The sequence below is a fragment of the Mauremys reevesii genome, unplaced genomic scaffold, assembly GCF_016161935.1.
Source record: "Mauremys reevesii isolate NIE-2019 unplaced genomic scaffold, ASM1616193v1 Contig10, whole genome shotgun sequence".
NCBI classification, from domain to species: domain Eukaryota; kingdom Metazoa; phylum Chordata; order Testudines; family Geoemydidae; genus Mauremys; species Mauremys reevesii.
Window position 1 is genome coordinate 824,017 of NW_024100716.1, and position 288,358 is coordinate 1,112,374.

The 288,358-nt window shown below is 49.3% G+C and overlaps 1 protein-coding gene and 4 long non-coding RNA genes across 5 annotated transcripts; 4 read left to right on the forward strand and 1 right to left on the reverse strand.

Annotated features, from left to right (window-relative positions):
* Positions 1–27,136: 27,136 nt before the first annotated feature.
* LOC120392561 lies at positions 27,137–28,446 on the forward strand. The gene is made up of 3 exons (XR_005591719.1): positions 27,137–27,195; positions 27,889–28,039; positions 28,267–28,446. It is a non-coding gene; the product is annotated as an uncharacterized LOC120392561 (long non-coding RNA).
* Positions 28,447–42,122: 13,676 nt separating this feature from the next.
* Positions 42,123–169,362, reverse strand: LOC120392556 (antigen WC1.1-like). The gene is made up of 15 exons (XM_039517370.1): positions 169,337–169,362; positions 78,712–79,026; positions 78,162–78,476; positions 71,586–71,903; positions 65,061–65,375; positions 64,316–64,627; positions 62,669–62,716; positions 62,268–62,582; positions 60,829–60,864; positions 60,314–60,454; positions 57,714–57,809; positions 46,972–47,055; positions 44,295–44,384; positions 43,295–43,438; positions 42,123–42,552 (listed from the first exon to the last, which is right to left on the reverse strand). The coding sequence occupies exons 4-15, from the start codon at positions 71,878–71,880 to the stop codon at positions 42,404–42,406; spliced, it is 2,025 nt and encodes a 674-aa protein (XP_039373304.1). The 5' UTR covers positions 71,881–71,903; positions 78,162–78,476; positions 78,712–79,026; positions 169,337–169,362; the 3' UTR covers positions 42,123–42,403.
* On the forward strand, positions 120,756–121,642 carry LOC120392563. The gene is made up of 3 exons (XR_005591721.1): positions 120,756–120,801; positions 121,172–121,259; positions 121,549–121,642. It is a non-coding gene; the product is annotated as an uncharacterized LOC120392563 (long non-coding RNA).
* Positions 122,216–123,486, forward strand: LOC120392562. Its single transcript, XR_005591720.1, has 3 exons — positions 122,216–122,254; positions 122,946–123,050; positions 123,401–123,486. It is a non-coding gene; the product is annotated as an uncharacterized LOC120392562 (long non-coding RNA).
* On the forward strand, positions 125,025–132,141 carry LOC120392557. The gene is made up of 4 exons (XR_005591715.1): positions 125,025–125,048; positions 125,874–126,023; positions 130,902–130,987; positions 131,361–132,141. It is a non-coding gene; the product is annotated as an uncharacterized LOC120392557 (long non-coding RNA).
* Positions 169,363–288,358: the final 118,996 nt, after the last annotated feature.

Sequence of the window (288,358 nt, forward strand, 5' to 3'; positions counted from 1 at the left end):
ATAATTTAGTCTGTATTCTTTCTGTCCACACTGACTGGCATGTTTGTGGTATTTAGTTAATCCTTAATATCCTTCATGGATGAGGTTTAGGATTTCTCCTCTCCTTTAGTTTGGAATTATGATACAATTGCCTATAACCCTGATTTCATTTGACTCACTATATTGTCCACGTTCAGCAAATTAGTCTTTTGTCATTTCCATAGTGTCCTTTAGATACTTGGGCCAGCCGCCCCAATGTAACTTAGAACTTCCTGAAGTTGCGTGTCTGTCCAGATTGCTGTTTGTAGTTGGGGTTGTCTTTTATCTGATGCTGGTCTGTATGTGTCCATAGCATCCATGTGTATGCCTTTATGTCATCTTTGAGCTCACAGGTAACTGAGTGTGATTCCAGGGTCTGTGACAGTGTCTGCTACTACCAGATTTTCCCAGGAACATATTTATCAATTGGGTTAAACTGCACTAATCTTATCAAAAGACTTTAGCATCTCAGTGGGACTTGATCCAGGTCTTTCCCACTGATGAGGATTACAGCAGTTTATGGTCTGTTATCAGTGTAAATGAATCCAATCCACACTGATATCTGTAAAAGTTCTCACATGCCCATACATGTCCCAGGCACTCCTCTTCAATCTGTGCACATGTTTTTCTGCATCTATGAGGGTGCAAGAGCCAAATGCAACTAGCTTCCACTCAGAGCCATGTTGTTGCATCAATACACCATCCAGGACAGAGCTGCTTGCATCTCCATGGACCACTGTGGGTTTGTTCATATCACAGCACTTCAGAACTGGAGCTATTTAGATCATTTATTTTATCCTTTCAAGGCAAATTCTTGATTTGGCCCCCATAGCCAAGATGTGTTGGACTTTAACAGTGGTAATTCAGTGGTTTTGTCATTGAAGGAAGGTCTTGTAGGTATCCACTAAGGTCATTTACCATCCCTGCTACATGTCTTAGTTCAGTTACATTTGTTGGTGCATTTAATTCTAAAATTGTTAATGTAGAATGAATTATATTGTAAAAATAGAATGGATTAAAGAAATGCTGTATGTACCTTTAAGCAGAAATAAGGAATGTTGAAATACAGGTGTCAGGAAAAGAAACATTAAGGCATAAACAATGAGTCCACTTAAGCAAATGGTGGAACATTAGCTGAAGGTGTGTAAAAGTTAGTAAGGAAATTGAATATGTATGTCTAGCCTCGGTAACCTTGCCAGTTCTGCTTTCTTTGTCCTCTTGTTATGTTTGCACCCTTTTTATCTCTATAAAATAAGGTAGTGTGGGTCTTGCATGGTGCTCACATTATCTGAGTTCATTAGCAGAGCGCTGTGCTAATAAACAGAGTGGTCTAACAAATTGTGAGTCCTGAATTTTACTTTGACAATTTGGAGGTCCCATCGAGATGGCAACCATCTTCACTGGGGCTGTGTGATTTCTGACCGTTTTTTGTAGGATGACCATGGCAGCCGGCACCTGGGCATTTGGCCCAAGCGATCCTCCGCCTGAACGGAAGGGTGCACGAACACAGTGAAGTCTATGCCATCGAACCTGTTGGTTCCCACTCTGTTCTGGTAGGGATCCCAGGATCTGACATCAGGAATCTGGTCAGGTAATTATTTCTGTGTTTTGTCCAGACTGAGGATTGTCCTGTCTCTGTGTCTATCCATCCTCCCTGTGGAGTGTTTGAGTCTGGGTGTCTTCTCCGTCCGGGGATCGGCTGACCAAGGGGTTCCTGTCCCTGCGGTCTGAGTGAGTGAAATCTGCACAGTCGCAGCCACACCGCACCTTGGGTAAAACCCTTGGTGTGAAAGCCTGTGGGCTCCTTTTTTGCGTTGCACCGGGCATCGCTCTGACGAACCCGAATTTCCTTCTTATGTGATTGGTGTATATAAAGTCCTCCTTGTTGTGTACTTGGTTGTTGTGGTAATAGAATCTTGTGTTGCTATGGCAAGTGAGTTAGCTTATTAGGGGATAGCCCAGCCAGTTTTGTAGGACAATCCTGGGGTCCCATTTTTCTCCAAAACCACTAGTAATTGCTGAAAGATATAGGCTGGCTGTTGGTTAGTTCTGTGAGTAGCAATAAATGGCTGCTTTCAAGGTTTGCAGCTCTCTGTATCTCCAGTGATTTCTTCCTAAAACTGTTGCCCCCAAGGATATAACAATGTGGCGATGAGGATGAGATCTCTGTGCTGCCCCAGCAACAGAAAGAAGTAACCTTGTTTGCTGCTGGAAGGGGGTGAGAACTGACTTGTTTGCTCTGACTGTGCAAACTGAAACTAAAATCATGGCTATACTTACAGGGCCACTGGAAACTTCTGAGGAGACTATAGTGCAATGGCCTGTATATGCTGAGCGTTTTGAGCTTTTTGTTATTGCAAATGACATTACAGAAGTGAAGAAGGTGACAATATTCTTAGGTGTTGTAGGGGCTAAGACCTACTCCCTGCTATGCAGCTTACTAAACCCTGTTAAGCCAGAGACTAAATCTTACAGTGACATTGTGGAAATCCTGGGGTCCCATTTTGCTCCAAAACCACAGGTAATTGCTGAAAGATATAGGTTCCACAAAAGAGACCAGAAAGGAGACAAAACAGTTGTACAATTTGTAGCAATTTTGAGAAAGCTGGCAGAACACTGTGAATTTAAGGAGATGTTAAATGATGCCCTGCGTGACAAGTTAGTGTGCGGCCTGCACAGTGAAGCTATACGGAAGTGCCTATTGACAGAGGCTCAGCTTACCTTACAGAAGGCCATTGATATTGCAGTCTCCATCTAACTGACTACAAAGGAGGCACAATCCATCGGTGCCTCCCCTAGGGTCAGGGGCGGCTCTAGGCATTTTGCCGCCCCAAGCACGGCAGGCAGGCTGCCTTTGTTGGCTTGCCTGCGGGAGGTCTGCTGAAGCCACGGGACCAGCGGACCCTCCGCAGGCAAGCCGCCGAAGGCAACCTGTCTGCCGCTCTTGCGGCAACCGGCAGAGCGCCCCCCCCGGCTTGCCGTCTGATACCACACACCTCTGTGTTCTTGGGGAACCAGGGTGCAGTATCCAGCCTGACTCATGAAAGACTCCCCCCACACCTCCCAGCCTCTGCTTAAACCAAAACCTATCAGAGGCCTGGTCTACACTAGGACTTTAAATCGAATTTAGCAGCGTTAATTCAAATTAACCGCTCAACCGTCCACACCAGGAAGCCGTTTAATTCGACCTAGAGGGCCCTTTAGTTCGAATTCAGTACTCCACCCCGACGAGGGGAGTAGCGCTAAATTCGACATGGCTATCTCGAATTAGGCTAGGTGTGGATGCAAATCGAACTTAGTAGCTCCGGGAGCTATCCCACAGTGCACCACTCTGTTGACGCTCTGGACAGCAGTCCGAGCTTGGATTCTCTGACCAGCCACACAGGAAACAACCCGGGAAAATTTGAATTCCTTTTCCTGTCTGGCCAGTTTGAATCTCAATTCCTGGTTGGACATCGGGGCGAGCTCAGCAGCACCTGCAACGATGCAGAGCTCTCCAGCAGAGGAGTCCATGCAATCCCAGAATAGAAAGAGGTCCCCAGCATGGACAGACCGTGAAGTCCTGGATCTGATCGCTGTGTGGGGCGATGAGTCTGTGCTTTCGGAGCTGCACTCCAACAAACGGAATGCAAAGACCTACGAGAAGGTCTCCAAAGCCATGGCACTCAGAGGATACAGCCGGGATACAATGCAGTGCCGCGTGAAAATCAAGGACCTGAGACAAGGCTACCAAAAAGTCAGAGCGGCAAACGGACGCTCTGGAGCCCAGCCCCAGACATGCCACTTCTACGAGGCACTGCATGCCATTCTAGGTGGGTCTGCCACCACTGCCCCACCAGTGACCGTGGACTCTGAGGATGGTATAGTGTCGACGGGCAGTTCCTCGGTGATGTTTGCCGATGGGGAAGATGAGGAAGAGTTTGTGGAGGACGGCGCAGGCGACAGCGCTTACAATACCGCTTTCCCCGACAGCCAGGATCTCTTCATCACCCTCACAGAGATCCCCTACCAACCCTCCCCGGCCGTTAACACGGACATAGAATCAGGGGAAGGATCAGTCGGTAAGTGTTATAAACATGGAAACATTTATTTCTTAAAAAACAGGAATATATAGTATATAAAAACTAGCTAAAAAGTTGTACATATAAAACTATATAAAAAGAAGGTCCACACATATAGGAATGGAAGAGAAATCCTCTTGGGACACTTCCATGAAGCTCTCGTAGAGGTGCTCAAAAAGCCTCCGCAGGAGGTTCCTGGGGAAGAGGTGCCTTATTTGGTGCTCCGTGGAAGCACACTCTTCCGCGCCAGGCCATCCTCACGTAAAGCGGAATCATTGCCTCTACCAGCATGGCTGCATACGGTCCTGGTCTGTGCAGGGATTCCCGCAGCATCCTCTCTCTCTCTCTGAGTGACCCGCCTCAGGGTAATGTCGTTCGGCGACTGCTGCATCTAAGTAGGGCAATTAGTGTACTGTTACTATTGTGAATGCTTGACTTTTACTTTGCATAGCAAAGACCTTCGTTCAACAGGCACGTGTTGGAGGCCGCAGAGGAAAAGCATACAGTGATCTTTCCCGGGCACAGCCGCGAGGGGCTGGAACAGGGTCAGACTTTATGCTTTCCAGATTGCCTTCTGCGGGAGGGCACAGCTACCCATTAACTGTTAAGCAGCCTATAGTGTAGGGCTTACCAGGCCTGGCTGATAAACGGATTCAGCTGTACCGCCCCGCTTGTCCGATCTCCGGTGCAAGACCGCAGCCACTGAAAGCGTATTCCGAAATCTCGAACTTGTCCTGAGAGCTCGTGAGACTAGGTGCCCTGTATGGACTTGTTCACAGAAACTGAGTAGACTGTGTTCAGTGTTCGCAAACATGTATCTTTTCAAGGAAATCACTTCCTTTTCCCCATCACACAGCTGCGGCTCTTTCACGAACTGCCCCGCCATCCCCCTCACAGAGGCTGGCGCAGATTAGGCGGCGAAAGAAAAAGACTAGGGACGACATGTTCTCGGAACTGATGGCCTGCTCCAGAGCCGAGGCGGCCGAGCAGAGACAGTGGAGGGAGACCCTATGTCAGCACCAGCGCTCACACATCGAACGGGAGGACAGGTGGCGGCAGAAAGACCAGCAGGCGACTCAAACGCTGCTTGGGCTAATGAGGGAGCAAACGGACACGCTCCGGCGCCTTGTAGATGTTCTGCAGGACCGCAGGCAGGAGGAGAGAGCCCCCCTGCATTGTATCTGCAACCGGAATCCCCCGCCACAAAGTCCTGTCCCCCCCTCACCCAAAATAACAAGAAGGAGAGGCGCTAGGAGCCGTGAAAACTGTCACTGCACCCCAGCAGAGCGCTCATGTACCACATAGCTCTGATGCCATAAATTTTGAGAAGTGCTTCCCTTCCTGGATCACCCAGTCCCAAATCCAAGTTTCATCCCCCCACTGTGTAGTTGAGTATTAAAAGTAGTTTGTTGTTATTCATTGTTTCCGTCCCGTTTTTCTTGTCAGAAGACTTTGTGTGAAGGGGGGGGAGGGGTTTTTTAATTGCATAGGACAGCCTCCATTACCAGGGTACAGACTTGGGGGCAGGATCAACAGCAGGACACACACAGACTGCAGTCACTAGGCACCAGGGTCAGTCTGTGAGGTGTATGCTGCCCCGGGTCAGTCTGTGAGGTGTATGCTGCCCCAGGGTCCTAGCGCCTGCCATCCACAAATGGCAAGGCAGGCTGCCCTTACCATGCCCTTCCACCCTAGCCACGAGCCTCTCCGATGCCCTGAGCCCCAGCAAGAGCCCTCATCCATGGACACATACTCACCCTTCCCACACACCCCTCACCCCTTCCTACGCCCCAACTCCCAGCCCAGAGCCTGCATCCAAACTCCGTCCCAAAGACGGAACCCCTCACCCCTTCCTGCAAACCCACCCCTTCCTGCACACCCACCCGCAACTGTCCTCCCCCCAGAGACCGCTGTAGGAGCAGGAGCCTGTCATTCCTCTAGTGTAGAAGCTGTCTGTACATCAGTGCACACCGTACCCACCACAGTCTGCGTCCATGTTTCAACCCTAGAACAGGAATTCATAATTAAAGAAAACTTTGTTAATAATCAGTATTCCATTAACTTTATTTTAAAACGTGTGTTCGAAGGGGGGAAACCTGGAGAACGGGGTATGTAACCGCAGATCGAAGTCAACAGTCACTGAAACAGGCTCAGGTTCAGCTTCTCTGTAAATCAAGTGGACAGTCATAGGTTACCCTGCTCTCCGAGGAACCTAGCTTTCAAAGCCTCCCGGATGCACGGCGCTTCCCGCTGGGATCTTCTATCGGCACAGCTGTCTGGCTGAGCGTAATCAGCAGCCAGGAGATTTGCCTCAACCTCCCATCCCGCCATAAAGGTCTCCCCCTTGCTCTCACAGAGATTGTGGAGCACACAGCAAGCTGCAATAACAACTGGGATATTTTTTTCGCTGAGGTCCGAGCGAGTGAGTAAGCTCCGCCATCTCCCCTTGAGACGTCCGAAAGCACACTCCACCACCATTCTGCACTTGCTCAGCCGGTAGTTGAAGAGTTCCTTCTCACTGTCCAAGGCGCCTATATAGGGCTTCATGAGCCAGGGCATTAGCGGGTAGGCTGGGTCCCCGAGGATCACTGTAGGCATCTGCACATCCCCAACCATTATTTTGTGGTCCGGGAAGAAACTACCTGCCTGGAGGCGTCTAAACAGACCAGAGTTCCTGAACACACGCGCGTCATGAACCTTGCCCGGCCACCTGACGTAGATGTTGGTAAAACGTCCCCTATGGTCCATCAGTGCTTGCAGCACCATAGAAAAGTAGCCCTTTCGATTAATGTACTGGCTGGCCTGGTGGGCTGGTCCCAGGATAGGGATGTGAGTCCCATCTATAGCCCCACCGCAGTTTGGGAATCCCATCGCAGCGAAGCCATCTCTGACGACCTGGACGTTTCCGAGAGTCACTACCTTTGAGAGCAGTTGCTCAACGATTGCTTGGGCTACTTGAATCACAGCAAGCCCTACGGTAGATTTGCCCACGCCAAAGTGGTTCGCTACTGACCGGTAGCTGTCTGGCATTGCAAGTTTCCAGAGGGCTATGGCCACTCGCTTCTGCACAGTCAGGGCTGCTCGCATCCGGGTGTCCTGGCGCTTCAGGGCAGGGGCCAGCAAGTCACAGAGTTCAAGGAAAGTGCCCTTACGCATCCTGAAGTTTCGCAGCCACTGTGATTCATCCCAGACCTGCAGCACTATGCGGTCCCACCAGTCCGTGCTTGTTTCCCGGGCCCAGAATCGCCGTTCCACACCATGAACTTGACCCATTGCCACCATGATCTCCACTGTGTGGCGTACCCTGCTTTGTGAGAGGTCTGCGCCACTCTCCTCGCCACGCTGCCGGAGCCTCCTCGCCCGATTTCTCAGCAGCTGACTGTGGAAGAGGTGGACGATAAGGTGCAAGGAGTTGACAACGGCCATAAGTGCAGCGATGATCGCAGCGGGCTCCATGCTTGCAGTGCTGTGGCGTCCGCGCTGTAACCGACCAGAGAAGGGCGCGAACAGATTGCCCGCCGGCGCTTTCAGGGAGGGAGGGCGTGATTGACGGTTCAATGACGACAGTTACCCAAAACCACCCTCGACACATTTTTTTCCCCAGCAGGCATTGGGGGCTCTACCCAGCATTCCAATGGGCAGCGGGGACTGCGGGAACTGTGGGATAGCTTCCCACAGTGCACCGCTTCGAAAGTCGATGCCGGCCCTGTTAATGTGGACTCAGAAATTCGAATTAGTGTATTTACTGTGGATACACAAATTCGACTTCATAAGGTCGATTCCACAAATTCGAGTTAAGTAGATTCGAAATAGTCTTGTAGTGTAGACGTACCCAGAGAAAAGAACTTGCAGAGAGCAGTGAAGGGCATTGGGAGACACACCTAGACCCCTCCTGACAAGGGTGACAAGATTAAGACATCCCCATTTGCATACGGAATGGAGAACCAAGAACCACACTGAATTCTGGGACCAAAAAAAGCAGGGAAGCACTGCATCATGGGAATCTCTGCTCCAGATGCTAATGAACCTATGTCTGCACACACCCAGCTCAGCAATTATCAGACCAATTCTAGTAATGAATCCTTAATTGATATCCAAATAGCGAAGCCGCCTAGTTGCATTGTGAGCTCCCTGGAAGAAAACACCACCCATAGCCAAGAGTAATCAGCTCCTTTTGTCCAGTCTAAAGAAAACCCTTTAGTTATCAGCCTTACCTATAAACAAATCTATTGTTCTCCCTTGAACAATTATTGTATTTTCTCTACAAAAATCCCTACCCACCCTCCAGTCAGGGTTCTGATGCTTAGATCCAAACTCTGCATCAGTTCCACTAGGACTCCATACTCTCCTGACTGATTGTGCTGGGGACTCTACCTGCCTCCTGCCCTCAGGACCCTCAGCTACCAGCATCATCTGGGAACCCCGACCAGTTCAAGCTTCAGGGAGTGGTGAGATCCCCTTCTGTCTCTCTCTTTTCATTTTTCCTGTCTACCTTAGGTATTAACCTTTAATAATGTATGTTATGTTGGTTTAGCCCTCCTTGTGTAGTTATCACCAGTATTCAATAAATAACTTGTATGGTTAAGCTGGTTGCTTCTCTCTCTCTTGCTGAACCTTACTCTTTTGTGTTTTTAGCTTCCCCCATTTACTCTGCAGCAACGCTTCTTTTACCTAAGCTAAAGATCCCTGCAGTGCCCAAAATACTGTGGGGTTTGCTCATCAAGTAGGTTACTGCCAGTACAATTGTGTTGTGAAGGTGGGGATAGGGACATGCTGAATCTGGGACACATAAGGGTAACAGCTTGAAAGTGCTGCTTGACCCAGTCCATGGAGCCCAGGGGCATATAAGGAGAGTCAGCTTGAAAGTGCTGCTTCATCCAGCCCAGTGAGTCCAGGGATATATAAGGGGTCAGCTTGACAGTGCTGATTGACCCGGTCCGCTCAGACTTGCTCTGTTAATGTATGTGTGGGTGTGTATGTGTTCATCCGGTTCTTGGGCTGGAGAAACCCAGCCCTAGGGAACCTAGGTCCTGCAGGATAGCTCCATTGGGAGGGGACTTGTAGAAGGGAGAAGTAGAGCTCCATATGAACACACAAGTGACACAAGCAGTACATTGATAGAATTACAGAATCCCCTTCTCTAGAAAAGTAACCCGAATAAATGAGCATATCCCAAAGTAATGGGCAAATCTGGTAACAAATTGGTGGAGATACGCAGGCAGCACGTGACCCTAATCACGTGGTAATTGTTGAGTAGTTGCTGTGGAGTGGGGAAGCTGAGGCACAGACCTGAGTAAGCTTTCGTTCTGTTCCTTTTTCAGACCAAGCTTCTTTAGCAAGGTCTCTCTCTCATAGACTATTTGGTAACCTTCTGTTAAGAATCGTGCTTAGAATACCTGTAGAACTGTGAAATAAGGAGTTAAGAGTAGTGCCTTCAAAGTAAAGGTGTTAGAAAGAGCTGTTGGGTAGTAAAATAAGGAAATAGAAATGGCTGAAAAAGACCTTTTTGCTGCTCGCTTGAGACAGGAGAAAACCAACAGGTTAGAGAGATGGTGTAACAGGGCGGTACTCACCCCTGCGGCGCCTCCTACTGGTTACTCCGGGAATTAGCTCTTCTTCCAGTCCAGAGCGCCCTCTGCAGGCTGGTGATGCACCTGTTCTGCTCTCGGCCCCGTGTCCCTCCCTGGACCCGGTGCCCCTTTAACTATAACTGGGTCTCCTCCTCCCAGGGGAGCCGCCACCCTACTATCCCCTCAGTAGTGGCCACTGACAGTCATGGTCTAGCCCCACACCCTGGGGCAGACTGCAGCATCGGCCCACTCACCACAGGCAAAAAAGGGTTTGGACCTGCTGCTTTACCTACTCCTGGGTTGTCCCTTGCAACCCCCAGCACCTCTTGCCCTTTTCTAGGCCGCAGCCTGGGGCTTTCCAGGCTGGAGCTTCCCTAGCTCCTCAGCCCTTCCCCAGCCCTGCTTCACCATAGGTACCTTTTCAACCTCTAAGCAGCCAGGCCCATCTCCCTCTGGAAGCAGAGAGAGACTGACTGCTCCTGGCTTCCCTGCCTTCTTAGAAGCCCTGTTCAGTTTGGGGCGTGGCCTCCAGCTGCAGCCACTTCCCCAATCAGCCTAGCCAAAAAGCCCCTTCCCAGGGCTGTTTTAAAGCACCAAAGGGCAGGAGCGGGTAGCCACCCCGCTACAGATGGGTAATAAAAAAGGGGAAATGCCCCTGGGAAAGGGGATGTTTTAAGGGTGAGAACCTCCTGACTGAAGCTAGTCTGAGCTTTGAACAATATTGCACAGTCTTTAAGCCACGTGGTAGTGCAAAGGATGCAGCTGCTGCATGGGCATTATTTTATGCATGTCTGGACATGGTTGAAATGGTAAAGAGAGGGCAGGAACTGGAGCTTGAGAAAAAGCAGTTACAGCAGCATTTGAACAAATGTGAGACAGACGGGTGTGAATTGATAGCAGAAAAGCTCAGAATGGTGACTGTACTTAGAGATATAAAAGAGGACAGAGACAAGGCAAGCAGGAATGCAGAACAGTATAGAAAAGAGTTAACACACACAAAAGTTCTGTTAGAAGAAGCAAGAGCAGCAACTCGCTTCTTGGCAGAAGAGAACAGGGCAGCAAAGGCAGCAGCAGACCATCAGGAGTGTGAGGCAAAGATTAGTAAATTGCGTTCCCAACTTAGTGCCCATAAGGGGGTGGTAGCAGCTGTAAGGTTGAGAGAGGATTGTGATTTGGAACTGGGTCCAGGGACTGGCATGGGGGCCAGAGGACAGGCGGATCACCGGCCTGCAGAGGGCGCTCCGGAGCTGGAATGAGCTAATTCCTGGAAGTCACCAGCAGGAGGCGCTGCAGGGGTGAGTCCGCACCTCCACAAGCTGTTTAAACAACGAAGCTCTTACTCGTGCATTGGTTCAGTCTATATTTTATTGCCATTGTTATCTTGGTGAAAATCCCCGTTTCACCACTCAGTGCTGTGCTGATCAGAATATTGAAAGTCATTAAATTAAACTGCATTAAAACAAAACTCATTTTATGCAACTTCAGGGTCAGGGAAAGTTCTCAGCTATAACCCTGAATGTGCAAGAAGCAGATAAACAATATCCAAGAAAAAGAGCTGGAATTTTGTATCTTGTTTTCACCTAGGCCTTACTGAGGAGAGTAGCAAACACCTGCCCTTTGCGGAGGAACACAGCACCGTACCGCAGCACAAACCCCACTGAGAACACCAGGGGCTGTCCTGGTTATCCAGCTCTGGCCCTGTTTCATTACAAACTTCCTGTCTGTGATGATGTTCTGGTAACAAGGGGGCAACCAGTTGTCAAAGGTAGCTGTTGTCATGGCAGCCAGGGTGCTAGTCATTCTCCCCAAGTATGAAAATGAACCAGAGGGAGGGAGTGCTGAATGGTGGGTTATCTCTGATGTCACAATGCTACTGCTCAGGCAGCACCAGTGGGCAGCAAGTGTGTGGTGTGTATGTGTGATTGAGGGGGGGGGGCAGGCATTCCTAGTGTTCCTGTTTTCACACATTTCCTACAGAAGCGAACAACATAACTACCCAGAATACACATTAATGATGATTCCACTCACATGATAATTAGTCGCTGAAATTTGATTCAAATCCCACATGTCATGTTTAGAAACAAGGTTTCCAAAAAAGGAGAGGCCTTGTAAAACAGAAAATATTGATGCTCTGGTGTATTTGTGGTTGTGTTAAAATTGAATACTGTGACTTTAAATTTTGGGCAGGGTTCTTGGGCGTGCTTGCATGCTAGGGAGCTCAGCAGGGCAGCACACAATCGGGGCTTAGCAGCAGCCAGTCAGCAGATACCCAGTGAGTTGTGCCTCTCTGTTATAGGCAGTAGCCTGCGTTCTCTCCCTCTGAGTTTTGGGTTCTTACGTGTTATTGTTCTGGCTCCTAAGAAATAAATTAGCGAGACTTTGCGAACGTCCAGCAAGAGTATTTTATATATTCTCTAACTTGTCTGCTTGTGTGCCACAAAACATGAAAGGCACAATCTCATCCAAAATAAAATAAACTTATGAAGCCAAATGTCCTTTAGAAACAAAAAAATGGAACGATTTCATTCTGGTAAGGTTGATCTTAATGAAGCACTTCACTTTTCCTTTCCCTTCCACAGGGAGGAACCTAAATTAAGTTTCCCTACAACCATGATTGGAATAGTGAAGCAAAGCCTCACTAGAAGCCAAGCAGCTCAGAAAGAATGGGATGATCACACTACAGTAGAACCCTGTTTATCTGACCCTCCATTATCCGGTTCTCCGTATTAACCCCAAAACCAGCACACACAGGTCCAGAAGTGGGCAATCTTTCCTATGGTCCCTAGATGGCGCTGCAGCCTGGCACTTTCCCATTCATCCGATTATCCAATGTTTTGGTTAACCAATCTGGCCCTGGTCCCAATTCGATGGGATAAAAGGGGTTCTTCTCTCCTTGTGAGCGATCGATCGTTTGATGCAGGTGATCTGCTGCTGGTGTTATTCCTCATGGAAAAGTACAAATTGCAAAACTGATGGGAGGGGCCTTCTGAGGTGGTAGGGAGGGGTCACACTGTTACCTGCCATGTACACAGGCCCCACAGCAGGGACGCACCTCGGACTGTGCATATAAACAGGTTAAATGTGCATCACAACAGTGAAGCCATTGTCAAGATGATATTCTGTGCAGAGTATTGTAAGACAGCCCCGTTCCTGCTCTGAGGCCTGAATGCCATAGGGATATCCCACTCGAGAGCATTGAGGTATGTGAAGAGGTCACGTTAAGTGAAAAGACAGTGGTCATGGCTGTGCTGCAAAGTCACTGGCAGGTATTATCAAGCAGGCCAGGCCAGGCTCACAAAAGTTGCCTAAGATGAACACTGTGGGATCACAACCTGCACCCAGCAAAGCATCCCACAGAACTAGTACATTCGGCAGCAAGTTGTGACAAAGTTCCTCCTCTACTCTGGTGGGTCCTGCGTTTATTGGCAGATTTGCTCACCTCAGTGATCTTCCCCACAGTCTGGGTCAACTCTTCCTATGTCTGATCAGGAGTTGGGAAGTTTGGGGGAAACTGGGCCCACCCTCTACTCCGTGTTCCAGCCCAGGGTCCTGTGGATTGCTGCTGTCTATAGTGCCTCCTGCAACAGCTGCATGACAGCTACAACTCCCTGGGCTACTTCCCCATGGCCTCCTCCAACACCTTCTTTATCCTCACCACAGGACCTTCCTCCTGGTGTCTGATAATGCTTGTACTCCTTAGTCCTCCAGCAGCACACCCTCTCACTCTCAGCTCCTGGCGCCTCTTGCTCCCAGCTCCTCACGCGCACTTCCTCTCCTCTGGCTCCCTCTCCCTGAGTGGAGTGAGCTCCTTTTTAAACCCAGGTGCCCTGATTAGCCTGCCTTGATTGGCTGCAGGTGTTCTAATCAGCCTGTCTGCCTTAATTGGTTCTAGCAGGTTCCTGATTACTTTAGTGCAGCCCCTGCTCTGGTCACTCAGGGAACAGAAAACTACTCATCCAGTGACCAGTATATTTGCCCTCTACCAGACTCCTGTAGCCCACTGGCCTGTGTTCATAATGAGATGGCAAGCCTGCTGGACAGGGAATAATTAAAGAGTCAAACAGTCCCTGGGTTGAGAAGGTCGTTTTCCTGATGTTTACAGGGAGCTCCTCCCGAGTGCGGGGGGCAGAATGGGAGGAAGCATGAAGGGGCTTGTTTAAAGATTTAACAAGGGAGTGATGGTGGTTAGCATCATGGGCCATGTAACTGCGAACACTGTGTGCCCTTAGCCCAGGGGTGGGCAAACTGCCCCGTCTGCAGGCACCGCCCCTGGAGCTCCCATTGGCTGTGGTTCCCAGCCAATGGGAGTTGCAGGGGTGCTTGGGGCACGGGCAGTGTGTGGAGCCTCCTGGATTTCCCTATGCATAGAAGCTGGATTGGGGATGTGCTGCTGCTTCTGCGAGCCACACAGAGACATGGCACTCGCGTTTTTGTTGCTCTTATCTGGACTCTCTGCAATTGGGCCACATCTTTCCTGAAAAGTGGTGCCCAGAACTGGACAGAAGACTCCAGTTGAGGCCTAATCAGCACGGAGTAGAGCAGAAGAATCACTTCTTCTGTCTTGCTTACAACACTCCTTCTCTTACCTCCATATTACAAGTGACAAACAGAGGCAAAGGAACTAAACCCAGGTGTTTTCAAGGTATTTAGGCCACATAAATCCCATTGATTTCAATGGGAATTAGGAACTGAAATCCCTTTAAAAAATCGGGCCCAAAGTGATTTGCTCAAGATCACAAAGGAAGTCTGCAGTGGGGGTGGAATTTAAACTCAGATCCTTTAAGTCTTAGGCGAGTGCAATAAGCTCTGGCATCCTTCCTTTCTCATGTGTGTATCTAATGATGTGTTTCTGTCTATCTAACCCCAGACATAACCATGCCTCTGTCTATCTATCTCCATAGCAAAACATCCATCTGTCTAGTGTCTACCTCTCTGTCCCTGAACAGAACCATCTGTCTGACTATCTGTCTATAAAAACACCTCTCCATGTGCACCTCCCTTTATTTAATTGTACAGTGATTTGGGGGGGAGGGGCTGTGGGAACTGAGATAACAGCGGTGACAAATGGAAATAATTACAATCTGAGCATCTCCTCTTTATATCATCTGCTAAGTTAACCAATGTAGTTCAAAAGGTAGTGGAACAAGCAGGTGGAGATGTCTATATTGCAGAAATCACATATCAGTGCATAAAGGAGAAGCTGTTACACAGTTGCTGGACACTGTTTTTCAAGGGAAATGGTGCCTTCCTTCATTATCGGGCTCAAGTTCCATTTCCATATTGTTTTCTCCTGTAAATCACATGATGATGGAAATTTCTGCACAGTGACTTAATGAGCAAGAACTAGCTCATATCTGTTCTCCAGTACTGATCAGAAAAACCAATCCCCGTATTTACATACAGCGAGGAATAATTTTCTGGTGTATTGTCCTCCTCAGGACGTCCTTCACCTCCTTGTTCCTCAAACTGTAGATCAGGGGGTTCATCATGGGGATCACAAGGGTATCGGACATGGCCACCATTTTCTCCCAGTTCACTGAGCTGCCAGATAAGGGTCGTAAATATGTAAAGATCAGGGTCCCATATAAGAAGGAAATGACAGTCAGGTGGGAGGCACAAGTGGAAAGGTTTTGTGCCTTCCTGCCGTGGAGCGGATCCTCAGGATGGCAAAGATGATGTAAATGAAGGAGATGAGGATGGTGAAAATGGTGCCTATTGTTTCTATGGGTGAAAAGAGGAAATGCACTCGCTTATTGATGAGAAAGTCAGAACAGGAGATTTCTTGGAGTGGGCGAACATCGCAGAAGAAATTATTGAGGACAGTGAAGTGGCCGAAGGACAGACTGAATTCAGTTCACGTATGCACAGTGGCATTGACACAGGCACATAGGGAAGAGCCAGCCACCAGCTGGAAGCAGACTCTCTTGGACAGGATGACATAATAAAGCAATGGGTTGCAAATGGCCACAAAGCGATTGTAGGCCTTCACAGCCAGGAGGCAAAGCTCATTGTTGGCACAGAAGGAGAAGAGGAAAAACTGAACCACACACCCAGGGAAAGAAATGTCTTTACTCGTCACTAGGGAACTGAGCATCGCCTTGGGAGCAATCACAGAGGAGCAGACAACGTCTAAGAGTGACAAGCTGCTGAGGAAAAAGTACATGGAGCTGTGGAGTTGGGAGTCAGCTAATCAGCACAATCACCCAGACATTCCCCAGCAGGGGGCAGAAATAAATGGCAAAGAAGAACACAAAGAGGATGTTTTGCAGCTTTAGACTGTCAGTTATTCCCTGGAAAATGAAGCCAGTCACTCTGGTGCAGTTTCCGGGAGCCATTTCTCCTGTCACTGTGCTCTGTGTCAAAGAAGAGGCAGAGGAGGGGATAGAAGCAATCGGAACCACAACAATAAATCTGATGTACAGTGGAGACTCGTGTTATCTCTTAAGAGATGCTGAAACAATGGAAATTCAATTTAGTCATAAATTCCAAAGCCCAAAGGAACCATTTTGATTATCTAGACCAGTGGATTTTTTTCTCATTTGTGGATGAATCCAAAATTTTGAATGGAGGTGGAAATTGTAGACATAATCTGTGGACCCCTAGGAATCCACGGACCACAGGTTGAAAAGCAGTAACAACAACCTTTGGAGGACCCCTTACATATAGTCTGTGGATCCCAAGGTGTTCGCAGACGATAAATTCAACACCCCCAATCTAGTCTAATTGCTTGTATAACACAGGTCATAATTTTTTTCCACTATTTTTCATTGTAAATTAGAGCATATCTTTTAAAAAATCATCCAATCTTGAATTTAAAATTGTCCGTAAACTGAGTATCCACCACGACCCTTGGTAAATCATCACCCCCTGTTAATAGAGGCTTTTTATGTTGAGCTGGTCAAAATTCCCACCTATCCCCTTGGAAATTTTTGAGCTTTTATGAATAAAACCCCAAATCCAAACAATTTTGGTGCTGGTCTATTTTGGCTGAAATCTGAAGTAGTTTGGTTTTGAAATGGAGCAACTGGGAGATGTAGTCGAACCAAGAAGACTGGCCTATAAAGGAGAATGGAAGCCTGAGGAACTTCAACTAGACAGATCAATATGTGGACTGCTCAGTGTTGAAGGTGTTTGAGAACAGGTCAGAGAAACACCCATCGGGATGTTTACTTGGTGTTACTTGGTCTTGCCCCAGCATGGGGAGCCTGACTTGACTCCATGAGGTCCCTTCCACCCTACATTGCTAGGACTCCCTAATAACAATATTTGTATTGATTATTGTTATTTTATTTTATTTGTTGTAAAAATGCTGACATTTCCATGGAAAAGTTCAATGCAAAAGCGATTTGTTTATTTTTGTGGGAGGAGGGCAATTTTCATCTATTTCCTAGGAATGTAGTGTTCCCACTCACTGTAGGGGGTCTGATCCAAAACAGATTGACGCCAAGTGGAGTTTTTCCATTGATTTCAGTGCACTTTGGGTCAGGCTATTTGTTAATATCAGATATAATCATCTTTCCAGCTAGCAGAGCGAGAAGCAAGGCAAGGTAACACTCAGTGTATTTGAACCTTCTGCACTCCCTAAAGGAGGAGGTCTTCAAGGCAAAGAGATTAGTAAAGTTCACACCAAATTATAAAAGTACATGAACTCAAAGAAGAAAAAACACGTCCTCTTTTACTGAACTATTCAGTATGAGATTTTGAATGCACTGAAATCGAGAAATTGAAAGCAGGGTCCAAAATACCAAGATGTTTGTGACAGCTTAACCTGCCTTTAACTGATGAGTAGAAACAACATCTCTGACAAAATGGCATGACCAGTCCACTGGCCAGCTCAGTCAATGCAAAATACTGCCAGACCAACCCAACCATCTCTCTACGTGGGCTCCTACCCGAAATCTCTTTAAAGGTAAAGTTATGGAGCCAGATCCTGAGCTGGTATAAACTGGAATAGCTGGTGGACTTTTCATTCGAGCACTTTAATACTTTGAGATCATTTTGGGTTAAAGTCTTGCAACTAAAAACTAAAAACACGGTAAACAATATATTTGCATGAATATTCAGTCATTTCCCTGAGATATGCATCTTCTGCACAAACTGGTCTACTTTGGCTGCTTTTTATTACAGTTCCTAGTTTTTTTCAGATTTGCCCATCTATGGTTATGAACAAGGTCACCAGTAACAAAGTTCTTGCATTTCTCCATGAGACTAAGAAACACCAAATATAGGAATCAAAATTTCCACATGGAAATGGAAGCATAAAGTCACACTCATCTGGAAGCCCCATTTCCTAGTAATGTGGCTATTTTAGTACTAGATTTGTACAATTCTTTACCTTATCAATGTGAAAAATTAAAACGCATGTGTGCGCGCGCACACACACACACGTTTCAATTGTCCTGTTTGGACTAATCAAGTTTCACCATAATAGGAAACTACCAGAAAACATCAAGGAGAAAAAAAAAACATTATATTAAACAGACTATTGAAAAATAAGGGATTTTTTCCACAAAATGGAATATTAATATATTATTATATCCGTTATCATTTACAGGTTTCAGAACTAATCCTAAAACATCATCAACTCTTACCTTGTTGTAACAACGCAATATCCAGAACACTTTCAAATGCCGTGTTCCCTCCTAACTGTGATGTAATGTGGGATAGAAAATAAATTAATTCAAGAATCATTTTCAGGTAGAAAGAGCCAAAATTGCTAGTAAAGTGAAAACATCTCATCTCTAAGTGAATCCCACTAATACTGTAGCTATTTCAAGAAAGTGAACTGAATGACAATGGCAGAGAAAAAGAATTACTTTAAAAAGAAGGAGGTGAGTGTTTTGGAATTTCCAAAGGCTGCTTGCTTCAAAGCAATTGACAATTGCAAATGTTTGGGTTTTTTCCCCAAATCAGCATTTTAGAAATGCCAACCACAAACAATGCAAAGTCAGCAATTGCAAATATAACTTTCTTCTTCTGAAACTAAAAGGCCAGGTGTCACCACAGCCACCTGATCTATGGCAGGGGGGTGCTTGGAGTGATAGATTGAAGCCTCATATTAGCACTCTAGCACCTTTCCATAACTAAACCAGGAGCTATGCTATTTATAATAAGTCAATTAAAACCACAAACTAGGAATAAACTCTGATTACGTTCAATAACCAGCATTCTTGTTGAAATCAGTAAGATTATGTTAACAATGTTTCACTTTATATTAACTGATGAGATATGAATGAAGAGCAATGTTAAGCAGCGAGAGCTGAATTAAAACGATGGGTGAGACCCTCATGCCTGCTCTGGCTTCTTGCACAGCCAAAAACTGGAGTTCTGCAGTGGGGAAGCAGAGGCAGCAAGTGAGTTTGGAAAAGCTTCCACCTCCAAAGGAAAGGACCCCAATGAATACTAAGTAAAACATCTCTCTCTCTCCCATGCTCACATGCAGTATCATAGCACCCTGTACAACCTACGGCTACAAATCTCTATAATTTACCATGAGTGAGTGGAGACAGTGGCAGGACCAGCCTGTCCTTCTCAGAAGATAGTTCTTTAGCAGAGTCATAAAGCAGCTTCCTAGAGAATACCCACTGATCTCCACCTAAAGGGCCACAATGAATTGCAGGTCAAACAGCATCAAAAAAGATGGTTCCCTTGGAAGCTAGGTGGGTCCAGATGTTCCTGTTCCTTCTCCTGCTTCAAACTAAGAAGAAAACTCAACTATGCAAGAGAGATTTCATTCCATTATCGGTGTGTATCAATCCCCAATCCATGGGAGCAGAGAATGGTGCACTGGGGAAGCCAGTGCTGCCCATTCCATACTGTACTGTCTTTTTTCACAATCTTCTCACTCCAGGGCTGTCGACTGGGAATATTTCACCAGCACAAAACCCACTCTGGGAAATTTTAAATGAAAATGTTTGATATGCAAATAAATGAAGCACATTTTTAGGGAAAAAAGAAAAGAAAAAGCCCTCCATTAAACAAGATTCTTTGAAACCAAGGGGTCTTGCCCCAGCATGGGGAGCCTGACTTGACTACATGAGGTCCCTTCCACCCTACATTTTCATCTTCATATGCACAGCGTATGAAATCTTTTAACTCAGTACAGCACAATGGACCAGACTCTCAGTTCGTATCAATCACCGTAGCTCTGCTGATGCTGATGGATCCGTGACAACTGATGCCAGGTGATGCACTATCCTGATAGTCCCAAACTCTGACATGCAGCGTTCAGGATAGTTTAGGAAAGTTTAGGCAGTTGGTCTTATTTCACTGCAAGTTATTTTGTGAGAGAAAATGAAGACAACATTTTGGGATCAAAAGCATCAGCACTTTGAGAACAGAAAAACAATCTTTTCTCTTGGTTGACAGAATGGATTTTGGAGCTCTCCTTCAGTATGAGAACTGAAAGACAAACAGACCACTCACCTTAGTCTTTGCCCGGTAATGTTAAAACTTCGGTCCCTAGTCTGTAGCAGTGCATGGGATTCTTCCATCCTGCACTTAGGATGGAAGAATCCCATGCACTGCTACAGACTAGGGACCGAATGGCTGGGCAGCAGTTCTGCAGAAAAGGACCTAGGGGTTACGGTGAACGAAAAGCTGAATGAGTCAACAGTGTGCCCTTGTTGCCAAGAAGGCTAATGGCATTTTGGGTTGTATAAGTAGGGGCATTTCCAGCAGATCGAGGGATGTGATCATTCCCCTCTATTCTGCATTGGTGAGGCCTCATTTGGAGTACTGTGTCCAGTTTTGGGCCCCACACTACAAGAAGGATGTGGATAAATTGGAGAGAGTCCAGCGGAGGGCAACAAAAATGATTAGGGGGCTGGAGCACATGACTTATGAGGAGAGGCTGAGGGAACTGGGATTGTTTAGCCTGCAGAAGAGAAGAATGAGGGGGGATTTGATAGCTGCTTTCAACTACCTGAAAGGGGGTTCCAAAGAGGATGGATCTAGACTGTTCTCAGTGGTAGAAGATGACAGAACAAGGAGTAATGCTCTCAAGTTGCAGAGGGGGAGGTTTAGGTTGGATATTAGGAAAAACTTTTTCACTAGTAGGGTGGTGAAGAACTGGAATGGGTTACCTAGGGAGGTGGTGGAATCTCCTTCCTTAGAGGTTTTTAAGGTCAGGCTTGACAAAGCCCTGGCTGGGATGATTTAGTTGGGTTTGGTCCTGCTTTGAGCAGGGGGTTGGACTAGATGACCTCCTGAGGTCCCTTCTAACCCTGAGATTCTATGATTCTATGAACAGAAAAACAATCTTTTCTCTTGGTTGACAGAATGGATTTTGGAGATCTCCTTCAGTATTAGAACTGAAAGACAAACAGACCACTCACCTTAGTCTTTGCCTGGTAATGTTAAAACTTGTTGTAAGATAGAGATCTCTCTTTCTTGAACTCAAATGGATTGTATAAGGGGTAATTGGAGGTGGGGTTTATTTGTTCTGCCAACACGAGAGGACAGAATTCATAGAATAGCAGGGTTGGAAAGGACCTCAGGAGGTATCTAGGCCAACCCCTTGCTCAAAGAAGGACCCATCCCCAGACAGAATTTTACCTCCATTCCCTAGATGGCCTCCTCAAGGATTGAACTCACAAAACTAGGTTAAGCAGGCCAATGCTTAAACGACTAAGCTATCCCTTCTGAATTCCAGGTCAGGCACAAGTGGGATGAGTGCGTCGCTAAAATACCATTTGCCTCTCCCGGCAGCAGGAGGTAGTTAGACACCAATATATGGTCTTCAACTATTGTTCAAGTTCTTAGACATGTTGATGCTTCTCTTTGTCTTTCCCTCTGTTTCATGCAGTTCATGTGTCTGAAAATCCCCTCTAGCAAGAAGCACGTCCAATCACAAATACACTTAGAGGAGCACAGCAAGATTTTAATCAATATCTGCCAGGCTTGGAGCTGTGAAGACAGTTTCTTTCAGAGCAGCAGGTCTAGACGTCTGTGTTGCACAGCCAAAGGGCAAGGAGCATTCTGCTGCTCAGCGCTGAGCGAAAAGGAACATTTGCAGCAGCAGCATGAGAGCGTCCAGAGATCCAGTAAAAAGTCAGGAAATGCACCTGCACATGCCCGTCCGATTCAGATCTCGATTGGGCGCTGTCAAGGGCCCTCAGCAAAGAGCCTGTCATGACACATGCCATTTAGCTGAGCCTTGGCGGGATCCTTATCAGGCAGAATAACGAGGGTGATGCTGCAGCTGGGAACAGGGAAGATCCTGCCAATGTCCCTAAAGGCCAGGTTGTGACCTCACATTAGATCAGGAGGACCAGTTTGGAGACGATAGCAGTGAAAACTCTGCAGAGGGGGATGTGCCTGGCCAGAGACCAGAAGTCCAGGTGGTTACTGCAACTCTCTAACCCCTCCCTCCCATTGTTTTCTAGAGAAATTGGACTTTAAACACTGAGGATTTGATAGGTTATGGCCAAATAATTTACTGTCCTGGATATTACGCCCTGCATTGCTGAGTGTGTGTCTATGGGGTAGTGCAGATGCCACAACATTTGCATGGCCTCATCTCCCTTCCCCTCCCCTCCACCAGCCTCTGCTGGGCACAATCCCAAGTGGATGCAGAGCACTGGGGGGAAAGGTTTCGGAAAAGCCAGCTTTGCTGTTTATCCAAGAGTTCAGAGTATGGGCTGTATGGCTTGTGCTGAAGGCCACGGTCTTTATAGAATCATAGAATCTCAGGGTTGGAAGGGACCTCAGGAGGTCATCTAATCCAACCCACTGCTCAAAGCAGGACCAAGCCCAACTAAATCATCCCAGCCAGGGCTTTGTCAAGCCTGACCTTAAAAACCTCTAAGGAAGGAGATTCCACCACCTCCCTAGGTAACCCATTCCAGTTCTTCACCACCCTACTAGTGAAAAAGTTTTTCCTAATATCCAACCTAAACCTCCCCCTCTGCAACTTGAGAGCATTACTCCTTGTTCTGTCATCTTCTACCACTGAGAACAGTCTAGATCCATCCTCTTTGGAACCCCCTTTCAGGTAGTTGAAAGCAGCTATCAAATCCCCCCTCATTCTTCTCTTCTGCAGACTAAACAATCCCAGTTCCCTCAGCCTCTCCTCATAAGTCATGTGCTCCAGCCCCCTAATCATTTTTGTTGCCCTCCGCTGGACTCTCTCCAATTTATCCACATCCTTCTTGTAGTATGGGGCCCAAAACTGGACACAGTACTCCAAATGAGGCCTCACCAGTGCTGAGTAGAGGGGAATGATCACATCCCTTGATCTGCTGGAAATGCCCCCACTTATACAACCCAAAATGCCATTAGCCTTCTTGGCAACAAGGGCACACTGTTGACTCATATTCAGCTTTTCGTCCACCGTAACCCCTAGGTCCTTTTCTGCAGAACTGCTGCCCAGCCATTCGGTCCCTAGTCTGTAGCAGTGCATGGGATTCTTCCGTCCTAAGTGCAGGACTCTGCACTTGTCCTTGTTGAACCTCATCATATTTCTTTTGGCCCAATCCTCTAATTTGTCTAGGTCCCTCTGTATCCTATCCCTACCCTCCAGCGTATCAACCACTCCTCCCAGTTTAGTGTCATCTGCAAACTTGCTAAGGGTGCAGTCCACACCATCCTCCAGATCGTTAATGAAGATATTGAACAAAACCGGCCCCAGCACCGACCCTTGGGGCACTCCACTTGATACCGGCTGCCAACTAGACATGGAACCATTGATCACTACCCGTTGAGCCCGACCATCTAGCCAGTTTTCTATCCACCTTACCGTCCATTCATCCAGCCCAGACTTCTTTAACTTGCTGGGAAGAATACTGTGGGAGACTGTATCAAAAGCTTTGCTAAAGTCCAGTAATAGCACATCCACTGCTTACCCCTCATCCACAGAGCTGGTTATCTCGTCATAGAAGGCAATTAGGTTAGTCAGGCATGACTTGCCCTTGGTGAATCCATGCTGACTGTTCCTGATCACTTTCCCCTCCTTTAAGTGGTTCAGCATTGATTCCTTGAGGACTTGTTCCATGATTTTTCCAGGGACTGAGGTGAGACTGACTGGCCTATAGTTCCCTGGATCTTCCTTCTTCCCTTTTTTAAAGATGGGCACTACATTAGCTTTTTTCCAGTCATCCGGGACCTCCCCCGATCTCCATGATTTTTCAAAGATAATGGCCAATGGCTCTGCAATCTCATCGGCCAACTCCTTTAGCACCCTCGGATGCAGCGCATCCGGCCCCATGGACTTGTGCTCGTTCAGCTTTCCTAAATAGCCCCGAACTACTTCTTTCTCCACAGAGAGCTGGTCACCTCCTCCCCATACCATGCTGCAGAATGCAACTGTCTGGGAGCTGACCTTGTCTGTGAAGACAGAGGCAAAAAAAGCATTGAGTACACTAGCTTTCTCCACATCCTCTGTCACTAGGTTCCCTCCCTCATTCAGCAAGGGGCCCACACTTTCCTTGACTTTCTTTCTGTTGCTAACATACCTAAAGAAACCCTTCTTGTTACTGCTAACATCTCCGGCTAGCTGCAACTCCAAGTGTGATTTGGCCTTCCTGATTTCACACCTGCATGCCTGAACAATACTTTTATACTCCTCCCTGGTTATTTGTCCAATCTTCCACTTCTTGTAAGCTGTTCTTTTGTGTTTAAGATGAGCAAGGATTTCACTGTTAAGCCAAGCTGGTCGCCTGCCATATTTACTTTTCTTCCTACACATCGGGATGGTTTGTTCCTGCAACCTCAATAAGGATTCTTTAAAATACAGCCAGCTTTCCTCGACTCCTTTCCCCGTCATGTTATTCTCCCAGGGGACCTTGCCCATCAGTTCCCTGAGGGAGTCGAAGTCTGCTTTTCTGAAGTCCAGGGTCTCTGTTCTACTGCTTTCCCTTTTTCCTTCTGTCAGGATCCTGAACTCGACCATCTCATGGTCGCTGCCTCCCAGGTTCCCATCCACTATTGCTTCCTCTACTATTTCTTCCCTGTTTGTGAGCAGCAGGTCAAGAAGAGCTTTTCCCCTAGTTGGTTCCCTCAGCAGTTGCACCAGGAAATTGTCCCCTACACTTTCCAGAAACTTCCTAGATTGTCTGTGCACTGCTGTATTGCTCTCCCAGCAGATATCGGGGTGATTAAAGTCACCCATGAGAACCAGGGTCTGTGATCTAGCAACTTCTGTTAGTTGCTGGAAGAAAGCCTCGTCCACCTCATCCCCCTGGTCCGGTGGTCTGTAGCAGACTCCCACCACGACATTACCCTTGTTGTTCATACATCTAAATTTAATCCAGAGACACTCAGGTTTTTCTGCAGTTTCATAAAGGAACTCTGAGCAGTCATACTGCTCTCTTACGTACAACGCAACTCCCCCACCTTTTCTGCCCTGCCTGTCCTTCCTGAACAGTTTATATCCATCCATGACAGTACTCCAATCATGTGAGTTATCCCACCAAGTCTCTGTTATTCCAATTACATCATAATTCCCTGACTGTGCCAGGACTTCTAGTTCTCCCTGCTTGTTCCCCAGGCTTCTTGCATTTGTGTATAGGCACTTAAGATAACCCGCTGATTGTCCCGCTTTCTCGGTCTGAGACAGGAGTCCTCCCCTCTTGTAGTCTCCTGCTTGTGCTTCCTCCCAGTATCCCACTTCCCCACTTACCTCGGGGCTTTGGTCTCCTTTCCCCGGTGAACCTAGTTTAAAGCCCTCCTCACTAGGTTAGCCAGCCTGCTTGCAAAGATGCTCTTCCCTCTCTTCGTGAGGTGGAGCCCATCTCTGCCTAGCAATCCTTCTTCTTGGAAGACCATCCCATTGTCAAAGAATCCAAACCCTTCTCTCCGACACCATCTGCGTTCACAACTAGAAATCAGTGCCCCTCTGGCCGTTTCACTACAGGCAGGCAGGTGGGGGTGGAGGGGCTCAAACACGGCTTGGATCAATACTCTCCATCCTATCTCAGGCTTTGGTTGGTTTCCTTCATTTCCCCCCAGTCCTGGTAGCTTATTCTGGGAAGTTTCTCAGGTAGCAGGAATTCTCCATGGCCTTTCAGGAGAACTAAGAGTGCAAACCTTCTCGGGCCTCCATAGTAGCCAGGTCCCTACCACATTCAGGGCTCACTTTGACTAGTTTACAAACCCTCTGGCCTTGAAATTGACCAACATCACCATTTTGATGTTTCCATCTGACATTTCATGGTATTGTAACTGGGAGAATGGGGGAGTTCAGAGGTTGTTGCGGGGGTGTCACAGCATTGCCACCCTCCCTTGTGTGCTGCCTTCAGATCTGGGCTCCAAGGGCAGCAGCCAGCAACCTTCCTGAAGCTAGTGGAGGTTCCCAGATGTGCAGGTGGGTCCCTGCTGTTGGGAGCACCTCAGATCCTACTGACTACTTGGAAGCACCTCAGCTCCTACCATTTTCAGTGCATCCAGAGAAATGGACACCTGAGCCCCAGAAGGAACTGCAAGGGAAGCTCCGATCCCCCGCTGCAGAGGCCGGTCAGAAGCCCTGAGCCCAGGCACCCAGAGCGCTGGCAGGAGTGGGGAGGGGCATGAAAGTCCTGAGCCTGGTGCCCCAGCACTGGCTGACCCCATGGGGGGCCAGAAGCTCTGAGTCCAGGCACCCAAAGATATGACTGGAGCAGAAGCTGCCAAGACCAAAGCCCTGAGCCCAGTGCTGGGCTGATGCAGCGCGCTCACTTCTGCATTGCCTCTGCAGGTGCGTCTGATATCCCCACAGAGAGGAAGTCCTGTCACCAGCCGGGCAGACAAACAGCTAGGAGGCCCCCAGTGGGTGCTCATGGCTGGGGGATCCCAGCAGGATGGGGAGATCAGATTTCACGGGGCAGGGCTAGTTCGATCTAGCCAAAAAAGGCACAGCAAGAACCAACAGCTGCCAGCTGAAGCCAAAGAAATTCAAATGAGACGTAGGCACACAGTTTTGACAGTGAGGGAGACTAGCCACTGGAACAAATTACCCAGGGGAGAGGTGGAGTCTCTGTTTCCTGGTGTCTTCACGTCACAACTGCCTGTCATTCTGGAAGGTGCCTTTTAGTGAATTACAAGCAATTGGGCTTAATATGATGCAAAGTGTGTGAAATTTCATAGTCTGTGAAATAGAGGCTGGATTAGGAGATCAAATTGTTTCATAATCTCTATGAAAAGCTCAGTGTGGGGTGAGGAACAGACTCTGCTGTTTTACCTGCTTGCTCCCCAGAATCAATAATGAGCAAGTGGGGTGATCCGGGGTGCAGCTCAAACATCCAGCTGGGCTGGCCAGGGGCAGACATCAGGCCTGCAAGGGAAAGGTGGGTGTGGCAGTGACTTCACAAAGGCCTTTGGCAGGAATTCAGCCTATTGGGCAAAGATGATGAGGCGGCTGTGACCTCACAGAGCTCCCTTGCCAACAGCCAGGCAGGACAGGGATGCGGGGCAGGGGGAACCTCGGAGAGCCCTGTAGCCTTGCTGCAGCAAGCCTCCATCTCGCGGTCTCTCACTGAGGACCAAAAGACATTGGTGTGCAGGAGATTCAGCGCATGTGTTTGTCATTCCCGTGTGGATTTTTTTCAAAGATATTGTCATCTGTGTAGAAGGTAAGAAAAAATATAGGCTCTAGATATAGATACAAGATAGGGGATTCTATCCTAGCAGATTCAAAGGCATCACCACCCTCCGAGTGAAAAAGTTTTTCCTAATATCCAAGCCTTCCACACTGCAACTTGAGATCATTGTTCCTTGTTCTGTCATCTGCCAGCTCTAAGATTTCATGAGAATCAATCTTTAATTAGGAAAATAATTCAAAAATGCAAATACAAAAAACTTGGATGAAATCAACCCATCCTGATCTTTAGTGTCTGGGAGTGTAGGCCTTGGGGGCCAGAGTGAGACCCTCATGGGTAGTAATACCCAGGAAGCCAGTAAAATAATTCCAGTTCTCTTAGCATCCAAGCCTCTCTAATTCAAGGAACACCTGAGGGCTGCGGGAGACAGAGGGGTGCTGAGAAGGTCTAACTCATGACTGAAAATACAGAGATGTGTTATTGGCTTTGGATGAGGGACAAGGAGAAAATCCGTCAGTCACTACAACAGGTCACACTCGGAGCCAGGGAGACTGGGAATAGAGTCCTGCTGGCACTTCCCAGCTCTGGCTTTCTGGAGGAGGAGGAAGACACCAGCTCCCCTAGCTGACCCTGAGGCACCTTCTGGGCCCAAATGGAGGTGGCCCCCGGTACAGCTATGGAGTGTCCTAGGAGTGTTCCGCTAGTGGCATTGTATTGTTTTCACAGCCAGTTTCGATCTCTGGTTTCTACCCCTTGCCCTGCTGGCAGGGCATTGTGTGGCACCCGTTGCAGGCCACCTGGGTGCAGGAGATCGAGGAGGGTGAAGGGAGGAGCAACCCTGAGCAACTGCCATCCAGCTCCATCCGATCTAGAGCAAGTAAGTTCTCCAAAGCCATCCCCAATGTGGTGGGAATATCCCACCACTAGGACTCCCAGCCCATCCCTTGTCAGGGTTTGTTCCCCAGGTTGAGGGTTCCTGTGCCCTGGGGTGGGATGTGTCGGGAGGAGAAATTGCCTCAGCAGAGAGGAGGTGGGCAGGGGAGCAGGTAGGCTCGTTAATGAGAGACTGCTTTGAAGGCAGACTTATGGCTGCTCCCCACTCAGTTCCAGGATGGCGCGAATAAGGCGGATGCTCAGGAGAAAGGCCGGGCAGGTGGCTCCAGAGCCAGTAGTAAACATCAGCCAGCCTTCCCAGGAGGAGAGCGGCCCCTCTGTCCCCGTGGGCGGGGAAGAGTCTTGTGGCCAGGGGAAAGAGAGGAGCTGCGTCGCATGCTAGAGGAGGAGGAAGACACCAGCTCCCCTAGCTGACCCTGAGGCACCTTCTGGGCCGAAATGGAGGTGGCCCCGGGTTCAGCTATGGAGGAGAGAGCCAGGAGAGGCAGGAGCCTCCCGCCAGTACCACCCTGGCCACCAAGGAGCCTCGTGCCAGCCCAGAGCAGGAGTTGAGCGACTGCGCGACAAACACCAGCAGCTCTTCATACTCCTGCGGGGCCAGCAGCTCCTCCGTGGGGTCTGGCAGCCCTGAGTTTAAAGGCTCCCTCTTTGGAGGTGAGGGGAGACCCAGGGGAAAGGGAGGAGGACTGGGGCGGTGGTGGACTGGGAACACCCTGTGCCCATCGGCTTGCCAAGGCACTGGGACTGATCCATGTGAGCCCCACTAACACCAGTGGGGGTGGCATAGCCACGCCCCATGGCAGGGGATGCTGGGCAGAGTCGGGGAGCTCCAGCCTCCCCTGATCATGTTGTGGGGGAGGGGGCTGACTGCCATGGGGCCCTGAGGCTGATGGGGCTGAGGGCCTCTCTGGGAGGGGCAGGGTGGGGCACTCGCTGCCATGGGGCTCCTTACAGAGAAAGGGGAAACATGGAGCCTTCTCTGTCCACTGCATCCCCCCAGCAGCAGAAGGGATTAAACTTTCTCCTTCCCTCCCTGGTGCAGACACCCCCAGTGCCCAGGTGTCATGGGCTGAGGAGGAGGAAGAGGAGGAGTACATTGAGGAGGAGGAGCAGGATTTGTCCCCTGAGGAAGATACCATCATGGTGATCCAGCAGCACCTCCAGGGCAGAGCTGAGGTACAAAAATCCCCCAGCTGCGCTGCCACCGAATCTGTCCTGCTCCTTGTTCCATCCCCACCCAGGCAGGGGGTCTTGTACCAGAGAATCCCTCACCCCCAATGAGGGGACACATCTCCTCTGTTATCTGGCACCCCAAAGTGGGGACATTTGTCCCACACAGGCCAAGGTCCCCGCAGACACTGTCCAAGTTACAACCCCTGTCTGTGCAGGAAGACACTGGTTTCGGGAAGGGGGCGGCTTTCCCTGTCCAACCCCATGGAGGTCCTGAGCCCTGGAGCTGGTTTGGGTCTGGGGTCCAGGGCATGTACCTTGATCCTGACATGCTGTTCATGGATCAGAGGTTCAGAGGGGATTGCGTTACCCCTCCGTGGCTGATCCCAGCCTTCCCTCCTCTCATTCTCTGATCTCCTGCCTGGACTCTCTCGGGGATCCTACCTCCCACCCATTGCAGTTTGGCTGGTCCATACTCTGCTGGGTACCAGGCCCTGCACAGAGAACTGCTAAGAGCAAGGATTGATGAGGGAGCAGGCATCTGGCCATGAACTCTTGCGAAGTGTCCCTGGAGTGATGTGAATGGGAGAGGCCAGGATGTGCCTTTTGAGTCTTGCCAGGGCTCTTGGAGAGTCCTCCTAATTGTCCCCTGACTGGTGTAGCCCCATGTCCCATAACTGATGGGTGATCCCTCTCCTTGCAGGCTCTGCACAACCGCTATTCACAGAGCCTGGACACCATCCTCAGGGGCTGGCTGACAGAGACTCCCACCATGGAGAAGCTGCAGCACCTCCTGGAGGTGAGTAGAATGGGACGGTCTGGGGTGGAATTGCCCCTGAACCCTGTGGGAGGGCAGCAAAGGAGAGACTAGAAGAGCCACGGTTCCATTGTGGCCTCCCAGCTTGGACCCAGCCAGCCACACGTTCCCAGAGCTGCCAGTGCAGGGGGAAGGAGCTGGGACTGTCAGCCAGAGCTCTGCATGGTTGCATTAAGCACTAACAGTGAGCACCAGGCCTGGCTGGGGCCTGTGAGACTGAAACCTCTGTGAGATACAGGACATGAGCCTCAGAGAAAAGTCACTGGCTCCTCTCTAGGGAGACCCTGAGATACAGGAGGAGCCTTAGGGAATCAGCTCTTCTGTCCTAGGGACACTGCAGTTCCATCCTACCAAGGCCTTTGCAGTTGGGGTCTGGGGTCCAGGGCATGTGCCGTGATCCTGACATGCTGTTCATGAATCAGGGGTTCAGAGCAAATAGACCAGCCCCACGACTGACCATTGTCCCAGCCTGGAGAGACAAGGAGCTTGTGCCCAGCAAGACGTGGGCAATGTCACGAACCCCTTTTCAAGCTCTGCGACCAGGGCTCGGCTACTCCACCCTGAGCACAATGTCTCAGCCCCTTGGGGAGGGGGAGAAGCTCGTTTGTAGAGCATGTACACCTGCCCGCTGACCCTCCCCTGCCTCCTTCTCCCGCAGCACATCCATCTCTCTCTCCAGTCAAAAAACACCCAGGAGAGAGCCAGTGCCGTACAGACCAGTGCAGCCCTGCTCCAGTTTGCCACCTCCCTGCCTGGATTTGACGTAGGTGACCTCTGACCCCAGAGTCCTGCAGAGTCAAGTTCCTCATCCCCTGGCTAATTGGTCCCCCCTGGGTCCGTAAGGGACTGCGTTCCATAGGCCGCTGGCTGGCAGGGTCATGCCTGGCCTCAGGGCCCTTGTTATTCTGGAGCAGCGAGGCAGCGAGTGCTCAGAGAGGGCCCTTGCCCTGCTCCCTTTGCTCTGAGCTCCCTTGGGGGCAGAGAGGAAGAGGGCTCTCACTCCTCTCCTCCAGTGCCTCCTACAGAGGGGTGGGAGCAGAGCTCAGGTCTAGGGGCACTGGGGAGCTGAAGGGAGAATGTTGATGGATTCCCCTCTCCTCCTCCTTCCACCAGACCTCCTCCGCCTTCTCCAAGGCAGGCGAATTCATGCTGCAGCTGGGTCTCTACATATCCCATCCAGCCAGTGACATCAGTCGGCAAGCCAGGGGTGGGATATATTGGCTGCAGAGGCTCCTGCTGCAGAAGAGGGGTAAGAAACCCAGCTGGGCAATGGGACCCCATGGAAACGAGTCTCTCGGAGACTAGCTCCAGCTGGCCATTGGGACGCCTCTAGAACTAAGGCCTCTCTGATTAGACCCGCTGTAGCGGCGAAGAGGAACCCCAATAGAAACAAGGCCCCTCCTTTGAGACTCCCTCTGCTGGGCAGTGGGACCCTACAGAAAGAAGCCCCCTTCTCTGAGACCGACCCCAGCTTAGATGGTGACTCTTTCTCTCCCCCTCTCTCTGAAGTTGGGAGATGAGTGTGAAAGTGCCAGGGAAATTGGCTGCTTTATCTCAGAGCCCATCTCTGACCCCCAGCCCAGGGAAATCAGCCCACCCTGTACGGGGCAGCCAGCTCATGAGGGGACAGGAACGGAGCTATTGAGACACATGGAGGGAAAGAGCCCATCATGAGGGCAGGGACAGGAGCAGGCACCACAGGGGATGGACACAAAGCTTGTAGGGTGTCCCCAGTTGGGTAGCCAGGGCCAGATCCTGACTTCAGTGGGTGTGGGAGGTTCTCAGTATTAGACACCCGCATTAACAGGCACCCACTCGCAGACCACAATGACCATAAGGGTCACATGATTACTGTGATGGCTGAAACAAATCCCCCTTCTGGTACTAAACTGCATGGCATGGACCCTGCGATTCCATTGGGCTGTGGATGTCACGAGGAGCCTGGCCAGTGTGCACCCAGAAGGAAACAGGCCCTGAAAGCGGAATGCCAAACCACCCCAATGGGTGTGTCTTTCTCCCCCAGGGCTCAACACCAGAGAGACCTGTGGTGCCGGGACAGGCTCCAGGACCCCGAGCGCCTGGGGTATAGAAACCTGGCCAGGGTGAGAGAGGTAAGGACTCTCCGCCGGTGCATTGCAGCAGCTCAGGTGTGGAGCTGTCTCCCCCTGCAGTGAGTGTCTCATGGACACAGGGCAAGAGCCTGCTCCTTATTTCCACAGAGTATGTGAGGCTCCTGGGAATGTCCGTGGGGTGAGGCGTGGGAATGAACCAGATCTAAAAGACCCCAAACTTCCAGTGGGTGAGCTGCAGGAGCTATCGCTGCTGGGAGCAGTAGGGCTCCTGCATTGTCTGTGTGAGCTGGGTTCCAGAGCGCGCAGACACATTCCCAGCATCTCATGGCACCTGAGGTGAATCCTGCTCCATGAGAGCTATTTTTGGCCTCAGTGCCTGCAGCATCCTACTGAAGGGGGTTCCTGGTCCATGGGACCCCAAAGGTTGGCTGCCCCAGGACTGTTTTCCGCCTTGTGAGACACTAGAGGGATTTGGAGCCTAGTTCTGGGCCATTGCAAGGGCTCTGGTTCTTTTTGTTTTAGGTCTTTGGAGAAATATTCACCGAAGACCAGAAGAGCAGTTTCCTCCAGGCGGGGCTGCTGGCCATCCACCACCCACTCCTCTGTGTCAGCCAGGCTGACCTGGTGCTGACCTATTCCATCTTGGGGGAAGCCGGCCAGCTGCTAGAGGACCAGGTAACCAAAGAGGGGTCAACTGGGGAGAGACCCCCAGGGCCTTTCACCTCCAGGCCATTGAAAATCACTCCCATCCCATCCCCATGCGCTGACCAGGGAGCAAGGAGAGGATGAACCCAGGCAGGTGCCATTGGTAGGTGCCAGCTTGTCCCCTGAGCAGCTCAAAGCAGGGCAGACCCAGCTCTCCAGCAAGGCTATTTCCTAGCAGGCGTCATATCAACACGACAGACTGCCATTGCTCATGCTAGGGGCTGTAAACTCCCCTAGCCACCTCTGTGAGCCTTTCCTCCCCCTCCGGGCCTCAGGCCGGTTCCTAGTGCTCAGGTATCATGTTATCCCAGCCACCACCTGCTCTGGGAGAACTGGAGAAGTCAGTCAGCAGAGGCTGCTTAAGTGCCCCATTCACCAGAGCTACTCTCCAAAGCATCATGTTAAGGACTGGGGGATCCCTTGGGGAAAGGTGTCCACTTCCTCTTACCCCACGGCACTACTACCCAAAGCCTCCCAGCCCCTCAGCTGGAGGGGGAGAGGGTGGCTGAGGGGACTCTGGGGAGCGGAGCTGAATCCCCCAATGGGTTGGGAGGTAGAACAGCTCTCAGGGGGACTGAGAGGAGTGGGGGCAAGAGTTCATTCCACAATAGTGGGAGAGGGGATGGAAATCACTAGAGTAGAGACAAGATTTCGTCTCCGGGGTTGTGCGGGGGAATCCGTCCCTGAGAGATGGGGAGGAAATTTTGCTGGTTCCCGGTGCCGTTAATACCCTTCGTTCTCGTGGGTGTCGGAGTCTCTGATTGATCCTTGTTCCCTTGCAACAGGAGGGCACTACAGCCAACATCATGGTACATCTATTTAACATCAGGGTCTTGGGCCAGATGCCCGAAGCACTGCAGGGGCTGTGCTCCGTGGGGCAGCATTGAAGACCACCCCCCTTCACATGACCAGCTCCCACCCCCTGCCGCAGGTACTGCTCTGTCTCACTGTGCCTGGGGGGGGGAAGGCTGGGGGGAGCAGCCATAGAGCCCGCAGCACTGAGAGAAACCAAGGCTGAGCACCTCATTCTGAACACCCTGCCCCACCCCGACCCCTGGAGCTGGGGCCCGGCCAGATACTGGTTCAGAAGAATCAGGCTGTGGGGCTGGCCCAGAAGTGAGAGCATCCGCAGAACCAGGGGTTATGCTCAATAGCCATTGCAGTCTGGGAGGGGTGGCCTGACATGGAGCCCCTCCCCCATGGTCACTGCTCAGACCTTCCCATGGCCCCGTATGTCCAACTTGCTGGAGCTCAGTTCTTTCCCCCTTCCCTCCCTGCCTCAATGATTAGCTGTCTGTCTTCCTCCTGCTGGGAGAGAGCTAATTGGCAAGGCAGGGAGGGGGCAGGGTTTATGCAGCACACTAGGGGAAGCCTGCAGTGCCTGCCTGCAGGAGACCAGCTTGCTGAAGCTCAGTTCTTCCCCTCCCGTCCCTGCAGTGCAATCAGCTGTCTCCCTCCTGCTGAGAGACACAGCTGATCAGCGGGGGCAGGGTATGCAGCAAGCTGGGGGAAGCCGGGCAGGCCAAGCTTCAGAGCGTGGGCCCTGCCCCTGGTGCCATGGTAACCCCACCTATGGCATGGCTTTTTTGAAAATGTGCTGAGGGGAAGCAGTTGCTTCCCCTGCACCCCACTAGCTATGCTACAGGGTGAGGGGTGGAAGGGAAGAGGCAGTGGGGAAGGGATGGGGGGGGTAGGAGAGGAAAACTGAGACTATCAAGGGAAATCTTCATAGCAGTACAATCTCTGCCTTGGGGGTGTGGATGGAATTGTCTCCCAAGGGAAGGCTGGAATGAACTATCTGCTGTTGTAGTATGTTTAGTCCATGTGCTCTGGCAAACACAAGTCCAGGCACCATGTTGGGAGGCAGGGAGAGGTAGCCTAATTTTCCCTCTCCTATCAGGGGAAACCTGAATTGTATCCTAAGGAAAGAGCTTGTGATCATGTTGGGAGGAGGGGGAGGCATTGCTGAGTCCCAGGGTTGAGTAATTCTCTGGTGATGGTGGTCATTAAGTTACTAATTGTCATTCACTTGCTGCACACAGTGGCTGGTGATGGTTGTTTAACATCCACTCAGTCATTTGGTCAATGCCTTGTTTCTTGGGAGTTGCCTTCTGTAACTTCTGTAATTTCATCCCACTCTCCTGTGAGTACAAATTCTGGTTCTAAGGACCTAGTGCCGGGATCCCATATTGCTTTGCACTGGGCTTGGGAATTAGTGCCCTGACATGCAACTCCTCCTATTGTGCCAATGTAGATCCTGCTGTTAGTACAGCTATTTTCAGGTGCCCTTGTGTTTAGCTGAAACTTTGGACTTAGTTTAGTGGGGATGGACTCAGAGACTGAGAGCTAAACTGACACTTCTATCCTGCTATGTGGATCCCAGTGCGCTTGTGAAGGCCAAAAATTCACAATACATGTGGCTGTATGTATCTCATTGTGCTGACAGTGCTACTTCCTTGGTGTGATGATGACATTATGCTAAAATGAATCGTGAAAATAGTGTCCTGGTGTGATGGTGGTTGCTCTGCTGTTCATGTGAATCTTGCATTTTTGTATGCTGTGTTGGTGTAGCCCTGTTGTTCCCAGGAAATTAGAGCCACAAGGTGGGTGAGGTAATAACTTTTTATTGGAGCAACTTTTGTTGGTGGGAGACAGAGAGAGAAGCTTTGGATCTTTCATGGAGTTTTCTTCTTCCTGAAGAAGAGTTCTGTGAAAGCTCAAAAGCTTGTCTCTCTCACCAAGAGAAGTTGGTCCAATAAAATATATTACCTCACCCACCTTGATATATATTACACCCCCCACCCCAATATTACCTCACCCAGCTCTCCAGGAGTGAGTTTTCATGATGACATGGGAAGTGCTCTGACTGGTCCTGACTTCTCTGTATCAGCCTCTCTAGCTTGCACCACAGCCCAGTACCTGGGGGCAGGGTGCCTGCAGTGCTGAGACTCTGTGAGATCAGGGACTCAAAGACCCAGCTGGGAGAGGAAGGGCACCTCCTCCTCGGCCTCTCTCTCTTGCTGCCTCCTTTTTCCTGAGTGGCCTCATGATGCACAGAGCTAGCATGGCTAGGTGCTGCATTGGAGAGTCTCCCAGTGCAGCCCCCGACCCCCTCTCCCACATGCAAACCCCCAACAGACCCTGCCCACCTCTGTCTGATTGTGTCTCTCATGCGGGGGACTGTGCCTCCCCCGCCTTGCTCCTGTGTGCTGCCTGCTTCCAGGGGCCACACAAGAATATTGTTTATAAGTACGTGTGTTATTTTGCATTTAAAATACAAAAAAGGTTTACAATATGAAATACAAAATAAGTAAATAATATGTTTTTATTATGTTTTGATTTTATATACAATACTGTAAACCTTTTTTATATTTTAAATGCAAAATAACACACAAACTTATAAAACAATATCATTCTTGTGTTTTTATTTTAAATACAGAATAAATATGTATAACATTTTTAAAAGTATGTAACTAGTAATTTGCTATGGTGTCAAGTGGCGCCTTTTTTTTTTTAATGTATTCGCTTCCCCTGATGTTAGAATCTGGCTACTCCATAACAGAGGAGAGGAAGTGCTTGTTAGTAGCTGGGAGCAAGAGGCACAAGGAGCTGAGAGTGAGAGGGTGTGCTGCTGGAGGACTAAGGAGTACAAGCGTTATCAGACACCAGGAGGAAGGTCCTGTGGTGAGTGTTGCCGGCACAGAGTGCCCGAGGACAGCAACAGTGGGGGTTCGTTGCCAGGTGTGCTTCGCTCCAATAAACACACCAAGGTGGAGAAGCAAACAAAGTTTATTTGAGATCTCAAAGCGATGCCAGGAGACAGACACATCTCAAATCAAGCACACAGCTACAAGCAGCTTTTCTCTTTTTATACATAACTTTAACTAAGCCTCTTCTATCCCCCCCACTCCGCCTCTCTCCCCACCTTTCATTCCCATGTAGCAGATACACTTTGCAGTAGCAATTACATTAAGCAGTTAAGTCATACTTGGCGGCAACCAATCTAGCTCGTTAGTAACTCTTCTGTGAACCGTTATCTTGTCTTACTTTCTTTGATCTGTTATTTTGCCCCTTAGCCAGGAGCAAGCAGGCCTCATTATAGCAGGCCTCATTATTACGTTCTGGTACAGGTGTTGCAACTGATAACCATTCTCTGTTGCTGGCCTGTTAGGTCGATTAAAGTTCAAACATGGAAAGGCTTTGGTCAGACATGGAGTGTCTTTAGTTCATTCAGGCCTAGTACAGGAAAGCTTTATTGACACTTACGGTTTTCCACCCTCCTGAGTTACCTAGGGTTATGCGTAATGACACCAACATGAGGACAAAGAAGGTGTTGGAGGAGGCCATGGGGAAGTAGCCCAGGGAGGTGTAGCTGTCATGCAGCTGTTACAGGAGGCACTATAGACAGCTGCAATCCACAGGGCTCTGCGCTGAAACCCAGAGTAGAGGGCGGGCCCGGGTTCCCCCCAAACCTCCCAACTCCTGATCAGACACAGGCAGGGGCGCCTCTAGGCACCACCAAAGCAAGCACCTGCTTGGGGCAGCCCATTTGCAGGGGCGGCATGGGAGCAACAGGGGGCTCTGGGAGCTGTAGTTCCTTGGTTAGCTCCCTGCCTATAGAGCCAGCCCTGGAGCAGGGAAAGAACTACATTTCCCAGCATTCCCTTGGTCACTACCAACTGGAAAAGAAGGAGGGGGACCTCATGCGGCAGCATGTGCTGTGAGTGCTGTGAATGGTAGGGAGACCATATTTTAACATTCAAAAAAAGGACACTCCAGGGGGAGGGAAGCCCCACCCTGCCACCATCCACTCCCTCCGGCTGCCCCCCACAGAAACCCCAACCCATCCAACTCTCCCTCCCCTGCTCCCTGTGCCCATCACCCCCTCCTGGGACCCCTGCCCCTAACTGCCCCCCAGGACCCCACCCCCATCTAAGTGCTGCTGGTCCTTGTCCCCTGATGCCGCCTCCCGGGACCCCTGCCCCTAATTGCCCCTTGGGACCCCACCCCCTATATAAGCATTCCTTCTCCTTGTCCCCAACTGCCCCTCCTGAGACACCCCCAACTTCCCACCAGGACCCTACATGTCCCCTGACAAACCCCTGGGACTCCCATGCTTATCCAACCGCTGCCTGTCCTCTGACTGCCCCCACCGAACCTCTGTCCCATCCAACCCTCCCTGTCCCTTGACTGCCCCGCCCGAACCTCTGTCCCATCCAACCCTCCCTGTCCCTTGACTGCCCCCAGAACCTCCTACCCCTTCTCCAACCCCAGCCTCCTTACCGTGCCACTCAGACCAGCGTATCTGGCTCCACGCGGCTCCAGACACGCTGCTGCATACATGCTGCTGTGCTGCCCTGTGGAGCCTCCCCCCCACACACCCAGCACCTGCCTTCCAGATTTGAACACCTCAAAATTCAGGAGTGCTCAAGCTCAGTTTGGGCAGCTGTTACTTCATTTCTCCCAGATCAAATATTCTGATCCACTGTAACTTGCTCTAGAAAAAGTAGGATAAAATTGAGCAAGAAGTGCTTCCCAGTGGTTATTAGGACTGGAATTGCTATTTTCAACAGCCATTGCCTTTTTTGTTTGTTTAAAAGGAAGACAGTGATATTGCATTGGCAAATTCCTCATCGAAAGAAAGAGTGGAACAAAAGAATAATAAAGGCACCTCAACTTTTCCTCATTTTTGGAGGTCAGTCTTGTAATATGCATCCAGATATCCTCCAATCACACAAGCTGAAAATTGTTCCACTTTACTGCAGCTCTGTAACCATATGGGAACCAATCCTGTCTGTGTTTTGTGCACATCCAAAATTCCTGCTGAATGACCCGCCCTGGGAGCAAGTTACCAGTGACCCAGGGCTGCGGCGGAAGGAGGGTGCAGGTGTGTGTGTGTGGGAGAGCCCACGGCTGGGGTGGCAGGAGGTGAGTGGGGGGGCACTGGTGGGGAGAAGGGGGAGCCCAGGGCTGGGGTGGCAGCGGGGTGGGTGGAGGGCACTGGTGGGGGGGCACTGGTGGGCAGCCCAGGGCTGGGGCGGCAGGGGAGTGCGGGCGGGGAGGAGCCCAAGGCTGGGACGGGGGGCAGTCAAAAAATATTTTGCTTGGGGCGGCAAAAAACCTAGAGCTGGCCCTGGACACCGGAGGAGTTGACCCAGACTGTGGGTTCCACCAGAAGGGAAAATCACAGAGGTGACCAAATCTGCCAATAAGTGCAGGACCCGCCAAGATAGAGGAGGAACTTTGTCACAGTACGTAGGTGCTGGAATGTGTGTTTGGATTATTTGCTGTGTGGGGTTGGATTGGGTGTGTGAGGTTTCTTTGTGTGTATGTTTTGCGTCACGCTGTGTGGGTATTGTGTGTTTGTGTTTTGTGTATGTTTTGTACTGTCCTATATTTGGATTGGGTTGTGCGCTGTGTGTGTATTTGGGTTGGGTTTGTGTGGTTGTGCTTTATATGTTTCTGTGATGTGCTGTGTGTGTGGTTGGACAGAGCTGTATGTTTCCAGTCAGAAGCTTAAAATCTCTCTTTAATGTCTCCTCTAAATTGCCCCAGCTTCAGAGACCAGGAATTGGTCCCTCAATAAGGCTATGAGATCCCAGCACCTAAACCGGGCTACTGGAGGCAGTGCAACAACAATCCAAACCCAAACTAAACACCTGCCCAGGAGGAGAGAGGATGGGAATAGGAAATGCCTTTCCCCTCCACGGATATTTACTTATTTCTGGTGCTTTCAAATGCTGTCCAAAATGTATTTACTTTTTTTTTTGAAAGGTACTTTGTGCAAGAAGAAAAAAAAATCAGGGAAATGAGAACATAACAATTGTTACCCTGTTGCACATAGCATGGCTACTTATGCTGATTAAAGTTGACAATTTTAAAAGTTTCAGCTGTTTAAAGTCAATATGTAAAGACATATGTCATGGTTTTCAGTTTGGTTGGGATGCTTCCCAGTTTCTCTGAACCCTGATTTTTTTTATAGACCCAGGTAGACAACATGAGGCTTTTTGTTGTTGTTTTTGAATCCACACACAAGTTGTAATGCACAAACTTTCAGGCCTGGAAAATTCCTTTTTAAGGGAATGCTGTGAATTCATATCAGAAAGTCTGGGTTATTATACACTGTGAGTTATAAGTGAAATTCCTGCAAAGGAGGAGGTGTGGGAAAGGCACACCAAAGTTTCCAAGCTGTGGCCTGAGTTAAATAGCTTGTCATAATAGATGATAGAAAATTAGACGAATGCAAAGCACAGAAAAAATATAGTGAGGAAAGGACAAATGCATTCCCCTGGCTGTGAAGTTACTGAATGTTCAGGGCTAGAGAATGCATAGCTGAGGGAAGGGTGGACATTTCCTTAGATTTCTTTTCTACAAATCAATCATTATGAATCCCAGGGTGCAAACACATCTATGCTTGCAAATAACTTTGGAGCCATTCCAATCTATTAATAAAGTACATATTATAAGCTTTTAAAAAGTTTTATATACTCTTCAGTGGATGGAATTGGCACAGTTCTTTTGATTTCTTTTCACAGTAACTATTTTTGGGCTCAATTCTCCACATTAAAAGAATGATCTTTGCTCATGCAAGTAATCCTATTGACTTACCTTGACTTCAACTGGACTGCTGACGGGAGTAAGGAGTAGTCAGATGAAACAGGGTTTTCAGAATCAGGTCCTTAAACATGTCTCTGTCAGTTTTAACTTTTTCTTTTCAAATTATTCAAAGCAATTACACCTTGTTTAGTGATAATCAAATGCTGGTTTTAATTTTAAAGGGGAGAGAGCAGAGATGATACGAGGTAAGGGGAGAGGAATGAGCAGAGGGCAGGGCCTTGAGGGAGTGGGAGGAGCAGGGGTGTCTGGTTTTCAGAAATTGAAAGTTGGCAGCTCTAACTAGCCTTTCCACATACTAAGTGCCCACGCCCCCCCCCCTCCCCCCCGAGTTTTGAAATTCAGTCAAAAACCTCTGGCGGTCTGGCTTTGGCCCACAGTCCGCCTGTTGACTACCCCTGCAATAGGCCCTGGCTATATTACACAGAATTGTATGTGTTCGTTGAACAGGGGCACTTGTGGTGTGAAAAAATTTTCTCTGGAGTCTGGACCTTAACTAACCTTGACTAAGAAATCTGGACATTAATTATTTTTTGTCAACTACCCTTGGCCTGACGAACCCAGGAACATTTGCCAGGATTCCTTCAGCCTGAAAGAAGAGGGGAGCCTTCACCCGCTCCCTCTTTAAGGCTCCAATCCCAGGCCCTAGGCAGTGTCAGCAGCCTGGGTTCCCTGCCAAAGCACAAACATCCACCCTGGGGCTGCCTCCTCTCTCTGTGGTGATTTCCTTTGTCACACACATCTGTGTTGAAGACACAACCCCTGGAACAGGGTAACACAGCCCCTGAGATTTCCTTACTCTGTCTCCAAGGGTCATTATGCCCTATTACACGTCTCAATGTCTTTTTTATTTTTCTCCTTTTGAAAGTAAATTGTTTTATTTCTGTCTCTTCATATGACCCCTGGCCCTGTTGAATGCAGATGATTGGAAGTGCCTCTCTTGTCATTTCTGTAGTTATTGTATCCATGTACTGATGAAGTGAGCAGACTGAATGCAGTATTTGTGATAAAGGAAAAACAGACATTTTGGTAAAATAGCGATGTACACTGCATGCATTCTGGTACTGATTTCATTGAGGGTTCATCCAGAGAACACTCCTGGCTTCTCCACTGGTCGGTACTCTGCTCAGCATCGATTTTAAACTATATTTGTAGATTGTCATGGAAATAAATATTCCAGTGTGTGAACATGATCAGTTTTATTGCGGCTTACTGCTCAGTGAATTGCTACCTGTTTTAGTTTTATTGCTTCAGTGGAAACCCAGATTCTTATTAACCCTCCTCTTGTCATTATTTTCTATAAAATTCATTTATTGTCCTGGCAGAAATATTCATCTTCCACATTTATTGCGAATGTGGAATTCTTTTCACTCTTTGTTTAATTTTAGGTGTGAATTATGAGGGAGAATTTCCCATTTATCTCCTTGGATTCAATGAAGATTTCAGATCTGAACTAGGTTTAGGAAAAACCCTGTTGCTCATCTCAGAATATTCTCTTGCTGGTTTTCCGCTTTTACCACATGTTTGATAGAACATTCAGTGTGACCCCACCACCACTATCAAACATCCTGCCATACCCAGAGGTGGCCCACCCTGGTGTTTTGGTTTGTTGTATCTCAGCCTCACCCCATGATGAACCCTGGGAACTGCACAATTCATCTGGCAAGAAAAACTTTCACTATGGAGAAGACTTTCAGAAAGGATTTAATATGAAAAAGGCAAAATTCAAGCTGAAGAAATTATAGGCATAAAAAAGCAGGAAACTTCCTTCCCCCTTCAAACAATGGAAAATTATACAAAGAAAGTTTATGAACCTTTTCCAGCTCCCACTTGTATTTCCTGCAACTTCACACAAATCCTATAAAAACACCTGCTTTGTCTATCTACCAGGCAGGGACTGTCTCTAGGCCGTCATAGCAGAGGGTGCATTTCTGAGAGAAAGAGGCGAAGCGTTTACATCATCACAAGGTTATTTTTTCCAATCAAATTGTTCTGATATTGATCCCCCAGAGTCACCATGTTCCACATCATCATAACCTGTGTCTCCAGGAAGCGGGAACTGGGTTTCCCTGTCCATCCCAGAGACAACTTCACTCCTTAGCGAGTGCCGACTCCCACCTGAAAATCCCAAGGGAGACACATACAGTCAGTGGATCCAGTCTATGGTGATGTGCAGCAGCAGAGCAAGGTGGAATTTACAGCAGTGGTTCTCAAACTTATTTGATTGCCCCCCCTCCTTCTTTGTGTCCATGATAGTTGACACCCCCCACCCCCACCACACAGGTACATACACTGATTAAAAAAATCAACATGCAACTCTCTCTAAATATGAAAAGCAGTAGAGCATGGAATTAAAATGAGCCATTTAAGTACATAGCTCTCCGTCCGCTCAGCTCAGAAAGCAGTACAACTGCCAACAGCAGCGGAAAAGTGAGAGTGACAACACCATACTCTGCCAGCCCAACATTTGCAGGATGTGTCATGGGCTCTTTTAACATTTGCGCAGCAGTAACAGGATTTTAGTTCATTGGATTCTACCCAAAAGATACATGTGCAGTGAACTGGTGGGAATCGAGCACATCCAGGGCGTGGCAGCCACACAAGGATTGGAACCTAGAGGCAGAAGGATCCCAGATATCTTGCTGGTTTGACCACAAAGTACCACCAGCAGGGACCCTGCTGTTCTTCTCCCCATTGCAGGCACTGAAGCCTCTGCTTTGCGGGACTGGAGAGACAAGAGAAGGAAAGATTTTCTCACAGGTATTGGGTTGGCCAGGGCTGTTCCCTTGCTGTGTATCCCACATTTCCAGCCCTCCCACTCTGCAGAGACACTGTGAAGTGCAAACAGTTCTCCACTCACCTGTCTGTGAATCTCTGTTCCTGTCATTCACCCCAGTGCCTTCCTCATCATTCTGCCCCAAAGCAGGGTCACCTTCAGGGTCAGACACTTCTCTGGCATCATCATAACCATCCCCTGTGACATCTCCAGGCAGGGCAGAGTCATCTGATGTGAAGATGTGACGTAATTAAGAGAAAATTCACAGTGAAGGTAGAAATAAGGTACAAGTTGCAGATGCACTTGGCTTACTGGTCCCTGGGGATCTCTCAGCACTTAACTTCCACCCTCAGGGCAGTAAGAGGAGCCTCCTCTGGAACCTCAGACTGGGGGATTTCATATTGATTTGATACATTTCAATCACGGGTTGAGAGGATCCTAGAGCTCCCAGATGAGCAGGGGGCTGGGGGCAGTTCTAGAAAAAGGTGATTGGGGTCTAGCCTAGAGGGGTTGCTCCACAAAGGCATTTGGTTACAATAATTACACTGTGTTCTACTGATAATGTTTATCCTGTAAATTGCCATCAGTCTCCACGTACTGACACCACTGGGACCTAAGCCAGCTAATAAGGGTGTGACATGGCCCTTTGGGTGTAAAATCTGCATGTCCCACCCACCCCATGTCACAGTGTATATAAGCTGCTATAGCAGAATCCCAGGAAAGGCAGGCAGGGAACACTGCAGCACTGACGACGTCTCTGCTTTGATGTGCCCCGTTTACAAATGGTGAGTAACCCTAGTGATCCTGGCACTGAGGGTCACAAGGCAGTGACCTGAAGCAAGTACAGCATGGGCAGCTCCTGAGCGAACTGGTCCTTCCATCCCTGCAATGGGCCTCTGTCATGATCTAGGGCATCACACGCGTCCCTACCCCTGGGCCTCCACACAGTTCTTATAATGCACCTGGTCAGTGCCCCCAGCGTTACGCCAATAGAAAATACTGGTGGGGAAATTTGTGGTTTTCTTAACAAACCATTATTGTCCCTAGGGTGAGGTTGCTTCCAGGAGGCAGAGTCTCTGCTCACCTCGGCCGTCTGGAGTCTGGGGGACGTCGTTCAGGGCAGGATCTTCCACATTATCGTAATCCAGCTGAGACCCCTCGGGGGAAACTCCATCTGAAACAGCAAACACCACACTCAGCCCCTGGCACCAGCAGCCTCTCTTCAGCACAGGTGGCCCTTATAACTACAGCTGTTTATTATGGCACATGAGAGGGAAGTCAAGGGGGCCCATGGTGAGTAGGGTACAAGTCAGAGAATGACAGTAAAACAGGAGTCCCAAAAATAACTAGGGGCCAATCCTGTCCCTGCAGAATCCAACAGCAGTGGGAGCAGGACCTGGGCTTGTGCTGAGATAACAGGTTGGGACACGGACCCAGCCAGGCAACAGCCGGCCTGTGTGAATCCAGCTGATCTAAAGGAGTTGGCCAATGAGATTGCAGAGCCATTGGCCATTATCTTTGAAAAATCATGGCGATCGGGGGAGGTCCCGGATGACTGGAAAAAAGCTAATGTAGTGCCCATCTTTAAAAAAGGGAAGAAGGAAGATCCAGGGAACTACAGGCCAGTCAGTCTCACCTCAGTCCCTGGAAAAATCATGGAACAGGTCCTCAAGGAATCAATTCTGAACCACGTAAAGGAGGGGAAAGTGATCAGGAACAGTCAGCATGGATTCACCAAGGGCAAGTCATGCCTGACTAACCTAATTGCCTTCTATGACGAGATAACCGGCTCTGTGGATGAGGGGAAAGCAGTGGATGTACTATTTCTGGACTTTAGCAAAGCTTTTGATACAGTCTCCCACAGTATTCTTGCCAGCAAGTTAAAGAAGTATGGGCTGGATGAATGGACGGTAAGGTGGATAGAAAACTGGCTAGATGGTCGGGCTCAACGGGTAGTGATCAATGGTTCCATGTCTAGTTGGCAGCCGGTATCAAGTGGAGTGCCCCAAGGGTCGGTGCTGGGGCCAGTTTTATTCAATATCTTCATTAACGATCTGGAGGATAGTGTGGACTGCACCCTTAGCAAGTTTGCAGATGACACTAAACTGGGAGGAGTGGTTAATACACTGGAGGGTAGGGATAGGATACATAGGGACCTAGACAAATTAGAGGATTGGGCCAAAAGAAATATGATGAGGTTCAACAAGGACAAGTGCAGAGTCCTGCACTTAGGATGGAAGAATCCCATGCGCTGCTACAGACTAGGGACCGAATGGCTGGGCAGCAGTTCTGCAGAAAAGGACCTAGGGGTTACGGTGAATGAAAAGCTGAATATGAGTCAACAGTGTGACCTTGTTGCCAAGAAGGCTAATGGCATTTTGGGTTGTATAAGTAGGGGCATTTCCAGCAGATCAAGGTATGTGATCATTCCCCTCTACTCAGCACTGGTGAGGCCTCATTTGGAGTACTGTGTCCAGTTTTGGGCCCCACACTACAAGAAGGATGTGGATAAATTGGAGAGAGTCCAGCGGAGGGCAACAAAAATGATTAGGGGGCTGGAGTACATGACTTATGAGGAGAGGCTGAGGGAACTGGGATTGTTTAGTCTGCAGAAGAGAAGAATGAGGGGGGATTTGATAGCTGCTTTCAACTACCTGAAAGGGGGTTCCAAAGAGGATGGATCTAGACTGTTCTCAGTGGTAGAAGATGACAGAACAAGGAGTAATGGTCTCAAGTTGCAGAGGGGGAGGTTTAGGCTGGATATTAGGAAAAACTTTTTCACTAGTAGGGTGGTAAAGAACTGGAATGGGTTACCTAGGGAGGTAGTGGAATCTCCTTCCTTAGAGGTTTTTAAGGTCAGGCTTGACAAAGCCCTGGCTGGGATGATTTAGTTGGGTTTGGTCCTGCTTTGAGCAGGGGTTGGACTAGATGACCTCCTGAGGTCCCTTCCAACCCTGAGATTCTATGATTCTATGATCTCTGCAGACAGGTTTTAATTTTTCTGTTACACTGGGGAGAGGGAACTTCCCCTCTTCAGGAATTAAATCGCCTGCTGGCCTGATCCTCTGTGAGATCCTGCTCTCCATTAACCTCTCAGGCAGCCCTGGGATCAGCTTGGCAGCGCTCCAGCTTCTCAGCAGAACTTGCTCATCTGCTTAGTGTCTCCTCCCACAGCCACAGGCTAAATTCCCAAAGGCCCAAACTCATGGACTCCCTTGAGAGCCGCTGGGGTAGAAATGCTGCCCAGTTTACAAATAGAGATGGGCCCAGAGCAGGAAGGTCACATCCAGAGGTTTGTTTCAGCTTGTTATAGCAACAGGTGCCAGCTGCAAAACTGAGCTCCGGAACTGGGGTAAGAATCTGCAAATTCCATTCCCACAAAGTTCTGGTGGGTTCGGATCAGTGAGTTGGACTCAGCCCATCTCTAATTATAACACAGGACAATCTTCCTGCTCGCTCAGCAATGTGAGTTGAGCTCCACTGGGCTCTGACACCTTTATCCAAAGAGACTGACCCATCTCCTCCAGCTCCTCACCTGGGGAGGTCACTGGGAGCCACTCCCAGGGGTGTGTACTCAGGAAATGGTCACATGTTTCTGTCCTGAGATTCTGACAGAAATCTTGTTCAGTGGGATTAGACCCGAATGTGTAAAATGGGAACTGTTTGAGGGGAAATGGCTGCGATTGCAGAAAGTGTCGTAGAAATTCTGTTCTCTGCCCAGATTTGGGTCTCTTGCCCTGAGTCTGCCCCTCCCCCATTACCTTGTTCTGATCCAGGATCGTTTTCCCCCTCGCTGTCCCGGGTGTAATACTGCAGCTTCGTCACTGAGTCATCTGAATAGGAGACTGGAGAGATGAGAACCAGAAATTCATCACAGTGAGAACAGCAGATCTGTGGGACAGGGAACACACCCAGCGTCTGGAGCGGGATTTCCGGTCTCAGTCTGGTTGTCCTTCTAGAGAAGATGCTGAATCACAGTGACTCTAAGCCGTGAGAGGCTGATGAAGACTCCCCAAGAGAAATCTCCATTTCATTGTGGAAAATGTGACTGAGAGGATGATACAATCTGACCTGAAAGATGCGGGTAATTCACATACCTGTGGGGTGAGTTAAGGGCACATCTCTGGCTATGGGTCCAGGGAAGTTCTACAATGGTCCTGGCCACCTCAGCCAAAGAGAAGACGACTCCTTCTTAAGGGCAAATACCCATCTCCCACATTAATCATAGAAGAATAGGGTTGGAAGAGACTTCAGGAGGTCATCTAGTCCAAACCCCTGCTCAAAGCAGGAGCAAGGATTACTAAGGATAAGCAAAACATCCACAGTGCTTGGCCTGGGTTAGCCCTAAGGAAGATCTAGAGCTTGCTTAAAAGCTCCCATTACTTTTTGAAACATTTTGGTGTGTGTTTCCCTGCCTTAACCTTGTAAATAACTCATTTTTTCTCCTAGTTAACAAATCCTTAGATAGTTTATTACAGGATTGTCTATAAGCATCTTTGGTGTGAGTTCTAAGGTGCAATTGACCTGGGAGAAGTAGCTGGTCCTTTGGGACTGGAAATAACCTGAATACTGTTGTGATTTTTGATGTAAGGGACCATCGAGCGCAAAGTTAAGGTCACCTAGGCTGTGTATAATGCCTCAGGAGTTTACACTTGTTACTTGCTGGGTAAATTCTAAGTATAAAATTCACAGCCAATCTGCGGTTTGTGCCCTGCATCCTAACAGTCTGCCCTGAGCCTGGTACTCATGCACTTGAGCCACAGCAGGACAGCTTGACGTAGGCCAAGACAGGCCCAGAGCACAGTCTGTGATTCACTCTAGCCATCTTGGCAGCGGTGCTGGGGGATGCCCTGAGCACAGCACAGCCCTTGGGCAGGATGTTCCCATCAGACATTGAGAGAAAATGGCACAAAGGATAAAAGGGACAGGACTCAAAGTCATGAGGCTCTCCTGGGCTGATCTCTCTGCTCCGGGGGCAGGAGGGAGCCGACCCAGCAGGCCAGTGGCTGTAGTGGGATGGGGGCACAGAGCATCCCCTGCCCCAATGCTCCAAAGCAGTTTTCAAATGATAATTTAGCCTGGCCCCAGACAGTCGCATTCTTGACCCATAACTGGCTACAATCCAAGGCTGCGGGATAGGCAGAGTGACATTAACCGTCCCTAGAATTGGGACTTGCAGAGTATGGTGGGAAGGAAGCTCATTTTCATCTGTCAACATGAGTAACTGCTGGTCTCAACACAGCCCCAGCTCCTGCAGCATTCACAGCTAGGGTTGGGAGACAAACAGTATTTTAGTTTGCTAGCCCCTGTAAAACAAATTTTAAAAAATGATTGAGTTGAGCCAAAAATGACTTTTTTTGGAAAATTTTGGCAAAGTTAAAAGTTTTTTTAAAAAAGAGAAAAATTCATATTGAATTAAATAATTTTGGATTTTTTGACATTTTCAAAATGGTTTTTTAAATTTTTTATTTATACAGTAAAGGAAATTTGTAAATGAAAGATAATTGCAAATTGAAAAAAAAATGTTCTGTGTAGAAAATGTTGAAACAAAATGTATTATGTGTGTTTGTGTTTGGAACAACATGGTTAAATTGTTGTGAATTTGTAAAATATTTCGGTATCTCCAAATCTGTATTTTTCACTGTTGTAAATGTGTGATGAGGAACATGTGTAATCACTCACAGTCAGCAGCAACATTGAACTCTTATTTTGTCAGGAACTGCAAAACTACAGATGAACTGCCCAGTAGCAAGGACGAAGCTGAACTGATCCCCGAGCAAAATCTCTTCCTTCTAGACAACAACTGGAGGGTACTAACAGCAGTGTTCCTGGTGAGTGCCTTCCCCTTCATAAAACTACAGGGCCCCCACATATACATAACCCTCCTCCCTCCTTTAGCAACACAATCATCCAACCATCGTGAGTGCTCTCGCCTGCGCTGTGGTCTCTCTACAACACTCGGCAGGGCAGGTGTCTTTGGTGACTGAAATTCAGCATGAACCCCTGGTGAGACAGGAGCATTGTCCCCTTTTACTAGCAGCTTTGGTGAGCTCAGAGTGTCAGAGGCTGCAGGCTGTACCGATAATGAAGAATCGATGGTTGGCTCTAGAGGAGACACATCTGATGGCTTCTCTGGAGTAATGTTTCTTTGACCAGATGAAAAGCTGCTCATCTCCATGTGGTGATGCCAAACTTGTCCATTGGCAATCTGGACCTTATATGAGATGGAACCAGTGACCTCAATAACTGCTGAAGTAACCTACGTCCATAACTTCTACAAATATACTTTCTTGTCGTGTGAAGGAACCACAGGGTAGATGATAGGAAGGAATCCAGAGCATGATCCTGCTTGTGTTCCAATTCCTCAGATAGGTCATGGTTGAGATGGTGAACCCATGTCTTAAAACATTGTTGCATGAGTAGCTCGGCTGGGCTAACTCTGGTACTTGGGCATGGAGTGACATGTTGTGTAATGAGGAATATTGTAAGCCTTGTTGGTCAGTCTCCCTTGATGATCCTCATTTTAGCATCTTTGGTTGTCTGCACCATCTGTTCAGCCAGATCATTTGCTTGGCGATGGCATGGGGCAATGGTGACAGCTCGAATGAGGTTGCTTTTGGTGAAGTCCTTGGACTCGTCAGAGGTAAAAGCAGTTCCATTATCAGATATAATAGTATCTGGTGACAAATGAGTCATGAACAATTGATGCAGAGCAGTGATCGTTGCAGTAGTACTTAGCATGACACGCCATCATTGCATTTGTGGTGACATGACTGAAGGTGCTAAGTATCAGGGCGGTAGGCCTGTTAGTCTGTATCCACAAAAACAACAAGGAGTCCAGTGGCACCTTAAAGACTAACAGATTTATTTGGGCATAACATTGCGTGGGTAAAAAGCCTCTCTTCTTCAGATGCATGGAGTGAAAATTATAGATGCAGGCATTATATAATGACACATGAAGAGAAGGAAGTTACCTCACAAGTGGAGAACGAGTGTTGACTGGGCCAATTCGATCAGGGTGGATGTAGTCCACTCCGAATAATAGATGAGGAGGTGTAAATTACAGAAGAGACAAAGCTGCTTTTGTAATGAACCAGCCACTCCCTATTCAAAACCAATTAATGGTGTTAAATTTGCAAATGAATTTTAGTTCTGCTGTTTCTTTTTGAAGTCTGTTTCTGTACGTTTTTTTTGTTCAAGTATACCTACTTTTAAATCTGTTATGGAACGTCCAGAGAGATTGAAGTGTTCTCCTACTGGCTTTTGTATGTTACCATTCCTGATGTCCAATTTGTGTCATAGAAACATAGAATCATAGAATCTCAGGGTTGGAAGGGACCTCAGGAGGTCATCTAGTCCAACCCCCTGCTCAAAGCAGGACCAAACCCAACTAAATCATCCCAGCCAGGGCTTTGTCAAGCCTGACCTTAAAAACCTCTAAGGAAGGAGATTCCACCACCTCCCTAGGTACCCATTCCAGTGCTTCACCACCCTACTAGTGAAAAAGTTTTTCCTAATGTCCAACATAAACCTCCCCCTCTGCAACTTGAGACCATTTTTCCTTGTTCTGTCATCTTCTACCACTGAGAACAGTCTAGATCCATCCTCTTTGGAACCCCCTTTCAGGTAGTTGAAAGCAGCTATCAAATCCCCCCTCATTCTTCTCTTCTGCAGGCTAAACAATCCCAGTTCCCTCAGCCTCTCCTCATAAGTCATGTACTCCAGCCCCCTAATCATTTTTGTTGCCCTCCGCTGGACTCTCTCCAATTTATCCACATCCTTCTTGTAGTGTGGGGCCCAAAACTGGACACAGTACTCCAAATGAGGCCTCACCAGTGCTGAATAGAGGGGAATGATCACATCCCTTGATCTGCTGGAAATGCCCCTACTTATACAACCCAAAATGCCATTAGCCTTCTTGGCAACAAGGGCACACTGTTGACTCATATTCAGCTTTTCATCCACAGTTACCCCTAGGTCATTTTCTGCAGAACTGCTGCCCAGGCATTCGGTCCCTAGTCTGTAGCAGTGCATGGGATTCTTCGATCCTAAGTGCAGGACTCTGCACTTGTCCTTGTTGAACCTCATCATATTTCTTTTGGCCCAATCCTCTAATTTGTCTAGGTCCCTCTGTATCCTATCCCTACACTCCAGCATATCAACCACTCCTCCCAGTTTAGTGTCATCTGCAAACTTGCTAAAGGTGCAGTCCACACCATCCTCCAGATTGTTAATGAAGATATTGAACAAAACCGGCCCCAGCACCGACCCTTGGGGCACTCTACTTGATACCGGCTGCCAACTAGACATGGAACCATTGATCACTACCCGTTGAGCCCGACCATCTAGCTAGTTTTCTATCCACCTTACCATCCATTCATCCAGCCCAGACTTCTTTAACTTGCTGGCAAGAATACTGTGGGAGACTGTATCAAAAGCTTTGCGAAAGTCAAGGAATAACATGTCCACAGCTTTCCCCTCATCCACAGAGCCAGTTATCTCATCATAGAAGGCAATTAGGTTAGTCTGGCATGACTTGCCCTTGGTGAATCCATGCTGACTGTTCCTGATCACTTTCCGTTCCTTTAAGTGGTTCAGAATTGATTCCTTGAGGACCTGTTCCATGATTTTTCCAGGGACTGGTGTCCATTTATTCTTTTACATAGAGACTGTCCTGTTGGGCCAATGTACGTGGCAGAGGGGCATTGCTGGCACATGATGGCATATATAACATTATTAGACGTTCAGGTGAATGAGCCCTTGATTGTGTGGCTGATGTGGTTGGTCCTCTGATGGTGTCGCTAGAGTAGATATGGGGACAGAGTAGGCAATGAAGTTTGCTGCAGGGATTGGTTCCTGGGTTAGTGTTTCTGTGGTGTGGTGTGTAGTTGCTGGTGAGTATTTTCTTCAGGTTGGGAGGCTGTCTGTAAGCAAGAACTGGCCTGCCTCCCAAGGTCTGCGAGGTGAGGGATTGTTTTCCAGGATAGGTTGTAGATCATTGATGATGTGCTGACGAGGTTTCAGCTAGGGGCTGTACGTGATGGCCAGTGGTGTTCTGTTATTTTCCTTGTTGGCCCTGTCCTGTAGTAGGTGATTTCTTGGTACCTGTCTCACTCTGTCAATCTGTTTCCTCACTTCCCCAGGTGGGTATTGTAGTTTTAAGAATGCTTGATAAAGATCTTGCAGGTGTTCGTGTGTTTCTGAGGGATTGGAGGGAATTTGGTTGTATCTTTGGGCGTGGCTGTAGACAATGGATCATGTGATGTGCCCTGGATGGAAGCTGGAGTCATGTAGGTGAGTATAGTGGTCAGTAGGTTTCCGGTATAGGGTGGTGTTTATGTGACCATAACTTATTTGCACTATAGTGTCCAGGAAGTGGATCTCTTCTCTGGACTGGTCCAGGCTGAGGTTGATGATGGAGTGGAAATTGTTGAAATCCAGGTGGAATTCTTCAAGGGCCTCCTTCCCGTGGGTCCATATGATGAAGATGTTATCAATGTAGCACAAGTAGAGGAGGGACACTAGGGGGCGAGAGCTGAGGAAGCGTTGTTCGAAGTCAGCCATAATAATGTTGGCATACTGTGAGGCCATGCGGGTACCCATAGCAGTGCCGTTGACTTGAGGGTATAAAGTTGTCCCCAAATCTGAAATGGTTGTGGGTGAGGACAAAGTCACAAAGCTCAGCCACCAGGTGTGTTGTGGCCTTATAGTCCATCCTCATGGGGAATATTGGTGTAAAGATCTTCTACATCCATGGTGGCCAGGATGGTGTTTTTGGGAAGATCACCAATGCAACATAGTTTCTTCAGGAAGTCAATAGTGTCTTGAAGATAGCTAGGAGTGCTGGTAGCATAGGGTCTGAGGAGCCAGTCCAAATAGCCAGATAATCCTGTTGTAAGAGTGCCAGTGCCTGAGATGATGGGGCGTCCAGGGTTTCCAGGTTTATAAATCTTGGTCGGGACTCCAGGGGGGTGTCTGTGTAGATTTGTTCCCGTGCTATAGCAGGGAGTTTCTGAAGGCATTAGCTTGTTATTGGAGAGAATTCCTAGGTGTCTCTTATAGTCAGTATGAATCTCAAACACAGACTGTAAATGTAGTTGTGGAATTTCTTGGCTGCAGCAACGGCAGTGAGATCATCTTTATCAATTTGTGCATAATTTCTCTCAGACCATAGAGGTGCCTCTTTTTTTTCTGGAAAGGGATGGCTGAGAATGGCTCCAATGCCATAATGTAATACATGATAGGTAATGATCAATGGCCTCAGTTTGTCGTAGTGAATGAGGATGGAGTCAAACGTCAGTAACTTCTTGACATTCCTGAAGGCTTCTGTGTGCTGGCAAGTCCATTTCCTTGGAGCTCCCTTGTCAAGAAGGTGATGAAGAGGTTCATTAACTGTTGCCTTTTTTGGAAAATATGGTGGTGGAAGTTTTGCCTGGATTTGAGGGGTGTGTGTAGCTCAGAATGTGATCAAGCTAATTGCAATCATATCATGTGCATTCTGCCACTATGACTTAATAAAATAGAACACCACATACATTCGACAAAGTGGGTATTCACCCACGAAAGCTCATGCTCCAATATGTCTGTTAGTCTATAAGGTGCCACAGGACTCTTTGCTGCTAACACCACATAGTTAAGGGTTAATTTGAATAAGCAGGCATCTGAAGGCAAGGTCAAATGCTAGCTGTACGCTGGCAGTTTCTGCTAATCAGAATGGGCGGAGGGGAGAGAAAAAGTCAACAATTGAGACTGAAAGTAAATAAGTGGAAGAGAACCATGAATCTGGGTGCCTTTGATAAAGAATCTTATTATGATTGAGATTGTTAGGAATGTTTGTTGATAAATAGTTTTTTGATGTAAGGAGACAGCAATGATTCAGTAGGGGTCACTATGAGCTATGTGTTTTGTAAAAATTCGTTATTAAGAGGGCTAGATATAGAATGTACTTTGGAGCAGTCCTTTGAAGGTGTTGATAATGGGGTTGGTACCCACCTCTCATGAGTGCCCCCTTCTGGTTGAGTGTGTCTGTGTTCTTTAGTTCTGGTGACCCCTTTCAGTGGTTCTCAGGTGGGTTTGTCAGTGACACAGTGCTCCGGCCGAGTCACACAGTCTGCCTGTTAACCAGCATAAACCTATTTTGGGTATACGGTCCACCGGGGCCTATCTCAGTATCCCTCTGCTGGTCTCCCTCTCTAGCCCTCCCTGGGCTTTGGTCTTTAAGTAGTCCAGACCTGGTATGGGGCTGTATCTCCAGGGCTTCCTCCATGGAACCCTTCCTGCAACCCTCCCCAGGCTGAATCCCTACTCAGTCCTAGCAACCAGCCAGGAGCTCCCTCAGTGCTCCCCCAGTCCCTGCTAGCAAACCATCCGTAGCACTGCTGGTCTTCCAGGCAGCTAGGACTGCAGTCCTTTATTCTGCTCCAAGCAGCAACTAACTACTGCTCTGCTCATGTATCTCCTTTTATATGGACCTCTTAAGCCCCTATTGGCTGCTTCCCCTGCAGCCACTCTAGCCTGCTTGGAGGACCACTCTACTGCTCTTTCCCAAAGGTGGTTGTGGCAGAACCCTGAGGTCTCCAGCAGGAGGCCTTTGGGTCTACTCCACCCCATCACAGTGTCCTAAGAGAGACATTTTTCCTGACACCTTTTCTCCCCAGCAGGTAAGCAACTGGCCACTGAAGACCAGCTGTCAATTACTCAATACCTGCTCAGAATTTAGGTAAATGTTTGGGATGTTCTATTCCTATTTCTTATGTCTCTGTGTGCTCAAATTAAATAAACTGTAGTTGTAAATAAGAGCATGCTTACTTGTATTAATTTTCATCAGCTGGAGCGCTATGTTCCCATTGAGTTATTCCTGACACTGCCTGCAGTGAAAAAGTTAAGTTACCACTGCTGTGGTTTCTGAAAACCCTGGGTAACAGAAGTTGAGCAATCCTAAAAAAAAATAAAGTTCTTGTTTGGATTTTGGATCATGGATTGCCCGTACCTTGTTTTCTGTTGGGTGGATACCATATGCATCAATAGCCTAAGAAGGTGATGCTTGTAGCTCCAAATTCACATTTTTCCTTCTTGATTCAAATACTTGACTTTGCAAATCAGCATAAGACTTCTTGAAGTTGCTTGGCAAGCTCATCCTTGATTGATACCATAATCAGGATGCGTCAAAATATACTTATAGCACCTGGAATTCTGGAAAGTACAGTTCCCGTGAACCATTGGAAAATTCCCAGTGCAATGGAAATCCCAAATTGGAGACCCTTGACTTGAAATTTTTAATGAGTGATCATCATCTGTGCATCTGCCGCATTTTTGTCAACAATCAGTTCTTACATTTTTGGGCAAGATTGAGTTTTGTGAAGACTTTTCCTCCAGCAAGAACAGGGAGCAGTTGGTTAAAAGCAGGCTCTGGGTAAGGGTGCTGTTTAAGTGCCTTGTTCAAAGTGCACTTATAATCTTCACAGATTCTCATGTTGCCATTTAGCTTGAGTATGGGTACTTGGTGTTGCCGATTTCATATCTGTAGCTGGCTCAAAGATTCCCTCTTCAATGAGACATTCTCATTCTGTGTCAGTCTTTGGACATAGGGCAAATGGTACATTCCTGACCTTCATGTGGATAGGCACGACTGTGGGATCCAGGTGAAAGAACTCTGGAGGTCCCTTGTAAGCTCTCAATTCTTCAGAAAACACTTGAGGGAATTCATCAGTGATCTTTCTCATTTATTCTTTGTTGATGGCATAGATGCCTTGCATGTTGATTGCCAGCTGTGTGAACCAGTTTCTGTCTAAAATACTTTTATGTTGACTTTTTGTGATGATGAGAGGCAATTCAAAGAGCCATAGCAAGTATTCACATTACAGCTTCTGATTAGGTCAACATTGTGTCCATTATAGTCTTGAAGGCTGCACAATGGATCTGACAACTTGGGAGGACAATGCAAGTAAAACTGACAGAATGTGTCTTCACTGATGATTGACGCTGCAGAACCAGAGTTGACTTCCATTTGTACTCATGGTAATTGATAAGCACTGTTGCAAATATTTCAGAACCTCAAGTTTCCTTGTTGTGGATGGCTCTAAATGTAGTAAAGCTTCTTGATATCATTGTTGAAGGAAGCATCAAGTATGTTCGATGCGCGAGGATAAGAATACTGGTCATTGTCCTTTTGTTTCATGCTTTTAACCTTTGATTGGCAGACTCTCTCAACGTGACCTTTCTTTTTGCAAAAATGGTTCTTCGTGCCTTTGAATTTCCAGGCAGAGTGTTGATGCTGTCCCCCTTAGCCTGAGCAGATGTTTAAGTGATTAATCTTGTCTGATTACATTAATGTGATTGAGTTCCCATTGTTCCTCTGAGTTTGTCGATGATGATGATCCTTCTGATTGTGAAGTGCAGCATTCATGTTGGTTGCCATCACACACATTTCCTCAGTGTGCAATGATGCTGTTTCGGCGGCCAAGGCCTTTTCCTGAGGGATGGTGAATGTCAAATTTGGCTCTGCAAGGAGATGGCATTGAAATGCTTTCTCCTGAACTCCACAGTCAGGGCAATCTTGCAGTATGTCAGAGAGAACATTACCAAAGTTACAATGTTCAGTGATGCAATGCAGTTTGGCAATATAGGCGACGATGCCCTCGTCAGCTCAATGATTTCATTTATGAAATTGAAATCTCCAAACAGTGACAGATGGCAGAGGTGAGAAATGTGCCTTCGGCAAAGTTATGATTTTGTTATATGTCTTGGTCTTGGGCAAAGCAGGCACAAAGTGATCTTATAATGAATGTCAAATATCTTGGATCCACAGACTGTCAAGAGAACAGCCTGTTTTGGTTAGCAGTCACTGATCTTATTTGCTTCAAGATAATAAGAAAGTGTTATTGAATGAGAATGCCACGATTCAGGGTGACTTATGTTAAAGTCCTCAATGTATTCCGGCATGGTCATTTAAAGACAAAGGCAAACAACTTTGGTTCAGATGCCAAGGTGGCCCCTTTGAATACTTGCCGTTCATTTCTGAAATCACAATTTTCTACTGGGGTGGTTCTAGAATCCCACTGCTTGTGTTTAGTCTCCAATAGAATGCCATGCTCGTAGCCAGAAAAGTTAGGGGTTGTATTTGTGTGATGAGGAATACGTGTAATCTCTCACAGTCAGCAGCAACAATTAACTCTTATATTCTGTGTGTCATGAAAAGCAAATCTACAGATGAACTGGCCACTAGCAAAGAGGAGACTTCACTGAACGCCGAGCAAAATCCTTTTCTTCCAGCCGACAACTGGCCGGCACTAACAGCAGCGCCCCAGTGAGTGAATTCCCCTACGTAAAAATGTTCTCCTTTGCATACATAACATTCACATACATTGTTTTAACCAAAACTTGCACCCAGCTCAAACCACAAGCTCAAACGGGGGTGAAGCTGCAATAATTAACTATGGATCAGGGCCTCGGAATGGAAAGTGACTTTCATATTTGCTCCCCATTAAGATTGAGACACACAGACCTGAGCGACTGAACATCTCCTGCTTCTCTTTCATCAGGTTATAGTCAATCTCCTCGTACACGGCCTCAGAGAAGGGATCCAAGGGTCTTCTGGAGCCTGGAAACAAAGGGCAGGGTTTGCACAGGGTTATAGAAACCAGAAATGGGAAACCCTATAGGATCATCCAGCCCCTCCCCATGGGCCCAGTGCAGGACTGGTCCCTACAGCCCATTCCCACTGCTCTCTCCAGGCTCAATTTAAATGAGACGGGGACAACATCCCTTTCCACAAATTTCTTTGATGATGGCTCCAAAGGCTAGTTCACTGTAAGGAAGTTTCTTCACATTCAGCCAAAATGTTTCTTCTTTAATATCATCCCATTATTCATGGTTATTGCCCCTTGGAGCATCTTAAATAATTCATTCCCATGCTGGTATTTACACCTAGCTGCAAAATGGTGATAGCACTTTTTTTCCATACAGTTTAAGACCAGAAGGGATCATTAAACCATCTAGTCTGACCTCCTGTATAACACAGGCCTCTATATTTTATCCAGATACACTCATGTTTGAGCCCAAAGTCTTAGTTAGACTAAAGCATTTCAGTCCTCAGGAGAAAATACTGTGTGTGCCACAGGCAGAGTATGGGAGGGACTGAGGTACCACTAATGCCCAGCGTCCATGCAATGGAAGGGAATTGATTAGGCGAGAGAAGTCAGATGATCCTGGAAGGCGATTCTTGCTCCATGATCAGAGGAAGATGAAAATCGCCCAAAGTTCCTTTTTTGCCAATCTGACCTGCACAAAATTATTTCCTGACCCCAAATCTGGTGATCGGTTTGACTCTAAGCATGTGGAAAAGACACATCAACTAGGCGTCTAAGAAAGATTCTTCTGTCTACCATCTCAGAAATTGTTCCCCCTTCCTTCCTTTCCCAGCTACATAAACGAGCCTTGGGTCATGGCCCCTTCCTCCCTTCCCTGAGAACTGCTGATTAAGGGAACTTGTGACAACAAATTACTGCAAAGAAATGTATGTTCAAAGTAAAAATGTGTGTATAATATGCGTAATGCTGTAATCAGTCAATCGGGGGGGGGGGGGGTATAATCATAGTATGGGTGTTTCTATTACTTAATAAGAGGTTTTAGATTTTTGTAGCAGATGTAGGTGTTTACATACTAACAAATAAAAAGCATGAACTGTAACTAATCCAGTGCTTACTCGACCACTGGGTCAAGGTGGAACAAGTACCGCAATAAAGAAGCCTGGCTACTCAATCCAGCTCTGGGTCAGCTTGCTCATTCTTCTCTAACCTTATAGACATTGCCCTAATGCTAAACTGTGACTGTTATGTGTATGTTAATGGCAATCCTGTTCTCTATCTTCCTCCCAGGCTGCTGGGAGCTAATATCTGTAGAGTGTTTTATAGATGTAAAATCCTCTATAAGTGCCACTTATGAGTATAATACTGTATAATGCTCCTTTCCAGCATTTCTCCTTCCTAAGATTCTGCTTTCCACTGGATTTCTCTCTACAGATCTATATTCCTAGCTCAATTTTTTGTACCCTTTTTTGTCTGCCAATATTTCCAGTCTATGTAGGTCCCTTTCCATGTTGGCTCTCCACACTGATATTCAGAACCCCTCCTGTGACAGATATTGCAGCCCCACGCAGTATTTTTAGGAACCATTGTATGAAATCTGTGAATGGTTTAGGTATGGTTGTGTTTTACACCAAGGATGAGTGTTACCACAGGTCCTTCAGGAAGAAAAAACAATGGAGGATTATTGAGGTGAAATACTGAGATCTTAAACAATCCAGAGAGGTACCAGGCCTCGGAGCGATTTGCATGGACTGGTACAAACTGGATTACCAGAGACCAGGAGACAAAGAGAGGTTTTTGGTAGAAAAGGCTGAGTTTAAACAAACTCAGGGCCTTTGTTTTGATTCAGGAAATGAACAGGATCTTCTCCACATGGGAAGGCCAATGTTGTATGATTTGAAGGGACATTGCTGTACCAGGCTGCCCATGAGGAAGATGGGTGATTTCTGGTATGTTCAGTAAGTGTGGAGGAATTTTGTATTTTTTGTGTGTGTTTCTCTGTGAAGCTTTTATCCTACTAATAAGGTGCAGTCAGCTGAGAAAGAGTTGGGAGGTAATTTGTAAGTGCTGGCAATACACTGCTCATAGCACACAGAGAGATAGCACAGCATGGGGGCTGGCCTTTAAGCAGTCTGACTTATGGAGATATCACCGTGGAAGGCAGGGGGCTGTGCAGCATTTAGACCCTGGTCAGCAGGAGATGGGACGGGGCGCTTCTACCCAGAGACACGTGATGCCTGGAGCCTGAGGTGTTATTTGCCACTCTTGGAGTGCACCACAGGGAGGGAGCGAGGGGGATACAGGTGCAGTTTTCCTTAAACTGTGATGCTCCCTAGCTAATATCATCTCCAAATTCCATGGCTGGGTTGTTCCACTGCCAGACAGTTAATGAAATATTAAATGAGAGAGGAGTTAACAGGCATCCCACTCAGCCTGGTATCACCCCCTCACCCTGACACCCTGCAACCCCGCTGCTATTGCAGAGGTATTTCACACAGCGACACAAATCAGCACCCACCTCTGCGCTGTGCCCTGGCACTTCGCACCTGCGCCCCCAGAATGATTAAGACCAGGCAGAGCAGGGCCCCCAGGATAATGCAGACGACCATGGGCACCGTGACTCTCCCACTGTCAGAGGACAGAGGACGGCGTGGGGGAGCTGGATGGAAATGAACAAGCAACAGAGAGAGATTATCCTGTGAGAGTCGCGGGGAGGGGGGGACCAAGGAGCTCCCCAGTCACTTATTGCATGGCCCAGGACAGCAGGGTAATGGGCGGGGACACAGTCTGTGAACCATGGGGGCAGCTCATGGGCTGCTGTTTAAATCATGGGCCCTGCCCTGTCAGCTGGAATCAGCAGACAGGAATCCTCTGGCTCAGCAAGCCCTGCAGGTCCCACCTGGGTGTCCTTCGCCCTCAGATGTCACAGGCCATGGAAAGGAGCTCCTTCCCTCAGGCTGCAGCTTGCAGCTCCTCCTCTGTGACCCAGCACCAGGGGCATTTGACCTTTGATGGAGAAGGGGGATGGTTTACCTGGGATATTTGGTGAATCTGTTGTCTGTGTCACACCTGCAAAGGGAAAGGGAGGAGAGTTGGAGTCTGGAGCAAGGGGGAAGTGACATGTTTGTTACCAGGGGGAACCTCACCTCTGAGAGTCCCTGGTTGTCTCCCGCTGTCACCTCCACAAGCTCCCTCCCAGTATGTCATAAACAGATAGTTAAGGGTTAAGGTCTCTTTTACCAGTAAAGGGTTAACAAGCTCAGTAACCTGATGAACACCTGACCAGAGGACCAATCAAGGGACAGGATAATTTCAAATCTTTGTGGAGGAAAGCCTTTGTCTGTGTTCTTTGTTTGAGTTGTGTGCTCTCTTTGGATCTAAGAGAGGCCAGACATGTCTCCAAGTTCTCCTGAAGTATTTCCTACTATCCAGTATAGTGAGTATTAGAAAGGCGAATTAGTCTTATAATTTGATTTCTACATTTGCAATTGTGTGTTTGCTGAAGGAAATTCTTTATTTCTGTTTGCTGTTACTCTCATTATTCTGAGGAGGAGGGAGGGGAAGTCTCTCCAGTTTTTATAAGTCAGACCCTGTGATATCTTTCCATCCTGGTAATACAGAGATAGTGTACTTTTTTTCTTTCTTTAATAAAATTGTTTCTTTTTTAGAACTTGATTGATTTCTTCCCTTGTTTGGATTTTCAGGGGAACGGGAGGGGGAAAAAGTGAATCCCTCTTTGTTTGATTCAAGGAGTTTGAATCAAGGTATTTTTCCCAAGGACTAGGGGAAAGGGAGAGGGGATAGGGAATCCCTCTTTGTTTGATTCAAGGAGTTTGAATCAAGGTATCTTTCTCCAGGACTAGGGAAGGGGAGAGGGAGGGGAGTCCCTCTTTGTGTTGAGTCAAGGATTTGACTGGGTGTGTAATCTCTCCGGAGCAGGCTGGAGAGAGGGAAGGTGGGGGAGGGGAACTGGCTGTTTCTCTCTCTCTGGTGAGATTCAAGGGGTTTGAATCTTGGTTCCCCAGGGGAAGTTTGGGGGACAGGCAGTGTGTTACCCACTTTAAACTTAACTGGTGGCAGTAAGAACCAAATCTAAACTAGGATTTTAGTTTAGAGGAGTCCATGCAGGTCCCCATCTTGGAACCCAACAGCTCCAAGTGGGGGAGGAGACCTATGACACAGTAGCACAGGGCCTGTTTGTTAATGATTTAGGGCCCAAGTCCCTTGTTCTCTGTGGAATGATGAGGATGCTACTAATAAACAAGCACACTGGGGTCTGTGATGGATGCAGGGGCTGTGTGGGCTGATGCTTGAGCCAATCTGACCCCACAAAGGTTCCACCCCACAGCATCCAGGATGCTCCTGCACACAGGAGATAGGAGGGTCTAGTCTGGTACCAAGGCAGGAGTGGGTGGGCTCATCCATCCTCCTCCCTGAAAATTACAGTAGCAGAAATATCTCCTGTCACTCACCTGAACAATTCACAGCAGCATCTTCCTTATGGTCACAGTTACTCTCACCCCAGGACTTGGAACAACAGTCCCAGAGAGATGACTCTGTCCCTCTGCAGTTCACCTTCTCTACCCAGATGGGACCAGTCCCCTCACCGAATGCAGCCTCGCGCGGGGCAGATACAGCAGTTCCACAGCCCAGTTGTTTACACACAACGTTAGCATCTGCCATGTCCCAGGAGTCACCACAAACTGTTCCCCAGGAGCCACGGTACCAAACCTCCACTCTGCCCAAGCATCTGTCCTCTCCTCCCACGACACGTAACTTCTTCTGGTCTGGAAATGCAGAAACCTCACATGTTACTGGAACAGCTGGGAAAATCCTTAGGGACCAAGAGGGAGACACAGAGAAGCAGAGATACCTGTACAGCTTGTAGAGTTCGGGCATTTGGTAGGTTTCCCTTTCCTTCCTATGGAGAGAAAGCTGAGGTGAGTGGATCGGGCAGTGTGTGCAATGCAGGTTCGAATAGGGTTTATCAGTATTTCACACCACTAATACCAGTGTGCTATAAATTGACTGAAAGCCAAAATCTGGGTTATTGAATAATTAATTATTCAGCTGTTACTCTGGATTTTGCAGTCTTTAAGCAGCTCCCTGCTGGCAGGTGTGTCTCTTTATGTAACTGGCAGGACAGTATCTAATTCTCCTCTAGCTCTGCCTGTGACAAGGGCCCTGACCCCTCTGCCCAGAGATTGGAATGGAAACAGACACCTGACGTGAAACTCACCCTCATTACCGCAGGAACCAACAGAAGAGGAAAGTAAAATAGAGAGGGGGCTGTATAGGAGCTGCAAGTCTGAACTTCCCCACACAGAAAGGCAGTGTCGTCCAGTGGTTATGATGCTGCAGTTGGACTTAAAAGGCTGGGGTTCTATTTTTGTTTTTGCAACAGATCTGCTGTGTGACTTGGGCAAGTTCCTTCACCTCTCTATCATCTGTTTCTCCTCCCACTCCTCTGGTCTATCTTGACTGTAAACTCTGTATGGCAGGGCCTCTCTCGATTTGTGTTTTGACAGTGCCTGGGACAATGAGGCCTTTGGGGATTTTAGGTGTTACCATAACATAAATAATACTTGAGACACAGATCTACCTGTGATTGTTATTCCTTGGAAGAGGTATAACCAGAAAGGCACACTAATCATGTTCTTTAATGGGTAACACTTCCTGGCTCTTACCAGAGGCCTGAGCGAATGCTCATTAAGGCACCATGGGTGACCTTGGGACACTTTATCTCTCTGTGTCTCTATTCCCTGTCTGTAAAATGAGGGTAATAATGCTCTCCTGAAAGGCTCTGCTGCTGTGTGAGTGAGACTTGAGAGATCAAGATTCTGATCCCAATAACAAGGATTGCAAAGGGCTTAGAATTTGTTCATGCTAATTAACCACTGAAACAATTTACCAAGGGATATGGGGAGTCTTCTTGATATGAAGTCATTAAATCAAGAATGGACGTGTTTCTAAAAGATCTGCTCTAGCTCCACTAAAATTTACTGGCTTGGTGCAGGAATTCCTGGCTGATATTTTAGCCTGTGATATTCAGGTCAGATTAGAAGATCCTAACAGTCTCTTCAGCCCTTAAAATCTGTGATTCCGTGACTTCACTGGGTGTTGGATTAGGCCCTAATATTGGTTGCGGTGAATTGTATGTCTTTGTAATAGCAATGTCCATGTTTGTTATTAACATGCCACATTACTATTTCTAAGAGCCTCAGATACTGAAAATAAGTTTGTACCATTGCTGAGAATGTTATATAGCTATAGATATAGATTGATATAATTGCGTATTCTGTTACTTTTCACTAGATCTTTTTATCAAATACACATTTATTTATAATGTGTATATATATATTTGTATGTATTTGATAAAAAGATCTAGTGAAAAGTAACAAAATATAATAATTATATCAAAATCTTTCAGTGAGCGAGACCTGACTGTTGAGTGTGTGTGTGTGTGTGTGTGTGTGTGTGTGTGTGTGTATATATATATATATATATGTTAGCAATTTACCTTCACAAGCAATATGGGTTTCTTCTACTCTGCTACACGATTGTTGTTTCCAAGGGTCTGATGGGCATTGCCAAAGGGAGATGTGCTGCTTATCACACCGAACACCATCCACCCAGGTAGGGCCAGAGCCGCTTCCATTTTTTAACTCTGTCAAAAGTGTCCCTCTGTCTCCACAGTCCAAGTGTTTGCATATAAGTGCCATGGTGACGGCATCCATAGGACTGTTGCAAACACTGCCCCAAATCCCATTGTAGAAAACCTCCAGTCGCCCAGCACAGTCACTGCCACTCACCAGTCTCAGATCCGTGAATTCTAGGAGGAAATGCACAAGTTGAGTGTGAAGTTTTCTGATTCTGAAACTCACTGGGATTTAAAGGCTGAAATCCCAGAGATCACTAACAACCCTGCCTATTCTTCTACAGAAGAATCAGAGACATTCTTTTAGAGACCAGTGACAGGCCCATGAGCAATGAAATTATTATTAAAAAGACACCATTTACCAACAGTTGCAAACAGTGGTACCCAAAATTCAGAAATTAATTTGACATTTGCAGTACCTCTTGGTATTAACTGTTGGCAATGCTGAATTTTTAATGGTGACCACTGCAAGTGGGTAGGTAGCCGAGAGAGAGAAAAAGGAAAAAGGAGATAAACTTTCTGACATCCTCAGCTCACTCCTCAGACACCCATATAATTCATGAAGTCCCCTGATTATCAGACCCATGGGACAATTCAGAGAACAGACCTGAGCAGAGAACTCCTGCATCCTCTTTGTGTCTGCAGTTGTGCTGGCCCCAGCCTCTGGAAGGACAGTCCCAGAGATTGGATTCGTTCCCAGAGCAGTTCACATCATCCAGCCAGATCTGCCCAGATCCTTGCCCATAATGAGCAGAGACAGTTGCATTGATGGCGTGTCCACATCCCAGTTGCTTGCAAATGACATTGGAGTCTGACAGATCCCAGGAATCATCACAGACTGTCCCCCAGCTGCCATTGTAATAAATCTCCACTCTCCCGGCACAGCGACCTGCCCCATTCACCAGTCTTATCCGCCTGCTCCCTGCAGGGATAGATCCCAGCTGTTAATGTGCAATATAATGATAACTAAACAGCTTCCATGCAAATCAAAGATGATGCTACAGTGGCTGAGATACTGAAAAATGTGTGTCTTTAGCAAGAAACATAAAGAGAATAAGTCAGTAAAATTAGGAACTGCTGAAGACTTTGTGAAGAAACTTCTGATAAAAGCATTTAAGGGGACAGGACCTAACCCTGAACCCTTAGTCATCTGAGTCATCCTTATGGAACAGCTCATGAAAGTAAGAACTACTAGTGAAGCTAAAGCTTTGCAGAATCAGCTCCTACTTGGAAAACATGAACATTTTCAAAAAGTTCTTCAATAAGCATTTTAAGGCTGTTCAGGAAATTTCAGATTAACAAATTTACCCAAAATTCCAATTTTCCTTTACATTGTTACAGAGTTGGGAAGTTCCAGAAGCTTGGAGGAAATCAGACATGTTAGGACCCATTTATTTTCCAAATAAAAGAAGAAAAGCAGGGATACTTGTACTTATGGTAAAGTCTCAGATACTTAGGGCTCTATTCTAATGCTGCTGAAGTCAACAGCAAAGCTCTCTGTAGCAGAGTGGATACCCACTCATGCCCTGAAGGGCTTGAAATCAGCCCTGAAAGAGGGCTGCAGTGATAAAAGCAGCCCTGGAGAGGGCTGCAGGTCTAAAAACTGGGCTGAGTGGGGAAGCGGCTGCAGCTGGGCCCATGCCCCAATCAGGCCACAGATGGCCTGTATAAAAAGGCTGTGAGCCAGAGGCCTCTCTGCATTCAGAGGGAGAAGGGCCTGGCTGCAGGGAGCTTAACCTAGTGCCTAGAGTGGAGTATGTCTGGGAAAGGCCAAGGGAGCTGGGGAGATCTGGCCTAGGAAAGCCCCAGGCTGCAGGCCTAGGATAAGTCAATGGGGCACTTGAGTTGCAGGAGGCAGCCCACGTAGTAGGCAAGGCAGAGGCAGCAGGTCCAGACCCCCCTTGCCTTTGATGAGTGGCTGATACATTACAGTCTGCCCCAGTGAACAGAGGCTAAGTGGTGACTGGTAGTAGCCAAGACTGAGGTGAGGTGGGGATTAGAGGGTTGGGGGTTCCCCACAGAGAGGAGACCTAGAGGCAGAGTGTGGGGGTATTACCAGGGGGCAGCACCCCAGATAAAAGGGAGGGACATGGGGCCAGCAGCAGTGGGACACTGGCATGCAGAGGATGCTCCAATAGCTAGATGAGCTAATTTCTGAAAAGACCAGCAGGATGTGCTGCTGGGGTGAGTCCTGCTCACTTACACGTTCCATGCCATAATGGGCCCTTACTGTGCTGAAGTTACCCTGCAACTGGAATGGGCATGAACAATGATTTCAGTGCAGTAACTGTACAGTGCATGATATAGATATTTATTTTTAAAACCTGTTATTTGAAGAAGGCCATTGTTTATTTAAACCCTCCCCAGAAAAGAATCATAAGAACACAAGAGCTGCCAGCCTGGGTCAGACCAGAATCCTGTCTCCAAAAGTGGCCTTTTCCAGAGCTTCAGGGGGAGTGTACAGAAGAGGGCAATTATGGAGTGACTAATCCTGTCCTCTGCTCTTGGCTTCTGGCAGTCAGAGGCTTAGAGTTGCTCTGAGCATGGGGTTGTGTCCCTGACCACCTTAGCTAATAACCATTGATGGACCAATCCTCCAGGAATTTATCCAGGTCTGTGTGAACCTATTTATACTTTTGTCCATCACAACATCCCATGGGTAGGCTGTGCATTGTGTGACAGAGTTCTGCCTCTTGTTTGTATTAAACCTGCTGCCTATCAATTTCATCAGGTGACACCTGGGTTTGGTATTGTGCAAATGGGTAAATAACACTTCTCAGCCGACAGGTGTGGAGGAGCACGTGGTTCGGACATTCCTTAGGGGAGGAACTATTAGGGGAGAATCTCTAAGTCCTAGTGAGGACAAGAGGTTGGAAAATGATAAAATACAGGCAAGGTCTGATCAGAAACTGTCAAATAAAAAAGAACCCCATTCAGTTACATCATGTAATGGCAGACAGCTAAAAGGAGACAAGTTTTTAAAGTGCTTATATCCCAGTGCTAGAAGTCTAAATAATAAAATAGGTGAACTAGAGTGCCTCATATTAAATGAGGATATTGATATAATAAGCATCACAGAAACTTGGTGGAATGAGGATAATCAATGGGATACAGGAATACCAGGGTACAAAATATATCGAAGGACAGAACAGGTCATGCTGGTGGGGGAGTGGCATTATATGTGGAAAAAGTGTAAGTAAAAATAGTAAATGAATCAAGTTATACCATAGAATCTCTATGGATAGAAATTCCTTGCTCTAATAATAAGAATATAGAAGTAGAGATATATTACTGACCACCTGACCAAGATGGTGAAAGTGACTGTGAAATGTTCAGGGAGATTAGAGAGGCTATTAAAATAAAAAAAACTCAATAAAAAATGGGGGATTTCAATTATCCCCATATTTACTGGGTACATATCACCTCTGGATGGGATAGAGAGATCAAGTTTCTTGACATCTTAAATGACTGCTTCTTGGAGCAGCTGATCCTGGAACCCAAAAAAGGAGAGGCAATTCTTGATTCAGTCCTAAGTGAAGGACAGGATCTGGTCCAAGAGGTGAATATATCTGGACCAATTGGTAATAGTGACTATAATATAATTAAATTTAATATCCCTATGGCAGGAAAAATACCACAGCAGCCCAACACTGTAGCATTTAATTTCAGAAAGGGGAACTACACAAAAATGAGGGGGTTAGTTAAACAGAAATTGAAAAGTACAGTGCCAAAAGTGAAATCTCTGCAAGCTGCATGGATGCTTTTTAAAGACACCATAATAGAGGTTCAACTTAAATATATACCTCAAATTAAAAAACATAGTAAGAGAACCAAAAAAGAGCCACCGTGGCTAAACAACAAAGTAAAAGAAGCAGTGAGCGGCAAAAAGGCATCCTTTAAAAAGTGGAAGTTAAATCCTAGTGAGGAAAATAGAAAGGAGCATGAACAATGGCAAATGAAGTGTAAAAATACAGCTATGAAGGCCAAAAAATAATTTGAGAAGCAGTTAGCTAAAGACTCAAAAAGTAATAGCAAATTTTTTTAAGTACATCAGAAGCAGGAAGCCTGCTAAACAACCGGTGGGGCCACTGGACAATCGAGATGCTAAAGGAGCACTCAAGGACTATAAGGCCATTACGGAGAAACTAAATGAATTCTTTGCATCGGTCTTCATGGCTGAGGATGTGAGGGAGATTCCCAAACCTGAGCCATTCTTTTTAGGTGACAGATCTAAGGAATTGTCCCAGATTGAGGTATCATAAGAGGAGGTTTTGGACCAGATTGATAAATTAAAAAGCAATAAGTCACCAGGACCAGACGGTATTCACCCAAGAGTTCTGAAGGAACTCAAATGTGAAATTGCAGAACTTCTAACTGTAGTCTGTAACCTATCATTTAAATCAGCTTCTGTACCAGATGACTGGATGGTAGCTAATGTGACATCATTTTTTTAAAAGGGCTCCAGCGGTGATCCCACCAATTACAGGCCTGTAAGCCTGACTTCAGTACTGGGCAAACTGGTTAAAACTCTAATAAAGAACAATATTGTCACATATAGATGAACATAATTTGTTGAGGGAGAGTCAACATTGTTTTAGTAAAGGAAAATCATGCCTCACCAATCTACTAGAATTAGAATCATAGACTTTAAGGTCAGAAGGGACCATTATGGTCATCTAGTCTGACCTCCTGATAACAGGACAGAAAATATCATGTTCCATCTATATAAATCCATGGTACGCCCACATCTTGAATACTGCGTGCAGATGATGTTGCCCCATCTCAAAAAACATATATTGGAATTGGAAAAGGCTCAGAAAAGGGCAACAAAAATGATTAGGGGTATGGAATGGCTTCTGTATGAGGAGAGATTAATAAGACTGGGACTTTTCAGCTTAGAAAAGAGATGGCTAAGGGGAGATATGATTGAGGTCCATAAAATCATGACTGGTATAGAGAAAGTAGATATGGAAGAGTTGTTTACTACTTCTCATAACACAAGAACTAGGGGTCACTAAATGAAATTAATAGGCAGCAGGTTTTAAACAAAAGGAAGTATTTCTTCACACAACACTGTCAACCTGTGGAACTCCTTGCCAAAGGATGTTTTGAAGGCCAAGACCATAACAGGGTTAAAAAAAGAACTAGATAAATTCATGGAGGATAGGTCCATTGATGGCTATTAGCCAGGATGGGTAGAAATTGTGTCCCTAGCCTCTGTTTGCCAGAAGCTGGAAATGGGCGACAGGGGATGGGTCACTTGATGATTACCTGTTCTGTTCATTCCCTCTGGGGCACTTGGCATTGGCCAATGTCGGAAGACAAGATACTGGGCTAGATGGATCTTTGGTGTGACCCAGTAGGGCCGTTCTTATGTTCTTATATTACTCACGTTCTCCACACTGTTCATTATTTTATAGACCTCTATCACATCACCCTTTTCTAAGCTAGACAGCCCTAATCTTTTCAGTCTCTCCTTGGACAGAAGCTATTCTGTACCCTTCAACATCCTTGTTGCCCTTCTCAGTACCTTTTCCAGTTCCACTATATCATTTCTGAGATGGGGTGAAAAGAACTTGACACAGTATTCAAGATATGGGGGGGACCACAGATTTACATAGAGGCATTGTGATATTTTCTGTCTAATTTTCTATCCCTTTCCTAATAGTTGCTAATATACTGTTAGCCCTTTTGATCATTGCTGAACATTGAGCAGCAGTTTTCAGAGAATTATTCACAGTGACTCCAAGATCTTTCTTTGGTGGTAACAGCTAATTTAGAATCCATCATCATATATGTAGGATTATTTTTTCTAATGTGCTTTGGTTTGCACTTATCAACACTGAACTTCACCTGCCATTTTGTTGGCCAATAACGCAGTATTGTGAGATCCCTCTGTAACCCCTCGTAGCCTGCTTTGCACTTAACTATCTTGAATAATATTATATCATCTACAAACTTTGCCACTTCACTGTTCACACCCTTTTCCAGATCATTTATGAATATGTTGAACAGCACAGCTACCAGAACAGATCCTTGGGGGATCCGTTGTTCGTGTCTCTCCAATGCAAAAACTGACCATTTATTCCTACCCTTTGTTTCCAATATTTCAACCAGTTACTGATCCATGAGAGGACCTTCCCTCTTACCTACCCCATGGCTGCTTAACTTCCCTAAGAGCCTTGATGAGGGACCCTGTCAAAGGTTTTCTGAAAATCCAAGTACACTGTATCAACTGGATCACCCTTGTCCACGTTCGTTGACTCCCTCAGAGAATTCTCATAGACTGGGGAAGCTTCCCTTTACAAAAGCTGTTTTGATTCTTCCCCATCAAATCACATTTATCTATGGGTCTGAGAAAGGGGAGCAGAGTGGGGCAGACAAACTGAGCCCCAGCTGGGTCTCATGAGCACCTTGGTTCTTACAAGAACACAGGCTCATTCTGTTCTTTTCCTGTTACTCCCCAGGGAAGCCCAGCTCACTTAATGTACAGTGAAGCAGAGGCCTGGTCTACACTAGGCTTTTAAACTGATTTTAGCAGCGTTAAACCGATTTAACGCCGCACCCGTCCACACTACGAGGCCCTTTATATCGATATAAAGGGCTCTTTAAACCGGTTTCTGTACTCCTCCCCGATGAGAGGAGTAGCACTAATATCGGTATTACCATATCAGATTAGGGTTAGTGTAGCAGAGGAAGAATCTCGAGATTCCACCCCATGACAGGCCAGGGCAAGCAGGCCAAGGCCTGATGTGGGTGCACTCAGAGACACCAGAAAGGGGAGGGAGGTGCAGCTAACCCTGTAACCGTGACAATGTTCCGTGAAAATGAAAAAAAGGTTGTGAAAATTTCCATAACAGAGAAACAGTTTTACATCTGAAAAAGTTTTGATTAAAAACTCAAGACAGACAGCGAGGTTGCTGCAGTGCATTAACCTATTCTGTGGTTGTGCTTTTGTCTGTACATAATACTATATTTTTACAATAAATGGGTCACAGTTTGATCCTCAGATCCACATATTTTCAAGATCTGATGAGATCACAGAACAAGGTGAGATATTTACAGGTCATAGGACAGATCGTGTTCCAATTGAACAAGGACAGGATGTTTGCAAGATGTCATGGTAAGTCACCTGAGCAAACGACGCCGACATCCTCAGCAATTCCTGGCTGCTCTGTCTCAGACATGGAGATGATGCAGAGTGTCAGATTACTCTCGTTTCCTGCACACTGGACCCTTCTCAGCCCCACGGGGCCTGTTCCTTGCTCAGTCTTAGGGAGGTTATAAGCTTTCTCAGCGACTCCGCACTCGAGCTGCCTGCACACCACGCTGGCATCATTCATGTCCCACTGCTCATCCAGCACTCTGCTCCACACACCATGGAGGGAAATCTCAACTCTCCCATCGCATTGGCTCTCTCCATTCATCAGTCTGAGCGATTCTGAACGACCTAGGCTCAGGAGAGATGGGAAATACACTGAATAACACTGCCTGTTGTACATTAGAAATAATGCAGAGTATGCAAGAAATTATGGAAAGTTTCTAACTAAGAGGGTATTAAGACAGTGATTGATGTGCATCACACGGTTAAAAGGAGTAACCTCTGCAGAAGGTAGTCTTCGTTTTTAATCTCTAAGTGTAGGGTGCTCTAAGGATTGTAACACCCAGTTGGACAGAGGGGCTTGTTAGCATATCCTGAGAGATGCTAGGCTCGCAGCTACACTCTATTTTTAGTGTGCCAGTGTCCTTGAGCTGAGAATGACATGCCCAGCAAAAAATGTAGACATACCTGTGGCCCAGCGAGTCCCCCAGTGGCAACCCTAACTCCATACCACAACTCTGCTCTGGCCTGACACACTCATTGTCCTAACTCACAGGTGTCAAAATGTGCATCTAAAAGGTGTTGTGTAAGGTGTTATTGTAATAAACAGTTAGTTAAGGGTTAAGGTTTTGTTTTTGACCTGTAAAGGGTTAACAAGCAGTACCTGCGGACACCTGACCAGAGGACCAATCAGGGACAAGATAATTTCAAATCCCTGTGGAGGGAAGTTTTTTTTTTCCTGTTCTTTGTTTTTTTAGAGAGTCTCTCTTGGGAGTTGAGAGAGTCCAGACATCTTAATCAAGTCCTCCCAGGTTTCTGCAATAAATTAGTTCTATTTGCAACCTAGCAAGTTCCAGTTTGTTAACTGTTTTACTGCCACTCATGATTGTGTGTCTTCTGGTGCTGGCCACACCCCTCTGCAGTCAGTAATATTTCTGGGTGGTTTGGTAGTGCTGGCCACACCCCTCTGCAGTCAGTGAACTGTCTGTGTTGCTTGCTTCAGTTCCTAACCCTGTCTATTATCGACTAATCAAAGAAAAATCAAATCTATTGTTTTGCAAATTGTGTTCTGCGGGAATGACTGTGCTTTTGACCAAGAAAGAAAAAAAATTCCCCCCCCTCCTCCCAAGAGCAAGACAAACCGGTTTAACCAGTGTCTCTTGCCCTTGCTAAGTAGCTCTCAGTATGGGGTCTCCTGAAACAAAGGCTTGTCAGAAAACTTTACCCCTCCTTTCCCTCCAAGGTGCTTTTTGAAGCAACCAGAAAGAAAACGAAAAGAAAAAATCCTTCTCTAACAAAGTATGTCAGAGGACTGTATTTCCTCCAGCTAAAGCTAGCTGAAAACTGCTCCAAAAACACTCTCCCCCTCCTTGCTCCCAAGAAGGTGGAAAACCTGTCTTGCAACTCTCTCTCGCAATTGCTAAGTATCCTCTCAGCAGGGAGTTCCTTGTAACAAAAGCCTGGTTAGAAAAACTGTATTCCCTTCAGCCAACCTAGCTGAAACTCCTTCTAACCCTGAAAACTGCTTTAAAACTGCCTTTTGGTAGAAATGCCTTGCCTCTGTATGGCTCTCAGGTTCGTCACCTCTGCCAACCATGTCATAGGTTTCACCCCCACTTAGAGCTGTTGGGTTCCAATATGGGGACCTGCATGAATTTATCTCTAAACTAAAATCCTAGTTTAGATCTGGTAAAAGCTGCCACCACCCAATAAGGTATGTGTATTGGGACACAGTCCTTCCCCAAAATCCTTGGGGATCCCAAGAGCCCCAAATCCATGGAGTTCTTACACCTAGGAGAAATAAACCATTCCCCCCTGCTTCCTTCCCCCTCCCTTTTCCTAGGAGAGATACCGGAATCCAACTACAGAGGGATACCTCCCTCCTCCCCTTTCCCTGAGAATCCACCCAAGGAAAGATCAACCAAATCCTTTACAGAAAAGATTTATTAAAGAATAAAAAGAAAGTAACTGTCTCTGTAACCAAGATGGAACAATACACAGGGTCTAAACTTATCAATCTCTGGAGAGAATTCCCCCTCCCTTCTTTCTCAGTAAAAGCAATAACAGTACAGAATTAAAGAAATTCTATAGCAAAACACAGAATTGCAAATACAGAAATAAAAGTATAAGAATACTAGTTCCTTGCTAATACTCACTAGCTTGAATAGAAGAATTTATTGCAGAAACCTGGGAGGACTTGATTAAGATGTCTGGACTCTCTCAACTCCCAAGAGAGACTCTCTAAAAAAACAAAGAACAGGAAAAAAAAACCTTCCCTCCACAGGGATTTGAAATTATCTTGTCCCTGATTGGTCCTCTGGTCAGGTGTCGGCAGGTACTGCTTGTTAACCCTTTACAGGTCGAAAACAAAACCTTAACCCTTAACTAACTGTTTATGACAGTTATACAAACTGGTATCTCGCTGGTCATTAATATTGTTGTGTGGTGTATGAACAGGTAGGGTTGCCAACTTTTCAATTGCATAAAACTGAACACCTTTGCCCTGCCCCTCCCCTTCTATGAGGCCCTGCCCCCACTCACTCCAGCCCCCCTCCCCCCATCACTCGCTCTCCTCCATCCTCACTCACTTTCACTGGGTTGGGGTAGGTGGTTGGGGTATGGGCTCCACCTGGGGGTGCAGGATCTGGCATGCGGTTGGGGATGAGGGGTTTAGGATGCAAGAAGGGACTCCAGGCTGGGGCCAAGGGGGTTGGGGTTTGGGAGGGGGTGCAGGCTCTGGCTGAGGGTGTGGGCTCTAGGGTGGAGCCAGGAATGAGGGATTTGGGATGTAGTAGGGGTTCAGGGCTGGGGCAGGAAGTTGAGGTACAGAAGGTGGTTCGGGGTGCAGGCTCCAGGAGGGAGTTTGGGTGCAGGAAGGCACTGAGGCCTGGGGCAGGGGATAGAGGTGCAAGTGTGGGTGTGGACTCTGGTAGGTAGTTTGGGTGCAGGAATGGGGCTCAGGGCTTGGGTAGGAGATTGGGGTGCAGGTTCCAGGAGAGAGTTGGGTGCAGGAGGGGGCTCAGGGCTGTGATAGGGGGCTGGGGCGTGGGCTGTGGGATGGAGTTAGGGTGAAGGAGGGGGCTCAGGTCTGGGCCAGGGGATTGAGGTGGCGGTAGGGGTGAGGTCTGGGAGGGAATTAGGGTGCAGGATGGGGTTATGACCTGGGGCAGGAGGTTGGGGTGCAGGTGGAGGTTTGGGGTGTGGGCTCCGGCCGAACGGTGCTTACCTCAGGCCGCTCCCAGTCATTGAGGCAGTGGGGCTAAGGCAGGCTCCCTTCTTGCCCTGACTCTGCGCTGCTCCCCGAAGCGGCCGGCATGTCCGGTCCCTAGGCAAAGGCAAGGCCAGGTGGCTCTCTGCGGTGCGCACCGCCCGCCCCCACAACTCCCATTGGCTGCAGTTCCTGGCCAATGGCAGCTGCGGAGCCAGCGCTCGGGGCTTCCCTGGCCACCCCTGCACCTAGAGGCTGCAGGGACATGGAGCTGCACAGAGCCAGGGCAGGCAGGGAGCCTGCCTTAACCTGGTTGCGCCACCAACTGGACTTTTAATGGCTTGGTCAGCAATGCTGGAGCTGCAGGGCTCCTTTTCAACTGGGAGTTCTGGTTGAAAACTGGACGCCTGGCAGGGTTTAAAGAACGATAGCTGTGTGCTGGAAATATGTTCCTAAAATGTGTGCCTAAGCCCAGCTGTTCTAAACAAAGGGCTGTTGTTTCATGAGCTTGACCATGTCTCCATTGTAAATTAACCAAGGTGAGAGCAAAGACAAAGAAAAGCCCATTTAAATGTAAGGTAAACAAAGCCAGCAGGCAAGTAAGTGGGGGACGATGACCACTTAACAATCTTGATGGAGACCAGATTGATCCATGTCCTTCTTGCCCCTTCAAACAGGGTGAATGAACTTTGGGAAGATATGAGCAGAGGCAAAAAGCCATTTCGTTATCCATCACCTAGGAGACAAAGGGAGAGCAGCACCCTTTGAGCTCATGAAAAGTGGATCCTCTTGACTTGGAACCCAAGAGTAGCTGGAACTGACTCTAGGTGAGAAATCTGCTTAGACAGAGACACTAACTTTTTGGAGTTAAGTTTTAGTCACTAGAAAGTATGTTTTGTTTTACTTGTAACTATACCTGTATCTTCCATTGTTAATACTTATACCTTAAATACCTGTTCTTTGTTAATAGACTCACTCTAGTTTTATTACAAAACCACTGCAGTGCTGTGTACGAAACTGAAGGGTAAAATCCTGAGCCAAACTAGCAGGCCGCTGTCTCTTTGGAGGCAGTTCACTTGATAACTTCTGTGAGTACCCAGTGAGAGGGACTGACCGCGGCCGAATGACGTCTCCGGGGAACTCGGGCACTGGGATTCATTGATGGTTCCCTGTAAGGCGAGGTTTGGACTGGCAGAATCCTGAGGAGTTGCTCGCCGGGCAGGCAAGCTGGTGTGGCAGGGAGCTGAGACTAGCTGAACAGCAGCAAAGCTCTCACTTGCTGAGGCAAAGCAAGTAACCGTGTCTGACAATTCTGAGTGACCTGAGCAAGGCCTCACATCCCCTCACTTTCACCATCTGTAAAAAGGAGATGGTGATGATACCCACCTACTGCCCAGGAGTGTTGTGAGGATTAACTAATGTCTGGACAGTACTTTGAACACATCAAGTGCTACAGAATCAGGCCCTTGGGAGTCTCCAGTTAGTGCCCCACCACCACAAGTTAGTGGAGACTTTTAAAATTTTGGTTTTAATCACCAGAGGTAAAACTTTCAAAAGTGCCTTAATGACCAAGAACCTAAGTCCCTTTTGAAAGTGTGACCTAGGCAAAGAGAAGTTGAAGTCTCCATGGTACTGGGGCTCATAAGTGACTTATGCAAATGGCAGTTAAGTCCGTAAATCACTTGGTACTTTTGAAAATGTTACCATGGGCACCATCCACCCAGTGCAGTGAATGATGCAGGAGCTGAGTGGAACAAACAGTATGTGTGCCTGCAATTAGACTGTATCATAATGTATATGCATAAGGGGGCAGGGAGAATTAGCAATGTATAGACAACCTTACTGCTGGTATTTCCTAACTTTTGAGTATTTGACTTTCACTAAATAATATTATCCTTCTCTCTCTCTTTCTCTCTCTCTCTCTCTTTCTCTCTCTCTCTCTTTTTTTTTTTGTATGTAAGGTAAATATTAGAGCTTGATGAAACCCCAATTTTTTTCCTGTGAAGTATTTTTCAAATGAAATATTTCAGTTTTTCTCTGGATTTCTGAAGCAGAACCAAGATTTTAACCTTTAAAAACAGAATGAGAATTATTGTTCAGATTCTAACTAAAATATTGTTTCATTTCAACTTCTGGAAACAAAAACTTAGTTTTCCATTCAGGGGCGGCTCCAGGCCCCAGCACGCCAAGCACGTGCTTGGGGCGGCATGCCACGGGGGGTGCTCTGCCAGTCGCTGGGAGGGCGGCAGGCAGCTCCGATGGACCTCCCGCAGGCGTGCCTGCGGAGGGTCCGCTGGTCCCGCGGCTTCGGTGGAGCATCCGCAGGCATGCCTGCAGGAGGTCCACCAGAGCAGTGGGACCAGTAGACCCTCCGCAGGCACGTCTGCGGGAGGTCCACCAGAGCTGCGGGACCGGCGACCGGCAGAGCACCCCCCGCTGCGTGCCGCCGTGCTTGGGGTGGTGAAATGGCTAGAGCCGCCCCTGTTTCCATTTCCATTTTACAGTTTACAGATTCTCCTAATTTCTCCCCCTTTTTATTCCCACCCCACCCACGCGCCCACCCATTTTTCCCACTGGAAAGGTGTGATTTTTTTTTAAGTGAGAGAAAGTGCTACATTCTTTGTGTCATGCTACCAAAAATATCTTCAGGGAAATCGTTATTTTCAGCAGTTTATAATGCAGCCAAAATGGAAGAAATTTCACTGAAGTAAGGGGAGGTGCTCTCCTGGCCCCAGCACTGACCCCCTTGCTGAATTGCAAAGGCCTGCTGCAAGCAATGAAGGCACGAGGGCTTCTCCAGAAGGTGGAGAGAATATTTTATAATAGAAAGTGTGAAGCAACCTCCATGTAGGGGGCGGCTCTCCCAGTAACTACAAGTGTAATGATTTGAAGAAGGATGGGGACAGTGAGTTGGTGACATTTATGAAACACTAAGGACAAATTCTGTCCCTGCTTTACTGCCCTGCATAAGCACATCTTTGCTGAAACTCTTCCTGGAGAATCCAAGGCTTTCCTAGGTCATAACTATTCTTTTGTGATAATATTTATTTTACTTTTACTTGTAATATTTTAATTATTATTATACATGCTTTAGAAACTAGCTTCCCCCCGCCCCCCGTCCTGTGCCTTGAGTGTCCCCTGCTCTGGGGGCAGTGTCATTAATCCAGAATTACACTTACCTGAGCAAATCACACTGGCATCATTGTCGTGTGAGCACTTAGAGGCCCCCAGGGCAGTAACAGGGCAATGCCATAAATGAGGCTCATGCCCATTACAGTGAAATGTGTCTGTCCAGACAGAGCCAATTCCCTTTCCAAAATATGCTTCTCCTGGAGCTGATACAGCCAATCCACAGTTAAGCTGATGACAGAGAACGTTGGCATCTGGTAAATCCCAGCGTGAGTCACAGAGGGTTCCCCAGTCACCAAGAACCTGGATCTCCACCCTTCCTGAGCACACTGTGCTGCCGTTCACCAGCCGGAAACCTGTGTGCCCTGGGGAGAAGGGAGAAGGGGTTTAGAGGGGGAGTCTTGGAGCTATTTTATATCTAAGAAAAGGAAAGTCAGGGAGATTGAGCCCATCCCGATTATATTGGATTGTTGAGGTTTTACTAGAAGCTGATACCAGCTCTATTATCCCAGCTCCCTACTGAGTGAGATCATTTATTGCTGCACCCTACTCTAGAATGCACAACACTGGGATTTTAGAGACATTGTGCCAAATTCTTACGTGAGCATATGGCACTGGCATCATTTGCATGTGAGCACGTCTGATTCCCGTATGATATCCTGGGACAGTACACGTGGTGTGACTCATTCCCTACACACTGGAATTCCTCAGTCCAGATAGGTCCTTGTCCTTTTCCGAAGTGAGCTCCTCCTGGGATAGATACAGCTGTTCCACACTGTAGTCCTTTACAGATAACACTGGCAGCTTTGAGATCAAAGTGTGCATCACAGATTGTAGCCCAGGTGTCTCCATGTCTTACTTCCACACGTCCTGAGCAGGCACTGTCCCCTCCAACCAGCTGGAGCTCAACATGTCCTAGAAAACCAATGAAGGATGAAAATTACAAAGGAGCTTTAGGGAGTTAGATGTTCCACTGCCCTAGAACTTTGTCCAAAAGCCCATCCTGGTGCAGTGGGGCAGTGCAGGCAGCAATTAGAAATGAAAAAACACAATGTACAACAAATGGAAAGAGAGGAATTCACTAGCAATCAATATACATTAGAAGTTATGAAATATAGAAAATCTATAAGAGAAGCTAAAGCTATCTGGGACAAATACATAGTTGGCAGAGCTGAGAACAATAATGAGAATTTTTTAAAGTATATTAGTAGCAAAACCAACCAAACAAATCCTAACAAAGGTGTAGGCCCATTACAAATGGATATGGTAAAATATTTCATAATGATGCAAATAAGGCAGAGGTGTTCAATAAACATTTCTGGTTTTGGATAGAAGCAGGATGTGTATTCATACTATGTGAAGAGGGTGAACCACTCTGCAGCCTATTGGTAACTAAGGAAGATGTTAAACAGTATCTACTAGGGATAAACTTTTAAAAAAATTGGCAGGCTGGACTAGTTTATAAAATCTTGGAATAAATAGAAATGTAGGACTGGAAGGAACCTCACAAAGTCAGCTAGTCTATCCCTCGACACCAAGACAGGTTTAAGTATACCTAGTCCATCCCTGATAGATGTTTGTCAAACGTGTTCTTAAAAGTCACCAGTGACGGGGATTCCACAACCTCCCTTGGCACCTTGTTCCAGTACTTAACTATCCTTATAGTTAGAAAGTTTTTCCTAATATCTGACCAGACTCTCCCTTGATGCAATCTAAGTGGATTATTTCATGTCCTACCTACCCATCATAGAGAGAGAGCCCAAAACTGGACACAGTGCTCCAGCTGAGGCCTCACCAGTGCTGAGTAAAGCAGGACAATTACCTCCTCTGTCTTATGTAGGACAATTCTGTTAATATAATCCAGAAGGACATTTCCTGTTTTAAAAACAGCATCACCCATTTCAGTCTGTGATCCAGTATAACCCCAGAACATTTTCTGCAGAACTGCTGCCTAGTCAGTTACTCCTCGTTTTGGATTTTTTGCATTTGATTTTTTTCTTCCAAAGTCAAGAATTTTGTACTTGTCTTTACTGAATTTTTATTTATGGATTTCAAACCAATTCTCCAATATATCAAGGTCATTATGAATTCTAATACTCTCATCCAAACAGCTTGTGACCCCTCCCAGGTTTGTGTCATCCACACATTTGATGAGTTGATTGTCTACTCCATCATCTAAATCATTAATGAAAATATTGAATAGTACCAGGCCCAGGAGAGTGACATTATTTATGTATCCATAGAACACAGTGACCAGAGAGAAAAGTGTTAAAGCAACTAAAGGCCAACAGGCATATGTCTTACCTAATCCTCAGCACTTCCCTCAAAACCTGGGCTGGCCCAACCTATCCCAGGTACACCTGCTTCTGGGGACTGGGTTCACTCTCCTTCCCGGCAGACCCTGCATCTCCCTCTTTGTTCATCAGGGCTCCCTCTTCATAGTTCCCAAGCTCTTTGTCTAATTTTCCCACTTGAAGGGCCCCTCCCCTTTCCCAAGCTAGGGGGGTTGTGCCCGGCTTGATCAGAGGCAAAAGTTGAAAGCCCTTGACCCCTGTAGTGTCAGTTAAGTACCAGTGACTGGGGTCTCTGTAGCCATTGTCTGCCTTGCTGGGACATGTGGGGAGCTCCAGCAGGATTTACTCTTTGAAGCCTGGTAGGAAATGGCAAAACAGCAATAACAGAAACAGAGGTAACACATAATATACATAAACATACAGATACCTCCCATGGTCTTTGCAGGGGTCATACTGGACAAGCAACTGAACTAGAGCTCCCAGGGTGATGCTGTGAAAAGGCTGAGGTGATACGTGGAGGGTTAAACAGGGGAGCAGTGAGAAGAACTGAATGAAATGCAGGATTTCCAGCTCACAGGAAATTTTGCTATTTCAAAACTTCCTGTGAACCAGAAATCCCCTCAACAATTTGTTCTGGAAACACCAACACATGGAGTGTTTGACATGAAATTTGCTCCCAGGGACACCTACAGATGCTGAGTGACACTGACATTCTTGTCAGTTTCACCAGTGCTAAGAGAAAAATAAAAAATGTCAATTTCTCTCAGCAGCTGCTCAGGCTCCCAGGGTCTGTGGCTCTTGGGCAGCCTCGCCATGCAGACTGCCTTGGACTGGGGACCCCTGGGCTTCCAGACTCCTGGGCCAGCTGGTGTCCCAAATAGCTCACTGGCCTGGGAGTCTCAAAGCTCTGGGGTCCCCGGTCTCGGCAGTCTGCAATGCAGGGCTGCCTCACAGCCGCAAACACTGGGAATCAGGATCCCACCCGAGGAATTCAAAATTCCCTGCTGTGGAGCTGGGAGCTGAGCCCTGGTTAAAGCTGGGACTCCCTTCCCCGTGGCAGGGTTGCCCTCAAGATGCAGACTATAGAACGCCAGGGTCTCTGGTGCTGGGGCAGTCTACATGGTTTAGCTATCCCAGAGCAGCTGACCTGAGAAAACTGGGGTACCTGGCCCTAAGGCAGTCTGCATGGCAGGGCTGGCTGGAGCCCCCCAAGCGAGCTGGCACTTAACCATGCAGGTTTCTGCCACAACCTGCCTGTGGCCTGAAGAAAGTTCATTGCACCCGACTCACTTTCATGGGAAATGTTGAGTTCAACAAACCAGCATTTTCCAATGAAGCTCCATTTTGTTGGATAATTTCTGACCAGGGACATGATTTTACCTCTCTGTACATCATGGTGAGACCGATACTGCATCCAGCTGTGCTGTCCACATTTTAAGAAGAATATTTTTAAAAAATATGGAAAGGGTGCAGAGAAGAGCCACAAAGATGAAAATGTGACTTGCAGCGAGAGATTCCAGGAGCTCCGTCTATTTGTTTTCAAAAAAGAACACCAAGAGGTGACATGATTATATTATATAAGTACTTTAATGTGTAAGAACTTGTGCAGGGACAAAATTCTGGTAGTAGAGGCCTCCTTAATCTGGTGGAGAAAAGCAAAACATATGGCTGGAAGTTAAAGCCAGATAAAATCATATTAGAAGTAAGCCACACATTTTTCATAGTGAGGGTGATTAACCATTGGAACAAACTAAAAGGGAAGCAGAAGGTTATTCACCTCCTGAAGTATTTAGATGAAGACTGGATGCCTTTCTGAAAGATGTGCTTTAGCCAAACAAAAATTATTGGGTTCAGTTCAGGAGTAACTGGATTAAATTCTGTAGCCTGTTACCCAGGAAGATGGACTATATAATCTAATGCTTCCTTTGGTCCTTAGAATCTCTGAAACTCTGTATCTAAAAGGAAGTTAAATTTGTAAAGTCAAGTACTCAACCCATTCAGAATGCCAGACTCGCACTGTCCTCTGTAACCTTAATTAGTCCCTTTTGTACTTGCATTAAGAACATAACAACGGCCGTACCGGGTCAGACCAAAGGTCCATCTAGCCCAGTATCTGTCTACCGACAGTGGCCAATGCCGGGTGCCCCAGAGGTAGTGAACCTAACAGGCAATGATCAAGTGATCTCTCTCCTGCCATCCATCTCCATCCTCTGACGAACAGAGGCTAGGGACACCATTCTTACCCATCCTAGCTAATAGCCATTTATGGACTTGGCCACCATGAATTTATCCAGTTCCCTTTTAAACATTGTTATAGTCCTAGCCTTCACAACCTCCTCAGGTAAGGAGTTCCACAAGTTGACTGTGCGCTGCGTGAAGAAGAACTTCCTTTTATTTGTTTTAAACCTGCTGCCTATTAATTTCATTTGGTTAATTTCATTTTATTGTGATACAGTCTTTAATTACATCACCAAATATTTGCCCCAGGACCCCTGCCTCATTCAGTGCACAGGACACATGGTGCTGACTGAATGAGTGGATGGTCAATAGTTCTTTTTATACTTGTTGTTCAATGTGTGGCCCCAGCCCCTATGTACTGCACATCATTCAAACTGAACTCCCAAAACAGAGTTGTTCATTTCCTCGTGGGCTTCTCTATGGCTCATTTCTATGGTAGCTGAGTGCTTCACAAACATTAAATAATTTCTCTTCACAACACCCCTGGGAGGCAGGGAAGTGTTGTTATCTCCATTTTTACACATGGGGAACTGAAGCCCAGATACCCAATGGACAAAATGATCAAAAGTGTTGACTGATTTGGGGTGTTCAACTTGAGACACCAGGTTGTAATTTTTCAGAGTCCTTAGCATTATACAGCGCTTAGTATGTTCAGAGCACAGCACCTACTGACTTCCATTTACAGCAGTGAGTGCTCAGCGCTTCTGCAAACCAGACCCCCACAGTTACAAATGGGCCACCCATAAAATGAGGAAGACACAATTAATGACCACCTGTGAAACTTTTGGTTTAATTGACTTGCCAAGCATCACATAGGAACTCTGTGGTGGAGGCAGGGATAGAATCCAATTTCCCAGGGCAGCATTCACCGGCTTTAACAAGAGACCCTCCTTTCTCCTTCTGCAATCCCCTGCCTCATACACTGCACAATTCACAGTTTCTGCAACCAGTGAGGCAGGGGTCCTACATAGAACAGCCTCCCTCACGCCACAACCCTGATTCAGAGCACAGGCCTACTTTGACTGCTATATTTGGGGTGGGGAGGATAGAGAGTATGTGTGTATACACACACACACACACACACACACACTCACACACACACTGAGGCCAGTTCGCTCACTGACTCTTTCCCCCTCCCTGGAGTGGTCCCTGGGCTGCTGGTGTTGGAGGGGACAGGATGGCTTAATGGGTGAGCCCCAGCTGCTGCTGTCTGCTGCAACGACCTGAGTTTGGGAGCTGCGGCCACTCCGGCACCAGCTGTTGCAGAAATGTTGCTGGTCTGGTGCCTCCCAGGGCTTTTGCAGCCGTCTCACTGCTGGGGCTGCTGCTGCCGAGGGGGCACCATAAGCTGGGCTCCTGCTCCCCCCTCTCATTTCTGTATCTCCTTCTCTTCCCCATCCCATCCCCTTTCACCTGCCCCATGCCCCTTCCCATCCCCCATCCTCTCCTCACTTTCTCCTGCCCCATCCCCCTCTCCCACTGTCCCCTGCAGGCACTCACCATTCAACTGGAAACAGTGATGCACTAGGACCCAGGAAGAAGTGTCCAGCTGCAGAGGTAACAACCCAGAGCAGCTACTCTCAGCCTCAGGAGAAGTGCCTCCATCCTGCCCCTCTGCTCCCTGCACTGACCCTGCATGCCCCCACCATGCCTTCCCTCTGCCAATGCCCCCCTGCACCCTCCTAAACTATGCCCATGCGATCTATCCAGTGCACTGAATGAGGCAGGGGTCTCATGGAGAAAATAGCTCGTTATCATGTAATTAAAGACGGTATCTTAACACATACGTACAAGTGGGCCAAAATAAAGTTACAAAGACAACTTTAATTCTGCCATTTCCTTGTTTTTTACGGCTCAACTTTGCAAATTTAATGTTCCTTACAAGTAAAGCTTTGTGCATAATTTCCTAGGTTTTCAAAAAAGCAAACTGAAAAAACAGAAGTTTCAAGATGCGGAATTATGTTGCCACCCTCCGGATGGCACCTGTCTTGGTTTTACCTGGACAGTCCGGTTTTTGGCTTCTGTGTCTGGGTGCCATTTAGGGTTGCCAGGTGCCTGGTTTTCTACTGGAAAGTCTAGTTGAAAAGGGACCTAAATGGCACCTGAACCAAAAGTCTGGGTTCCATGGGGCCAGGGGAGGCACCAGGTCATTAATCTTTGTCAGCCCCTGCTCAGCCAGGGCAGCTTCGTACCTGCAGGCAGGCTCCTTCAGAGGATCCAGCGAGTGACGAGGTGAGAGGAGGAGTGAGCAGCGGGGGTACGGTCTGGGGAAGAGGCAGAGAAGAGGCTGGGTCTCGAGGAAAGAGGTGAATCAGGAGCAGGGCCTTGAGGGAAGAGGTGGAGAAGGGTGAGGCCTTGGGAGGAAGAGGCAGGGAAGGGGATAGAGCCTCGAGATCCAATTACCAGCCATTAGAAAGATGGCAACCCTATGACACCCACATGGGTCATCAGCAGGGTTGGAACCTTTAGATCCACCACAGAAACCTCTGCCACTTGAGCTAATGGAGTAACTGACAGTAGTAGTAGGTTGTCATCCTCTTTGTGGACCAGCATAGACGGGGATCCAAACATTTGGTTGAAGGATTTGACAGATATTTGCTGACAGCAGGGGAATGGCAAAACTCAGGGATACTGGGATTCATTCCAGGCTCTGGAGAGATGTGTGTTCTAGCAGTCACAGACCCTTCTTCCCTTGTTCCCCAAAACCTAACCCCTTCCGCCTCATCCCCTCCAAGCTGTCCCTGTCCCAGTCCTGTCTCTTCTCCATCCCTTGCTCTGTGTCCCAGTCCCATTCTTCTTGTCTACTCAGTTCCCGTCTCCACTCCTCAAGTTTCTCATCCCCAGTCCCAGTCTCCTTGCCAAGCCAGTGCTATACTTCACCTCTGGCTTCCCCAGCCAAGTTCGAGTTTCCCCCCTGTTCTCTGTGCTGCCCCTCCCCTCTGGGGTCCTCAGCTGATCTGTTTCTCACACTTACCTTTGCATTGAGTTGTCCTGTCTGCCCCAAACCCCAGTTTCCCTCCCTGGATGCCTCATCCACCGTCAGGGTTTCTCTCTACACACACTTAGTTTGTGGCAAACTGGAGTGTAAATTTACCTCACACTAATCTGCTGCACACTGTGTGTCTGTGTGCAGCCTGCTGCTGCACACTAACATTTCCCTAGTGCTGGGAAATGGGATAGATCAAAGCATATGAGGAAACTGTTAGGGCTTCTCTTCGTTACCACACTGAATCAGTGCCACTGTAGCGATGCAGTGGTGCCGATTTAATGAGTCTAGTGAAGATGCAAGATGTTGATGGAAGAGTGCTCTCCTGTCTGCATAATTAGTCCAGCTCAATGAGAGGCAGAAGCTCTGCTGGCGGGAGAGCGTTTCTCACTGACATAGTGTGATACAGACACTGGTTTAAGTCGATATAAGTTACATTGCTTGGTGTTGCGGGAGATGTTTTCACAGCCCTGAGCAACATAACTTACATCAACTTAAGCAGTAGTGTAAACAAGCCTAAGTACACAGCCACACTGTCCTCATGAGCACTCGATGCCTGGTGGGACAGTGCAGGGTAGATTTACACCCCAACTCCTAATCTCTCTGCTCAGCAAATCGCAATGTCTCCCCACCCGCTCCCTGACCTAATCGCCCTGTCTAACCAGTCCTAGTTTCTTTCCCCCTCCTCCCAGTCCCAGTCTCCTTGTCCAGCCAGTCCCCATCTCCCGCTTTCTCTCCCAGTCCCATTTCTCTCCATCCACCAGCCTCCAGGCTCAGAATATTCCCCCTGCATCCTTATCCTCATCTACTTTCCCCTCTCACCCTGGTCTGTGTTCAATTCAGGTAGCTTCCTCCCCACACTGCCTGCGCCCAGCAGGTGGAAACAGTCTCCCTCATCTCGGTTCTAGTGTCTGGTGCCACTCTGGCCCACAACAGCCAGGAGCATAATTTCAGCCAAATTTTATTGGTTACACTCCTGCAAACCCTCTTCAGGGACCATCACATTGTTGTGGTGAAGGGGCTTGTGTGCTTCAATGATCGTCAGAGCTATGCTGTTGGGAGCTTCATTTTTCTTCAAATTTGGTATAATGAGAAGATTCTGGAAGACTTGAGAAATGTCACCATTGTTACAATCTTTAAGAAAGGAGATAAGTCGGAGGGTGGAAATTATCATGGCATTGCCTTGCTATCTACAGCAGGGAAAATTCTTGCCCGTATCCTCTTAAACCAATTGCTTCCCCTTGCTGAGGAAATATTCCCAGAATCTCAGACCATCCCGCAGGACAACCGACATGATCTTTGTTGCCCACCAAATCCAGGAAATGTCTTGGGAGCAAAATCAGGACCTGTACATGGCCTTCATCGATTTGACAAAGGCCTTCAGCACTGTCAATCGCAAAGCCCTGTCAAAGGTACTGGCCAGATTTGGCTGCCCTCCAAAATTTAATAAGGGCCTAAGGTTTCTTCATGATGAGATGACTTCCATCATTCTCTGTAACAGCCTGGAGATGGATCCTTTTGGCATCAAAACTGGGATTAAGCAAGGATGTGTTATTGCCAAAACCCTGTTCTCCATTATTTAGCAGTCATTTTGGTCCTTGTTAAAGACCGCATCCCCACTGGAGTTGACATTCAATACAGAATGGATGGGCGGCTTATTAATCTTTGACATTTCCACTTGAAGTCTAAAGTCTTTAGGGTGTCCATTACTGACCTTCAGTACGCTGAAGATTGTGTTATCGTCATGCACACTGAGAATGACCTTCATTCCACATTGGATTTTTTTTGCACAAGCTTACCAAAGCCTACAACTCTCACTCAATATCAAGAAAACTAAAGTTACCCATCAGCCTGCTTCAGGCCTTCCACATGAGCCACCATACATCAGCATCAAGGGACAGACTTTGGAGAGAGTTGAGAACTTCTGTTACCTCGGTAGCCAACATTCTCAACAAAAATTGACAGTGAGATGCAGCACAGGATCCATTGCCCAAGTGCTTCCTTTGGGAATCTTCTCTGGTGTCTTTTCACAACCCGTGGCCTATGGAAGGACACCAAGATCCAGATCTATGAGACAATTGTTATTCCTGCGCTTCTTTATAGATGCGAAACCTGGGTGACCTATCAACAGCACCTCAAGAGTCTGGAGAGGTACCACCAACGATGCCTCTGGAAAATCCTTTGCATCAAGTGGGAAGATCACTACACTAGCACCAGCATCCTCACTGAAGCTAATGTCACCAGCATTGAAACAATGATCCTCACTCACCAACTCTGCTGGGCTGGACATTGTGTGCGGATGCCAGACTCTTGCTGCCCAAAACAAGCCCTCTACTCTCAGCTCATCAATGGTCAGTGATCCTGTGGTAGTCAGAAGAAACCCTACACAGACACACTGAAAGCGTATCTCAAGAAAATTCATGTGGCCGTCACAAGCTGGGAGGGGCAAGCAACCAACCGATCTCAATGAAGTTTCATTCTCCACCAGGCAGGAGAAGTGCCTTGCCCTCGAAGTTGAAAAGAGAGAGAGAAGGAAGGAAAGAAAGAAAAAAGAACTTTCTCCCAGGAGGCAGCTGACCTATCAGGAAACATCTGTACCAACTGTGGGCAGATCTATGGTTCCAGGATCGGACTCCTGAGTCGTCTCAGGACCCATATGTAAATCTGTGGCAGAGATCATCCTTGAATGGAGGAATCATCATGATGGCAATGCTGCTGCTGCAACCAATGAGGCTGTGGGACTACAGACAACAACCTCTTTCACTGTGCATCCCAGATTCACACCCTGTGCACTGACTGCAGCAGGAAACCTTTGCAGAGGCGAACGTTTTGGCGAAATTTGGTATTAATCCAACCAGAAATGAAAAGTGAAAAGCTGGATGAGAAGGGGTTGAGAGAGCCAAGGTGGATGAGATAATATATTTTATTGGATCAACTCCTGTTGGTGAGAGAGACGAGCTTCTGAGCTTACACACAGCTCTTCTCTGTAAGATCAAAAGTTTGTGTCTCTCCAGCAGAAATGGGTCCAATAAAAGATATTACCTCACCCACCCTGTCTCTGTCATATCCTGGAACTAACACAGCTACAACAACACTGCATATAAGAAGACGACTGTCACTTTTTGTAAAGTTTCTAGTATTCTGTCAGGACAGCATCTCTCAAAAATCACTGGTGCAGAAACATCACAGCTCCCGTATGTGTTTGTTCTCAGTGATATCTAGTGCACAGGGCAGTTTGTAGGCAGCTGAGTGGTTATTTCTAGAATAATTCTGAATGGGCCCAATCCTGAGTCCTTTATTCTGTTTCTACTCAGTCTGTACAAAGCAAACTCACATTACAGGCAATAACTGCCTGCCTGAGTAAGGAACCCTAGGAGCTGGCCCTGCACTTCTATCCAGGGAAGACAGGGATTAATGACAAGGATGGACATAACTATAAGGGCCATGGAAAGACTCATCCTCCTTTCCAGCCTTCAGCACAGGCCCGTGGAATGACCCTGCCAGCACGGCAGGGGTTAAAGGGAGCCTTTGGGCCCAGATAGCCCCACCCCACTATATCTGCAGCCAATGCCAGGCCTGGGGGGAGAAAAGGAGAGGGCCTGGCTCAGTTGAGGGCTGACTGGTGAAGAGGCAGGAGCGATCCGCCTCCCTACCTGAGGGGAAGGGTCACTAGCCTGCTAGCCGAGGCAGCCACCAGGGCGTAAGCGCTGTCTCCCTGGCTAAGGGAGACTGTGGAGGAGACATAGGAGCCTCCTGCAACTGAGGTAACTGAGTCCCTGAGGCTCAGAGACATTGTGGGGCTCAGCTTCACCAAACTTGCTGCTGCCCCACCTGAAGGAGCCGGGGACCTCAGAATGAGGCCACCCAAGATCCACGAGAGGGCACTATGGGATCCAAGCCACCAGCGAATGGGACTAGAGGGGCCAGGCCCCAAACAAAAGGGACAGTGGTAGGAAGTAGTCCAGGGCAAGGGATTTAGATCCCAGCTGGGAGGCCTCGCCTATTCAGGGCAGATGCATGCAGAACCCTGGCCTGGGACCTGGTGGAGAGGAAGGGCCTGGGTTTCCCTACCCCACTGCCTAATATACAGAGGCAACTTAACTTGGAAAACAAGGAGCTGGAGGTCAGGCGCAGTAAGAACTAGCCATCCTGGCCTTTCAAGCGCCCTGTTACAAACCCAAACTTTATTCCCACTGCAAATGTGCAGCTCCAGCTGAGATGCAGGCGCAGTTTTACAGAAAGGGGCACAGAAGAGGCTTTTTCTCTGATGCCCCTTTGTTTGTGTGCAGCTCCCTCCTCCTGGTGAGGTTCAGAGGAGAGGGACTCCCTGCTGTGCACTTGCTAGGTGTGCAGCATAAGGCATTGCAGTTGTTATTACCAGGTTAGGGAATTTACATTGGTGAAGATCAATCTGTTTTCTGCAGAATTTCAAACCCCTGGCAATGAATTTCTGTAAAGTTCCCACCCCAGCTTTTTTAATTTAAGAAAAAATACCAAGAAATTGCATAAAACCCCTGTCTCCCCTCACTCCCCATGTGAAAAGTGTATCCATGTTTGCAATCGAAACACTCAAAATCCAGGAAAGCGTTGAGATTAAACATTGCCATGAGCTCCCATTGCCGGGGGAGCTGCTAAAACTTTTGGAAATATGAGAAAATATTCTCTCTTCCTTGTGCTATATTCAGAGGAAGATATGATTCCTACTAAATGTTAAGAAGAGAGAAGTTAAAAATAAAACTTATAATGGGTCTGTAGCTTTAATGTTAACTACTGAGTCACAACAAATGACTGCATAATATGATTTTCCTGTGCTGTGTAGGGGTGAGGTATCTTTTTGGCTGAGCTCTCTATGCTACGCTAGATCCACAGAGTATCAGAGATTTTGAAATTTTCTATTACTGGTTTGTCCAAAATGTGAGAAGTAACAGAGCAGACCGGGGAGTGTTCTCGGCTAAATCTAATTGTGGCCAAGCTGGGAGAATCTGCCCATTCCTCAGTCACCCTATGAGGATGGCAAAGGGGCTACATAAATGCCACATCCTCTGTAACTCTGCGGTTGGGTGTCTGGATCTGGATTTTGGCAGGAGCATAAAATTTTCAAAAGTGCCTCAGGGACTTAGGAGCCTACGTGACATTTTCCTTTTCCATTTTCTCTCCTATCTGCATTTTTAGACCCATTCAGAGGGAGAGGGAAAGGGAAGATGTAGCATTGAAACAACTGGAGATGGATGAGATACTGAACATGCTTCACAGTCACACAGGGGGCTCCTCAGTGGCCTGTGACATGAACAGTAATTATTACAGCTCAGTAATAACTATAATGACAGGACTTTCTCTGGGTTTTGTTCATTTCTCATTAGGGTCAAAGGCACACAACATCCTGTGGGTTTTGTCTCAGGGAATTTGCCTTTCAGGACTGAGCTGGCTGATTCTTACCTGAACAGATCACTCCAGCATCCCAACCATGATGACAGTCATGCACTTCCCATCCCCTGTTCCTGCAGTGCCAGAGAGCAGACTCGGTACCATCACAGGCAACATCATCCAGCCAAATTGGTCCAGATCCTGCTCCAAAATGAGCCAGGCCAGGGGCACTGGCAGCAGCTCCACATCCCAACTGCTTACAGACAACTCCAGCATCTGCCATGTCCCAGTCATCATCACACACCGTCCCCCACCGATCCTGGTGTTTAACCTCCACTCTCCCGGCACAGGGGCTGCCTCCATCCGCCAGCCTCAGCTCCTCATCACCTTCAAAGAGAGACACAGAGCAGGGTCAGAGTGAGCAGAGTGTCCCCTCCCCAGTGTTATCACAGCAGAGTCCACGCCCGGCAGCAGGGGATCCATGCCCAGAGCCAGGAGAAAGGGACACGCCCAGAGCTGCCTCATGGCGCCATCTTCTCACGTCTCAGGGCCTCACACTTGGGGCTGTCAGTGCTGCAACTCTCATGATTTTATTCCCACTCTGGTGGTTTGGGGTGTTTTTATCTGTCCCAAGAGAACATGATGAAAGGCGCCAACTCATGGATTTTCCCTTATTCCAAATGGTGCCATCTCCTGTCACTGTCACTGGGGCTGAAGCCAGTGAGATGGCAGGGAGAGGATCTGCAGTGAGGTAACAGGGAGACAGGAGAGAGAGTCAGAAGGGAGGGGTGGTGACAGGGAACTGAAATTGCGGCAGGAGGGAGCAGTGGAGGTGGAGCACAGGGTGGTCTGGAGGAGGAGCAGGGAGCATGGGGCAGGAGGGGGTAATTGAGCAGGGGGCAGGAGGGAGAAGAAGGGGGTTTAGAGAAGGGGGTCTGCATGGAGAGGTGGAGAGAGGAACATAAGAACATAAGAACATAAGAATGGCCGTACCGGGTCAGACCAAAGGTCCATCTAGCCCAGTATCTGTCTACCGACAGTGGCCAATGCCAGGTGCCCCTGAGGGAGAGAACCTAACAGGCAATGATCAAGTGATCTCTCTCCTGCCATCCATCTCCATCCTCTGACGAACAGAGGCTAGGGACACCATTCTTACCCATCCTGGCTAATAGCCATTTATGGACTTAGCCACCATGAATTTATCCAGTCCCCTTTTAAACATTGTTATAGTCCTAGCCTTCACAACCTCCTCAGGTAAAGAGTTCCACAAGTTGACTGTGCGCTGCGTGAAGAAGAACTTCCTTTTATTTGTTTTAAACCTGCTGCCTATTAATTTCATTTGGTGACCCCTAGTTCTTGTATTATGGGAATAAGTAAATAACTTTTCCTTATCTACTTTCTCAACATCACTCATGATTTTATATATCTCTATCATGTCCCCCCTTAGTCTTCTCTTTTCCAAACTGAAGAGTCCTAGCCTCTTTAATCTTTCCTCATATGGGACCTTCTCTAAACACCTAATCATTTTAGTTGCTCTTTTCTGAACCTTTTCTAGTGCTAGAATATCTTTTTTGAGGTGAGGAGACCACATCTGTACACAGTATTCGAGATGTGGGCGTACCATGGATTTATATAAGGGCAATAATATATTCTCAGTCTTATTCTCTATCCCCTTTTTAATGATTCCTAACATCCTGTTTGCTTTTTTGACCGCCTCTGCACACTGCGTGGACATCTTCAGAGAATTATCCACGATAACTCCAAGATCTTTTTCCTGACTCGTTGTAGCTAAATTAGCCCCCATCATGTTGTATGTATAGTTGGGGTTATTTTTTCCAATGTGCATTACTTTACATTTATCCACATTAAATTTCATTTGCCATTTTGTTGCCCAATCACTTAGTTTTGTGAGATCTTTTTGAAGTTCTTCACAATCTGCTTTGGTCTTAACTATCTTGAGTAGTTTAGTATCATCTGCAAACTTTGCCACCTCACTGTTTACCCCTTTCTCCAGATCATTTATGAATAAATTGAATAGGATTGGTCCTAGGACTGACCCTTGGGGAACACCACTAGTTACCCCTCTCCATTCTGAGAATTTACCATTAATTCCTACCCTTTGTTCCCTGTCCTTTAACCAGTTCTCAATCCATGAAAGGACCTTTCCTTTTATCCCATGACAGCTTAATTTACGTAAGAGCCTTTGGTGAGGGACCTTGTCAAAGGCTTTCTGGAAATCTAAGTACACTATGTCCACTGGATCCCCCTTGTCCACATGTTTGTTGACCCCTTCAAAGAATTCTAATAGATTAGTAAGACACGATTTCCCTTTACAGAAACCATGTTGACTATTGCTCAACAGTTTATGTTTTTCTATGTGTCTGACAATTTTATTCTTTACTATTGTTTCAACTAATTTGCCCGGTACCGACGTTAGACTTACCGGTCTGTAATTGCCGGGATCACCCCTACAGCCCTTTTTAAATATTGGCGTTACATTAGTGAACTTCCAGTCATTGGGTACCGAAGCCGATTTAAAGGACAGGTTACAAACCTTAGTTAATAGTTCCGCAACTTCACATTTGAGTTCTTTCAGAACTCTTGGGTGAATGCCATCTGGTCCCGGTGACTTGTTAATGTTGAGTTTATCAATTAATTCCAAAACCTCCTCTACTGATACTTCAATCTGTGACAGTTCCTCAGATTTGTCACCTACAAAAGCCAGCTCAGGTTTGGGAATCTCCCTAACATCCTCAGCCGTGAAGACTGAAGCAAAGAATCCATTTAGTTTCTCCGCAATGACTTTATCATCTTTAAGCGCTCCTTTTGTATTTTCATCGTCAAGGGGCCCCACTGGTTGTTTAGCAGGCTTCCTGCTTCTGATGTACTTAAAAAACATTTTGTTATTACCTTTGGAGTTTTTGGCTAGCCGTTCTTCAAACTCCTCTTTGGCTTTTCTTATTACACTCTTGCACTTAAGTTGGCAGTGTTTGTGCTCCTTTCTATTTGCCTCACTAGGTTTTGACTTCCACTTTTTAAAGGAAGTCTTTTTATCTTTCACTGCTTCTTTTACATGGTGGTTAAGCCACGGTGGCTCTTTTTTAGTTCTTTTACTGTTTTTCTTAATTTGAGGAGGGGGTCTGGAGTGGGGGACAGTGAGAAGTGAGGATGGGGTGAGGAATTGGAAAGGAGAGAGAGAGGTGAAGGGAGAGAGCAGAGAGGGGGCAGAAGGAGACATGAGGAGAAGAGGGGGCTCTAAAAAGGGGTGCGGGAGGAGGGATGGTGGGGAAAGGTGATTATGTGTAGGGACAGGAGGGTCAGAAGCAGGGTGGCAAGAGGGTGAGGAGGAGTGTGGAGCAGAGGATGGGAGGTAAGGGAGGTAGCCTGGAGCATGGGGAGATGAGGGAGGATTGAGGAGTACAGAGGAATCGGGATGGAGTGGGGGGGGGGTTTACCTGGCCTCTCTGTCCTGCATGTACAGGCTGCTCCTTCCCCAGACGAGGAGCAGACTCTGCCCCCACTCCCTGCCATTGGCTTTTCTCCCCGTAGCTCTGAGTTCCACCCCCTGCCCCCAGTTTTCTCTGGTGCTTTTTGTATCTCTGGGGGATGTGGAGAGGCAAAGCTGCTGCTGGGAGGGAGGCAGTTCACAGGGAATGTGAGGAGGGGCCACTGCCCGCCACACAGTCCTGGGATATTGGCTGGGAGAACTGGCCCCCAGGACAGGGTGTGAAGAGCCAGGACTGTCCCTGTGACTGGGAGCAAGTACAGGCATCATTACAATGCCCATGAGTTACGGCTACATAGACAGTTCCACTGTAGGGTGATCAGACAGCAAGTGTGAAAAATTGGGACAAGGGGTGGGGGGTAATAGGATCCCATATAAAAAAAGCCCCAAATATTGGGACTGTCCCTATAAAATCAGGACATCTGTTCACTGTATTCCACTGTGACCCCTGGAACATGCTGGCTGAAGCAGTGGATGGCTGAGCTGGGGACAGTATGTTTCTGAAGCCTCCATGGAGCTCAGAGAACAGTTCAGTTCACACCAGTATGTGCCCAGACCATCCTGCACCTTTAATGCCAAGCAAATATAAAACGCCACTTTGCTGCAATCCACAGGGGCATTTATTCAGGTACGGCTCCCTTCAGTGCTGTCCCACAGGCAACCCATGGGGCCTGGTCTGCACTAAGAAAAAAAGGGCATTTTTTCAATGGAGTTAACTCAGTGATGTTCACTTATGGCAGGACCCAAGGCTGTAACACTGCTCTAGCTAAGTGCACTGAGGGAAAGGGAAAAGTAGCTAGATGGAGTGATATCCCCTATATTGTAAACTCCACAGCTTCACTGAGTCTATGTCATTTGAAGCAAACTCAAATTTTCAATAGAAAATAAAAAAACTATCAAAGGGATGATGCACATTTCCTCATCAATCCAACAAAAATACATTGAGCTGAGCATGTGATTGGCATCACTATATGATACTATCCCACAAATAACTGGAGAGTATTTTATGCTCCCCCATGTCACTGTGTCTGTATCATGTGAAGCAGTCAAATTTCCAATAGAAAATAAGAAATATTCAGGGGATGATAAACATTTGCTCATAAATCCAACAAAAATACACTGAGCTGAACATGTGCTTGGCAACACTATGTGACACCATCCCAAAATCATGCAGTAATTTATCCTTCTTGTGGTAATAATTGTCCATCCCCTGCAATGTCAGTCTGATCACCAGAAGTCACCATAGAATTCTCTGCTTTTCGGTCATGCACAGCTGTGTCATGGGCTCTAACCCAAGCACACTATATCTGAACTTGTTGGGCATTTGAAATATAAATTGCAAGTAACCAGATAGTCACAACTTCCTAGCCAGGGTCCGATGATAAAAAGCTGCCTGTAAAAGTTATCACCCTAGTTCCAGTTAACCAAGCTCCCCTGGTGAAGCACTGAGGAGACTTACCTGTGATGTCCTGAATTGTGAGGAGAAGCAGCCACAACACCAAAGTGGAGAGATGTCCCTTCATTGCCAGACTGACTTGCTGTCCCCTCCTCACACTGAACTGGCTGCACCTAAGCACCTGCCAGGGCTCCTCTGTGTCTGACAAGTGATAAAAAAGCAGTGGAAGGGAAATATATAGATTTAGAGGCTGGCATCAGCTGCAGGAAGGAACCAATAGCAAACCCACCTGCCTTTTTAGTTATTATCAGTGGTTTTATCTGTGACTTTATGCAGCTAAAACATCCAATAAAACTCGAAAGCAACAAACATCACCATATATGAGTGATGAGCCCTCTCCTGACATCAGGTTTACCACAGCCTCAGATCATTGGGCAACCCCCAATCTCCGGAGCCGGAAGCAAAAGTTCTGTACAAACTATCTGTGCTGTTTCTCGCCCCGATAGATTCTATATCTTATGAAACATGAATTGGGAGACATTAGAAGCAGGTTATATTATAAACTAGGAAAGAAATCCCTTGTGCCAAAGGTGATCATTACAAGACCACTTCCCAGTATAAGACATGTCCAATTGTAGACAAGGACAATTCACTAGAACCAGATTGTGTCACTCAGATCATCTTTATAGAAGAAGAATTACTCAGCAGCATCTGAAATATTGACAGTTCTTCTACTAATAGACCTTGGGGCAGAGGTAAAAGTGGGCCGGTAGGATGTACTGGTAAAAAATGGCTGCCGGTACCAGCCCGTATGTAGGCAATGTTACCCCCCTACCCCCACCCACCCAGGCTGCCAACGTGGGGTGCAAAAGGGGCAGGTGCCCCGGGGCCGGTGATTTAATTTTAAATTGCTACAGGAGCCCTGGGCGGCACAGGTCAGGCAGTGCAGATAGACTGGCTGGGGGAGGCTGACCCCAGCCCTGCCCCTTCTGCCCAAGGCCCCGCCCCTTCCAGAGGCCCGGAGTTGGGCCCCTGTACTGATAAGTACTTAATGTGACTTTCACCCTGGCCTTGGGGTTTCCTTAGACCATGATTCTTAGTGGTAGAGACAGAGCTTAGGGCTTCCTGAGTAGGCCATGACCCTCTCTTGCAGTAGCAGGATGCCCTGCACACACCATGCCCATCAGTGCTGTCAGCAGGAGGAGGGCTCCTTGGAAAAAAGTTTACTTGATTCATGGAACACAGACAATTCAAGGAACAGGCACAAGGCAAAGGGCATATAGCACAGAACAATGACTGACTAGCACCACACCTACCTCCTGCTCTTCCTCAAGAGAACTGTTACAAGTACTTGGATTAAGGGGAATGTCTTTAACTCTTCACCTTTGCATTTTCTCTCATGCTGGCCTTTCTGTATGGTGAAAACTCCCTGAGAAAATCTGTGCAACCAACACCTGATCCTCCTTCGAATCACTCCTTGAGACTCTGCTCTGTTGTGATTCCGGAAAAACACTTGACAGTGAGTGACTAGCTTTGCAGGGGAGGAGGTGTGGCTGTGCCTCTTCCCCTTCCTTCCTTCTCCTTATTTATACCAAACTCTGCCATTCCCCCTCACTCTCCCCTCCCAATACTTAAACAAACAGTAATGACAAAACAGGAAATTGCACCAAAATGGTGTAAGGCATCTACTGTCAATCAAGCGTTAGCCCCGCCCCTTGGCCCCTGCCCACCTGTCAAGTGAAGTCCCGCCCCTAGGGGTTTTACTTCCAGGGTTAAACTGGACACATGACCAGAGGCAAGGTGTGTCATGTGACCCCTCTAAGAACTCCTCCCACTGAACTCTACTAATCCATATGGGTTTTGCTCCCTTAGGACCACCCTGAGACGCGGTTTGACCAATAAGGGGGAGTTCCAGGGAGGGGTAACCCATCTGGATGTGGGTCATGTGACCCCTCTTAGAACTCCTAGCACCACTTTCTACCAATCAGGAGGGGTTTCAGCTGCTGGGGACCACTCCCGAGAGGATATTTGACCAATCAGGGGAATTCTGGGGTGGGGTGACCAATCTGAAAGTGGTTCGTGTAACCCCTCTAAGAACTCACCCCAATGCCCTCTACCAACTGGGATGGGTTTTGGCCACAGTGGACTGCCCCAAGAAGAGATTTGACCAAAATAGAGCAGGTTCTCAGGTGGGATGAACCTCCCAAAGAGGGTCATGTGGCCCCTCTAAGAACTCCTCCCACCACCCTCTGCCAATTAGAGCACAGCACCACTACCCCATAAGTCCCAGCTCCATGCAGAAGAGGCCATCTCTTACCAAGAATGCATGTTTTAGAACTCGTGGAAATGCTGAGAGGAAACGTAGATTCCTTCACCACCCCTGTGAAAACTTCAGACGTTGTTTTAGCCCCGAGAGCCTTCGACCATCCCCAGAGAAAGCTCTACATCAGTGACAGTTCCGAGGATGTTCACGGGACACTCCAATGAATGTGCTGGCCTCTCATTGTCCACCCCTGTGGCGGAGGAAGGAAAATTCAGTGCAGGGGAGTCACCAGCTGACAAAGTGAACAGAAAAGAGGTTGCTCAGGTAAATGAACAATTTAGAAGTAACATTAAATGTGTGTGTGTGTGTGTGTGTGTGTGTGTGTGTGTGTGTGTGTGTGTGTGTGTGTGTGTGTGTGTGTGTGTGTGTGTGTGTGTGTGTGTGTGTGTGATGCCTTTCTAGAGGACCCGGAGGCCCTGGACATTATTGCATCAAACAGCGAAGACGAACAGGGCCTGCCTTTTTTTGCTCAATGCTGATACAAATTGTTGAAGAGGACTCCAAGGATGATGGGATGAGGAGTTTAGGAGGAGGTTTGGCATGGAACTAACTGAGCCAGTGCCGCATTGTGAGCATAAAAAAGTCATGCAGACGATTGTACGCGTTGCTGTTTATGCTGTCCTTAAACACTATCCTAGGGAAAAACTTTTTGAAGATTGTGAGGGCTGTGTCATACATGCACCAGGCCAGTGGCACCATGACAGTGTGACTTAGACTTCAATGGATCATCTGGGGTTGTTTCAAGGAGCTGTATTTCTTTTAAATAAAAAAAAATAGTTTGTGAGAACCTCACTCTTGTGTCTTTGTGTAAAAGAGACCCATTTACAGCAAAAAGCTGAAATGTATCTTGTAGAATCTTGGGTGAGCGGAAATCCTAAAAATGTGTTTACAATTTAAAAAAACCAACAACACGGATGGTTCAAACATTTGTTTGAGTATGTTAGAGCTGACCCACCGTGTTGAACTGAATGGTTTTAACCACACTCCCACTGAATAGCCAGAGTGACTGAGATTACCCACCCTTGTTGCCATCAGGGTTAATCATATTCACGATTAGTAATTAAATTTGACGGTTGTACACTCACAGTAAGGGAGGTGGGTGGGTGAGGATGGTGAGCTCTGATTAACATGAAATGAAATAAAACCTCAGGAGTTCACAGAAGCTATTGGACAGTTTCAATATAACCCAGGAGTTGGTTGAACGCTATGGGTCACTCTATCTAGCAACTCAAAGTCATTAAAATAATATAGTTACAAAAATAAACAAGGGTCTAACCCAAAATTGAAATGTTTCAAGGGTTCACAAACCTCCACCATACTTTAGAACATGCATTTGCTCTAAAGACAATCAAAAATTTAAAAGCTCTGGGTATTTGTAGGGTTCTTACTATGGTTGTGACACACCCATTTTATTTCAAAACCAACCCCCAGACTTTAAGCACTCACAGTAAGAAACATGTTTAAAAAACAAACAAACATGCTCCAATACATTCATTGATATCTGCAAGGGGCCCCCACTTGGGAATGGGGGTACAGGAACATTAAGGATTGTTGTGTATGGTGATTTCCTGTTTTTTCATTGAAACAGAAAAATGTATTTTAACTAAAAGAAAAAAAATAACCAGAAGCAGCCCAGTTGTGCAGACAACTTAATTCCCCCATCCCAGATCACAAAAGGCAATGTTAGGGGATATCACTTGAATCTCTGTTCTTCATTAAATAAACATATACTTATGAACGAACATATTAGCCAGACCACTGGTTCATCTAGCTCAGTATGGGATAGGGTACAAAGTGACCTGGACAAATTGGGAAACTGGGCCAAAAGAAATCTGATGATGTTCCACAAGGACAAGTGCAGAGTCCTGCATTTAGGACAGAAGAATCCCATGCACTGCTAAAGGATGGAGATCGACTGGTTAAGCGGCAGTTCTGCAGAAAAGGAACTGGGGATTACAGTGGATGAGAAGGTGGATATGAGTGAACAGGGTGCCCTTGTTGCCAAGATTATTAATGACATATTGGATTGCATTAGTAGGAGCACTGTCAGTAGATTGAAGGAAGTGATTATTCCCTTCTATTCGGCACTGATGAGACCACATCTGGAGTATTGTGTCCAGTTTTGATCTCTCCACTACAGAAAGGATGTGAACAAATTGGAGACAGTCCAGCAGAGGGCAACAAAAATGATTAGGGGGCTGGGGCACATGACTTATGAGAAAAGCTGAGGGAACTGGCTTTATTTAGTCTGCAGAAGAGAAGAGTGAGGGGGGATTTGACAGCAGCCCTTAACTACCTGAAGGGGCTTCCAAAGAGGATGGAGCTCGGCTGTTCTCCACCGATTGGAAAGTTATTTTAGTTGTGTCTATTGACTGGGGCTCAGACTTGCAGTTGTGGGCTATGTAGACATACTCCACCATTCTTCATGTACATCATTTATCTGAAATAATCACTGCAAGTCTCCTGGTAGAATCTGCCCCCTGAAATTCTGTACAATCCTGGATAAAATTAACTCAGAGGAAACATTAGTGAGTGTAAGCGAGTGGCTTGCCCTGTACGGGCTGGAGGACCTGGGATTAACTCTCCCTTAAATTAACGTTTTGTGGGCCCAGCACCAAACATATTTGTGGGCCCCCATGGGGGCAATAGAGCATGGAGTTGGGAGGTCGGTCCCAGGAGTGAGGCGCCAGCTAGGGCAATAGGGCATGGCTCAGTCCAGTGCACGGGCACTGTTCACAAACTGGCAATTGCCAGATGCAAACTGGCCCACCTGGCCCTGTGCTGCCAGAGTGCCCCTTTCCCTTGGGGGTGGGCCTGAACTGTGCCCCCCCCCTCTGCCCAACACCACCCCACTCACTAGGCCCAGCATCCCCTGGATCTGCTATGCCCAGCGCTCCCCACAACCTCCTCACAAATGCACAGTGCCCTGCACACCACCACCCTGCCCAGTGTCTCCCAACCCCAACCACAGCTGTCCATCCCCTCCCAACCACAGCTACCCGCTACTGCCCAGAACCCCACACAGAACCCCCACTCCCTAGCGCCCCAACTCACACATCTCCCCCACCCACGTGACCCACCACTACCCATTAACTTTCCTCACAGCCCCACCACGACAACTACACAGTGCCACCCCCGGCCGCACTCACCAGCCCTGCTGGGAAGTGACTGTGTTGGCTGGGCTGAGCCGGCAGCGTGGTCAAGGCTGGTTCCATTCCTGGGGTGGGGAATTGCACCCCCTCCTCAGGCACAGCACACTCAGCCAGGCGAGGGCCTGCCCCTGCCCCTGCCGCTCCCCGATCTGACTCCCTCAGGACCCTCTTGCCCCTCATCCCAAACTGGCCAAGATTGGTCAGAGCCAGAGCCGCATTGAGGTCTGGCCAGGGGATGGAGAGGAGAAGACAGGTGGGGCCAGGGGTCAAAGGAGTGAGCAGTGGGTGGGTGGGAGGGGCCGGAAGCGGAGAGGAGCCAGCAGGCTGGCAGGGCCTCAGGGCAAAGTGCAAACAGAGCAGGCTGGGTTGGGGGCCCTTTTGAGCATGGTCTGGGCCCCACGGCACTGCTGTAAACTTGGTATTGCTGTGGCAGCCAGCCCTGATTACTGAAGGAGGCACACCTGACAGGGATCAGGTGATTCTCCCATACAGAGTAGCTGGAAGCTGAAGTGAGGGGAAAACTCAGGAAGAGCAAAGACTGCTGGGAGTGAGGAGGCTCCAGCAGATTCCTGGGATTTGTGACTCAGGGTTTAACTGCACCAGTGGTGCCCAACCTTATTACACAGGAGTGCCACATAAACCTGATGTGGGCCAAACAGATTCTACATATTTTAATAAGATTTAAAGTCACTTGTATTGATTGATATTTGAAGTTCAGCTTGTTTTGTATTTATTTAGATAAGTTGTTTCTGTGTACGATATTATCTATTTACATACTTGTGTAAACTACAATGATGTAAACATGATGGAAAAAACGTGAATGAATTGACTGTTGGTATGTTGTGTTGAAGCGGGCCAAAGGCCTTATCAAATGCTCTGATGGGCTGTGTATGATCCACAGGCCATAGGTTGTGCACCCCGATCTACACTGTCCAGCACTTTGGACCACAGAGGTGTGTTCCAAGATGCTGCACTGTAACTCTCTTGTGTGGATGCTGCAGGTGCAACCCATAAGGTTCCTAGTTTGCCTTCATGTAATCCTCTTCAAACAGGACTATGTTTGTATGAAGAAGGAACCTGATAGTTCAAGTCCCTGGCATCCACACGGGGGAGTTACAGAGCAGCATTTTAGTGTGCCCTGTGATCCAAACTGCAGGGCAGTACAGATGTAGCCTAAGATTCCAGCTAGGAAGTGCTGGCAGTAGCCTGCTAAGGCAAGGGGGACCCTGAGAGAGGGAAAGACAGCAAAAGCTCTCCAGGCAGGGAGGCTTGGAAGCAGGAAGAGAAACATTTGCTTGTTGGACTTTGTTTTATTTTTAATTTATATTTTGTGAATAAACCCAGGCCCCAAGGAGGGGTATTTTGACCTCAGAAAAAGAGTGTGGAGTCTGCGTAAGAGGCCCTTGTGGGGGAACAGAGGCAGGTGTTGAAAGGTGAATTCTGGCCATGACGAGTTGCTCTGGCTTCCCTTGTTACAGTGAGGAATAAAAAAAGTGAAGATTATGAATGAAATTCTGCCCTCAGTAATGCACATGCAGTCCCAAATGGGATTGCTCAGATGTAAAGAAGATGTTAAACATGCCTGTTATATTTGCTAAACTGAACTTGAAAATTTGCCCTTTTTTTTCTAGGTTAGCCAATATACCAAAGCAATTGAAATGTATGAACAGAAAATCTGAAACCTAATCATCAAGGTGGAACATATGGAGTCGACCAGTGTTTCTTACACTTAGTTGGACTTTCAGTTACTGAAACTGGAAATCAACTAAATGGAGAGACTGGTCACTCAGCTGCAATCCACACTTGTTTGAAGCAATGAGATTGTTGAACAACTATACGTGGAGGTAGAGTATGAGGGTTTATTCTGCCATTCAGAAACATTCAGTTCTGTTACACCAATGAAATTTGGAATGTCTCTACTATTGTCAGTGGAGTTACTCTGGATTTAAATCAGTGTCAATTAAAGCAAATCTTGGCCATGAGCATGTTAGCATGTTTCTTCATATGTGGCAAAAAATGGCAATTTTTATCAGTTGTGTGACTGACAGCTAAAGTTCTTGGATGCTGCTATATTAAATAAATATTTTGCCTATATTATTATAATAAATATTAATTTATGGGCAACCATGCCTGAAAGCTTCTGTGCGCCAACAAATAGAATTAAAAACTGAACTTATTAGGGTAGTGACCCAATCAATATAAAATCAAGAAATCAAGAAATGAAGTTGACTGTAATTTAAAGTCATGCTGAATTTTTATTTCTCTAGATCAAGAATCTGACTCCCATGATAAATGATCTGGGATCACTGGAGAAAAACAATATCTTTGCAATCCATCAAGAAATTGTGGCTCTCCAGAACTGATTGAAGGAAAGTGAAAAACATAGAAATCAAACCACAACACCCTCCTATTTCCCACCGGGTAAGCATTCCATGTATAAATCACATGAGAAGGGATGGGCGAAGTAGGAAGAAGACTGAGTTAAATGAAATGACAATAAATCACAGGTCTTGGAAAATTTGCCAGACATACTAAACTTTCAGCAGCAGGCTGATATGAAAGATGAAGGCAGGAAACAAACACTTTCGCATACTGTTTTTCAAGTACAAAAAGTTAGAAAATAGTACAAAAGTATGAAAAGTAATGTTTTGCCCTTCATCCAAACTCTCTGAGTAGTACCTCAGTACCAGCAATATTTGAAATAAATCACAGATTTATAGAAGCATTATATCCATTTAATTTTTAAATAAGATGGCTGAGTTAAGTTCAGTAATAGATTCAATATGTCGAGAGTGTGGCAAGGCACCTTCTCGGTCTCCCCAGCCTCCACTGCTTTTAGCCCTGGTGAGACAGGCTTGGGTAATATGGTCCCCCTTGGGATACAGGGGAAGTCTGCTTCCAGTATCTCCACCTGTCCTTTTTAGAGTCTTTTTCTCCCTTGTGGGAGAGAATACTGGTGAGGCTTGCTGTCTTGCTGCTCCTAAACTCCTGGCAGCAGGGCTCCTTCTCTCTCTGCTCTCCCCTCTCCTTCCTCCCAGGGAAGGGTTTAAAAAGGTCTCAGGCAGCCCTAAGTTGGAATCAGCTGATCCTAATTAACCTCAGGTGGCTCCCCCTCAGCTGATTCTAATTGATACCTTGGTAACCCTTTCTCAGCTGAACCTGATTGATCCCTAGTTACCCCCCAGTTGATAGGGAGGAGGGCCTTTTAACCCTCTGGGACTGAATTCTACCCCTCCCTTGAAGCTGTATGTCTTGAGTTTATCACATATCCTCCCCCCCGCTCAACACTCCAGGTTGGGCTACTTGGGTCAGCAAACAGTGTACCCTTGAAAGGCCATCCACGTTGCCATGCTTGATTCCGGATATATGTTGTACTCTGAAGTGGAAGGGTTGTAGTGACACGAAGCACCTTGTCACTCTCGCATTTTTCTCTTTGTTTTGGTGCATCCACTTCAGAGGGGCATGATCCGTGACAAGGTTAAACCTCTGTCCGAGTAGGTAGTAGCGAAGGCTTTCTATGGCCCACTTTACTGCCAGGCATTCCTTCTCTACTACGGCATATTTACGTTCCCTGGGCAGGAGTTTCCTACTGAGGAACAGGACTGGATGTTCTTCCGCTCCAACCATTTGTGAAAGAATCACTCCCAACCCAACCTCAGAGGCATCCGTTTGCAAAATAAACTCTTTCTCCCAGTCGGGAGCTACCAGCACTGAGTCAGTTCAGAGGGCGGTCTGCAGATCTGCAAAAGCCTCCTCAGCTGCGCTAGACCATCTCACTAGGTCTGGGCCATGGGCTTGTGTTAGGAATTGTTAATGGGCATGCCCTGGTGGCAAAGCGGGAATGAACTGCCTGTAGTACCCAACCAGCCCCAGGAATGCTCTAACCTGTTTCTTCCGGACTGGTCGGGGCCAATTCTGTATTGCCTCTAACTTGTTGCATTGGGCTTCACCACACCTCTCCCCACTATATACCTGGGGTATTCGGCTTCTGCTAGCCCAATCGTACATTTGGAGGGATTTGCAGTCAGCCCCGCCTTCCTCAAGGTGTCCAGGACTGCTTCCACCTTCCCCAAGTGCTTCTCTCAATCTGGACTATGTATAATGACGTCATCAAGATAGGCGGCTGCATGCTTGCCATGTGGATGCAACAGTTTGTCCATGAGGTGTTAGAAAGTTGCAGGAGCCCCATGTAAACCAAAAGGGAAGACAGTGTATTGATACAGTCCCTCTGGTGTTGAAAAGGCCGTCTTATCTTTGTCGGTCTTGGCCAAGGGAATTTGCCAATAACCCTTAGTCAGGTCAAGGGTGGACAAAAATCGTGCTTTTCCCAGTAGGTCAATTAACTCATCTATCCGGGTTATAGGGTATGCATCAAATTGGGACACCTCATTCAGTTTCCGGAAGTCATTGCAAAACCTCATACTGCCATCTGGTTTAGGTACTAGGGCTATTGGGCTTGACCATTGGCTATGAGACTCTTCAATGACACCTAACTTCAACATTTTCCTGACTTCTGTCTTGATCTCTTCTCTTTTCACCTCCGGGATCCAGTATGGCCAGTATGGTTTCACTGTAGGCTCTGTGAGGATGTGATGGTGAACCTCAGTAGTCCTGCCTGGCTTTTCTGAGAACACGTCCCGGTTGCATCTGATCATGTTGATCACCTCAGTTCGTTGGTCAGGGGTCAATTCTGGGGATATTCCCACTTGGCCAGGCGGGTTGCTTTCGGGGGGAGGTGACCCAAGAGTGACCACATGAGCTTCTCTGTCTTGCCAAGGTTTCAACAGGTTTATATGATAGATTTATTCCAGCTTCCGGCGTCCAGGCTGTCAGACTTTGTAATCGACCTCTCCAATGGCTTCTATTATCTCATATGGCCCCTGCCATCTGGCCAGGAGCTTGCTCTCCGCTATGGGTTCGAGCACCATTACCCAATCTCCCACCTGGAATTTTCGGATTGTTGCTTGGCGATTGTAGTATGTTTGTTGAGCCCCTTGTGCCCTCTCCATGTGTTCCCGCACTATGGGGGTGACTTGGGCTATCGTATCTTTCATCTGCAACACATGCTCAATGAGGTTTCTCCCTGGGTTCGGCTGTTCTTCCCAACTTTCTTTGGCAATGTCCAGTATTCCACGGGGGTGGCAGCCATGTAACAGTTTGAATGGGGAAAACCCATTTGACGTCTGAGGCACCTCCCTTATCACAAATATTACGTACGGTAGCAGGGTATCCCAGTTCTTCCCATCCCGGCTCACAACCTTTCATATCATGTTCTTTAATGTTCTATTAAAACGTTTGACGAGGCCATCGGTCTGCGGATGATAGACTGAGGTCCTTAGGGTCCGTATGTGGAGCATTGCACATAGATCCTTCATGAACTTAGATACAAAGAGGGTTCCTTGATCCGTCAGGATCTCTTTGGGTATTCCCACTCTAGCAAATATATGGATTAATTCCTTAGCTATGGTCTTGGACGTAGTGTTCCATAGGGGAACGGCCTCAGGGTATTGGGTGGCAAAATCCAGCACCACCAGTATGTGCTGATGGCCTCAGGCTGATTTTTCTAGTGGCCCTACTAGGTCCATAGCTATTCGCTCAAAGGGGACTTCAATAATCGGCAGAGGTACCAAAGGTGCCCTTAAGCATGTAATTGGCATTCTGGACAGGAGGCACAATATCGTTGGACTGCCGCAGATATTTCAGGCCAAAAAAACCTCTGCAGAATTTGATCCAGGGTTTTATCTACCCCTAGATGCCCCCCAAACAGATGGCTGTGAGCTAGCTCCATCCCACCCCTCTCATGTTTCTGTGGAGCTGTTCCACGACTTGCTCTTGGATCCGGACTACTATGTATAGCAGATCCTTCTTTATCATATAATATGGCCCTAGGCCCATGGCTCTTCCTTCCACAGGGACCCCATTCACCTCAACTACTTCTTTGCGAATATTATTATATACTGGATCATTGGCCTAATCCTGTCCAAAATTCTCCAATGAAGGTCCAATTTGCCCAAACTCAGCGGGTTCTATTTCCCCCTCCCCCTCGAGGGTGGTCCCTGGGGAACTGGGCCCAGCTGCTGGCTCACCGACCTCCTGCCTAGTTCCCTTGTCAGTCGGGCCAACTCTTTCCCCTATGAGTATAGGCTTCTGGTTCTGGGTCAAGATTCTTGTTCCCCTCATCTTATCTACCATCCTTTCTCGCCAAGTCTTCCTGATCTTCCCAGGGGGCGAGAATAAATCCTGGGCAAATTCATGGAAGACCGGGGGGGGGCTAACTATCGAGGTCATTCCATTGCTCTCTGGGTTATTACCTTCTTCTGACTCCCCTCTAGGAAGTAGACTGCCAAACCCTGGGAAGTCTCGTCCTATGAGAACTGGATAGGGGAGTTTCGGGACCACCCCCACTGTCACCTTAGTGGGGTTTCCCAGGCCCTCTATTTTTACTGGGATGGTTGGGTAGTAATTGACATCCCCAAGGACACAGGATATTCCTGTGCGCTTGGCCCGGGATAGTTGATCTTGCCCGACCAGCTTTCCTGAGACAAGCATGACCGCACTTCCGGAGTCTACTAACGCGGTGGTCTTTATGCCATTCATTTTAACTGGCCTAGTATATCTATGAGGGACCATCGCAATCCCTACTAGATTTATCAGGTCACATGGCTCTTCTAGATTTCCCAGGTCGCATTGCATGGGCTTCTCTAGGTTTGGGCATTGGGCAGCTATATGCCCTATCTCTCCACATGCATAACAACGGTACCCTGCTCAGGGCAGCCCTCTATTTTTCGGGCTGTGAGGCCTTACCCCTCTGAGTCTTTCTCTCCCAGTCCCCAAGTTTCTTCGAGATCTCCGGATGCTCTTCAGCCTCTTTCCTCCCCTCCATAGTTTGGCCTGGAGCTACGGCAACTCGGGCCCTTGGTACATAGACTTGCCTCCTATTCTGGCGCCTCCCTTCCCCGGTGGTCCGAGAAAGTTCCTTTGCTGCTAGGTGTCTCTCTGTGAGGGCAACTAGCTCATCATAGGAGGAGGGATCATTTTGACTGACCCATCCTCGTATGTCCGGTGGTAGCCCTCTCATGTACCTGTCCACAACTATGGTTTCCACGACTTCCTCTGGCCGGTGGGTCTTGGGACGCAGCCACTTCCTGGCTAGGTGGATCAGGTCAAACAGCTGGGACCTCGGTGCTTTGTTGTCTCAGTATTTCCACTCATGGAACCGCTGTGCTCTTATCGCTGTTGTCACGCCAGACCTCACCAGGATCTCCGCCTTTAGCTGGAGTAATCTGGAGCTGCTTCTGTTGTCATATCAAAATATGCTTTCTGTGCCTCCCCACACAGAAAAGGAGCCAGGATACCAGCCCACTGGTCATGGGGCCAGGCATCCCGCTGGGCTGTTCTCTCAAATGCGAGGAGATATGCCTCTACATCATCATCCATCATCATCTTCTGTAAGTAGTGGCTGGCCAGCTGGGGCTGAGTCCCATGGGGGCCATGCATTAGAGTGATGATGTTCTGGTAATAAAGGGGCAATCAGTTGTCAAAGGTAGTTGTTGCCCTGGCAGCCAGGTTGCTAGTCATTCTCCCCAAGTATGAAAATGAACCGGAGGGAAGGAGTGCTGAATGGTGGATTATCTCTGATGTCACAATGCTACTGCTCAGACAACACCAGGGGGTAGCAAATGTGTGGTGTGTATGTGTGTGTGTGTGTGGGGGGGGAACAGGCTTTTCCAGTGTTCCTGTTTTTCACAAATTTCCTAAAGAAGCCAACAACATAACTACACAGAATATACATTAATGATTATTCCACACACGATAATTAGTCACTGAAATTTTATTCAAATCCTGCATGGCATGTTTATAAACAAGGGATCCAAAAAAGAGAGACCTTGTAAAACAGAAAAAAATTGATGCTCTGGTGTATTTGTGGTTGTGGTTAAAATTGAATACTGTGACTTTAAATTTTGGGCACGGTTCCTGGATGTGCTTGCATGCTTGGGAGCTCAGTAGGCAGCACACAATCGGGGCATAGCAGCAGTCAGTCAGCAGGTACCCAGTGAGTTGTGCCTCTCTGTTATAGGCAGTAGCTTATGTTCTCTCCCTCTGATTTTTGGGTTCTTGCGTGTTATTGTTCTGGCTCCTAAGAAACAAATTAGGAAGACATTGCAAACTTCCAGCAAGAGTATTTTGTGTTTTCTCTAACCTGTCTGCTTGTGTGCCACAAAACATAAAAGGCACAATCTCATAAAAATAAAAGAAACTTATGCAGACAAATATCCTTTGGAAACAAAAAAAATGGAGCCATTTCATTCTGATAATGTTCTCTGTCTATCTATCCCCATAGAAAAATATCCATCTGTCTAGTGTCTACCTGTCTACCTGTCTGTCCTCGAACAGAAGCATCTGTCTATCTATCTATAAAAACACCTCTCCATCTACACCTGCCTTTATTTAATTGTACACTGATTTTAGGTGGGGGCTGTGGGAACTGAGATAATAGTGGTGGCAAATGGAAATAATGACAGTCTGAGGATCTCCTCTTTATATCATCTGCTAAGTTAAGTAATATAGTTAAAAAGGCAGTGGAACAACCAGGGGGAGATGCCTATATTGCAGAAATCACATATCAGTGCATAAAGGAGAAGCTGTAACACAGTTACTGGACACGTTTTTTCAAGGGAAATGGCACCTTCCTTCATTATCTGGCTCAAGTTCCATTTCCGTATTGTTTTCTCCTGTAAATCACATGATAGAAATTTCTGCACAATGACTTAATGAGTGAGAACTAGCTCATATCTGCACTCCAGTACTGATCAGAAAAAACCAGTCCCCATATTTACATACAGCGAGGAATAATTTTCTGGTGTATTCTCCTCCTCAGAGCATCCTTCACCTCCTTGTTCCTCAGGCTGTAGATCAGGGGGATCACAAGGGTATCAAACGCAGCCACCATTTTCTCCCAGTCCACTGAGCTGCCAGATGAAGATCATGAATATGTAAAGATCGGGGTCTCATATAAGATGGAAATGACAGTCAGGTGGGAGGCACAAGTGGAAAGATTTTGTGCCTTCCTGCCGTGGAGCGGATCCTCAGGATGACAAAGATAATGTAAATGTAGGAGATGAGGATGGTGAAAACGGTGCCTATTGTTTCTATGGCTGCAAAGATGAAATGCACTAGCTTATTGATGTGAAAGTAAGAGCAGGAGATTTCTTGGAGTGGGCGAATATCGCAGAATAAATGATCGAGGACATTGAAGTGGCCGAAGGACAGACTGAATACAGTACATGTATGCACAGTGGCATTGACACAGGCACATAGGGAAGATCCAGCCACCAGCTGGAAGCAGAGTCCTTTGGACAGGATGACATAATAAAGCAATGGGTTGCAGATGGCCACAAAGCGATCATAGGCCATTACAGCCAGGAGGCAAAGCTCATTGTTGGCACAGAAGGAGAAGAGGAAAAATTGAACCACAGATCCGAGGAAAAAAATGGCTTTAATCTTCACCTTGCGGGCAATCACAGAGGGGCAGACAACATCTGTCATATCTATAAAGGGAAGGGAACAGCCATCCTGTGTACAATACTATAAAATCCCTCCCAGCCAGAGACACCAAAATCCTTTTACCTGTAAAGGGTTAAGAAGCTCAGGTGACCTGGATGACACCTGACCCAAAGGACCAATAAGGGCACAAGTTACTTTCAAATCTCTTGTTTGTGTGCTCTTTGTTTTGGGTTATTTGCTCTTGGGACTAAGAGAGACCAGACATCATTCCATGCCCTCCAAATCTTTCTGAACAAGTCTCTCATATTTCAAACTTGTAAGTAACAGCCAGGCAAGGTGTGTTAGATTTACCTTTGTTTTCTCAACTTGTAAATGTTCCTTTCTGATAAGAGGATTTACCTCTGTTTGCTGTAACTGTGAACCTAAGACTAGAGGGGGTTCCTCTGAGCTCTTTGAATCTGATTACTCTGTAAAGTTATTTTTCATCCTGATTTTACAGAGATGATTTTTTTACCTTTCTTTCTTTAATTTAAAGCCTTCTTTTTTAAGAACCAAATTGATTTTTCCTTGTTTTAAGATCCAAGGGGTTGGATCTGGACTCACCAGGAATTGATGGGGAAAAAGGAGTGGAGATGGTTAATTTCTCCTTGTTTTAAGATCCAAGGGTTTGGATCAGTGTTCAACAGGGAATTGGTGGAGGGAGATATTCTGGGGTGGGGGTGGGGAAGGTAGACAGAGTTTCCCAAATAACTCTTAAATGATTTGGGTGATGGCAGCCAAACCAGATCTCAGATGGTAATTAAGCTTCGGGGTTCTCATGCAGGTCCCCGCATCTGTACCCTAGAGTTCAGAGTGGGGAAGGAACCTTGACAACATCTAAGAGTGACAAGTTGCCGTGGAAAAAATACATGGAGCTGTGGAGTTGGGAGTCAGCCCTAATCAGCGTGGTAAGGTTTTCTGACAAGCCTTTGTTTCAGGAGACCCCATACTGAGAGCTACTTAGCAAGGGCGAGAGACACTGGTTAAACCGGTTTGTCTTGCTCTTGGGAGGAGGGGGAAATTTTTTTTTCTCTTTCTCAGTCTAAAGCACAGTTGGTAGCTGTGAACCAGCTACATCAGCATAACACCAAATGCAAATACAAAGTTTTTGTTTCTTTTCTATTCAGTCTCTCTGGGAATAGAAAGGGGTAGGAATTGGGGTAAACAGTTCACTAACTGCAGAGGGGTGTGGCCAGCACCAGAAAGCACAAAGACACGAGTACCAGTCAAACAGCTGACCACAAGAAAGACATGGAGAAGCAACAAGTCAGAGAGGCTGACCACAGGAGGGCGTTGGAGCTCCAGAGGGAGGCCCACCAGCAGGGCCTGGGATTAGCAAGAGCTAACCCACATGTTCCAGCCAACCCTAACAATCCTTCTCCAGGCACAGTTCCCCATCCCAAGAAATTTCCCACCTACATGGCAGGTGAGGACACTGAGGCCTTCTTAAAAAATTTTAAAAGGACCTGCCATGGGTACAGTATCCCTGAAGACCTGTACAAGGACTGGTCAGGAAAGTGGACTTTTGCTGTCTATGACAATTATTCCATCCCCATGCTACTGGGGGAAAACTTGGCCAACCATGTGCAGCTGGCCAAGAGGGGGGGAGTGGTCACCCGCAGTCAGGCCAAACAAGCTTCCACTCCCATCCCTGTCCCTGAGCTGTCCACCAGGGCCCCGTCTGTGTTACCAGAAACCCAGACCAAGGTGGTGGAACTGGATCCCATGCCAACAACTACAGCAGCCATAGTACATCCAGTCCCAGGACCGGAACTGGAAGAGCAACCAGCGGCAGAACCAGCGCCAGCACTGACGCCAGCGCTTGCAACTCCACCGCCAGAGGGCGCCAGCGGGCCTAAACTGGCAGAAGCAGCAGACAACTCTACCCAAGAGGCTCAGCCAGAGCCTGAAATATCACCTTGTGCACCAGCGGAGAGCGGTTCACAGTCAACGGAAACAACCTAATCACCTACATCACTTCCAGAGGGACCCAGCCCAAGTCCACAGTCTACGAAGGAACTGGTGTCTCCAGCCTCAAGGGAACAGTTCCAGACTGAGCAGGAAGCCGATGACAGCCTTAAGAAAGCTTGGGCGGCGGCACGGAGCAACCCACCGCCTCTCAGCTCTTCTAATCGATCCCAGTTTGTTGTAAAACAAGGACTTTTATATAACAAGATTCTTTCTGGTGGACACCAGAAAGGCCAAAATCCTCAAAAACAGTTGGTAGTTCCAACTAAGTACCGGGACAAGCTCTTAAGCTTGGGCCATGACATCCCAGTGGTCATTCTGGGGTGAACATAACCAAGGACAGGTTGGGGAAGTCCTTCCACTGGGAGGGGATGGGCAAGGACGTTGCCAAGTATGTCCGGTCAAATGCATAAAAAGTGTTCTTCAATGTCAAATACCTTGTTGTTTACATACTTAGTAGTATATGTAATAGTGCATGTGTTTTGTTAATCTGTTTATTTTAAAGTTCTAGAAGGAAATCACCGCCAGTGTGGGTCCCCCACTGTCTGCGATTTGGGGGGCGTGTCATAAACAGATAGTTAAGGGTTAAGGTCTCTTTTACCTGTAAAGGGTTAACATGCAGTACCTGATGACCACCTGACCAGAGGACCAATCAGAGACAAGATAATTTCAAATCTCTGTGGAGGGAAGCCTTTGTCTGTGTTCTTTGTTAGAGTTCTCTTTTTGGATCTAAGAGAGGCCAGTCGTCTCCAAGTTCTCCTGGAGTAGTTCCTACTATTCAATAGTGAGTATTAATTAGAAAGGAGGATTAGTCTTATAATTTGATTTCTACATTTGCAATTGTGTGTTGCTGAAGGAAATTCTTTATTCCTGTTTGCTGTTACTTTGCTTTTACTGAGAAAGAAAGGGGGAGGGGGAATGCTCTCCAGGTTTATAGGTTAGACTCTGTGTATTGTTCCATCTTGGATTACAGAGACAAGTTACTTTCTTTTTATTCTTTAATAAATCTTTTCTGTAAAGGACTTGGTTAATCTTTCTTTGGGTGGATTCTCAGGGAAAGGGGAGGGGGAGGCATCCCTCTGTAGTTAGATCCCGGTATCTCTCCTAGGAAAAGGGAGGGGGGAGGAAGCGGGGGGAATGGTTTATTTCTCCTGGGTGTAAGAACTCCATGGATTTGGGGCTCTTGGGATCCCCAAGGATTTTGGGGAAGGACTGTGTCCCAATCCACGTACCTGATTGGGTGGTGGCAGCTTTTACCAGGTCTAAACTAGGATTTCTAGTTCAGAGGGAAACCAGTGCAGGTCCCCATTTTGGAACCCAACAGCTCTAAGTGGGGGTGAGACCTATGACAGTGGGGAAGGAACCTTGACAACATCTAAGAGTGACAAGTTGCTGTGGAAAAAGTACATGGAGCTGCGGAGTTGGGAGTCAGCCCTAATCAGCGTGATCAGCCCGACATTCCCTACCAGGGTGCAGAAATTAATGGCCCGTGGCTTAATACGGTGCTAAGTGTGTGAAATTTCATGGCCCATGAAATAGAGGCCAGATTAGGAGATCATATTGTTTCACAACCGACTCCTCTATGAAAAGCTCAGTCTGGGGTGAGGAACAGACTCTGCTCTTTTACTGGATAACCTGCTTGCTCCTCAGAATCAATAATGAGCAAGTGGGGTGATCCAGGGTGCAGCTCAAACATCCAGGGGCAGACATCAGGCCTGCAAGAGAAAGGTGAGTGTGACTTCACAAAGGCCTTTGGCAGGAACTCAGCCTATTGGACAAAGATGATGAGGCGTCTGTGACCTCACAGAGCTCCCTTGACAACAGCCAGGCAGGACAGGGATGTGGGGCAGGGGGAACCTCAGGGACCCCTGAAGCCTTGCTGCAGCAAGCCTCCATCTCATGGTCTCTCTGTGAGGACCAAAAGAGGATTGGTGTGGAGGAAATTTTTTTTTTTCATTTCTGTGTGGATTTTGTCGAAAGAAATCATCATCCGTGTAGAAGGTAAGAAAAATATAGGCTTTATGTACAAGATGGGGGATTCTATCCTGGGAGGCAGTGACCCTGAAAAAGACTTGGGGTCATGGGGGATAACCAGCTGATCCTGAGCTCCCAGTGGGACGCTATGGCCAAAGGGGCAAATGTGACTCTTGAAGCCGTACATAGAAGAATCTCAGGTAGAAATAGAGAGGTTCCATATTTGTGTACTGGGCACTGGTGCAACCACTCCTGGAATATTGTATCCACTTCTGGTGTCCACAGTTTGAGCCATGCTAATAAATTGGACAGGGTTCACAGAAAAGCCTCATGAATAATGAAAGCATTAGAAAACATCCATTGTGCTGACAGACTACAGAAGCTCAATCAAACAGAAGGTTATTCAATTCCCCTGTTCCCTGCCCTCTGACCCCCCCAACGCCTATCCACCCCCCACCCCCGAACTACCCTGCTGTCTCTCCAACGGCCCCTCCCTGCCCCCTTACTGCGCTGCCTGGACGTGGCTGGCGGCACTACAGTCCGGCCGTGGCTGGAGCCGGGAGCCCGGGGATGCGGGGCAGGAGTCGCGCGGCCGGAGTCCGGAACCGGAGGATGTGGCAAGAGCCGGGTGGCTGGAGCCAGCGGCTGGCCGGCCGGAGACAGGGAGGGCCGGGGCCACGGGCCGGGGCGGCCGGAGCCGGGCAGCCGGGAGGGCCACGGGCCGGGAGGGCCGCGGCCGGAGATGGCCGAGGAGGGCCGCGGTGCCGGGAGGGCGCGGCTGGATCCGGGCGGTCAGGGAGGGCCGCAGGGCCGGGAGGGCTGCGGCCAGAGCTGGGCGGTCGGGGAGGGCCGCGAGCCTGGGAGGGCCGCAGAACCGGGAGGGCCGCGGCCGGGCCGGGCAGCCGGGACGCGGGGCCGGGAGGGCTGCGGCTGGAGCTGGGTGGCCGGGACGCGGGGCCGGGAGGGACGCGGCCGGAGCCATGCGGCCGGGGATGCAGGGCCAGGGAGGGCCGCGGCCGGAGACTGGCCGGGGCGCACGGCTCTCCTCGTTCCCTCTACCCCTACCTCAGTGTCATCTTCCTGTTCCTGAGCAGGAAGCCTGCTTGCTTCTCAGTCCTCCCAGGCTTCCCACGCGAACAGCTGATTCGCGGGAAGCATGGGGGGAGGAGAAGCAGGGCGGAGCATTCATGGGAGGAGGTGGAGGCAGAGCTGAGGTAAGCTGGGGCCGCAGCAGAGAGCGCTTGTTAAATTTAAATGCCCTTTTAGAACCGGTTGTCCCACGCGGGACGACCGGTTCTAAAAGGGCTTCTAAATTTAACAACCAGTTCCCGCGAACCGGTGTGAACCGGCTGCAGCTCACCACTGCACAGGCTCCATAGCGGGGATGCACCTCGGACTGTGCATATAATCAGGTTAAAAGTGCATCACAATAGTGAACTCATTGTCAAGATGATATTCTGTGCAGAGGATTGTAAAACAGCCCGTTACTCATCTGAGGCCTGAATGCCATAGGGATATCCCACTCAAGAGCATTGAGATGTGTGAAGAGGTCACCCTAACTAAAAAGTCAGAGGTCATGGCTGTGCTGCAACTTCACTGGCAGATATTATCAAGCAGGCCAGGCCTGATTCACAAAAGTTGCCTAAGATTAACATTGTGGGATCATAACCTGCACCTAGCAAAGCATACCACAGAACGGGTACATTACAGCAGCAAGTTCATAAGGAGATGGCAAGCCTGCTGGACAGGAAATAATTAAAGTGTCAAACAGTCCTTGGGATGAGGAGATTGTTTTGCTAATGTTTCCAGGATCCCCAGGATGGCAAAGATGATGTAAATGTAGAAGATGAGGAAGGTGAAAATGGTGCTTATTGTGTCTATGGCTGCAGAGATTAAATGCACTACCTTATTGATGCGAAAGTAAGAGCAGGAGATTTCTTGGAGTGGGCAAATATCGCAGAATAAATGATCAAGGACATTAAAGTGGCCGAAGGACAGACTCAATACATACATGTGTGCACAGTGGCATTGACGCAGGTGCATAGTAAGAGCCAGCCACCAGCTGGAAGCAGACTCTCTTGGACAGGATGACATCATAAAGCAATGGCTTTATTGCCACAAAGCGATTGTATGCCATCAGAGCGAGGAGGCAAAGTTCATTGTTGGCACAGAAGGAGAAGAGGAAAAACTAAACCACACACACAGGGAAAGAAATGTCTTTACTCTTTGCTAGGGAACTGACCATCACCTTGGGGGCAATCACAGAGGAGCAGACAACATCTAAGAGTGACAAGTTGCTGAGGAATAAGTACATGGAGCTGTAGAAGTAGTATAGAACTCAATAGTATTCATCACCATGCATTTTTGATAGGTTTCAATGCCCCTTTTAGGGTTTATGTCCCGCCTTCCCACCCCGTTTCCGTTGGCGCCGAAGTGTGGTGCCATCAGCCATTTTGAAAAAAATGTGTGTGTGTGTATGTGTTTGACTAGGGGAAGTATTGTGTATGTTTTGTTTGGGTACGTGGAGAGAAAAAGGTTAAAAGAAGAGAGTGAGAGAGTGTAAAGATGAAAAAAGAAAGTTTGAGTAAGGTTTATGGAAAAAAGGAAAAAGGTTATTTGGATGTGATTGAGTAAGGAGAGAGACTGGTAAAGGCAGGTTATGAAAGAATAGAAAGATTTTTGTTTTTAGTTTGAAAGAAGAGAGATTTTACTGTGTTTGAGTAAGGAGAGATGGTAAGCTAGTTTGGTAGGCTATTAAATAATAGAAAAGGTTGAGATAAATGTAAAAGGTGTATTAAATATTAGGGTGGGTTAAGAAAAAAGTTAAAGAATATTGAAAACTAGGTTTATAAAGGGAATTTACTAAGGCAGAACCTGTTTAGTAAGCACATGGCCAAAAACTATAAAGGGGTACTAAGAAAAAAGCTTTTAAAAACATTAAAAAACTAGGTTTATAAAGGGAATTTACTAAGGCAGAGCCTTGGTAAAAAAGTTAATAAAAAAACATTTAAATTATTCAGTATCAGGGTAGGTTAAAAAAGAGGTTAAAAGAAGGAACAGAGCAAGAAAAGGGAAAAGAGAGCCCCCTTTGCAAAGGACAAAGATAGCACATGGTGGAATCAAAGAGAGAGAGAGAGAGAAAATGACACTGGCACTGTCAGCCATTTTGGAAAAAAATTGTGTGTGTATTTGAATAGGGGATATGTTGTGTGTATTTGTGCTTGGTTACATGGAGAGAAAAAGTTTGAAAGAAGAGAGTGAGAGAGTTTAAAGCAAAGAAAAGGAAGTTCTTCTTCACACAGCGCACAGTCAACTTGTGGAACTCCTTACCTGAGGAGGTTGTGAAGGCTAGGACTATAACAATGTTTAAAAGGGGACTGGATAAATTCATGATGGCTAAGTCCATAAATGGCTATTAGCCAGGATGGGTAAGAATGGTGTCCCTAGCCTCTGTTCGTCAGAGGATGGAGATGGATGGCAGGAGAGAGATCACTTGATCATTGCCTGTTAGGTTCACTCCCTCAGGGGCACCTGGCATTGGCCACTGTCGGTAGACAGATACTGGGCTAGATGGACCTTTGGTCTGACCCGGTACAGCCTTTCTTATGTTCTTATGTTCTTATGTTTCTAATGATCGAATCCTTTTCCTAGCAACTGGAGTTCCCTGCCCCGGAGAGGTAACCTCAGTGCGAGAGGCAACCCCAGTGCCATCTGGAAGGAGGGTCCCAACTATGGGAAGGTTTCCCTCTGCTCCCATTGACTGCTCTGCTTCCCTGGGCCTTTCATCCTCCTCAACAGCACAGAGGTTGTCTGACCAGAGGTGGGACAATTCTACAGTGTCCTGGAAAGCCTCATCAACATACCTCTCTGCCTCTCTTAGCTCCTCCAGTTCCACCACCATGGCCTCCAAAGTCCGGACGTGGTCTCTGAGGGCCAGGAGCTCCTTGCACCGACTGCACACATACGCCACCCACCCACAGGGCAGGTAATTGTACATGCTACACTCAGTGCAATAAACTAGATAGCTCCCACTCTTCTGCTGGGCTTCTGCCTGCATTTTCTCCTAGTTAATGAAAGGGTTGTTTAAAGCAATAAGTTTTGAATGTAGTTTGGTTTATAGGCTTTAAGGGGACTTCAGGGGCACCGATAGAACTGACAAGGGACCCCCACTCCCTTCCCACTCCTCTTCCCACTCCATTGCAAAACTCCCTGTTAGCAGCCCCTGTTTGCAAAGCTCACTGGTCGCTTGTGCGCGGCTTTATAAAGCTCTGGCCTCTGTGAATGCCCCACCCACTGATTAAGGCTCAGCCAATTACCAGGGACATCTAGCTTTCAAACCTTCCTTTGACGCTCACAGCCTCCAACTGCCAGCTACAGCACACGGTCCTTCAACCAACCAACCAACCAACCAAACAGACTGACAAACACAAGCTCAGCACACAGCAAGTAACCCCCCAAACACAAACACACACACACTACAGACAGTCACTTACCCCACAGATGCTGTATTTTCTCCTCCTTCACCTGGAGAACTCCCTTGTGAAACTCCCTGTTAGCAGCCCCTGTTCGCAAAACAAATCACACTTGGATATGCGCTGCAGTGCCTCTGTTTCTGGCATTCTGGAGGAGGAGGAAGACACCAGCTCCCATAGCTGACCCTGAGGCACCTTCTGGGCCCAAATGGAGGTGGCCCCGGGTACAGCTATGGAGGAGGGACCCAGGAGAGGGCAGGAGCCGGGCAAGGCAGCTCTGGGGCTTCCTTCACAGGAAGCCGAGGAGCCAGGAGCTGCGCCACAGGTCCCAGCAGGAGCCATCCACCACCCTGGCCACTGAGGAGCCCTGCGCCAGCCCAGAGCAGGAGATGGGCGACTCTGGGACAAACACCAGCAGCTCCGCCTACTCCCGAGGGGCCAGCAGCTCCTCTGTGGGATCTGGCAGCCCTGAGGCTGAAGGCTCCCTCTTTGCAGGTCAGGGGAGATCCAGGGGAAAGGGAGGAGGACAGGGGTGGTGGGGGACTAGTAACACCCTGTGCCCATTGGCTTGCCAAGGCGCCGGGACTGACCCATGTGAGCCCCACTAACACACCAGTGGGGGTGGCACAGCCATGCCCCTTGGCAGGGGATGTTGGGTGGAGTTGGTGGATCTCCAGCCTCCCCTGATGTTGGGGGAGGGGGGCTGTCTGCCACGGGGCCCTGAGACTGATGGGGCTGAGGGTGTCTCTGGGAGGGGCAGAGTGGGGCCCTCGCTGCCATGGGGATCCTTACAGAGAAGAGGGAAACATGGAGCCTTCTCTGTCCACTTCATCCCCCCAGCAGCAGAAGGGATTAAACGTTCTCCTTCCCTCCCTGGTGCAGACACCCCCAGCGCCCAGGTGTCGTGGCCTGAGGAGGAGGAAGAGTAGGAGTGGGTTGAGGAGGAAGAGAAGGAGGAGGAGTAATATGATGATGTGTCCCCTGAACAAGACACCATCAGGGTCATTGAGCAGCACCTCCAGGACAGAGATGAGGTACAAAAATCCCCCAGCTATGCTGCCACCAAGTCTGTCCTGCTCCTTGTTCCATCTCCACCCAGGCAGGGGGGTCTTGTACCAGAGAATCCCTCACCCCCAATGGGGGGACACACCTCTCTTATCTGGCACCCCAAAGTGGGGACATTTGTCCCACACAGGCCAAGGTCCCCGCAGACACTGTCCAAGTTACAACCCCTGTCTGTGCAGGGCGACACTGGTTTCGGGAAGGAGGCAGCTTTCCCTGTCCAACCCCATGGAGGTCCTGAGCCCTGAGGCTCTCTCTCTCTCCCCCCACCCCACTCCTAGTTGGTGGAGGACAGGGCCAAACAGCTTCGCTTCCTCCAAGCTGTCCTGAGTCTGTGTTTCTCTGCACAGGAGCAGAAGCGGAACATCCTGGAGCCCCACTTTTCAAAAGCAGCCCTTGTGGAGAGCATTGTGGTGAGTGGGACCCCGTGCCCGGCCCCTGGGGCGAGGGATCCAGACATGGGAGGAAGAGTTAGTGGGGCCGGAGGGGGAAGCAGAGGATGGGGGTTCCTGGGGCTGAAGGCTGGGGGGGGGCAGGGAAAGGGATAATTGTGACACTGATTGGGAGCTGGCAGTGAGGGAATTGTAAGACCAGAGGGGAGGGGAGGGAGGAATTGGGTGGGAGAGGGGGAAGGAAGTTTGATGGATGGGACGAATGGGGGCCCAGCTTGTTGGGGATGGGGGTGATACTGGCTGTTTCTGCAGAGCACTTTGGCCTCCTCCCTGGGAAGTGTCTGTGGGTCTGTGGGGCCTGAGTCTCACATGCAATTTTGTTTCCTTGAAGTCTCCCAGGAGCTGATTGAAAATCTTCCCGTGGTGTCCAAGCCAAGCTCCATCATGTCCAGCTTCATGGCCGTGGTTTACAGTATCAGGTACCAGGACCCTCCCATCCAGCTGCCCTAGCCCTGAGGCTGATCAGGCCCAGAGCCGGGAGTCCCAAATCCTCCTCTGGCTAGGTTACCCCCAGCTGTGGCTGTTCCCATTCCTCAGCAGAGGAGGCAGGAACGTCCCCCCCATTTCCTGGCTGGGGGGTTGATTTCACTCCAGTAACGTTACAGTGTCCATGGGGGGGATCATTGCGGGGGAGGTGGTGATGTCCATGGCAGTGCCAGCACCACGCTGGTGCTGCAAAGTGTATGACATGCTCCTCTCTCCTGCCAGAAAACTGAAGCCGTCGCTTGACCTGGAGCTGGAATCACGTCTCCTATGGGCTGTTCTCCACAGAATCTTTACCGTGGGCACTGGGAACGACACCACCCACTTCTGGGTAGGTCCTGATCCTACTTCTCTGTCCCAGGAGCAGGAGCAGGCTCTGGTCCCTGCTCCCTCGCTTTGATGGAGCTGCTGAAAATAGGGGAGGAGTGAGCAGAGCTGGGAACAGGCCTGGGACAAACTGGCAGGGAGGGCCCCTTCCCTCCAGAGGGGATTGCATTACACCTCCCTGGCTGATCCCAGACTTTCCTCCTCTCCTCATTCTCTGATCTCCTGCCTGGACTCTCCTGGGGATCCTACCTCCCACCCATTGCAATTTGGCTGTTCCATAGTCTTCTGGGTACCAGGCCCTGCAGAGAGAACTGCTAAGTGCAAGGATTGAAGAGGCAGCAGGCATCTGGCCATGAACTCTTGCTAAGAGTCCCTGGAGTGATGTGAATGGGAGAGGCCAGGATGTGCCTTTTGAGTCTTGCCAGGGCTCCTGGAGAACCCTCCTAATTGTACTCTGACTGGTGTAGCCCCATGTCCCATGACTGACAGGTGCTCCCTCTTTTTGCAGGCTCTGCACAAGAGCTATTTACAGAGCCTGGACACCATGTTCAGGGGCTGGCTGACAGAGACCCCCACCGTGGAGAAGCTGCAGCACCTCTTGGAGGTGAGTAGAATGGACGGTCTGAGGTGGAATTGCCCCTGAACCCTGTGGGAGGGCAGCAAAGGAGAGACTAGAAGAGCCACGGTTCCATTGTGGCCTCCCAGCTTGGACCCAGCCAGCCACACGTTCCCAGAGCTGCCAGTGCAGGGGGAAGGAGCTGGGACTGTCAGCCTGAGCTCTGCACGGTTGCATTGAGCACTAACAGTGAAAACCAGGCCTGGGTGGGGACTGAGAAACTGAAACCCCTGTGAGATGCAGGACATGAGCCTCTGAAAAAAGTCACTGGCTCCTTTCTAGGGAGACCCTGAGATACAGGAGAAGCCTCAGGGAATCAGCTCTTCTGTCCTAGGGACACTGCAGTTCCTGGAGAGATTGTCCTCACGTCCGTTCCATCCATCCTATCAAGGCCTTTGAAGCTAGGGGCTGAAGGTCCAGGGCATGTGCTGTTCATGGATCAGGGGTCAGAGCAAATAGACCAGACCCAAGACTGACCATTGTCCCAGCCCGGAGAGACAATGAGCTTGTGCCCAGCAAGATGTGGGCAGTGTCATGAACCCCCTTTTCAAGCTCTGCGACCAGGGCTCGGCTATTCCACCCTGAACACAAAGTCTCAGCCCCTTGGGGAGGGGGAGAGGCTCGTTTGTAGAGCATGTACGCCTGCCCGCTGACCCTCCCCTGCCTCCTTCTCCCGCAGCACATCCATCTCTCTCTCCAGTCAAAAAACACCCAGGAGAGAGCCAGGGCCATACAGACCAGCGCGGCCCTGCTCCAGTTTGCCACCTCCCTGCCTGGATTTGACGTAAGTGACCTCTGACCCCAGCATCCTGCAGAGTCAGGTTCCTCATCCCCTGGCTAATTGGTCCCCCCTGGGTCCGTAAGGGACTGCGTTCCATAGGCCACTGGCTGGCAGGGTCGTGCCTGGCCTCAGGGCCCTTGTTATCCTGGAGCAGCTGGGCAGTGAGTGCTCATAGAGGGCCCTTGCCCTGGTCCCTTTGCTCCAAGCTCCCTTGGGGGCAGAGAGGAAGAGGGCTCTCGCTCCTCTCCCCCAGCACCTTCTACAGAGGAGTGGGAGCAGAGCTCAGGTCCAGGGGCGCTGGAGAGCTGCAGGGAGAATGTTGATGGATTCCCCTCTCCTCCACCTTCCACCAGACCTCCTCCGCCTTCTCCAAGGCAGGCGAATTTGTGCTGCAGCTGGGTCTCTACATATCCCACCAAACCAATGACATCAGTCGGCAAGCCAGGGGTGGGATCTATTGGCCGCACAGGCTCCTGCTGCGGACGAGGGGTAAGAAACCCAGCTGGGGAATGGGACCCCATGGAAACGAGCCTCTGGGAGACTAGCTCCAGCTGGCCATTGGGACGCCTCTAGAACTAAGGCCTCTCTATTTAGACCCACTGTAGCGGGGAAGAGGAACCCCAATAGAAACAAGGCCCCTCCTTTGAAACTCCCTCTGCTGGGCAATGGGACCCCACAGAAAGAAGCTCCCTCCTTTGGGACCAATCCCACCTTAGATGGTGACTCTTTCTCTCCCCCTCTCTCTGAATTACGGAGATGAGTATAAAAGTGCCAGGGAAATTGGCTGCTTTATCTCAGAGCCCGAATCTGTCCCCCAGCCCAGGGAAATCAGCCCACCCACAGGGCAGCCAGCTCATGAGGGGACAGGAACGGAGCTATTGAGACACATGGAGGGAAAGAGCCCATCATGAGGGCAGGGGCAGGAGGAGCAGGGACCACAGGAGATGGACACAAAGCTTGTAGGTAGGATGTCAGCAGTTGGGTAGCCAGGGCCAAATCCTGACTTCAGTGGGTGTGGGGGGTTCTCAGTATTAGACACCACCATTAACAGACACCCACTCGCAGAGCACAATGACTGTAAGGGTCACATGATTACTCTGATGACTGAAACAAATCCCCCTTCTGGTACTAAACTGCCTGGTATGGACCTTGTGATTCCATTGGGCTGTGGATGCCATGAGGAGCCTGGCAGGGGGCATCCAGAAGGAAACAGACACTGAAAGCGGAAGGCCAAACCTCCCCAACGGGTGTGTCTTTCTCCCCCAGGGCTGAACATCAGAGAGGCAAGAGAGCTCTGGTGTCAGGACGGGCTCCAGGACCTTGAGCGCCTGGGGTATAGAAACCTGGCCAGGGTGAGAGAGGTAAGGACTCTCCGCCAGTGCATTGCAGCAGCTCAGGTGTGGAGCTGTCTCCCCCTGCAGTGAGTGTGTCCTGGACACAGGGCAAGAGTCTGCTACTTATTTCCAGCAGAGTATGTGAGGCTCATGGGAATGTCAGTGGGGTGAGGAGTGGCAATGAACCAGATCTAAAAGGCCCCTAACCTCTAGTGGGTGAGCTGCAGGAGCTATCGCTGCTGGGAGCAGTAGAGTGTCCTTTGTTGTCAGTGTGAACTGGGTTTCAAAGTGCGGAGACACATTTCCAGCATCTCATGACACCTGCCATGAATCCTGCTCCAGAAAAAGCTATTCGAGGCCTCAGTGCCTGCAGCCTCTTACTGAAGGGGGTTCCTTGGTCCATGGGACCCCAAAGGTTGGCTGCCCCAGGACACTTATCCACCTTGTGAGACACGAGAGGGATTTGGAGCCCGGTTCTGGACAATTGCAAGGGCTCTGGTGCTGTTGGTTTTAGGTGTTTGGAGAGATCTTCACGGAAGACCAAGGAAGAACTTTCCTCCAGGCGGCGCTTCTGGCCATACACGACCCCTAGCTCTGTGTCAGACAGGCTGGGCTGGTGCTCACATATTCCATTCTGGGGGAAGCCGGCCAGCTGATAGGGGACAAGGTAACCAAAGAGAGGTCACTTGGGAAGAGACCCCCAGGGCCTTTCACCTCCAGGCCATTGAAAATCACTCCCATCCCATCCCCATGCGCTGACCAGGGAGCAAGGAGAGGATGAACCCAGGCAGGTGCCATTGGTAGGTGCCAGCTTGTCCCCTGAGCAGCTCAAAGCAGTGCAGACCCAGCTCTCCAGCAAGGCTATATCCTAACAGGCATCACATCAACACGACACACAGCCATTGCTCATGCTAGGGGCTGCCAACTCCCCTAGCCACCTCTGTGAGCCTTTCCTCCCCCTCCGGGCCTCAGGCCAGTTCCTAGTGCTCAGGTATCATGTTATCCCAGCCACCACCTGCTCTGGGAGAACTGGAGAAGTCACTCAGCAGAGGCTGCTTACGTTCCCTATACACCAGAGCTACTGTCCATGGCATCACTTTAAGGACTGGGGGATCTCTTGGGGAAAGGTGTCCACTTCCTCTCATCCCACGGCACTACTGCCCAAAGCCTCCCAACCCCTCAGCTGGAGGGGGCGAGGGTGGCTGAGGGGATTCTGGGGAGCAGAGCTGGATTCCCGCTGGGTTGGGAGGTAGAACAGCTCTCACATGGGAGGACTGAGAGGAGTGGGGGCAGGAGTTCATTCCACAATGGTGGGAGAGGGGTTGGATATCACTAAAGAAGAGACAAGATTTTGCCTCGGGGATTGGGTGGGGGAATCCATCCCTCAGACATCGAGAGGGTTGGGGAGAAAATTTTGCTGGATCCCAGTGCCGTTAATATCCTTCGTTCTTGTGGGTGTCCAAGTCTCTGATTGATCCTTGTTCCCTTGCAGCGGGAGGACATTAAACCGAAGGTCATGGCCCAGCTATTTAACATCAGGTGCTTGCACCAGGTGCCCAAAGCACTGCAGGGGCTGTGCTCGTGGGACAGCCTTGAAGGGCCCCCCCTTCGCATGACCAGAAGCTCCCACTCCCTGCCGCAGGTACTGCTCTGTCTCACTGTGCCTGGGGGTGGGAAGGGCTGCGGGGAGCGGCCATACAGCCCACAGCACTGAGAGAAACTGAGGCTGAACACCGCACTCTCAACACCATGCGCCACTCTGACCGCTGGAGCTGAGGCCAGACCAGATACTGGTTCGGAAGAATCAGGCTGTCCGGGCTGTGGGGCTGGCCCAGAAATGAGACCATCTGCAGAACTAGAGGTGCAGGGGTGTCCTGACATGGAGCCCCTCCCCTGTCATCACTGCTCAGACTTCCCATGGCCTGTGTCACCCCTGACACCGTGAATGTCTGACTATCCCTCACCTGGGGCCCAATCCACCCACCTGGTATCTGAACCCTTCCCAGCCAGGAATGAAACTCCCCCCTAACACTCTGGGGCAGGGAGGGATCCTCCCCATCTGGCAGGTGGGCACTGAGACGTAGAGGAAGGGCTGTGGGCCTGGTCACACAATCCTGGGTGTAGATCTGGGAAGTGGACTGGGTCCCAGCCTAGAGCCTTTCCTCCAGGGGCATCTTCACTTTCTGTCTTTTATTCTCTCCTCCAGATAGGGGGTCTGTGAGTGTGAAATGAACAGGGAGGGTGATGGCATCCTGGCACATAGCCTGGATGAGAGCTCCCCTTGGCTTGGACTTCAGGGTCAGAGACATCTTTGTCATCCTACTATGCTTTTATTCCTAGGAAGGGAGTCCCAGGATGAGGGGTCTCTAGGGTTCCAGTAAGTCATCCTCGTTCCCGCCCGCATGTACCACCCTGCCCTGCCCTCCAGTTTCTTCGCTGTTGACTCTGGCTTGACTCTTGGCTCCAGTCTCTGGCTTTGACTTTGGCGTGACCCTTCTTGGCTCCAGATTTTGGTTATGAACCCTGGGTCAGTATTCTCCTTGCCTTTCTCTAGCCTCACTCCAGGCCCTATACCCACCCGATCCAGCATTGCCTCCTCCTCCTGATCTTCCCCAACCCCTCGGATTTTGACTACCCAGATTTGACCTTCGGCCTGTATCTGGACTTTGGCTTGGCATGGACTTGGCTGATCTTTGGTCTGACCACTCGGCTTCGACCTCTGGCCTGCACTTGGACACTGGCTCTGGTTCTGCCTGGACATACTCAACCATTCTTGACTCAGACACCCAGCAGTAGTATAAGGGCCCTACAATCAATCAACCCCACCCTATGATCCCTTAGTCCCTCCCATCTGTCATGGGAAGTCCTGCCCCATGGGAGTATTACTTCCAGGGTCAAGGCGGCCACATGACCAGAAGCAAGATGTGTCATGTGACCCTTCTAAGAACTCCTCCCACTGCCTTCTACCAATTAGGATGGGTGTTGCCCCGATGGGACCGCCCCCAAGAGATTTTGACCAATCAGGGCAAGTTCTGGGGCAGGGTGGCCCGTCCAGAAGTGGGCAGTATGACCGCCACTAAGAACCCCTCCCAAGGCAATCTGCCAATCAGAGTGCAGCACTATTACCCCAGAAGTCCCAGCGCCAGACAGAAGAGGCCATCTGTTACCAAGGACACGTGTTTTAGAAATTGTGCAAAGGCTGCTGAGAGGAAACATGGACTCCTTCATCACCCCCGTGAGAACTTCGGACTTTGTCATATCCTCAAGGGTCTTTGACCATCCGCAGAGAAAGCATTACATCACTGACAGTCCTGAGAAGGAGAAGGGAGCGACCGAGGGGAGCCCTTTGGCCCAGCCGTTGATGGATACACCAGAACCCAAACCCAAAACCCAACTGCTTGTGAGACACCCCGATGAGCATGGTGGCCTCTCTTTGTCCAGCCCCTTAGAGGGGGAATGCAATTGTGGCTTGGGGGAGTCACTGGCGGACAAGGTGAACACAGATAAATGAATGATTAAGAAGTGACGGTCGAGGTCATGAGACATTCCAATAGATCTCTGTTGGCTGCATTGCCCATGACGGAAGATGGTATGTTCAATTCTGCCATGGCATCCATAAATACATCCCATCTTTTAGGTACAAGTCTGCTAGGAACAGAGCGTGTCTGGGTGACAGCCCTGACTAAGTCGAGCATGTTAGAACCATTAACCACAGAGCCTTTGTACACAAAAGACCCTTTATCGTTCCATGAAGAGAGATTTTTATCCTGGCCCAGCTTATTTAGCAATACTAATGCATTTTTCTTATAACGTTTATTCACGTTGTCCAACACCTCCTGAGCAACAGAGTCTGAGGTCTTTGGAGTTTCTGGGGGTTTGGCAGTTACATTCTGTTCCTCTTCTGGTAGAAACAGACTTATTTTAATTTTATCCGCATTGCTCTGCTTATTGTACATTAGGTACCTTTGAAGCACGGTGCTGTAAAGTTTAGCCTTTTAGTATTCAGCTAAATCAGTTCTTTGAAGAACAGACTTCATTTCAGCATCCAGTAAGTGAGTTGCGGTCATTCATTAGGCCCCCTGAGGATACAGAGTTCACCAGTGTTCTGAACTAAGCGTGATATTTTTCCCAAATCTTTTCAGAATGCCATTCTTTTAGACCCCCGCTTGAGGATACAGCATCCATCAGTTTTCTGAATGAAGCATCAAACTCTTCCAAAATACTAGAAAAGGGAAGCTGTGATGAGCTTATGGTTTTGGGAGAATGGTTTGTCAGTCCTTGTTTTTTTATTCACAACCCCTAGAGCGCATGTTCCGGGTTTGTGAATGTGTGTGGTTCTGCGCACATTCAGAGCCTCTAGCTAAATTTTACTCTACATATTTCAGATATAATCTGAAACTGTTTCAAAACCATTTATTTGATTTTACCATAATCTGAAGCATTCTCAATTGGCATCTTATTGAATAAATCCAGAGCCGTACCAGTTGACTTGGCAACGAAAGTGGGTTTCTTTTGGTCCTCAGGAATCTGGTGAAGTACTCACAGCCTCTAACAGGTGATGACATATTCAGCAATGTCCCCTGTCTCGCTGTATGCAGGACACAAATGTTCCCATTTGTGGATTTGTGGAAAGGTGGGACTCACTGGAACATGGGGGCTTTGGTTCTGCTTTTCTAGCAAGTCCAGTTGGTACTTCCTCTCTCTTTCCTTCTCCATTTCTTCAGCTTGTAATTCCATGGCTCTTTGGTGTGCAGCTTCTTGTCTGGCATTCTCTGCCTCAGTTTCCAGTACTTTGAATTCCTTAAATCTGATGTGTTCTTTTCCCCTCTCTTCTGCACAGCTCCAGCTTCTTACTCATTTCACTTTCATTCATTTTCCTGTTTTTCTGTCCCTACTGCCTGTGCCCAAAATAAGCAAACAGAAAATAACCAACTGGTAACCTCTTTGACTGATTTCCAGCCACCTCACTTAAATCTCACTTAAAACCACCTCCAGTGTATGAAGTGCAAATCTCACTCAGAACAAAGGATTTACCATCAGTACCAAATTCTTTGTTATAACGTTTACCATTAGCAACAAACTTTGCATCATGAGAATCAACAATACCAGCAAATCTTTTATTACAGGTGTAGCAGGAAGAGAGTCTAAGACATAAGCCCTTGTATCAGAGGCCTGGTTTGAGGCCTGAGGCCTTGGCTAAAGTAGTAGTCAAAGCTTTACTGATATAAAGCAAAGATAAGCTGAGAGCAAGAGGCAGGACCTGCTCACAGAATCTGCCAAGAACAGGGCTGATATTGCAGAAATACACATTTCTCAGAAATGCCAGGCACAGAGTATTCATGCAAACACATCCCAATATCAAGTGGTACCAGAACATCCTGATATCAAGAATGGTACAAAAACATTCCCCAAGGATAACAGAAACACACTGACCCCTCGTAAAAGATAAGGTCAGGATAACAGTACGTAATAAGTATGTTTTAATCAAACCAACATGTACAAGGTGATGGTAATAACTAGCCACATCATGGGGCAGTAACTAGCTATGTCAGAGGCAGTATGTACCTTGTTTGTATCCGGGTATAGAAATGTATCTCAGAGGGAGTATCTTTTTCTGGCTTAGGAAGGAATGGAAAGTCCCGCCATTCACTGAGCTGGTCCATTGTTACAGACATACATGTATTAGCGGTCCGATAGTGTCTGTGGAATACTGCTTTTTCAACAATAAACCTGGCTAGGTGCCTTTGTCCCTTAATGGATCTTGTGGTCATTGGGCGGTTTGCTCGAGGTCTGTTGTGCCAGCTGTCTGCACAGGGCTGGGGCAGCACACAGAGGGAACACACAGACGCAGCCAAACACTGATCAACATCTAACCACACCAGTGACCCACGATCGCTGATCTGATAAGTAAGTGAGCTGTCCTCTGTAGGAATTGTGATCTAATACGACAGAAAACCATGGGCTAGGGAACTCCCTTATTCCCTCAATGGAAATCCCCGCAGAGTTTCATGAAATTTGATCCCACTGGATTGCCAGGAACCAGGGGTCCATATGAATTTTAAAAAGTGGGGAAACGTGGACAGATGTGTCATTCTGGAGGCAGTTCTCCTCCTCTTTTTGCCTGTGAGTGATGTGACCCCCCTGGAAGGACTGGCCAAACCCAGGAACATTTGCCAGGATTCCTTCAGCCAGAAAGAAGAGAGGAACCTTCATCCGCTCCCTCTATAAGGCTCCAGTCCCAGGCCCTAGGCAGCATCAGCAGCCTGGGTTCCCTGCCAAAGCACAAACCCCACAATGGGCCCACTTCCTCTCTCTGTGGTCATTTCCTTTGTCCCACAACTCTGTCTTGAGGATACAACCCTGGGAACAGGGTAGCACAGCCCATGAGATTTCCCAACTCAGTCTCCAAGGGTCAGTATGTCCTATTACACATCTTCCTAATGTCTTTTTTTTTCTCCTTTCAAAAGTAAATTATTGTATTTCTGTCTCTTTATATGACTCCTGCCCTGGCTGAATGCAGATGATTGGAAGCACCTTCACTCAACATTTCTATTTCCAATCTATCCTTCTACAGATGAAGTGACCCAAATGAATGCAGGATTTGTGGTAAAGGAAAGACATACATTTCTGTGAAATAGCGATATACTCTGTGTGTGTTCTGGTATTGATTTCACTGAGGGTTCATCCAGAGAATACTTCTGGCTTCTCCACTGGTCAGTTCTCAGCTCAGCATTAATTTTAAACTATATTTGTAGATTGTCGTGGAAATAAACATGCCACTGTGAGAACATGATCAGTTTTACTGGGGTTTCTAGTAACAACTCTATGATTTGTAACCTGTTGTAGCCTTATTGATTCAGTGGAAATCCAGATTCCTATTAACCCTCCTCTTGTCATTATTTTCTATAGAATTCATTTATTGTCCAAGCAGAAATATTCATCCTCTGCATTTATTGCTAATCGGGAAATCTTTTCAGAGTTTGTTTAATTTCAGGTGTGAATTACCCAGGAAGAATTTCTCATTTCCTCCCTGGATTCAGTGAAAGTTTCAATCTGAATTTGCTTCAGGAACAACCATGTTGCTCATCTCTGAATGTTTTCTACCTGGTTTCTCACATTTACCACCTCTCTGATGTGTAAACCCAGCCTGCTATCAAACAGCCAGCCATACCATACCCAGAGGTGGCCTTCCCTTGTCTCTTGGTTTGTTTAATCTCAGCCTCTCCCTGTGGTGAGCCCTGGAAACTGCACAATTCATCTGATAAGAAAAACTTTCACTAAGGGGAAGACTTTCAGAAAGGATTTAATAGGAAAAAGGCACAAAGTCAAGTTGAAGAAATTATTGGCCTAAAAAAGCAGGAAACTTCCACCCCCTCCAAACAATAGGAAATTATACAAAGAAAGCTTATCAACCCTTTCACACTCACTCTTGTATTTCCTGCAACTTCACAGAAATCCTATAAAAACACCTGTTTTGTGTATCAACCAGGAAGGGACTTTCTCTGAGCATCATTTCTGAGAGAAAGAGGCAAAGCATTTACATCATCACGGGGTTATTTTGTCCAATCAAATTGTTATGATATTGAACCCCCAGAGTCACCATGTCCGACATCATCATATCCTGTGTCTCCAGGAGGCAAGGACGAAGTTTCCTTCTTCATCCCAGAGACAACTTCACCCCTTAGCGAGTGCCGACTCCAACCTGAAAACACCAAGGGAGACACATACAGTCGGTGGATCCATTCTACGGTTATGTGCGGCTGCAGAGCAAGGTGGTTCTCAAACTTATTTGATTGTGGTCTCTTTCTTTGCATCTGTGGTAATTGACACCTCCCCTCCCCACCACACAAGTACATGTACCAATTGAAAAAACAACATGCAACACTCACTAAATAGGAAAAGCAGTAGGGCATTGAGACTAAAAGAGCCATTTAAGTATATAGCTCTCCAGCCACCCAGCTCAAAGGCAGCACTGCCGCCAGCAGCAGTGAGAAGTAAGAGCGGCAACACCAGACCATAACACCCTTACTTCTGCCCTGCTGCCGGTGGCAGTGCTGCCTTCAAAACTGGGCACCCGGACAGAGCCACCCCTCTCTGCTCTGGCTTCTCATGCTGCCCCAGAATATATTCTGTGCTGCCCAGTGTGAGAACCTCTGCTCCACAGTATGAATTGGGAATTGTTCCCCCTTCACTCTTGGGTCTATGACAAGTTCAAATCCATCATCTCTATGCGTAGTCTGGAAATTAAAACCTTTGGTTTCCAGATCAGGTAAAGTTGCCACGTGCCAGCTGTAGCTACCTGTCACTCCATGTACAAAACCTGAGCACTTACCAGCAAGGAGCGCTTAGTTGAGAACATCATAACTTTCACTCTACCCAGCAATGAACATTAGCACATGATTCTTATCAAGAACTAAGCAATGCACATTTCATCACCACTGCACTTCCTCTGCGGTGGCTGATGGTGTCTCTGCTCAGTACACAATGGAGAAGGGAGGGGAGATATTGGCCAAGGACAATGGGCAAAGCCCATCCCAGATTTTACAAGATGTGTCATGGGCTCTTTAACACTGGAGCAGCAGTAACAGGACTTTGGTGTATAGGATTCTGCCCAAAAGACACACGCACAGTGAACTGGTGGGAATCTAGCATATACAGGGTGTGACAGCAACACAAGGATTGGAACCTAGAGGCAGAAGGATCCTAGGCATCTTGCTGGTTTGACCATGAAGTACTGCACAGCAGGGACCCTGCTGTTTCTCTCCCCATGGCAGGCACTGAAGCCTCTGCTTTGAGGGAATGGAGAGATGAGAGAAGAAGAGTTTGTCTCACAGGCGTTGGGTTGGCCAGGGCTGTTCCCTTGCTGCGTACCCCACATTTCCAGCCCTCCCACTCTGCAGAGACACTGTGAAGTGCAAACAGTTCTCCACTCACCTGTCTCTGGATCCCTGTCATTCGCCCCAGTGTCTTCCTCATCATTCTGCCCCAATCCAAGGTCACCTTTAGAGTCAAACACTTCTCTGGCATCATCATAACCATCCCCTGGGACATCTCCAGGGAGGGTAGGGGTATCTGATGTGAAGTAATTAAGAGAATATTGACAGCAAAGGTAGAAATAAACTACAAGCTGCAGATGTCCCAGCCGTATTGGTCTCTGGGGATCTCTCAGCACTTCTACCCTTAGGGCGGTAAGAGGGTCCCTCCTCTGGAACCCTCAAACTGACAGGTTTTGCATATCACATTAATTTGATACATTTCAATAACTGATTGAGTGGATCCTAGAGCTACCAGATGACGAGGGGAAGGGGGAGTTCTGTAAAGAGGTGACTGGGATCTAGTCCAGAGGGATTGCTCCACAAGGCATTTGGTTACAATAATTACAAATGTAAATGACTTGGAATTGTCCAGAGTTTGTTCCTGGCTTCCTAAACTGGACATTATTTTTAAAATGTCTTTTCAATGTGTTCTCCTGATAAAGTTTACTCCATTAACTGCCATCAGTCTCCAACCTACTGACATCACTGGGAGCTGAGCCAGCTAATAAGAGTGGGACATGGGCCCTTAGGTGTAAAATCTCTGTCCCACCCACCCTGTATCACAACATGTCTGACACAGCTGTATATAAGCTGCCATAGCTGCATGCCAGGAAAGGCCAGCAGTGCGTTGTCTTTACAAATGGTGAGTAACCCTAGTGCTCATAGCAGTGAGGGTCACAGGGCACTGACCTGAGCCAAGTACCACATGGGCAGCTCCTGAGTGAACTGCTGCTTCCATCCCTGCAATGGACCTCTGTCATGACCTAGGACATCACATGCTACCCTACCCCTGTGCCTCCACACAGCTCTTGTAATGCACCTGGTCAGTGCCCCCAGTGTTACTCCAATAGACAATACTGGTGGGTGAACTTTATAGTTTTCTTAACAAACCACTATTGTCTCTACTGGGAATTACAGTTAGTTTTTCATTAGGGTGACGTTGCTTCCAGGAGGCGGATTCACTGCTCACCTCGGCCATCTGGAGTCTGGGGAATGTCGCTCAAGGCAGGCTCCTCCACGTCATCGTAATCCAACTGAGACTCCCCCGGGGAAGGGCCCTCTGGAACAGCAAACACCACACTCACCCCCTGGCACCAGCAGCCTCTCTTCAACACAGGTGGCCCTTATAACTACAGCTGTTTATCATGGCACATGAGAGAGGAAGTCGCAGGGGGCCCATGGTGAGAAGGGCAAAAGTCAGAGAACTACAGTGAAACAGGAGACCCAGAAATAACTAGGGGCCTCCAGAATCCAACAGCAGCTCTTGTATGTGTTTCAGTGGGAGCAGGATCTGGGCTTGTGCTGAGATAACAGGTTGGGACACGGGCGCTGCCAGGCCAGAGCTGGCCTGTGTGAATCCAGCTGATCTCTGCAGACAGGTTTGAATTTTCCTGTTACCCTGGGGAGGGGGAACCTCCCCTCTGCAGGAATTAAATCTCCCGCTGGGAGGTCACTGGCCTGATCCTTTGTGAGCTCCTGCTCTTCACTAGCCTCTCAGGCAGCCCAGGGCTCAGTTTGGCAGCGCTCCAGCTTCTCAGCAGAACTGGCTCATCTGCTCAGTGTCTCCTCCCCCAGCCACAGGATAAACTCCCAAAGGGCCCAAATTCATGGAGAGCAGCTCCTTCTCCCCTTGAGAGCAGCTGGGGTAAAAATGACATCCTATATATAATTAGAGATGAGGCCAGGAGAGGAAGCTCAGATCCAAGATTTTGCTTCAGCTTGTTATAGCGACAGGTGTTATCTGCAAAACTGTGATCCAGAGCTGGGATCAGAATCTGCAAATTTCCCCTCCCGCGAAGTTCTGGTGGGTTCGAATCAGTGAGTTGGGTTGAACAACACAGGACAATCTTCTCATCTCTCTCAGGGGGTGAGAGTCGAGACCTGCTGGGCACTGACCCTTCCACTCAAAGAGACTGACCCATCTCCTTTTGCTTCTCACCTGAGGAGGTCACTGGGAGCCACTCCCAGGGGTGTGTGCTCAGGAGATGGTCACGTATTCCCATCCTGAGATTCTGGCAGAAATCCTATTTAAGGGGATTAGACACGACCGTGTAAAATGGGAACCGTGTGAGGGGAAATGGCGGCGATTGCAGAAAGTGTGATAGAAATTCTGTTCTCTGCCGAGATTTGGGTCTCTCGGACTGAGTCTGCCCCTTCCCCATTACCTTCTTCTGATCCAGGATCGTTTTCCCCCTCACTGTCCCCGGTGTAATACTGCGGCTTCGTCACTGAGTCATCTGAATAGGAGACCGGAGAGATGAGAACCAGAAATTCATCACTATGAGAACAGCAGATCTGGGGGACTGGGAACACACCCGGGGCCAGGAGCAGGATTTCCAGTCTTAGTCTATTCCTTCTTCTGCAGGAGATGGTGACTCACAGTGACTCTGAGCGGTGAGAGGCTGACACAGACTCCCCAAGAGAAATCTCCATGTCACTCTGGTAAATGTGACTGAGGGGATGCTACAATCTGACCTAAAATATACTGGGGTGAGTGAAGGGCATGTCTCTGGCTGCTGGTCCAGGAAAGTTCCACAATGGTCCTGGCCTCCTCAGCCACAGAGGGGACTCCTCCTTCTTAAGTGTAAATACCTGCCTCCCCCATGAATCAGTTGATCAGCTCTCCGTGGTGTTTCCAGATTAGACCAAGATAGGCCCAGAGCAGAGTCTGTGATTCACAGTAACCATCTTGGCAGTGGTGCTGGGGGATGCCCTGAGCATGTTCCCAGAGGCCCACCACGGCACAGCCCTTGGGCAGGATGTTCCCATCAGACATTTTGACAAAATGGCAGAAAGGATAAAAGGGCCATGACTCAAAGTCATGAGCTCTCCTGAGCTGATCTCTCTGCTCCAGGGGCAGGAGGGAGCCGACCCAGCAGACCAGTGGCTGTGGTGGGAGGGGAACACAGAACGTCCCCTGCTCCAATGCTCCAGAGCAGTTTTCAAATGATAGTTTAACCTGGCCGCATACAGTCACTTTCCTGACCCCTCACTGGTTACACTCGAAGGCTGCAGAATGGGCAGATGGGACATTAATTGTCCCTAGAACAGGGACACCCAGTGTATGGTGGGAAGGAAGCCCATCTCCCTCAGTCTACATGAGTAACTGCTGGTCTCATCACAGACCCAGCTCCAACAGCTAGAGCTTGGCAAAAAAACCCAACAGTGTTTTGAGCTGAGCCAAAAAATGACCTTTTGGGGGGGAATTTTTCGCAAATGCAAAAGTAAAAAAAAAGTTTAATGTTGAATGAAACCATTTGGTGATCCTTTTGGACATTAGTTAACTTTTGTTTGATTGTTTGTTTGTTTGTTTTTATAGATAAAATTAAAGGAAATTTCTAATGGAAAAGTAATATAAAATTGAAAAAACAAAATGTTTTCTTTAGGAAGTGTTGAAATGAAATGAATTGTTCGGTGTGTATTTGGAACAATTGGGTGAAATTGCCAGGAATTTATTGAATCTGCATTTTTTCACCACAGCGCCAATGACAAGCTCATAGGGCTGAAGCTGCAGTGATTTAAGTCTGGGTCAAGGCATCAGATGGAACAGGCTTTAGAGAGCTGCTCCCTGTTAAGAGTGAGACCCACAGACCTGAGCGACTGAACATCTCCTGTTTCTCTCTCATCAGGTTATAATCAATCTCCTCATACACGGCCTCAGAGAAGGGATCCAAGGGTCTTCTGGAGCCTGAAAACAAAGGGCAGGGTTTGCATAGGGTCACTGAAACCAGAGATGGGAAACACTATGGGATCATCCAGCCCCTCCCCCCGGGGCCCAATGTGATCCTACAACACATTCCCAGTGCTGGAATTGAAATGAGCCAGGGGACAGGGTTTCCTTCCACAACAGCCCTTTGATGATGGTTCCCAGGGCTAGTTCGCTGTCAGGAAGCTTCCTCACATTCACCTTAAATGTTCCCTTTTTAATCTCATCCCATTATTCCGGGCTATTCCCCTTTGGAGCAGCTTAAATAATTCTTCCGCCACGCTGGTGTTTATCTGCAAAATGGTGATAACACTTTTTTTTCAGACTTTAAGGCCAGAAGGGACCATTAGAACATCTAGTCTGATCTCCTGCACAACACAGGCCACTGCATTTCACCCAGATACCCCTAGGTTTGAGCCCAAAGATGCACTTAGACTAAAGCATTTCAGTCCTCAGCAGAATAAGCTCGTGTGTCACAGGCAGAAAGCAGGAGCACAAAGGTACCACCAATGCCCAAGGCCCCTGCAATGGCAGGGAACTGACTAGGTGAGAGATGCCTAGATAATCCTGGCAGGTGATCCATGCTCCATGCTTCAGATGAAGATGATAATCCCCCAAGGTCCCTTTTTGCCAATCTGACCTGTGGGAAAATTCCTTCCTGATCCCAAATCTGACAATCGGTTTGACCCTAAGCATGTGAAAAAGACACACCTGCCAGATATCTTAGAAAGAGGTTTCTCTATAACACCTCAGAGCACTGGTCCAGCCCACCCAGTGTCACAGCTCCCTCTGTAGCTAATGTTTGATGCTTAAGAGGAGGGCAAGAAACAAAGCAAAGCAAAACAAAACACAAATAAGGGGTTTTCCCAGAATTCCTTCCTGACCTCAGCAGATAATTGGCTGAAGCCCTGAAGGATGAGATCTGATTATAGTCATTGGCTTACTGCAAAGTTGTGAATGTTACATATATGTTGATGACAATCCCATTCTCTATCTTCTTCCCAAGGAGCTGGTAGCTAATGTTTGTATAGTGTGTTATAGATGTAAAATCCCCTACAACTGCCAGCTTTCAGTACAATACAGTATAATGCTCCTTTCCAGCATTTCTCTTTCCTAAGATTGTCTTTTCTACTGGATCACTCTCTTCACACCTATTTACCACAGCTCAATTTTTATACACTTTTTTTCCTAACAGTATTTCCAATTTCTCTAAGTCCCTTTTCCATGATGTCTCTCCTCATGATATTCAGAACCCCTCCCCGTGATACTGCAACACCAGGCAGTATCTTTGGGAATCACTGTTATGACATTGCAGTCTATATGATTTTATAAAAATATGCTAATGGATGAATATAATGTAACTGGAATATGCTTCATGCAAAAGGTCTCTTGCAAGGTATCATTACAAAGCTTATTGTCTACTGAGTGTGATCATCCTGTTTGTATAAATGTGTCACTCTTGTATCTGAAACTAGAAATATGAAATATAACTCTGGAGGCCTATTGTAATTTTGCAAAGTGTGGGCCATTAATGGTGGTTTGGAATCTTAATGGCTCTCATTAACCAGGACAATTGATGGTAGATGGATCTATTTGCAGGCAAGCCTTCCTGTGAGTCAGGCTGGGAGGAATGAAGGCTTGGGATCTTACAGCGACATGTGATCATGTCACCTGAACTGGAATCCATCTTTAACCTGGTGCTTTTCCACTGGGGGGAACCCAGAGGGACAAAGGATTCCCACCTTATGCAAAAGATATATAAATGGGAGTCAGGGTTCCCGCCCCCTCCCCTAAACTCTAGGGTACAGATGTGGGGACCTGCATGAATGACCCTCTAAACTTATTTCTACAGCTTAGGTTAAAAACTTCCCCAAGGCACAAATTCCTTCCTTGCCCTTGGTATCGCTGCCACCAGCAAGTGATTTAAACAAACATTCAGGGAAGGTCACTTGGAGCCCTACCTCCCCCAGAATATCCCCCCAAGCCCCTACACCCCCTTTCCTGGGGAGGCTTGAGAATAATATCCTAACCTATTGGCTACAAAGTGAGCACAGATCACAACACCTGGGTCTTTAGGACACTAAAAAACAATCAGGTTCTTCAAAGAAGTTTATTTAAAAAACATAAAAGAATCACCTCTGTAAACTCAGGATGGAATATAACTTTACAGAGCAAAAAAAGGATTCAAAACACAGAGGATTTCCCCTCTAGGCAAAACTTTAAGGTTACAAAAACAGGGATAAACCTCCCTCTTAGCACAGGGAAAATTCACAAGCTAAAACAAAAGATATCAAATGCATTTCCTTGCTATTATTTACTATTTTTGTAATTTTAGATGCTTAGTTCAAATATGGCTTAGGGAGATGTATTTTCCCTGCCCTTGCACCTCCCTGACCGGGAGAGAACAAAGAGACATGAAACAAAAACCTTCCCCCACAGATTTGAAAGTATCTTCTCCCCTTATTGGTCCTTTGGGTCAGGTGCCAACCAAATTATCTGAGCTTCTTAACCCTATACAGGTAAAGGAGGGATTAACCCTTTACAGGGTAAGGAGGGATTTTAGGCTACCCTTAGCTGTATGTTTATGACAGTGGAAGAGAACTGAGTGATGAGCCATCATGAAGAATCCCCTAGCTACCACCTGAGCTGGAACAAGAGCTGTACTAGGGGAAAGAATTGTGCCCAGGCCTGGAAGGTGTCCGGTCTGAGGAAAAAACTTACTAAAGCATCTTTGAGAGTGAGATTATCTGTATTCAGTTTGATTAGACATAGATTTGCATGTTTTATTTTATATTGCTTGGTGACTTACTTTGTTCTGTCTGTTACTACTTGGAACCACTTAAATCCTACTTTCTGTATTTAATACAATCACTTTTTACTTATTAATTAACTCAGAGTGTGTGTTAATACCTGGGTGGCAAACAGCTGTGCATATCTCTCTCAGTGTTATAGAGGGCGAACAATTTATGAGGTTACCCTGTATAAGCTTTATACAGGGTAAAATGGATTTATTTGGGGTTTGGACCCACTGGGAGTTGGGCATCTGAGTGTTAAAGATGAGAACACTTCTGTGAGCTGTTTTCAGGTAAACCTGCAGCTGTCAGAGGACGTGATTCAGACCTGGTCTGGGTCTGCAGCGGGCTAGCGAATCTGGCTCAAACCAAGCAGGGTGCTGGAGTCCTAAGCTGCCAGGGCAGGAAGGCAGGGGCAGAAGTAGTCAGGGCACATCAGCTGGCAGCTTCCAGGGGGTTTCTGTGATCCAACCCATCACAACTGTATTAAAACTATGAATGGTTTATGTTCTACTGCATGTGGGAGGGTTACCACAGCACCTCGAGGAAGAAAAAACTGTGTGTGTGTGTGGTGTGCGGGGAGGGTGATTAAGGTGAATCACTGAGATTGTAACAACTCCAGAAAGGTAACAACATTCAGGGTGGTTTATACAGATCGGTTCAAACTGGATTACCAGAGACAAAGAAAGATTTCTGATGTGAAAGTCTGAGTTTAATCAGACTCAGGGCCTTCATTTTGATTCAGCAAATGGGCAGGGCCTTCTGTCAACGGGGATCCCAACACTGAATGGTTGGAGGGACGTTGGTCTACCAGGCTGCCCATGAGGAAGATGGGTGATTTCTGGTATGTTCAGCAAATGTGGAGGAATTTTTATTGTTTTAATGTTTTCTCTGTCATACTTTTATCCTACTAATATGGTGCCGTCTGCTGAGAGAGAGCTGGGTGGTAACTTGTAACTGCTGGCAATACACTTCTCATAGCCCTTGAGGAGAAATTACAGTATGGCCTGTAGGCAGATTGGTTTGCTAGGGGTATCATAGTGGAAGGCAGGGGACTGTGCAGCATTAAACACCCCTGGCCACAAGGACGTGGGACAGGGGGTTCCCACCCAGAGAGGGGTGATGGCTGGAGACCTGAATAGGCAATCTTGGAGTGGAGCACTGGAGGGTGGGGGGGATATAGATGCAACTTCTCTGAAACTGTGACACTCCTTAGCTAGTATCATGTCCAGACTTCATGGCTGGGCTGTTCCACTGCCAGACATTTAATGAAATATTAAATGAGGGAGGTGTTAGTCACCCTCGGCCACCCCACCCAGCCCAGTATCACCCCTCACTCTGACACCCTGCAGTCCCCCTGCTATTGCAGATGCATTTCACACAATGACACAAGTCAGGACCCACCTCTGCGCTGTGCCCTGGCACTTCGCACTTGCGCCCCCAGGATGATTAAGACCAGGCAGAGCAGGGCCCCTAGGATAATGCAGATGACCACGGGCACCGTGACTCTCCCACTGTCAGTCGGAGGGTGGCGCGAGGGAGCTGGATGGAAATGAACATGCAACAGGGAGAGATTATCCTGTGAGAGTCGCGGGGAGGGGGAGCAAGGAGCTCCCCAGTCAGTCATTGCAGGGCCCAGGACAGCATGGTAATAGGCTGGGACACAGTCTATGTGCCATGGGGGCAGCTCACAGGCTGCTGTTTAAATCATGGGCTCTGCTCTGTCATCTGGAGCCACCAGACAGTCATTGTCCTGCTGAGCAGGGCCTGCAGCTCCCACCCGGGTGTCATTTGCCCCTAGATGTTACAGGCCATGGAAAGGAGCTCCTTCCCTCAGGCTGCAGCTTGCAGCTCATCCGCTGTGACCCAGCACCAGGGAAATTTAACCCTTGGTGGGAGGAGGGGGATGTTTTACCTGGGATATTCAGAGAATCTGTCCTCTCTGTCAGACCTGCAAAGGGAAAGGGAGAAGAGTTGGAACCTGGAGCGAGGGGGAGGTGACGTGTTTGTTCCCAGGGGGAACCTCACCTCTGAGAGTCCCTGGTTGTCTCTGGCTGTCACCTCCACAAACTTCTTCACAGCAGCACAGGGCCTGTTTGTTAGTGATTTAGGGCCCAAGTCCCCTGTGCTCTGTGCAGCAATGAGGACTCTAGTAACAAACCAGCACACTGGGGCCTGTGATGGATGCAGGGGCTGTGTGGGCTGATGCCTGAGCCAGTCTGACCCCACAAAGGTCCCACCCCACAGCATCCATGATGCTCTGACACACAGGAGATGGGAGGGCCTGGTCTGGGACCAAGGGGGGGTGAGGGGAGGGGGGGGCTGATCCATCCTCTTCCCTGAAAATTACACCATGTAGCAGAAACATCTCCTGTCACTCACCTGAGCAATTCACGGCAGCATCTTCCTTATGACCACAGTTGCTCTCACCCCAGGGCTTGGCAGGACAGTCCCAGAGAGATGACTCTGTCCCTCGGCAATTCAATTTCTCCACCCAGATGGGACCAGTCCCCTCGCCAAATGCAGCCTTGTCCGGGGCAGATACAGCAGATCCACAGCCCAGTAGTTTACATACAACGTTAGCATCTGCCATGTCCCAGGAGTCATCACAAACTGTTCCCCAGGAGCCACGGTACCAAACCTCCACTCTCCCCGAGCATCTGTCCTCTCCTCCCACGACACGTAACTTCTCCTGGTCTGGAAATGCAGAAACCTCATGTTACTGGGACAGCTGGGAAAGTCTTTAGGGACCAAGGGTGAGACAGTGAGAAGCAGAGATACCTGTGCAGCTTAGAGAGTTCGGGCATTCAGGAAACAGGGTCTGAGTTGGTTTTGCTTTTTTTCCTATGAAGAGAAAAAGCCGAGGTGAATGCACTGGGTTGTGTGTGTGATGTGGGAGTAGAATTTATCTGTATTTTAAACCCCTAATTTCAGCACTGTATGAACTGAAATGTGAACTCGGGGTCATTTAATACCTAATTAATTTGCTATTCAGCTGTTACTCAGACACACAGCTGACACAGAGAGAGACTTGTGGGGGATTCCAGTCTTGACCCAAACTGCACAGCCTGGGCCCATCTCTGATTGTTCATCCCAAAAGGATTAATAACCCCAGAGCTGCCTAAAGATGGTTTCTAGGGAGAGGCTTTTCTTAGCTCTCACATTACCTTAGCGCACTGTGTAACACTGGTCTCTTTTATAATTAATTGATTAACTTCCAAGTTTGTTGTAAATCAGACAAATGCTTATTCCTATAAAAGACTGTGAAAATATGTTTGTATCTTTTGTTGAGAATTTACATCTGCCTACACTTAGATGTGAACAACAACACGTTCTATCCTAATTCTCAATTAATTCAACACATCGCATACATGTGTGTTTGCACGCGTGCATGCAAGTAGTTTCAGAATTACCAGTACAAGAAATATGGGTCTCGTCTGCTTGGTTATCACATGACTTTGGATTCCAGGGCTCTGACAGGCACTGCCAGAGGGAGCTGTGCTGCTCACTGCATGCAACGTGGTCCAGCCACCTGGAACCAGAACCTGCTCCATATTCAAAGTCGCTTGCAATCTGCCCTCCATCCCCACAGTTCAGCTGTTTGCAGACAATTCCTGCAGTGACTCCAGACATCCCATTGGAGCAAACACTGCCCCACGTCCCATTGTAGAAAACCTCCAGCCGCCCAGCACAGTCACTGTCGCTCACCAGCCTCAGATCTGTGAATTCTAGAAGGAAATGCACAAAAAGGGAATTTAAATCGTCTGATTCTGAAATGACCTGGGGTGTGAAGAGTGACTATCCTCTGCATCATTCTGCAGGAGCAACTGCTAGAGAACCACTCCAAGAATGAGAGACTCCTTTAGACACCACAGGGTCCCTAGAAATACAGTGGGCATCTCTGGAAGCCACCATTTACCAGCAGCTATTGTAATAGAATAAGGCCAGAGAGGATTGAGACATTGGCAGGCCAGATGCCAATGTCCAGCCCAGGCTGCAGGCATTAGCTGAGAACTGACAATCTCGTAACTGGAGACCATCTCCACCATCTCCACCTTCATGTATGTTAGTTTTGCTCAAAACAGGTATTAGTCTTGTAAGAATGTATTTAGCGTTTAGACTCTATGCAATGGTGGTTAGTTGCTGCAGGCATTAATCTCACTTGTAATGTCTGTGGTCCATGATACAAGAAAATATGTAAGTTTTACTTTATAAGTTTGAAAATGTTTACGCTGAACTTGTGAACTCAGGCACAGGAATCATCCCCCCATCCATCCTGAAGGACTATCAAAACCAGACGGGCCAACAAAGATCATCACAATTTAAAGGATTGGTTAATGGCCTTATAATACCCATGGAGCAGCATCTGCAGAAGGCCTCATCCCATCGCTTTGAAAGCTGGAAGAGGGAAATAAAAATAATAGATGTGAAGATTTTTCATCTTTTTGGCTATTTGAACTGTGACAGGGCTAGAGACACCAATCTGAACTCAGAGACCCCAAGGGGTTACCCCTGGGTCAGCGCTGAAGGACATTTGGAATTGACAGATCATTACAACTCTGTCACTCCTAGGATTTAAATGGTTACTCGTTTGTGTATAGATGATTGCTTGCTTTAACCTATAAAAAAAACCCTTTATTTCCTTTCCCTAGTTAATAAATGTGTATATAGTTTATTATAGGATTGGCTACAGGCATTGTCTTTGGTGTAAGATCCAGGATACCAACTGATCTGGGGTAAGAGACTGCTTTCTTGGGACTGGAAGCAACCTGAATGTGGTGTGATCTGTGGTGTAAGTGGCCAATTATTACTAAGTCCAGTTTGTGTGGGTGACAAGATAGACTGGAGACTCTAAGGGGACTGTCTGTGACTCCATGGTAAGATTGATGGAGTGATCCAGGAGTTCACATCTGCTATGGGCTTGGTGAAACCTAATTAGAGAACACATCACCAGTTTGGGGTGTTGGCCTGTTTCTCACCATCTGCCCTGAGGTGGGCACTCAGAGCCATGAGCCACTCCAGACAGTGTGACAGGGATCATGAGTTCAAATAGTCTGGCCTTCTGTAAAACACCTGCACAGAGCCCAATAACTTGAGTTTGACGTAAGCAGAGCTTCCAGAATGGCATCCAGTCTAGACAGGAAGACTTTAAGAGATGCAGAATGCACCGTTTCCCTGGTAGTTTGTTCCGATGGCTAATCACCATCATTGTTAAAAACCTGGGCCTTATTTCTGATGTGAATTTGTCTGGTTTCAGCTTCCAGCCATCAACTTTTGTTCTGCCTTTCTCCATTAGATTAAGGAGCCCTTTAGTAAGTGGTATGTTCTCCTCATGAAGGAACTTATGCCTGTAATCATGTCACCTCTTGATCATTTTGACAAGCTAAACAGATTCAGCATCTTAAATCTCTCACCGTAAGACTTTTATTCAAGCCCTCAGATCACTTTTGTGGCTCTTCTCTGCTCCCTCTCCAATTTTTGTGGACATCAGACCTGGACACAGTATTAGAGTATCTGTCTCACCATTGCCATATACAACAGTAAAATTTAGTCCCCACTCCTACTCACTACTCCTGTTTATACATCCAAGGTTCACATTAGCCCGTTTTGCCACACACGGCACTGGGAGCTCACGTTCAGTTATTTCTCCACTAGGACCCTACATCCTTTTCAGTCACTGCTTTCCATGATACAGTCTCCTTCAGACACCTGAGATGCAGCATTCTAACATTAGGAAAATCTTGCAATATCTCCAATACCTCTGGGTGGGAGCTGAGGACTTTCTAATGGTGACCCTGGTAGGTAGTTACACAAGGAAAAGAGAGGAAGAGACAGTCAGGGAAAGTGTCATTCTCAGTGATCTCCTTAAACATCTGTCCCCTCAATTAAATTGCCTGGTAACCAGTCTCACAAGAGCATTCACAGAACAGACCTGAGCAGAGAACTCCTGCATCCTCTTTGTGTCTGCAGTTGTGCTGGCCCCAGCCCCTGGAAGGACACGACCAGAGATCAGATTCGTTCCCAGAGCAGTTCACATCATCCAGCCAGATCTGCCCGGATCCTTCCCCATAATGAGGAGAGACAGTTGCATTGATGGCGTGTCCACATCCCAGTTGTTTGCAAACGACATTGGAGTCTGACAGATCCCAGGAATCATCACAGACTGTCCCCCAGCTGCCATTGTAATAAATCTCCACTCTCCCGGCACAGCGACCTGTCCCATTCACCAGTCTGATCCGCCTGCTCCCTGCAGGGATAGATCCCAGCTGTTAATATGTATTTTCCTACTGAACAGAAAATGTCTGTAAGATTTAGAAATGAATCACCTGAGCAGACAACACCGACGTCCTGAGCAATTCCTGCCTGGGCTGTCTCAGACCTGGAGTTGTCACAGTGAGTCAGACGAGTCTCATTTCCTGCACACTGGACCCTTCTCAGCCCCACAGGGCCTGTTCCTCGCTGAGACTTAGGGGGGTTATAGGTTTTATCAGCAACTCCGCACTGGAGCTGCCTGCACACCACACTGGCATCGTTCATGTCCCACTGGTCATCCAGCACTCTGCCCCACGCACCACTGAGGGAAATCTCGACTCTCCCATCACACCGGTTCTCTCCATTCAGCAGTCTGAGTGATTCAGAGCGACCTGGGCTCAGGAGAGATGGGAAACACACTGAATAACACTCCCTGTTGTACACTAGAAATAATACAGAGTGTGCATGAAATTATGGACTGTTTCTCAATAAGAAGATTATCACCCAATGATTGGAACATGTCACAGTGTTAAATGGAACAACCTCTGTCAGAAGAAACTTTCTCTTTTGAATCTCTAAGTGAAGGTGCTATAAGGATTGTAACATGGTGAGCTTGCCAGCAGGGCTTGCCAGCAGACCCTGTAAATGAGAGAACAAGGGCATTCCTGAAGTCTCTGTGTGAGGTGGTGGAATGGCTGCTGAGGTTTGTAGTGACTTTACCCAGGCTTAAATGCCTGGAAGACAGTGAATGGTGAATGCACAAGCACTTAGCAGGTGGCTCGTGAATGACTTAGGGAAGTTTGCCTTGAGGGAGTTGGGCCAATGGAAGAGCAGGGCTCATGGTGGTCAGGAACAGGTTATTGTTGGTAAATTCCCTTACTTCCCTCTGATCTTTGCTCAGTAGGTGGCAACTTTCTTGACTCACATTGCTCCAGTGCAGGAGCTCCCAGTGTGAGATAGTTCCTGGAACTGGTGGTTCTGACTGGAGCTGTCCCCTGACTTTAAATGGCTGCTTCATGGAGCAGCTGGTACGGGAACCCACAAGGGGAGAAACCCACTCTAGATTTAATCCTGAGTGGAGCGCAGGAGCTGGTCCAAGAGGTAACTATAGCAGGACCGCTTGGAAATAGTGACCATAATACAATGGCATTCAACATCCCTGTGGTGGGAAGAACACCTCAACTGCCCAACACTGTGGCATTTAATTTCAAAAGGGGGAACTATACAAAAATGAGGGGGTTAGTTAGACAAAAGTTAAAAGGTACAGTGACTAAAGTGAAATCCCTGCAAGTTGCATGGGCCCTTTTTAAAGACACCATAATAGAGGCCCAACTTCAATGTATACCCCAAATTAAGAAAAACAGTAAAAGAACTAAAAAAGAGCCACCGTGGCTTAACAACCATGTAAAAGAAGCAGTGAGAGATAAAAAGTCAAATCCTAGTGAGGCAAATAGAAAGGAGCACAAACACTGCCAACTTAAGTGCAAGAGTGTAATAAGAAAAGCCAAAGAGGTGTTTGAAGAACAGCTAGCCAAAAACTCTAAAGGTAATAACAAAATGTTTTTTAAGTACATCAGAAGCAGGAAGCCTGCTAAACAACCAGTGGGGCCCCTTGATGATCAAAATACAAAAGGAGCACTTAAAGATGATAAAGTCATTGCGGAGAAACTAAATGGATTCTTTGCTTCAGTCTTCACGGCTGAGGATGTTAGGGAGATTCCCAAACCTGAGCTGGCTTTTGTAGGTGACAAATCTGAGGAACTGTCACAGACTGAAGTGTCACTAGAGGAGGTTTTGGAATTAATTGATAAACTCAACATTAGCAAGTCACGGGGACCAGATGGCATTCACCCAAGAGTTCTGAAAGAACTCAAATGTGAAGTTGCGGAACTATTAACTAAGGTTTGTAATCTGTCCTTTAAATCGGCTTCGGTACCCAATTACTGGAAGTTAGCTAATGTAACGCCAATATTTAAAAAGGGCTCTAGGGGTGATCCCGGCAATTACAGACCGGTAAGTCTAACGTCGGTACCGGGCAAATTAGTTGAAACAATAGTAAAGAATAAAATTGTCAGACACATAGAAAAACATAAACTGTTAAGCAATAGTCAACATGGTTTCTGTAAAGGGAAATCGTGTCTTACTAATCTATTAGAGTTCTTTGAAGGGGTCAACAAACATGTGGACAAGGGGGATCCGGTGGACATAGTGTACTTAGATTTCCAGAAAGCCTTTGACAGGGTCCCTCACCAAAGGCTCTTACGTAAATTAAGCGGTCATGGGATAAAAGGGAAGGTCCTTTCATGGATTAAAAACTGGTTAAAGGACAGGGAACAAAGGGTAGGAATTAATGGTAAATTCTCAGAATGGAGAGGGGTAACTAGTGGTGTTCCCCAAGGGTCAGTCCTCGGACCAATCCTATTCAATTTATTCATAAATGATCTGGAGAAAGGGGTAAACAGTGAGGTGGCAAAGTTTGCAGATGATACTAAACTACTCAAGATAGTTAAGACCAAAGCAGATTGTGAAGAACTTCAAAAAGATCTCACAAAACTAAGTGATTGGGCAACAAAATGGCAAATGAAATTTAATGTGGATAAATGTAAAGTAATGCACATTGGAAAAAATAACCCCAACTATACATACAACATGATGGGGGCTAATTTAGCTACAACGAGTCAGGAAAAAGATCTTGGAGTCATCGTGGATAGTTCTCTGAAGATGTCCATGCAGTGTGCAGAGGCGGTCAAAAAAGCAAACAGGATGTTAGGAATCATTAAAAAGGGGATAGAAAATAAGACTGAGAACATATTATTGCCCTTATATAAATCCATGATATGCCCACATCTTAAATACTGTGTAGAGATGTGGTCTCCTCACTTCAAAAAAGATATTCTAGCACTAGAAAAGGTTCAGAAAAGGGCAACTAAAATGATTAGGGGTTTAGAGAGGGTCCCATATGAGGAAAGATTAAAGGGTCTAGGACTCTTCAGCTTGGAAAAGAGAAGACTAAGGGGGGATATGATAGAGGTATATAAAATCACGAGTGATGTTGAGAAAGTGGATAAGGAAAAGTTATTTACTTATTCCCATAATACAAGAACTAGGGGTAACCAAATGAAATTAATAGGCAGCAGGTTTAAAACAAATAAAAGGAAGTTGTTCTTCACGCAACGCACAGTCAACTTGTGGAACTCCTTACCTGAGGAGGTTGTGAAGGCTAGGACTATAACAATGTTTAAAAGGGGACTGGATAAATTCATGGTGGCTAAGTCCATAAATGGCTATTAGCCAGGATGGGTAAGGAATGGTGTCCCTAGCCTCTGTTCATCAGAGGATGGAGATGGATGGCAGGAGAGAGATCACTTGATCATTGCCTGTTAGGTTCACTCCCTCTGGGACACCTGGCATTGGCCACTGTCGGTAGACAGATACTGGGCTAGATGGACCTTTGGTCTGACCCAGTATGGCCTTTCTTATGTTTTTATGTCATCTCTGAGTCCAATGTGAGATTCCAGCTGATCAGTTCACACCACACTAAGCAGGTTGTGTGTGGGGTGGGGAAGGGGACATTCTCTGTTGGTGAATATTGTGACTCCCTTTGGATGTGAATCTCAGTGTTTGTGTGTGTCTCAGAATCAGTGAGTCCTACAGCAAGGTGGTAAGTTAGGAATTACTCACTGAGTTCAGCCTCAGGTGGAGCCAGAAGAGACTGACAGCGTTACAAGACAAGCAGCAGAGTCAGTGCGGGGCACACCCCTGGCTGTGTCAGGTACAGTATGTACTAGTTTGGCAACCTGATGGGTGCAGTGTGTGTGCACTGGAGCCAAACAGCTCAAGAATCTTGGTAGCCAAATAACATTTCAAGGCTAAGAGTGAAATCCTGGCCCCAGTGACGGCAGTGGTAAAACCTCCATTGACTTCAATGGAGCCAGGAGTTCGCCCTAAGACTGCGCAGGAGAATGCCTCCATGCAGCGAGTGTAGTGTGAGGGTAGAGAGTAGATTTGGGGCTTTCCAAGGAGACTCATGGCTATAACTGGATACCACAGGCCCTCGGGAAGGGCAGATGGGGTCAGGGCAGATGCAGCTCTTAAGGAAGGGGCCAGGTTTTTTTTACTTAGAAGGCTTCTCCTTCCAGCAGCTGAGGAGAGATTAATAAGATTGGAACTTCTCATCTTGGAAAAGAGATGACTCGGGGGATATGATTGAAGTCTATAAAATCATGATTGGTGTGGAGAAAGTAAATAACAAAGTGTTATTTACTCCTTCTCATAACACAAGAACTAGGGATCACCAATGTAATTAATAGGAAGCTGGTTTAAAACAAACAAAAGCAAGTATTTCATCACACAACGTACAATCAACCTTACCAGAGGTTGTTGTGAAAACAAAGACTATAACAGGGTTCAAAAAAGAACTAGATAAGTTCGTGGAGGATAGGTCCATCAATGGCTATTAGCCAGGATGGGCAGGGATGGTGTCCCTAGATTTTGTTTGCCAGAAGCTGGGAATGGGCGACAGGGAATGGATCACTTGATGATAACCTTTCTATTCATTCTGTGTAGGGCGCCTAGCATAGGCCACTGTCCTAAGACAGGATACTGGGCTAGATGAACCTTTGGTCTGACCCAGTATGGCTGTTCTTATGTTCAGCAGTTGTAGGGAGAAATCAGCATCTTCATGTGCTGAGGAGTTCCCTCTGAGAACCAGGGCATGGGCTGGGCAGCTAGTTAGGAGATGCAGGGCAGGGCTGTGAGGAATTCAGTTAGGGATGCAGGTAGCAGCCTCTGCGAGAAGCAAGAGAGCTATGAGGTGATTTGCCCCCAAGGTACAAAGGTATCAGCTGTAAAGAGGAGAGTAGACCTCTGTTGAGAGTGCTGGGCAGGACCCTGTAGGCTTAGTCCTGGTGTGTAACGGCACCAATGACTCTGGGCTCTGAGAGACAAAGTCCTGGAAGCTACATGTACATTATTAGGAAGAAGGTTTAAATGCAGGGCTTCTCCAGTAAGTTTCTCTGTAAGGATCATAGTACCAGTCTCAGGACCGGCCAGTCAAGAAGCCCTATGGGGACACTGTACATGGATTTGAAGATGGGGCAGAGAGGGGAGCTGCAAACTTCATTAAGCAGGAGGGATCCCTTTGGTGAGGGGAGAAGCAGAAGATCACAATGACCTCTTTGTGTTTCAAAACTCTGTGGATCTATGACTCAGACCCAGAAGACAGGCTCCATTTAGCCACAAGGGAACCAGATTGGCTGGCCATTAAAATTAAGATTTCTAGTGAATTATTTTTTTCCACAGGGCCCCTGCCACTTTCAGTGCCCAGGATGGATAAATCGGGGTTGTGCAGCATCAGGCTGTTGCCTGTAGGACCCCTGCCTCATTCACTTTAGAAACTGGAAGACCTGTAGAGAATGAGCAGGGGAGCACAGGAAGAACTAGGATGATCTTGTTAAGAGCAGTGACCCTCATTCAGAAGAGCTCAGTTCTCTTCCTCCCTCTGCTGCAGACTTCACAGGTGATGCTGAGCAGGTCTCTTAAGTCAGTTTTTATGGGGTGTGATTTGCAGAAGTACTGAGCACTCACAACTGCCACTAGGGTCAAGCCAAGATGTGGCTGCTCAGCTCCTCTGCAGTCAGGCAGTGTGGTTGGGGGATGGAGGGAGAAGACAAGCACAGGGATGTGAGTCAAAATACTGAAGTTTATCCTGGCTCCGCTGCTGACTCACTGGGGGGCCTTGGGCAAGTCACTTTGCTTTTCTTTCTCAGTTTCACCGTCTGTAAAACGGAGCTAATAATACTTATCCACCTGCTTCCATGGAGTTTTGTGAAGGTTTATTAATGTCTGGACAGTCCTTTGAACCCAAAATATGGTGAGTACTCTGAAGAATTTGGCCCTGAGGGTCACAGGTTGGTGCCCAATAACCCAAAATAAGTAACAAGTTTGGAATTTTGGCTTTAATCATTCTATGTACAATTTTCAGAAGAACCTAAATGATGCAGGAGCCTAAGTGCCATTTTCAGAAGTGACTTAGGCAACAAGAGGTTGAAGTCTCCATGGTTCTTCAGCTCCTGCGTTATTTGAAAAAATAGGATTTAAGTCCCTAAATCACTTCTGAAATGGGCATCATAATGGTGCTATTTCCCGGGGTGTTATGAAGACAAATTCATTCACTTCTCTGGTGCACTCTGATACTATGGTGATGAGCACCCTAAAAAAGCCCATGAAGAAATTAATATCTGTATGCTGTGCAGTGTTTGTATGGTACGTATAATAAATAAGGCCCCGGATCGCATATTGAATGATGAGGATAAAAAGAAACATTAGCAGCTCCCTCATCCCCTGAGCCCCAACCTCCCAGTGCACTGAAGGAGGCAGGAGCTGTGTGTGTGTGTGTAGGGGTGTGTGCGTGTGTGTGTGTCTGTGTGTGTCTCGGGGGAATAATAGGATATGTGCATGAAATTAGATTGTATCATAATTTATAAACACAAGGGAGGGACGGGAGCTGACTTAATATTACATGGGTAACCTTAACTCTGGTATTTCCTAATTCTTGAGCATTTGGCTTTGACTGTTTAAGGATTTATTTGTATTTTTATGAAAGGTAAATATTAGAGCTGGTCGACAACCCACAAGTATTTTGAATGCGGTATTTCAGTTTTTAAACAGGTCCAAGATACTGGCATGTGGAAATGGAATGAGAATTTTTGTTTAGATTCTAACTAAAATGTTGATTCATTTCAACTTTTGGAAAATTAAACATTCAATTTTCCTTTTCAGGTTTTGGGTTTACAGGTTTTTTCCCCTTCCTTCCCCTTTCTATTTTTTTTTAATCTTTTCTTCCACTATAAAAGGTTAGAAAAAAGTAAAAATGCGTAAGAAAGCAGGGGAAATTTTTTTTGGTTTTTTTTTTCAACTGGAAAGGTATGAAAAAAGTTAATTAAAAAAACCAAAGTGAGATAAAGTGCTACTTTCTCTGTGGCATGCTACCAAAAATGCCCTCAGGAACTCAAGTGAGAGAAGGGAAATGGTTATTTTCAGCAATTTATAGTTCAGCCAAAATGGAAGGAATTTCACTGGAGTAGGTGGAGGAACATTCTTGGCCTCACACTGACCCCTTCCCAAACTGCAAAGGCCTGCTGCAAACAATGAAGGCATGAGAGCTTCTCAAAGGTGTCGAGAATATTTTATAATAGAAATTGTGAAGCAACCTCTATATTGGTGGTCGCTACTAGTGCCCTCTCTAATTACTTTAGCAGTGATTTGGAGAAGGATGGGGCCAATGAACTGGTGACATTTATGTAACCCAAGAGACAAAGTGCTGCCCCTGCTCCGCTGCCCTGCATAAGGACAGAGTTACTGACTAAAGCTCTTCCTGGAAAATCCAGGACTTTCTTCGGTCACAGCTATTCATTTGTAATAATATTATTTACTTTAATTTTGTGTTTAACATATTTACTATTATTATGTGTGGTTTAGAATCTAGCTCCTCCTTGTTTGTTGTGCCCTGAGGTTCCCCTGCTCTGGGGGCAGTGTCACACACTGATGGGCAGGTGTCCTTAATCCAGCATCTCTCCTGCACTTACCTGAGCAAATCACACTGGCATCATTGTCGTGTGAGCACTGAGAGGCGCCCAGGGCAGTAACAGGGCACTGGCTCAAATGGGGTTCAGTCCCTTTACAGTGATAGGTGTCTGTCCAGACAGAGCCAGTTCCCTTCCCAAAATACCCTCCTCCCGGAGCCAATACAGCAAATCCACACTCGAGCTGATGACAGAGAACGTTGGCATCTGGTAAATCCCAGCGTGAGTCACAGAGGGTTCCCCAGGCACCAAGAACGTGGATCTCCACCCTCCCTGAGCATGCTGTGCTGCCGTTCACCAGCCGGAAACCTGTGTGCCGAAGGGAGAAGGGTTTTAGAGAGGAAGCCTTGGAACTATTTTATACCAAATAGTTAAAGAAAGGAAAGTCACGGGTAATTGATCCCTTTCTCATTATCTTGGCTTGTTTGGGTTTTTGATCCAACCCTGTCCAAACCAGCTCTCTACACAGCGAGATCAGTATATTGCTTTACCCTAATCTAGAATACACATAACTGGGATTTTAAAGACATTGTGCTGAATTCTTACGTGAGCATATGGCACTAGCATCATTTGTGTGTGAGCACGTCTGATTTTCTTGTGATTTCCTGGGACAGGAGAGCAGGATAGACTCATTCCCCACACACTGGAATTCCTCAGTCAAGATCAATCCTTGTCCTTCTCCAAAGTGAGCTCCTCCTGGGATAGATGCAGCTATTCCACACTGTAGTTCATTACAGATAACGTTGGCAACTTTGAGATCAAAGTGTGCATCACAGACTGTGGTCCATGTGTTTCCACGTTGTATCTCCACACGTCCTGAGCAGGGACTGTCCCCTCCAACTAGCCGAGGCTTAATGTGTCCTAGAAAGTCAATGAAGGTTTAAAATTATAAATGGGCCTTTACGAGTTAGGGTGCTTCACTGGCATAAACTTTGCTTAAAGGCTCATTGCTGCCTTCACTTGGCCAGGAAACCACAATAGAACTAAAAAGGCAATGTATAAAAAATGGGAAAAGGGGGAATTAGATAACTTCTAATGTATATTGATTGCTATGCTATGTAGAAAACTGATAAGGGAAGCTAAAGACATCAGGGTAAAATCCATGACTGGCAGGGCTATGAACAATAAGAAGGAGTTTTAAAGTATATTAGGAACAAACAAACAAAAACAAACAAACAAACACTAACATTGGTGTAGGTCCACAAATAGAAATGGTTAATTTTTTAATAATGATGCAGAAAAGGCAGAAAATAAATAAATATGTTCAATAAACATATTTGCTGTACAGAGCCCAGGCAGGAGGACTCAGGGGATGCAGCTGTATGGAAGGGCTGGGGATGGGGCTAGGGGCGGGATCCTCCTGCGTCTTTCTGATATGCCATACAGCTATAAATATCTTACTGGTATGGCATACTGAACCGTACCACCGTACTTGCACCACTGCTTGTGTCTTACATATAACATTCTTGTTAATACAAGCCAGAATGACATTTCCCTTTTTCGCAACAGCATCACACCTTTTCAGTTTGTGATCCCCTATAACTCCCAGATCATTTTGTGCAGTACTGCTGCCTAGTCAGTTATTCCCTATTTTGTTCCGGGGTTTTTGGAGGGGGGGTGCTATTGCATTTGATTTTTCCTTCTTAAGGCTAGTATTTTGCACTTTATTGAATTGAAACTTACTGATTTCAGACCAATACTCCAATTTATCAAGATCATTTTGATTTTTAATCCTGTCTTCCAAAGAGTTTGCAACCCCTCTCAGCTTCATGTCATCCACAAATGTTATGAGTTTATTCTCTACTCCATCATCCACGTAAAACATTGAATAGTGCCAGACTCAGGACAGTGTTATTTTGTATTTATCCATAGGAACACAGCGATCACAGAGAAAAGGGATAAAGCAACTGAAGGCCTACGGGCCTATGTTTTACCTAAAGCTCAGCATTTCCCTCAAAACTGGGCTGATAACTTATCCCAGGTACCCCTGCTTCTGGGGACTGAGTTTCAATCTCCTTCCCTGCAGATCCTGCCTCATCCCCTCTGTTCATCAGGGCTCCCCTGTTAACAATTCCCAAGCTCTCTGTTTAAGATTTCTACCTTAGGGGCTTCTCCCCAACAAGGTGTGGTTGTGCTCAGCTTGGTCAGAGGAAGAAATTCAAAGGCCTTGATACCTGTATTTGTGAATTAATTACCAGTGACTGGGTTCCCTAGAGCCATTATCTGCCTTTCTGGGACATCTGGGGAGCTCAGGTGGTGTTTACCCTTTGAACCCTGGTAGGAAATGTGAAAATAACAATAAAAGGGACTGAGGTGCACATAATATTCACAGAAATACAGATATTTCCCATTTTCTTTGCAGGGGTCATATTAGACAAAGAACTGAATGTGAGCTCCCAGTGTGATGCTGTGGTAAAAAGGACTAAGATGATCCTTGGTTGTAGAAACACAGGAGCAATGAGTACAGCTGTCTGAAATACAGGATCTCTAGTGTACAGGAAATTTCACTATTTTAAAATTTCCTGTAAACTGGAAATGACCCTAAAATTTTGTTTCGGAAACTCCAGCCCATGGCGTAGCCAACATGAAATTTGCTCCCAGGAACCCCAACAGATACAGAGTGACACTGACATTCTTGTCAGTTTCATCACTGCCAACATCAGGACAAGAATGTAGGTTTCTCACAGCCACTGCTGGAACTAAAGGTAATAATTGGAGATATACCTATTGCCTAGAACTGGAAGGGAGCTTGAAAGCTCATCAAGTCCAGCCCCCTGCCTTCACTAGCAAGTCCAAGTACTGATTTTGCCCCAGATGGCCCTCTTAAGGATTGAACTCATAATCCTGGATTTAGCAGGCCAATGCTCAAACCACTGAGCTATCCCTCCCCCTCATCATGTGGCCTGCCCTGGACTGGGGACCCCCAGGCTTCCCGACTCCTTGCCCAGCTGGCAGCCTAAGCAGGCAACTAGCCCAATCCAGCCCATTCTTTAAGGCAGGGTTGCCCCGGAACTGCAGACCCTGGGACACCAGAACCCATCCAGGACTTCCATGCCCTCCTATGCAGACCCTGGATCTGATCTTTCGTTAGAGCTGGGATTCCCAGGGCTTTCAGTCTCCTTTCCCATGGCAGACATCCTGAAAGCATTGGCAGGGCACAGACCTGGAGGTACAGACCCTAGAAAGAGTAGGGTTTCCAATTCTAGAACAATCTACATGGCAGGGTTAACAGGAACTGACCAGGGAAGCTAGCAGGGATCCATGTTGGTTTCCACTAGACCCTCCCTGTGGTTTTGAGAAAGTTCACTGAACCCAACTCAGTTTCATGATAAATGTTGAGTTCAACAAACTCGTATTTTCCAATGAAATTATCGTTTGCAAGATAATTTCCTACCAGCTCTAGTAGGCAGGTGATTTTACCTTGTATACAGCATTGGTGAGACCAATATGGCATCCAGTTTTAGTGTCCATATTTTAAGAAGGATGTTAAAAAATCAGGGCCGCCCAGAGGATTCAAGGGGCCCGGGGTCTTCGGCAGTGGGGGGCCCCCGCTTTGGCGGTAGTTAGGCGGCGGGGGGTCCTTCTGCTCTGGGACCCGTCGCCAAAGTGCCCCGAAGACCCGCGGTGGGGACTCCCCGCCACCGAATTACCACCAAAGACCCAGCACTTTGGCGGCGGGTCCCGCTTCAGCGGTAATTTGCCGGCAGGGGGTCCTTCCACCCCGGGGCGGAAGGACCCCCCGCAACCGAAGACCCGGATCAGAAGAAGCTCCGGGGGCCTGGGCCCCGCAAGAGTTTTCTGGGGCCCACGGAGCGAGTGAAGGACCCCGCTCCAGGGCCCCCGAAAAACTCTCATGGGGGCCCCTGCAGGGCCTGGGGCAAATTGCCCCACTTGGCCCCCCCCACCCCTCTGGGCGGCCCTGTAAAAAATTAGAAAGGGTACAGAGAAAAGCCACAATAATGATTCAGAGGCTTGAAAATGTGCCTTGCAGTGAGAGATTTATGGAGGTCAATCTGTTTATCTTATAAAAAACATGACTATGACATTCTATAGCTCGGGGTAACGTGCTGTAACCCCCATATTCCTCATTTTCAAATAATCGTGATCTTACATATAAAGCATACCTTGTAAGATATCAGGGGAAAGATTATGATCTGCTGAAAGTCATTTCTCTATTCATACATGTATATCATTAATGCATATGAAGTTATGAGAATTGTGTAGTGTGGTTGTCACTAAAAGTAAGTTGGGGGAATCAGCCAGATATTAGATCCCGAGAGGCAACAGCAAGGAAAGTAACAAGAGCCCGGGGCGGGGGTGTCAAACAACCCATCAACAGCCATTGTCCAGCAAAGGAGCTACAATGCAGTGACTCACCAGCATCAGGCCACACCAGGGGAATTGCTCAACCTTGCTTGGAGAGACTCAGTAATGCTCGCCTGACTCTGAAGGGGCGGGGGGTGGAGGCAAAGCCAAGAGGGTGGAAAGGACATGATAAAAGGAAGATACGTTTGCCATGCTCTTCTTCTCTCTTCCACCTACATCTACAGACACCACCACCACCAAGTGACTGAAATGCTGATCAAAGAGGAGAGCCTGGCTGAAAAGTAACCAGCCAGCCTGTGGTGAGAAGCATCTAAGTTTGTAAGGGCATTGAAAGTGTTAAGATCAGCTTAGAATGCATTGTGCTTTTATTTCATTTGACCAAATCTGACTTGTTATGTTTTGACTTATAATCACTTAAAATCTATCTTTATAGTTAATAAATCTGTTTGTTTATTCGACCTGAAACAGTGTGTTTGGTTTGGAGCATGTCAGGGACTCTCCCTGGGATAACAAGCCTGGTACATATCATTTTTTTTTGTTAAATTGTTGAACTGATATAAGCTTGCAGCATCCAGCGGGCATAATTGGACACTGCAAGACGGAGGATCCTAGGGTTGTGTCTGGGACCGGGGGTATTGGCTAGTGTCATTCGGTTGCACAATCCAAGGAGCAGCTTACATGCCAGAGGCTGGGCGTGAACAGCCCAGGAGTGGGGGTTCTCACAGCAGAGCAGGGTAAGGCTGGCTCCCAGAGTCAAGGATTGGGGTGACCTAGCAGATCACCAGTCCAGATAACACCAGGGGAACATCACAATGACCTAGAACTGACTTGATTGCAGTGTATATGTACCTTTGCAGGGACAAAACACTGCATACTAAAGGCCTTCTCAGTCTAGCAGAGAAAGGCACAACAACAACCAATGGATGGAAGTTAAAGCCAGATAAATTAGAGGTAAGGCAGACATTTTTCACAGTGATGGTGATGAAATATTGAAACAAACTACCAAGGGAAGCAGAAGATTTTCCACCTGCTGAAGTATTCAGAACAAAATTGCATGCCTTCTCGAAGATGTGCTTTAGCCACACACAAGTTATAAGATTCAATACAGGAGTAACTGCATTAAATGCTATAGGTTGTGTTACCCAAGAGGTTAGACTAGAATATCTAAAGCTCCCTTCTGGCCCTATAACCTATAAAGAAATGAATAAAAAAGAAAGTAAAGTTTGCAAAGTTAAGCACTCAAACATTCTGAATGCCAGACTTCTACTTACCTGTGAAACCTTCATTAGTCTCTTTTGTGACTATGTGTTATGATACAGTCTTTCATTACATGATCAGATGCTATTTTTTCCACTTGACTCCTCCCTCATTCAATGCACAGGACACATGGTGCTCACGGATGGGTAGATGGTCAATAGTTCTTTTTATACTCATTCTTTAATGTGTGGCCATTATGTCCTGCATGTCATCCAAACCCTACTCTGAATACTGAATTATTAATTTCTGCATGAGATTGTCTATGGTGCTAATTTCTATATTAAATGAGTGTTTCACAAAGACTAATTAATTTGTCTTCACAACACCCCTGGGAGTTAGGGAAGTGTTGTCATCTCCATTTTACACGTGGGGAATGGAAGTCCAGAGACACTATGGCCAAAATTATCAAAAGCGTCCCTAAGTTTGGGTGCCCAATTTGAAACATCCAGGCCCTTGTTTTTCAGAGTACTTAGTCTTATACAGAACAGCTCCCACTGACTTCACTTTACAACAGTGAGTGCTCAGCACTTCTGCAAATCAGACCCCACAGTTACAAGGGGGCCACCCATAAAATGAGGAACACAATTAATGAGCACCTGTGAAACATTTGGTTTCAGCGACTTGCTAGGCATCACATAGGAACTCTGTGGCAGAGGAAGGGATAGAATCTAATTCCAAAGGGCAGTATTCACCTGCTTTAACAGGAGACCCTCCTTTCTCTTTCCGCAATCCTCTGTCTCATACACTGCACACTTCACAGTTTATACAACAAATGAGGCAGGGGACCTACAGACAACCACCTCCTTCACTCCACAGCCCTGATTCAGAGCAGTGTCTGTCCTGTGCACTGAATGAGGCAGGGAGTCCTGTGGAGAAAATAGCATGTCGTCATGTAATGAAAGACTATAACTTAATGCATCCGAACAAATGGGCAAAAATAAATTTGCAAAGACAACTTTAATTCTGCCCATTTCTTGTTTTTTATTGCTCAACTTTATATTCCTTAAAAATAATGTTTTGTGCATAATTGCCTAGGTTTTAAAAAAACACACTGAAAAAACCGAAGTTCCAAGATGTGGAATCATATTGATACCCACACAGGTCATCAGCAGGGTTTGAAACCTCTGCCACTTGCGCTAATAGAGTAACTGACAGCAATAGCAGGTTGTCATCCTATTTGTGGACCAGCACTAGAGGGGGATCAGAAGATTTTGTTGAAGGGTTTGACAAATATTTGCTGACAGCAGGGGAATGGCAAAATTCAGAGATTCCATTCCAGGTTCTGGAAAGATTTGTGCTCTAGTGTTGACAGACTCTTCTTCCCCTGTTCCCCCAACCCCTAACTCCATCTGCCCCATCCGCTTCAAGCTGTCCCAGTCCTGTCTCCTCCCCATCCCTTGCTCTGTGTCCCAGCCCATTCTCCTTGTCTACCCAGTTCCAGTCTCCACTCCTCAAGCTTCTCATCCCCAGGGCCGCCCGGGGGGGGGGGGCAAAGGGGGCAATTTGTCCCAGGCCCCGGGCTCCGCAGGGGCCCCCAAGAGAACAGCTGAGGATCCCGCCTCCGCCCCTCTCCTGGAGCCCTAGCGCATCAAGGGGCGCCCTCAGACAGCGCCGCAGCGTGTCTCCGCCGGGGCCCCTGAGCCCCGCCCCGCTCAGAGCCGTGTGGTGAGGGGGCGGGGCTGGGAGCTCCGGGCTGAGCTCAGCTCCCTCCGCTCGGTGTGGAGCTCGCAGCCCTGCCCCCTCACCACACGGCTCGGAGCGGGGCAGAGCTCAGGCCCCGCCGGAGACACGCTGCAGCTGTTCTGCGAGGCGCTGAGACTCCGGGTGAGGAGGGAGCCGGGGGTAAGAGGCTGGGGCCGGGGGGGTTGGCTAAGGGGCAGGGAGTCCTGGGGACAGTCAGGGCACAGGGAGGGGGCAGAGGTTGGGGGAGCGGTCATGGGGCAGGGAATGGGGGGGTTGGAGTGTGGGTGTTCGGGGGTGGATAGAGTCAGGGCCGCCCAGAGGGGTGGGGCAAGAGGGTGCAGGAGCTTCTTCGCTCCCGGTCTGCGCCAGCGGGAGGTCCTTCTGCTCTGGGGCGGAAGGACCCCCCACTGGTGAATTACCGCTGAAGCGGGACCCGCCGCTGACGTGCAGCCCGGGCTTCGGCGGGAAGTCGGCGGCGGGGCCCTTCCGTTCGGGACCGCCGCCGGCGAAGTGCCCGAAGACCGCGCGGGTGCCCCCGCCAAATTACCGCCAAAGACCGGGCTGCACTTCGGCAGCGGGTCCTGCTTTGGCGGTAATTCGGTGGTGGGGGGCTCCCGCCGTGGGTCTTTGGGGCACTTCAGCGGCGGGTCCCGGAACGGAAGGGCCCCCCACCGCCGAAGACCCCCGGGCCCCTGGAATCCTCTGGGCGGCCCTGCTCATCCCCCATCTCCTTGCCAAGCCAGTCCTAGACTTCACCTCTGGCTTCCACAGCCAGTTTCCCCCCTGTTCTCTGTGCTGCCCCTGCCCTCTGGGGTCCTCATCTGATCTATTTCTCACTCTTACCCTTTCCTTGGGTTGCCATGTCTGCTCGGAGCCCCAGTTTCCCTCCCTGGATGCCTTATCCAATCTCAGGGCTTCTCTACACGAACACTTAGTCTGTGGCAAACTGGGGTGTAAATTTACCTCACACTAGTCTGCTGCACACTGAGTGTCTGTGGACCCTGAGGCTGCGCACTAACATTTCCCTAGTGCTGTGAATCAGGAGTAGATCAAAGCACACTAGGGAACTGTTAGTGCCCACCAGCACGGTCCACATGGACACTTAGTGCCTGGCATGCCAGTGCAGGGCAGGGGCCACCCGGGGGGGGGGGGCAAGTGCGGCAATTTTCCCTGGGCCCCACAGGGGCCCCCATAAAAGTTTTTCAGGGCCCCTGGAGCAGGGTCCTTCACTCACTCCAGGGGCCCTAGAAAACTCTCGCAGGGCCTGGGCCCCTGGAGCTTCTTCCGCTCTGGGTCTTCAGCAGTAATTTGGCGGTGGGGGGTCCTTCCGCCTCGGGACCCACCACCGAAGTGCCCTGAAGACCCGCGGCAGGTGGTTCTTCTGCCCCAGGACCCGCCGCCAAAGACCCAGCTCTTCGGCAGTAATTCAGTGGCGGGGGGCTCCCGCCGCGGGTCTTCGGGGCACTTTGGGGGTGGGTCCTGGAGCAGAAGGACCCCCCACCGCCAAATACCGCCGAAGCGGGGGCTCCCTGCCGCCGAGGACCCCAGGCCCCCTGAATCCTCTAGTTGGCCCTGGTGCAGGGGAGATTTATACCCCTGCTTGCCACAAACTAAATGTTCATGTAGATCTGCTCTCGATCTCTCCCACCCCACCCTGGCTTCTTATTCCAATCTCGTTCTCCAGTTAGTGTTAGACTCTCCCCACACTCTGACTTCTTATCTGGTCTGTCTCTCCTCACCCACCTCCAGTTCCTCCCCACTGGTTCCCAGTCCCAGACTCCTTGTCCAGTCAGTCCCAGCCTCCCGCAGCTCCCAATCTCCTTGCTCAGCAAGTCACAGTTTCTATCCTTCGACTTTTGTTCTGTTCACCCAGCCTAGCCAGTAATAGTCTCTTCCTCCTCCCAGTCCCAGTCTCCTTACCCAGCCAGTTCCCCTCTTCCCCTTTCTCTCCCAGTCCCAGTTTCTCGCTTCCCACCAGTATCCAGTCTCAAAATGTCCGTCTGTCCCCTGGCCACCCCACAGGCTCCTTGTCTCAATCTACTCTCCTCCTCTCATCCCGATCTGATTCTTGTCCCTTCTACATTCAATTCAGGTGGTTTCCTTTCTGCACTGCCTGAGTCCAATAGGGGAAGACAGTCTCCCTGGGACAGAGTGCTGGGGGTGAACAGATGAGCCTGCACTCGGATTGTGATGCTGGCAGACCGGGTGCCAGCTCATGCCAAAGCCCCAGGTCTCATTGAAGGCTTACAAATGCACGGCCTGGCCAATTCACATATTAATATTGATCAAAGTGATTATTAAATGTATAAATGTATAAGAGTGTTTAATCTTCAAGAAAACTAACAGGATGTTATTTGCATTGTTCTCACTTATCTGTATCCCATTATAATGCAATAGCAAACATTTATACTGTATAGCCTGTAACTAAATAAGCCACCAAAGGAGAAAGAAGCCTTGTGGAATGCAAATGAACTTTCACAGAAAAGTGCTAATTTCAAAGCAAGTGGTCATTGTGTGTGATGATTGGAGGCAAACACTCTAAATGCATTCCTCACTCTCTGTCATCAAAGGAAGAGTCCACTTCGGTAGTGACCCTGTCGGTTTGTTTCTGTGAGAAGAAGCTGTAAGTCTGGATGCAGGGAAAGAGCCTTCATCTCTGGACTGTCTGGATTCTAACAGGGTAGAATAAGTGAATGAAAAGATGGAGATCCCCAGAGTTATTCCTGGTAGCCTTGAGAGATCTTTGGGAAACTGGCAGATGACTAGATGTCTGCTACCATTTTCAGTTATAGACTGTGACTCACCTGTATGTGTATTTTACCAGCTCTAACCTCTCAATAATTCTCATTTCCTTTTCTTAGCTAATAACTCTTTAGTTAGTTTAGTATCAAATTGGCTACCAGAGTTGTCTTTGGTGTAAGATCTAGGGTACCAACTGATCTAGGGTAAGTCTCTTGGCACTGGGAGAAAAACTGAAGGTGGTGTGATTTTTGGTGTTAAGTAGCCATTTTATTGCATAGTCCAGATTTTCTGGGGGGCAAAATAGACTGCAGAGTCTAAGGGCACTGTCTGTGACTCCATGGTAAGACTGTTATAGTAATCCAGGCACAGGTGCCGGCTTCCAATTGTCCCGGGGGTGGTCAACTCCCACTCCGCCCCCAGTCCAACCCCCACTCTACCCCTTCCCCAATGCCCCCAGCCCCGCCTCTTTCTACCCCTCCCCCGAGTGTGCCGCATCCCTGCTTCTCCTCCTCCCTCCCAGCACCTCCTGCATGACAAGGAACAGCTGATTGTGGTGGCTGGGAGACACTGGGAGGGGCGGGGGAGGTTGAACTGGCAGGCAGAAGGCACTGGGGGGGGATGGGGAAGAGAAAGAATGGGGCACACTTGGGGCAAGGGAGCTTGGCTTCTGGTGGGTACTAATTTTTTCCACAGAGTCGGCGCCTAGGAATCCAAGAGTTCACATTTGTTACTGGCCTGGTGAAATCTAATTATAGAACACACCACCAGTTTGCAGTGTCTGCCCTGTTTTCTGACAGTCTGCCCTGAGGAGGCACTCACAGTCATGAGCCACTCCAGACAGTGTGACAATGATCTCTTAGACGTCAGCTAGTCCCCCAAAGAAAGCTGACTGAGGTCATTAGCTAAGAAGGCTCGCAGGCTGGGTGGATAAAGAGCCAAGTAGCCCATCAGCCCAAATCTGATAAAGAAGCGCAGGAAGGATGCCCCTGGTGGGGAAAGAGAGAGGGGAACAGGGCTAGCTGGGCCCAGTCTCAGAAAGGCCTTAGGGGAGGGAAATCTTTCTTCCCCTCAGGTCCTGATTAGAGGGCCAAAAACACAGACGATACTGCACACAGACTGTTGAATGGGAACTGTAGTGCTATTGGTGGAGGGAACTCAAAATCAGTGGCAGACTGAATGCACAACTAGTGGAGCCTAGGCTGTTTCTGTTGTTGCTAGAGAATTTACATTGGTGAGGGCCAGTCTGTTTTCTGCAGAATTTCAACACCCTGACAATGAAGCTCATTTTTATGAAGTCCTACCCATCATCTTTATTTTTTAACAATGCCAGGAAATTGTAACCCACCCTCCACTCCCCCATGTTCAGAGGATGTTGAGATTTTGCATAGAAACACTCACAATCCAGAGAGGGTTACGATTAAACACTTACCTTTAGCTCCCATTGCCAGGGGAGCTGCTAAAACGTTTGAAATTCGAAAGGAAAATATTCTACTCTTCCTTGTGCTGTTTGCATAGGAATTTATTACTCCTACTAACTGTTTAAAAGAGAAGAGTTACAAATAAAACTTATAATGGGCCTGTAGTTGTAATGTTAACTATGGAGTCACAGGAAATTCCTCCATAGTATGATATTCTTGTGCTGCGTAAGGCTGAGATATGCTTTTGGCTGAGTCCTCTATGCTACACCAGATCTACAGGGTATCAGAGAGCCGGGACAATCAACCCATTGCCTGGTCACCCTATGAGGGTGGGAAAGGGGATCCGTAAATACCCTTCCCTCTGTGCATCTTCCAAGCTACTCTGGCTGGGTGCCTGGGTCTGGATTTTAGCCTAAGGATAAAAATTTCATATGTGCTGGGACTGAGAGAAGAAACCAAGATGGGTCCACAGCAGCATGGCTCATGGTAGCCCTGACGTGGCCCCATATGGACCATATCTTAACCTTTGCTTCTTCTCTGTGCTAATCCATAGAAATGTTACCATATTTCATTTCCAAATAGAGTATACTGTGGGGGGAGGGGCACTGGAGAGGAGTTACAGTTGCGGGGTGCTGGAGGCAATGTTTGGGTGGTCCTGGAGGGGTGTGGGTGTGTATTGGAAGGGTGTATTTGGGGGATGCTGGAGGAGTGTGTGTGTCCTGGGAGGGTGTATTTGGGGGATGCCGGAAAGGGTACCTGCAGTCTCACTCTCCAGGTGGGGGTCAGTGTCATGTTTCCTGTCATGGTGTCAGGCCAGCTGGTGCATGCCTGCTAAGCAGAGCCAGCCCATCAGTCAAGGTCTCCCTGCAGGCTTCTCCCCCTTCCCTGGGCTGGGAGCTGGGGCCTGGCCCTCTCACTGCTCCTGGCTGGGTTCTGAGGCCCTGTGGTGGGGGAGGCGGCCAGGTTGAGAGGTGCCTGGTGGCTCCACTTACCTGGTGGGCCAGGCTGGGTCAGGGCCATCAGGATCTGGCAGGTGCGGATGCCCAGGGGAGGGACCAATCAGGGCATGGAGTTGCTCTTTCTGAGTTGCAACGTCTGGAAAAATCCTGCACATTTTCTCTTATTTGGAAAATCTGCTCAGACAGAGGTTGGCAGACCAAAAAAGAGGTCATGTCTGGGAAAACTCAGATGTAACTCTGTAACCTCAGGGCAATGATTCTTTATTTCTGAGGTAAATAATTTTCAATACTAAACATGAAGGACACTCAATTTATGTGGCTCATTGGTCACTTTGGTACCAAGATGAGTTACATCTTCAAAACCAGGTACACTCAGAGGTGAAAGTAAGCCGGTACGCCCCGGTACACCGTATTGGGGTGGATCGGCTTCCCCTGGCAGCAATTTAAAGGGCCTGGGAGCCTGAGGCCCTTTAAATTGCTACCAGAGCCCTGCTGCTGGAAAGCCCTGGGAAAGCAGCGGAGCGACTCAGGTGGCAATTTAAAGGGCCCAGAAATTCCCAGGCCCTTTAAATCATCCCCAGAGCCCTGCTGCCAGAGCCCTGGGGTTAGTGGCGGCTGGGCTCTGGCAGCAATTTAAAGGGCCTGGGCCGTAGCAGCGGCTGAGCCCTGGGCCCTTTAAATCTCTGCCGGAGCCCAGCCACCACTACCCCAGGACTCCGGCAGGCTCCGGGATGATTTAAAGGGCCTGGGGCAGTAGTGGCTGGAGCCCTGGCGTAGCAGCGGTGTGGCTCTGCTGGTGATTTAAAGGGCCAGGGGCTCCCAGCTGCCACTACTGCAATGGAGCCCTGGGCCCTTTAAAGCTCCACCAGAGCCCGGGGCCCTGGGGTAGCGGCGGCAGCCGTGAGCCCCCTCGGATGGTGATTTAAAGGCCCCACCTCTTCTGAGAAAGGCCACACCTCTTCCGGTTGAGAGGACTCCCCCAAGGACTCCGGAGTACCGGTAAGTCCTTACTTTCACCCCTGGGTACACTGGAGTGGGATGGTTGGAGTGAGGGTTTCTCAGACAGATAGGTTTCTACTTTGCATTTATTCAACATTTGCCTTGAGAACTGTTTGTTCCTAATTCCCAAGCAGCCAGTCAAGTTCCTTTGCACCCTCTGGATACTCCCCAAATCTCCAAGCAGCAGGGAACAGCCCAGAAGTTCAGGGTTTACAATCCCAGTCAGAGACGACCCATAGCTGCTGATAGTGGGAGGGGGGGCACAATTTAAATTTCCGGCTGCCCCTGGAACAGCTCAAGTCATGCCCCATCCTCCAGGAAGCCTCCCCTCCCCGTTACCCTCAGTCTCCCCTCCCGGAAAGCAGAAGCCCCCTCCCTGCAGCTCCCGTCTGTTCCTCCTGCCTCTCTCTGTGGGTCACAGCTTGCAGCTCACAGGTTCCAGCAGCCGCCACACAGGGAGGGGGAGCCTGGCCACAACATGTGACCCAGCAGGGCTGGGAAACCATGGCAGAAATCTGGGTCATGTGCCTGCCCCCCTCCAACACACACACACACACACACACACACACACACACACGCTGAAGAGACAAGAACAGGCCCAGCAAGGAATGGGGGTGTGGCTGCCAGGCTCCCACTTTTGGCTCCTCCCGTTATGCAAATTAGCTCCTCTCTGCACTTGTGCATTTCTGGTATAGAAACAGTGGAAATAAGGATGGTGCAGCTAAGTCAGTTACACCAGGATCAGCTGAGAGACTGTGGCTGCAAGACTCACTTTATGTGGGAAACCCAGAATCAAGCCCAGAAAAAAACCCTTGTCCCCAGTAGCTCCTTGCACCAGAGCTGAACCTGGCACAGGGACTGAGAGTAGATCCAATGTGTAACCCATTCCTGCTGGGTGTGGTGCTTTGTCTCCCTCTAGTGGCACCTAGATATTGATGAGTCTGCTACAGCCTTGGTTAATAGGCTGGTATTTTCTTAGCTCATGCAGTAGAGACACATAGCACTAAGCTTTAGAGGTCCCAGGTTCAATCCTGCTCACCAACAACCGGGGTCTGTCAGTGTTAAAAATGCACCTCCATGTACTGGGGGTTGCTCCCAGTTAGGGCCTGTTGAGGAGATCCCCACTGTGCCAGGCATATTTCTGAGGGAAGGGGTGTGTGTGTGTGTGAGGGGGGCTTATGGTGACTGTGGCCCATTTGTGCTGAGAAGCCGGGGCTAAGAGGGCACAGGGGAGGGGTGAACTCCCCCACACATATTTTCTAGAGATCCTGCAATGAGGATAGTGAGTGAGTGGCAGGGTGTGAGGGGGAGACACAAAGAGCACTGACCCCTGCGATAAGTTGTGACCTCACCAATTGTGGTGATCAATGACTAGCAGAGAGGTGCAAATTGAGCTAATCAGAACAAAGAGGTGTTATCGCTGTTCAGCCAGCTGTAGTGATCCATGGTCCTACCCAGTCAGGGGCTGTTTCTGTCAGTGCATTAGTCACTCTGTGCAAGCCCCTGTGCCCAGGCATATTTCTTGCACAAGCTTTGATGAAGCCAGGTTATGCAGACACATATTTCCCAAATGCAGAGTGCAGAGGGATCCAGGAGTATCTCCATGACATTGAGCTGGGGGATAAATCTAACCCCCCTGCATGGGAAGGCAACCTGTGAAGGAGGCTGTGAAGCAAAGAGCTACGCACCATGTGGGAGTTTCCTGCCTGACCCTGCGGGGGGATTCGGGGAAGGAGGGAGCCGTGTGGCACAATGTAGCCGGTTTTTGCTCCCTGTACCTGCCCCAGCTGTTTTGGTCCCTCCCCCTTGCCATAGTCAGGCTCAGGGCTCCTCCCCTGCTGCCTCAGTGAACTCTGGGGAAAGCTCCACAGCACTCGCCCCACCCCCACCCCGACTCCTATCCCAATGACTCTCTCGCAGTGACAGGCAGGGTTACAGCTGCTGCTGCTGCCCCGGGGAGACACTGGGCTGCTGTACCCAGGCACGTATCAGCACAGACCTGTCACAACAACTGCCCCAGCTACCCCTGCTAGAGGTGCAGAGGATGCCCAGGGGAGCTCAGGGAGAGACTGGTCAACTCCACCCTGACCCCAGTGCAGGGCACAGTCCAGTTCTGAGTCACCGGGAATGTCACACACTTTGAGTTCAGTCCCTTCTCCCTCAAGGGGAGTTTCCTACGGGGGCAGGTTGGCGGAGTTCTTACCTGAGCAGATCACTCCAGTATCAAAAGAATGAGGGCACCGGCGTGCATCCCATCCTGCATGCTTGCAGTGCCAGAGAGCTGACTCATCACCACTACAATCAACTTGAAACAGCCAAGTCGGTCCAGATCCTGCTCCAAAATAAGCCCGGCCATAGGCACTGATAGCAGATCCACACCCCAGCTGCTTACAAACCACCTCAGCATCTTCCATGTCCCAGATAAAATCACACACCGTCCCCCACTGATCCTGGTGTTTAACCTCCACTCTCCCGGCACAGGGGCTGCCTCCATTCTCCAGCCTCAGCTCATCAGCACCTTCAAAGAGAGACACAGAGCAGGTCAGAGCAAGCAGGGAGCCCCCTCTCCAGCGTTATCACAGCAGAGTCCGCGCCCAGCAGCAGGGGATCCGTGCCCAGAGCCAGGAGGATGGGACATGCCCAGAGCTGCCTCGTGGCTCCACCTTTTCGCGTCTCAGGGCCTCGCACTCGGGGCTGTCAGTGCTGCAGCTCTCGCCATTTTATCCCCACTCTGGTGGTTTGGGGTGATTTTACCTGTCTGATGAGAACACAATGAAAGGTGCCAACTCACGGAGTTTCTCTTATTCCAAATGGTGCAATCTCCTGTCACTGGGGCTGAAGCCAGAGAGATGCTGCCATCTCCCTACAGTCTGTCAGTATGTGGGAGTGAGGCCGCCTTGAATAAAGCTGGCTTCCACCTGCCACTGTTTTCAATGAGACTGAAGCCCACAGGGAACATGACTTCTCCTGAATGGCTGAGGCGACTGGACAGGACCCAGGGACTGTGATGGGCAGCAGAGACCCTGTGCAAGGAGGATGGGAGAGTGAAGGAAGCAGGGCCCTGGGGGCAGGAGACAGATTCAGGGGTTGCTAGGGAATGCGGTGCAGGTGCTGTGTTAGCAGAAAGGAGGAGTGGAAAGTGTAGGGTGGGGGGTCTGGAGCAGGAGACCAGGGGAAGGGAGGGGTCTGGAGGAAGAGAGAGGGGGTCTAGAGTGGGGGAGAAGGGAGAGCTGGGGAGGGTGCGAAAGGGTCTGGAGAAGGAGTAAGGTGAGGGGAATGGAGGGACAGGGACATGGGGGTCTGGAGCAGGGGGGCATGAGGGAGTAGTGGGGTGAGGAATGGGGACTGGAGTAGGAAGCAGTAGGGAGGGTGGAGAGGGGAGGAGGGGGTCTGGAACAGGAGGCTGGAGGGAGGCAAGGGAAGATGAGGGGCATCTAGATTGTGGGGGCAGTGCTTCACAGCCTCCGACAGAGAAGTTGTGGGGATGGGGTGGGGGAAATTCAGAGAAGTGTTGCTGTTTGCAAAAGGCTAAACAAATCCCATCATGTTACAGTGACATTGTAGCTGATATCAATGGTTGATGTCAGTGTGAAGGTCTCCAGTGTGTCTGTCTGTAACTCACCCCGAACAGTAACAGAAGTTCTGGGTGTGAGTGGGAACCATGCTGCATTAATTAGCTAAGTGGCTGTCAAGCTCTTTCCCAGCCACTCCTTTCTCTGTCAGAGTAACTGAACCAGGATGGGAGAGCGAAGGCAGTGCTGGACAATGGACCACAGTTCATTGTAAGGAGGGTAAGCACAGTCTCCAGCCGGGGGAGCCGTGCAGTTTGGGTGCATTAAATGGTGACTTTTAAGCCTGTGATTCTCACCCCCACTCTGGCAGAGGAGTAGAGAGGGGTTCTACAGTGCAAAGACAGATGGAAAAATTAGACTGGATGTTTTTTTTATCCTCGTAACTTTTGTTCTGTGGAGCTTGGAATTACAGCCTTGTGCTCCCTACTGGAGCTTCCTCTGCCCACCTGCCCCACACATTTCCCTCTTCCACTGGTCTCCTCCCGCCCTCCTCCCCTGGGCTCTTCCCCCTCCTCTTCACCCCTTTCTACCTGGCCTCTCTGCCCTGCATGTACAGGCTGCTCCTTCCCCAGATGAGCAGCAGACTCTACCCCCACTCCCTGCCATTGGCTTTTCTCCCAGTAGCTCTGAGTTTCACCCCCTGCCGCCAGTTGTCTCTACAGCTGTTTGCATCCCTGGAGGTTGTGGAGAAGCAAAGCTGCTGCTGGGAGAGAGGCAGTTCACAGGGACTGTGAGGATGGGGCCACTACCTGCCACACAGTCCTCAGATATTGCCTGGGATAACTGACCCCCAAGACAGCCTGGTAGGTGCAGTGTGCTGGGAGAGAAGCTGAGCCCTGATTAGGGGGTGGGGCTTCTCTGCCTAGGGGTCCTATGAAGGTAGCCAGCCAGTCAGGCAACGGCAAAGACAGCTGCAGCGGCACAGGAGCCAGGAAACAGAGCTGTAAACAGGAGAGATTCAGTGGGAGTTCTGTTGGAGGAGGTTGTGGGGGAGACTTAGACCTAGGCAGAGGAACTGACAGGCTAGTGAAGGGAGTGGGTGGTGTTCTGCCAGTGTTCTGGTTCCTGTTGGGGGTTTGTTTTGGTTTGTGTTTCCTGGACTAACAGGTTTTAGGTGGGAAGGCTATGACCAGTACAGAGGCAGCAGTGAAAGACACAATGAGGATGACTGGATGTGGAAGCTGCGGCATGTACATGCTCCTGTAGGGGATACCTGAAAAGAGTTTTGTCTGCATGAAGTGCCGAATGATAGAGCTGATGGAAGAAAAGATCCAAGGACTGGAGATGCAGGTGGAAACCCTGGTCGAGTTTAGAAGGGGGTCTGAGCAGATGATGGAGCAAAGATATAAGAAGGCTGAAGGGATAAGCTCAGACTTGCAGATGGAAGCAGGACCAAAGAATTCTGAGGGGAGACTGCTGGGTGAGGAAAGTGAACAGTGAAAGTGTGTGACTAAGAGAACCAGGCAGAGGAAAAGATGGGCCAGTGAAGGAGAAATAGAGCTCAGGAACAGGTTTGCAGAGTTGGAAAATGAAGAAGGGGCACAGCAGGTGGTCGCTGAAGGTGAGAGGGCAAGGAAGAAGAGAAGAGCAGCTAGTCCTACAGGAAGAGGGGAAGAGTCAATGGAGACAACACCAAATATGAGCCCCAGGAGGATACGGGATGGGTTGCGGAGGATTGCAAGGGTGAATAGGAATCGAGAGGACTTGCAGCCAGTGGGAGCAGGGGATAGACCAGAGAATCATACTGTCACCAGGAAAAGGCAGGTCTATGTAATTGGGGACTCCTTACTGAGAAGAATAGACAGGCCTGTAACTAGAGCTGATCCGGAGAACAGAAGGGTGTGCCGGGTGCTAAGATACGGGATGTGGACCTGAGGCTGAAAAGGATCCTAATCGGAACGGGAAAGAATCCGTTGATTGTCCTTCATGTGGGAACAAATGATATGGCTAGTTTCTTGCTGGAACGTATCAAGGGAGACTATGTCAGACTGGGGAAGATGCTTAAGGAAATGGAGGCTCAGATGATCTTCAGTGGGATTCTGCCTGTTCCTAGAGAAGGGCAACAAAGGTGTGAGAAGATTATGGCGATCAACAGATGGCTCAGGCAGTGGTGCTGTAAGGAGGGCTTTGGGATGTACGGCCACTGGGAAGCATTCATGGAGAGAGGACTGTTCTCTCGGGATGGACTTCACCTGAGTAAGGAGGGAAATAGACTTCTAGGATAGAGGCTGGCACAACTGATTAAGAGAGCTTTAATCTAGGAATTTGGAGGAGATGGTTGGGAGATGTCCAGGTAATCTCCATGCCAGAATTTAACATTGAGAGGGAAGAAAACAAAGTAAGAGAAGATACAGCCGTGGGCAGAAGAATGGACACAAGTAGGAAGGGTAGTGTAGATACCAGTCTAATAAGTGACATAGGGAAGGGTAGGAGAGATGTCCTGGAAGCCAAATTTAGGCTGCTAGGGAAGAGACTGAAATCCAGGACCTCTATGGTGGCATTCTCAGAAATGCTCCCAGTTCCACGCGCAGGGCCGGGTAGGCAGGCAGAGCTTCAGAGTCTCAATGCATGGATGAGACGATGGTGTAGAGAGGAGGGGTTTACATTCATTAGGAACTGGGGAAACTTCTGGGATGGGAGGAGCCTATACAGGAGAGATGAGCTCCACCTAAACCAAAGTGGAACCAGACTGCTGGCACTAAACATTAAAAAGGTTGTAGAGCAGTTTTTAAACTAGGAGATGGGGGAAAGCCAACTGCTGCAGAGGAGCATGTGGATCGGACACAGACTTCTCTTAGGGGAGAATCTGATGATACAGAATCTCCAGGTTATAGTCAGGAGCAGAGGATGGAATAGGATAATGTAAGGGCCAGATCAGATGATAAACAGTCACCTAAAAGAGAATCTGGCACATCAGAAAATGGCAGACAAATAAACAGGGACAAGTTTTTAAAGTGCTTGTACACAAATGCTAGAAGTCTAAATAATAAGATGGGTGAACTAGAGTGCCTTGTGATAAAGAAGGATATTGATATAATAGGCATCACAGAAACCTGGTGGACTGAGAACAATCAATGGGACACAATCATTCCAGGGTACAAAATATATCAGAAGGACAGAACAGGTCATGCAGGGGGAGGAGTGGCACTATATGTGAAAGAAAATGTAGATTCAAATGAAGTAAAAACCTTAAGCAAATCCACATGTTCCATAGAATCTCTATGGATAGAAATTTCAGGCTCTAATAAAAATATAACATTAGGGATCTATTATCAATCACCTGACCAGGACAGTAATAGTGATGATGAAATGCTAAGGGAAATTAGAGAGGCTATCAAAATTAAGAACCCAATAATAGTGGGGGATTTCAATTATCCCCATATTGACTGGGAACATTTCACTTCAAGACAAAATGCAGAGATAAAATTTCTTAATACTTTAAATGACTGCTTCATGAAGCAGCTGGTACAGGAACCCACAAGGGGAGAGGCAACTCTAGATTTAATCCTGAGTGGAATGCAGGAGCTGGTCCAAGAGGTAACTATAGCAGGACCGCTTGGAAAAAGTGACCATAATACAATAGCATTCAACATCCCTGTGGTGGGAAGAACATCTCAACAGCCCAACACTGTGGCATTTAATTTCAAAAGGGGGAACTATGCAAAAATGAGGGAGGTAGTTAAACAAAAGTTAAAAGGTATAGTGACTAAAGTGAAATCCCTGCAAGTTGCATGGGCCCTTTTTAAAGACACCATAATAGAGGCCCAACTTCAATGTATACCGCAAATGAAGTAACACAGTGAAAGAACTAAAAAAGAGCCACCGTGGCTTAACAACCATGTAAAAGAAGCAGTGAGAGATAAAAAGACTTCCTTTAAAAAGCGGAAGTCAAATCCTAGTGAGGCAAATAGAAAGGAGCACAAACACTGCCAACTTAAGTGCAAGAAAAGCCAAAGAGGAGTTTGAAGAATGGCTAGCCAAAAACTCCAAAGGTAATAACAATGTTTTTTAAGTACATCAGAAGCAGGAAGCCTGCTAAACAACCAGTGGAGCCCCTTGACAATCGAAATACAAAAGGAGCACTTAAAGATGATAAAGTCATTGTGGAGAAACTAAATGGATTCTTTGCTTCAGTATTCACGGCTGAGGATGTTAGGGAGATTCCCAAACCTGAGCTGGCTTTTGTAGGTGGCAAATCTGAGGAACTGTCACAGATTGAAGTTGTTAGGCCTGAATGAAAATATAGCAGGCAAAACAGTTATGCCAACCTGACTGAAATCAGGCTACCAGAGGTTTCTGGGTAATCCCAGAGTGGAAAAGTACTGAGAAGCAGCATTGTTTTACAGAGCCCTGGAAAACGTGAGATAAGCCTGAGATAAGCCAGGGATTGCATTGCTGGCATGCCATTAGCTGTGCTAAGGACAGTGTTTGAAGAACTGATAAGGAACTCTAGCATCCCAAAAGTTCAGATTCTAACTTTTTGGTTGAGTTATAGGTTTGTTTAAAACTCCCCTGTATTTTTAACTTTTGGGTGTTGTTAAGATATAATTAATAATCTAAAGTTGTAGACATAAAGTCTAGGCATGTGTGTATATTAAAAGTGTCTAGTTTTAAGTTGTTAAACAAAGGGGGGTGGGTTTTGCTCAAGTGAGTGATGTATGACGTAATAAAACTGTCTATATAGGCTAATACTAAGCTGTAAAGTGCCTGCTGGTTCTCACTGGAGACGAGCGGCCCTTTGTTGATGCGTGCACTTGTCAATAAAGGGCTTTTGATCGGACCTTGCTGGTGTTGCCTGTCTCTCTGTGAACAGACAACGAATTTCGCTGTTGGGGTTAGAGTCCCTGACATCTTTGGCGACTCCGCCGGGAATCTGTCTGACTCTCCGGCGGGGGATCAGACTCTGAGGCAATGCAGCGCGCATCCTCTGGTTTAGAGGAGCCTTGCCTGGTAGTCTGATCTCTGCGTCGGTGATAAGGCGAGTCCTGTGAACCAGCTGAAGCTCATAGAAATCCAGCAACATCCACCTACCCGTTGAGTAGGGTCAAGGTTGCCTGGGTTAGAGTCCCAGAGCAGATTGTCGGGGTTCGAGTCCCTGACAACTTAGGTCTGGGTTAGAGTCCCAGTCCAGGTCTGGGTTAGAGTCCCAGTTCAGGTTTGCGCAGGATCCAAGTATTCTGGGTTAGAGTCCCAGCCTGGGTTTGAGTCCCAGTCCAGGTGTTCGAGTCCCCTGGAGAGGTAAGTGACGCGGGAGGTGGGGGTTAGAGTCCCTTTACCTCAACGCAGGGAAGAGGGGTTAGAGTCCCCTTACCAAATGGGACAAGTTGGCAGTAAGTGCCCGGGGGACGCCCCATTGTCTCTGATACTTAGAGATTGGAAGGAGATTTCTGGAACTGCTGGGTTGGTAAAATCTAAAATGAGAAATTTATGTCAAATTCAATGGCCTTCTTTTACTGCTCATTTGTCCCCGACTAAAGATTGGCCGGAGTGTGGAACTTTTTCCACAGAGAGGATGAACTCTTTAAGGGATATCGTGGTTGATCTTAGGCCAGGACAAATGGATTATTTATTTGTATGGTATAATTATAAACCCACGGAGGGACGAGTGGCTATTGAAGCTGTTTGTATGGAGAATTTTTGTAAAAGTTCCTTACCATATGCCTTGGAGTCACGCCGGGAGGAGGACGACTTTGTTCCTGTTCGTCCCCCTGTCCGGCGGAGTGCAAGGCTTCAACAACAACAGGTTAGGGACAGTTCAGGGATAGAGGAGAATCAAGGAAGGGCTCAGGGTGATGTTGCCCCATCCTCTGAGGGATCAGGCAGCCTCATTCCCTCTATACAGCCTTCAGCCAGCCTTTTGCAAACTTGGCCAGGGGCTACTTCGCACACACTCCCAATATTACAGAAGCCCTCATCCTCACCCTTGCGGTCCCCCTCTAGGTTATTTAACCCCGAGGGGAAGGATGTTTCTGAGACATCCCTGATACTACAAGCCCCATTGAGAACATATCCGGTTCCACGGGTTGCTGGGGGACATGAGATGGTTTTTACCCATACTCCGTTTGCAACTTCAGATTTGCTTAATTGGCAGCGCACTATGCCTCGTCTACGAGACAATCCTGAGGCAGTGGAAAGAATGTTTCATACAATCTTTTCCACTCATGTGCCCACTTGGGCAGATGTAAATCAATTATTAGATACTCTCCTGACAGAGGATGAAAGACAAAAGGTAAAAGAAAAATGTGCAACCCATTTGAATGCATCTTGGCCAATTGATGACCCTAAGTGGGATCCCAATAATCCAGTTCATAAGACAAGTTTGGATAATTTTTTGAAGGCTGTTCTGAAAGGCATTAAGGACGCAGGGGAAGCTTGGAGCAAGGTGACTGCTTGTGTTCAGCGTCCAGATGAACACCCTTCTGATTTTTGTGCCCGCTTGATTTGTGAAGTTAGAAAGCATGGGAATTTGAACCCTGAAACTGATCATGGAAAGGAGATGATTAAAATGGTTTTTATGTCACAATGTGCAGAGGATATTGCTAAGAGATTTAGAGAGCATCCAGATGGTATGCAAGGAAAAAGTTTGCCTGAGGTAGTTAGCATTGCGACTAGAGTGTTTAATGGGCGAGAAGAGCTAAAAGAGAAGGAAAGGAGAAAGGAAAAACAAAAAGATCTGAAGGATCAAGTATCACTGTTGGCAGTGGCCATGTCGGGAGGTAGAGGAAGGGGCCGAGGCTGGAATCGTGGTTTCAGGGGAGGACGAGGAGGTAGATTCAGTAGGGGACGCGGACGAGGTGGAAGCATGAGTCCCAGTAATAATGGATGCCACTATTGTGGTGAGGAAGGACACTGGCGGAGAGAATGGCCTCTCAAACTGAAAGCGGACTGTGAACCTGAGAGAGTGGGCCAGTTCTCTGTAGAACATGAATGAAGGGAGGTGCCGCTCCCCTGGGGTTCTGAGGTTTATGAGGCTGGAATGGTACAGTTTAAGTGTGATGCACGATTACCAGTGGTTCCCCTGAAATTAGGACAAAAGACTTTTGAATTATTAGTGGATACGGGGGCCACTCATTCAGCTATACCTGAGGGAGCGGCACCAAAAAGCAGTACTGAAAAATGCGTAATAGGAGTCACTGGAAAGTCCGAACGGCATTTCATGACAAATGACTGTATGGCTACTCTGGGTCCTATTTCAGTTCAGCATTCTTTTCTGCTAATGAATGGTCCAGTGAATTTGCTGGGAAGGGATTTGTTGTGTAAACTGCATGCTCAAATTTTTTGTACTCCTGAAAGCATCTCCCTTCGCTTCCCAGCAGAGAAAGCTTATCTGTTAATGCAGTTAACTAACAGTACTTGTGAAATGCTTCCCCTCCGAGTTCAGAACGAAGTTAACCCTATAGTGTGGGGAGGAAAGCATGATGTGGGGTTGGTAAAATCTGCCTCACCTCTGAATCCAGTGATAAAGGCTGACATGCCTCCCCCAGCTCAGAGGCAATATCCCCTTAAAATTGAGGCTATACATGGACTTGAGCCCCTTGTGCAGAATTTTAAGAACAAAGGAATTTTAGTGCCCTGTGTCTCCCCATGTAATACTCCCATTCTGGCTGTAAAGAAGCCTCAGCCTGATCCTGATGGAAAACCTGTATATAGAATGGTGCAGGATTTAAGACTTATTAATCAGTATGTAATTCCAGAATACCCTGTGGTGCCAAACCCAAGTACTATTTTGGCAATGGTGCCACCTGAAGCCGAATGGTTTACATGTATAGATTTGACAAATGCCTTTTTCTCTGTACCAGTGGCCCCAGAAAAACAGTATCTTTTTGCCTTTACTTGGGGGGTCCCTGGCACAGCAGGACGGAGGGATGAAAGGTCTGGACCCCCGGGACAACTCACTTGGACTAGAATGCCACAAGGTTATGTGGAAGCCCCAGGTGTGTTTGCCAGGGTTTTAGCGGAGGATTTAAAAGATATCTAGTTGCCAGCTGCCTCTACCTTGGTGACTTATGTTGATGATATTTTGGTAGCCTCCAGAACTCGGGAGGACAATGAAATTGACTCTGTCTATTTACTTAATCAGTTAGAAGTGAAAGGACATAAGGTCAGTCCTACAAAGTTGCAATGGGCCCGACAAGAGGTAAAGTGCCTTGGGTACACTCTTGGTCCCGGAGTGCGAAGCCTGGACTTTAAACGAATTGAAGCTATTGTTAATATTCCATTTCCTACCACTAAGCGAGGCATGCGGGGTTTTATTGGCATGATTGGATTTTGTCGCCCTTGGATTATTTCAGCTGGGGACTGGCTGAAGCCGTTACATGAATTAACTAAGGAAGAGGCTGAAGAGCCCCTACATCCGAACCCTGAGCAAATAAGAGCCTTTAAAGCGTTAAAAGAGTCTCTTATTCGGGCTCCTGCTTTGGGGCTGCCCAACTATAGTAAGCCCTTTGATTTATATGTACATGAAGTGAAGGGGGTGGCCTCGGGAGTACTAACACAGTCATTGGGAAATGCTCCGCGACCAGTGGCATACCTTTCGGGACAGTTGGATCCGGTGGCTAGGGGACACCCCGGCTGCCTTAGGAATGTGGCAGCAGCTGCATTATTAGTGGAAAAGGCTCAAGAGATTGTTCTGGGACATTCTTTAACGGTACACACTCCCCATGCAGTGGCAAGCTTGTTAAATTCTCAACAGCACAGACATTTAACTAACCAGAGATTGTCAAAATATGAAGTGACTCTGCTAATGACTCATGGAGTAACCTTAAAGAGGTGTGCAACTTTAAACCCGGCTTCCTTGCTACCTCATGAAAATGGTCAGGAAACAGTACATGATTGTTTGCAGGTTTTGGATCAGGTATCTACTCCACGTCCTGATCTGGTCGATGTTCCTTTAATCGATCCAGAGTTGGAGTTGTTTGTAGATGGTTCTGCCTTTGTGAGAGATGGAATTCGACACTCTGGATATGCGGTTACAAATGGTCGTACAGTATTTCGAAGTACACCTTTGTCACCAGGGACAAGTGCTCAGTCAGCTGAATTGCAGGCTTTAACAGCTGCCTGTTTGTATGCTGGACAAAAAAGGGTTAACATTTATACTGACTCTAAATATGCCTTTGGGGTGTGTCATGCTACTGGAGCCATTTGGAAGGAGAGAGGATTCATTACTTCCTCAGGATCTCAGATTGCAAATGGGAAAGAAATAGCTGAGTTATTGCAAGCTATTCAAGCCCCTAAAGAAATTGCGGTTATTCACTGTAGGGCTCATACCAAACAGACTGATCCTGTGTCAGTAGGAAATCGTTTTGCAGATGAAGCTGCTAAGGCAGCTGCGCTACAGAATGTACAATTGACTGTGGTTTCTCCTCTTTTAACTTGGCAACAGCAAGCTCCGATTGGTGAGAAAACGCTTTGGGAAAAGTGGGGAGCTAAGCCCAACTCCATAGGACTTTGGGAATGCGATGGTCGCTATGTGTTGCCTAAGAGTTATCAGAGTGAGGTGGTGCAGCGGATTCACAGTAATACACACTTGGGGGCAAATAAAATGGCCCAAATTATTCTGAGACAGTTTGTTTCTCCAGGACTTTATGAAGTAGCTAGGAGAACGGTAGAGAAATGTGCTCTGTGTCAGCAATGCAATCCAAAGGGTGTAAACAAACAAGCACCACCTGGGGGGCGCAGATGGGCTCACAGACCTATGCAACATTTACAGATTGATTTTACTGATTTGCCTTCCCTCTGAAGGGAAGCGGCATTTGTTAGTTATAGTCGACCAGCTCACGGGATGGGTGGAAGCCTATCCCACAACTCGAGCTACTGCAACTGCTGTATGCAAAATTTTGCTTAATGAAGTGATCCCAAGATTTGGCCCTCCTGAGGTATTGATTCTGATCAAGGTTCTCATTTTACAGCAAGGATTTGTAAGGAACTTACTGCAGCCATAGCTACTAAGTGGGCTTTTCATGCTCCCTGGCATCCTCAGAGTTCAGGCCAGGTGGAGCGTATGAATGGGACTTTAAAGAATCTTTTAACAAAGTTGTGTCAAGAGCTTAAGCTGAAATGGACTAAGGTTTTGCCTCTTGCACTTTATACTATTCGAACAACTCCTAATGCTAGGACTCGGCTAGCCCCCTATGAACTTTTGTTTGGGCATGTGCCTCCAATATTTGCTCCTTTGATATCAATTCCTAGTGATTCTGATATGACAAATGAAACTGAAAAATATGTGCAACAATTACAGCGTCATCTAGTGACATTACAGCAGTACTCTGCATTTTCCCAATCCTTACCATTGTGAGAAGCTGTTCATTCTTTTTTACCAGGTGATTCTGTGTGGGTAAAAGCATACAAGAAGAATCCACTCCAACCGCAGTGGCTGGGACCCTTTGAGATTCTTTTGGTAAGCCCTACCGCTATCCGAGTGAAGGAACTACCTACTTGGATTCATCATACCAGAATCAAGAGGAGCACCGCTCGGGAACCTGACTTGATTACGGGTTCCCCAGAAGTAGACGACGTTGGACTTCGTGGGTGCCACGCGTGTTCACCCCACCGCGAAAAGGGTGAACCAGAAGCAGACGACTGCCGTGCCCAGAACACATGGACTGCTACCCCTTTGGGCGACCTGCGGTTAAAACTTAAGAAGAAGTATACTGGTGCCCATTCTCCAAGGAATGGCAGCGAATAGTCGCATGGGGCATTGGTGGACTCATTTGTGTATTATTTGTTGTTTTTCCTTTATGGGGATTGGATTAATAAGGGGCTATGAACATAATGCTTTTATTCGCTTTGCTCATGAAATGAAAGCCCGTATGCCAGCACTGAATAATATTTCATGTTGGGTATGCTCTTTAATGCCAGTAGATAGTCACCGAGGTCTTCCCATGATCCCCATACCTCTTAGCCCTATGAATATGACATGGACTCCTTCATGGAAGGACTCCTCAGGCTTGCAGAACTTAACCTGGGCAGATTCAGGAATCCCAATTAATAGATACCTTACGGTGTGGAAGCGACCTGGTGAGTGGTGCTTCCTGGGCTCAGGGAGGGTGCCTGTAGGAGTTAGCAATTGTAAAGCCTATATTAATGGAACTCATTTTGGTAACAATCGTGGCCCTAATTGCACTCTTATACAAGGTTTACCTCGACCTGGAAGGTCCTGGTATGTTTTCCCTGTTAACTATTGCAGCTTGTTTAATCTGTTAGTAGTGAATGATTCTCATGTGTTTTTTAAAATACGCTGCATTATAGCTCCAGATCTGTCACATACTAATTGCACTGCATCTTTGAGGTATTCAAAGATCATTCACATACACTGCATAAAAAAACATTCTTTTAACTCTTCTGGCACTGAGTATTCGGTGTGCCACTGTACTGATAATGCTCCAAATAGTTTTCATGGTCTCTCAGCCTGGACTGGATGGTATTATAAATCCCAACATACTGCATTTGCTATATCTAATCCCTTGTTTGGAGTTTATTGGGTTTGTGGAGAAAAGGCTTATTTAAGCTTGCCTGTTTCCTGGAAGGGGTCATGCTATTTGGCCTGGTTAGAACTCCCTGTTTTATATCGAGATCGCCTTCCTTCTGGACATTTAAAAAATGTGCGCGAAGCCAGGGAAGACGTAGACAGGTCTCGACCCCTTACCTGGAAAGCACTTAATGATTGGACGGGAGCATGTGCAGCCCTTTTTTTTGCATGTGGAGGTGCTACTTATCGCATAGGGGAAGGTGTAATGAGATTACAGGGAGTGTTAGAAACAATGGCTAATTCCACTGGTGAAGCCCTCATTGATCTGGCCACCGAGCAACAACAGATTAGGCATATGGTTCTTCAAAATAGAATGGCTTTGGATATTTTGTTAGCTTCACAAGGAGGGACATGTGCCTTAATAGGACAAGAATGTTGTGTTTATATTCCTGATGTTTATAACACTACATGGGAGAGAGCGAAACATCTTGAAGCAATTGCAAGGGATCTTGGTGGAGAGCAATCTAGCTGGAACTCCTGGTGGAGTGATTTATTTAGCTGGTTGCCTGATGTAGGTGGATGGCTACACAATTTGCTTAGAAGTGCTGCTATTATTATTTGTGGATTTTTGTTGCTTTATGTACTCATAAGGTGCGGATGTTGTGTGGTTGCACAACTATGTAAAAACACCCCAGGGTTACACATCCTGGTAGGGTAGTAACCCCCCGATATATATAAATGAATATGTGTTCCAAGAGTTCCGTTGGTCCTCTAGGAACAAAGGGGGGATTGTTAGGCCTGAATGAAAATATAGCAGGCAAAACAGTTATGCCAACCTGACTGAAATCAGGCTACCAGAGGTTTCTGGGTAATCCCAGAGTGGAAAAGTACTGAGAAGCAGCATTGTTTTACAGAGCCCTGGAAAACGTGAGATAAGCCTGAGATAAGCTAAGGATTGCATTGCTGGCATGCCATTAGCTGTGCTAAGGACAGTGTTTGAAGAACTGATAAGGAACTCTAGCATCCCACGGTTCAGATTCTAACTTTTTGGTTGAGTTATAGGTTTGTTTAAAACTCCCCTGTATTTTTAACTTTTGGGTGTTGTTAAGATATAATTAATAATCTAAAGTTGTAGACATAAAGTCTAGGCATGTGTGTATATTAAAAGTGTCTAGTTTTAAGTTGTTAAACAAAGGGGGGTGGGTTTTGCTCAAGTGAGTGATGTATGACGTAATAAAACTGTCTATATAGGCTAATACTAAGCTGTAAAGTGCCTGCTGGTTCTCACTGGAGACGAGCGGCCCTTTGTTGATGCGTGCACTTGTCAATAAAGGGCTTTTGATTGGACCTTGCTGGTGTTGCCTGTCTCTCTGTGAACAGACAACGAATTTCGCTGTTGGGGTTAGAGTCCCTGACAAAGTGTCACTAAAGGAGGTTTTGGAATGAATTGATAAACTCAACATTAACAAGTCACCGGGACCAGATGGCATTCACCCAAGAGTTCTGAAAGAACTCAAATGTGAAGTTGCGGAACTATTAACTAAGGTTTGCAACCTGTCCTTTAAATTGGCTTCGGTACCCAATGACTGGAAGTTAGCTAATGTAACGCCAATATTTTTAAAGGGCTCTAGAGGTGATCCCGGCAATTACAGACTGGTAAGTCTAACGTCGGCACCGGGCAAATTAGTCGAAACAATAGTTAAAAATAAAATTGTCAGATGCATAGGAAAACAGAAACTGTTGAGCAATAATCAACATGGTTTCTGTAAAGGGAAAACGTGTCTTACTAATCTGTTAGAGTTCTTCGAAGGGGTCAACAAACATGTGGACAAGGGGGTCCAGTGGACATAATGTACTTAGATTTCCAAAAAGCCTTTGACAAGGTCCCTCACCAAAGGCTCTTCTGTAAATTAAGCTGTCATGGGATAAAAGGGAAGGTCCTTTCATGGATTGAGAACTGGTTAAAAGACAGGGAACAAAGGGTAGGAATTAATGGTAAATTCTCAGAATGGAGAGGGGTAACTAGTGGTGTTCCCCAAGGGTGAGTCCTAGGACCAATCCTATTCAATTTATTCATAAATGATCTGGAGAAAGGGGTAAACAGTGAGGTGGCAAAGTTTTCAGATGATACTAAACTCTTCAAGATAGTTAAGACCAAAGCAGATTGTGAAGAACTTCAAAAAGATCTCACAAAACTAAGTGATTGGGCAACAAAATGACAAATGAAATGTAAAGTAATGCACATTGGAAAAAATAACCCCAACTATACATACAATATGATGGGGGCTAATTTAGCTACAACAAGTCAGGAAAAAGATCATAGAATCATAGAATTCAAGATCAGAAGGGACCACTATGATCATCTAGTCTGACCTCCTGCTAGATGCAGGCCACATAAGCCGATCCACCCACTCCTTTAGCAAGCGACCCCTGCCCCATGCTTCGGAGGAAGGCGAAAAACCTCCAGGGCCACTGCCAATCTTCCCTGGAGGAAAATTCCTTCCCGACCCCAAATATGGCAGTCAGCTGAACCCCGAGCATGCGGGCAAGACTCTCCAGCCATACCCTCTGGAAAAAGGTTATATCATATCATTGACCCATTGTACTATTTACCAGTGTTGCACTTAATTGACCTATTGACTAAGCCCGTTATCCTATCTTACCATCTCCTCCATAAACTTATCTAGCTTAATCTTAAAGTCATGGAGGTCCTTCGCCCCCACTGTTTCCCTCGGTAGGCTGTTCCAGTATTGCACTCCCCTGATGGTTAGAAACCTTCGTCTAATTTCAAGCCTGAATTTCCTGACTGACAATTTATATCCGTTTGTCCTCGTGTCCACATTAGCACTGAGCTGAAATAATTCCTCTCCTTCCCTGGTATTTATCCCTCTGATATATTTAAAGAGTGCAATCATATCTCCTCTTATCCTTCTTTTGGTTAAGGAAAACAAACCGAGCTCCTCAAGTCTCCTTTCATACGACAGGCCTTCCATTCCTCGGATCATTCTAGTGGCCCTTCTTTGTACCTGTTCTAGTTTGAATTCATCCTTCTTAAACATGGGAGACCAAAACTGCACGCAATACTCCAAATGAGGTCTCACCAACGCCTTATATAACGGGACTAGCACCTCCTTATCCCTACTAGAAATACCTCGCCTAATGCATCCCAAGACCGCATTAGCTTTTTTAATGGCCACATCACATTGCCTACTCATAGTCATCCTACGATCAACCAGGACTCCTAGGTCCTTCTCCTCCTCCATTACTTCCAACTGGTGCGTCCCCAGCTTATAACTAAAATTCTTGTTAGTCATCCCTAAATGCATAACCTTACACTTCTCACTATTGAATTTCATCCTGTTACTAATACTCCAGTTTACAAGGTCATCCAAATCTCCCTGGAGGATATCCCGATCCTTTTCCGAATTGGCAATACCTCCCAACTTGGTGTCATCTTGGAGTCATCATGGATAGTTCTCTGAAAATGTCCACGCAGTATGCAGAGGCGGTCAAAAAAGCAAACAGGATGTTAGGAATCATTAAAAAGGGGATAGAGAATAAGACTGAGAAGATATTTATTGCCCTTATATAAATCCATGGTATACCCACACCTCGAATACTGTGTACAGATGTGGTTTTCTCACCTCAAAAAAGATATTCTAGCACTAGAAAAGGTTCAGAAAATGGCAACTAAAATGATTAGGGGTTTGGAGAGGGTCCCATACGAGGAAAGATTAAAGAGGCTAGGACTCTTCAGCTTGAAAAGAGGAGACTAAGGAGGGATATGATAGAGGTATATAAAATCATGAGTGATGTTGAGAAAGTGGATAAGAAAAAGTTATTTACTTATTCCCATAATACAAGAACTAGGGGTCACCAAATGAAATTAATAGGCATCAGGTGTAAAACAAATAAAAGGAAGTTCTTCTTCACGCAGCGCACAGTCAACTTGTGGAACTCCTTACCTGAGGAGGTTGTGAAGGCTAGGACTATAACAATGTTTAAAAGGGAACTGGATAAATTCATGGTAGTGAAGTCCATAAATGGCTATTAGCCAGGATGGGTAAGAATGGTGTCCCTAGCCTCTGTTCGTCAGAGGATGGAGATGGATGGCAGGAGAGAAATCACTTGATCATTGCCTGTTAGGTTCACTCCCTCAGGGGCACCTGGCATTGGCCACTGTTGGTAGACAGATACTGGGCTAGATGGACCTTTGGTCTGACCCGGTATGGCCATTCTTATGTTCTTATGTAAATTGGGGACACATCAGCTGGAAGTAACGGAGTAGGAGAAGGACCTTGGAGTATTGGTTGATCACAGGATGACTATGAGCCGCCAATGTGATATGGCTGTTAAAAAAAGCTAATGCAGTTTTAGTATGCATCAGGAGAGGTATTTCCAGCAAAGATAAGGAGGTGTTAGTACCATTATACAAGGCACTGGTGAGACCTCATCTGGAATACTGTGTGCAGTTCTGGTCTCCCATGTTTAAGAAGGATAAATTCAAACTGGAACAGGTTCAGAGACGGGCTACTAGGATGATCCGAGGAATGGAAAACCTGTCTTATGAAAGGTGACTCAAAGAGCTTGGCTTTTTTAGCCTAACCAAAAGAAGGTTGAGGGGGGATATGATTGCTCTTTATAAATATATCAGAGGGATAAATATTAGGGAGGGAGAGGAATTATTTAAGCTTAGAACCAATGTGGACACAAGAACAAATTGATATAAACTGGACATTAGGAGTTTAGACTTGAAATTAAATGAAGGTTTCTAACCATTAGAGGAGTGAAGTTCTGGAACAGCCTTCCAAGGGGAGTATTGGGGGCAAACGACATATCTGGCTTTAAAACTAAGCTTGATAAGTTTATGGAGGGGATGGTATGATGGGATAGCTTAATTTTTGGCAATTGATCTTTGATTATCAGCAGGTAAGTATGCCCAGTGGTCTGTGATGGGATGTTAGATGGGGTGGGATCTGAGTTACTACAGAGAATTCTTTCCTGGGTGCTGGCCGGTGAGTCTTGCCCACATGCTCATGATTTAACTGATTGCCATATTTGGGGTCGGGAAGGAATTTTCTTGCAGGGCAGATTGGCAGAGGCCCTGGAGGTTTTTCGCCTTCCTCTGCAGCATGGGGCACGGGTCACTTGCTGGAGGATTCTCTGCACTTTGAGGTCTTCAGACCACAATTTGAGGACTTCAATAATTCAGACATAGGTTAGGTTTTTTTTTATTGAATTGGATGGGTGAAATTCTTTGGCCTGCATTGTGCAGGAGGTCAGACTAGATGATCATAAAGGTCCCTTCTCACCTTAAAGTCTCTGAGTCTATGAGAGTTTGAAGACCCAGGACTGTCCCTGAGACTGGGAGCCTCCACTGAGCTCAGAGAACAGTGCAGTTCACACCAGTATGCAGCCAGACCATCCTGCTCCTTCAATGCCAAGCAAATACAAAATGGCTACTTCGCTGCAATCCATAGGGAAGGTTATTTAGATGCCTCTCTGTTCAATACAGTCCCAAAGGAAACCCCTTGGGCCTGGTCTGCACTAGGAAAAAAGGGGCTTTTTTTTTCAATTGGGTTAAGTCAGTTACATTCACTTGTTGTAGGACCCAAGGCTAAGTGCAGACAAAGTTCTGTTTCCATGAACAGAGTTGAACCTAACAACAGCCGAAAGTTTCAAAGCTCAGAAATCCCCAGGCTGCCCCTCCAGTGAGCTTCAACTGGCTTTGGTTCTTTGCTCCCTTCTAGGATTCCAGTCACAACTCCTTCTACTGGCTTCTCCCTCCAACAGACAAAGTCCAACACCAATATCCTGGCCCCTGCACTGGCAACAAGGGAAACTCCAGGCTAGCTCTGCCCTGAGCATGTGGCCAGTGCCTTGTGTAGTAGCCCTCACTGTCTGTAGATGTTTTTACTACATAAAGGATTTTGATGTTTCTGTCTATTGAGCCTAATAGAGTGGGCTTGGCCCAGCCATTGGCTTTCATGAGCTCTGTGATTCGCTTTTGACCCAAGACCCTATGATGGCCGCCATTACCACCACCTTTCAGGATAACAATTACATTTACATACTGCACCTATCATATGTTTGCACCACTTCTGTGGCCCAACTTGGAATAATTACCCCACCCAGCACTCTGAGCATTGGGGAAATTCAGATCCCAGTCTGGGAGTGAAACCTGTGGCTTTGGTCCATTCCTGATATTTTCTCATTTGTTTGTCTGGAGCCCACATATTTGGGGTGAGTCAATAACTGTGAATCACTATTGTGACAGGTTCCCCCCAGGAACTGGGGTACCACTGAGCCCCCTGATGCACCAGCCTGGGCTCCCTCTTACACTGTATTGCTGTAACAAACTGCAAAGCCCTCCAACCTGCACTTTCACCAGCATTCATACAAATAGGGACACACCCAGCTGCAGTTACACGCAGGCTAGATCTGCCTCTCTCTCTGGATGAGTTCTCGGAAGCCCTTTGCCACATGACCACCAATAAATCTCTGGGCATAGACGGGCTGACCGTGGAGCTCTATCGTGTGTTCTGGGACATCCTCGGCCTGGACCTAGTCACCGTCCTGGCCAAGTCCTTGGCAAGTTGTGTCCTCCCTCTCTCATGCAGGCGAGCCGTGCTCACCTTATTGCTGAAGAAGGGGGACCTCCACGACTTACAGAATTGGCGTCCCGTCTCGCTCCTCAGCACGGACTACAAACTCGTAGCGAAGGCCATCTCACTGCGCCTGGGGTCCATGCTGGCGGAGGTGGTCCCCCCAGACCAGACCTACACCGTTCCAGGCCGTACCATCTTTGATAACCTGTATCTGATCCGGGATCTCTTGGAGCTTGGGTGTAGGGATAGTCTGTCGTTCTTCCTCTTGTTCCTGGATCAGGTGAAGGCATTTGACAGGGTGGATCCCGGGTATCTCCTGGGCACTCTGCAGGCGTTCGGCTTCAGACCGCGGTTTGTGGGCTTTCTCCAGGTGCTGTACGCCTCCACAGAGTGTCTGGTCAGGCTCAACTGGACCCTGACCGAACAGGTCAGCTTCAGGCGGGGAGTACGGCAGGGGTGCCCCCTCTCAGGCCAGCTGTATACTCTGGCAATCAAGCCCTTGCTCTGTCTCCTCTGCCGGAGGCTGACAGGGTTGGTGCTGTGAGAGCCGGAGCTGCAGCTGGCCCTGTTGGCATATGCCGACGACATGTTCCTCGCGGTCCAGGACCCAGGCGACTTGGCACGGGTGGCTGCTTGCCAGGCCGTCTACTCGGCAGCCACCTCTGCCCGGGTCAACTGGGTCAAGAGCTCTGGCCTGGTGGTCAGAGACGGGTGGCAGTCGAGCTCCCTCCCACCAGCACTTAAGGCCATCTGGTGGAGCACGAGTCCGCTGCCCTATCTTGGCGTTTACCTTTCTGCCACGCATCCGTCTCCGCCGGAGAACTGGCAGGGTTTAGAGGGCAGGGTGACTGAGCTGCTCCGGAAATGGACAGGACTACTCCAGTGCCTTTCTCCTTCGAGGGAGGGCACCGGTGCTCAATCAACTAGTCCTGTCCATGCTCTGGTACCGGCTCAACACCCTGATCAACCTCCGGATGGAGGCTTCCTGGCCCCAGGCTTCCTGGCCAACCTCCGGATGGCGTTTATGGAGTTCTTTTGGCCAGGAGTGCACTGGGTCTCTGCAGGGGTCCTCCATCTGCCCCTGGAGGAGGGAGGGCAGGGCCTGAAGTGCTTACACACTCAGGTCCATGTCTTCCGCCTCCAGGCCCTGCAGAGGCTCCTGTATGGTGTAGATTGTTTGGCGTGGAGAGCAGGGCCAGCTCCAGGAATCAGCAGAGGAAGCACGTGCCTGGGGCGGCACATGCTAAGGGGCAGCATTCTGTCCATTCTTGAGGCGGTAAAGTCTGGGTGGATTTTTTTTTTCTTTTTTTCTTTTTGCTTCGGCAGTTTGGGCAGCTGTCTGAGCGGCTTTTTTTTTGCGCGGGGCAGCAAAAATGGTAGAGTTGGCCTTGGTGGAGGTACGGCCACATGCCTTCCTGCACTGTTTCCAAGGGTTCCGATATGACTGGCAGCTCCTTTATATCCATATGAGATGCCTTCCGCGAGACCTCTCTGAGCTGCCAGTCTTCTACCACAACCTCCTCCGGACCTGGAAGCTGTTCTCAGCGACCAGGTCCATGGTGGCCACCGAGCGGGCAGATCTCCTTGCGGAGCCCCTGCTACACAACCCCCAGCTCCATGTGCAGGTGGGGGAGTCCCCCTCAGCGCGCCACAGGTTGGTCCTGGAAGAAGTTACCAGAGTTGGAGACCTCCTGGACTACTATTGGGGAGACTGGCTGGATCCCCTGATGCTCGCTCGGCGTATGGGGCTCTCCAGACCTCGTACTCCAGGGCGTGTACTTCAGGAGGTGAAGGCCGCTTTACTGCCCATTGCTCGGGCCTACCTCAACTGGGTCCTGCGAGAGGGCACGCCCTGCCCACCCTCCACCCCAGGCCCTCCGGACCTTTTCATCGGGCCTCTACCCCGTGGACCTGACCGCCCACCCCCTGCCCCTTCACCATGAGCCAGCTGCATGATTTGAAGTCAGTTAGTTTCCAGATCGTGCCAAGGAAACATGTATACATGCTCGTGCTCCACACCCTTCACATCCTCACCCCCGCGTCCTCCCCGACACAAAGTGGAGGGACCTCCTGCCATCTCTGGAAGGTGAGGAACCCTAGTGGGCCAGCCTATATTCCACCCTGTTCTCGAGGCCCACCGGGGATATCAGTTGGCGGCTCCTTCACTGAGCCATGAGCACAGGCGTGTACTTGGTGCGTTCATCCCCATCCTGGACACCTGCCCCTTCTGCACACGTTTACCTGGAGTACGCCCGATTGCAACCCCTCTTCTGGCTCATCCTAGATTTATTATTAAGTTTTTGGTTGCACTTTTCTCCTCACCTTCTTATCAATACACACCCTCTCCGTGGCCCCACAAAGTCACGGGACCTCCTTGTCAACCTCCTCCTAGCCCTGGCTAAAATGGCCATCTACAAAACCAGGGCAGGAAGGTTGGCTGATGGGGTTTCCTGTGACTGTGGGGCCTATTTCCGCTCCTCAGTCCATTCAGGTATCCACGCAGAGTTCCTCTGGCCAGCATTCGCTGGCTCCCTTGACACCTTCGAGGAGCAGTGGGCACTGTCAGGAGTTCTCTGCTGGGTGTCACTGTCAGGTTCCCTTCCTTTAGCCCTGTGACCTCACTGTTATATCTTTAGTTGTCCCCCACAATTAGGTGGAATCCCGGACCTGTGGATCCTCCCACTAGGCTGGGGAGAGGTCCTTTAGCAGTGAGCAGGCTTCTGCCCGCCCAGTTCCTGAATCCCAATAGGATCACTCTCCTATAGCCATCTGGCCTGATCCTGTCACAATACATAGTCAGTATTCATAACTTCAGATACAAAAAGAGTACATGCATACAAATAGGATAATCATATTCAGCAAATCATAACTTTTCCAATGACACCTCACATGACTTATCTTGGATAAAATCCATCATAATTATGTCATAATCATATTATAATAATATCACTGTGACGAATATGGGATGCAGTGTCACAACAATCTTCTGGCAAAGACTGACCTAGCCTCTGTTCAGGTCTAATGGATAGACTAATGGATAGACTAATGGTCTAATAGGGGCACTGAGGAAAAGGGAAAATAGCTACATGGTGATATCCCCTATCCTGTATACTACCCTGCATCACTGTGTTTGCGTCGTGTGAAGCAAACTCAAATTTCCCATAGAAAATAAAAAATATCTAGGGAATAATGCACATTTGCTCATAAATCCAACAAAAATGCCTTGAGCTGAACATGTGCTTGGCATCACTATATAGCATTGTCCCACAGTCGTGCAGTAATTTATTCCTCACACAGCAACAATTGTCCATCTCCTGCAATATCAGTCTGATCGCCCAGGAGTCAGCACAGAATTCTCTGCTTTCCAGTCATGCACAGCTGTGTTATGAGCTCTAACTCTAGCACATTATATTTGAACTTCTTGGGAATTTGAAATATAAACTCCAAGTAACCTGCTAGACTGTTTGGTTTGCTCAGGATTTTCTCGTACTCACTGCACAGTTACTGAGCTGTCTGTGAAATATACATTAGGGCAGGTTTTTCTCTAATGCAATAATTCAGACTGATATTTCTGATTATCAGCTTCAATTTCAGTTTCTCAGGCTGGTGCAGCAGCACATCGGGTTCCCATGAACCAGCCACTGCTGAGGAGTTCGCTCCCCTGCCAAACACCTGGATCATTGTCATCCTATTAATACCAGCCAAACAGGTTCCAATTTCTGTATTATTTAAATCATATCTTGGCCCCACATTCAATTTTAATCCTATTTTTAATCAGTTTTGGAATCTTTGGGCCAGATTCATTTGCACAAACACATGCTGCTGTAACCCATGATCAGCCCCTCCCCCCGCCCCAGTGTTAAGTCTGCCTGGAGCTGGGACACAGCTTGGCAAATAGCCTGCAGCCCCCCATGTGCTGGAGGAATGAGAGCAGCCCTGAAACTGGGCAGTGGCAGCCTTGAGGGAATGAAACCAATGTGTTTGTGAGAGGTCTTGATACAGCACCTTTGCCATGTGGCTTGTGCTGGTCGGGCTTCTCTAGACTCCAGCTAGGATTCAAAGCTTCTCTGCTCCAGCAGAAACCCGGGGGGGGGGGGGGGGGGGGGGGCAGGGCTCCTGCAGGATAAATCCTCCTGCTGGCAGAGCTGCCAGTACCCCCATGGGCACAGAGCATTGCACACTGCAGCCTACTCCCCCTTCACCCCAATCTGTGGCAGGAATCAGCTCTGGGTTTATTTGGGAAAATCCTGCTCATCTCACATTTGCAAACTTCTACTGGCTTTATTGAGTGAATGGGGGAGTGAGGAGCCAGGACTTGGCCCTTGCAGCTGTTGGATTCTGGACCAAACAGACATTTCTGTTGGATCCCAAATTATTGATGTATTTATTGGGATTTAAAACACTAAAGTGACTCCTAGCCAAGGCACTAGGCACCTGGACGCATTGATAACACACTCACGTTCCAGCAGCATGAAGTGACCATTTCAACAGGAACTCAGCCAGACAGACAGCTACCAAAATTCCTTCCCACCCATTTCTCATTATGTGATGCACGGCCTGGGTCCTTCCCCACCCCCACCCCTCAAACAAGTGTATTTGGCAGTGTGCCCAAAAGGTCACCAAATTTGGGTTATTTTGGCCCAAAGGGTGAGCAAGTTCTATAGTCCTGGAGCCCTCACAGAGATCACCCTGCCAGCCACCCCTTTCCTTTATAAAAGGGGGAACCAGCTCAGGCACCCCTGCTAACCACAACTTTGGCCGTATGGCACAGGGAGAGAGGTGATCTCTCAGAAAGGCTGGTCCCAGGCCATTTAGGACTTTATAAATCATCACCAAAACCTTAACCTACACCCAGAGCTGGGCAGCCAGTGCAGACCCTGCAGCACGGCTGTAACATGCTCCCAGCAAGATGCGCTGCTCAGTGAGTTGCTGCCATTTGCACCAGCTTTATTCTCTGAAAGGTTTTAAGGTGCAGCCCCACACAGAGGTCACTGCAATAGTACAATCTCAAGGTAACAACAGTCTCTGTAACAGTGGTAAAGTCCAATCCCAAAAGGAAAAGTCACAACCTCTGAGCCAGACATAGATGGTAAAAAGCAAACTGTAAAAGTTACCATCCTAGTTCCAGTTAACCCAGCTCCCCTGGTAAAACAGAGAGGAGACTTACCTGTAATGTCCTCTATTGTAAGGAGAAGAAGCCACAGCACTGGAGTGGAGAGATGTCCCTTCATTGCCAGCCTGACTTGCTGTCTCCCCTTCTCTCACTGCACTGGCTGCACCTAAGCACCTGCCAGGGCTCCTCTGTGTCTGACAAGTGACAACAAAGCAGTGGAAGGGAAATATATAGATTCAGAGACTGGCATCAGCTGCGGGAAGGAACCAATAGCAAACCCACCTGTCTTTTTAGTTATTATCAGTGGTTTTATCTGTGACTTTATGCAGCTAAAACATCCAATAAAACTCAAAAGCAACAAACATCACCATATATGAGTGATGAGCCCTCTCCTGACATCAGGTTTACCACAGCCTCAGATCATCGGGTAACCCCCATCTCTGGTGCGGGATGAAAAACTGCTGTACAAACTCTATGTATCTGTGCTGTTTCTCACCCTCATAGATTCTATATTGTACTAGACATCAGTACAGTTATTACTCTAATGGGAGACATTAGAGGCGTGTTATTTTATAAATTAGGGAAGAAATCCCATGTGCCAAAGGTGATCATTACAAGACCAATTCCCAGTATAGAACATGCTCAATTGTAGACAAGGACAAGTCACTAGAACCAGGTTGTGTCACTCAGATCAGCTGTTGTACAAAAGGAATTACCCAGCACCACTTGTAATATTGATAGTTCTAGTAATAGACCTTGGGGTTTCCTGCTAGACCATGATCCTGAGTGGCAAAGGCAGAGCTTAGGGCTTCCTGAGTAGGCCATGACCCTGTCTTGCAGTAGCAGGATGCCCTGCACACACCATGCCCATCAGTGCTGTCAGTAGGCGGAGGGCTCCTTGGAAACAAGTTTACTTGATTCATGGGACACAGACAATTAAAGGAACAGGCACCAGGCAAGGGGCATATAGCACAGAACAATGACTGGCTGGCACCACACTTACCTCCTGCTCTTCCTCAAGAGAACTGGGAAATGTCTTTTACTCTTTACCTTTGCATTTTCTCCCATGCTGCCCTTTCTGTATGGAGAAAACTCCCTGAGAAAATCTGTGCAGCCAACACCTGATCCTCCTTCAAATCCATTCTTGAGACCCCTCCCTCTGTAGTGATTCCGGAAAAACACTTGCCAGTGACTAGCTTGGCAGGGGAGGAGGTGTGGCTGTGCCTCTTCCCCTTCCTTCCCTCTCCTTATTTTTACCAACCTCCCCACCCCAATCCTGCCATTCGCCCTCACTCTGCCCTCCCCCTACTTTAACAAACAGTAACAAAACAGGAAATTGCACCAATCACCATGTGAATTTGCTTCTACATTATTTCTCCCACATCCAATCCCACATCTGTTCCTGAGTCTTTTGGACTGTCAGGTCTCTGGAGCTGGGACTGTGTCTATATCTGTGATCTGAATGGGCCTTTGGGTGCCTCAATAATATAAATATATTAATGGTTTTATTATTATTAATAATAATAATAATGAATAATTAATCCATTTCCTGCTTTATTAGCAGGGGGTTTAAAGAAGAAAGAAGAAGGCTTCAGCAGTTAAAAATAAACCAACCTGGCTTAGAGGGAAAGTGAAGGCCGCTATAAAAATTAAAATATCTTTCTATGTCACATAACCTATTTATCCATATTATAACAAGTCGATAGACAGATTATGTAATAATAATAAGTATATATATGACAACAGGAATTGTGGAAAACTGGTAAGGGAAGCAAAGGCATACAAGGAGAAATCTATAGTTAGCAGAATTAAGGACAATTAGAAGGACTTGTAAGGCATACTAGCAACAAAAAGAATCCTAAAAATGGTATTGGTCCATTACTATATGGAAATGGTAGAACTGTCAGTAGCAATGCAGAAAAACAGATGTGTTCACTATATATTTTTATTCTGTATTTGGTGCAGTCAGATGATATAGTTGTATCACATGAGGAGAAGGATGATGATGAAGCAGAAACCCAGAAGAATGTTAAACAGCAGCTACTTTTTGACGTGTTAAAATCATCAGGTCTGGATAACTTGCAACCAAGAGTTTTAAAAGAAGTGGCTGAGAAGTTCCTTGAATCATTAATATTGGTTTTCAATAACTCTTGGAACACTGGGGTAGCTCCAAAAGACTAGAAGAAAGCTAAAGTTGTGCCAATATTTAAAAAACCGTAAAGAGCATGACCTTCATCAGTGGTTCTCAAACTTTTCTATTGGTGATCTCTTTCACACATCAAGTCTCTGAGTGTGATCACCCTTACCAATTAAAAACACATTTTTTTTCATATTCAACACTATTATAAATGTTGGAGGTGAAGTGGGGCTTGAGGATAGAGGCTAACAGCTTACAACCCTCCATGTAATAACCTCGTGATCCCTTGAGGGGTCATGCTCTCCCCAGTTTGAGAGCCCCTGAAGGTAATTATAGGTCTGTGAGACTGACATTGGTTCCAGGCAAAATAATAGAACTTCTGATATGGGACTCAATTAATAGAGAATTAAATGAGTATAATATAATTAATGCCAAACAATGTGGGTTTATGGAAAATGGATCCTGTCAAATTAACTTGATGTCCCTCTTTGGTGAGATTACAAATTTTGTTGATAAGTAATGTTCAACTTGGTTATGGATTAAAAAGTGGCTACCTAACAGGTGTAGCCTTTGATAAGTTTAGGGTGCATATTGCACAGGTCACTGATAACATGTTCCTTACTTAGGGAGCTACCTAAGATTATTGGTGAGATTGGTGAATCACACAAATAGGAACAGGAAGACTTTGTTTAAATGTATTTAAAATCCAAATAAATCCAAGCATAAGCATAATTATACAAAATATATATATATATTGTGGCAGAGCTCTGACCTTGCTCCCGTGGGTCCTGCGCTTCTAGGCAGTTTATGCTAGCCTCAGTGGCTCACTGTGACCCTCCACGTAGCCCTTCTCTCTCTAGGGCCAGGGTTACAGTCTACTGAGCCCTTTTCATCATAGGCTGCAAGGAGGTTGGTGTGAGAACTCCCACAGTCTCTGTCCAGCCTCCTGTCCTGACAGGGACCTGACTTCCCCTTCCAGGAGCTGTTGCTGTAGTGGTGGGTTGGGGGGAACCCGGGCCCGCCCTCTACTCCGGGTTCCAGCCCAGGGACCCTAATGGTAGCAGTTGTTGGCAGCCAACCTTTCACCGCCAGAGTTGCTACATTTCCCTGGGCCACTTCCCCACAGCTCTCCTGCTTCTCCCTTCTTCACCCTTACCTTAGGGCTCCTTTAACGATGGTTTGAGGGTGTCTTCAGTAACCAGCCCTTCAGCCACACTTCCTCTGCTCTGGCTCTCCCCTGCCTGACTGGAGTGAGCCCTTTTTATTGTATCAGCAGTGCCTTAATTAGAGTCAGGTGGTCACATTAGCTTAATGGCCTCACCTGACTCGTTACAGGTTAATTAGAGTCAGGTGTTCTCATTAGCCTGGAGCAGCCCCTGCTCTGGTCAGTCAGGGAACAGAAAACTCTGTCTCCAGTGGCTAGAAGACCTCCATTCTGCTACTCTGCTGTAGAGGGTAGGAGGGAAAGGGCTGCTGCTGCTGTTGCTGCTGTTCCTGCTGGGCCCTCGCTGCTGCTGCTGCTGCTCCGGCTGCTCCCCTGGCTGGGCTGGACACCACCACCCACCCCCTTTCTCTGCTATCTGCTTGCTGGCTGGCTAGTAGATTCCCCCCACCACCACCACCCAGTTGCTGCTGTTACTCCACCTACAGCCCCTGGTGGGGGGGGCTGCTGGCCTGCTCCCCGGAGGAGGGGAGTGAGGGACCCCAGCTCCAGCCCTTGTTGCTGAGGGCTCCACCACCACCATCTTCTGAGTGGGGTCCCTCCTGCCTGGCCACCAGACCACCGCCTGGAGCTGCTGTGTTTGCTGCTGGGGAGCTGCTGGAGCCCCGAGGAGGAGGAGGAGGAGGAGAGAGCTGCCTGCTGCTGGAGGACCTCATGGAGACTCTGAAGACCACCGTGGAGGGGGCACTAAAGGACTGAGTATTTTTTGGACTGTGCTCTTGTGGTGGGGGTTTGGACTGTGTCTGTTGGGACGCCGGGGGTGTGGCGTGGAGCCTGCCCCAGGTCCATCTGTGTCCCCCTTCGCCCCCACCACCATCGTTGCCCCCTCCACCACCCCCGCTGGCTGTTTTCCTTCTGCTTCGGCCTCCTGCCTCTGGGACTGAGCTGCTCACCTGGCTTGCCATGCCCACTTCCATCATTTGGGCCTGCAACAGCAGCAGCCACCACTGACTTTTTTGCACAAGTGCCCGTGGGCGCTCCCCCCACCCCCACCCCCTTGGCCGGGCCCCCTTTCCTGTGCCGCATTTGTCGGCCCCACCTGTTTCCTCTTTGGCCCTGACTATCCTGCCGCAGCCTTGCAGCTAGCCCCTTGGTCCCTCTGCCCTGTTCCTAGCTCGACTTTCCCAGCCCTGTGATCCCCAGCCCTGACTGGCCCCTCCCCTCGTGCGCCCATGCCCCCTCCCATGCGCTTGTGCCCGTCCCCCAGTTGAGTTTACCCTTGTTCACTGCACCCCTCCATGCTGTTAGCCCCCCTGATCCCCTAGTGCAACTAGAGTAGCCGGAATTCCCCTCTGGGTCGGTGGCCTGCCACCCTCCCGCCCCTGGGTCCTTGCTTGCTCCCCTCGGTCCTTTAGCCTTCCCTTTCTGGCACCCTCCTCCCCTGCCTGCAGCCTAGCGGGGAGGGGTGGTCGCCTCCTTTCCCTCCCCTCCCCTCGCTGTTTGTCCCCCTCCCCGCTCTCGTTATGGCGGGGGACATGGCGGGGGAGACCCCTCGCGATGCTCCCACCACCCCTCCTCCGGAAACCCCCGTGTCCGTTCCCCGAGCCTCTACCTCGACCGCCGCTGCCGGTCTACCTGCCACTGCCCCCGCTGGGGCAACGGCGAGTACCGGGGAAGCGTCCGCTGCTGCCACGTCCTTCGCCCCTTCCGATTCGGGGGGAGCCCCCCCAGCCGGTGGGAAAGGTCGGGGTGGGAAGAAGGGTAAGGGCCCCGCTAAAAAGACCAAGCCCTCCATGGCAGGGACTACCCCCGCTGCCACGGCCCCACTACCGGCCGCGGCATCCCTCCCCGCTGTTCCCTCAACCAGCTCCGCGGGTGTCCCTCCCCCGGCCCCCAGGGCGTATGCCCAGGTGGCGGCAGCCCCCCCGCCTGCCGCTGCTCCTCCAACCGCCGCTTCCGCTTCCATCTATAGCGGCCGGGGCCCCTTCCCCACCTTGACCCGGAAGCACGGCGTCCGTTGCCTCCTGGTGCCCGCCTCGCCCCACGTGGAGACCTACGTGCGGGCGTTGGCGAGGGTGGTGGGGCCCACGGCCATCGTGGCGGCCTCCAAGATGTACGGGAAGGTAGTCTTCTTCCTGGCGTCGGAGGCCGCCGCCCAGGAGGCGGTAGAGACGGGTCTGGCGGTGGGGGGCGTGTTCGTGCCCCTTGAGCCCTTGGAAGACCTGGGAGTCCGCTTGCTCCTGACTTCCGTCCCTCCCTTCCTGCCCAATGCCGCCCTGCTGCCCGCCCTTTCTGCCCTGGGGCGCCCTATCTCCGTCATCAGCCCTCTCCCGTTGGGCTGCAAGGACCCCGCCCTCCGTCACGTCCTCTCGTTCCGCCGGCAAGTGCAGCTTCAACTGCCGCCGGCGGCGCGTGACGGAGAGGCGCTCGAGGGGTCCTTTGTGGTCCCCTACCAGGGAGCCCGCTACCGGGTGCATTATTCAACGGGGGAGGCCCGGTGCTACCTCTGCCGGGCGATGGGGCACGTCCGGAGGGACTGCCCCTTGGCCCGGCACGGAGGAGCGTCCGAGACCCCCGAGCCCCGGCAAAGCACCGGCCCTGTCACCGCCAGTGCCCCTGGCTGCCCGGCACCTGAAGCTGCCCCTCCTCCTTCTCGTTCCGCCGCTGTGGAGGAGGGTGTGGCGGAGATACCGCCGGGCATGGGAGAGGGCCCGCCCCAGGGAGACGCCTCCCTTGTTCCTGTTGCCCCTCCATTGCTTCCCCGAGTCTCTGAGCCGTCGCCCTTGCCCCCAGACCCGACCCCTGTTAGCCAGCCCCCGGATGATGCCATGGAGGGCTGGTCCTTAGTACAGGGGAAGCGGGGCAAGCGGAAGGCTCAAGCCCCATTACATCTTTCGGATTTGGAGACCCCCCGGAAGAGCAGGAAGGGGGTCTCTGATGACGAGCCTTCCGCCTTGCTCCCTGACGACGCCCGTTTTGTGGTGCCGGCTGGGCACGACGTGGCAGCACCGGACGGTGACGCTGCCCCTCCTCCGGGGTCCCTTCCCGAAGAAGCCACCGAGGGAGCCCCTCTTGCCCCCTTGCCATCCGAAGCCCCCGCGAGTGCTGAGGTGGGCGTCGCTTCGGGTGTTGGCGGGGAGGGCCCCGGGGTGGCGGACGGTGATCTCCCCTCCATCTATGAGGAGATCGAGGCCCTGGGTCTGACCCCAGTTGCGCAGGGGGAGGACGACCCTTTGCTAGCGGGCCTCGATCTGAGCAACCTCACCTCGGTCCCCCTGTCCCCGGGTTCCCTACCCCTGACTGATGCTTCTGCTCCCGCCTCCGAGGGTCCCCTGGGGTCTTCCATCAGCCCATCTGCAGGTGGCACCTCACTGATGGCCGCCGTGCCCACTGAGGCAACGGCCGGTGCCCTGCTACCCAGGCCGGATTCCCAGGGGGTGTCCCTCTTGGGTGTGGGCCACCCGACCCCTGGCCCCACCCTTGTCCCCTCCACCTCCCGTGATGCCATTGCCGCCCCTGGGGATACACCCCAGGGCATGACCTTAGTTGTTTTTCCCTGCCCTGACCCATCAGGGGCTGCTGTTCTCCTTCCGCCGCCCCCTGTTGAACTGGGGAGCGGGGCGGGCCGCGTGGCGTCGGCCCATCAGGCGCCACGTCGAGGGTCTGCCCCCTGCCTGCCCACCTCGGTGAGCCACGGGGCTGTGACGGGGGCCCCGCTGGGGGTCGGTCGTCGATCCGTTACCCCACCCCCCCATGCGCTGAGGGAGGAGCTGCAGGAGTTCCTTGAGGACATCCGTGGCTCCCGTAACAAAGTCCATCTTGCGCTCCAGCGGTGGGGGGATTTCCATCTGATCCTCCAGGCCGCGAGGGCCCTCATGGGGGAGGGTAAGGGGACCGGGAAGCAGGCCGCCGCGGCCTACCGGCGGGTCTGCTTTTTCCGTGACTCTCTGCTCACCTACGAGTTTGGTCACGGATTGCTGCGCGGCCCGACGGAGGCCGTGGGCGTGTCTGCCGGCGAGGATCCCCCCAGCACTCCTCATGGCGCCGATCATCTTTGCCACTTTGAACGCCCGGGGCTGTAGGATGGGTCTCCGCAGGAGCCAGGTGCTCTCCTTCCTTCGGGACGGGGGGTACTCTGTGGTTTTCCTGCAGGAGACCCATACGGATCCGGCCGCTGAAGCTGGCTGGCGGCTGGAGTGGGGGGACACGATCTACTTTAGCCACCTCTCGGTTCGCTCGGCAGGAGTGGCGACCCTGTTCTCCCCCGACCTATGGCCCGAGGTGCTGGGGGTCGCCGAGGCTGTGCCGGGCCGCCTGCTGCACCTCCGGGTCCGCATGGAGGGGCTTGTGGTTAATCTCATCAATGTCTACGCCCCGACATCGGGCCCGGAGAGGTTGCATTTTTACCAGCAGGCATCCGCCTTCCTCGGCTCCCTGGATCCTCATGAGTGCCTGGTCCTGGGCGGGGACTTTAACACCACCCTCGAGGAACGGGACCACTCGGGGACCGAGCAGTGCCCGGCCGCCGCGGATGTCCTCCAGGAGATCGTCGAACGGCACTTCCTGGTGGACGTCTGGCGCGACCACCACCCGGACGACGTCTCGACGTTCACCTTTGTCCGGGTGGAGGCCCATCGGTCGCGCCACTCCCGGCTGGACCGCATTTACCTGTCACGTTTCCACCTTTCATGAGCCCTCTCCTCCAGCGTCCGGCCGGCCCCTTTTTCGGATCACCACCTTGCCACCATGACGGCCTCTCTCTGCGCGGAGAGGCCAGGGCCGGCCTATTGGCACTTCAATAATAGTTTGCTGGAGGACGTGGGCTTCGTAGCGTCCTTCCAGGAGTTCTGGCTCGCCTGGCGAGGGCAGAGGCGCGCCTTTCCCTCGGCGCGGCGATGGTGGGACCTGGGGAAGGTGCGCGCCCGGCTCTTCTGCCGCGACTACACCCGGGGCGCCAGCCGACGGAGGGATGCGGCGATAGGGCAGTTGGAGCGGGAGGTCTTAGAGCTGGAGAGGCATCTGGCCGCCAGCCCCGAGGATCCATCCCTCTGCGGGGCGTGCCAGGAGAAGCGGGAGGAGCTCCGGGCCCTTGAGGATCATCGAGCCCGGGGTGCCTTTGTTCGATCCCGCATCCGCCTCCTTCGGGAGATGGATCGCGGCTCCCGCTTCTTCTACGCCCTGGAGAAAAGGAGGGGGGCCAAAAAGCACGTCACCTGCCTCCTGGCGGAGGACGGCACCCCCCTCACGGATCCGGTGGAGATATGCGGGAGGGCCAGGGCCTTCTACGCGGCTCTTTTCTCCCCGGCTCCGACCGATCCTGCCACTTGCAAAGTGCTCTGGGACGGACTCCCGACAGTCAGCGCGGGCGACCGGGACCGGCTAGAGCTGCCTCTCACTCTGGCCGAGTTCTCGGAAGCCCTCCGTCGCATGCCCACCAATAAATCCCCGGGCATGGACGGGCTGACCGTGGAGTTCTACCGCGTGTTCTGGGACGTCCTCGGCCCAGACCTAGTCACCGTCTGGGCCGAGTCTTTGCGGGGCGGGGTCCTCCCTCTCTCGTGCAGGCGAGCCGTGCTCGCCTTATTGCCGAAGAGGGGGGACCTCCGCGATTTACGGAACTGGCGTCCCATCTCGCTCCTCAGCACGGACTACAAAATCGTTGCGAAGGCCATCTCGATGCGGCTAGGGTCCGTGCTGGCGGACGTGGTCCACCCGGACCAGACCTACACCGTCCCGGGCCGCACGATCTTTGATAACTTGTATCTGGTCCGGGACCTTCTGGAATTAGGGTGTAGGGATGGTCTGTCGTTCGCCCTCTTGTCCCTGGATCAGGAGAAGGCGTTCGACAGGGTGGACCACGGGTATCTCCTGGGCACTCTGCAAGCGTTCGGCTTCGGACCCCAGTTTGTGGGTTTTCTCCAGGTGCTGTACGCTTCCGCGGAGTGTCTGGTCAGGCTCAACTGGACCCTGACCGAGCCGGTCAGCTTCGGGCGAGGAGTACGGCAGGGGTGTCCCCTCTCGGGTCAGCTGTACGCTCTGGCGATCGAGCCCTTCCTCTGTCTCCTCCGTCGGAGGCTGATGGGGTTGGTGCTCCGGGAGCCGGAGCTGCAGCTGGTCCTGTCGGCGTACGCCGAAGATGTGCTCCTCGTGGTCCAGGACCCGGGCGACTTGGCGCGGGTGGAGGCTTGCCAAGCTATTTATTCGGCGGCCTCCTCCCCCCGGGTCAACTGGGTCAAGAGCTCTGGCCTGGTGGTCGGGGACGGGTGGCAGGTGAGCTCCCTCCCACCCGCGCTTCAGGCCATCCGGTGGAGCGCGTTTCCGCTGCTCTATCTTGGCGTTTACCTTTTTGCCACGCATCCGTCTCCGCCGGAGAACTGGCATGGTTTAGAGGGCGGGGTGGCGGAGCGGCTCCGGAAATGGGCAGGACTACTCCGGTGCCTCTCTCTCCGGGGGAGGGCCCTGGTGCTGAATCAATTAGTCCTGTCCATGCTCTGGTACCGGCTCAACACCCTGGTCCCGGCCCCGGATTTCCTGGCCAACCTCCGGACGGCGGTTCTGGAGTTCTTCTGGCCAGGAACGCACTGGGTCTCTGCAGGGGTCCTTCATCTGCCCCTGGAGGAGGGGGGGCAGGGCCTGAAGTGCCTGCGCACTCAGGTCCGCGTCTTCCGCCTCCAGGCCCTGCAGAGACTCCTGTATGGTGCGGGTAGTCCGGCGTGGAGCGTATTGGCGCACGCCTTCCTCCGCCGCTTCCGAGGGCTCCGATACGACCGGCAGCTCCTTTATCTCGATCCGAGGGGCCTTCCGCGAGACCTCTCCGGGCTGCTGGTCTTCTACCAAGACCTCCTCCGGAACTGGAAGCTCTTTTCAACGACCAGGTCCGTGGCGGCCACCGTGGGGGTCGATCTCCTCGCGGAGCCCCTGCTACACAACCCCCAGCTCCGTGTGCAGGTGGCGGAGTCCCCCGCGGTGCGCCAGAGGCTGGTCTTGGCAGGAGTCACCAGGGTCGGAGACCTCCTGGACTACGACCGGGGAGACTGGCTGGATCCCCTGACGCTCGTTCTGCGCATGGGGCTCTCCAGCCCTCGTACCCCCCAGCGCGTACTTCAGGAGGTGAAGGCCGCTTTACTGCCCGCTGCTCGAGTTTACCTCGACCAGGTCCTGCGAGAGGGCACGCCCCGCCCACCTTCCACCCCGGGCCCTGTGGACCTTTTTATCGGGCCCCTGCCCCATGGACCCAATCACCCCCCTCGCCCTTTCACAGCGAGCCGGCTGCCCGATCTGCAGCCAGTTCTGTTCCAGACCGCGCCACGAAAACATCTGTACACGCTCGTGCTCCACGAGCTTCACTACCTCACCCTCGCATCCCGCCCCGATACGAATGGCGAGACCTCCTGCCACCTCTCGAGGGTGAGGAGCCCCGGTGGGCCAGCCTGTATTCTGCCCTAGTCCCGAGGCCCTCCGGGGATGTCAGTTGGCGGCTCCTTCACGGGTCCGTGAGCACGGGCGTGTACTTGGCGTGATTTACTCCTGTCCCCAACACCTGCCCCTTTTGCAGCGTGAAGGAGACCCTGGCACATGTTTATTTAGAGTGTGCCAGGTTGCAGCCCCTGTTCCGGCTCCTCTTGGATCTCCTATTGCGTTTTTGGTTGCACTTTTCCCCTCACCTGTTTATCTATGCACTCCCCATCCGTGGCCTCACGAAGTCTCGGGATCTCCTTGTCAACCTCCTCTTGGCCCTGGCCAAACTGGCCATCTATAAAACCAGGGAGAGGAGGTTGGCCGACGGGATTTCCTGCGACTGTGGGGCCTATTTCCGCTCCTCCGTCCGTTCACGCATCCGGGCGGAGTTCCTCTGGGCGGCGTCCACTGGCTCCCCTGACGCCTTCGAGGAGCAGTGGGCGTTGTCCGGGGTTCTCTGCTCGGTGTCCCCATCTGGTTCCCTTCGTTTAGCCCTATGACCTCACTCCCGACCCTGTTTTTTTTCATTGGTGTCCCACGCAATTAGTTAGTGTCCCGGACCTGTGGATCCTCCCCTTAGGCTGGGGGGAGGTCCTTTAGCAGTGGGCGGGCTTCGCCCGCCCACTTCCTGGATACTAATAGGGCTATTCTGCTGTACCCAAATGGCCTGGATCTATCACTATATATATAAATATTTATTTATTTATTTATTTATTTATTTATTTATAAAAGCAGAGTCAGAATGAGCTCTAACCTGACTTCTGGTGGTGAGCTGTGGAAAAAGGACATCAGGGGCTGACCTCCTTTGCATGGGCACAGCCACCCCTCCTAGCATGATGGGACTGCTTGCCGAAATGGTCACTTTCGCTGCTGTGGAATCCCCAGTCTCTTTGTTATTGGGGCAGGAGTAATAAAGTGTTGTTCCCAGTTATGTGACTCAAGGACAGTAGAACTGTACTTGTCATTTTATGACGGAGGGACTCGCCCCCAACTAAGTAGTACTTGCTAGGCAAGGGACGTGGGTTCCAAAGCCTAATGAACTAAGAAAGGCTGGGGACAGGTATGTGTACCTGGCACTGTTGGCCCTAAGCACCATCTTGACCCTGCCTTTCTCCACTCTGTAATAACAGAGCTAATTTTGACTCCATTAGGAGTCTTGTTATATGGTGTAGAGCTACAATCACTGATACCTAGTTCTAAGCATTAGACCTATTTTGGATTAGTGCTTCTTTATTTATATATATAACAAAACACCTCCAAGTCTCACATACTTGCAATCTTATAGCAACTGTTAAGAGATTAAGAGAACAGTATGTGGAGAGCACCAGAAATGGGGAGTGGTGATCTGGTTTCCACCATCTTGATGTCTCAGCTAGGTGTTGGTCTGACCATCTGTAAAAGTGACGAGGTAAGTGTCAGGGTTTCCTCCCCACTCTGAACTTTAGGGTACAGATGTGGGGACCCACATGAAAGACCCCCTAAGCTTATTTCTACCAGCTTAGGTTAAAAGATATGCTGCCACTACCAAGTGAGTTAAACAAACATTTAGGGAGATCCACTTGGAGCTCTGCCTTCTACAAATATCTCCCAAGCCCCTACCACCTCTTTCCCAGGCAGGCTTGAGAATAATCCCCTCAAGCCCCTACATCCCTTTTCCTGGGAAGGCTTGAGAATAATATCCTAACCAATTGGTTACAAAGTGATCAAAGACCCAACCCCTTGGTCTTTGGACAATGGAAAAATCAGTCAGGGTCTTAAAAGACGGATTTTATGAAAAAGAAAAGGTAAAAATCATCTCTGTAAAATCAGGATGGAAAATAACTTTACAGGGTAGTCAGATTCAAAGAGCCCAGAGGAACCCCTTCTAGCCTTAAGTTCAAAGTTACAGCAAACAGAGGTATACCCTCTAGCAAAGGAACATTCACAAGTTGAGCAAACAAAGAGAAACTAACATGCCTTGCCTGACTATTATTTACAAGTTGAAATATGAGAGACTTGTTCAGAAAGATTTGGAGAACATGGTTTGATGTCCGGTCCCTCTTAGTCCCAAGAGCGAACACCAGCCAAAAAAAAAAAAGAGCCTTCCCCATCCCGCAAGATTTGAAAGTATCTTGTCCTCTTATTGGTCTTTTGGGTCAGGTGTCAGCTAGGTTACCTGAGCCTCTTAATCCTTTATAGGTAAAAGGATTTTGGTGCCTCTGGCCAGGAGGGATTTTATAGTATCGTATATAGGAGGGTTGTTACCCTTCCCTTTCTAGTTATGACAGCAAGTAAGGTAATATCTTTATCTGCAAACATCTTCTATACTCCTTTCATTATGTCCCCCACATATCTGGGACTGGTCTCAGCCCGCTGCCCATATTTGTCATTGCAGGGCCTATAATTTAGGTTCCACTTCCTAGCATTAGCTCTTTTTGTGTCATTCTTTTTTCCAATGGTTTCAATACATAAATGTGGTTTCTCCAAATCCCCACAAAACCCCTAGAAATCCATTATTTCCAGTTTCTGTGGTGTCCTTGTGTACACCAAGATACATATTGCAAACTATTGTTAAATCCTATAATGTTAGGTTAAGCGGTCATGCTAATGCCTTTCCTACATAGGCTAACATAACTACTAACAGGCCCATCAAGCCTCAGCTTATTGTTAAGCCCACCTTAGTTGTTACACAGATTCTTATGTAAACCTACTTGCATGTCTTGCATTACAGCTCCAATAGCTTCTATTTTATTATCTTCAAGGATTTTATGCCTTAATACATGATATATACTCTAATCTTGCAGACTCAGATCAGGTTGGGGTTACAGATCAACATACGTCTCAAAATGTAACTGTAAACAGGGATTTATCATCAAGTGGGTGTGTTTCTAGTGGGGCCCCGCAGGGATCAGTTCTTGGCCTCATGTTATTTAACATTTTTTATCACTGATCTGGAAGAAAACATAAAGTTATTACTGATAAAGTTAGCAGATGACAACCGACTGGGTGAGTAGGACAGGTCCCTGATACAGAATGATCTGGATCACTTAATAAGCTGGACATAAGCAACTAATATGTGTTTTAATGTGGTCAAATGTGAACTTATACATCTAGGAACAAAGAACGTAGACCCTGCTTATAGGACGGGGGAACTTTATCCTAGGAAGCAGAGACCCTGAGAAAGACTTGGGGCTCATGGTGGATAATCAGCTGAACATGATCTCCCAGTGTGATGCTGTGGCCAAAAGAATGAATGCAATCCTTGGATGTGTAAAGAGGGGAATATTGAGTAGGAGCAGAGTTATATTACTTCTGTAGTTGGCACTTATTCTCCCACTGCCTGAGAAACTGTGTCTACTTCTGGTGCCCAATATTTAAGAAGGATTATCAAAGAGAATGTTAGGAGGTGACTGGATCACAGTCTATAAGAACTTACATGAAGAATAAAACTTTGATCAGGGTCTCTTAAATTTGCAGACAAAGGTATAACAGGATCCAATGGCTAGAAGTTGAAGGTAGGTAAATTCAGGCTAGAAACAAGGCACTATTTTTTTAACAGTGAGGAAAATTAACTATTGGTATGACCTACCGAGGGTTGTAGTTAATTCTCCTTTGTTGACAATATTAAAATGAAGATTGCATGTTTTTGTTAAAGTTAGGCTCTATTCTAACAGGAATTTATTCAGGGGAGTCCTGCCTTAGATTGGTCAAGCTAGATCAGAGGTGGGCAAACTACGGTCTGCAGGCCACATCTGGCCGATGGGACCATCCTGCCCGGCCCCTGAGCTCCTGGCCTGGGAGGCTAGCCCCCGGCCCCTCCCCCACTCTCTCCCATTCCCCGCAGCCTCAGCTCACTGCATCGCCAGCACTCTGGCCCTCCGCTACTGTTAGGCAGTGCGGGCAGCGGGGCTGCGAGCTCCTGCGCAAGCTCCTGCTACTCTGAGCAGCATGGTAAGGGGGAGGGGGCAGGGGGGTTGGATAAGGGGAAGGGGGTCCCGGGGGGCAGTCAGGGGACAGGGAGCAGGGGGCAGTTGGATAGGTGTGGGAGTGCTGGTGGGGGGGCTGTCAAGGGGCGGGGGTGTGCATAGGGGTTGGATCAGTCAGGGGACAGGGAGCGGGGAGTGGATAGAGGGTGGGGTCCTGAGGGGCAGCTAGGGGTGGGGGTTCCAGGAGGGGGCAGTCAGGAGACAAAGAGAAGGGAGGGTTGGATGGGTCGAGGGTTTTGAGGGGGACAGTCAGGGGACGGGAAGTAGGAGGGAGCTGATAGGGGATGGGGGCCAGGCTGTTTGGGGAGGCACAGCCTTCCCTACCCAGCCCTCCATGCACTTTTACAATGCCAATGTGGCCCTCGGGCCAAAAAGTTTGCCCACCCCTGGGGTAGATGATCACAATGGTCCTTTCTGGCCTCATAATCTATGAGTCTATGTATTGTGTGGCAGCCATCAACCCACATGACTAATGGGATTTTGCTCCACTTTTGCCTCCCAAGAGACCAATGTCTATAATCAGTGAGGTTCTGGGGAAGAAGCTGAATGTCATATTTCCCATCTTCTCTTCCAGAAAACAACAAGTGGCAAGGAAAAGGGATTTATCCCACAGTGACTGGCCCCTTTAAGGGGAAATGGGCCCAGCCCCACCCGTGACTCTCTCCATTTGGGGAGAATGACAGTGGGTCACATGACACAATCTGGCCTTATTTAGCCCAGCAGCATGGGCAGAAAGAGGCAGTGGTAGATGGCTGCAGAAATTGCAGAAGCAAGAAGGTTCCTGCAGGAGACACTGAGGCTCCAGGGGAGAAAAGTTCTCTGGATAGGTTGGGCTGGGAGTGACTAGCCAAGGCAGAGAAGAGGCCAGGCTCCAGGAAAAGCTCTGGAAGGCAGCGCTATGGTGAGGATTAAGAAAAAAACATTGTTTAAGTAGAGTGTGAAGCCCAGGAGGGTGCAGGGGATTGTTTCTGTTTGTGTTGTACTTGGACTCACAGTGGGGAAAAACCCCAGATAGTCAGTGCTCCCATGAGAGAGAGAAGAACTGCGAGTTGAGCTCAGGAGCGATGGAAAACCTTTTATTCATGTTAACTTGAGACTATTGCCACAGGTCGTGTTTATTTTGAGTATCCTGAAAAGGGCTGAACTCTGAGAGTGACCTGGCCAGAGGGCTGAGCAATGTGAATTCTTGGAAGAGATGGAAACGCCTTAGGAGGAGAAATTGTTGCAGGGGCACCTGCAGAGGCATCTGCACTCATGACAGGTGCTCAGAAGCAGCGACCCTGTTACAGGGACACAGGAAACAAGAAAATCTAAATAATAGAGCTGGGGGAGGGATACTTTTCCCATCCTGCAAATTTTCAAAAATATAAAATGTAAATCTCATCCCAAATTGGGACTGTAGACAGGTGCTGTCCCGGGGCAACGCTTTGTGATCTGCGGTAGCCCTTCAGTTTCACATTAGGTTCTCAAAAATAATCCACTCGCAGCAAGAAGTCTTCAAAGCAATAGTCCTCCTCACTTGGGGTCTAATATAGTCAACCTAGTTCAGCTCCCCAGAGTGAACCACTGAGGTCAGGCTTTCTGCAGTCTGCCTCCTGGGGCTGCGGTTCAAATCCTCTCCGGCCTGTAATTTCACCCCTTTAGATCAGGGTTTCATGGCCTTCCTTCTAGGGGCTGTGCACTAGCTGAGTTGTTTTGCTCTCTGGGCTCCCAGTAGCTGAGCTCCTCCTTGACTGAGCTGGGAGCTTCCTGTTGATTCACCTGCCCAGTCTACTAGCAACCAGACAGTGCCACTATCATCACGGGGGCTGGATCCAGGCAAGCAAGGGAAATGAGAGATGCCTTGTGTGCCCACATCCTGGCAACGCAGGTTTTGCAGTGATGGGGCATGTGCTGGGGGAATGTGATACAGTAAGGTTTCATACCATTGCACTAAATCTGTCAGAAGTCTGGCCCTTGCTCTCCTGCCCCCAAAAGAACGTGTTGCCCATGTTGCACATACCTGTACAGGTGATGCGGTTTGTATGCAAGTGGTGTTCACAGGACATATCTATCCATTCCAGCTCATACAGCTGTTTACTGACCACCCAACTGCAGAGTTTCCAGGGCCTGTTCTGGATGCCGGACGTGGTACCCTGCAGAACAGTACAGCCCTGGAGCGGGAGTTTGTACTTCTGGAGCTGGTGCTGTAGTGGGCTGTGCACTTGTACTAGAGATGAAGGTTGCACCCAGTGGCCACCAGGTCAATCAGCTGCTCCATCAGCAACTGGTCCTGGTCCCTGTTCTTCTGCTTGAGGAATTTAGCCAGTATTCTTTCCTCCTGCTGTGCGTTCCATTCCTCCTTTGCCTTCTGGTACTCCAGGGGGTCATCAGTTCTGCAGAGCATGTTGGGGAACATCTCATCCCTGTCCCTCTTCCTTGCCAACTAAGAGTCGTGTCCCAAAGAAACTAAGGGGGAGGGTTAGTCCAGCAGAGATGGGAGCACCAGCCAAGAGGATGAAAGAGCATAGCTTTTTCCATGCTTGAAAAAAGAATCCCCCCTTTTACATTCTGCATCACGGCAATGTCACAGGTTGGTTCTGTTATCACCTTGGGTTGCTCTAATTCCATCTTGATTCACTGACCTGCTCAGAGGCTCCTGCTAGCCATGTTGCCAGGCCACAGACACACTATGGTAAGAATTACAGATTAAAATCATTTAATCATGTTGGGGCTAGTTGTGACATTGAGGAGTGTATCATGACATGTCTGGGCTCAAATAAGAATTAGGTAAGTTCATGGAGGATAGGACCATCAATGGCAAGCATGAGATTCCAAGTTGCTTAGCTTGGGCTAGCGCTAAAGGACATATAGAGCTTGCTAATCATAGAAGCATCTATTACCTTTTGAAATTTAAGATTGTGACTCATTTGAGCGTGTATGTTCACCCGCTTTAGCCTTGTAAATAACTCTCATTTCTTTCCTTAGTTAATAAATCTTTAGCTAGTTTATTGTAGGCCTGGGTACAAGTGTTGTCTTTGTTTGAAATATGAGGTGCAACTCACCTGGGGTAAGTGACTGCTCCTTTGGGTTGGAGAGTAACCTGAACATTGTTGCGATTTTTGGTGTAAGGGGCCACATCTCACAAAGGCAGGCTTGCCTGGGTGTCAAGATAAATCAGAGTTCCCCTGGGGACTGTTTATGACTCCATGTTAAGGCTGTTACAGTGCCTGAGGCATTCACACTTGATACTTGGTTGGTGAAATCTAAGTATAGAACTCACAACCAGTTTGGGGTTTGTACCCTGCTTCTTATCAGTCTGCCTTGAGGTTGGTGCTCACACTCCAGACAGGCAGACATAAGGAACAGGGAGTTAGGCTGGAAGCAGAGCAGTGCACAGGGTTTAATGAAGTCTCATTTGTTCAATGTGATGTGCATTCAGCTTCACACATTCTCAATGAAACAAGATGGGAATCCTACTAGGGGCCTGGGACCAGTATTGGTTTTAACATTATTTTAAACTGGGAAAACTTGCAAAATATCAGTCTGTTAGAGATCCCAGAGTGGAAGAGAAGGCTACCTTTCCAGGCAAGTAGAGGAATTCCATCTATCCAGAAATACATCCAACCAAAAGTAGCAACCCAAGGCGAAGCTAATCCCATCCTACTGAATGCAATAGCCACCATAGCAATAATTGTATTGGTCACAACACAGAAATCCCTCCCTGTTAGGCTACCCTGTCCCCCCATTGTAATAATAAAGATGCTGGGCAGATCTGATTCTTATTGAGCTGTGGATCCTATCGCTGACTCTGCGCTGCTCCTTCTCCAGACTCTTCCTTAGGTCCATCCCCAAACAGGTCCATGGAAAATGGATCCTGGACACTCACTAACCCAGAGATTCCCAAACTTTTACTGTCATGCTCCACCCTCCTTCAGAGACTCATGGCCCCCAAGCACCTCCCTCCCTCCAACCAGAAACAGCAACTTCTTGGATGCCTGGAGTCCTGGATCCCATATTGGCCAAAACACCTCAATGCTCCCAGCCCATGAACACCCCGCATCTGGGACATGCCCCAAGTGGGCAGCCCAAGCAGGACAAAAACAGCCCGTCTAATCCCCTTCCTGTGACATTACCCATGCAACTCCCTCCCCAAAACCGCCCACAGACTCCTCCAAGCTCAGTGTGACCCCAGCACACGCGCCCAACAGCCTGCGCATTGCAGGGAGGAACCAACTCCTAAGGGGTGCACGTGCACCAGCCTTCAGAGAGGCAAGCGAGCTGGAATGTGCCCCCCAACCTCACACAGGGAGTAGCCACATCCTACTGCTCCCTGCCCCTCCCTCCTCATCACTCCTCCAGCCCAGCAGCAGTGTAAGGGGCTGGGGTGTAGGTAGTCTGGCTTAGAAGTCACTGCTGGGCTGGATCCACACATCAGGGACTGTAGCAGGGGTCTGAGGAATCGCTAGAGCCAGGTTCAATAGGCAAGAATTGTGGTCAGAGTCAGACTGTGGTCCAGGACCACAGATCAGAGGTAGAACCAGGCTAGAATCAGGAGACAAGAGTCAGGGTCAGAGTCAGGCTTGGGATCAGAGACCAGAGATTGGGAAGTGAGGTGAGGTGTGGAGTCGCTGCAGGCCCAGTGTCTGTGCGGGTGCCCAGACAACTTTCTGGGGCTCCCTCCAGGGTTAAATAAGGTACTTGGCTAATCAGAGGACCTCAGGGTACTGTCATTCTGGATGCCTTGTGTGGTACTTCCTGCGGCACCTACTGTCCACTGTGGTCCCTGGCTGTGGCTCCACAGGGCCTCCCAGTTGCACTGTGGGAACATCAGCTCTCCCAGGCTCTGCAGACCCAGGTTCTAGTCAATGAATTCTTACATCACTCCTCTCTTCAGGGCACCATTCCTCTGGATGGGAGCTGGGCCTGGGGTATGTCTGGATGGTCTTGATTAAACCTTTTTACTGGGTCAGGGACATGGACATTGGCAGCAGGTTCCCAGGATTATTTTTCAACACCGCAGCCCTCCCAATCAATTAGGTAGTACAATCTCCCCTATGCAGTTTAGAGCTGAGGATAGCATGGACTATGTATTCCCCATCCCCTTGGACCTGGACCTGCGGGGGCAGCTGTTGAGACTGATTGGCAAAGGGGTCCTCTGTGTAAGTCTTCAGGAGGGAAACATGGAAAATGGGATGTAAGTTCAGTAACCGAGAGAGCTGGAATTTGAAGGTGATGGGGTTGATTTGCTGACAAATCTGGAAGTGTCCAAGGAATTGGGGGTGTAGCTTGCAGTATGGCTTGTTCATATGGAGATGTTTTGTTGCAAGCCAGACCTTTCCACCCACCCTGAGAGCTGGGCCTTTCTGGTGTTGACAATCCGTGTATGGCTCGTAGTCCCTTTTCACATCTTGGAGTTGGTCCTTAACCTTCTCCTGGATATGGTGAATTTGTTGGCTCCAGAAAGCAACTGCTGGGTTTGGGGAGGCTGCTGTCAAGGACAGGTGGAAGCTAGGGTGGAACGCATAATTTACAAAGAATGGACTCTCCCCCACATAGGTGTATTCAGCTTGTTGTATGAGAACTCAGCATAAGGAAGGAGGCAGAACCAATTATCTTGATGGTAGTTAACAAAGCACTTTAGGTATTGCTATAGTAGTTGGTTCACCGTCTCTGTCTGCCCATCTGTCTGGGGAGGGTGTGACATTATGCCCCATATTCTTCATAGAAATATGCTATGTTATGAATATGGCAAAACTAAGATGTATTTTATGCAAGGTGGGTCATGTGAGGTATCATTGGAAAGGTTATGAGTTACTGAATATTATTAACTTATTCATATACATGTATCATTTCTGTATCTGAAGTTAGAAATATTGACTATGTAACAATTACAACTGTGTTTACGCCTAAGAAAGGCCCACCAGACATTGTGCAGTGAGCCTGGATGGGCCATTAGGAAAGACAATGGGTCTTTGACGATACTGAACTCCCGTCTTCCTGGAGTTCCTTCCTGTGGACATTGCAAATAACCTTATCTCATGGTTGCTTTGGCACTGCAGGGTCATGTGATCATGTCACCTGGTACTGGATACCATCTTGGACTGCTGGTACTTTGCCACTGTAGGGGGTGGGGACCAAACAGGGAAACAAAGGATTCCCACTATATGTAAATCCTATTTAAGGCTGGGGAGTGAGTTAATCAAGGTTGCAGGTTCTTCACAGATTCCCTGCCCAGGATGACTGCTGGAAACACCTAAGATTCATCTGGGGAAGAAGGACTGGGAGCAGGCTGAGAAAGGGCCTGTGAAGAGAAATACCTGGAACTTTAAGCTCCAAGCAAAAGTGGTTTGTCTTCAAGAAACTCTGCAACATGCCTAAAACAATATTTAAAACAACATTTAGGGTGAGAACTTAGTATTTCTTTAGTGCATTAAGCTTAGTTTGCATGTTTGTTTATTTTGCTCAGTAATCTGCTTTGATCTGTTTGCTATCCCTTATAATCACTTAAAATCTGCTTTTGTAGTTAATAAACTTGTTTTTGTTTTCTACAAACCAGTTTATGCAATTCATAACTGGGGGGGGGAGGGGCAAAAAGCTGTGTATATCTGCCTCCACATTGAGGGAGGGAGCAATTTTCATGTGTTTACACTGTATAGACTTCTCTATAGTGCAAGTCAATATAATTTAGGGTTTACACTTCAGAGGGTGTGTGCACTTGAGTGCTGGGCAATCCCTGAGCTGAGTCTTGCCACATAGAGCTGACCTCAGTGTCTCTGTGTTTGCAGCTGGGTGTGGCCCTACCTATGTGTGTGCTTGAGGAAGCTTGAGGGCCAGCTGCAGAAGGACAGGGTAAGGGAACCCAGGCTGGTGGAACAAGTGGGCCCAGTGGGACCCCAGTACATCAGGTGGCATCCCGAATGCGGGGCGGGGGGACAACCCATCACAGAGGAGACACAGAGGAGTTGAAAGCATGAACATCCATTAGCCAGCACACTTCATGCCAAAAGTTTGAGACAAGTTCTGGGCCTCGGTCCAATGTGCTACAGCTAGGAAGTCCATCAATACAGATCACATAAACCACTAGGATTCAAGCGGTTGTTTCAGCAGAATGCAGGCTGTTACAATGGATGAAGTAGACCAACTGACCAAAATGACACACAATAATCAAGACCACTGTGTGGTTATCAGAGTCAGGGACTTTCACTATGAAAGTCCAAGGTGAGGATGTCCCAGGACCTAGGTGGAGTCTCCAGGGGTACTATGGCACTAACGGACTTAGTACAGGCCACCTTGGTGTGCATACACAGGTCATAAGAGTCAATGTCGTCCTGGACTTCAGCTTACATATGGGGCCACCAGAAGAAATGGGAACCTGTGTGGAAAGTCTTAAGGCAGCCAAAGTGGCCTGCCAATGATTTGTCAGAGCAGAAATGGAGCACTTCTAGCCAGGGGAGACCCAGTGGAATATATATGCACTCATTGAGGTAAGTGATCCCATCCTGCATGGAACATTGCATTTTGGTTCTGGCTCTCATTTGTTCAGGCTGTTCTATCCCCTCCTGAGTAATCGATCACCCCGCAAAGCAGATCAGATTAGATCAAGCAAATCTTGGCATATTGTGGCACTAAGGAAGTTGTGAAGTTCTAGGAGACAAGGTAGTTCTTGGTTACACTCCTGTCATAGGTTCCACCCCAACTCAGACTCTAGGGTACAGATGTGGGGACCTGCATGAGAAACCCCAAACTTAATTACCAGCTTAGATCAGTATGCTGCCACCATCCAAATATTTGAGTCATTTGGAAAACTGTCTTTCCCCAAAAAACCTTTCCCTCCCTGGGTAGCCTTGAAAGACTCCTCCACCAATTCCCTGGTGAACATCGATCCAAACCTCTTGGATCTTAAAACAAGGAAGAGTTACTCATTCCCCTCCCCCCTTCTTCCCCCACCAATCCCTGGTGAGTCCAGATCCAATGCCCTTGGATCTAAAAACAAGGAAAAATTAATCAGATTCTTTAAAAAAGGCTTTTAATTAAAGAAAAGAAAGGTAAAAGAAAAAAAAACCTCTGGGAGAGATTAGCATATCAGCTACTCTCACAGACAACAGATTTAAAACACAGAGGATGTTCCCCTGGGCAAAACTTAGTACACAAAAGAATCCCCAATTTGATTATTCTTCTAACTGCACAAAGACAAAGTCACAAAAGAAAATAAACATAAACCTATTTATTCTTTTCTAAAACTTACTACTCTGATAAGAGGCTGGTTCCTTGATTTTTTTCACTCTGGCCAAAACTGAACCTGACCAAAACAAAAGGAACTTCCCTCCTTCCTTTTGAAATATCCTGTCCCCCCATTGGTTCATCTGGTCAGGTGTCAGCTAGGCTAAGTGAACTTCTTAATCCTTTACAGGTAAAAGAGGCATTAACACTTAACTATCTGTTTATGACAACTCCTCACCCTCTAGTATTTCCCCTTTCAGGATAAGCTGTTGGCTTTCCCATTCCTGGTTCCCAGGTGATTTGTGTTGATGAAATCAAACTAAGAGAAGAATAATGCTCAAGCCTAGTTACACAGATATTCAAGGTTTTTATGGTCAGAAAAGACATGCACTGGGTGTTGGGCTCCCTCAAGTTAATTTTGTTACTCTTCAAAGGCAGAATTAATTGTGAGCAGTTCCTTATATAAGGTATCATAATTCTATTCAGCAGGGATGAGTTTTCAGGAGTAGTAGGCAAATGGGTGCAATGCTTGCTATGCACCATACCTCTGGGAGACTATGGCCCCAATGGCTATACTAGAGGCATCAGCTTCTACTATGAATGCCTGGGCTAGGTCCAGGTATGCTAGAATGGGAGCAGTGGTGAAAACAGCCCTGAGCTATTCAAAGTTAACTGCTTTGAAGAGGAGGTTCATCATGGGGGGCTATTTCCCCTGGGAAGCCTGGAATGAGCCATTGGTGAAAACTGACAAAACCCCGGAAGCACTGTAACCGCCGGTGGGATCTGGGCATGGCTGTGGATGGCCTCTATCTTGATACCTTCTCAGAGGAAAGATATGTCGAAGAAAAACTCAGTTCTCACTTTTATGTTTAGGTGCAGCAGAAACAAATACTTTATTTTAATACTCTAGTGAACACAAGAGGGAGAGAGTGTCAGGAGCTAGGTTTGCCCCTTGCCCTGAACGGATCTCTCTCAATTAGTAAACAATCATAACAATCTTTATACCTTTCTAGCAGACCATGATTAGCATACTTGCAGACAGTAAAAGTAAACATTTGCATTTGTTTATACATAAGCCTATTCGTTATCTTATTTGTCTGCAATACTAGAACAAAAAAACAAGACTGCAATTCACAAGGTCGTAACGACTTTTCACACAATTCACTCTGCACCAGATACAGGGTAACATCTTAACCTCTGCTAATTAGCTAACATACATTAAGATCCCTTCAAACCTCTATTAATTAATTCTTGGCCTCCACACTCCCCCCTTTTGTACTTCTAGTACAACAAATACCTCAAATCTCAATTTGCATTAAATCATGGATCTCAGAGTCTACAGGAGACATGGTAACATTAGGGGTTTTCATGGGATGTAATGACAATGAATGATTAGTATGAACATGAAAAGTATTATTACCATCATTACGTCTATTACAACAACAACAACAATAACACAATCCCACACCAACTAACAACACTACAAACAATAACATCCCCATAGGAATAAAATAATGGGGTTGTCGTACAGTTTTGGTAACAAAGCACAATATATCAAACTTAGTACATAAAGTAGATACTCTATAAGCTGTATGAAAGGCATTCTGTTCAGCATGATATATATTCTGAAGCATGTGAATTTGTCCTTGCAATGCAGAGATTCTGCGAACCTCTGGCAACAATGAAAGCAAGTTCTGAAACCGATCAGGTACTACTGTAGTCCAATTAAAATATACCTGAAATCTAAGAGCTACATGTAACATTCTATCTGCAGGCCAGTAAATAATATGATTGCCTGCAGCAGTGGTAAGATTAATATGTATATCTTGTAACGTGGTGGTATTAACGTACACACAGCTATCATTAGCCTGAAAAAGTGGGTGTCCTGTAAGGGTAGTTCCTTGACCACTACCCTCCCAGCAAATATGGTCATAAACAGTGACAACTTCCCCTGGCTCCAGTTTCCGTATACACTGAAGCTGTGGTGGTTCTAACGGCCAAAATGTCCATAAATTCCCTAACCCCATCCAAACATCAGCGGTAAGCCCAGGAGCACTAACTAAAAAGCGATTAGGAGAATCAGGTGGCCTCACTTCCCAGATATCTCGGTGAATCACCCAATCCCACATGCATCCTCCCCATGGACCCGGCAGGATTCGGTATGTGGGAGCCCACACCCCCTTAACCGGTCCATATGCTTGGAAGGAGCACTGTGAACGTCCACACTTCCATCCAGAAAGTCTCCAAGTATGTCTCCATGGCCACAGATCAGATGGTACTCCTGACGTGACTGTAAGGGCAGTGGGCCAAGCTTGGTGCACTAGATCATTCCGAATGGCCATCAGCTGGTCATTCAGGAAATCCTGAATTTCCGAACATGCTAGATCCCACTGCAATGCCTTCCCAGCCGCAGTGATATTCAGTACCATCTCTCGCAATAAATTCTGGGTCAGAGAACTAAGGGCGGAAATGACATGTAACTCACCCACCCCAGTTTGTACTTGTGTTAGCTGTGCCCCAGAAATCAGGCCGTTGGCCTTTTCTAATTGGCCCAATTTCTCATCATGTTCCTGGGTCTTAAAAATATTCCAAACAGCAGCTGCAGAATTGGCCCCATCCCACAAGGATCCGGCTAGATCCCTCTTCTTTCTAGAGGAAATAACCCAGGCCCTCTGTTGTGCTAATCTAATGGCAGCCCCTTGTGAACAATTTAGATATGTAGAGGTGATCTGAAAACTAGATAAAGGCAATGTAAACTTCACAGTCCCTAGCGTAGTGTTAAGTACAGTCCACCGATATTCTGGCACATTTCCCCTCAGCGTAGGTCTATACCACATCTGCTGGTTGTAGACCTTCATATATTTCTGAGAGGTATTAACATCAATAGCATAAGAGGGAGTGTATTGCAATAAAGTACAGGTCACATTATCAGTCACTGGAATGGGCTCAATACAGGTAAAATTTCCAGTAGCAGAACAAACTCTTTGGGTAGTCGTTTGATTATTCACTAATTGAGTAACCAAATAACAATAAGGGCCTCTTTCAGGTAACATAGTACAAATTCCAGGAATAACCATCATATCTACTTCACTATGGAACCCATCAATTTCATTTATAAAATCTTGGGGCTGATGTGCAGTAATATTATGGATCCCTATTTCCACTGATCCATTTGTTTTCCACTCAATGGTTCGCTCATAGGAAGTTTGGTGAACTTTAAAAAATAGGCTTTCTGAGCAATATTCTAATAAATCACTAAGATGGGAAGGTCTGGGCCAACGAATCTCATTAGAATATACAATTTTGTTTACATCTGGATAAATTACAGAAGTGACGGCCAGGGTTGAGGGGCTAGTGGGGCTAGTGGGGGTATCCTTTGTGGTAGCAAGATGCTTTTGGTAGTCATTATCTGAAAGCCAATTAGGGAGGGCAGTACATCCCCAGGGTACTTGTCCATAAGCACAGAGCCATGCCCCTGGAAGAAATCCAAGCCACCATTCAACCCCACATGCCCAAGCACGCTCCCCACAGTTCCCTCCTTGCCAATAAACGATGCTTCGTTTCTTCCACCAGGGCCAGTTCATAATGTCTCTTTTAGTCAGGAATCCCTGGACTCTGGAGGAGTTTGCAGAACGAATGTATCTTCTTCTCTTCCCCAAAAACAATCGTGGTTTAGCATGATAAAGGGAAGAGGGTTGTAATGTGGGAATTCCTTTAGAAAAATCCAAAGGCACAGTAGGTCCGTCAGAGGACAAGGGAGAGGTCACCAGTACGTCACCTTGTCCTCTTCTTCTGCTGTCCAGCAGGAACAGCAGGGCTAGAAGAAGGAGCACGTTGATCATCAGTAGGTGTGTTCTCCCGAGGTGGAGGGGTCTTTTTGCAGTGCGATGCATGGGTCCAGGCAGGTAGTCCTTGACACTTCACAGCAGTGTTGGTAGTCAACAGGACTTGGAAAGGGCCTTTCCAGCGTGGAGCCAGGGCAGTCTTTCGTTGATGGACCTTTATGTAGACCCAGTCTCCCGGTTCCAACGCGTGGCAAGGTTGCACAGGATCCTTCGGTAAGGCTTCCTTCACCTGTGTATAAAAAGACTTAACACATTTCATTAGTGCCTGACAATACTTAAGCATTATATCATCCATCAAATGAATGTCCATCTGAGCTAAGGTCAGTGGGGGTGCAGTTGGTAGTCGCATTGGGCGCCCCGTCAAAATCTCATGAGGGCTGAGTCCAGTCTTTCGATTGGGAATGGCTCTCATACTCATCAGTGCCAATGGAAGGGCATCTGGCCACTTTAAGTTCGTTTCAGCACAAATCTTGGCCAGTTTATTTTTTAAAATCCCGTTCTGGCGTTCCACTGTCCCAGCAGATTGTGGGTGATGAGGGCAGTGAAGGTTGTGTTGGATCTGCAATGTTGCACATAACTCCTTTACAATCTGTCCAGTAAAGTGAGTTCCACGATCACTGTTGATACTCACAGGAATGCCAAAACGAGGGACAAAATCCTTAAGCAGAAGTTTCACAACAGTCTTGGCATCTGCCTTCCTGCAGGGAAAAGCTTCAACCCAATTGGTGAATACATCAACTAAAACTAATACATATTCATAACCACAACATTTAGACATTTGAATAAAATCAATCTGAATATTTACAAAAGGTCCCCAAGGAGGAGGGTGGGCTGCCTGCTTAGCTTTAACAGCTTTACCAATGTTGTGTTGTTGACAAATCACACAGTGTTGACAGTAGGAATGGGCAACAGAAGGGAAAATGGGTGCAAACCAATCTCGGGCAACTGCAGCAACCATCCCCCCTTTGCTCACGTGTGCCATCCCATGGTATATGCGAGCAAGATAGGGCAATAACATCTTCGGTGCCACCAGGCGACCATCCGCACGCCAAAGATTATCAGAATGTAAATGCAGCCAGCAGCACTCCAAGAGTGCTTCTCAGTTCTCGATGCTGCCTCCTGGATCTTAGCCAGATCGTCAAGGGAGGCCAGTGAAGGCTGCTCTATCAATACACAGGAATTTGCAGCCTGAGGTGCAGAAAGAGCCGCTGCCTTAGCTGCAGAGTCAGCCAACGCATTTCCACGGGTAACTTCATCATGAGGGGTCCTGTGAGCAGTACATTTAACAACAGCTATAGCTTTAGGCAACAAAAGAGCATCCAAAAGAGCAGAAACATAAAACCCATTCTTAATAGGAGAACCAGTGGATGTAAGGAAGCCTCTATATTTCCAAAGTAATCCAAAATCATGAACCACCCCAAAAGCATAACGAGAATCCGTATAGATAGTGACCGTTTGATCTCGAGCCAGAACACAAGCTCGAGTCAAAGCCACAAGTTCAGCTACTTGAGAGGAAAACACTGAAGAAAGGAAAGCACTTTCAACAACAGCACAGGTAGTGCAGACAGCATAACCAGCAACTAATTTACCCTTAGAATCTCGCAAACACGAGCCATCCACAAAGTAAAGGAGATCAGGATTCTGCAAAGGCACATCCAGTAAATCATCCCTAGGACGAGTAAGAACAGACGTTAGAAATACACAATCATGCGGGTCTCCATCATCAGGCCCAGGCAACAAAGAGGCTGGATTAAGAACAGGGCAACGAGCCAAAGTAATATGAGAGGAAGATAGCAAAACCAGCTCATATTTGATAAGACGAGAAGCGGATAAATGCTGCGTCCTAGATTTCAACAAGAGTGCAGCCACAGCATGCGGAACACACACACGCAAAGGAGAACCCAAGACAATAGATTCAGAGAACTGAACAGAAAGGGCCGCAGCCACTACAGCCCGTAAACATGGGGGGAATCCTACCGCTACAGCGTCCAGGGCAGTACTGTAGAAAGCAATTGGACGGTGTTTGTCCCCGTGCTTTTGCGTTAATACAGCCAAAGCAAACCCATTACGCTCATGACAGAAAAGAGTAAATGGTTTAGTATAATCAGGAAGTCCCAGGGCTGGAGCAGTAGAAAGTCTCTGTTTAATAACAACAAAAGCACTCTCAGCCTCAGGGGGCCAAGGAAGAGGTTCAGGGGTACCAGACTTAGTCAGATCCTGCAAGGGTTTAATCAGTGTAGCATAACCCAAAATCCACTGTCTGCAATATCCAGTCATGCCCAGAAAAGTACGCATTTGAGAAACAGTACTAGGCCTAGGCATATGCAAAATAGCTGAAACACGAGAAGTTGATAAATGACGCTTGCCGTGAGAAATATCATGACCAAGATAATGAACCTTGGGTTGACACAGTTGGAGCTTCTCCAGGGATACTTTGTGACCTTTGGCAGCTAAAGCAGTTAAAAGTGTCAGAGTATCAATTTTACAAGATTCAAAAGAGAAAGACGCCAGTAAAAGGTCATCCACATACTGTATAAGAACTGATTTACTAGGGAAAACCACATCATCCAGATCCTTCTTTAGGATCTGAGAAAACAGAGATGGAGATTCAGTATACCCTTGGGGTAACCTGGTCCAGGTATACTGACATCCTTTATAAGTAAAAGCAAACAAATACTGACTATCCGGGTGAATTGGAATTGAAAAAAAAGCTGAACACAAATCTACAACCGTAAAATGAGTGGCTGACGGTGGAATACAAGAAAGAATCGTAGCTGGATTTGGAACCACTGGAAAAGAAGGCAAAACCACAGCATTAATAGCACGAAGGTCTTGAACAAACCGATAGGTGTTCCTTCCTGGCTTCTTGACAGGAAAGATAGGAGTATTACAAGAACTAATAGTGGGAACAATAATACCCTGTTGCAATAAAGATTCTATAACCGGAGCTATGCCTGCCACTGCATCAGGACGCAGTGGGTATTGTGGAATCCTCGGCAAAAGCTTAGCAGGGTCCACAAGAATCTTAACCAGTTCGGCAGTTCTAATCTGTCCCACTTCATTTGCATGACGAGACCAGAGATGGGGGGGCACTTGTGACAACAAATGTACAAGGTCAGGGCTGAGTGGAGACTTCGACGCAGCTGGCTCGGATATATGGAGTGTGGCTAACACCAGGTTAGTATTCTCATCAGGAACCTGTAAGAATACGCCATCTGGTGTACAGTAAATGGTACAACCTAATTTACACAACAGATCTCTTCCCAGCAAATTCACAGGAGAAGTAGAACTGAGTAGAAAGGAATGTTTATCTTCTAGAGGGCCAAGACAAATTTCAAGGGGTACTGAGACAGGATGCGAAACAGGACAGTTTGAAATGCCCACAGCATTAACAGACAAAGTGGACAAAGGAACAGAGGGAAACTCTGAGGATTTCAGAGCAGATCTACTAGCCCCAGTGTCCACAAGACAAGTAACAGATTTACCAGCAATAGTACAATCAACAAATGGACCTTCTTGATTAATAGGAATTAAAGGATTCATGATGCAGTTACGTTTCCTCAGGCTGTCCTAGTAAGGGGTTCCTTGTGGGGAGAATACAGGAGCTTCAGGATTTGGGAACTGAGTAGGATTTTGAGCTAACCCGATTTGGACACTCATTCCTCCAGTGACCCTCCTGACCACAAAAGTGGCACGCAGTGCTCCCAGTCGGGGCAGGATTCTGGGCAGGATATGAGGAACCCCTTCCCATACCTCTCCCATGACCTCGTCCCCGTCCTCTTCTCATTCCCCCACGACCCCTAAGCTGATAAGTTTGTAACTGTAAAGCCATAAGTTTTGTTTCACTAGTTTCTTTCTTCTGGTCTCATAAGCCGTACAGTGATTTGCAACTGTCACCAATTCTGAAAGGGGTTTAGTCTGCCAGCCAATACAAATAGTTCTCAATGGTTGCTGAACCTTCGGCAAGAGTCCCTGAACAAAAGCAGCTCTTACCGCTTCCCTGGCATTATCAGCTGGATCAGTAATTCCTGAATGCTGTTCAAAGACCTTTGTTAGTCTATCAAGATAATCAGCAGGGGATTCTCCCTTATTTTGTTTACAATTTGCAATCTTGGTCCAATCTGTTTTCTTAGGACAAACTTCTGAAATAGAGATCAAGAGACGATTCCTAGCCTCTGTCAAAGCATCCGCAATACCAGGGTCGGCATCAGGCCAAGCAGCCTGTCTATTAAGTCGTTGTTGAACTTCAGCGGGCAGGACAGCTCGTAAAAGCTGATTAATATCTGCCCAAGATGGATTATAGCACTGAATCACTGTCTGGAGCTCCTCTCTAAACTTTACCGGCTCCTCCCTGATTTTAGGAAATTCTTTCACCAAGTTTCTAAGATCCCCAGGCGTCCAAGGGGCATGGACCTTAACCAACCCCCCTACAGCCCCAGCTCCAGGCAAGTCTCTTAAAGGAGCCTGGAGTGCCTGTGTCGTGCTTCTAAGAAAGTAGCCGGCATTGTTACCAGCAGAAGCAGGGTTAATCGGACTACTGGTGTCAGTGAGTAAGGAAGAAGATAATTCTTCCGAAGAAGGAGAATGAACAACTTGTGCCGTTGATACTTGTGGCTGGGAAACAATCACTGCCTGCACAGCCCGAGAAGGGGGAGTAGTGGGGGGAACTGGCAGCGGCTGTGGAATGCTGCTAAAAAAATCCACTATATCCTCTGCAGTCTCTTCTTCACTGTCAGGCTTAACTAACTGAGGATAAAGAGAAGCAGAGGGCTGCACTGAAGCAGGAATACCTTTGGATGTCTTACATTTAAGTTTTAAATCCTGTACTTCAATTTTTAATTTATCTTGGGAGTCCTTCAGACTCCGCACTCGAGACTCATGGAGTCTCTTTGTTGCTTCCTCCCACCAAGACAGAAACTGCTCGCACTGCGCAGCAGAGGCGTGTGATTTAAGGGTTTCTCGGAGGTATGTAAGTTTACCTAATTCAAAGGTACCTTCTAATGGGCATTGTTTAAATGAATTTTCACGCGTGTATAGAGTCCAATCATTTAAATACCTGCAGGTTTGAGGACCATAATGTACGTACATGTAATATGCAGGGGTACCCTTAGGGGGTAAGGTGGAAAGTTTAGACTGTCCCTCCCCCATGTTCCAATCACACAAACTCAGAGGGGTTCCCTGTCCGCGCTCGCGGACCAGAATCTAAGGAGTTCTCCCTACAGGGTACTCACATACAGGAGAGACTCACAAGAAAGACTACGACCCTCGTACACGTCCTTTCAGCAAAGAGCATCGGCTAAAGACTCCATTTCCGGGAGATAAAGCCGCATACTCTAATTGCTTACAGGGAAACGATCAGATTGTCAGTAGCCCACACAGAAGGGAAAGGGAGGGAAGATGGGTTCACACACTCCTAGACCCAGGCAGCTTCCTCGCCGGACTATGCCAAGCTGAGTCAGCCCACCGTGGGTCGGATCTCCTACAGATCCACTAGTTACTGGGCTTGCGTTAGACTACTCCTGATCATTAGCAATCGCTTCACAGGGCAATCTGGGCGTCTTCCAGCAACAAACACTCACACAGGTAAACACACACACACACCAAGGCCTCTTATCCCCTTTTTTTTAAACCCTTTTTTAACCTTTTTATCTCTTTTTAAAATTTTTCTTTTTATCTTTTTTTTTTTTTATTAACCAAGATGCATCGTTACCTGGTCCGGACCAATACTATGAGGCGGTATGACAACCCCTCTTGAGGCAGTAAAACAAAACCCCTCAGCACCGGTGCATTCTAATGCATTACCTTATGCATTACCTCATGCATTACCTTATGCATGTACCTGTTGGCCAACTCAGCAGTTCCCAGTACTGCTATAAACTAACCTTATTGGGGCTTCTCCCCAATACCACTCTGCATTTGATCCTGCTGCACAGTCAATAAGTTCAGATGGCGTGAGCCCAGCAGAAACAGACGTCCCCCACAGACAGTCCTCCTCCGATACCCCAATAGAGATTTCAAAAGGTCTCTTACCTCTATTGTGGCGCCATGGGGTTCGAAGGGGAACGATCCGTAGCAGCCGTCTGTGTGTCCGTGGGCGTTGCCATCCCGGACGAGCCCCCAAATTGTCGAAGAAAAACTCAGTTCTCACTTTTATGTTTAGGTGCAGCAGAAACAAATACTTTATTTTAATACTCTAGTGAACACAAGAGGGAGAGAGTGTCAGGAGCTAGGTTTGCCCCTTGCCCTGAACGGATCTCTCTCTATTAGTAAACAATCATAACAATCTTTATACCTTTCTAGCAGACCATGATTAGCATACTTGCAGACAGTAAAAGTAAACATTTGCATTTGTTTATACATAAGCCTATTCATTATCTTATTTGTCTGCAATACTAGAACAAAAAAACAAGACTGCAATTCACAAGGTCGTAACGACTTTTCACACAATTCACTCTGCACCAGATACAGGGTAACATCTTAACCTCTGCTAATTAGCTAACATACATTAAGATCCCTTCAAACCTCTATTAATTAATTCTTGGCCTCCACAGATATAACCCAAGAATTCTGTGGAGGATTCATCAAAGTTACATTTTTCTAATTTCACAAACAGGCCATGCTTCTGTAATCTTTCCAGGATGGAATGAACGTGGTAACAATGCTGCTGAGGATTATCTGAAAACACAAGGATGTCATTGAGATAGATGACTACCTACTGGCACAAGATGCCTCTAAAGATGTCATTCATGAAGTATTGAAAATTCACGGGAATGTTGGTCAGCCCAAATGGCATTACTAAATATTCAAAGTGCCCATAACAGGATCGAAAGGCATCTTCCATTTGTCTCCTGCTCTGAGGTAAACTAGTCTATACATGCCACCGAGGTCCAGTTTGGTGAAAATTCTGGCACACTGCATACTATCTACACACTACACACTCCAAATTATAGGCGGGGGATACAAGATTCAGACCATCACCTGGTTTAGGGTCTGATAGTCTATGCAAAGATGCAGCTTTCTATCCTTTTTCTTAACACAAAGTACTGGTTCCCCTTCTGGGGAGGTGGAGCACCAGATGAAGCCCTTTGCCAGGTTTTCCTGGATGTACACACGAAGGGCTGTCAGTTTTGGCTTGGACATTGCATAGATCTATCCATAAGGCACATTTGCCTCAGGCTGCAGGTCTATGAGTCAGTCATAGTCCCAGTGCAGAGGTAGCATGTCTGCATTCTTCTTTTAAAAAAATGTCTGTATAATCCCAATAATTTACAGGAATATGGAGACTGAGGCTTGGAAGTTACTACTTCAGGCTAGCCAGCACAAACTGGAACTAGCCACTACACAGGTGCTTCTACTTGGATGCAGGAGCCCGGGAGCAGAAGGTTGGGGTTAGGTGCATGCAGGCAGAGCCTTGGCAGTATTCAAAGAGGAAACTGATGCTCTTTTCTCACCAGGAGATGCAAGGCTTATACTGGTCCAGTCAGGTGATGCTGAGAGTTAGGGGGAAGTGGCGAGAATTGATCACTTTGAGCTGGAACACTTCCCAATGGCCTTGAATTACAGTCTCTAGCAGTACTGTTCCTGCATCACTGGCCCTGAAGACAGGAGAGGCCAATCTGTCATTTCTATGAGAAATGATGAAGGCTTTAAACATAAGGGAATTTGTAGCGCTTGAGCAGCTTTTGCATCTGTGAAGTTATCAATAGCCGTGGAATTGATCAGAGGCCACTGGGAGGTGATCGGCTTGGCCCAATCCGTGGCATGTAACTATTCGTACTTGGAAGTGGGGGGAGAACTTGCATGTCCTGGATCGAGTTTCTCTTGAGGGCTGGGGGGTAGTTCCCGAGCACAGTGACCTGGTGGTGCCCAGGCCAGCCCCCCATGCTGCCTAGGTTTATTTATTTCCTGATTCCTTGTGGGTTGAGGTTCAAAATGGGCCAGAGGAGAAGGGATGTCCAAGTGCCGCACAATAAAAACATATGTTATTGTGCCAATGCCATCCCTTTTATGCTAGGGTCAAGCGTCAGTGGCCCAGATCAACTTGCATCATGACTGGGCCCTGGAGTTTTCAGTGTAGCGTGTGGGAAAGCGGTGGCAAAGTGCCCCTCCTCTCCTTTCATTCACGCAGCCTGTTGTTGATGCGGGGAGAGAGACAATGAACACATCCAAGTGGGTTGTGGTCTCAGTGTGGACTAGCTCATCCTTTACTTCCTCACTAAATCCACAATGAAAATGACGCAGTTGGGCTGCCTCATTCCACTCAACATCAGCTGTGAGTTGCTGGAACTTCTCAGTGTGTGAGTCAGCTGCTCCTTACCCTTGCTGGACTCTTCATAGTGCAGCTTCCACTGAGCAATTGTGATGAGAGTTGTCAAAAATTGCAGAAAAAGGCTTGCAGGAAGGCGTTCCAGTCTTTAAGTCTTTAAGGGCAGAAGGGGTCATCATGATCATCTAGTCTGACCGACCGCACATTGCAGGCCCCAGGGCCTCACCCCCGCACATGCTTGTAATGGACCCATAACCTCTGGCTGAGTTCCTCAAGTCCTCCAATGAAGATTTAAAAGCTTCAAGTTACAGAGAATCCATCATTTATACTAGTTTAAACCAGCAAGTGACCCGTGCCCATGCTACAGAGGAAGACTGTCCTGCTCCAGAAGTTGGAAGGCCCAATCCAGCATATTCCATCAAGGAAACTGATCACTCATTGCACCCTGGCCTGGATGGTGGGATACATTCAAGGATGGAGCAGGAATAGGCATCAGTTCAGGAACCCCATGAACTTCTTGTGATTCCCATCAAAATGTTTGGGCAGTGATACTGCAGCACCCTCTTCAGAGGGCAGCCTCCCAACCTGAGCCTGGGGCACGGAATTCTCTTCCTGGGACCCTGGTAGCTGCTCACAGAGCGGCTGATCTTCTTCTAGGAGCTGCACCACTTGGGGCTGCAGCAGATGGTTCTCGGTTTGGAGTTGTGTGACCCACTCCTGTAGATTCAATACCACCTGGGGAGCTGTGGGTGATGGCACACCCGCCTCTTCCATATCACTGTTAATGGGCTCCTGCAGAGTGTGGTGTAAGTAGCTCTGGGCAAACTATAAGGGACTGGGGCATAGGTGCTTTGCCCTAGCGGTCACCACTGGGTTGGGGTACATACATCAGGGACTGTAGTTGGTGAGCAGGGGTCAGAGGAATCACTAGAACCAGGTTCAATAAGCAAGAGTCAGGGCTAAAGTCAGGACAGGCTCGGCGATTGGAGATCAGAGGTAGTACCAGGCTGGAATTAGGAGACAAGAGGCAAGAGTCAGAGACAAGAGATCAGGAAGCAAGATGAGCTCTGGAGTCGCAGCAGGCCCACAGTCTGTGCAGTTGCCCAGACAACTTCCTGCGGCACACTATAGGGTTAAATAGGGTTCTTGGCCTATCATAGGGCCTCAGGGTACTGTTACTTTGGGTCCCTTGGGTAGTAATTCCTGCAGCACCTACAGTGCTCCCCAGCTGTGGTGCTGCAGGGCCTCTCCATGGCACTATGGGAACATCAGCTGTCCCAGACTCTGCAGATCTGGGTTCTAGTCCAAGGACCCTTACAAGCTGGAGCTGGAGCTAGACACCCAGACAGTGAGGGAAGCTCTTACCAAACAATCAGGTGCTTTAGGCTGCCTGTTAACCTTGCTGTTGCCTGCCCACCTGGGGTGGGGAAGCTCCACAGTTTGAAAACCAACATGCTCTGGCCCATCCATCCTGTTAGCTATAAGGGTTGGCATCTCCTATCCTGTTTGGCAGAGCTGGACTAAGCTATGCAGAACCTAGAGCAGGCCATGTGGAAAATGAAGGGCTGAATGCCCATCTAGAGTCTCTAAACCATTAGGTAGCTTCTGGTGCATAAAGGGTGAGTGGGAAGTGAGTGAATAGAAGGGCAGGAAAATACAGGCTGTGGGAATTGTGGAAGTGGCATTGGAGGACTATCTCAACATGAGGTCAGGGTGGGCAGGTCAGGTCAAGGCTTAATGCAAACTATGCCCCACACCCCCATCCATCCACACCATCACAGATGCAAAGTGCCCCTAGACACATGTTTAAGAGTTTTGAGTGTGGATGGAGTGGGAGCAGAGAAGGGAACAACACATGGGAAGCCTGCAGTATAGACACAGCTTTAGGCCTTGCAATGGCCAATCATTCTCCCTTATCTAAATCTCGTCATCGCAAATGAGAGACGGTTGGGACACTTTTTAAAAAAAAATATGCACCTTGGGACAAATCTCTCTGGATCTGTGTGTCTGCGTGTGCTTTCCTTTATGCAGCAAAGAGTCTGTTTCATAAGTTTCCATGGAGAGTGAGAAATGTATTAACTTTTGCAAGAGCCGAGCATGTCAGGCGAGAGCTGGTGAAATACTTTTCTAATGAAAAAAAATCATCAAAATTGCTGTTTTCAAGAAAGCACATTTGGAAGAAATTTCCCTTTTGTGACAAAATTTCAAATACAAAAATATTGGTGGTTTTTTTTTAAATTCTTGTTTTCAAATGTTTGATTTTCTTTTAATTTCAGACATTTTTCTCTCTCTCTACTGTTTGCTGACCGAATTTTGTCCCATGTGGCCAGGAGGTTTTCCATGCTCGGTGAGTGAGCCCACACACTGGAAGAACGTGTGACTGGCTCAGCTGACCTGCACATCACACAGGGTGATTGTTGCTCTGGCTGTGATGAGCATTGGCGCGAGGCCGACACTTAGTACAAGACAGACCGTCTGCTTCTGGGGTTCCCTATAGGGTTGCTGAGCTGCACCTGCCTCCCCTCCCCACACATCTGTGGGCAGAGGGAAATGATTTGGGGCTGGTGATTGCCTCACTGACCACTGCAGGATTCCCTGCAGGGTGGCTGGGCTGCCCTCCCTTTTCTTCCTTTCCTCATTATCCTCCCCCTCCTCCTCTTTCTTCTCTCCCACCCTCACCCCCACCTCCCTCCCTTTCACACTTCATAGCGGTTATGTTGGTGACATTGCTTTGCAGGTTTGGGAGTTTTTGCATCTCTGTGTCTAGCAGCCAGGGATCGTACACGCTTCCAGTCCCTGCCACTGGTGCATTGGACAATAAACATAAAGGCCACAACTCTATCTCCTCTGCTGACCTAAGATTTCAATGTTCTATGAGCTTCAAACTGAAAATCTCCAAACTTTTCCTTTTTATGGTTTTCAGTTCAAAACTGTCTGAATTTTACATTTTATGGGAAATTTCAAAAATGCTGTGTTAGAATAAAAATGCTTTTGAAATTGTCCATTTCAGGAGACAGGGAAACTGAGGCACAGAAATGTGAAATGAAATTCACACATGGGCTGGGTGACAGAGCCTGGACTACAAAGCAGTTTTCCTGTCTACCAGCCTGGTGCTCAGTCCACTGCACCATATCTCATGGTGATAGAGTCTAAGAGCTTCTCACCAGGCAGACACACTCGGCAATTATGCCACAAACAACTGTTTCAAAGTGGGAATTTTCTGTAATATTTTTATGAAGCCTGTGTCTGCCTCAGTTTACTCTATGTGCTTGAGGGTTACCTAGTGAGTAGAAAGGCTTGTTTGCTCTCTGCAGAGGCTCAGAGACGCAAGTGTGAATGGTGCCCAGCTGACTGGGTCCTTGTAGTTTATCCTGTTTGTCCTTCGAGTTCAAAGATGACCATGGCCTCACTGATTGATTTGGTTTCTGTGAACAGGTGAGTGGCTGATCAGGCCAATTTGAGCTTTGAACTGTCAGTGGCACACTGAACAAGAGATGCCGCTAAGGGTTACTTGATTAACACCGGACATGCTGCTGTTGTGAGATTTACGCTGCTGACGCTTCTGCTCTGCCTCAGTAGTTCTCTGTTTGTAGACATAGGTGTGGGAACTGGAAGTGCAGGGGGGGTGATGCAGCACCCCCAGTTTTTGTGTGGGATCCCACCCGCCATGCTGGCACCCAGGGAGCCAGTGATGCTGGCCTGGGGCTCTGCTCCGGTTCCCACACCTGGGGTGCCAACTCCCGTCCGCAGGACCTGCCCCCGGGGCTCTGTTCCCAGCCCCGCATGTGGGGTCCTGGCTGCTGCTGGACCTGCACCCAGGACTCTGCTCTTGGTCCTGCACGTGAGGCCTGGGCTGCTGCTGGACCCGTGCCCGGGGTTCCTTTCCAGTTCTGCACATGGTGCCCCGGCTGCGGCAGGACCCACGCCCGGTGCTTTGTCTCAGCCCTCCATGTGGGGTCCCAGCAGCCACCAGCCCCAGGGCTCAGCTCCTGGCTGCCACTGGCCCCACACTCATCACTCTGTTCATGGCCCCACACCTGGAGTCCGCACGCAGGGTCCTGGCTGCTGCCCACCCAGCACCGTGGGCTCAGCTTCTGGCCCCGCACGCAGGCTCCCAGCCTTGGCCCCTTACCTCTGTCCATGTCCTCTCCCTCCTCCTGAACCATGGACCGGCTCCTGGCCCCAGCTCTGGCACAGTGTAGAGGGCAGGCCCCACTGTTGCAGAGCCAGCCTGCCCCGCATTCACCTCGCAGTTGCGCCTTCTGTCCCATAGAACTGGGCCCAGCTCCCTGCTCTGGGCGTTGTGACGTGGCACATGGGGTTGCAGTGCATGTCAAGTTTGGCCTGTCCTCACCTCCATTAAAATATCTCTTAGCGTTAAGGTAGGTCACCAGGAGGTGACATACCTCAGAAATGTTCCTTTACCCACTTATGTCCCTGACTGGTCTTTTGCATATTGTGTATTGTCTGCCTCACAATGGAGGCCTATCTGCAGTCTGAGCCAGGGTGAGTCAACAGATTGCAAAAACTACACAAGAGAAAATCTACATGAAGAAACAGAACAGCAGGGGGACATCCTGTTTCTGAATAAAGAGAAAAGATGGAATCTCTTTCCGGGATGGGGCGGGGGAAGGAACACACTGAATCCTTCACCTAGGAGGCAAGCTGGCAGTGCACTTGTCTCATGAAAGGATGGTCCTAACCGATTGGCTGTAAAACGCTGCATGGGTTTTGAGTGAACAATATTCTACAAGACATGAAACTATCTTGTTAATTAATTCTAGGTGCTAGAATGCTTGCTAGAATTTTGTTTTATATTGTACCAGTTGTTTCCAATACTTCTGCTTGCTACTACTTGAATCCCTGTGCTTGGCTAAATAAACTTAGATATGTTTCCAGTGAAATCAAGTATAAGTGCTGTGTGTGAAGTGGAGCAGTTATCTGAGGTGGAACAGGTAAGCTGGGCTCTGTTGCATCTTTGGAAGCAGCAAAGCAGTGAATATTGCAAGTCTCCAGGGAACTAAGGACTGGACAGTCTAGGGAGATACTCAAAGGGCTCAAGGGTCAATGTATACCTGTCATTAAACTGTGGAATAACAGCCTGGCGGGGAGGGCTTGTGTTGCCCTGGGCCAGTGGAGTTGGAAGCTGACCCTTGGCAGGCACAGATGAAACTTCCTCAAGCTAAGGGCAGGTGGTAGCGAGATGCCTCACAACTCTGGGTGCACCAAGAAACATCACAACTAAGCCCAGACCTGTGAAACAGGAGTTGCCACTGTGGGGTGAGTGTGGGGCAGGTTGGCTTTCCTATATCCTGCCCCCCCATCCCTGGGGGAGTCCCCTCTGCACTAGGCCAGGAGGATTGCATGTTGCTTAGGCCAGAGTCCAGCGATGAGTTAATCCAACCCTGGACATGGTGACCCATTTAGAACCTTCCCATGACCCACTGGTGGTTCGCGACCCACTGTTTGGGAAACACTGGATTAAAGCTAGCTCAGGTACACCCCATGCAGATGTACCTTTAGAGCTGCTTTACACTGATTGGCAGGGGAGTGAGCACTGGATCTGAGGGTTCTCCAGCTGGAACTCTGGCTGAGGAGTGTCAGGAGTGAGAGCTCTGGAAAGTGGGTTGCTGCCATGAGATTTTGTTCTAGCGCACAAGGAACTGAAAACTGGAACCACATGAGCATCATTGAAAATGTTGTATTCTAGGGGTAATTCATTTAGGGGGTTTGTCCCTAGCAGAGTAGTTAGCAGCTTGTGGTCTGTTTCTAAATGATATTTTAGGTCTACATGCGAGGCTCTGAAGCATTTACATGCCATTCAGGGGTGTAACAGGGTGCTGGCCTAAGAGGCACTGAACCAGCCTGTTAGCGGAGAACCTGCTAGCGCAGCTCCCATCAAGGGGAACTGATTGGAACTGGTAGGGTGTGGCTCATTAAAGGAGCCTAAGAGTAATCACCTGTGAGCCTGCTGGGACGAAGGCCTATAAAGCTGGCAGGAAGAACCAGGAGCCAGCCAAGCCAAGCCAAGCCATCCCCTGGGTGGCTACTAAATCCTATTGAATTGTACAGAGTTGTATATAGGTGGTGGTGGGAACGAACACAGGGAATTAAAAGGACACTGGGTTTTGCAAAGCAAGAGGTCTCTGGCTGATTTGTACAGCGAGTGACAAAGCGCATGTCTACAAGGGGTTAATGCCTCATTTTGTAACTGTGCCGGGGAGGAGAGCCCGGAGAGTTGGGGGTGTCACACATGCATACCCTCCACCTGGGTCCCAGCCCCAGGTCATGTCCCCTGCCCAGCCCAGGGCAGGTGGAGGTGAAGGGTCCACAACTCCATGCCGGCTCACCAGAGCTGCCCATGCGGCTCTCCCCTATCCATCTCCATCTGGTGGGGGCAGCCTTGGAGCCACAGCCTGGCCATGGTAAGAACTGCACAGTAAGAGCTGTGGGAAGCCCTGGACCCTTGACCTGCCCTGGGCAGGAAGGGATGGGACACAGGCCAGAGGCTGCTCTCCTCAGATCAGGGAGAGCCACGTGGCAGCTGTGGGCAGCTGGTGCAGACAGGGCCGGCTCCAGGCACCAGCGCAGCAAGTAGATGCTTGGAGTGGCCAACGGAAAGGGGTGGCACATCCGGCTCTTCAGCATCAATTCGGCAGCAGGTCCCTCTGTCCCTCTTGGAGGGAGGGACCTGCTACTGAATTGCCACCAAAGAATGAAGTGGTGGCGGTAAAGCTGCTGCCGAAGTGCCACTGATTTATTTCCCCCCTCCCACCCCGCCACCACTTGGGGCGGCAAAAACAGTGGAGCCAGCCCTGGGTGCAGACCCTCCATCTCCATCTGCCCTGCTCAGGCAGTGAGCCCAGGGGGCAGAGACATGGGCAGGGGGCTGCTTTTGACCCCACTCCTCTCCAGGAATAAGGGGGGCGGGCTTCCAGGGCCCAATCTGGCTTCCGGCTTGGCCCCCAGCCCCCCAACTTTTGGGAAGGCTCCAACACCCTTGTTTGGGGCAGATAATTTGCCACATGGTACCTGATTGAAACAAAAGCCTCCAAAACATTCAGGGTGTGAAAAAGGATGTCAATATGCAGATTCACTCCTCAGTCTTCTAGACCAGTCCGGAAAGCTGGTCCTTCCATGGAGACTGTCAAGGCTGAATCAAGGCTAGTGTTTTCCAGGCACATGGACTGAGAATACAAAATAGAGGACAAAGGCATCATGCTTTTACCTTTCTCCTCTCCCTTGCCAGTACGCTTATCACAGGGCATTCTTTTGCTATCACTATGTATTTTTGTTCTCCAGGCAGCCACTTATTTCTTGGGTACAAAATGGGATGGTCTTTGTCCTCCAGTTCCTGTGAGAGTGCAGCCCCCAGACTCCATTCCAATGCACCCATTTGTAAGATGAACTCAATTAAAGTCTGGGCAGTGAAGTACCAGGGCACTGCAGAGAATTTACTTTATTTCACCATATGCAGCCGCACATGCAGAAGTTCACGGCATCGTTCAGGGTGCCTGGCTGCACAATAACTATGCTAGAGGGGCTGTAATCATTGAAATGTGGGCTATGCAGCACCGGTGGCTCCTAGCCAACCCCTGGAAAGATTTTATTTGCAACTTGGTGGTGGGGACAGGACATTCTATGAGGGCCTTTACCGGGCTGGCCATGAGACTCATGCTCAAAGGGACTGGAGTATTGCACTGACACGATGGGGGTGCTCTGCCCAGATGGTGGAATAGACCATTACATCATCTAAGGCCCTGTCTACACTAGCACCTATGTCGGCAAAACTTTTGTTGCTCAAGGGTGTGAAAAAATACCCCCTCGAGCGACATAAGTTTTGCCTGCATAAGTGATCATGTGACTCCCACCAACATAGCAACCACCGCTCTTTGAGCTCGTTTTATAATGTCGATAGGAGAGCTCTCTCCCATCATTATAACATGGCTACACAAGTACTCTTACAGCTGTAAACTTGTAAGTGTAGACATGGCCTAAGTATCCATTGGTATACACTTGGTGGGGAAGAAGCATTTTGTCCGTGAGTGGACATTTTGTCAGGTTCTATATAGCAGGAGCTATATAGAACCTAAATGGAAGGGTCTGGAGTGGCACAGCCCATAGGGCACAACAAATGCAGTTAACTCCTTGGAGTCAGGTGAAAAGGGGATTTCCTAATAGCGCTTTGTAAGGCTGAGAAGGGTGATGTATTGAGCTTGCCCCAGGCCTTCTAGCATCTCCTTGATCTGGGGTACAGGATAGGCATTAAACTTGGGCATTGCATTTAATTTACTAAAACTAATGCAAAAGTGAATGCTGTGGTCTGCCTTAGGGACCAGCACAACTGGGCTGCACCAGTAACTATTTGACTCCTCAACTACTAAGCAGCAGTTCTGCAGAAAAGGAACTGGGGATAACAGTGAATGAGAAGCTGGATATGAGTCAGCAGTGTGCCCTTGTTGCCCAGAAGGGCCACGACATATTGGGCTGCATTAGTAGGAGCATTGCCAGCAGATCGAGGGAAGTGATTATTCCCCTCTATTTGGCACTGGTGAGGCCACACCTGGAGTATTGCATCCAGTTTTGGTCTCCCCACTACAGAAGGGATGTGGACAAATTGGAGAGAGTCCAGCAGAGGGCAACGAAAATGATTAGGGGGTTGGGGCACATGACTTACGAGGAGAGGCTGAGGGAACTGGGATTATTTAGTCTGCAGAAGAGAAGAGTGAGGGGGGATTTGATAGCAGCCTTCAACTACCTGAAGGGGGGTTCCAAAGAGGATGGAACTCGACTGTTCTCACTGGTGGCAGATGACAGAGCAAGGAGCAACGGTCTCAAGTTGCAGAGGGAGGTTTAGGTTGGATATTAGGAAACACTATTTCACTAGGAAGGTGGTGAAGCACTGGGATGGGTTACCTAGGGAAGTGGTGGAATCTCCATCCTTAGAGGTTTTTTATGGCCCAGCTGGACAAAGCCCTGGCTAGGATGATTTAGTTGGTGTTGATCCTGTTGTGAGCAGGGGGTTGGACTAGATGACCTCCTGAAGTCTTTTCAAACCCTGAATTCTATCATTCTAATGACACCCAATTGCAACACAATTTGTAATTCCTTCTTGACTGTGTCCTTTAACTGCTTCAGTACCAGGAAGCAGCACTCCTGGACACAGCTTTCAGGTTTCAGATGTACATGGTGTTCAGTTAGATGGGTCCACCGTGGTTTGGTAGTAAGGACATTTGTGAAACACTTGACCAATTCTCTGGCCTCCTTCTGGGACAGGGACAGGTTTTCTCTCAGAGGAATGTCTGTGCTCAACCTGGTCTCTGATCCCTGGGGACCAAATTTTTCCTCAGGCGTTGGGACAAGGGTAAGGTATATCTCCTGGGCCCTCCAGGGCTTCAGTAACTTGACATGATATGAATGGAACCACTGTTGCTTGCCCCCCAACTGAAACTTTGTATTCCACTCCCCATGACTTGTCTGAGGATCTCAAAAGGCCCTTGTGCCTTTCCCAGCAGTTTGCATTATGCAGAGGGAGCAGCAGGAGAACCCCATCCCCCAGCTGGTAGACCCAGAGGCGGGTGTTTCTATTGTACTCAGCATCTTCATATCAAAGCCCCCTACTAGATCCAGTCTCTCTCTCTCTTTCTCAACTTGAGGACACACTGGATTACATTCTAGCTAAAAGTGCCTAGTTCCTGCCAAGGCTCCTGTGAAAGATCCAGTATTCTCCAGGGTTGTCTGCTGCACAGCAATTCAAAGATTGAAAAAGTGGTGGAGGATTATAGGACCTTTTGGATTGCAACATCTCCTTTAATGTATGGTTAAATTGCTCTACCAGGGTGTCTGTTTGTGGGTGACAGAGGTTTAACAGAGTAAATTTTCAGGAGACCACGACATGAGGTATTAACTGGGATGTGGAGACTGTGTCCTGATCTGTCAGGAGAAATCTTAGAAACTCTACCCTTGCGAACACTTTCATTAGTTGGGTAGCCATTGTCGGTGGCAGGGCCGAGCGCAGGGCTGTAGCTCGGGTTACCATTTGGCATAATCAACAATCACCAAAATAAACTGACACCAGGTTGAACTTGATTCCATGGACCCCAAGAGGTCTACCACAATTCTGTCAAAAGGGCTGCTCATCAATGGAAGAGGACTGAGGGGGCCTGTGAGCTGGCTGGGGGCCACCAGTTGGAATTGTGGACAGGATGTACAATAAACTTTAATAGTGTGATAAATCCAGTACCAAAAGAACTGTGCCAGTATCCTCTCTTGGGTCTTCTCCATTACCAAGTGACAGGACCATGGTACATCTTGGGCCAGTTTTAACACCTGGTTCCGATAAAACTTGAGGACCAGGAGTTCGGTTTAGCGGGTCCTCGTTTGTTTGTCCCGGATCGCCCTCACCAATCAATCCCCTTTTCATTCAAGATGGTGGTAATGGGTGTTCTGGTCAGAATCACTCAACAATCCATTTGCTCAAGTTCACTGGCCTTATGAAAGACTCAAGATGACATTCAGTGTTGATAAGTGCAAAGTAATGCACGTTGGAAAACATAATCCCGACTATACATACAAAACGATGAGGTCTAAACTAGCTGTTACCACTTAAGAAAGAGTCAATGTGGATAGTTCTCTGAAAATATCTGCTCAGTGTGCAGTGGCAGTCAAAAAAGCTAACAGAATGTTAGGAACCATTAGGAAAGGATAGATAATAAAATAAAAAATACCACTTCATAAATTCATGGTACACCCATACCTTGACTACTGCATGCAGTTCTGGTCACCCCATCTCAAAAAAGATATATTCGAACTGGAAAAGATACAGCTTCCATCCAAGAAGAGATTAAAAAGACTAGGACTATTCATCTTAAAACAGAGATGATGGGGGGGGGGGAGGGAGAGATTATTTAGATCTATAAAATCATGACTGGTGTGGAGAAAGAGAATAAGGAAGTATTATTTACCCCTGCACATAACACAAGAACTAGGGGTCACCCAGTGAAATTAATAGGCAGCAAGTTTAAAACAAGCATAAGGTAATACTTCTTCACACACTGCACAGTTAGGCTGTGGAACTTGTTGCCAGGGGTTGTTGTGAAGGCCAAAAGTATAACTGGGTTAAAAAAAAAAAGAACTAGATCTGTTCATGGAGGATAGATCCATCAATGGCTATTAGCCAAGGTGGTCAGGGATACAACCCCATGCTCTGGGTGTCCTTAAACTTCTGAGTGCCAGAAGCTGGGACTGGATGACGGGGATGGATCATTTGATCATTGCTCTGTTCTGTTCATTCCCTCTGAAGTATATGGCTTCGGCTGCTGTCGGAAGACAGGATACTGGGCTAGATGGACGATTGGTCTGACTCAGTATGTCCGTTCTTATGTCCCTCTGACTCTGGATGAAGTTGGGCCCTAAGTTCCCTCTAAGCTACATGGCCACACAGCAGGCTATCAAGGGACGTGCACAGTCACAGGATCTTGGAGAGGAGAGAGGTAGGGGGTGGGTAGAAAGCAAGTGCTCTCCCCCAGACCCGGGCTGCTGTTGCGAGAGAGGGCTTGGGGGAAGTCATCTCTCCCCGCTGCAGCTCTGGGGCAGCCTGCACCCCAACCCGCATTCCAAATTGCTCATCCCCAGCCCCACCCCAGAGCCTGCATCCCCAGCCGAAGCCCTCACCCCAACCCTCTGCCCTAGCCCTGAGCCCTGTCTTACGCTTGAAACACCTCATCCCTGGCCTCACCCCAGAGCCCACACCCCCAGCTCCCATGCCCCTACCCTCTGCCCCAGCCCTGAGCCCCCTCCCACACTCTAAACCCCTCAGCCTCCTCCCCACCACACATCACCTCCATATTGGTGCACATAACAAAATTCATTCCACACAGATGTAAAAAAATAGAGGGAACATTGCTTGGGCCCCTTGTCTGAGACCAGGGTTGTCCCTAGGAGGAGGCTGTTCCTGTGGCTGCTCCTCAGGGACCTCCAAACTACACTGCACCCCAACCCTTCGGGCCTGACACTGCTCCCAGCAGCACTTCAGTTTGGAACCGAACAACTCAGGGTCAGAAAAAGGGGAAAAAATCTTTTAGCTTAAACTCTCCTTGGATGCCCAGGTTGAGTGTTAACCCTGCCTTCCCAGCTACCCTCACAAGATTGGTTACAGGTCCCTATAGGTCCCCAGTACCACCGGGTAGGCTAGGTGTCAGGCTACCACCACCACCATTTCAACCTGCCACCCCCACTGTTAACTTTCCATTAGCCATACAGTAGGGCCAAATGTCCCGATGATTACACTCTACATAGACCAATTCGTCCCTTTTACAGATCTGGGAGCGATTATGTGCTCTTGTATGAACATACACCCCAAACCTCAGTCAACCATGCCCGGCACCTCAGTGCCCCCTACTGTAACTGGGACGACATAAGCCTTCAGCCTGCGGGGTTTGCCACACATTTCTGAGAAACAGACACATGCAGAGTAGCACTGCATTTGGGGGCAATCTTTGTACTCATGGACTTCTTGCCACAAGTAAAACAAACTAGCCCCCACACCTTCTCAGATGGGATTCCTTCAGCTGTCAGATCTCATTCAATAGAGCTGGCATTGTGGGTGCACTCCATAGCCCAGTGTGGCCTTTTCCAAGGCGTTCCTTGGGGCCTGGCCTACCGTCCTCCTTGGACCTGAGTCACAGATGTTCGACTGGCCAGTTTCTCAGAGGCTCACACTCCAATTTGGTCTCCAGAAAATTCTCTATGAGGCAGACTGCCTCCTCCAGGCAAGTCACCTGGTGGCAGCCAACCCACTCCTTGGGCTGTGCCAGGCTAGTTTGGCAAAACTGTTCTAACATCACTATTTCCACTGGAAAACAAATGTCTGATTTCAGCCAGAGAGACCACAAATCCCAGAGTCGTTGGGCTATGGCTCTTGGTTGGGAATCTAGAGCCAGCGGTTCATGTTGGAATAGCCAATAGACCTCTTCACTAAGTCCTAGGCAGGCTAGTAGGGTGTCTTGAGTGTCTCATAGCCCTTTGCTGCCTTAGCCTCCAGGGAATGATACATTGCCTGGGCCTCTCATGTTAAGCAGGGAGAAGTCTTAGTGGCCCATTCCTCCCAGGACCAATGGTATGTCCTGGCCACCTGCTCAAAAGTCTCCAGGAAGGGCTCAAGAACCTCTTCTGTCCCCATTTTGGTGAGGACTCCTCCCTCCCACACAGGTAACCACAGTCCCACACCTACCTGTGGGCTCCAGTTCTTCAGGTTTAATAGGCAAAGCATAAACCGCTGCTGCTCCCTGCTGCTTTTGCTGGCATTATTGCTGTTGTAGCTGAAGCTGCTGGTGTAGCTGCTGCTGTTCACCCATCTAGTTGAATAGGGCTTCAGAATCCATGGGCAGTGGCAGGCACAGCCTGCATTCTCCACCTGTCGGCTGGGCCTGTCCACCAGCCAAGGGCCAAAACAACCAGCCCCACCCAACTCTGCTTTAGCCTCCTCTGTTATTCCTCTGCCACACAAAGACAAGGCATATGGAGAAGTAATACAATGATAGTCCTGACTCCTGACCTGCGCGGATACTACAGGGTCCTCTATTCTCCCATAGTTCAAGCATCATGGCCCTCCCTTTGCCTCAGGGAGCCACAGGTCAGCTGGCTGGCTTGATTACCTACCTGCCCTGTGGCAGCCTCCTCCTGATGCTGCTCAGGGACATGTTTTTCTTTCCTTCTCTCCACCCTCCTCAGCTCCCGCCACTGAACTGGGTTCTCTCTTACATCTTCCAGCTGGGAACCGGAGCCACTCAGCTGCTGCTGCTTAGCTGGATCAGCTGGTTCTCAACACCTGCCTGCTGAGCTTCTCCTCAGGCCAGGGCTTGCTGCGCCCTGGCTCCCTAGGCCCTTAAAGGGGCAGACCCCCCTCCTCCAGAGAGCTTTTGGTTCTGTTGGCTAAAGAAGCTTGGGGCTGTAAGCGAAGGCACTGCTCCTCTTGTTCTTAGTCCCTCCTGCCTTCAGAGAAGCAGGACTTTGAACTTTCATTGTAAATAAACAAGACAACACTAAAGACAATTTCTCCATCAGCTTCTGCCTCCAGATGGAACATCCCCAGAGCCCCAAAATTTGACTAGCTGCTCGGGTCGAAAAGGGGCAACAGCCCCAGCCAAGATTAGGGCCCCACTGTATATTGAGGACTGTGGAAATATGTAATACAAGTAAATACAATGTAAAAAGGTATGAGTGAGAGGGCGCACACACACTAAGACCCAAATTACCAGGGTTTCACACTTCTGATTACAACTGTATGTTTTTATGACTGCACGTCTGTGGTTTTTAGCTGCTGTTAGCTCCTATAAAGAAGTTTATTTAAGTGTTGGAGCTAATAACAGAGTTTACAGTCAGGAAAAGGACTGACATTGCCTCAGGGGAAATGAGTGGTGCTGGTGGAGAAACCACTTTCTTCCTCACTCAGGCCTGCTAGAGGGAGTTTGAGTCTCCTCTAGATGAGGTACTGTGGTTTCTGCAGTCACATCTGGCTTTCAGAAGGATTAATCTCTGTATCTCAAATGAGAGAATATTGGGACACTCTATTTTTTTTTAAACATGCATCTTGGGACAAATGTCTCTGGTTCTGTATGTCTGCATGTGCTTTCCTGCGTGCACCAAAGAGTCTGCTTCAAAAGTTCCCAAGGAGAGTCAGAAATGCATTTATTAACTTTTGCAAGAGCCAGGAATGTCAGGGGAGAGCTCATGAAATATTTTCAAAATGAAAAAAAAATCATCAAAATACTCTTTTGAAGAATGCAATTTTGGAAGAAATTTCCTTTTGGTGAGAAAATTTCAGTACAAAAATATTGTGGTGTCTTTTTAATTTTTATTTTTAAATGTTTGTTTTTTTTAAAGTCACACATTTTTGTTTCTCTCTGTTTCCACTGACTGGTGACCGAATTTTGTGCCATGCTGCCAGGAGGTGTTCCATGAGTGGTGAGTGCCCATTCATAGTGGGAGAATGTGTGATTGGCTCAGCTGACTTGCATGTCACACAGGGCAAACTGTTGCTGTCTCTGATGAGCATTGGGACTAAGCTGACCCACACTACGAGACTGACCATCTGCTTGTGGGGTTCCCTATAGGGCAGCTGAGCTGCAGCTGGCTCTCCCTGACAACTTCGGGCAAAAGGAAATGATTTGGGGCTGGTGATTGTCTCACTGACCATTGCTATTTGCAGGTGCATGACTGGGCTTTCCATTACACAGAGGTCCTGGACAGTCCTTACACATTGTGGAACTGGACACTTGCTAACAAGGTTCCCTGCAGGGCAGCTGGACTGCACTCCCCTCCTCCCCCTCCTCTGCTTATTATCTTCCCCTCCTCCTCTTTCTTCTCTCCCACTCTCACCCAGGCTGGTGCAACCACTAGCCAAACTAGGTGGTCGCCTAGGGCGCCAAGATTTGGGGATGCCAAAAAGCAGTGCCCCACATTTTTTTACAGCGCTTCCCCCGAGTGTCCCCTGGCCCCCACTTGCTGCCCCCATGCACCTCCCCTGGCCCCAGAAGCATCCCTGCCTCTCTCCTGCAGCTCCAAGCTGCCTCTGCTCTGCTGGCTCTGGGCATCAACTGCTGCCACTGGGTCCTAGTGCCCCTCCAGCACTGGCAGAGCAGCCTGCCCTTCCTCCTCAGACCCTTCCCTTTTCTGGCAGGAACCTGCACCAGCATAGCCCCACCCCCACCCCCACAGTCACCTCTCCTGCCCCACACTGGGCAAGGGTCACCCCCAGTGAGGCTACAGTGAGGGGCAGCAGCAGGGGAGGAGGCGCACATGTGATGGCTGCCCTCTGGCACCCACCGCCAGGGAGGCAGGGGGTTTCCTGGACCTGAGAGGGGCCCTAGGAGCCCCTGCAGTGACAGTGGTGCAGGGTGAGTGTGCTACCGGGGTGGGGGGAGATGTGGGGGGGGGCCTTCCCCCAGAACTCACTGCTGCCAGCAGAGAGAGGGCTGGGGAGAGTCCTCTGTGGCCCCATCCCTGGGGCAGCCTGCCTGCACCCCAAACTCATTCCCAGCCCTGCCCCAGCCAAGAGCCCGCACCCCCAGCCAGAGCCCTCACTCCCCGACACCCCAACCCTCTGCCCCAGCCCTGAGCCTCCTCCCCCACCCCAAACCCCTCATCCCCAGCCCCACACCACAGTCCTGACCCCTCCACCCCCGCCCCCTTCCCACACAACCTCTCTGCCCCCAAACTTCCTCCCAAAGCCTGCACCCCTCACCCCCTCCTGCACCCCCACCCCGTGTTGCAGCCCCGGGCCGGCACCCCAACACCCTCCCCGAGGCTGCACCGGCGACCCCCGCCCCAACCCAAACTCCATCTCAGAGCCTGCACCCCCTCCTACACCCAAACTCTCTCCCAGAGCCTGCACCACAATCTCCTGCCCCAAACCAGGGCCTGCACCCCAGACCTCCACTGCCCCAAACTCCTTCCTAGAGCCTTAGGCAGGCGGGGGTGGAGTTTGGGGGTGCAGGTTCTAGGCACCAGCAAAATTTCTACAAACCTCCCACCCCTGCCGGTATCTGGGTTTTAATCTCTGTTATGCCTGCAACAGGCTTACGCCTGTGAGTGACCCCCAGAGCAGCTTCCTGAACTGCTTCGGGGAAATCACACATGAAAGACGTGTGTCGGCTTTGTAAAAACTTTAGTCCGAGAATGCAGAAGGAGCGTGATATTCATTTGAGGGCTCTCCTCATAGAGGCTGTGCTCCGACCGGCACAGGACTCTATGCCCAGCACCTCGGCCTCGGTTTGTAGTGCACCCCTGGCACCGGGCTCAGTCTGGCACTGCTACCACTTGCTAGTGCCCAAGAAGCAGTCAAAAAAGTGGGACTCCCTGGAACCGAGCTAAAAGGGTCAAGGGACATCGGATAAAGGACCTATTTCAGGCCACCCGCCCACCCTAGAGCCTCATGGGGGTTTCTCTCTGATTAGATCCACTAGTCCCCCCACGGATCCACCGCTGACTCCTGTGGTGGCACGGGATCAAAACTCCTATTGTGCGAATATGTGTGTGTAAGTTGTCAAAATTTGTGATATTGATACTGTCAGTTGTTGTTGTATGACGGAGTATCCCTCATTCTAATTTTATTAATAACAATAGTTGGATATTCTAAAAGTAGAATAAAATGTGGTAGATTCTGATATGAAAGAATGAAGGAAGGAAGTATACGTGACTAAAACCGGTGTTTTTTAAAGCATTTTGAAAGTTTATAATAAGTGATGGTCTAGGGGAGGGAAGGGGGAGGGGAGGCGCAAGGTGGAAGTTTCGCCCAGGGTGCAAAATATCCTTGCACCGGCCCTGCTCTCACCCCCTCCTCCCTCCCTTTCACAGTCCGTAGGGGTTATGTTGGTGACATTGCTTTGTGGGTTTCTATCTTTTTGTGTGTGTGTGGATGGTGGCAAGCGACAGCCCATCCCTTCCCACCACTGACCTACTGTAAAATACACACTGGGTCATAGCACCAGCAAGAGATGTGAGAAACACAATCAAAGTCTGATTTTGAAAAATAGCAGCCTGAGTTAGGCTTTCAAGCCCATTCATAGCCACCTGCCTGCACTCGTGTAGTTGGCAGTAAATGAAGGTAGACTGAATTTACCCATATCTCATTTGGGGAATACGGTGGTTAGTTTGGGAGTTTACACACTGCTTTTTTTTTAAACCACTACATCACTTCCTGCCTGATTCCCATGAGTGCTCAGCATCTGTAAGCCTCTTTATTATGATTGTCTCTCTGGCAGTATTTGGAGAACCCCTTTCCTTCTGTTCATGTGACCAACAGCACAGATCCAAGCTGGGCTGAGGAAGTTCACAGTGTTAGTCCAGTGCCACAGATGTGCTGATGCTAACTATGGGTGGCAAGTTTGTAGAAAATTTGGTGGTGCCCAGAACCCGCCCCCAACTCTGCCCCCCCAAACTCCGCCCACACCTGCCTAAGGCTCTGGGATGGGAGGTCTGGGGTGCAGGCTCTGGGCTGGGGCAGGGGGTGGGTGTGCAGGAGGGGGTGAGGGGTGCAGGCTTTGAGATGGAGTTTGGGTGCAGGCTCTGGGCTGGGGGTGGGGGTGTAGGACGGGGTGAGGGGTGCAGGCTGTGGGAGAGAGTTTGGGGGTGGGAAGGGGTGTGTGGGAAAGGGGAGGTGGTGCACGTTCTGGGAGGGGGTTTGGGGATAGGAGGGAGTGCAGGAGTGAGGGCTGTGGGGCTGAGGATGAGGGGTTCATGATGTGGGGAGGCTCAGAACTGAGGCAGAGGATTAGGGTGTGGGGGAATGAGGGGTTTGGGGTGTTGGAGAGGCTCAGGGCTAGGGCCGAAGGGCAGGGTAAGGGCAGCCTGCCCTGCCAGTGGGAGGGGGCAGGCACTAGGACCCTGGGGCAGCAGACAGCAGTTCTGCCAGGAGCCGATCTACTCTGGCAGCAGAAGCAGGCAGGGGAGAGGTGCTGTGCTGCTTTCTGTCAGGCAGGGACGCGGCGGGGCGGGGGGAGACCCGCGAGGGCTGGGGCTCGATCCAGGCAGGGCCGGGGGAGAGACCCAGGTCCAAATATTGCTGGAGCAGGGCCTCCAGCCCTGAATATCCCTGGTGCTTGAGCACCACAAACATATATAACCTGCCACCTATGATGCCAACAGCTGGTTAGTGCCATAGTGAATGCAGTGTCTCAGCTCCCTGCAGGAGAGATGGCTGATGTGGCAGATACCTAGAGCCTCAGGCATGAGTTCCAGCAGAGTGAGCCATTAGCATCTGAACACCTGCCCGGTCCCAGTGATCTGAATCAATCTCATTGTTGCTGCGCAGCCTTCCAGCCCAGCTGCTGAATTCTCAGAGGGCGCTAAAGGGAAGGTGAATCACAGAAAAACCTTAATGTCTTCCTTGCCCGCAGCTGTGTACTTCTTCTGTAAAGCCCCCTAGTGGTCTGTCTAAAAAGTGTCTCCAGAGAAATATCTATCACTGCATCCTCCTCTGTGAGAGGGAACGATAGTAAAATATTTATTCAACCATTCACTAAACATCAGCCCAGTAAAGGCTGGACAGACTGTCTGACCCTTCAGCCTCATGCCCGGAGATTGTCCTGCCCAGGTAAAACACTTGGCTGGCTACTCAATCTCTGAGTTCCTCAGGTTCCCAAGATCTGACCTAGCCTTTCAGGAAGCAGGGAGGCTGTTAGATCTAGCTGGCTGTCTCCACTACCCAAGTTCTGGAGGAGATGGTGGCTGGTCTGTATGAGGAGGGGGATATGAATGCTCCAGAGATTTACCTGGTGAAACAACCGAGTGTCAAATGGTACTCCAGAACTCAAATACAGTAAGATCGAGGAGTGTTCAGCTGTGCCTGGACTATTCCTTCTTCTGGGGAGCCTTTCAACCAGACATGATCTCCTGTGTTCAATTCTCTCAGGATTTGAGTCTGTGATGTCTGACAAAGTTTCTCTTCTGACAGCTTTAAGTTGTTCTTCCTCCCTTGGTAGCACTGGAAACTCAGGCCAACGAAGGTCAAAGAGTGAAGGAATGATTGAGATGATGGACCTCAACTCAGCAACTCATTAGGGCTACAACCATTTGTCAGAGGTGCTGGTCTGTATGGGAATAGGGCCATGTAAGGACTGTGGGTTTTGTAAAAAGCTGTTTCACCATTTTTACTGAAAGTTCTGTTTAGTAAAGACTGGGATGTCACATGGGTGAAACTGCTGGAATTTGCAAACCTAATAGTTTCTGATACAAATTGAGGATCATTATCAGAGAGGACTTGCAGTGCGGTTCCATTGCAGCTAAACATGGATTTCATCCTGACCCCACTGTCTGTGATATAGTGGTCAGCAGCTTGGCTACTTCAATAAATCTTGACAAACAACCAGTGAATGGGACAGAGGTTCCATTAGCCAGCTGGAAAAGATCTTTCTCCTATGATGTGTTTAGGGGAGGGAAGGTAAAAATGATTCTGGCTGGTTGGTTCTCATGTGAGTGCAGGTCTCAGAGTTCTCACCTCTCTCTGGTACTTGTTGCTCAGTGAAGGTCACTGAACTGACTGTTGAGCTGTTTCTGTGTATTTGGGGCTGGCTTGGTGGCCCCTGTGCAGTTTATGCAGAATGTCCTTTTTCACCCATATGGGGGTGACTAGTCTGGGTGTCTAGGCTAAGATCACCTGAAACCACCCCATGCAGTTTCATAGAGATGTCCGATGTTGCATTTTTGCCCAGCCCTCTTTGCAGTGGGTCATAAATTAGCAATTCAGCAGTTCATCTGCCTTTGACTTTTCTTTCACTTTGGAGGTGTAGCAATGTGCTGACTCACCAGTGTGGCGCATCCTGCTGGTCGTCCAAGGAATTAGTTTTTCCAGCCTTTGGAATGCCCTCTGCAGGCCAGAGTCTCACTTGCTTCAGGCCCCCGTGTCCCTCCTGGACCCCAGTGTCCCTTTACCTTGGTGCTGCCCCCTAGCAGTACCCCCACTCTCTGGATCTCCCACCTAGGGGAACCCCCAACCCTCTACTCCTACCTCACCTCAGTCTTTGGCTACTGCCAGTCACCATCGAGCCCCCACTCACTGGGGCAGACTGCAGTATAATTGCCACTCATCATTGGCAAGGACGGTCTGGACCTGCTGCATCTGCCTACCCTTAGGCTGCCCCACTATAACCCCAGTACCTGTCTCAGCCTTTAACAAGGCCTGCAGCCTGGGGGTTTTCCAGGCCAGAGCTCCCCAGTTCCTCTGGCCTTTCCCCAGCCCTGCTCCAGTTTAGTTATCCTGCTCAGCTCCCAGCAGCCAGGCCCATCCCTCTCAACCTCCAGAGAAAGACTGTCTGAGCTCCTGGCTTGCAATCCTTTTATAGGGCCAGCTGCAGCCTGATTGGGGCATGGCCCCAGCTGTGGCTGTTTCCAATCAGCTGAGGCTTGCTGCTATGCCCTGCCACAGTCCTCTCCCAGGGCTGTTTTTACCCCTTCAGGGCAGGAGCCGGTAAGCACCCCGCTACCGGGACTGCTCTGTCTGCTTGGGCTGCCTTGCTGGCTGGAGTGCTCCCCCTTCTCTGGCTACCTTGCTGGCTGCAGCTCCTTCTCCCTTCCTGAGCTGCTGCTGCTGGCTGGAGTGCTCCTTCCCTGGACTGCTTCTGCTGCGTGAGTGAGTGAGTGGGGGGGCCGTGCTGGCCAGCCCCCACTCCCCACCTCTGGAGGAGAAGCCAGGACCCCACCATCACCACTACAGCTACCAACTGTGGGGGGTCCTTCCTGCCTGGCCACCAGGGCTGCTGGAGGAGGAGCTGCTGCTGCTGCTGCTGGAGCTGTGTTTGTCCTGGTGAGCTGCTGGGGCCTGGAGAAGGGAGAAGAGGACTGAGAAAACCACCGGCTGCTGGGGAGCGCACAGAACTCTGAAGACCTCTGTGGAGGGGGCCATCAAAGACTGAGTAACTCTCTAACTGTGCTCTAGTGGTGGGGGTTTGGACTGTGTCTGTTGGGACACCGGGGGTGTGACGCGGAGCCTGCCCCCGGTCCTTCCGTGTCCGCTTCGCGCCCATCACCATTGTTGCCCCCTCCACCACCCCCGCTGGCTGTTTTCCGTCTACCTCGATCTCCTGCCTCTAGGACTGATCTGCTCACCTGGCTTGCCACGCCCATTTCTATCCTGTGGGCCTGCAGCAGCAGCCAGCTACCATTGACTTTTTGCACAAGTGCCCGTGGGCGCACCCCCCACCCCCACCCCCTTGGCCTGGCCCCCTCTCCTTTGCCACATTTGTCTGCTCCACCCATTTCCCTCTGTGGCCCTGATTGTCCTGGCCCAGCCCTGCAGCTACCCCTTGGTCCCTCTGCCCCATTCCTAGCTCAACTTCCCCCCCCCCCGCGATGCCCCGGCCCTGATTAGCCCCTCCTCGTGTGCCCATGCCCTCCCATGCGCTTGTGCCCTTCCCCATCTGAGTTTGCCCTTGTTCACTGCACCCCATGCTGTTAGCCCCGATCCCCTAGTGCAACTACAGGAGCCGGATTTCCCCTCTGGGTGGGTGACCTGACACCCTCCCGCCCCTGGGTTCTCGATTGCTCCCCACGCCCCTTTAGCCTTCCCTTTCTGGCACCCTCCTCCCCTGCCTGCAGCCTAGCGGGGAGGGGTGGTCGCCTCCTTTCCCTCCCCTCCCCTCACTGTTTGTCCCCCTCCCCGCTCTCGTTATGGCGGGGGACTCGGCGGGGGAGACCTCTCGCGATGCTCCCACCGCCCCTCCTCCAGAAACCCCCGTGTCCATTCCGCAAGCCTCTACCTTGACCGCTGCTGCCAGTCCATCTGCCACCACCCCCACTGGGGCACCGGCAGCGGCGAGTACCGTGGAGACCTCCGCTGCTGCCACGTTCCTCGCCCATTCCGATTTGGGGGGAGCCCCCCCAGCCGGTGGGAAAGGTCGGGGTGGGAAGAAGGGTAAGGGCCCCGCTAAAAAGACCAAGCCCTCCATGGCAGGGACTACCCCCGCTGCCGTGGCCCCGCTACCGGCCACGGCATCCCTCCCCGCTAGTCCCTCCACCGGCTCTGCGGGTGTCCCTCCCCTGGCCCCCAGGGCATACGCCTGGGTGGCGGCGGCCCCCCCGCCTGCCACTGCTCCTCCGACCACCGCTTCCGCTACCATCTATAGTGGCCGGGGCCCCTTCCCCACCTCAACCAGGAAGCACGGTGTCCGTTGCCTCCTGGTGCCCACCTCACCCCACGTGGAGACCTACGTGCGGGCGTTGGCGAGGGTGGTGGGGCCCACGGCCATTGTGGTGGCCTCCAAAATGTACAGAAGGGTGGTCTTCTTCCTGGCGTCGGAGGCCACCGCCCAGGAGGCGGTGGAGACGGGTCTGGCGGTGGGGGACGTGTTCGTGCCCCTGGAGCCCTTGGAAGACCTGGGGGTCCGCTTGATCCTGAACTCCATCCCTCCCTTCCTGCCCAATGCCGCCCTGCTGCCCGCCCTTTCTGCCCTGGGGTGCCCTATCTCCGTCATCAGCCCTCTCCCGTTGGGCTGCAAGGACCCCGCCCTCCGTCACGTCCTCTCATTCCGCCGGCAAGTGCAGCTTCAACTGCCACCGGCGGTGCGTGACGGAGAGGCGCTCGAAGGGTCCTTTGTGGTCCCCTACCAGGGAGCCCACTACCGGATGCATTACTTGTCGAGGGAGGCCCGGTGCTACCTCTGCCGGGCGATGGGGCACGTCCGGAGGGACTGTCCCTTGGCCCGGCACAGAGGAGCATCTGGGACCCCCAAGCCCCAGCAAAGCGCCGGCCCTGTCACCGCCAGTGCCCCTGGCTGCCTGGCACCTGAAGCTGCCCCTCCTCCTTCTCGGTCCACCGCTGTGGAAGAGGGTGTGGCAGAGATAACGCCGGGCGTGGGAGAGGGCCCGCCCCAGGGAGACTCCTCCCTCATTCCTGTTGCCCCTCCATTGCTTCCCCGAGTCTCTGAGCCATCGCCCTTGCCCCCAGACCTGACCCCTGTTAGCCAGCCCCCGGATGATGCCATGGAGGGCTGGTCCTTAGTGCAGGGGAAGCGGGGCAAGCGGAAGGCTCAGGCCCCGTTACATCTTTTGGATTCGGAGACCCCCCGGAAGAGCAGGAAGGGGGTCTCTGATGACGAGCCTTCCGCCTTGCCCCCTGACGATGCCCGTTTTGTGGTGACGGCTGGGGACGACGTGGCAGCACCGGACGGTAATGCTGCCCCTCCTCCGGGGTCCTTCGAGGAAGCCCCTAGGAGCCCTCTTGCCAGCTTGCCATCCGCAGCCCCGCGAGCGCTGAGGTGGGCGTCGCCTGGTGTTGGCGGGAGGGCCCCGGGTGGCGGACGGCGATCTCCCATCCAGGCCCTAGGTCTGACCCCGGTTACACAGGGGGAGGACGACTCTTTGCTAGCAGGCCTCGATCTGTGTGACCTCACCTCGGTCCCCCTGTCCCTAGGTTCCCTTCCCCTGACTGATGCTTCTGCTCCTGCCTCTGAGGGTCCCCTGGGGTCTTCCATCAGCCCGGCTGCACGTGGCATCTCATTGTCGGCCACCGAGCCCATTGAGGCGACGGCCGGTGCCACGCTGCCCGGACCCGATTCCCAGGGGGTGACCCTCTTGAGTGTGGGCCAACCGACCCCTTCCCGGACGGGACCCCATTGTTGACTTTCCATCTCCGGATGCCATGGCTATCATTCCAGCCGTCGTGGCTGCGCCCGGCATTGTTGTGGGTCCCCTTCCCGCTCCCACGATCCCAGAGCCTGAGCAAGAGGCACCGCCTTCCTGCGGCCCAACTATTGCAGCTCAGGATCCTGCCTCTGCCCCTCTCCCTGATTCTCATCCTGATCCCACCCCTACTCCTGACTCCTGCCCTATCCCTGATGCCGGCCCCACCCTTGTCCACTCCGCCTCCCGTGATGCCATTGCCGCCCCTGGGATACCCCCCAGGGTGCGGCCTTAGTTGTTTTTCCCTGTCCTGACCCATCAGGGGCTGCTGTTCTCCTTCCGCCGCCCCCTGTTGAACCAGGGAGCGGGGCGGGCCGCGTGGCGTCGGCCCATCGGACACCACGTTGAGGGTCTGCCCCCTGCCTGCCCACCTCGGTGGGCCACGGGGCTGTGACGGGGGCCCCGCTGGGGGACGGTTCTCGATCCGTTACCCCGCCCCCCCCCAGGCGCTGAGGGAGGAGTTGCGGGAGTTCCATGAGGACGTCCGTGGCTCCCGTAACAAGGTCCAACTTGCGCTCCAGCGGTGGGGGGATTTCTATCTGATCCTCCAGGCCGCGAGGGCCCTCATGGGGAGGGTAAGAGGACCGGGAAGCAGGCCGCAGCCTACCGGCGGGTCTGCCTCTTCCGTCTCTCTCTACTCACCAACGGGTTTGGTCACGGATTCCTGTGCGGCCCGATGGAGGCCGTGGGCGTGTCTGCCGGCGAGGATCCCCCCCAGCACTCCTCATGGCGCCGATCATCTTTGCCACTTTGAACGCCCGGGGCTGTAGGATGGGTCTCCGCAGGAGCCAGGTGCTCTCCTTCCTTCGGGACGGGGGGTACTCTGTGGTTTTCCTGCAGGAGACCCATACGGATCCGGCCGCTGAAGCTAGCTGGAAGCTGGAGTGGGGGGACAGGGTCTACTTTAGCCACCTCTTGGTTCGCTTGGTAGGAGTGGCGACACTGTTCTCCCCCGACCTACGGCCAGAGGTGCTGGGGGTCGCTGAGGCTGTGTCGGGCCGCCTGCTGCACCTCTGGGTCCGCATGGAGGAGCTTGTGGTTAATCTCGTCAACGTCTATGCCCCGACATCAGGCCCGGAGAGGTTGCGTTTTTATCAGCTGGCGTCCACCTTCCTCGGCTCCGTGGATCCTCGTGAGTGCCTGGTCCTGGGCGGGGACTTTAACACCACCCTCGAGGAACGGGACCGCTCGGGGACCGAGCAGTGCCCGGCTGCAGTGGACGTCCTCCGGGAGATCGTCGAACGCCACTCCCTGGTGGACGTCTGGCGCGACCACCACCCGGACGACGTCTCGACGTTCACCTTCGTCCGGGTGGAAGCCCATCGGTCGTGCCACTCCCGGCTGGACCGCATTTACCTGTCACGTTTCCACCTTTCACGAGCCCACTCCTCCAGCGTTTGGCCAGCCCCCTTTTAGGATCACCACCTTGCCACCGTGAAGGCCTCTCTCTGCGCGGAGAGGCCGGGGCCGGCGTATTGGCACTTTAATAATAGTTTGCCGGAGGACGTGGGCTTTGTGGCGTCCTTCCAGGAGTTCTGGATGGCCTGGCGAGGGCAGAGGCACGCTTTTCCCTCGGCGCGGCGATGGTGGGACCTGGGGAAGGTTCACACCCGGCTCTTCTGCCGCGACTACACCCGGGGCGCCAGCCGACGGAGGGATGCGGCGATAGAGCAGTTGGAACGTGAGGTCTTGGAGCTGGAGAGGCGTCTGGCCGCCAGCCCCGAGGATCCATCCCTCTGCGGAGCGTGCCAGGAGAAGCGGGAGGAGCTCCGGGCCCTCGAGGATCATCGAGCCCGGGTTGCCTTTGTTCGATCCCGCATCCGCCTCCTTCGGGAGATGGATCGTGGCTCCCGCTTCTTCTACACCCTGGAGAAAAGGAGGGGGCCAAAAAGCACGTCACCTGCCTCCTGGCGGAGGACGGCACCCCCCTCACGGATCCAGTGGAGATTGCGGGAGGGCCAGGGCCTTCTACGCGGTTCTTTTCTCCCTGGATCCGACCGATCTTGACGCTTGCAAAGTGCTCTGGGACGGACTCCTGACGGTCAGCGCGGGCGACCGGGACCAGCTAGAGCTGCCTCTCACTCTGGCCGAGTTCTCGGAAGCCCTCCATCGCATGCCCACCAATAAATCTCCGGGCATGGACGGGCTAACTCTGGAGTTCTACCGCGTGTTCTGGGACGTCCTCGGCCCAGACCTAGTCACCGTCTGGGCCAAGTCTTTGCGGGGCGGGGTCCTCCCTCTCTCGTGCAGGCGAGCCATGCTCGCCTTCTTGCCGAAGAGGGGGGACCTCCGCGATTTAAGGAATTGACGTCCCATCTCGCTCCTCAGCACGGACTACAAAATCGTTGCGAAGGCCATCTCGATGCGGCTAGGGTCCGTGCTGCTGCTGGAGCTGACCCGGACCAGACCTACACCGTCCCGGGCCGCACGATCTTTGATAACTTGTATCTGGTCCGGGACCTTCTGGAATTAGGGTGTAGGGATGGTCTGTCATTCGCTCTCTTGTCCCTGGATCAGGAGAAGGCGTTCGACAGGGTGGACCACGGGTATCTCCTGGGCACTCTGCAAGCGTTTGGCTTCAGACTCCAGTTTGTGGTTTTTCTCCAGGTGCAGTTCAGGCTCAACTGGGCCCTGACCGAGCCAGTCAGCTTCGGGCGAGGAGTGCGGCAGGGGAGTCCCCTCTCGGGTCAGCTGAACGCTCTGGCGATTGAGCCCTTCCTCTGTCTCCTCCGTCGGAGGCTGACGGGGTTGGTGCTCCGGGAGCCGGAGCTGTGGCTGGTCCTGTCGGCATACGCCGACGATGTGCTCCTCGTGATCCAGGACCCGGGCGACTTGGCGCGGGTGGAGGCTTGCCAGGCCATTTATTCGGCGGCCTCCTCCGCCCGGGTCAACTGGGTCAAGAGCTCTGGCCTGGTGGTCGGGGACGGGTGGCAGGTGAGCTCCCTCTCACCCGCGCTTCAGGCCATCCGTTGGAGCGCGGGTCCGCTGCTCTATCTCAGCGTTTACCTTTCTGCCACGCATCTGTCTCTGCCGGAGAACTGGTACGGTTTAGAGGGCGGGGTGAGGGCGCGGCTCCGGTAATGGACAGGACTACTCCGGTGCCTCTCTCTCCGGGGGACGGCGCTGTTGCTGAATCAATTAGTCCTGTCCATGCTCTGGTACCGGCTCAACACCCTGGTCCCGGCCCCGGATTTCCTGGCCAACCTCTAGACGTCGGTTCTGGAGTTCTTCTGGCCAGGAATGCACTGGGTCTCTGCAGGGGTCCTCCACCTGCCCATAGAAGAGGGGTGGCAGGGCCTGAAGTGCCTGCGCACTCAGGTCCACGTCTTCCACCTCCAGGCCCTGCAGAGGCTCCTGTATGGTGCTGGTAGTCCAGCGTGGAGCGTATTGGTGCATGCCTTCCTCCGCCGCTTCCGAGGGCTCCGATACGACCGGCAGCTCTTTTATCTCCCTCCGAGAGGTCTTCCACGAGACCTCTCTGGGCTGCCGGTCTTCTACCAAGACCTCCTCCGGACTTGGAAGCTCTTTTCGACAACCAGGTCCGTGGCGTCCACCATGGGGGTTGATCTCCTCGCGGAGCCCCTGCTACACAACCCCCAGCTCCGTGTGCAGGTGGCGGAGTCCCCCGCGGTGTGCCGGAGGCTGGTCTTGGCAGGAGTCACCAGGGTCGGAGACCTCCTGGACTACGACCGGGGAGACTGGCTGGATCCCCTGACGCTCGCTCAGCGCATGGGTCTCTCCAGCACTCGTACCCCTCGGCGCGTACTTCAGGAGGTGAAGGCCGCTTTACTGCCCGCTGCTCGGGTTTACCTCGACCGGGTCCTGTGAGAGGGCACGCCCTGCCCACCTTCCACCCCGGGCCCCGTGGACCTTTTTATCGGTCCCCTGCCCCGTGGACCCAATCAACCCCCTTGCCCTTTCACGGCGAGCCGGCTGCCCGATCTGCAGCCGGTTCTGTTCCAGACCGCGCCAAGAAAACATCTGTACACGCTCGTGCTCCACACTCTTCACAACCTCACCTCGCGTCCGCCCGATACAAAATGGCGGGACCTCCTGCCACCTCTCGAAGGTGAGGAGCCCCAGTGGGCCAGCTTGTATTCTGCCCTGGTCCCGAGGCCCGCCGGGGATGTCAGTTGGCGGCTCCTTCACGGGGACATGAGCACAGGCATGTACTTGGCGCGGTTTACCCCTGTCCCCAACACCTGCCCCTTTTGCGGCGTGAAGGAGACCCTGGCGCACATTTATTTAGAGTGCGCCAGGTTGCAGCCCCTGTTCCAGCTCCTCTTTGATCTCCTCTTGCTTTTTTGGTTGCACTTTTCCCCTCACCTGTTTATCTATGCACTCCCCATCTGTGGCCCTACAAAGTCGTGGGATCTCCTTATCAACCTCCTCTTGGCCCTGGCCAAACTAGCCATCTATAAAACCAGGGAGAGGAGGTTGGCCAACGGGATTTCCTGCGACTGTGGGGCCTATTTCCGCTCCTCCGTCCGTTCACGCAACCAGGCAGAGTTCCTCTGGGCGGCGTCCACTGGCTCCCTTGACGCCTTCGAGGAGCAGTGGGAGTTGTCTGGGGTTCTCTGTTCGGTGTCCCCATCTGGTTCCCTTTGTTTAGCCCTATGACCTCACTCCCACTCCTGTTTTTTTCATTGGTTGTCCCACGTAATTAGTTAGTGTCCTGGACCTGTGGATCCTCCCCTTAGGCTGGGGGGAGGTCCTTTAGCAGTGGGCGGGCTTCGCCCACCCACTTCCTGGATACTAATAGGACCGGGAGTGCTCTGTTTCCTTGGGCTGCCTTGCTGGCTGGAGTGCTTCCCCTTCTCTGGCTACCTTGCTGGCTGCAGCTCCTTCTCCCTTCCTGAGCTGCTGCTGCTGGCTGGAGTGCTCCTTCCCTGGACTGCTGCTGCTGCGTGAGTGAGTGAGTGAGTGAGTGGGGGGGGCCTTGCTGGCCAGCCCCCACTCCCCCACCTCTGGAGGGAGAAGCCAGGACCCCACCATCACCACTACAGCTACCAACTGTGGGGGGTCCTTCCTGCCTGGCCACCAGGGCTGCTGGAGGAGGAGCTGCTGCTGCTGCTGCTGGAGCTGTGTTTGTCCTGGGGAGCTGCTGGGGCCTGGAGAAGGGCGAAGAGGACTGAGAAAACCACCGGCTGCTGGGGAGAGCACAGAACTCTGAAGACCTCTGTGGAGGGGCCATCAAAGACTGAGTAACTCTCTAACTGTGCTCTAGTGGTGGGGGTTTAGACTGTGTTTGTGGGGACACGGGGTGTGGCGTGGAGCCTGCCCCTGGTCCATCTGTGTCCCCAACCCCACCACCACCGCTGCCCCCTCCACCACCTCTGGCCACTTACCATCTGCCTCGGTTCCTGCCTCTGGGACTCAGCTGCTCGCCTGGCCTGCCATGCCCTATTGCCACCGTTTGGAACTCCAGCAGCAGCCAGCCCCATATTGACTTTGCACAGTGCTCGTGGGTGCACGCACCCCTTCCCGGACTGACCCTTCCTCTGCAACAGGCCCCTAGCTTTGCCCCTTGTTGCCTGTCCTGTTCGCCCCTTGTAGCTTTTGCCCCCAGCTTGAGTTTGTTTGCCTGCCCCACCCATCTCCCATTGCAGCCTTGTTTGTCCCGCCCCAGCCCTGAAGCCAGCCCCTTTGTCCTCAACCCCTCTCCCAGCCTGGTTGCTCTCTCCTCCATGGCCCCTCGCCCTGATTAGCCCCTCCCCTCATGCACCCATGCCCCCTTTAGTGCACTTGTGCTTCTCCCCTGTTTAAGTTTGCCCCTATTGCACTGCACACCCCATTGCTCTTGTTTCCCCTCCCCTCCCCTAGTGCAGCTAGAGGAGCCGGATTTCAACCTCGTGTCTGTGACTGACCCCACCCCGAGTCCTTGATACTCCCCTCATTTGCCCTCCTCCCCATTTTGGCACCCTCCTCCCTGCCCACAGCCTAGCAGGGAGGAGTGGTTGGCCTGTTCTTCCCCCCGCTCCCTTTCTCCGGTGTTTTCCCTCCCTCCCTACTCATCATGGCGGGAGACGCGGCGGGTGGGACCTCTGGGAGAATGCCTGCCCCCCCTCCCACATCTGCTCCCCCCAAAAAAAACCCAGTCTCGACCTCAACCGCCGCTGTGGGACCACCGGCCACCGCACCCGCTGAGGCGGCGGCAGCGGCGGGCGAGGGGGTGCCCTCTGCTGCTGCCACGTCCCTCGCCCCTTCCGCCTCTGGGGGAGCCCCCCCAGCTGGCGGAAAGGGCCAGGGCAAAAAGAAGGGAAAGGGCCCTGCTAGGAAGACTAAGCTCTCCATGGTGGAGCCTGCCACCGCTGCCGTGGCCCCGCCACCGGCCATGGCACCCCTCCCCGCTGTCCCCTCCACCAGCTCTGTGGGTGCCCCTCCCTCGGCCCCCAGAGCATATGTCCAGGTGGCGGCAGCCCCGCCTGCCGCTACGTCGTCTCCCCCGACCGCCGCCTCCGCTACCATCTACAGCGGCCGGGGCCCCTTCCCTGCCTTGACCAGGAAGCATGGCATCCGCTGCCTCCTGGTGCCCGTCTCGCCCCACGTGGAGACCTATGCGCGGGCGTTGGCAAGGGTGGTGGGGCCCACGGCCATCGTGGCGGCCTCCAAAATGTATGGCAAAGTGGTCTTCTTCCTTGCCTCGGAGGCTGCCGCCCAGGAGGCGGTGGAGACAGGCCTGGCGGTGGGGGGCGTGTTCATCTCCCTGGAGCCGCTGGAGGACCTGGGTGTCCATGTGGTCCTGACCTCCGTCCCTCCCTTCCTTCCCAGTGCTGCCCTGTTACCCGCTCTCTCTACTCTGGGGAAGCTCATTTCAGTGATGAGCCCTCTCCCCTTGGGCTGCAAAGACCCCGCCCTCCGTCACATCCTCTCGTTCCGCCGGCAGGTGCAGCTTCAACTGCCGCCAGCGGCGCGTGGCGGAGAGGCGCTCGAGGGGTCTTTCCTGGTCCCCTATCGGGAGCCCATTACCGGGTGCATTACTCGACGGGTGAGGCCCGGTGTTACCTCTGCCAGGCGACGGGGCACGATCAGAGGGACTGCCCCTTGGCCCGGCATGGAGGAGCACCCGGGACCCCCGAGCCCCAGCAGGGTGCCAGCCTCGTCATCGCCGGCGCCCCTGCCCGCCCGGTGCCCAGAGCCACCCCTCCTCCTCCTCAGCCCATCACTGCTCCCACTCGCGCCTCAGGGGTACGTCCTCCAGTGTGCCCAGATGAGCGGGAGAGCCCTGCCTCTGCTGCCTGCACTCTGGCGGGACCTGTGGAGGAGGGTGCGGCAGGGGTACTGCCGGGCATGGGAGAGGGCTCTCCCCAGGAGGATTCTTCCTCTCTCCTGCTGTCCCACCATTGCCTCTCCAAGCCCCCGAACTGGCATCCTTGCCCCCCATCCCAACCCCTGTCGACCAGCCCGCAGACGATGCCATGGAGGGCTGAACCCGGGTACAGGGTAAGCGGGGTAAGCGGAAGGCTTGGGCTCCGCTCGTGCCACCTGAGGTGGAAACCCCCCGTAAGACCAGCAAGGGGGCCACAGGCACTGAGCCTTCCGCCATGCCCACGGGGTCGACCCATCTGCCAGTGCTGGCCAGGGAAGACGTGGCAGCACCGGAAGGTACCACCATCCTCCTCCGCAGTCCTCCCTGCAGAGGCCTCCGATGAAGCCCCTCCTGTGCCCGTGCCGCCTGTGCCCCCTGCAATCCCCGAGGTGAGTGTCGCCTCAGGTGCGAGTGGGGAGGACCCTGGGGTGGTGGGAGGTGAGCTCCCCTCCATCTTTGCAGAGATCAAGGCCCTGGGTCTGACTCCGGTCACCCCGGGGGCGGACGACCCTCTGCCAACGGGCCTCGACCTAGCCGACCTCACCCCAGCTTCCCCTTCCCCATGTTCCACCGTCCCTCCTGCTGCGTCCGCTCCCGCCTCCGAGGGTCCCCTGGACCCCTCGACCTGCCCGGCTGCGGACGGCACCCTGCTTCTGGACGCCGAGCCTTTTGAGGCGATGGCTGGTGCCTCGTGGCCGGGAGACGGGCTGCCGGGGGTGTCCGTTGGTGGTGCGGGACAACCGAGTTCCTTCCCAGGCGGGGGGCCCCCTGAGGGTTCTGCGTTTCTCCATGCTGCAGCTGCTCTACCTGCTGTTGAGTCTGAGCCCGGTGTCACTGGGGACCCCCTCCCTACCCCTCAATCCTCTGTGCCTGGCCGCGAGGAGCCACCTACTGACAGTCCAGATCCTGTGGCCCAGGGTCCCACCTCTGTCCTTCCCCCCAATTCTGCTCCTGACCCCAGCCCTGCCCTTACTCCTGGCCCCATCCCTGCCCCCTCCACCTCCCATGATGTCATTGCCGCCCCTGGAGCTGTCTCCTTCCCTTTCCCGGAGGATGACTCCCAGGGAGCGGCCTTTGAGTTTCACAGTCCCGACCCACTAGGGGCTGCACTCTTCCCTCCGCTGCCCCCCACTGAGCCAGGGTCCGGGGTGGACCGGGTGGCGCTGGCCCATCGGGCGCCATGTCGCGGGTCCGCCCCTTGCTTGCCCATCCTAGTAGGCCATGGGGCTGTGCCAGAGGCCCCACCGGTGGATCACCGGAGGCCAGTGACCCCACCCCCCCATACACTGAGAGAGGAGTTGCGGGAGTTCCTGAGGACGTCCGGGCTCCTGCAACAAGGTCCCACTTGCTCTCCAGTGCTGGGGGGACTACCACCAGATCCTCCGGGCCGTGAGGGCCCTCATGGGGGAAGGCAAGAGGACCGGGAAGCAGGGTGCCACGGCTTACCATCGGGTCCGCAAATTCCGTGACTCCTTGCTCACCTTCGTGGTGGGCCACGGTTTGCTGCACGGCCCAACGGGGGCCGTGAGTTCCCCTGCCGGTGAGAATCCCCCCAAGCCCTCCTCATGGCACTCGTCACCTTTGCCACACTGAACACCCGGAGCTGTAGGGTGGGCTTCCGCAGGAGCCAGGTGCTCTCCTTCCTTCAGGAGGGGGGGTACTCTGTGGTTTTCCTGCAGGAGACCCACATGGATGCGGCCGCCGAAGCTAGCTGGCGGCTGGAGTGGGGGGACGGGGTCTACTTCAGCCATCTCACCACCTGTCGGGCTGGAGTAGCTACCCATTTCTCCCCCGACCTACGGTCTGAGGTGCTGGGAGTCGCTGAGGCTGTGCCGGGCCACCTGCTGCACCTCCGGGTCCGCATGGAGGGGCTCGTGGTCAACCTCGTCAACGTCTATGCCCCGACATCAGCCCCAGAGCAGCTGCAGTTCTATCAGCAGGCGGCCGCCTTCTTCGGCTCCTTGGATCCTCGCGAGTGCCTGGTCCTGGGCGGGGACTTTAACACCGCAGATATGTGCGAGAGGGCTCGGACCTTCTACGCGTGCCTTTTCTCCCCGGATCTGACCGATCCTGACGCTTGCAGAGTGCTCTGGGACGGGCTCCCAACAGTCAGTGCGGGCGACCGGGACCGGATAGAGCTGCCTCTCTCTCTGGCCGAGTTCTCGAAGCCTCCGCCGCATGCCCACCAACAAGTCTCTGGGCATGGACGGGCTGACCGTGGAGTTCTACTGCGTGTTCTGGGACATCCTCGGCCCGGACCTGGTCGCCGTCTGGGCCGAGTCCTTTTGGAGCGGGGTCCTCCCTCTCTTGTGCAGGCGAGCTGTGCTCGCCTTACTGCCGAAGAAGGGGGACTTCCGCGACTTATGGAATTGGCGTCCCGTCTCGCTCCTCAGCACAGACTACAAGATCATAGCCAAGGCCGTCTTGCTGCGGCTGGGGGCCGTGCTGAAGGACGTGATCCACCCAGACCCGACCTACACCGTCCTGGGCCGTAGCATCTTCGATAACCTGTATCTGGTCCGGGATCTCTTGGAGCTTGGATGCAGGGATGGTCTGTCGTTGGCCCTCCTGTCCCTGGATCAGGAGAAGGCGTTCGACAGGGTGGACCACATGTATCTCCTGGGCACCCTGCGAGCGTTAGGCTTCAGGTCCCAGTTTGTGGGGTTTCTCCAGGTGCTGTATGCCTCCGCAGAGTGTCTGGTCAGGCTCAACTGGACCCTGACCGAGCCGGTCAGCTTCGGGCGGGGAGTGCAGCAGGGGTGCCCCCTCTCGGGCCAGCTGTACGCCCTGGCAATCGAGCCCTTCCTCGGTCTCCTCCGCAGGAGGTTGACGGGGTTGGTGCTTCGGGAGCCGGAGCTGCGGCTGGTCCTGTCGGCGTACGCCGACAATGTGCTCCTCGTGGTCCAGGACCCGGGCGACTTGGCGCAGGTGGAGGCCTGGCAGGCCGTGTACTCGGCAGCCTCCTCCGCCCGGGTCAACTGGGTCAAGAGCTCTGGCCTGGTGGTCGGGGACGGGTGGCAGGCGAGCTCCCTCCCACCCGCGCTTCAGGCCATCCGGTGGAGCGCAGGTCCGCTGCTCTATCTCGGCGTTTACCTTTCTGCCACGCATCCCTCTCCACTGGAGAACTGGCAAGGTTTGCAGGGCAGGGTGGCGGAGCGGCTCCGGAAATGGACAGGACTCCTCCGGTGCCTTTCCCTCTGAGGGAGGGCACTGGTGCTCAATCAACTACTTCTGTCCATGCTCTGGTACCGGCTCAACACCCTGGTCCCGGCCCCGGGGTTCCTGACCGACCTCCAGAGGGTGGTTCTGGAGTTCTTTTGGCCAGGACTGCACTGAGTCCCTGCAGGGGTGCTCCACCTGCCCCTGGAGGAGGGAGGGCAGGGCCTGAAGTGCCTGCACACTCAGGTCCACGTCTTCCGCCTCCAAGCACTGCAGAGGCTCCTTTATGGTGCGGGTAGTCCGGCATGGAGAGCCCTGGCACACGCCTTCCTGCGCTGCTTCCAAGGGCTCCGATACGACCGGCAGCTCCTTTATCTCGATCCGAAGGGCCTTCTGCGAGACCTCTCCGGGCTGCCGGTCTTCTACCAGGACCTCCTCCGGACCTGGAAGCTGTTCTCTGTGACCAGGTCCATGGTGGCCACCGAGGGGGCGGATCTCCTCGCGGAGCCCCTACTACACAACCCCAGCTCCGTGTGCAGGTGGCAGAGTCTCCCGCGGTGCGCCAGAGGTTGGTCCTGGCGGAAGCTACCAGGGTCGGAGACCTCCTGGACTACAACCGGGGAGACTGGCTGGATCCCCTGACGCTCGCTTGGCGTATGGGGCTCTCCAGACCTTGTACTCCCCGGCGCGTACTACAGGAGGTGAAGGCCGCTTTGCTGCCCGCTGCTCGGGCCTACCTCGACCGGGTCCTGCGTGAGGGCACGCCCCGCCCACCTCCCGGGCCCTCCAGATCTTTCATCGACCCTCCCCGTGGACCCGACCGGACGCCCGCCCCTTCTCCGCAAGCTGACTGCATGATCTGCACCCGGTCCGTTTCCAAACCGCGCCGAGGAAGCATCTCTACACGCTCGTGCTCCACACCCTTCACTTCCTTACCCTCGTGTCCCGCCCCAACACCGAGTGGCGGGACCTCCTGCCACCTCTGGAGGGTGAGGAGCCCCGGTGGGCCAGTCTCTACTCCACCCTGGTCCCGAGGCCCGCCGGGGATATCACTTGGCGGCTTCTCCGTGGGGCCGTGAGCATGGGCGTGTACTTGGTGCGATTTACCCCGTCCCAGACACCTGCCCCTTCTGCGGCGTGAAGGAGACCCTGGCGCACATTTACTTAGAGTGCGCCAGGTTGCAGCCCCTATACCGGCTCCTCACCAATATCCTGCTTCGTTTCTGGCTGCACATTTCCCCCCACCTCCTTCTCCATGCACTCCCTATCCATGGCCCCACGAAGTCACGGGACCTCCTGGTCAACCTCCTCCTCACCCTGGCCAAACTGGCCATTTACGCGACCAGGGAGAGGCGGTTGGCCAACGGGGACTCCTGTGACTGTGGGGCCTGTTTCCGGTCCTTAGTCCGTTCATGTCTCCGGGCGGAGTTCCTTTGGGTGGCATCCGCTGGCTCCCTTGACGCCTTCGAGGAGCAGTGGGCGCTGTCCGGGGTTCTCTGCTCGGTGTCCCCATCAGGTTCCCTTGTTATGACCCTTTGACCACACTCCTGTCTCTGTTCTTTTATTGGTTGTCCCCCGCAATTAGTGGGTTTCTAAAGGTCCTGTAGATCCTCCCCTTAGGCTGAGGGGGGGATCCTTTAGCATTGGGCGGGCTTCCACCCACCCGGTTTCCCGGAAACCCAATAGATACAGGAGGGTATGTCTACACGGTAATCACAGGGTGTGATCACAGCTTCAGCTGACACACTGGCTCTAGCTTTAATCTAGCTAGCTCAGGTATCAGAGCAGTGAAGCCACAGCAGCATGCGCTTCATCAGCTCTGTACAAGCCCATCCAGAACCCTGTGCTAGCCTGGGACTAGCCTGCGCTGAAGCTTCTGCTGCTGCAGCTTCACTGCTCTGGTACCTGAGTTAGGTAAATTAGAGCAGTGGTTCCGTCACTTTTTCCTAACACTACCCACTAACTGCATTTTGCTTTTCTTGTGACCCACCATTACCTATATGCACCCTCCACCCCACACCACAGCACTGAATCCTGGCCCAGTGCAGAGGGGGCAACCCCAGGGTAGGAGAGTGAGCCAGCACCTCACTCACCCCCAGCAGCAGCTTCTGTCCTACGGAGCTGGGCCCAGCACCCTGCTCTGGGTGTTGTGAGCTGGCACATGGGGTTGCAGGGTGTGTCCAGTTTGGCTCATCCTCCTGTAGCAGGGTGCTGCTGCAATGGCACCTAATTAGCCCCTGCTCAGCCAGCCCCAATCAGGGGAAATAGATTGGGGCTGGGGAGAAGTCTGGTGCCTGGCCTCTGGAACTGGCTGCACCTGTGGGCCTGCCGTTGAAGAGCCATAAAGGCTGGCTGGCAGCCAGAGCAAGGGGGGAATGGCCAGGGAAAGGGCAGTCTCAAGGCTGGGGGAGACTCCCTGTAAAAGAGGAGACAGTAAGACCTGTAGGACTCTGTAAATAGTATCACTGGTGGTAGGAACTTTGTGTGAATAAAAGCCACGGGTGCTGCATCAAGAAAAGGCTCGCAGTGCTTTACTGGAACAGCAAAGAGCTCAACAAGGGGGCGAGGAAAGGACCCGGGTTACCCGTGGGGGCTTGTCCGAGATCCTTGCCATAGACGCAGTGTGGCGGCCTGAGCATGGAGAGCACCCTGCAATGGCTCGCTGAACAACAGACTGAAATGCAAAAGACGCTACAGTCCTTCCAGGAGTTCCACCAGGTGGAGTGGCAGGCTCTCCTCGTCTGGCAGACAGAGCAGCAGAAAGCCCTCCAGGACTTCATCAAAGAGCAGTCGACTGAACAGCAACAGCTCCTGCAGAGATTGGTGAGTCCTGCTGTGGGGGATGGTACCCGGACTCCAGGCCTCAGCCTTTGTAAAATGGCCCCCACCGATGACCCCGATGCCTTTTTGGGTACCTTTGAGCAGGTGGTCCTGGGCGCCGGTTGGGACCGGACCACCTGGGCCCTGCGGCTGGGCCCTTATCTCACCGGGAAGGTGCAGGCCGCGTTTATGGCCCTGACGGAGACCCAAGCCAGGGATTACAATGCAGTGAAGGCAGCAATCTTGGACCGCCTCGGGCTGTCGGCCGAGAAATATCGCCAGAAGCTTCGGGCAGCCCGGTGGACAGGGCACGTGCGACCCCGGGCCTGGGCGCAAAAGTTAATGGACTGGGCAACCCGGTGATTGAGGCCCGATGCCCACATGGTGGGCCAGATAATGGACCAGGTGGTCCTTGAACAGTTTCTACAGGGCCTCCCTGACAGTGTGTGGGTTTGGGTGCGGCGACATCAACCGGCCACTCTGGAAGCAGCCGTGCAAAGGACCGAGGAGTATGCAGAGGCTGACTTCCCAGTGAGGGAGCATCGAGTCCTGCGGGACCCAGAGGGGGCAGAAAACCCCGTGAACACGGCGGGGTGAAGCCGCCGGACAAGCGACGGGAGGAGCCCAAGGGGACCCCTAGCCGCCCGGGGCAGTTCGTGTGTTGGTGGTGTGGTCAGCTGGGACACAAAAGTCGGGACTGCCCGGTGATGGAGTGTGGGGCGGCGGACTTTTGTGGATGGACTAGGAGTGGGGCATGGGAAAGGAGGCATGGGTTGGCCACCATCCCGGTGCGGGTAGGGAAAAGACCCCAGAGGGGTCTGGTGGACACGGTCTCCACCCGCTCCTTTGTACAGCGGCACTTGGTGAAGCCGCACTGGCTTATCCCTGGGGGACGGATGTGGGTGGAATGCATCCATGGGGATAGGGAATGTTGTCCTGTGGCCCAGGTACCTCTCAAAGTGGACGGGTGGTTTACCTGGAAGTGGGTGGGGGTAATTGAAGGGTTAGCTTACCCCGTGGTCCTAGGGCAGGACTGGCGCTTTCCCCTGAGGGGAAAGGCGGCCGTGGGGAAGCGACCGGGAAAGAGGGGAAAGAGAACCCTGCAAAGAGAGGGCAAGGCCCTGGGGGAGGCGGATCCGGAGCAAAGGAAGGCCCCGCAACCTCCAGGGGGAAAATTAGAACAGCCTAGACAACTGAGTCAAAGTAGCAAACAGAGGGGAATGACTGAGAAGCCCAGGGAGCTCCCAGGGCAGGACCACCTGGGGGAGGGAGCCCTCAGGGAGGTAGAAGACGCTCAGCAGGGGGAGGCCCCACAGCACAGGGGCAGAGGGCCTGGACCAGAACCGGGGGCCAACTCGGAGCAGCAGGCTCTGAGTCAAAACCCCCAGCGAAGCAGGAGGAGGAGCCTTGGGAGCGGCCGGCCCAGCCGTGTGAATGGTGTGAGAACCTCTGGGTGAGCGTGGACCTGTGGGATGCCCCACCCCCTACTGAATGTACCTTTGTGGGTGGGGTGTGCTGAAGCCCCGCGGTTGTTCCTGGGGGGTCCCTCAGCTGGGCAGGGGGCCCCACCGCATAGTAATATCTCAGGCCGAGCGAAGTGAGGTCGAGGGAGGCCAGGCCTGGCACCAGCTTAAGGTGGGAGGTATGTAGCAGGGTGGTGCTGCAAGGGCACCTAATTAGCCCCTGCTCAGCCAGCCCCAATCAGGGGAAATAGATTGGGGCTGGGGAGAAGTCTGGTGCCTGGCCTCTGGAACTGGCTGCACCTGTGGGCCTGCTGGCTGAAGAGCTATAAAGGCTGGCTGGCAGCCAGAACAAGGTGGGAATGGCCAGGGAAAGGGCAGTCTCCAGGCTGGGGGAGACTCCCTGTAAAAGAGGAGACAGTAAGACATGTAAGGCTCTGTAAATAGTATCACTGGTGGTGGGAACTTTGTGTGAATAAAAGTCACGGGTGCTGCATCAAGAAAAGGCTCGCAGTGCTTTATTGGAACAGCAAAGAGCTCAGCGAGGGTGGGGGGGGGCGAGGAAAGGACCCAGTTACACGCTCCTCCATAATTATGGAGGAGCAGCAGGGCCAGACCCTGAGTGGTGCTAAAACCCAATGTGCCATGTTGAAATACATGGAGTAGGGAGCTGGTGTGACCCAAGTCCTCTTGGTGCCAACTGTCAGAGGGAACTCAGCCTGCTTGGAATTTAACAGGGATCCCAGGGTCAGATATACGCATAATAGTTCATAAAAGGGTGGCCTGTGAGGTCCCTACTGAGAGTCAGTAGCCCGTGGTCATCATAATCCTTGTGAAATGTATGTACAGATAATATTTCAGGAGTTATGTATCTAAACTAAAATTTGGTCTTTAAGTTAAAGCAGGTCACCAAGAGGTGACGTACATCCTGCCTCAAAGGAACATTTCTTAGGTAATGCGTACCTATCTCCCTGTGGTGACCAGATGTCCTGATATTATAGCGACAGTCCCAAGTTTTGGGTCTTTTTCTTATATAGGCTCCTATTACTCCCCAGACTCATCCCGATTTTTCATATTTGCTCTCTGGTCACCCTATATCTCCCAGACTAGTCACTTTTGTATTGTGCATTGTCTCCTCACAACAGAGGCCTATCTGCTGACTGAGCCAGAGTGAGTCAAAAGATTGGGAAATCTACAAGAAAGAAAATCTACAGAAAGAAAAAAAACAGCAGCATGTGTGAGGGGGTGTCCTGTTTATGAATAAAGACAAAGGATGGGACTGCTATCTCTTGGAGAGGGTGCTAAGGTGCCCACTGAATACTTCACCTAGGAGTCAAGCTGACAGTGTACTTGTCTCATGAAAGATGGGTTCATAGCAGCTTGGCTATAAAACGCTGAAAGTGTTCTGAGTAAGTGTTATATCCTTGGGGCAGCCGGTTTAGGAAGAAATCACTTGAGGCCAGAGAGCAGACAGCTAACAAAACTACCATTTTATCTACAGACACAGAGCTTGCTCAACTGGCCGAAGATGGCCGAGCTATCCCCTAATAATCTAACTCAGTTGCCATAGGAACAAAAACCATGACAACCAAATACACAACATATTCCTCCCCCCCTTAAGAAGAACATCCCCTAAATAAAACACACACTAGACTAGAGAAGGAGGGTAGACTGCCTCCATTCCCGGCTAAACCCTGGGGATTATTTTGCCCCATAACCATGGGTTCGCCCTAGCTAAAGATCCAGCCGATGAGGAGGCCTTCTGTCTCTAGGTGGATTATGGCGAACTTCTGGTGTTGTTGCGCCCGAAAGTATCATGGACTCAGGGTCCACAGCACGAACAGGTGAGGTGATTCGGTGTCTCACCAGAAGAGGTGAAGTCAGACCCCTCAACTGCAGATGTGTCCTGAGGACTGGCATGACCTGGCAACAGCTGATCTACATGTCACCGCCAGGAAAGATTCTCTGCAGTCCGCACTGTGTAGGAAACAGGTCCTGTTTGAGTGATGATTGTGACAGGGACCCATTTAGCTCTGGAAGTATAATTCCGTGCCAAAACTGGCTGTCCCGAGATAAAGGTGCGGTCTTTTGCTCTGGGTGCCCGTCTGATGACTTGATATTGCTGCTGATCTTGCACAATTTGTCGGGGTTCAGAAGGTTTCAGCAGATCAAAGCAAGTGTGCAGCTGTCGTCCCATCATTAGAAAGGCCGGGGATGCCTGGGTCGTAGCATGAGGTGTGTTTCTGTAGGAAAGTAAGAAGGTATCCAGACACTTTTGAATGGAGTGTTGTCCCCTTGCTGATTTCAAAGTGTGTTTCATTGTCTGCACAAATCTTTCAGCTAATCCGTTGGTGGATGGATGATATGGTGCTGACGTGATGTGGTGTATCCCATTTGCCTTCATAAAATTTTGAAACTCCTGAGAGATGAACTGCGTCCAGTGTCGCTCACGAGTTGTTCTGGCAGACTAAAACGACTAAAGAGTCCTCGTAGTTTTTGGATAGTACTCTCTGCAGTAGTGGACTGCATTATAGAGACTTCTGGCCATTTAGAATGGGCATCTACTGCCACCAAGAACATGCTTCCTTCAAGGGGGCCAGCGAAGTCAATGTGAATATGTTGCCACGGGTTTTCAGGTCAGTCCCATGGGTGTAGGGGTGCCCACTGGGGTGCACTCCTCACACCCTGACATGACATACAAGCTTTTGCCTTCTCTTCAATAGCACTGTCCAATCCAGGCCACCAAAAATAGCTTTGTGCAATTTCCTTCATGCGCACTATTCCACAGTGACCAGAATGTAGCTGTTCTAACATCTGTGATCTCAGTGGTGGTGGAATAATGACACGTCTCCCCCACAACAAACAACCAGATTGGACCGATAAATCCGTCCTCCTGGACATGTGGGTAACAAGGTCGGATGAGACTGGAGAGGTTTGTCGGGATTTTCCATGCATCACCAGCTCCATAACTTGGGACAATACTGGGTCAACGCGAGTTGCCTTCTTTATCTGAGTAGCAGTGATGGGTGTATTCCCTACCTGTTCAAAGATGAAGATTTCTTTTTGGGAACTATCTGAATGTTTGACTGGAGAAGGCAACCTTATGAGGCTATCTGCATTGCCGCAGAGTGGATTTCCGATATTTGATTTCATATGTGTGTACTGAAAGTAACAATGCCCAATGTTGCATACGACTAGCAGCTAATGGGGGAATGCCTGTGTAGGGTCCAAAAATTGACGTCACAGGTCGATGGTCTGTGAGAAGAGTAAACTTTCACCCAAACAGGTACTGATGAAACTTCTGAATTCCAAAACAAAATCCTAATCCCTCACGCTCGATTTGGGCGAGTTAGTTTCCACTTTGCTTAGAGTGCGTGAAGCAAAAGTAGGGCCAGCTCCAGGCACCAGCCTACCAAGCACGTGGTTGGGGTGGCACCTTGGGTGGGGGCGGCACTGGGGGTTTTTTTTTTTTTTGTTTGGCCAGGCGGCGCTGGGGGGAGGCGGGGCTTAGGAGGCGTGGTGCCATGTTGGGGGGGGCGGAGACTTGGGCGGTGCTCGGCGGGGCGGGACTTGGGCAGCATGACACGACGCTCGGGGTGGGGATTTGGGTGACGCGACGCTGGGTCGGGACTTGGGCGGGCAATGCTTGGGGCGGGGCCTTGGGCGACGGATGCTCGGGGGCGGGGACTTGGGCGGCAATGCTCAGGTGGGGACTGGGCAGGCAATGCTCGGGTGGGGGCTTGGGTGACGCTCGGTGGGGCCTTGGGCGGCGTGGACGCTGGAGGGGGCGGCGCTCCTTGTTTTTGTTTGAGGCGCCAAAATGTTAGAGACGGCCCTGAGCAAAAGCAATAGGTCTCTCTTCTCCTGAAGGCATAATGTGTGACACGACTGCTCCCACTCCATAAGGGGTGGCATTTCAGGCCAATTGCAGGGGTAAGGATGGATCAAAGTGCATTAGAACTTCAGAATTTAGCAATGCATCCTTAGCTTTGTTAAATACAACATCACAGGCTTCAGTCCACTTCCAGGCCTTGTTCTGCCCAAGGAGCTCATGAAGTGGTTTTAGCAGTGTGGCTAACTGTGAGATGAACTTTCCATAATAGTTCAGTTGTCCTAGAAACGAGCGCAGCTGGCTTACATTTCGAGGTGGGGGAGCCTCCACAATAGCTTTAACTTTTGCAGGGACCCATGAAGACCTGCAGAATCAATGATGTGTCCCAAATATTCAACAGAGGGTTTGAAGAATTCACACTTGTCTTTGCGAACTCGTAGGCCATACTCTTCCAGTCTTTGTAAATTCTTTAAGTGATCCTCTAAATTCTTTAAGTGATCCTCTTCATTTCTTCCAGTGACCAGGATATCATCCAGATAGCACTGAACTCCTGACAAGCCACACAAGATCTGGTCCATAGCCCTCTGGAACAGGGTGGAGCAGACGTTACTCCAAGGGTAGGCAACAGTATCGATAAAGCCCTTATGAGTCACAATAGTCAACAGCTCTTGGGACTTTTCATCGACGCTCATCTGTAAATATGCTTGACTCAGATCAATCTTACTGAACTTTTGTCCTCCAGCCAGGACTTCGAAGAGGTCATCAATGCGGGGAAGCGGGTATTGCTCTGCACACAACACTGCATTGACAGTGACTTTAAAATCACCGCAAATCCGGAGAGAGCCATCTTTCTTCACTATTGAATGATAGGAGTGGCCCATGAGCTATGGGTAACTGGTATTAGGACTCCATTGGTGACCAGGCGCTCCAGGTCTGCTTCAACTTTTGGCCTGATGGCATATAGCACAGTTCGGGCTTTCAGATATTTTGGTGGACTGTCAGGTTTAATGTTCAATGTCACAGTGATTCCCTTCATATTTCCCAAATCATCTCCAAAAACAGCATGTTTCCTTAGTATAGGGTTAGACTGGTTTCTTCTTTAGTCATCCGTGCACTTCTGCCCAGTTCAGTTGAATCTTCCCAAGCCCAGACCTACCCATTAAGGCTGGGTAGTTACCTCTCACCACAAACAGTGGCAATTTAGCAGCCTGTTCATTGAGCTCCACCTTAACATCAATAGTGCCCAACATGGGCACAGCTTCTCCTGTATACATCTTCAGAACAGTTTTTGTTGCTTTAAGCAGAAGATGCTGTAGCTTGTCTTCATACACAGTCTCGAGACCAGCGAGACGGCTGCACCGGTGTCCAGTTCCATGCATATAGGTTTGCCGTCCAACAACGGGGTTACCCAGTATTCATGTGAGCCCACTGCCAAAGACAAAACATGCAGTGGCACTTCCTCTTGCGATGAGGTGTCACCTTGATCATCCTGGGTCTGCTCTAGGGTATGCAGGGTTCCTCTTTTTGTCGGCCAGACCACCGGCCTCTTTTTCTTTTGTTTACAGGCACACTCAATGTGTCCCTTTTTACCACAGTGTCAACACACCCAGTCCTTACACCAGCATTCTGATGCCTGGTGACCCGGCTTACCACAGCGGTAACATTCTTGACTCTGCACAGTTTTGGGGGTCGGTTCTTGTGACACTTTTTGCACCCTAGGGGATGCACCGATGTATTGCGCCTCCCTTGTAGCCAGTTCCATGGAGACAGCAATATCAACAGCCTTCTGTAATGTAAGCTGAGCCTCTGTCAGTAGTCCCTTCTGTATAGCTTCACTGTAGAGGCAACACACTAACCTGTCACGCAGGGCATCATTTAACATCTCTTTAAATTCAGTGTTCTGCTAGCTTTTTTAAAATGGCTACAAATTGTACAACTGTTTCATCTTCCTTTTGGTCTCTTTGTGGAACCTATATCTTTCAGCAATTACCAGTGGTTTTAGGGAAAATGGGACCCCAGGATTTCCACAATGTCACTGTAAGATTTAGTCTCAGGCTTAACAGGGTGTAGTAAGCCATGGAGCAGGGAGTAGGTTTTAGCCTCTACAACACGTAAGAATTTTGGCACCTTCTTCGCTTCTGTAATGTCATTTGCAATAACAAAAAGCTCAAAACGCTCAGTATACACATGCCACTGCTCTATATTCTCATCAAAAGGTTCCAGTGGCCTGGTCAGAGTAGCCATGATTTTTTGTTTCACTTTCACAGTCAGTGCAAACAAGCAGTTTTTTTTGTTTGTTTGTTCTTTACCTTGACTTCTACTTCCTTCTGTTACTGGAGCAGCACCGGAATCCCATCCATCATCGCCACTTGTTATATCCTTGGGGGCAGCCAGTTTAGGAAGAAATCACTTGAGGCCAGACAGCAGACAGCTAACAAAACTACCATTTTATTTACAGACACAGAACTCCCCAACCGGCCGAAGCTGGCTGGGCTATCCCCTAATAATCTAACCCAGCTGCCATAGGAACAAAAACCATGACAACCAAATACACAACAGTCTGTCTCCTGTATGGCCAGAGACCCTGATATGCAGCAGCCAGAGGTGCTGGGAGAGATTCAGTTTTCTGTGGCTAGTGACTGCCCCCAAAGTCACTTCTCCCAGTGTCCTATTGGCTTTTGCTGCAGCTGCCATTCCCTGAGTGACTGGATTGGAAAGAGGGGGCACCTGTGAATCAAGGCAGCCACAGGTCAGACACTGCAGCATTGTAACCATAATATAGATCCACAGATTTTAAGGCCAGTTGGGACAGCTAAATAATCCGGTCTAATCCCGATACATATCACTGGCCACCAAAGTCTCCCCTGTACTGAGCCCACGAACCTGGATTAGACCAAAGGACTCTGGAGAATAAATTAGTGTGTGCTACAGGCAGAGACCAGGAGGCACTGAGGGGCACCAATACCTGATGCCCCTGCAATGGCACAGAATTGATTGATGAGATACCCAGATGATCCTAGCACTGACTTGCACTCCATGCTGCAGAGGATGGTAAAAACCTCCAGCAACTCTGCCAATCTGACCTGGGAAAAAATTCCTTCCTGATCACAAAAATGGAGGTATGTTATAACAGGGGTAGTCAATAGGTGAACCACACACCAGATGCAGACTGCCAGAGGCTTTCGGTCAGACTGTGAAACTTTGGGAGTCTGGGGGCAGTTGTGGGGGGGTGTCTAGTGCAGGTAGAAAAGTGACTGTCTATGTGCTGGTGGGATTGGGGGAGCTGGCGCCAGGGACTGATTTGTAAGTGTGGGAGGGCAGATGCTCCCACCCAAATGGAGCTCAGCCACATGCTCCAGCTCAAGGTTTCAGCTGAAGCCCCAAGTCCTGGTGCGCCACACACCTGGCAGGGCTCCATTTACGGGGGGCACCTGTCTCCCAAATTATGAGTCAGTCCCTGGTGCGATCTCCCCAAGCCCACCAGCACGTGGCCATTCACCCCTCTCCCCGCACTAACCCTAGGGGTGCTGAGAGCCCGGTTACTGCCTTCAGGGGAGCGGAACAGTGGGGGCCAGGCAGGCGCCGCTCACCGCAGTGCAGCACTTGGCTGCCAGAGAGCCGGGGGCAGCATGGCTGTGACCCTCTCCCAGCCCAGCTCTGCAGGCGGCAGGTGAGTCCTGGGGCAGGAGAGGGCCAGGCCAGCTCAGCTCGCTGCCTGTCCTCGCTCCCATCCTCCCCAGCCCGCAGCTCTGCCTGCCAGCTCCCCAGGACTGGCTCCGGCCCTTCTGGCAGCAGGTCCCAGGGCATGAAGTCACTGTCCCTGCTGAGCGGCTGTGACTCGCCCGGCTGCTGCGAGTAACACGGGGAGTCTCTGGGCACCCTGCAGGGCTCTTGGAGGCTCAGGAAGGCAGCTAAGAGCTGGCGACCGTGGACAGTGCTTGTTTAGTGATAATCAAATGCCAGTTTTAATTTTAAAGGGGAGAGAGCAGAGATGATGGGAGGTAAGGGGAGAGGAATGAGCAGAGGGCAGGGCCTTTAGGGAAGGGGAGGAGCAGGGGTATCTGGTTTTCAGAAATTGGAAAGATGACAGTGGCAGACTGCCAGAGGCTTTCGGTCAGACTGTGAAACTTTGGGAGTCTGGGGCAGTTGTGGGGTGTCTAGTGCAGGTAGAAAAGTGACTGTCTATGTGCTGGTGGGATTGGGGAGCTGGCGCCAGGGACTGATTTGTAAGTGTGGGAGGGCAGATGCTCCCCACTCCAAATGGAGCTCAGCCACATGCTCCAGCTCAAGGTTTCAGCTGAAGCCCCAAGTCCTGGTGCGCCACACACCGGGCAGGGCTCCATTTACGGAGGGGGGCACCTGTCCCCCCCAAATTATGAGTCAGTCCCTGGTGCGATCTCCCCCAAGCCCACCAGCACGTGGCCACTCACCCTCCCCGCACTAACCCTAGGTGCTGAGAGCCCGGTTACTGCCTTCAGGGAGCGGAACAGTGGGGCCAGGCAGGCGCCGCCACCGCAGTGCAGCACTTGGCTGCCAGAGAGCCGGGGGCAGCATGGCTGTGACCCTCTCCCAGCCCAGCTCTGCAGGCGGCAGGTGAGCCCTGGGGCAGGAGAGGCCAGGCCAGCTCAGCTCGCTGCCTGTTCCTCGCTCCCATCCTCCCAGCCCGCAGCTCTGCCTGCCAGCTCCCAGGACTGGCTCCGGCCCTTCTGGCAGCAGGTCCCAGGGCATGAAGTCACTGTCCCTGCTGAGCGGCTGTGACTCGCCCGGCTGCTGCGAGTAACACGGGAGTCTCTGGGCACCCTGCAGGGCTCTTGAGGCTCAGGAAGGCAGCTAAGAGCTGGCGACCGGTGGACAGTGCTGCTCGTGCTGTGGGGCAGGGATGGAAGGCTGGGGTTGTGTGTTTGTGTTGTACTGTGTGTGTAGGTACTGGAATGTGTGTTTGGATTATTTGCTGTGTGCGGCTGGATTGGGTTTGTGAGGTTGCTTTGTGTGTATGTTTTGTGTCACGCTGTGTGGGTATTTTGTGTTGGGGTTGTGTATTTGTGTTTTGTGTTGTGCTGTGGCTATATTTGCATTGGGTTGTGCTCTGTGTGTGTGTTTGGGTTGGGTTTGTGTGGTTGTGCTGTATATGTTTTTGTGATGTGCTGTGTGTGTGGTTGGACTGGGCTGTATATTTCCAGTCAGAAGCTTAAAATCTCTCTTTAATGTCTCCTCTAAATTGCCCCAGCTTCAGAGACCAGGAATTGGCCCTCAGTAAGGCTATGAGATCCCAGCACCTAAACCGGGCTACTGGAGGCAGTGCAACCAAAATCCAAACCCAAACTAAACACCTGCCCAGGAGGAGAGAGGATGGGAATAGAAAACACCTTTCCCCTCCACAGATATTTACTTATTTCTGGTGCTTTCAAATGCTGTCCAAAATGTATTTACTTTCTTTTTTTTTGGAAAGGTACTTGTGCAAGAAGAAAAAATCAGGAGAAATGAGAACATAAGAATTGTTACCCTGTTGCAAACAGCATCGCTACTTATGCTGATTAATGTTGACAATTTTAAATGTTTCAGCTGTTTAAAGTCAATATGTAAAGACATATGTCATGGTTTTCAGTTTGGTTGGGATGCTTCCCAGTTTCTCTGAAGCCTGATATTTTTTATAGACCAGGAAAATAACATGAGGCTTTTTGTCACTATTTTTAGATCCACACACAAGTTGTAATACACAAACTTTCAGGCCAGAAAATTTCTTTAACGGAATGCTGTGAATTCATATCAGAAAGTCTGGGTTATTATACACTGTGAGTTATAAGTGAAATTCCTACAAAGGAGGAGGCGTGGGAAAGGCACACCAAAGTTTCCAAGCTGTGGCCTGAGGTAAATAGCTTGTCATAATAGATTTTAGAAAATTAGACTAATGCAAAGCATAGAAAAAATATATAGAGGAAAGGACGAATGCATTCCCCTGGCTGTGAAGTTACTGAATGTTCAGGGCTAGAACACATATAGCTGAGGGAAGGGTGGACATGTCCTTAGATTCTCTTCTACAAATCAGTCATTATGGATCCCAGGATGCAAACACATCTCTGCTTGCGAATAACTTTGGATCCATTCCAATCTATTAATAAAGTACATATTATAAACTTTTAAAAGTTATATACTGTCAGTGGATGGAACTGGCACAGTTCTTTGATTTCTTTTCACAGTAACAATTTTTGGGCTCAATCCTCCACATTACAAGAATGATCTTTGCTCATGCAAGTAATCCTATTGACTTACCTTGACTTCATCTGACTGCTGATGGGAGTAAGGAGTAGTCAGATGAAACAGGGTTTTCAGAATCAGGTCCTTAAACATGTCTCTGTCAGTTTTAACTTTTTCTTTTCAAAATATTCAAAGGAATTACACCTTGTTTAGTGATAATCAAATGCCAGTTTTAATTTTAAAGGGGAGAGCAGAGATGATGGAGGTAAGGGGAGAGGAATGAGCAGAGGGCAGGGCCTTGAGGAAAGGGGAGGAGCAGGGGTATCTGGTTTTCAGAAATTGGAAAGATGACAACCCTAACTAGCCTCCCCACATACTAAGTGCCAACGGCCCCCCAGAGTTTTGAAATTCAGTCAAAAACCTCTGGTGGTCTGGCTTTGGCCCGCAGTCCGCCTGTTGACTACCCCTGCAATAAGCCCTAGGTATATTACACAGAATTGTATGTGTTCATTGAACAGGGGCACTTGTGGTGTGAAAAATGTTTCTCTGGAGTCTGGACCTTAACTAACCTTGACCAAGAAATCTGACCTTGATAAAAATAATTACCTACCCTTGGCCTGACTAACCCAGGAACATTTGCCAGGGTTCCTTCAGCCTGAGAGAAGGGGGAGCCTTCACCCGCCCTTCTTAAGGCTCCAGTCCCAGGCCCTAGGCAGCCTCAGCAACCTGGGTTCCCTGCCAAAGCACAAACATCCACTCTGGGGCTGCCTCCTCTCTGTGGTGATTTCCTTTGTCCCACACATCTGTCTTGAAGACACAACCCCTTGATCAGGTAACGCAACCCTGAGATTTCCTTACTCTGTTTCCAAGGGTCAGTGTTCCTATTACACGGCTCAATGTCTTTTTATTTTTCTCCTTTTGAAAGTAAATTGTTGTATTTACTGTCTCTTCATATGACCCCTGGCCCTGTTGAATGCAGATGATTGTAAGTGCCTTCTCTTGACATTTCTGTTGTCATTGTATCCGTGTACAGATGAAGTGAGCAGACTGAATGCAGGATTCGTGATAAAGGAAAGACAGACATTTCTGTGAAATAGCAATGTACTCTACATGCATTCTGCTACTGATTTCATTGAGGGTTCATCCAGAGAACACTTCTGGTTTCTCCACTGGTCAGTTCTCAGCTCAGCATCGATATTAAACTATATTTGTAGATTGTCATGGAAATAAATATTGCACTGTGTGAACATGATCAATTTTACTGGGGTTTCTAGTAACAACTCAGTGATTGGTTACTTGTTTTAGCCTTATTGCTTCAGTGGAAACCCAGATTCTTATTAACCCTCCTCTTGTCATTATTTTCTATAAAATTCATTTATTGTCCTGGCAGAAATATTCATCCTCCACATTTATTGCAAATGTGGAATTCTTTTCACTCTTTGTTTAATTTCAGGTCTGAATTATGAGGGAGAATTTCCATTTATCTCCTTGGATTCAATGAAGATTACAGATCTGAACTAGGTTTAGAAAAACCCTGTTGCTCATCTCAGAATATTCTCTGCTGATTTTCCTTTTACTACATGCTCGATAGAACATTCAGTGTAAATCTCCACCACCACCACTGTCAAACTGCCAGCCATACCCAGAGGTGGCCCACCCTTGTCTCTTGGTTTGTTCTATCTCAGTCTTTCCCAGGATGAATCCTGAAACATCTGGCAAGAAAACTTCCACTACGGAGAAGACTTTCAAAAAGGATTTAATATGAAAAAGGCAAAATTCAAGCTGAAGAAATTATAGGCATAAAAATGCAGGAAACTTCCATCCCCCTTCAAACAATGGAAAATTATACAAAGAAAGTTTACGAATCTTTTCCAACTCCCACTTGTATTTCCTGCAACTTCACACAAATCCTATAAAAACACCTGCTTTGTCTATATACCAGGCAGGACTGTCTCTAGGCCGTCATAGCAGACGGAGCATTTCTGAGAGAAAGAGGAGAAGCGTTTACATCAGCACAAGGTTATTTTTTCCAATCAAATTGTTCTGATATTGATCCCCCAGAGTCACCATGTTCCACATCATCATAACCTGTGTCTCCAGGAAGCGGAACCGGGTTTCTGTCCATCCCAGAGACAACTTTACTCCTTAGCGAGTGCCGACTCCAACCTGAAAATCCCAAGGGAGACACATAGAGTCAGTGGATCCAGTCTATGGTGATGTGCAGCAGCAGAGCAAGGTGGAGTTTACAGCAGTGGTTCTCAAACTTATTTGATCGCCCCCCCCTTGGTGTCCATGATAGTTGACACCCCCCAGCCCCACCACAAAGGTCAAGACAGAGATACAAAAAAACAACATGTAGCTCACACAAAAGATGAAAAGCAGTAGGGCATTGAATCAAAAAGAGCCATGTAAGTATATAGCTCCTCGGCTGCCCAGCTCTGACGGCAGCACTACCAGCAGCAGCGGAGAAGTGAGAGTGACAACACCATACTCTGCCATCCTCACTTCTGCGCTGCTGGTCGTGGGGGCGCTGCCTTCAAAGCTGGGTGGCCAGAAAGGAGCCAACTCTCTCTGCTCTGGCTTCTCATGCTGCCCCAGAATACATTTTATGTGCCACAGTTGAGAATCTCTGCTCTATAGTAATGGTTAGGAATTGTTCCCTCTTCTGGCGGCTCTATGATAAGTTCTAATCCATCATCTCTGTAAATAGTCTGGAAATTAAAACCTTTGGTTTACAGACCAGCTAACACTGCCAACACAGCTAACCTGTTACTTCATGTACAAAACCTAAGCACTTATTTAAGAACATCCACTCTGTCCTAACAATGAACATAAGCACGTTATTCTTATCAAGTACTAAACAATGCACATTTAATCATCACTGCACCTCTTCTGGGGTGTCCGATGGTGTCTCTGCTCATGGCAAAATCGGGAGGGGATGGGTGATTTTGGCCAAGGACAATGGGCAAAGCCCAACTTTTACGGGATGTATCATGGGCTCTTTAACATTTGCGCAGCAGTAACAGGATTTTGGTTCATAGGGTTCCACCCAAAAGATACACGCACAGTGAATTGGTGGGAATCCAGCACATCCAGGGCGTGGCAGCCACACAAGGATTGGAATCTAGAGGCAGAAGGATCCCAGGTATCTTGCTGGTTTGACCACAGTGCCACCAGCAGGACCCTGCTGTTCTTCTCCCCATTGCAAGCACTGAAGCCTCTGCTTTGAGGGAATGGAGATACGAGAGAAGGAAAGATTTTCTCACAAGGTGTTGGGGTGGCCAGGGATGTTCCCTTGCTGCGTACCCCACATTTCCAGCCCTCCCACTCTGCAGAGACAATGTGAAGTGTAAAAAGTTCTCCACTCACCTGTCTGGGAATCCCTGTCACTTGCCCCAGTGCCTTCCTCATCATTCTGCCCCAAAGCAGGGTCACCTTCAGAGTCAGACACTTCTCTAGCATCATCATAACCATCCCCTGTGACATCTCCAGGCAGGGCAGGGGCATCTGATGTGAAGATGTGAAGTAATTAAGAGAATAGTCACAGCAAAAGTAGAAATAAGCTACAAGCTGCAGATGCACTTGGCTTACTGGTCCCTGGGGATCTCTCAGCACTTAACTTCCACCTCAGGGCAGTAAGAGGAGTCTCCTCTGAACCTCAGACTGGGGATTTCACATTGATTTCATACATTTCAATCACCGTTTGAGAGGATCCTAGAGCTCCCAGATGAGCAGGGGCTGGGGGAGCTCTAGAAAGATGTGACTGGGATCTAGCTTAGAGGGTTGCTCCACAAAGGCATTTGGTTACAGTAATTACACTGTGTTCTGCTGATAATATTTACCCCATAAACTGCCATCAGTGTCCAATGTACTGACACCACTGGGAGCTAAGCCAGCTAATAAGGGTGTGACATGGCCCTTTGGGTGTAAAATCTGCATGTCCCACCCACCCCCATGTCACAGTGTATATAAGCTGCTCTAGCAGAATCCCAGGAAAGGCAGGCAGGGAACACTGCAGCACTGATGACATCTCTGCTTTGATGTGCCCCCTTTATAAATGGTGAGTAACCCTAGTGATCATGGCACTGAGGGTCACAGGGCAGTGACCTGAAGCATGTACAGCATGGGCAGCTCGTGAGTGAACTGCTCCTTCCATCCCTGCAATGAGTTTCTGTTATGACCTAGGGCAAAACATGCTTCCCTACCCCTGGGACTCCACACAGTTTTTATAATGCACCTGGTCAGTGTCCCCAGCGTTACGCCAATAGAAAATATTGGTGGGGAATTCATGGTTTTCTTAACACACCATTATTGTCCCTAGGGTGAAGTTGCTTCCAGGAGGTGGATTCTCTGCTCACCTCGGCCGTCTGGAGTCTGGGGGACATAGTTCAAGGCAGGCTCCTCCACGTTATCATAATCCAGCTGAGACCTCCCTGGGGAAGCTCCCTCTGAAACAGCAAATGCCACACTCAGCCCCTGGCACCAGCAGCCTCTCTTCAGCACAGGTGGTGCTTGTAACTAGAGCTGTTTATCTTGGCACTTGAGAGGGGAAGTCGCAGGGGCCCATGGTGAGAGGGCACAAGTCAGAGAACGACAGTAAAACAGGAGTCCCAGAAATAACTAGGGGCCAATCCTGTCCCTGCAGAATCCAACAGCAGCTCTTTTATGTGTTTCAGTGGGAGCAGGATCTGGGCTTGTGCTAACAGGCTGAGACACGAGTGCTGCCAGGTCAGAGCCGGCCTGTGTGAATCCAGCTGATCTCTGCAGACAGGTTTGAATTTTCCTGTTACCCTGGGGAGGGGAACCTCCTCTGCAGGAATTAAAGCTCCCACTGGGAGGTCACTGGCCTGATCCTTTGTGAGCTCCTGCTCTCCACTAGCCTCTCAGGCAGCCCAGGGCTCAGCTTGGCAGCGCTCCAGCTTCTCAGCAGAACTGGCTCATCTGCTCAGTGTCTCCTCCCAGCCACAGGCTAAACTCCCAAAGGGACCAAATTCATGGACTCCCTTGAGAGCAGCTGGGGTAGAAATGCCGCCCTGTTTACAGTTAGAGATGGGCCCAGGCCAGGAAGTTCACATCCAGGATTTTCCTTCAGCTTGTTATAATGACAGGTGCCAGCCCCAAAACTGAATTCCAGAGCTGGGGTCAGAATCTGAAAATTTCCTCCCACAAAGTTCTGTGGGTTCAGATCAGTGAATTTGGCTGAGTCCATCTGTAATTATAACACAGGACAATTTTCTCATCTCTCCTACTGAACTGACACCTTCCATCCAAAGAGACTGACCTGTCGCCTCCAGCTCCTCACCTGGGAGGTCACTGTGCCACTCCCAGGGGTGTGGGCTCAGGAGATGGTCATATGTTCCCATACTGAGATTCTGGCAGAAATCCTGTTTAATGGGATTAGACCCGACTGTGTAAAATGAGAACCGTGTGAGGGCAAATGGCTGCAATTGTAGAAAGTGTCATAGAAATTCTGTTCTCTGCCCAGATTTGGGTCTCTTGGCCTGAGTCTGCCCCTCCCCGTTACCTTGTTCTGATCCAGGATCGTTTTCCCTCGCTGTCCCCGGTGTAATACTGCAGCTTCGTCACTGAGTCATCTGAATAGGAGACTGGAGAGACGAGAACCAGAAATTCATCACAGTGAGAACAGCAAAACTGTGGGACTGGGAACACACCCGGGCCTGGAGCACAATTTCCGGTCTCAGTCTGGTGTCCTTCTAGAGAAGATGTTGAATCACAGTGACTCTGAGCCGTGAGAGACTGATGCAGACTCCCAAGAGAAATCTCCAATTCATTATGGAAAATATGACTGACAGAATGATACAATCTGACCTGAAGGATGCTGGCAATTCACATACCCTGTGGGGTTAGTGAAGGGCACATCTCTGGCTTTGGTCCAGGAAGCCCGCAATGGTCCTGGCCACCTTAGCCAAAGAGAAGACTCCTTCTTAAGGGCAAATACCCATCTCCCCATTAATCATAGAATCAAATAAGTTTAGGTTGAAAGAGACCTCAGGAGGTCTAGTCCAACCCCTGCTCAAAGCAGGAGCAAGGTTTACTAAGCTTAAGCAAAATATCCACAGTGCTTGGCTTAAGTTAGCCCTAAAGAAGATCTAGAGCTTGCTTAGAAGCTCCCATTACTTTTGAAACCTATTGGTGTGTGTGTGTTTCCTGCCTTAATCTTGTAAATAACTCATTTCTTCTCCTAGTTAACAAATCCTTAGATAGTTTATTACAGGATTGGCTACAAGCATCTTTGGTGTGAGTTCTAAGGCGCAATTGACCTGGGAGAAGTGGCTGGTCCTTTGGAACTGGAAATAACCTGAATATTGTTGTGATTTTTGATGTAAGGGACCATCAAGCGCAAAGTTAAGCTCACCTAGCTGAGAAGATAGACTGGAGTACCCAAGGACTGTCTGTGACTTCATGGTTAGGCTGTGTATAATGCCTGAGGAGTTTACACTTGTTACTTGGTGGGTAAAATCTAAGTACAGAATTCACAGCCAATCTGAGGTTTGTGCCCTGCTTCCTAACAGTCTGCCCTGAGCCTGGTACTCACGCACTTGAGCCACAGCAGGACAGCTTGACATAGGCCAAGACAGGCCCAGAGCAGAGTCTGTGATTCACTCTAGCCATCTTGGCTGTGGTGCTGGGGGATGCCCTGAGCACAGCACAGCCCTTGGGCAGGATGTTCCCATCTGACACTGAGACAAAATGGCACAAAGGATAAAAGGGACAGAACTCAAAGTAATGAGGCTCTCCTGGGCTGATCTCTGCTCCGGGGGCAGGAGGAGCCAACCCAGCAGGCCAGTGGCTGTAGTGGATGGGGACACAGAACATCCCCTGCCCCAATGCGCCAAAGCAGTTTTCAGATGATAGTTTAGCCTGGCCCCAGACAATCGCATTCTTGACCCCTCACTGGTTACACTCCAAAGCTGCAGGATGGGCAGAGTGATATTTACTGTCCCTAGAATTGTTACTTATAGAGTATGGTGGGAAGGAAGCCCATCTCCTCAGTCTACATGGGTAACTGCTGGTCTCAACACAGCCCCAGCTCCTGCAGCATTCACAGCTAGGGTTGGGAGAGAAACAGAATTTTAGTTTGCTGGCCCTTGTAAAACAAATTTTAAAATGATTTTCTGTTAAACCCAAAATCACTTTTTTGGAAATTTTGGCTAAGTTAAAAGTTTTTTAAAAAGAGAAAAATGCATATTGAATGAAACAATTTTGGATTTTTTGACATTTTCAATTTTTTTTTAATTTTTATTAATACAGTAAAGGATATTTGTAAGTGAAAGATAATTGCAAATTGAAAAAAAATGTTCTGTGTAGAAAATGTTGAAACAAAATGTATTATGTGTGTCTGTATTTGGAACAACTTGGTGAAATTGATATGAATTTGTAAAATGTTTCGGTATCGCTGGGTCTGTATTTTTCACTGTTGTATTTGTGTGATGAGGAACATGTGTAATCACTCACAGTCAGCAGCAACATTGAACTCTTTTATTTTGTCAGGAACTGCAAAACTACAGATGAACTGCCCAGTAGCAAGGGCGAAGCTGAACTAAACCCCGAGCAAAATCTCTTCCTTCTAGACAACTGGTTGGGTACTAAGAGCAGTGTTCCTGGTGAGTGCCTTCCCCTTCACAAAACTACAGGGCCCCCATGTATACATAACCCTCCTTCCTCCTTTAGCAACACAATCATCCAACCATCGTGAGTGCTCTCGCCTGTGCTGTGGTGTCTCTAGAACACTCGGCAGGGCAGGTGTCTTTGGTGACTGAAATTCAGCATGAACCCTTGGTGAGACAAGAGCGTTGTCCCCTTTGAGTAGCAGCTGGTGAGCTCAGAGGTCAGAGGCTGCAGGCTGTACCGATAATGAAGAATAAATGGTTGCCTCTACAGGATACACATCTGACGGCTTCTCTGGAGTAATGTTTCTTGAAGATGAGCAGCTTTTCATCTAGTCAATGTAGTGATGCCAAACTTGTCCACTGGCAATCTGGACCTTATATGAGATGGAATCAGTGACCTCAATAACTGCTGAAGGAACCTACCTCCATAACTTCTACAAATACACTTTCTTATCGTGTGAAGGAACCACAGGGTAGATGATAGGGAGGAATCCAGAGCATGATCCTACTTGTGTTCCAATTCCTTAGATAGATCATGGTTGAGATGGTGAACCAATGTCTTAAAACATTGTCCCATGAGTAGCCTGGCTGGGCTAACTCTGGTACTTGGGCATGGAGGACATGTTGTGTAATGAGGAATCTGGCAAGCCTTGTCGGCCAGTCTCCCTTGATGATCCTCTTATAGCATCTTTGGTTGTCTGCACCATCTGTTCAGCCAGATCATTTGCTTGGCGATGGGATGGGACAATGGTGACAGCTCGAGTGAGGTTGCTTTTGGTGAAGTCCTTGGACTTGTCAGAGGTAAAAGCAGTTCAATTATCAGATATGATAGTATCTGGTGACAAATGAGTCATGAACAATTGATGCAGAACAATGATCATTGCAGTAGTAGTTAGTATGACACTCCACCATTGCATTTGTGGTGACATGACTGAAGGTGTCAAGTATCAGGGCAGTAGGCGTGTTAGTCTGTATCCACAAAAACAACAAGGAGTCCCGTGGCACCTTAAAGACCAACAGATTTATTTGGGCATAACCTTGCATGGATGAAAAACCTCACTTGTTCAGATGCATGGACTGAATATTACAGATGCAGGCATTATATACTCACACATGAAAAGACGGGAGTTACCTCACAAGTGGAGAACCAGTGTTAACAGGGCCAATTGATCAGGGTGGATGTAGTCCACTCCCAGTAATAGATGAGGAGGTGTCAATTCCAGGAGAGGAAAAGTTGCTTTTGTAATGAGCCAGCCACTCCTAGTCAAGGCCAAATTAATGGTGTTAAATTTGCAAATGAATTTTAGTTCTGCTGTTTCTCTTGAAGTCTGTTTCTGTAATTTTTTTGTTCAACTATGGCTACTTTTAAATCTGTTATGGAATGTCCAGGAAGATTGAAGTGTTCTCCTACTGGCTTTTGTATGTTACCATTCCTGATGTCCAATTTGTGTCCATTTATTCTTTTACATAGAGACTGTGCAGTTTGGCCAATGCACATGGCAGAGGGGCATTGCTGGCACATGATGGCATATATCACCTTGTCAAGACGGTGATGAAGAGGTTCAGTAACTGTTGCCTTTTGGAAAATATGGTGGTGGAAGTGTTGCCTGGATTTGAGGGGTCTATGTACCCCAGCATGTGATTGAGCTAATTGCAATCATGTGCATTCAGCCACTACAAATTAATGAAACAGAACACGACATAGTTGAGGGTTAATTTGAATAAGCAGGCTTCTGAAGGCAAGTCAAATGCTAGTGTACACCAGCAGTTTCTGCTAATCAGAATGGGAGGAGGGAAGAGAAAAGTCAACAACTAAGACTGAAAGCAAATAAGTGGAAAAGAACCTTGAATCGGGGTGCCTTTGATAGAGAATCTTATTATGATTAAGATTGTTAGGAAGGTTTGTTGATAAATAGTTTATTGATGTTAGGAGAAAGAGATGACTCAGTAGGGGTCACTATGAGCTATGTGTTTTGTAAAAGTTAGTTATAAAGAGGACTAGAAATAGAATGTTCTTTGGAGCAGTTCTTGAAGGTGTCTATAATGGGGTTGGTACCCACCTCTCATGAGTGCCCCTTCTGGTTGAGTGTGTCTGTGTTCTTTAGTTCTGGTGACCCCTTTCAGTGGTTCTCAGGTGGGTTTGTCAGTAACACAGCACTCCGGCCGAGTCACACTGTCTGCTTGTTAACCAGCATAATCCCCTTTCAGGTATATGGTCCACTGGGACCTATCTCAGTACCCCTCTTCTGGTGTCTCTCTCTAGTCTTCCCTGGGCTTTGGTCTTTAAGCAGTCCAGACCTGGTATGGGGCTGTATCCCCAGGACTTCCTCCTGGAGATACTATGTTCCTGCAGCCCTCCCAGGCTCAATCCCTACTCAGTCCTAGCAACCAGCCAGGAACTCCCTCAGTGCTGCCCCAGTCCCTGCTAACAAACCGTCCGTAGCACTGCTGGTCTTCCAGGCAGCTAGGACTGCAGTCTTTTCTTCTGCTCCAAGAAGCAACTAACTACTGCTCTGCTCTGTACCTCCTTTTATATGGCCCTCCTAGGCCCTGACTGGCTGCAGCCAATCCAGCCTGCTTGGAGGACCACTCCACTGCTCCTTCTCTTCAGTGCTTGTGGCAGAACCCTGAGGTCTCCAGCAGGAGGCCTTTGAGCCTAGTCCACCCCATCACATTGTCCTAAGAGAGACATTTTTCCTGACACCTTTTCTCCCCAGCAGGTAAGCAACTGGCCACTGAAGACCAGCTGTCAATTACTCAATACCTGCTCAGAATTTAGGTAAATGTTTGGGATGTTCTATTCCTATTTCTTATGTCTCTCTGTGCTTAAATTGAATAAACTGTAGTTGT

Coding starts and splice junctions, on each gene's coding strand:
- LOC120392556 (XM_039517370.1), bottom strand. CDS start 71,880: ATGAATGGAGAGAGCCAATGCGATGGGAGAGTTGAGATTTCCCTCCAT. Junction 57,810..60,313: donor TGCCAGGGCACAGCGCAGAG/GTGGGTGCTGAT, acceptor CTTTGTTTCCAG/GCTCCAGAAGACCCTTGGAT. Junction 44,385..46,971: donor CGATCCTGGATCAGAACAAG/GTAATGGGGGAG, acceptor TTGCTGTTTCAG/ATGGAGTTTCCCCCGAGGGG.